We start from the raw sequence: 260,490 nt of genomic DNA, 5'->3' as shown, positions 1-260,490 counted from the left end.
CTCTTAAAGGGATGGGCGGCCTTAGTCTGCATTGTGCTACCATTACAGTTTACATAGTAAAACATCGGCATCAGCATCGGCCGACATTTTTGATATTCAGATACCTTCAGATATTCAGATACCTTCAGATATTCAGATACCTTCAGATACCTTCAGATATTCAGATATTCAGATACCTTCAGATATTCAGATACCTTCAGATACCTTCAGATATTCAGATACCTTCAGATATTCAGATATTCAGATACCTTCAGATATTCAGATACCTTCAGATACCTTCAGATACCTTCAGATACCTTCAGATACCTTCAGATATTCAGATACCTTCAGATATTCAGATACCTTCAGATACCTTCAGATATTCAGATACCTTCAGATACCTTCAGATACCTTCAGATACCTTCAGATATTCAGATACCTTCAGATATTCAGATACCTTCAGATACCTTCAGATACCTTCAGATACCTTCAGATACCTTCAGATATTCAGATACCTTCAGATATTCAGATATTCAGATACCTTCAGATACCTTCAGATATTCAGATACCTTCAGATATTCAGATACCTTCAGATACCTTCAGATACCTTCAGATATTCAGATACCTTCAGATACCTTCAGATATTCAGATATTCAGATACCTTCAGATATTCAGATACCTTCAGATATTCAGATACCTTCAGATACCTTCAGATACCTTCAGATATTCAGATACCTTCAGATACTTTCAGATATTCAGATATTCAGATACCTTCAGATATTCAGATACCTTCAGATACCTTCAGATATTCAGATACCTTCAGATACCTTCAGATATTCAGATACCTTCAGATACCTTCAGATATTCAGATACCTTCAGATATTCAGATACCTTCAGATACCTTCAGATACCTTCAGATATTCAGATACCTTCAGATACCTTCAGATATTCAGATACCTTCAGATATTCAGATACCTTCAGATATTCAGATACCTTCAGATACCTTCAGATACCTTCAGATACCTTCAGATATTCAGATACCTTCAGATATTCAGATACCTTCAGATACCTTCAGATACCTTCAGATATTCAGATACCTTCAGATACCTTCAGATATTCAGATACCTTCAGATATTCAGATACCTTCAGATATTCAGATACCTTCAGATACCTTCAGATATTCAGATACCTTCAGATACTTTCAGATATTCAGATACCTTCAGACAGTGTTGTAGTCAAGTCACTATGCCTCGAGTCCAAGTCCAGCTTCAAGTCTCCAGTGTTCGAGTCTGACACACACATCATTCACAAAGATGTGTGTGTCAAGCTCTTTTATTGGCCCCCTAGCTCCGGCTGTGAATCACGTAGGATCTCGCGGGGGAATGCATTGGAAAGAAGAGAGTCTACCGATTCCAGCAACATTTCTACGCCGTATTTCGGCATAAATATGAATAGAAACATATCAAGACGTTGCGAAAACGGCTTGTTCGTTGACCTCAGGGTTTTAATGACAAAGTCGAGTCCTTTCGAGTCAGCGCGAGTCCGAATGCACGAATCCAAGTCCGAGTTCAAGTCATTAGTGCTCAAGTCCAAGTCAAGTCACGACTCTCTCAATTTAGCTCACGAGTCCGGGACTCGAGTACTACAACATTGCGTTCAGATACCTTCAGATATTCAGATACCTTCAGATACCTTCAGATATTCAGATACCTTCAGATATTCAGATATTCAGATACCTTCAGATATTCAGATACCTTCAGATATTCAGATACCTTCAGATACCTTCAGATATTCAGATACCTTCAGATATTCAGATACCTTCAGATACCTTCAGATACCTTCAGATACGTTATATTCTGATATGATGCGGTCCGATACATTACAGTAGAGATATGACACAATACCTAGGAAAACCCGTCCTGAATGTTTGTTGATTCCCAGCAGCTCTGATGAACCATCACCAGAACCAGTCGTACATCTCTCTGCTCTCTAGAAGCTTCTCAGACCCTCAGAGCCTCAGACCCTCAGAGTCTCAGAACCTAAGACCCTCAGACCCTCAGAGCCTCAGACCCTCAGAGTCTCAGAACCTAAGACCCTCAGACCCTCAGAGCCTCAGACCCTCAGAACCTAAGACCCTCAGACCCTCAGAACCTAAGACCCTCAGACCCTCAGAGTCTCAGACCCTCAGATTAATATTCCACATCCAGAAGAGAAATGATCAACATGTCCTCTATAAACATGAGAGTAACCTGCGTGTTACCGGCTCCATACGCCACACACACACACACACACACACACACACAGGAAGTTGGACTCACCCTGCGGCGGCGGTGGTCTCACGGCCGGCGTTGAGGCGACTCTTCCTCAGGAGAACAACTCTTCTTCACCACCATCATCTTCATCAGTATGTGTGTGAGTGTGTTTCCCGGTGTGTGTTCCTCTAGCTCCGCTCGCCTCTCTGCCTCCGACTCACTGCGAGGAGATGCTGCTGGCTGCTGTGTCTCGTCGCCCGTGGCAACAGGTTGCTATAGCGACGGACCGGCGCCTCATTGGGAGACGGGGGAGATGATGGGGAGGGGGGGGGAAGGGAGGGAGGGCCTATGGACCGAGGGTTTGTTTACATGGAAGTTCAGGATGATGTGGTTAAGACAATACAGCTGTTTGGGATTAAATCAGTGTGTGTGTGAGAGAAAAATGTGTGTGTGAAAGAGAGAGAGAGAGTGTTTGAAAGGGAGAGATACAGTGTGTGAAAGGGAGAGAGACAGTGTGTGTTTGAAAGGGAGAGATACAGTGTGTGAAAGGGAGAGAGACAGTGTGTGTTTGAAAGGGAGAGATACAGTGTGTGAAAGGGAGAGAGAGTGTGTCTCTTGTTTTTGAAGCCCTCTACCACTTTTATAACAGCTGTAGTGATGAGGAGAATAATGAATAATAAAGGGTTCATTAATCATGAGGATTTCAGTGTCAGGTCTATGAAGCCCCCCCCCCGGTGGAGAAACGCTGGAATGGAAACTGTTATTGAATCACCTTAAAGTGCGCAGTTTGTCCTTAAAATATAGATACATAAATCACACTCTCCACCCACACACAGCTGCGTCACTACAGGGTGTGTCTTCAGCTGTGTGTGTGTGTGTGTGTGCAGTCATTATCACCTCTGGTGTGTGTGATATTCAGGTATGATAGAGTGTGTGTGTTCTAAATATAGTTTGGTGTGACAGTGAGTTTATTCTGAATGAACGGAGAGATGTTCCTAAGGAGCTGACGGTGAATCTGAGGTGCGGCCCAGGTCTGTTAAGAGTGTCACATTTCTTATTACAACAACAAAGTTTAAAGGGTTCAGTTTTCAGTCTGTTGGCGAGCAGCTCAGCAGAACACATCCATTCATTAATTATATTTTAATGTATTTAATGAATGTGATAAAGCTCAGCTCAGCAGCCCGGGGGATGAAGTCCCGCTGAGTGACAGCTGGACAGAATTCAATGAATGAAGTGTGAAAGTGTTGGAGCTGCAGACCAGTTTAACTTCAGCTCGGTGTTTTCTGTTTGATATCTTTCATTCACTTTTTTCCAGATTTTGTGTCTCACAGGTTGTTTCTGATATTTGTCTAAGGTCATGTTCTTAACAATCCAAATCTAATATACTAAATAAAAACTGAGTAAATATACCGCGCACAAACTGGGTCTTCTATAACATATACATCTATATTAAAACATATCATTTATTGTATTTAAAGACAGATATTGTTGTTTTCATTTGATCTGTTATTCACAACCAAAAAAATCTAAATTTAGAAAAAGTAAAAAAAAATCTGAATTCTCAGAAAAGTCAAAAATCAGACAGAAGTAAAAATTCTGGGGAAAAAAGGCCAACACTTCGTGAACGAGTCAAATCCAGAGTTATCAGAGAAAAAGGCTAAATTTAAAACAGTCTGAACTGAGAGAAGTCTAAAAGACGGAATTCTGAGGAAAAAGCCCCGACCCCTGACCCTACGCATAGGTGCGTCAAAACACAAATAAAAACATTCAGAAACTTTAGGCGGTAAAACTTTATTAATGCTCCCACTACAAACAGTCAGTATGAATGAGGGTCTCCGAGGTGGGGCCGTTAGGGTACCAACATGCATCGGACCAAACAACCGTCAGTGAGAACATCTACAACATCGTGCTCACATCATTCATCAACTATGTTTTTTGTTGGTCCAAAAAGTGTTTAATCTACAAAATAAATGAAGAGGTCAAAATATTTCTTACGTTAAAGTAGAAAAAGTGATTATTAGGCAGAACACAGAAATCAGCATGAAGCCAGAAGTAACGGCCCAGGAGATCCATCAGCAGGACATGGTAAACATTAGGCTGTTAGAATTTGAGCAGGAATGTTTGTGTTGTCATTAAAAATAAAAATACACAATTAGTGTTTTAAATAATTGTGCACGGATTTTAAAACATAGCAAACTTAAATGGTAAACTGAATTAATATTTAGTCATATTTAGCTAATTATACAAACGTTTGTCAGTTATGAAGCAGAAACTCCGGCCGGTTAACCTTTTCTACTCTCTGTTTACCATTTATTTTGTCCTCTTTTGGTGTTTTTGGTCAGAGTAATCCCTACAGCAGAACAACATCTGGGAGGAAGAGCTAATTCAACATTTGATATTCAGTTAAAACAATCCGCTCTATCGGTAGAGAGGTGAAAAATCCTCTTTCATTAATGTTTAAACATCTTTATTGCACTTCTATTACCCTGTGGTTCACAGTCTGACTAACTGTATGCATAGTGTTGGATAAACCCTCTGCTCAACGGGCTGTGTGTAGTGGATCTCACCTCCGTCTAAACAGTGGTTATAAGCCGGCAGCAGCTAGCCGGCTAGCTAAGAAGATTTTTCCAACTTCTATCTTAAAAATAAAGGTAGCACAGGTTCCTTCACTTGTTCTCAAAGTTAAAGACAACATATCGAAATGTGTCCTGTGATAATGAGCGGTGAGTCAGCGGAAAATCAGCTTATTAAAACCCTCCTAACTTTGAGTTGCGTCAGAGCTCGGGGAGAATAAAGTGCTTGATGTCTCCATCAAGCTTTCACCGTTTAACACCTTCATGTTTTCCTCTCAAACAGGTCTTTGTGACGCCACTTTAATACTGACGTGAGGCGGGGACACTTCTCAGAAGAATTTGGAAAATCATTTAGATTTCTAAGCCAATAATTCAGAGAACATTGAAATGCATTTATTTCTTGAAGGGTTTCTTATTGACACACACACACACACACACACACACACACACACACACACACACACACACACACACACACACACACACACACACACACACACACACACACACACACACACACACACACACACACACACACACACACACACACACACACACACACACACACACACACACACACACACACACACACACACCTCTAACTCCAGCGCTGGACCAAAGAGCACGCCGCCCTCGGACCGGAGTTTGGAGCGATGATGACTGCTTTCTGTTTGTCTTAGTGTTGATGTGATCAACTGTTAGCAGGTGGTGGTGGGGTTTACGCATTAGGCTGCTGCAGGCTGAAGGTTGAGCCCCCCGCCCTGACGGAGGTGGTGTTTCCTCCACAGTCCACGTACTGATACATCTCCTGAGAAACCTGCTCCGCGTGACCAAAGTATGTGGTGGTGACGGTCACCCTGCGGGGGGGGTAACAATGTGGGATTAGACAACCGTTATCTGTGCAGGAAAGGAAGCAGGGGCAATAATAAGCTAGGATAAAACAGTAGAGCCCCCGCAGACAGGAGACTGAGCTACTCACTGCATCATCACCACGATGTTGTGTACCCTGATGGTCTGCAGCGTGCAGTAGTCACTGAAACACAAGGGAACGTGCCGACCACGTGTGTGTCAAAGATAACCACGACACTTTGCTCACTCAAACACCAGATAAGAACAATGGACACATGTATTCAATATATTGAAAGAAATGATCATTCAGCTCAGATTTAGTAGAGAATAGACGTGTTGAACGCATGTAGTGATCAAAAATGAAATAGAAACCTTATCATGAAGAGGATAATCACAAGACATTTACCCCCCAATAGAGCTTGCGTATATAAATGGTGTTTTTAAACCTCAGTCACCCCAATAAACATGTGGTTAACATGTGAGGAGCTGTTGCAAAGGGAGGATAAATACTCACTACATGTAGTTCATCTCGTCTGCAATGATGGTGGGGACCATGTAATCCATCTGCAACAGAGACACAGTCAGAGCTGCTCTCACACACACACAGAGACCCCCCCCCCACACAAACATACACACACACACACACACCTGCTTCATGTCCAGAGGGCTGATGTACATCATGTTGCTAATGCGAGTCTTTCCGATCACGGACCGCGCAAACTGCACCTGCGCTGTGATGTTGGCGACCTGCACCGAGTAGTAGTTGTTGTTGGTGATGTTCAGAGTGTTCTGCAGGGGATCAATGGGTGAACGTTCATGTCAGGGGGCTTTATTACATACATTCATATCTGAGGGACTCTTTAACATGTTTGATCATTGAGTCTGGGTTCAGAGTTATCTCTCCGTCCTGTGTTTCTCTGACCGTGATGTTGAGGTAGACGCTGCGCTTCTCCAGGTCGTAGCTGACGAACACCGACTTCACGCCTACATAGGAAACATCGATGGAGCGCGGGAAGAGGAAGAAGACGGCGAGGCTGGACAGCAGCAGGCAGAGCAGCACGGACGCTGACACGTACAACTTTCTGCAGAGGACACAAACACATCACCCCCTTAACACACACACACACACACACACACTGTAATAACACTGTGTAACCAGAGGTAATCCCTCACGTCCTGCGGGGCCGGAGCCTCTGGTCGCTGTAGGGGATCAGAGCCACCAGTTGGTTCTCTTGTCCTGAAACAGGAGCGGTCAGCTGTTAGTTAACCAGCGAGTCTCTCAGGGCTTTAAGGAGTCAGTAAAGTTGTGTCACCTCTGGGGATCCGGCCGGTGCCCTGACAGGTGGGACACGTCACACTGTCCCGTCCCGTGAATTCAAAGTACGGGAACGCCGAGACGTCTCCGACCTTCCCGTCCTCCGTCTCTTCTTCCTCCAGAGGAGACGTCATGCTGTCCTGACCCTCATCGGTCTGCTTCGAGAGGAGGGAGAAAGACTTCCCCATCGTCACATCTGCAGACACAACATGTGAGTCACATGTTGGAGTAAACGAGCTGACGTCACTGGTGCCGACACGTAGTCGCTGGGGGGGGCAGCGCCAACGACAACAGTTTCAAAATGGTTGGTACTCAAGCAAATACCATGGAGTGATCTGGTGGAGCCGTCGGGTAACCTGGAGGCTACGGACAACCTTATTTTCACTTCACCTGTTCTGTTAAAATAACCGTAGCATTTTAGATCTGCAGCATTTAACGGCAGTTTCACAGATTAATGTTCAGGGAAAAAACTGGAATGGATATTTGGTTTTAATTTGGCATTTCAATATATATACACGTTTTTGTCAAATTCTGAGAAAAAAAATGAACATTTATGAGAAAAGTTTATGTTCAGAATTAAAGTCAAATTCTGCTAAAATATTAATTCAAAGAAAAAAGTGAAATTATGAGAAAAAGTAAAATTTAGAAAAGGTTAACAAGAAAATCAAAAGGGCAAAAAACTGGGAAATAAAGTGTAAAGGTTTTAAAGTTGAAACACTGAAAATATTTTCACATTTTAAAGAATTTTGAGAAAAGAAAATCATAATCTGACCATTGTGAAATTCTAAGAGAAAAGTCAAATTAACCTGAGAAACAAGTTCTGAGGAAAACATGGGAACAATATGAACAATATGGAAACAATCTAATTCTAAGACAAATATCAAATTAGGAGGAAGTCATTTTGAGCATGTGTGTTCAGGTTGATCTCCGTATGTAGTGTGGGACATGCTCTAATGATCAGAAAGCTCTATGTTTCTCAGACTGCCTGAGCTGCAGCTCCTCAGCTCTGATGGGTCAGCTGGACGGCTCTGTGTGTATCTCAGTTAGCTTGTTTGCTACAAACAGCTGACAGCACATTCCCCTCTGATCGCTTTCTCAGTTAGCATGTGGACTCTAATCCGGAGCTAGCGGCCTAACGTCAGGACGGTCAGCTTTAAGATAACGTGGAGCTGTATTAAGGGATACTTTCAGGGGTTAAAGCAGCTACAGAATGAGAGAGGAACACAGAGAGTAGACATGAGAACACGGGGATAATAAGAATACAAATCTTAAATACATAAGGAATTAAACAGAGTATGAATAGAAGCAGAAATCACAAAAACAATCACAACGTGAATGTTCAGATTCCATATGTAACGTGCATTAGCTGCTCATGTGCCAGGAATAAACTACAGATAAGGTCTATGTGGCTCAAACACAACACAACAACACAAGAATAGAAGATAAACTTTAGTGTTGTCAGGAAACAGCAGCTAGCTTCAAGCTAACTCACTCTGAAGCCGATGCTAACGACAGCTAGCTCACACTGCTACTTTAGTATGAAACCTCCAGACAAGGAAGAGTTACTGCATGTACTGAGTCAGTGTCAGAGTGTTACCTGAGTTTACCTGAGTGTGAGAGAGTTTTACCTGAGTGTGAGTCTTTATTTATCACCTGAGTCCCGAGGCTGTTTGTTTATCCTCCGAGAAGCAGACATGCGCACTGAGGATTCTTCTCCTTCTTCTGTGTCCATGAAGGAAGCAGGGTTACAGGCGCAGCACCGCCCCCTGCTGGGTGGAGTGTGGACAGATTTCAGGGGAAAGCACTGACCCCATGACTGTGCAGTATTTCTAAAATACTCAACAAGGCTTTATGTTTATCCTCCTGACCACTAAGGAGGTTCTTGAGATGTAACGACCCCACCCCCCATCACATCTTGTTAATTGTAAAGCAGCCTGTTTCCCATCTATTGCACATTTCTTTATCTGACTGTTTAAAGAGGGAACTGGAATCTGAGGCTCCATATTGTCTGACTATTTCTATTTCACCCTCCTCAAGGTTTCAAGGTTTCAAGCAGCAACCTCGTGCTTTGTGACTTTTATATATTTGATATGCAGCAGTATATCAGGGGCAAACTTGTACTTTACTCTCCTGCTTCCTGTCCTCTACCTACACAAGGGGCCTGAATATTTCCAGCATTTTTATCTTTGTAGATATGTTAAAATGGGTCCAGACTTCCCTGTTGTTATTCTAAGGTCAGGGTCTGGGATTATCCCTGATGCTGCTGCAGGCTGCAGGGCTCACATTAATATTTAACACAGTTTCCTCAGCTTCAAATGTATTTCTAAAGTTTGTTGTGGCCTAGTTGCTCCTCCAAAGAAATCCCCCATGCTGATCCATCAGGCATTTTATTTTAGTTTAAACGTTCTGTCTGCACAGAGCCTCTCCCAGGAATCAGATGTGCGCTGAATGCTCATCCTCACAGATTCTTATTGTCAGACTCGTTGCTTTACAGGGCTTTAATTAAACTTCATGAATATATAAAGACATAGGAGACATGGTTATTAGATTAGTCTTGTGTTGTTTATTGGACGTCATAATAAAGACATGATTCCCAACCTGAGGCTCCAGACCCCCACTAGAGGTCACCAGAGTTTCACAGTGGGTCTCTAGGCACTTAGATTTGAAGTGGTAAAAAAAACCTTTAACAAATAAAGATATTAAGAAACAGTTTCTCTGCTTTCCATCTATTTCCCATAAGAAACTAAATGAATGGTATTGTTTAAAGTTTGGATAAGAGCTAATAGAAGAGAAGTAGGACTTATCGGTAAAAATGTTGCTTTCAAACCAGGAGTAGGGCTTTTATTTTGAAACTGCTTTAGGGAGTCCCCTTGCACATCTGAACGTTCATTGGACTTTGGAGTAGAACGTTTAAAAGTGAAAAGTACAAAAACCTTTTCTTTTCTGTTAAAGGAAAAGATCTGAATGAACACAGATTGTATTTGATCATCTCCATCTCTGTTTTTATTCTCTGCTGAAGTGCAGAGACCCTGCAGGTTGACATCTTATTACTGAAGGTGTTTCTGAGTTTCTGCTCTTGGTCAGCTCTACTTACAGATCAAATTAGTGCTTTCATTGTGAAATTACTTTCGAGAGTTTCTGCAACCCCCTAAATGTTCAACCATTTGACCATTTAGTATTCTTGTTAAAAGAAAAAGGAAGCGTTGCTGTTTCCTCCTTTAGAAATCAAGGAAGAACAGGAATTGATCATTGGATTTTTAGTCCTGCCCTCAGTTTTTATTCCACGCAGCTTCACTTCTCTGAGCACAGAGACCCTGCAGTTTGACATGGAGTCATTGGAGGTGTTGCTGGGGGTCTTCCTCCTCTCTGTTTGGCTGTATGGAAAGGGGAGGGGTCTGCCTGAGAAGGAAAACATGGCTGACCCACATTCGAGGAATATCGGCTTCATACGGAGCTGAATAATGGATCCCCGACACTCAGGGGACAAACAGGAAATGGAAATCAGGCTTTTTATAAATCTCCAACTGCGGCTTAAAGTCTTCTAACCCTCCACGATCAGAACCACTGGGTTTCACTCTAGGTTAAAGTAGTGAGTGTCGTGTAGTGAGTACACTGGTACAGGCAGGAGTCATGCTTTACAAACGTAGTATAAAAGACATCCCAGAATATTACATATGGTATTGATGCTGAGGGAGGAGGGTCTCTTTACTGTCAGCCTGAGACTTTCATTCTGGTTTAATAACCCTCGTCTGCAAAGGAGACCCTAATTTAAGATTCCAACAAATGCAAACAAAGTAGAAAGCAGGATTAGATTCCAGCGATGAACAATCATGTTGTTTTCTGTGTGCACGCTTCAGTGGTACCCGGGGGGTAACACTGAATATTATTTCTCAGAATGACATGTTTAAGTAGAAATATACTGAGAAACACTCTGTTCTTAAATCTTTCAAACATATTTGAATTACAGCAGATAAACCGCAGCAGTCAGACTCCGTGATGAACTGAAGAGGAGCCGCTCTGCATGCTCAGACCTCAGCGGTACATTAACATGGTGAGGGGTGTTTCTCTGTGCACGGTGGTGGGGGTATCCAGGGGGGTGTGACCACGAGGTGCACTTTGTAACTCTGTGGAGTGAAAGTGTGTGTTTGGGGGGTGGAGGGGGCCGGCTGTCATTGGTGATCTGCAGCAGAGCGGGGTTTCTGTCTCCGGGAAGGAAAGACTCAATGCTGCGCTCATTGGCAGAAACCCAAAGATCCTGGGGGGGTCGGGGGGGGGGGGAAGCATGGTGAAGAGGGGGTGTACAGAAAAACAAGAACACGTGGTTCTTCCAACCTCATTATGGATCATTCCCCGTCAGATGGGATGAACACAGCGTTTCTTCAAAGTCTGTCACCACAGACCACCCCCACTACTACAAGCTGCAGAGTACAAATACTACACTATACTGTACTACTGTAGTACTGTACTACTACTGCTCTACTGTACTACTACTGCTCTACTGTACTACTACTGCTCTACTGTACTACTGTAGTACTGTACTACTACTGCTCTACTGTACTACTGTAGTACTGTACTACAGCAGTGCCTCAGCCCTCTCTCCTCAGCCCTCTCTCAGTCCTCTCTCTCAGCCCTCTCTCTCAGCCCTCTCTCCTCAGTCCTCTCTCTCAGCCCTCTCTCTCAGCCCTCTCTCTCAGCCCTCTCTCCTCAGCCCTCTCTCCTCAGCCCTCTCTTCTCAGCCCTCTCTCCTCAGTCCTCTCTCATCAGTCCTCAGTCCTCTCTCCTCAGCCCTCTCTCCTCAGCCCTCTCTCTCCTCAGTCCTCTCTCCTCAGCCCTTTCTCTCCTCAGTCCTCTCTCCTCAGTCCTCTCTCATCAGTCCTCAGTCCTCTCTCATCAGTCCTCAGTCCTCTCTCATCAGTCCTCAGTCCTCTCTCCTCTCTCCTCAGCCCTCTCTCTCAGTCCTCTCTCTCAGCGGCTGCAGGTTTAGAGGCGAGTCTGGTTACTGATCCAGCTTCTCAACTGAAAACCTGTCAAAGCTTAAAGAAACTAGAAAAGAATTAAATAAAGGTACATATACAGTATATATACAGTATATAAATAAATGATAAATCTGAAATCAGTCAGATGGTAGAGTTATAGTGCAGGGTGAAATATGAATATCAAATCTCTCTGCACATCGTCTGATCCTGTGAACTTTTACACATTTTAGGACGATTTTGCACTTTGTTTTTCTCCGTCAGTTTCTGTCTCACCCTCTCCTGTCTCACCTCTCCTCTCTCACCTCTCCTCTCTCACCCCTCCAGTCTGCAGGTGTAGGCAGACTCTGTGTGTTAATGCTGTTAATTTATTTGCTGGGTAAGATTTCAATTAGTGATCCAGTCAAGGCTACATGCAGCAGGTCCCCCCCTTCCCCAGTAATTGCTGTTTGTGCACAAACACAAATCAGTCCACCAGCCCCAGTCACGAGGAGGAGAAGGAGGAGATAAAGGAGCAGGTGAGGCGACGCCAGGACGCTCCGCAGTGACATCACAGAGGAGCAGAATTAACTGAAAACCTGTCAATGGTTACGGTAGTATTTATTTATCAGCTCAATAATAATAATCTTTATCTGCAAAGCACCTTTCATACAAGGACTGCAGTTCAAAGTGCTTCACAGTGTCCTGAAGTACTCAGGATCTGATATCACAGAGAATACATACCATAAACATATAAAAAGTAGATATCTTTTGAAGTGTTTTACAAATGTCACAAAACCCAGTTCTCCTTTGAACTGATTCATTTATTCAACTTCATTTTTTACTTAATACTTCATTGTTGATTATTGAAGTAGATTATTTAATTATTATTAATTTATTTCAAGTTAATCCAATTTAATTTAGAACACCATAACTTCCTGTTTCTGAGGTGTATTTGATTAAAGAGGGATTAATAATTACATTTTGATTGATTCATTGATTTTACTCTATGACCCTGATTCTAATGAAAGTAAAATCCTCCTAAAGGTGGCAGCTCTGAGGTCCCTGCACGTTTTAAATAAAGGTCTGATTTAGATGTCATGAATTCTTCTCTAACGGTCGCACAGATTTTCTGCTTTGTGTGAAGAAAGACGCTGCAGGAAAATCAATTAAGCTCACAGAGTCGTTCAGAGATTACAGGAGAGGACAGACTGCACCACCAACACCCATCAATTAATCAATTAACCAATTAATCAATAAACTGTATTTATTCAGCAGCTTTCATACAGGTTAGAGCAGCTTAAAGCGCTTCACAGACGAACAGAAGATAAAAAACACAGAAAAAATTCAACAGTCAAAAAAAGTACAACATTGAATTAAATACAATGAAAGGCAAAGATAAAATAAAATGAAAACTATTAATAAAGTTTAATTAAAAGAAAACCTAAAAAAAGAGAAATAGTTTTTATAACATTTTGTTTCTTAATATTTATTCCAAAACAATTATAAATTGTAAAATAATTTAAAAAATGAAAAACAAGAAAACATGTTGCCTTCTGAAATATTATTGATAAATATTTAGGAAAGGAACAAATCATTCAAAGTTGAATTCCAAAGTATTATTTCTGCTTATCTTTAAATTATTAAAGCCAAACGGATCTCAGCCTGCTGTAGTTTCTGATTGAAATTGAAGAAGGCTATTATTAAGAACTGAATATCAGTAAAATAAGATTACTTATTCTAGCTTGAAGTAACTATAAGTGTTGTTAGTGTCTCCGAAAGGAAGTCAACCTGCTGGTCAGAAAATAATTTAAGTGTAGATTTGATTTGAACTGAATACTGAGTTTGAGGACATCTGGCTCAGAGGACGTAATTCTGTTAGGACGGGAAAATCCAACAGCCAAAACCCTCTGATCTGCATCACTGTCAGCGTCGTTCAGAGGCTTTAAGTGGACCTTTGTTCAGTCTGATCAGAAGAGGGCCTCTTTAAATTATGTTTACCATCCAATCACTGACGAGAGTTTAACCTCCTGTTGGTGGTGCTAATATTTGGAAAAACTTCAATAAGACTTGGTTTAAAACTCTGAAACCTTAAATTACAAAGAAACACAGCGTCAACACCTCTGCTTATAAGCTCCTCTTGGATCTTTTGTTGCTCTGTAAGACATCAGAGCTGAACTGTAATCCGTTAACACGCTAAGATCATGCTTCAAAGAAAGCAGCTCATGTTGTTTTCCTACAGTAACACAGGGACGTTCCTGTGGGTTCCCCTGACAGTGTGCAGGGTGAATATATGAGCAACACTCCTGATGGTGTTAAGTGTAAATCTGTCAGAGCGCCTGTTACGGGGGTCCTTTAATCTGTCGTGACCCCTTCCCCAAAATCAGGAACAAAGAGACTCAGCGGTAATCCGAGCAGCTCACATCAGTCAAAACACATCATCCCTGAAATGAGTTCAGCCGAGCGGAGGCTTCAACCTGCAGCACATTCAGACTCATTGTTTCACGCTCCGGCGGATCGGAGACCCTAACCAGATTGAAGGGGGGGGGGGTTTGATGTGCTTTTAACCACAAAGGTCCCACTGCAGATGGTCTGTGTGTGCACCCCAAAACAAAAGGATTTAATGTAAGAGCTCTGAGCACGCAATCAAACACAAACAGGGGGTCCTGACACCCTGACTTTAGAGAGGATTTCCTCTACGCTGATGACACACACATATTTACATGGCAAAAATTCAGTCAAATCCACTGACACTCAAGAATAGATTAATACAGGGGATACATTACCAGATATTGAGGGACGTTTTTTCATCTTCATTTATCGATAAAAGATCGGCTTAAATGTTTGTTTCCCATTCACACAGAGTGCACAATGTTTGAACCTTTTTCATTAACTCTAAATGCAGTAAAATGCGTTAATCTGGAGCACCATTAGGAGGCTAGATAAAGAACTGTGATTACCATTTCCTTTGTTTTGCTGCTACAGCGATGCATGATGGTCTCTGTTCTGTTAGTTTTTTCTGAAACTGAAGTGCTGTGTTGCTAAACGACAAATAAATGCTGCCTGAACTTTGACCTAATGTCTGATTCGTGACACGAAACCAGTGTTTCACATCATTTCTGAATGTGATAATTGATTTCTCGATCACGCAAGCCAACAATAGCAAATATTTAATTACATTGCACCGTGTGGTCTCTGTTCACTCTCATCGCCACCTTGTTTCTCCATCATGCTCCCTGTGATAACATTAGCATATTTAAATTGGATGTGCTCGGCTAGACAGTGCAGTGTTTCATATGGCTGTTGTCCTACCAGATAGATGGTAGAAAGTACGGTGGCCGACAAGTGCAAACATGCTACAATGACCCAAACTCTTCCCTCAGGAGAAATGTGCTGCAGCTTCAGAAAGGATGCAGATATAGAAACAACAATCAGAACTCATGCAGAAACATCTGCAGCAGCTCTTCAACACATGCAGAAACATCTGCAGCAGCTCCTCAACACATGCAGAAACATCTGCAGCAGCTCTTCAACACATGCAGAAACATCTGCAGCAGCTCTTCAACACATGCAGAACATCTGCAGCAGCTCTTCAACACATGCAGGAACATCTGCAGCAGCTCCTCAACACATGCAGAAACATCTGCAGCAGCTCTTCAACACATGCAGAAACATCTGCAGCAGCTCTTCAACACATGTAGAAACATCTGCAGCAGCTCTTCAACACATGCAGGAACATCTGCAGCAGCTCCTCAACACATGCAGAAACATCTGCAGCAGCTCTTCAACACATGCAGGAACATCTGCAGCAGCTCCTCAACACATGCAGAAACATCTGCAGCAGCTCTTCAACACATGCAGAAACATCTGCAGCAGCTCTTCAACTCATGCAGAAACATCTGCAGCAGCTCTTCAACACATGCAGGAACATCTGCAGCAGCTCCTCAACACATGCAGGAACATCTGCAGCAGCTCTTCAACTCATGCAGAAACATCTGCAGCAGCTCTTCAACACATGCAGAAACATCTGCAGCAGCTCTTCAACACATGCAGGAACATCTGCAGCAGCTCTTCAACACATGCAGAAACATCTGCAGCAGCTCTTCAACACATGCAGAAACATCTGCAGCAGCTCTTCAACACATGCAGGAACATCTGCAGCAGCTCCTCAACACATGCAGAAACATCTGCAGCAGCTCTTCAACACATGCAGGAACATCTGCAGCAGCTCCTCAACACATGCAGAAACATCTGCAGCAGCTCTTCAACACATGCAGAAATATCTGCAGCAGCTCCTCAACACATGCAGAAACATCTGCAGCAGCTCCTCAACACATGCAGAAACATCTGCACCAGCTCCTCAAAAAACCAAGATGACATTTTTATTTTTCTTACCAGTGAGAAACACTTTGCTTGTGGTGTTCAAGTACTGCAGAAACATGCCATGTGTGCCTGACCGAAGATACAGAAACAATTAAGATGGTAAAGTAAGTATAACCCCCCCGCCCCCTTAGTGTTATGGTCTGAGCTCTGAGTTATGGTGATGCTCTGCTAATGGAGACAGTAAAAACTCTTTAATGGTATTCTGTCAGCGCCGAGTGTCTGCAGGGCTTTATTACAGGTCTCACTGGGATATGTTCAGTTATGAGCACCAAGCAAGCAGCAAACACAGGCAGCAAGTTGTATTATCTGTGATTTATATGCATGTGTGTGCCTGTTGATCAGAGACCGTCAGAGAGGAGTGTGTTTCTGCATCTGTCTTCATTATTCAGCCTTGATCTGCTCTATTTTTGCAGCCTTGTTGTTATGTACCCTCTTACCCTTAATTCTACACACATATCTATGCTCAAGATCTTCTACCTGATATCTCACTCGCACACCCTTAACTAATTCCAATGGGATTTCTCCATGTGATTTTGGATTATTGCAGGAAACATTCTCCCTGTCAAACAAACCTTTATTTCAGCAGGATAATCTCCACATATTAACACCACTTCATGATTTGTGAAGTAACTAGCTAATGTTGGGCTATAAAGGAACTGCAGCACGGCCACATGACTTCACGTTTCCACCGCTAAGCTAAAGGCGGCTAATGTTGGGCTATAGAGGAACTACAGCACGGTCACATGACTTCACGTCTCCACCGCTAAGCTAAAGGTGGCTAATGTTGGGCTATAGTGGAACTACAGCACGGTCACATGACTTCACGTCTCCACCGCTAAGCTAAAGGTGGCTAATGTTGGGCTATAGAAGAACTACAGCACGGTCACATGACTTCACGTCTCTACTGCTAAGCTAAAGGAGGCTAATGTTAGGCTATAAAGGAACTACAGCACGGTCAAATGACTTCACGTCTCCACCGCTAAGCTAAAGGCGGCTAATGTAGGGCTATAAAGGAACTACAGCATGGTCACATGACTTCACGTCTCTACCGCTAAGCTAAAGGAGGCTAATGTTGGGCTATAAAGGAACTACAGCATGGTCACATGACTTCACGTCTCCACCGCTAAGCTAAAGGTGGCTAATGTTGGGCTATAGAGGAACTACAGCACGGTCACATGACTTCACGTCTCCACCGCTAAGCTAAAGGCGGCTAATGTAGGGCTATAAAGGAACTACAGCATGGTCACATGACTTCACGTCTCTACCGCTAAGCTAAAGGAGGCTAATGTTGGGCTATAAAGGAACTACAGCATGGTCACATGACTTCACGTCTCTACCGCTAAGCTAAAGGAGGCTAATGTTGGGCTATAAAGGAACTACAGCACGGTCACATGACTTCACGTCACCACCGCTAAGTTAAAGGAGGCTAACATTGAGCTATTTGAAATGTAAAGGTTCAAAGTCCCCCCAAAAATAAAGAATTTCACATGAATGTATTGTTTTTTTAGATTTACAAACTGGTCTTATGCCATGGTTATTTTCAGCATCTGGTCCTGCACCACCGTGTGACTTCTGAACTCTGGAGCTTTACATTTAAATCTGTTACTTACCATTTTAAGCACTGTTTACATGTGTGTGTTCAGAGTTGTAATACTTACTATGCATTCAGCTTATATTTAGGCATTGTTTTATCTACCTCTGGTGCATGGTATAAAGAATAATGTATAGGTTAATTTCTATATATTATAATTATGCTCATCCTGCTTCCTGACATGGCTAATTTAGGTGCATTTGATCTACTATCCTTTTAATACGTTAGTTGTAGGAGTTTTAATACATTAATCTTCTTTGCTGTCAGTATTATACGTCGTCTCATAATAACTTGTATCTGGGAGTAATCTTAAATGCTGCAGAGACTCATCCCTCCCACTAATCAGGTTCAGATTTAAACCCCTTCAGCTGCTAAACCCTCCTTCAGCCTTCCTCTCACTAAACTGACTTTCTCCAGGTCCTCCCTAACCCCTCTTTAGACCCATGTGACCAGGACCCTCCGTCAGGGGGTCAAAGCATCCTAAGAACCCCTACTGGTAGCTAAGCATTTGGTGATTCAGAGGTCTATGGTGATAATGCTACCATATAAAGCCTATCAGTTTACAGAGCTAGTTACCGTTAGCTTATAGCAGCCAGCAAAGCCCTGTAGGAGAAATAACAAAGCTAATGTAATTAACTGACAATGGAGCTAACAGTTAATACGGCTAACAGGGTGAATAGGTAACTAAGCTAATGGCAAATGGAGCAAACATTTAACAAAGCTACAGAGCAAACAGTTAATGGAGCTAAAAGCTAATGGTACACGGAGCTAACAGCTGACAGTGTTAACAGCTAACAGAGCCAACAGCTAATGTAGCTAACAGGGTTAAAGGGGTAGTTCAGAATTTTGGACAAAGGACCTGATTTCCAATGAGCCAGTGTGCTATTTATCAGTGGAGACCGTTTTCAACACACCCAGTCCTTCTAGGTGCAGAGTTTGCTGGTGCTAGGCTAGCGCAAGTTAACGGTTTCTGCTAGCCTGCCAATAACAACAGTCTCACCCACTCCACGGTACACCCGAGGCAAATAATAAAAACGCCAGACTATCGATGTTAATGTCTGTGTTGATAAAATAACCTTAGAAATAAAACTACCCTCGCATCGCGTCGCATTTTGAGGGACTAGTTTCTCAGCAGCGGCGGAATTATACTTTGCTCCGGTTGTGTGGTAACAAAGCTGTGCCGAAAAGTTAACCGGAAGTGCACTCCAGTCGGGACACCTCGTAGTACAGTGGGATTGAAGCATTGGATTGTAAACGAACCACTAGGCAACATGGTGATTCAGTGTGCATTTCCACATTGTAAACGCTACAGATGGTCACCACTAAGTTTCAACACATTTCCAGTGCGAGATACAGAAAGGAATCAACTGTGGCTCTTTGCTGCTGGCTTGGACATCAACACACCGGCGGAGACTCAACTCAGGTTAAATAAACTGCCCTCGCATTGCATCGCATTTTGAGGGACTCGTGTCTCAGCAGCAGTTTACTGTGCTCCCTGTAGTTGGTAGTAGGCTACGGCCGCGGCGGACTGATATTAGCTGCTAATAGGCTACCGGCTCTACTATAGTTTATTTACCTGCCGCTGTCGTTGCTACAGAAGCAGAATACAGTGCACGAAGGAATTTATCACACTAACCAATCAACAAGATATGGCCACGTTTGAAACACATACCTTGCCTAGTCGTTCGTTTACAATCCGATGCGCTTCCTGTTAACTTTTCGGCACAGCTTTGTTACCACACAACCGGAGCAAAGTATAATTCCGCCGCTGCTGAGAAACTAGTCCCCCCCCAATGCGATGCGAGGGCAGGTTTATTTCTAGCATTCATTTATTTGCCTCGGGTGTACCGTGGAGTGGGTGAGATGTTGTTATTGGCAGGCTAGCAGAAACCATTGACTTGCGCTAGCCTAGCACCAGCAAACTCTGCACCTTGAAGGACTGGATGTGTTGAAAACGGTCTCCACTGATAAATAGCACACTGGCTCATTGGAAACGAGGTCCTAAATCCAAATTCTGAACTACCCCTTTAACAGTTAACGGAGCTAACGACAAAGGCTAACGGGTATTGGAGCTAACAGTAATGTGAATGAAGCTTCTATTGAGCGGTAGGGACCCCTGTAGGCCTCTTTTTGAGGTGGGTACATTACCCCTCATTACGTTCGTAGTTCATTTAAAATCAAACCTCCGTCTTCACAGTAACTTCAGATTGAGGCAACAAAACTATTTGGTAAAGGTTTGTATTTGGTGGAGGTTTTGGGCCGCTCTCAGATTGTGTGTGAGACTCTGGCACGGGGGTCCGGCCGCAGCAGCTGGGCGGTTTGTGACAGAGGAAGCCCAGCATGGATAATTAGTTGCGGGGTCCACACTGAGCAACGGGTGAACTGTTCCTTTATTAAGCTAATGGCTGTGAAATGACCGGAGGGGCCGGGGGGATCGGGCAGTGTGTTTCTCTCTCCTCTCCAGACGCTCTCCCCGGACCCTTTCTTTAACATTTCACTTCCACAAAACACCTTTAAACTTTCCCCTCGTTACCCACCTGCCACCAACATCCAAACATCTGGAAACGCCTTTATTAGCATCATCCAACAAACAACCCCCAGGAGCTCGGAGTTTGTGTTCGGGTAGAAACTACAAGTGCACGTTAATCTGATCAGTCAGAAGTTCCTGGGTAGGTATTTAATAAATACTGTATTTATATATCGAGATGTATAAATATTTTAACGGTATTACATTTGCTATTTTTATTATCTTTAACTTCGTATATTTGTATAAATATTTCGCTTTTTGTTGCATTTTTCTTGAGCAACACATCATATTTAAATACATATTCATTTGATATTGTTTTGCAGATATTTAATTTGACTTCTGTTGGTAAATAAATATTTGTATTTTATTTGATCTTTTATAATGCACATTTTACTTCAGAATATTCTAATTTGAATTTAGATGTATTTGTACTTTAACTTGTATATTTTTAAATTGTGTCTATTTTAATTCTGTTTTTATCCTGTAACTAACCTGTAATAAACACAGTATTCTGATTCCGCTCTAGAGAGGGAGGGAAGAGAGAGGGAGAGAGAGAGATAGAAAGAGAGAGAGAGGGAGGGAGGAGGTGCTGCATCACTGGCTCACACACACACTCACACACACTCACTCACTCACAGCAGCAGCGTTCAGGATCCATTGTTCCAGTTTTTACTCCGGACAGATCTCGCTCCCATCAGGATCTGGAGCAAGGAGACCCGGAGGAGGAGAGCCGGACCCGGGATTACTTCTTCTCCTCTGCATGGTGTGGACAAAGCAGGGGCTGAACACACAGACACACACACACACACACACACACACACACACACACACACACACACACACACACACACACACACACTCACACACACGTGCAGATCCCTGTTCCTCTGGGCTTGTTTTTTCTCTGCATCGGGATCTACAGTGGTCGGTGTTCGGGGGCCATGGGGCTGCTGGGGGTCCGGAGGGGGGCCTCCCTGTGGAGGATAGCCCTGATCTGCCTCTCCATCTGGGGGGCGGATGCTCAGACTGCAGCGGGAACTAAACCAACGTACATCTGGCAAACAGGTAGGGTGCAACGCAAGCGAAAAGAACCAACAGTGAGAGGGTCTGTGTGTACAGCTGGGTAATGACAGGGGAACATGGGTAAATCATGGGTGTGACATGGGTCATATTAATGTGTCAAATAATGAAGGTACTTTTTATGCAACTTGGTACTTTCATTCTGGTACATTTTGGGGGAAATTGTGTATTTATTTCACCACTGCTTTCAATTTAAAGCTTCAGTTACTGGAGATTTTGACCCTGTGGTTCAGAGGGGGGGTGTCCCACACACACCTGATATGTGTGTGTGTGTGTGTGTGTCCTCGCCTGCAGGAGAACTTGCTGTGTGTGTGTGTGCTTTGTGCTGCTCACTGTTTGGCTGCACACGTGCATGCTGCATGGAGCCATCTTTGCTCCGGCAGAGAAAGCGTATTTACTGCAGTCCCTGAGGTGGACTCTCTCTGCCCCGGACTCATGTGCAGAGGGGGGGGGGGCTCTGCTTCTCTTTTGGCTGGACGGGGGCAGCTGGGACTCCTCTGCTACACACTCATTCATCAGCGTGTCAGGAGTGTGTGTGTGTGTAGCTGCGGAGGATGGAGGGTGGAGATGCAGGTGTTTGGAGTGACTCCCCGTGTTTCCCAGTGCAGCACATGGTGGGGAGGAGACTGGGGAGCATGGAGGGGGAGGGGGGGTGCAGATCAATGTTTTCTTTCTCTACTGTCTAATCTGCTGGGTCGATGTACTGGTTTCACTGGCATACCCCCCCAACCCTGCACCAGTAGCAGCTGATCGATGGTCTGACGGTGCAGCCTGTGGGATCAATGCTGGTTTTGGGTGGAGTCTGGATCTGATCCTTCCCCGTTTATTATCTGAGCCGGTGATATCAACACCCAGTCAAGGGAAAAACCAGTCAGTCTGAATCTAAATTCAGCTTTTATATATTTGCTTGAATCAGGAGCTTTTCACAGACACCATGACAACCCGTACTGTCAGAAGACCTACCAGGACATCCACAAATGATCCTTCGTTGCAACTCAATTAATTCCACCATAAAGGAGCGGTTTGAATCTGTCTCTCATGCAAATATTCAAACACATCCTGATACTCACACACTATGGTGCTGCCTTCTAAATGTCTTTTAGGAACGGATAGTTAAATAAAGGAATGCCATGGGTTAAAGGTGAGTTGCATGCAGGGTTCTTGTTTTGTTTCTTCAAGTTATTCTTTGGGGCTTTTGTCTTTAATCGGATAGGAGAGTGACAGGAAAGTGGGAGAGAGAGTCGGGGTGGGATCCGGAAAGGACCACGGGTCGGGAATCGAACCCGGGTCGCCGGTGCAGGTGCCCCAGCCAGTTGCGCCACGGCCGGGGGCATGCAGGGTTCTGGACACAATTTGAGGCAAGCAACGCTCATACCTACATTTATTTCTGATAATATGTTCTGTCTTTCCCAGTATTGCGATCACAGATACTGCAGATCATCTGGTGTTCTATTCCTCTTTATTACTTTAAGCATCCTGATGTTGTTTTCTCCAGATTTGCAGCCAAGAAACCACAACCCTGACATTAGTTTAGTCCTGCTGATAATATCTGAGCAGTGATCTAACACCATTGTTTGTGTCTGATGGTTCCTGCAGTGGGAGCAAACGCTGTAAGACTGTCAGACCCCGCGTTTATCCGTGATTTTGTCTCAGAATACGCCGCTCTGTTGAGCACCTTTAATCAGTAGTTGAGGGTATTGTTGTTCGTGAGCGTCGTGCTCACGCTGTGCAGGAATGAGAAGCTTTACCTCGCAGCGCTACAGCGGGGAGGAGATGAAGGTTAGAGAAACCAGAGCATATTGGCCAGAAAAAGTTAACCTAGAAGTGTGTGTGTGTGTGTGTGTGTGTGTGTGTGTGTGTGTGTGTGTGTGTGTGTGTGTGTGTGTGTGTGTGTGTGTGTGTGTGTGTGTGTGTGTGTGTGTGTGTGTGTGTGTGTGTGTGTGTGTGTGTGTGTGTGTGTGTGTGTGTGTGTGTGTGTGTGTGTGTGTGTGTGTGTGTGTGTGTGTGTGGCGCTGCAGAATATCGGCAGTTGTTTTTTCTTTGGTCAATGTGACATCTCTGAAGTACATTCACCGTACTGCGGTACCATTCTGTATTTCCACATTAGGCTGCTTTATACTTCTACGCCACTACTTTTCGGATGGCGATAACATGTTTTTTTCTCACTCAAAGTTACTTTTTAAATATAAACACACTATGCTGATGACATGTTGTGATGCAGCACTAATATACCCAAATATATCAGAAGACCGGCTTCACACACTAACTACATCACGAACCCTGGAATGGTTTCAGTATGCTGGAGTTACAGTCATTGACAGGTTGTGTCCATGTAAATGAAATGGGTCTAATAAGAGTGTGTGAGTGCAAGCAGTGTAATTACTGTGTGGTAGGGGTGTCATAATGGTGTGTTTGGGATGATTTAATATGAAATATGGGTGATAGTCAAATAATCAATAATAATAATCTGTTTCAGTTTATGCTACAATACCATTTAAAAGTAAAATTGAAGGTGTAGAGGATTCATACAAAAACCAAAGCACAAAGCAGGTATCAATATGGATTATGCAAAACAAATGTGATTTTATTTGGCGCTCACACTTTTGAGCTCTCACTGATGTCAGATTTTAAATGCCGGACCTTTTTTCTTAAAATTCAGTTGAGAAGAAAATATTTTAGGATCCATTAAACAGACCAACCAACCCCCCCCCACCCCCCGGTACAGATAGGCGTCTGAAATGAGCTTCATCACGGCTGGTAAAGCGGGGGGGCTGTGTCTCTGATGCCATGAACAGCCACAGGACAGAGTAACCAAATGCTCTGTGGAAACATTAGTGTTTAATCCATTTAATCACCCTCCCCCCCCCCCCCCCACACACACACACACACAGAGGATGTGTCATCTCTCCAGAAGCAGCAGAAGGAAACGTCGGCAGCAGCTGAGCCGCCTCTGCGCCACGCTACCTGCATATGGACCAGGGTTTAGCGTCAGTGTGTGTTCTGGCTCTCAGAGTCGTGTCTCTGGCTCGGGACTCACACTGTCTCCGAGTCGCAGCGCAGACTGACGGAAGGTCCGGGATTACTGTCCTGTTTCTGCATAAACACGCCTGATTGGTATCATAACCAAACAAATCCACACAGATGTGAAGTGAGTGGAGGGGTCGGAGGATTGGACGAATGTATGGTGTACTGGCTGAGTTCAATACTGAATGTTTTCTGGGGTTTTCGGTCATTTTGTTTTACAAATGTAATGCTCCTAACTCTTACCCAGTTGGAAGAGAGGGGTAGGGGTATCTAGCTCTGTGTTAAAGGATAACTCCCACCCTGTGCAAACTCCAGCTGTGTGCGTCTCTCTTTAGTGTCCCCTGGTCTCCAGCTGTGTGCGTCTCTCTTTAGTGTCCCCTGGTCTCCAGCTGTGTGCGTCTCTCTTTAGTGTCCCCTGGTCTCCAGCTGTGTGCGTCTCTCTTTAGTGTCCCCTGGTCTCCAGCTGTGTGCGTCTCTCTTAAATGTCCCCTGGTCTCCTGCTTTGTGCGTCTCTCTTTAGTGTCCCCTGGTCTCCAGCTGTGTGCGTCTCTCTTTAGTGTCCCCTGGTCTCCAGCTGTGTGTGTCTCTCTTTAGTGTCCCCTGGTCTCCAGCAGTGTGCGTCTCTCTTCAGTGTCCCCTGGTCTCCAGCTGTGTGCGTCTCTCTTTAGTGTCCCCTGGTCTCCAACTGTGTGCGTCTCTCTTTAGTGTCCCCTGGTCTCCAGCTGTGTGCGTCTCTCTTTAGTGTCCCCTGGTCTCCAGCTGTGTGCGTCTCTCTTTAGTGTCCCCTGGTCTCCAGCTGTGTGCGTCTCTTTAGTGTCCCCTGGTCTCCAGCTGTGTGCGTCTCTCTTTAGTGTCCCCTGGTCTCCAGCTGTGTGCGTCTGTCTTTAGTGTCTCCTGGTCTCCAGCTGTGTGCGTCTGTCTTTAGTGTCCCCTGGTCTCCAGCTGTGTGCGTCTCTCTTTAGTGTCCCCTGGTCTCCAGCTGTGTGCGTCTGTCTTTAGTGTCCCCTGGTTCTTCCTCAAGCTGCTGAAGTTCTCTAAATGCTGCATGTTATTTGTCCTTCGTATGAGTTCAGATAAAGTTGAACATGGAGCTGGGATATTTCTCGCACTAAAGGCACATTTGTCGGGTAGTAGATGCTGCCTAAAGTCTTTGGGTGTACTTTTTCTACCTTTACCTTGCTACTGCTCTACTGCTTTAACCAATGAGTGAAGATATCTGGATCTTCAGGTTCATTTAATAAATGATAGAGATCATTCCAATTCAAACGTTGGTCAAACAGGCGAAGGGAAACTCGGACTACAGATCATCAAACCTATCTTAAAGCCAGAGGTAGCGTCCTGCCACATGATGACTCAGTTGTTATTGGCAGACAGACGCATGCTTTGTCCACAGCTCGGTTGTTGTTGTATTTGCTGTCTTTACTGAATATAGTGTTTTTGTTGGAACCAATAGAGACAATGGCTAAACCTATAAACCTAAGACCTAAGTTGTACCAAACAAGATGATCCTCTAAAATCCACTTTAAACAGCTCAGAGTCCGGAGCCAGCAGCACATACATTACACCGATGCTTTCAGGGGAAATTCTGAACCCGTTTCCCATGCAAGTTATTTATTTTATGAACCGGTTGTGGTCGAACCTACGGAGCCAAGAGGATGATCAGCATCAGGACTATCTCACTGTAATGACAGACTTCTCTTTGAAGCTGAGTTTCTATTATCTCGTCAACCCCTGGACGGATCTACTTCCTTTTACTATTGTTTTTTAAAGGATGATCGCAAACATCATTTACACAATCGAACCTCATTTCTGAGTTAAAAACGCAAAACTGTTGAGAGATTTAAAAATGAATGGACCCCAGAAGACCACCGATGGGAGGTTAAGAAAGAAGTGCATTGCTCGAGTAAACACAAACAGAAGACGTGTTTTTGGGGAACTTATTGATCCGCCTCCCTGCTGAACCCAGGGAGTGAGACTTCCTGGTACAGAGCAGGAAACAAAGTCCCTGCAGAGCGACGGATGGTATGAGGGGGGGGCAGATCCTCTGAAAACACCCAGAGAGAATAGAGGCTATTTACACACACACACCCCCCCACACACACCCCCCCCCCCCACACCCCCCCACACCCCCCTCCCACACACACACACACACACACACACACACACACACACACACTCAGTGTCTCAGTATTGTCCTGGTGCAGATGCTCATGTCTGTGTGTTTCACACAAAAGAAAAGAAGAGGCTTCACCTCCAAGTCACATGACCCTCTCTTTGTTCTTCCTCTCAAACGCACACACACACACACACACACACACACGCACACACACACACGCACACACACATATGCGCACACACACACACACACACACACACACACACACACTCCATCTCACAGGGCGACCTCTGACCCCGAGCTGAAAGGGGTCTCGGGAGGGCACCGACAGAGGAATGGGGGCGGGGGGGGTGGGATACTGGCAGATGAAGTGTTAAGTGTTTCATTCAGAGATCCGAGGGGACAGATCTGTGGTTTAAAGATCTCTCTTTAGTGTCCCCTGGTCCCCAGCCGTGTGCGTCTCTCTTTAGTGTCCCCTGGTCTCCAGCTGTGTGCGTCTCTCTTTAGTGTCCCCTGGTCTCCAGCTGTGTGCGTCTCTCTTTAGTGTCCCCTGGTCTCCAGCTGTGTGCGTCTCTCTTTAGTGTCCCCTGGTCTCCAGCTGTGTGCGTCTCGCTTTAGTGTCCCCTGGTGTCCAGCCCTGGTCTGGTCTCAGCTGTGTGCGTCTCTCTTTAGTGTCCCCTGGTCTCCAGCTGTGTGCGTCTCTCTTTAGTGTCCCCTGGTCTCCAGCTGTGTGCGTCTCTCTTTAGTGTCCCCTGGTCTCCAGCTGTGTGCGTCTCGCTTTAGTGTCCCCTGGTGTCCAGCTGTGTGCGTCTGTCTTTAGTGTCCCCTGGTCTCCAGCTGTGTGCGTCTCTCTTTAGTGTCCCCTGGTCTCCAGCTGTGTGCGTCTGTCTTTAGTGTCCCCTGTGCGTCTCTCTTTAGTGTCCCCTGGTCTCCAGCTGTGAGCGTCTGTGTTTAGTGTCCCCTGGTCTCCAGCTGTGTGCATCTGTGTTTAGTGTCCCCTGGTCTCCAGCTGTGTGTGCTCTGTCTTTAGTGTCCCCTGTGCGTCTCTCTTTAGTGTCCTTTGGTCTCCAGCTGTGTGCATCTGTGTTTAGTGCCCCTGGTCTCCAGCTGTGTGCGTCTGTCTTTAGTGTCCCCTGTGCGTCTTGCTTTAGTGTCCCCTGGTCTCCAGCTGTGTGCATCTGTGTTTAGTGTCCCCTGGTCTCCAGCTGTGTGTGTCTCTCTTTAGTGTCCCCTGGTCTCCAGCTGTGTGTGTCTCTCTTTAGTGTCCCCTGGTCTCCAGCTGTGTGCGTCTCTCTTTAGTGTCCCCTGGTCTCCAGCTGTGTGTGTCTCTCTTTAGTGTCCCCTGGTCTCCAGCTGTGTGTGTCTCTCTTTAGTGTCCCCTGGTCTCCAGCTGTGTGCGTCTCTAGGTCCTGGTCTCAGTGTGCGTCTCTCTTTAGTGTCCCCTGGTCTCCAGCTGTGTGCGTCTCTCTTTAGTGTCCCCTGGTCTCCAGCTGTGTCCCCTGAGTTTCTCCTGAGGGAAGGGGTTATCTAAAGTCCCTTTAACTCTGTTCTTACTCTTTTATATTCACAGTTTATAAGAAGCATGAATCAGGTTCTTGCTCACAAAGTGTTTTGTCTTGTTGTTGTGCACATCATGTTGTTAATGCACCAGAAAACCTCAAATGGAGCTTGTTGGTTTCTTTGGCTTTATCTCAGTGCACTTCTGTGGGGACCAGCGTTACATTTTAGATATCAGAAAACATAGAGTGTTTCTTCCCAAACCCTGCAGCTCTAAGGCTTTAACATCCAGTTTCTATTAGCCTGGGCTGATGTGGAGCTCCAGAGGAAGCATACGGAGGTTGACGAGTGATCAGCAGCGCTTGTTGTTGGGAACAGCCTCTCGAGTGTGTGTGCAGACGGAGCGGCTGAAGAGCCATCGAGGGGTCGACGGAGGAGGGGAAATTATTTCTGTTACCACCAGGATTCCTCAAGTGCCAAATTGCTGCCATTATTCTGACTGGGTTAGAAGAAGCTTCTTCCAGCTGTTCAGATCCCACCAGGTGGAAGAGACACACACACACACACACACACACACACACACACACACACACACACACACACACACACACACACACACACACACACACACACACACACACACACACACACACACACACACACACACAGAGCCCATCCCTGTATGTGTCGTGCCTCATTACTCGCAGTGAGAGGCTGACGGGGGGAGGGGAGCTGCTGTCAGTGTCCCTCCTGCAGGCGGGAACACAGGGCTGCTGGGTAATTACACGGGAGTGGGGTTTGTTCGATCCGGGTGCAGGTCCGTTAGCTGACAACAGGCTAATGCTGGCAAACACACACACACACACACACACACACACACACACACACACACACACACACACACACACACACACACACACACACACACACACACACACACACACACACACACACACACAGGTTTGACTGATAAAGGGCTCTTTAGAGGTACAGGGCCAAGTATGAACATGTACAGAGCGGCGGGCGGTCCCTGAACGCAGCAGAGCTGCTCCTTTAGAGGCGGTCATGCCTGCAACGCCTCAATTGGACTCCTTTGTTTATTTCCGCAACATAGTGACATCACTATGGAACACTTGTGTTCCTATTGGCTAGGATTTCATCACCACCTGTCCGCTAGTCTGGAGGTCAATGTTTTTCTGAATGTGAGAATTTAAGATGCCGGTTGCTAACGAGTGTCTGAATGAGACGACTAAACGTCATCACGCCCAACATTAGCTGCCTTTAGCTTAGCGGTGGTGACGTGAAGTCATGTGACCGTGCTGTCGTTCCTTTATAGCCCAACATTAGCCTCTGGAGCTAAAGTTGGCTGCATGTGGTGCTGGTGTCCAGCAGGACTCTCCTCTGGGAGGCAATGGTTCTGCAGAGCGGTTATCACCCTGCTCAGTGATTAGCAGATAAACCCTGCTTCCTCTGACCCTTGCTGCCTGTTGGGCTTCATTAGTTCTAGGAAAAGTGCCGGAGGATTGTCCTAAGCAGCTTTCTATCAGCTCTTCCTCTCAGTGCCGTCTTCTATTAGCACTCACCTCAAGGTAACCCTCACTGGACCAACGATCTGAAAGCTCCTGAACCCTGAAACAACAACCAACACGTACTGAAGACAAATATTTGCTACTTTGCTTCAGTTTAATGCAATATTCCTAAACTAACCCTCATTCACCTTCAGCCCTTTAGTTCAGTCCAGAACTGAAGCCTCCATTGGGTTCATCGAGGTCAAAGACAAGTTCCCATTTTTCAACAGAATTTGGGGTTTTATGGATGTGTGTGAGAGCCAACACATGGTGATATCATTCAGATTCCCAGGCTCATATTTCCCAATTTGTGGTGGTAGTCAATACTGCGATGGATACTATGAGGCTTAACTTCAGTGACACACACACACACACACACACACACACACACACACACACACACACACACACACACACACACACACACACACACACACACACACACACACACACACACAGTGCTATTTCAGTCCTGTGTGTACAAAGAGCTGACGCCGGCAGAGACTCACCCCTGGCTGTCGGAGCGATGCAGAGAGACGGGTGTAATAGAGAGAGGAATAAAACTAATAAGTGACTTCATGTCTAAAAGTTACATTTAATTAGCGGATTGCTGTTACCTCTCACTCTGCTTTTTTGGAAACTTTCATCCTCCAGTTTGATAAAGACAAATTAGGATTAGAGTCATTCAAGGGGTCATATCGTCTTAATTTGCAGGTTCACATTAGCGCCTCCACTGTCAATAAATCTCATGCAAAAGTCAACTGAAGCCGACGTGAACACGCTGCCCCCCCCCCCCCCCACACCTCAGTGTGTGACTGCAGCTTGATGCGTCATGAATTCTGCATCAGCCTTCAGGGGCCTTTAGTATTCCACTCTTCTTTGGGCTGAAATTAAATTACGTCGAGAGAGAGACAGGGATGCAGATTGGGAGAAATGAGATGTGAAATCTTTCCTGTCCAGGCCAGCAAACCCTGTCTAAACTATGGTGCCCCCCTGCAGTCTGGATTATTCATGGCCTGTCGGAGGCAGTTTTTCCCTGGAAAATACAAGTAGTTACAGCGTCGCTCGGCCTGATGAGGCCCCCAGGAGCCTGGAGAGACGCCTTGATCCTCTGCGGCCGACAGAGGCTAACTAACCCTTCAATAAATCATCCTGCAGCAGTGATGCTCCGGACCGGGGGTTACTCAGGGCCGCGGTCAGGGTCACAGGCCTGGTTCAGTGCAGGATGTGGTCTGATTGAGTTTAATAAAGCATAACGTTTAAATTGCACTCTGCCTCAGAGGGATTGGCAACTCTTTGCATCTTTATCTGCTCATTTAAAAACTGCAACATGTACTTCTTTAAATCCTCACACACAAACACTTCCCTCAGAAAAAGAGGGCTTTTCTGATTGGATTGGTGTCCATCCATCATGATGCTGAGTAGAGCCCAGTTTGCTCCCTGTGGTTTGGATCCACTCAGTCGACCAGGTGCTTCTTTAAGGATTCATTGTTCCTCTGCAGGTAGTTCCCCTCAAGTTATTCCTGATGACCAACGGTGTGTGAGTGTGTATGGATGTTGAGCAAAGGGTATAGCTCTGCATGAATGGGTGAATGACTGGTAGTATGTAAAGCGCTTTGAGGGGTCGAAGGACTGGATAAAGAGCTGTATATCATGACTGGTAATGCATTGAATAGAAGTGTAAAGGTCCGGACATCACTAGGGGACAAACATGCATGTACTATAGTTAAAAATACCGTTGGTATCTTTACATGAATCAGCTCAAAGGGACCAATGCTGGGATGCAGAAATGTGTCAACTGTATTATCTGTTGACCGGTTCATAGAAACCTTCGGGTGGAGGTGATATCCAGATCTGTACTGATGGAGAACAGCAGAGAGCGTGCTGGGTCTAGTGCGTCATCAGATGTGAGTTCTGGGTCGTGTTCGGCAGCAGATGACGGCTGTGAGACGGCTGAGTTTCCTCTAGCAGGTCCCGGCGTGACTCAGTGCTTTAGAGAGACGCCGCCGGCAGCCTTTTCTTTTGTGGTCTATCTTTAGTTACTGCACCTCAGATCAACCGTAGGGAGAGGATTTGCATGTTTAACAATCTGCAGATATGTGGGTGAAGACACTACAGGAGTTTAGGATGTAAACGTGTTGAGTTTACCTGCAGTCAGGATCAGCTGATCCTCCTCACCTGGTAGCTCGCCTTCTGACTCCTTACCCTCTGCTGGCTTCAACCAAACACTCACTGACTTCCATTTGTTTCCTGGAAATAAGTTCCAGGGTGCATTGGGTAAAAACAATCAGCCTCAGATGCTCCTGCCCCGCTGACTCACTCTTGAATAATTCAGCGTTGGATTCTGAATCAATTTGAGAGTAATTCAGACTCCGTGCTGCAGTGTTTGAACTTTTTAAAGAGCTTTGACTTCACGGCCGCTTTCTGCCCAGCAATGATCTCTGAAGGCTGGGAGTGATCAATGCTGCGAGTTAAATATGTATAACTGCTGGCTGTTAGATAACCCTTCACAGTTCCTCTCAGAGGACCAGCAACTCACTCAGCAGAGACAGGAGTTGTTCTTACTGTATGTTCTGACAGTTTCTGTTGTGTTTTATAACAGGTTATGAATCTAATGTGCTGAAGTAACGCCGCCTGTACCTGTAGTTATTTTACTCATTGATGACGTATTTGTGATGTACCTTTATCGACTAGTGGTTCCAGTGACCAGGACTGGCCCCTTCCCAGCTACCAGTCCACACTGGTCAGATCGGGAACAAAGTCTGTACAGACTGAGCCTCTGCCGCCCTCAAACTGCACTTCAGTTATGACCTTTTGGTAGGTTGTTTATGACTAAACGTTGACTTTTAACTTCTGCACTTTAACTTTGCTGTCGAAGTTATTTTGATGAAGTTTTGGACTTCTGTTTCTCTGTTCTTAAATGACCCTACCCCACTTCACCAGTTATTTAACCTGACCTAATTACACTTAACTGTTTCTTAAGTTAAGAAACCGTACTTATGTTGCACCATACTCGAGTTATTCTAACCCCAGCTCTAATCTTTGATGTATATTTTGGATCATCTGTGTGAATGCTGGTTGAAAGCAACACGTGATCCTGGAAATTCAATGTTGAATGCTCCGAACGTTTTACTTTTTGCAAGGTATCGAACAACCTGTTGTGTTTCCATGTTGAGCAACATTAAAGTTATCTAAACCAACCCTCACAGGACCGTGGATATGACCCAGTGTCCGCTGAGCCTCCTTTAGATCACTCACACATTGGACCGTTTTAAAAAAGGGTTGCAGGTGTTTCTGCATTCATCCAAATGTGTTTTAATTACAGCGCTACATTTAGAAGAGAGTAATCAGGCTCATCACGTGTTCCCTTTAGCTGGGACACATCAGATCATCTGACGGGATGTAATCACTGGCTCCCAGTGTGACCTTCAGATGGACGGCACTGACCACTGAGGTTTAATTCCTCAGATATGATCCTGCCACAGATACAGCAGCTCCTGTCGAATAATAACCCTCCTGGGTGCAGACACACGGTATTTGTTAACGCAGCGAGAGGATGGAGATATCACAACTCCAGGAACAACAGGAGCAGTGTGTGCAGGAGGGAGTGTTGACTTCAGCGAGAACAAAGCTGAGAGTTACTTCTGTTTCTAGAAGTGAAATTAAAGCAGCATCTCGTCTTCAGGCAGAGACAGCGCTCTGCTTTCATCACCTGAATAAAAACTGAACGGTGGATAATGAGGATACAGAATGTCCTCGATTTACAGGAAGAAACAGCAAACCTCCAACATGCTGCAGATGGTATAGGACACGGCGGCTGCAGGATAGAAAAGCATTGAAGTATTATCATACTATAACGTTCATATGGTAAACGTCTGGAGAGTGTAAGCATAGATAGATAGAAAGAATAGATAGGTGGCACTTCAGCTGCTAACTGGACCCGCTGTGGTCAGCATGCAGTCGCTAAGGTCTAACCAGAAGCTTCCTGCACACAAGAAGCCCACAGAAACAACACAGCTTCTTCTCCTGCTCCGTGCTGTTGATTACTGGAAGCTCTTGGATTTGAATCGTTGTTAAATGCTCTTTTCAAAGACAGCAATAACCCCGTCCACACGCACAGTCTGTGTTCTATGATCTATGACAGACAGCAGAAGAAGATCCCAGAAAGATTCCACTTTTTTTAAGACGGTGTTTTGAAGCCACAGGAGCCACAGGGCGTGCAGTGGTGGGTTTTGGGTAATGGTGCATTTTGGGTAAAAGGAGGATGATATTGAGGCAGCGCTCCTCCGGGGGGGACGGCTCAGTGACTGCTGTAAGTGTGATGAATGAACCGGAGCCGGGGACTCAGTTATAACTCGGCCCTGCACTCGAAGGAAAGCGCTTCATGGGGAAAGATCTGGTCCTGTGATCTGTTTATTCCAGGAGCTGCAGGCGTGCACCGCTGTAGAGGCAACGTGCAATTAAGACGAGGCAATGACACCAAAACCCTTCTGACCTGCTTTCTATTCTTTCATGCTAGTAGCAGTTGCATTGCATCTTACACTTACAATATGGGAGCCTTTTGCAAAGACGTGCACACAAATCTGTGCACGTCAATGCAGAAAAGATTGATGCCAACAAATCCCCAACACGTCGTGCATTCCTGCGTGTTAAATCAAGCTAACTTGTATGTGTGTGTGTGTGTGTGTGTGTGTGTGTGTGTGTGTGTGTGTGTGTGTGTGTGTGTGTGTGTGTGTGTGTGTGTGTGTGTCTAATGACATTCCCTGGTGTTTCGCCCCATTTGCCAGCAATATGAAGTCTGCACGCTGCACTGACACACACTAATACACACACTCCAACATGCATCACACCCTACACACACTTCCAGAGCCGAATCCACACACACATTCACATTATGAGGCAGTCTGTGGACCCCGTGTTTCTTTGCGGCCCTTCATAACCTCGGCGCTACAGGAAATGACTCTCTCCACTTCATCATTTACTGCCGGTGCGTTTAACAACATGTCAGCGGCTGACAGCAGAGATCCAACACTCGAGGAACAAATGGAGAGTAAACATGACGGGCAGAATTGGTAATTGTCGGTGTGTGTTGTGGGTTGCTGTGTGTGTTGCTGTGTGGGTTGCTCTGTGTGTGTGTGTGTGTTGCTGTGTGTGTGTGTGTGTTGGTGTGTGTGTTGCTGTGTGTGTTGCTATGTGTGTTGCTCTGTGTGTTGATGTGTGTGTTGCTGTGTGTGTGTGTGTGTGTGTTGCTGTGTGGGTTGCTCTGTGTGTGTGTGTGTGTGTTGCTGTGTGTGTGTGTGTGTGTGTGTTGGTGTGTGTGTTGCTGTGTGTGTTAGTGTGTGTGTTGCTATGTGTGTTGATGTGTGTGTTGCTGTGTGTGTGTGTGTGTGTGTGTGTGTGTGTTGCTGCTGTGTGTGTTGGTGTGTGTGTTGCTGTGTGTGTTGGTGTGGGGCCGCAGGCCGTGATGTGATGCTTAGGGGAGGACGTGTTTTTGTAGCTCTGCATAAACTGTGAACTGGCTGCTATGGTTTGAACTGGAGATGCTCCCAGCAACTGCTAACATAATCCCATCAAGTTGTCCTATAACGGTTTACATCAGTGCTACTGGGACATGCTTTAATGTCTCTACTGGGACATGTCTCCATGCTCTGTGTCTCTACTGGGACATGTCTCCATGCTCTGTGTCTCTACTGGGACATGTCTCCATGCTCTGTGTCTCTACTGGGACATGTCTCCATGCTCTGTGTCTCTACTGGGACATGTCTCCATGCTCTGTGTCTCTCCTGGGACATGTCTCCATGCTTTAATATTCAGAAAGCTCGTCATTGTTCTCAGACTGCCTGTGCTGCAGCACCTCTTTTCACCCTCTGTCTGAAATCAGAGCCCAGTCTGCTGTGATTGGTTAGCTGTCCGGCTCTGTTGTGATTGATCAACCGCATAGAGATGTCCTGCCCCCTTAGCCTATCACGTACAATGTGTTGGAGGGCTAGTGTTTCCGTAATGATGTCACTACGTTCTGGAAAGAACGATTTTTAAACTGAAAGGAAACTCGATGACTCATAGAAGCCCTGATAATTATTGCCCTTGTGGTCCCTTCAGAAATGCAGTAAGTAAAAGTAAAAGCAGGTCTCCAGCTGTGTGCCTCTCTCTTTAGTGTCCCCTGGTCTCCAGCTGTGTGTGTCTCTCTTTAGTGTCCCCTGGTCTCCAGCTGTGTGCGTCTCTCTTTAGTGTCCCCTGGTCTCCAGCTGTGTGCATCTCTCTTTAGTGTCCCCTGGTCTCCAGCTGTGTGCGTCTGTCTTTAGTGTCCCCTGGTCTCCAGCTGTGTGCGTCTGTCTTTAGTGTCCCCTGGTCTCCAGCTGTGTGCATCTCTCTTTAGTGTCCCCTGGTCTCCAGCTGTGTGCGTCTGTCTTTAGTGTCCCCTGGTCTCCAGCTGTGTGCGTCTCTCTTTAGTGTCCCCTGGTCTCCAGCTGTGTGCGTCTCTCTTTAGTGTCCCCTGGTCTCCAGCTGTGTGCGTCTCTCTTTAGTGTCCCCTGGTCTCCAGCTGTGTGCGTCTCTCTTTAGTGTCCCCTGGTCTCCAGCTGTGTGCGTCTCTCTTTAGTGTCCCCTGGTCTCCAGCTGTGTGCGTCTCTCTTTAGTGTCCCCTGGTCTCCAGCTGTGTGCGTCTCTCTTTAGTGTCCCCTGGTCTCCAGCTGTGTGCGTCTCTCTTTAGTGTCCCCTGGTCTCCAGCTGTGTGCGTCTCTCTTTAGTGTCCCCTGGTCTCCGTTGTGTTGGAGCTTCTTGCAGCGTTTGGTTTCTGCAGCTTTTAGTAAACTGCTCATGTTTCCTCTGCTGAATGTTCTCTAGATGCTGCATGTGTTGAAGAGCTGCTGCAGATGTTTCTGCATGAGTTCTGATCTGTGTTTCTGTATCTGCATCCTTCCTGAAGCTGTTTCTCCTGATGGAGGTCTGGGTTTTGTTTGCACCTGCAGGCCTCCGTACATCATCCGTTTAAAATCATTGTCAGTTTTGTATTTCTTGCTGCTGCACCAGAGTGTGAAATGACAACTCTGTGCTCCTGGAGTCCATCGCTCTCCTGCAGGGCTCAGATCACAGGCGTTAATATTTGATGTTAGCGGATCATCTCATGCGCTGGCAGCCAGGGAGTGATTACCTCTCTGTGGAAACTTCCACCTGGCCGGTAGGATGGAAACCTGAGGATTCCCACAGGAGGAAAAGCTAAAAATGGAGAAGCTTTTTTCTTCTCCTCTGACACAGCAACAAAAAGACAACACACGTCTCTAATCGCTCCTCTCAGCCAGACTCTGTCGCTCTGTTTATGGCCTTTGTTTTCACACAGATCTATACCTCCATTACAATCCTGCTTCTATTTCCTCCTACAGAATGTCTGGTTTATTATCACATGTTACAGAGCTGATGTTTCCACACAGAGCAAGAGCGGCCAATTCAAACGCTCAAAGTGTTTCTGGATGTGAGATATCTGAAGCTCTTAATGCAGAAAGAGACGCCGCACATTAAAACACAAAAGACGTTTATGGGATGAACATTAGTCATCATCATCATCATCATCATCATCATCATCATCATCATCATCATCATCATCATCATCATCATCGCGTTGATAGAGATAGTTTTATACACAGATGCAAAGAGGACATTCTCTCAGCTTTCCAATGATATTGTGGAAGTTGTTTGTTCTGTTTAGAAGACACACACACACACACACACACACACACACACACACACACACACACACACACACACACACACACACACACACACACACACACACACACACACACACACACCGCCTGTTGGTAAGATGCTTCGTTCACCATCGACATTTTTATCCCTTTTTATTTCAGTTCTAATGATTTGTTATTTGCTCTGCTCCTTTTTGTATTTCGGATTGTCTTTCTGATCACGTCGTCTTCAAAGCGTCATAACTCCCGCGCAGTGAGAGCTGGAGACATACCGTGCTTTCCTCTTAAACTACAGAAACAGCGCCAATCAATCATGTCTTTGTGAGCCGTTTACTTACGTTGGTAAAACAGATTTGTAAAGTTTGGAAAGATGGGGATAGTGTCACCTTTTTCCTGCGCATTGCTTATCTTACCGCTATATCCTCATCCACCATCTCTGTTGGTGAGCGGAGGAGTCACGTCTCTGAATCGAACACTCCCATTGGATGCCGTCACAGCCAATCGGAGACCACAATCCCAACACCTGTGGGCAACTTAATCCGTTGAAGGTTTTTTCAATACTTTGGTTTTCAAGCTGCGTTTTTAGGTTCTTTTGTTTCTTGGGCAAATATCCCCTGTTATAGAAGTCTCTAATGAGTGACACAGTAGCTGAGGTTGTGCTGATTTATGTGTAAAAGTTGATTATACTGTAACGATGATCATTTCTATTAAGGCAAAACCCAAAAATATACAACAACGTGAAGGTCCTATAGTGGGTCTCAGAGGGTTAACGCCCTTGTTGACTGAGACTCTAAGACCTCTACAGTTTGACTTACTGAGCAACTGACTTACTAGCATTTCTAACCTACAATACTCAGCTCAAATGTAAAATATGTACTGTATTTACTCTTTGACGAGACAAAAACATGCACATGAAACTGTCAGGTTTAGAGTCTGTCCCAAATGAACACCTGATTGTTATTCCTGCACAGCGGTTTAACGTAGACTGCATCGTCCTGCTGATTGGCTCCCCCTTCCACAGCTCCTTATAACGCTCAGTCCTCCATTACTTCTGTGAAACAGCAATAAGGAACGGAGCGTAATGGGTTAATAACGGCGTCCATGCCTCAGCGGTGGGGTGTTAACACGGCTGCAGGAAAACCTCCATTTAGCCGCCCAGCAGGCTGTGTTTCCAGCCTGGATTTAATTGTGTCGGTGGCTTGAAATTACCCACAATGCCCCTAAATGCTCCTGGGAGAGAACAGGGGGGGGGGGGTAAAAGTCTTTGTAGCTAACAATCTGAAAATAAGTGCCTTTATATCCAACAACAACAACAGGGTTTCTGAATGAAAACCAGAGTACAGCTTTCAGTTTGGTGCGGTGGGTGTGCAGCATTGCATCATGGGAGTTGTAGAATTCAGCATGGATGCTCCAGGAGGTTTTCAGCCTCTCTTCTTCTCTGATGTTAAGCGATAAAAACATTGATTACATTTCAGCAGGTTTAAAAGCACAGTTTCTCCGGCACACTGGAGGCTGTCGCTACCGGTAGCTTAGCTTGTTTCTCAGTTAACGTAGAACCCGAACGTAATCAAGGTTGTTTTTGGAGGCCGAGTCATCCTCACATGTCGCCTCCTCTTAGACACAAACGGACGTGGTGATTGAAAGCAGTAAGAGCCGTGAGTAAAGCAGTTTAACGCATACACTGAGTTGTGGACAAAAGGGCTACGAGCTAACGGATTGATCTCTAAAACGACCAGTGTTGGGCAAGTTACTTCCAAAATGTAATCCAGTACATATGACGTATTCCTGTCTTCTTAAAGTAATAAGGTACATTACCTCATTCCTGTCTCTGAACTGCGATGCGTTACCCTACTTTAGCACTACTTTAAATGCTAACATGTAGTTTACTGCAGCTCAGTAATTAAAGCTCTCTATCTGGCAGTACATGCTGAACATGAGGGAAGAGCTAGAGGTTAAACTCCTGCTCCGTTTCAGTGGGCTGGATCATATGTGATACCTGTACCGTGACGTCTCTGTGTGTCATTAATAACATGTGAGTGGAGCCTCTGCACGGCCCTGTGACCTGCTGGATAGGAACCAGTCTCTATGCAGCGTTAGCTCACCTGGTCCTTGGTGTGGTAACGGGGATTTGGCTGTCGAGCTTTCTAAAAGCCGGAGATTCCACAGAGGACAGAGGCTGCAGATCTTCAACACTCTGCCACGAGTCTCTGAAGGTCTCGGGGTTCAAGCAGCAGACCCAGAGAGAGAGACCTTCTGTTGCTTCGGCCTGCAGCTCTGCACTGTGAGCCTGCAGCTCTGCACTGTGAGCCTGCAGCTCTGCATGGTGAATCTGTTCCTGCAGCTCTGCACTGTGAGCCTGCAGCTCTGCATTGTGAATCTGTTCCTGCAGCTCTGCATTGTGAATCTGTTTCTGCAGCTCTGTATGGTGAGCCTGCAGCTCTGCATTGTGAATCTGTTCCTGCAGCTCTGTATGGTGAGCCTGCAGCTCTGCATGGTGAGCCTGCAGCTCTGCATGGTGAGCCTGCAGCTCTGCATGGTGAATCTGTTCCTGCAGCTCTGCATTGTGAATCTGTTCCTGCAGCTCTGCATTGTGAATCTGTTTCTGCAGCTCTGTATGGTGAGCCTGCAGCTCTGCATTGTGAATCTGTTCCTGCAGCTCTGCATTGTCAATCTGTTTCTGCAGCTCTGCATGGTGAGCCTGCAGCTCTGCATGGTGAGCCTGCAGCTCTGCATGGTGAGCCTGCAGCTCTGCATGGTGGCCCTGTTTCTGCAGCTCTGCATGGTGAGCCTGCAGCTCTGCATTGTGGATCTGTTTCTGCAGCTCTGCATGGTGAGCCTGCAGCTCTGCATGGTGAGCCTGCAGCTCTGCATGGTGAGCCTGCAGCTCTGCATGGTGAATCTGTTCCTGCTGCCCTCTGAACCAATAGGAAACAGGCGCACTGAGTTACTATTCACAGTTGTTTCTCTGGTGTCAGAATGTCTCACGATGTTTGTGAGTTCTTAGAAACTAAACACCGCATCATTTAAAATGTGTTGTAACTGTTACTGAGAATCGTAACGGGTATTATATTACCCACATTTCAGAAGTACTGCGTTATATTACTGCGTTACAGCAACAAGTAATACATTACTGTAACTCCGGTACTTTTGTAATGCGGTACACCCAACTCTCAAAATGAGTAATGTGAACCGTGTGCAAATACATGTTGAACTCCCTCTATACTTTCCTGAGGATACGATGCATTTGAGGGGAAAGTTACCTTGACCTGTTATCAAAAGTATAATCAGTTTACCTTTGAGTCTGTGTGGGGTTAGACTGTCAGTACCGGTGTTGTTTGCCCTCGGTGTAAAATGTGAACCCATCGTAACCTTTCTCCGTGCTGCGTCTCCTCTCGGACGCCGGGCAGCCCAGCAGCCTCAGACCTTCATCGCCTCGCTCTGAAATAACCAAAACTCTCTGAATAATAACTGAAAACCATGTGCTGGGATGAGTCCAGAGAGAGGAGGTGATGTGTGTCCGCAGGGAGACTGCTTTTAATCTGTAAATGAACGTTGTGTTCTAAGAGTGTTGTTTGAATGATGAACTGTATCTCTGCAAAGTGTCTTTGAGTTTTTAGAAAAGCGCTGTACAGATCAAATGTATTGATATTAATATTTATATTATTATAAATAAATATTATAAATAAATATTATAAATAATAATATCAATAATAATATAATTAATAATATTATTATTTATATTATTATTTATATTATAAATAATAATATTATTATTATAAATAATAATAATATTATTATTTATAATAATATTATTATTATAATTAATATTATTATTATTTATAATAATATTAATATTATTATTATAAATAATAATATTAATATTATTATTTTCTAAAAACTCAAAGACACTTTACAGAGATACAGTTCATCATTCAAACAACACTCTTAGAACACAACGTTCATTTACAGATTAAAAGCAGTTTTGAAAAGGTGACTTTTGATCTGGGATTTAAACAGGGTGAGGTCGAGGCAGTCACGGATGTTTTTGGGGAGTGAGTTCCAGAGGGAGGGGGCAGCGGCAGAGAAGGCTCTGTCCCCCCAGGTCCGGAGTTTGGTCCTGGGAGGAAGTGAGAGGAGATTTGCGTCTGACGAGCGGAGGCTGCGGGATTTCTCCTGGCAGTAAGCCTCTCTCTGCCCGTTCTGCTTTATCTCTGCGTCCATCAGCGGGATCTGCTTTAGCGCTCGCTCTCTATCAGCGGTCCTCCCCAGCTCTCCCCCGTTATCCCCCCCACTCTGCAGCGACTAGTGCTGCCTCCCCCCCTACAGCTTTCTGCTGAGGCTCAGATTTATTCTTAATGAGCCGCTGGGCGATGGGAGGAACCGGAGGAGGAGATGCAGAGACTTTCAGAGCTAATGCTAACGCTAATTTATAAGAGGCTCCTGGTCTGTGATGAAATACAGCAGGGACATCTCTCAAAACAGGAAACGACCTTCGAAAACAAATACACTTTGAGGCTGCTCTTTTGGAAGCGCCCGTTCAGTAATCCACCCAATCCAAATGATGGCTTGGACATGTCATTTTGGACATGTCATTTTGGACATGTCATTTTGGACATGTCATTTTGGATATGTCATTTTCTGCCATAAAATCTCCAATGATCCCAATCATAAACTGGGTTGTCATGCGTGGTAGTGGAGGTGTACAAGTGCAGTAGTAGAGGAAGTACTGGGGACATCAGGGGGTTCGGGTGTCAGCCAACTAATTCTGCTCACATACTTCATACTAAATAAAAATCAAAGGGTTAAGAGCAGAAAGACATGTTCTATCTTGCCTGCTGATTTGAGTGAATATAAGAACGTCTTGTTGAGAGGCTGTAAGATCTCTGGCTCATCCTCACGTTGCCTGAAGGCAAAACTGTGCAGAACCACGGTGTGTTTGGAGAGCTTTAAACCGTGTTGTGTTCAGGGGTCTCAGGTGAGAAACACCTCCACTGGAGCGTCACTGTATGACATGTCAGGGTGGAAGTCATCTCTATAAACAGAGATATGTGTCTGCCTGCAGAAACTCTGGGAAAAAGAGGATGGAACTTTGGTATTGGAAGTATTCAGATTTTAGTTTGTAGTCTAATGTGGGTTGGTGGTCCTTTTGTATTCCGTTTGTGGTCCATTTAAAGTCTGTAGTCCTTTTTTAGTCTGTTTAATGTGCACTTGTAATCAGTTTGTATGACCTCAGGGTAAATCTATGATCCTGGTAGAAAGGGGCTTTCAATGGTGGGAACATACTGTTGGAATATACTATACTGCGTGCTTATTCCTTAATAAACTGAAGGTTGCACGTGTAATGACAGGAGGTCTTAATTGGTCAGACATTTAAAATACACAAATCAGGAAGCTTGAAATTATCACAAGGGGGAATAAATATGGTGTCTGCTAAAAGTGAGAAAGAGGAAATGTATCTTGACTGTTTTGCCTGCACCTCTTCTTTAGTTTTCTAGATGTGTCTTTACAGTCTTTCAAATCCCTGATACATTTCCTGCAGATGCAAACAGGGTTACTCCCTATATCTCCTCATGCTGTTAGCATCTCCTGCTCATCGTACACCTCCAGCGCCTGACACAACTGTGCACACATTAATATTTCAATGATGCCATATGCTAATTTGAATATATTAATACACAATGGTCAGCGTGGCTCATTTGAAAATGTTCACAAGCTGTGCAGGAGATGCGGGAGTGGATATCAGAGAGGGAAATCAATTAGGGGAGGCTCTTCACATCTGCAGCGTGCATTTATAGCAGGATATATCTGAATATTATCAGTAACCTAGAATGCATCTTTAAAGCCACACTGCAGCACCTCTTCCACTGGAAAACACTCTAACGTATGTCTTTTGTCTTCAGTGTTAAACGTTGTAATGTGCGCTCAGGACTCTGCAGAACTCAGTGACGGAGACGCACAATGCTTTCATGCTTCCCAGATTTAATTGAAAGCCTTGTTCTCAGATTGGATCCTCTGAAAGCTTGCATGAAAACACAGGATTATAGAATCTGTGTATTAATTCATTTCTTAAAAATGGAGAAAATGGATTAAGTGGATTGTGTGAAAGCGTGGCTGCAGGTTTGAGCCAAGGGAAGGAATTAAATCCCCTCCCCGCGAAGTAGCCAGGTCCTTTACTCCACAGTTAGATACTTGTAAAATACTGGGTAGATCAGTCGTACGGTACTGCATCATATCATGTTAGCATGTCAAGGGTGTTTTAATACACACAGTTCAGCAGAAGTATAAGGTAGCATGAAACGGAAATACTCAAGTTCAGAGTACTTAAGTATAGTACTTGAGTAAATGTACTGTAGCCTCAGATTGCAGTTATTAGCTCGCATCATTTTATCTGGCTAATCAGTGTCAGTGTGTTACTGGCTGCTGACTTAAATGAGCAGTATATTTGGGGATGTTTGTGTCTGTATTACAGTTATAGTAATAACCAGCTTAAAAAGTTGAAGAATCGATTGAACAAAATGTGATGATTGAGGGCCGGCTGTGACTTAAGTGGATTCAAGTTCCAGAACCGACCACTAGTTGGCGCAGTCACAGGTGAGCAAAATCATGTCGTAACACTCTGATGTTTTAAGACACAGGATGTCTTTGGTTGGGGGAATGCTGGAGAGGTTTACGTCCGTGTAATAAGGTCCACATTCTTTCAGGGAGTCCCTATAAGGTAGGTGTGTTTAAAGATGTTGTCCTCATTTGTAATAAAAACAAGCACACACACACACACACACACACACACCTCTTTAAGTGAGAAACGCTCCTGACTGCGAGTGATGAAGCTAAATATATCAGCGTGTTGAGTCCATGGTGGGCTAATCAACACCTTCCATACATCAACTCCCCCCCTCCCCCCGTCCTCACCCCCATAAAGCCCTCCCTTAGGTGCCACTGTTCCCCATCTGCTATGTTTACTGCAATTATCCGGAGCAGGTTGGAGGAGGTGCAGCAGCGGGGGGGCTTTCTTCTTCTCTTTCATATATTAACGTCATGTCATGAGATTCATCTGAACCATAAGAAGCGGCCGATGTTTTTCTTATTGAATCGGGTAAAGCACGGCTCGTTGTTGTTGTGGTGGTCCTCATAAATACCATTAATAGTATATTTTGGATAACAAACAGAGAAAGGCAGTCACAGATTGGGGTTGGATTAATGATAGATGTTTAAATGACCTGTGGTGGAATTGCCAATTAATCAAGTGATTGCAATTATAGCAGAAAATCTCAAATTGCATCAGGTTCTTTTCCCGATACGAACAGCGCAAGATACCCTTCAGACCCTCATAATAAAAAGCAACGTTTGCCTGAACCGTGTTATTAGTGATTCATACAAGTACAATTGTAAGGGAGTGTTAAGTCTTTGTGTCTTAACCTTTGTTTATCTCCCACGTGCATATTTTAGTGTTTCATTATTATTTTTATTTTGTTTGTTTTGGTCGTAAAATTATACAAAATAATTCAAATTAAAAGGAAAAGATGTTTTAAATATATCTGTCAGTGTATCGTCTGAATAAGCCTCTATTTATATCAGTCCCAGCTGTCTAGAAACACTACACTGAGCTGTCTGTACACTCCGAGTACACTCTGAGTACACACCGAGTACACAGAGTACACACCGAGTACACTCCGAGTACACACCGAGTACACACTGAGTACACACTGAGTACACACTGCGACGGAGAACACAACCATCACTGGTTCTCCATGCTGTCAGCTCCTGTTCTTCAAAAGAGCTACACACTGACATGTGGGGGAGGGGTGCACACACACACACACACACACACACACACACACACACACACACAGACGCACATATACACGCACATATACACACACACACACACACACACACACACACACACACACACTCATTATAAACACACGTGCAGCAAACAGTGCATGAAATGCTTCTGTAAACTGTAACCAGGCGTAGACGGTTCGAGCCCCTGTTTTATACACAGAGTTAAAGCTGCATAAAAAACAATATTTTAAATCCAAAACATTTCATTTGGGGGGGGGGGTCTTTTTGTAGTTTCTGCAGCGTTTTCAGTCGATAACGAGGTGCATGGAGAAAGGAGAAGAAACTCTTCACATCTCCCAGAGCAGAGGCGGATTATGAACCTGAAATAACCTCCTCTTTCATCCTCTCTGATATCACAGATGCTCAGCGCGGTCTCAAACACAGGCCTTCATCTTCCCGCAGACACGCCAGGCTTTATATTAGACACATATTTATAACCTGTATCATATGAAACAAGCCTCCCTGATACTGTTCGGTCTCGATGAGTTCAGAATGATGTCGTGCAACACCTCTCTGCAGCGATGCAATCTTTTCTGAATGCTGAATGTGATTTGGAACATTTCTGTTTCTATATTTGCATCGTTTGCATGTTTCTCCTAAAGGAACAGTTCTGGGATTCCTGGAGTGTTTGCACCTCTCAGCCACCGTAGTTCACACACAATTTAAGGCAGAGAATCAAATCTACAGCAGACTTTGTTTTGGCTTGAAGGCCACAGTAAAGATCCCAGGGAAGGAGCAGAAATAATGTGGTACAATCTGTCGGTCTGCAGCTTCAGAAAGGCATTCTCTTACTGTGACTGGTTCATTTGGTGCACTCAGTGTCTCCGGTATATTGAGGCCGGTGTGTGTTGTTGTGTGTTGTTGTGTGTTGGTGTGTGTTGGTGTGTGTTCAGTGACACAGTAGCCCTGATCTGCAGAGTGTTGCGAGGCGTTCTGCAAACGGAGGTTACTCTGTCAGAGAGGAGAGGAGGAACACAAGCATCCCCTCAACGGTTTAGAATTGATTACAGCTTGAACTGATGACTTTTAAGAACCTCTCACACAGATATATCTTCAAAGTTAGGCCACTGACTTTGAGATCTTAGAGAACACAAAGTGCTGTCTCGCTTCAAACACTACGTCAAATCTGAAGAAGCATTTGGAGTCGCAGCACGGCACCGTCAGACTACAGAGCAGGACCCCCCAGGTGGAGCGAAGCAGGAGGGCTGCGACTGAAGCAGGAGCGTTCATTGAAGGAGCTACAGGTTGACCGTCTTCATGATCTTAGTTCTTGTATTTAAAGTTTCCTGTTTTATTTTGAAATCTATTTCCTCTTCTCTGTTTCTACTTCCTGTGGGATTGTCTGATTGAGTTCACCTGTTGCCTCCCCTCTCCAGGTGTGTCTTGTCTCTGGGTTAGTCCGGTGTGTATTTAGTCTTGTCTTCTTTGTTGGTTCCCAGTTGTTGTTCCCGTCTGAGATCCTATCGGGCTCCCTGGTTTGTATGTTTATCTTTGTTTTTCAGTGTTTGTAAAATGAAAGCTCCCTTTTTGTTTAATCTATCTTATTTCTTTTCTGCTCTTGTGTCCAACTTCCTGCCAACCCTGACACCAGTAAGCCATATTGAAGATCAGCAGTTGTGCTATCCTGTATTTAAGGAGTAAAACCAACAAAAGGAACCGTGTTTCTGGTGCAGGCTGAAAATATCTCCATAATAACGCAGTGATTCAGTCTGTTTAAGCCCCCCACAAAACAATATCTGCGGTATAATTGACTCTGCAGTCGACTGTGACCAGGTTCATACGTCTGCACTCAGGAGGAAACACTCATTTTCCACAATCACATTATTCACACGGAGAGAAACAGCCTGAGGCAGCGCTCCGCTTAAACAGGAAAGCAGGAAATGATTTCTCTTGTTAGGCAATAACTGAGCGCTTGTCAAACATAAGCAACGGAGAGTTCCTCCTGCAGGCCCTCACCTCTAATCACTGCTTCAAAGAGCGGCTGGATCAGAGGAATAACAGAAACACCAAGTCCCGATTTATCCTGGAGTTTAACATCACATGGATTCAGAGATCATCTGTCCTGAAACTCTGGTACCAAATCGATGCCAACATTATGAATGTGATGATAGAAATTGTGTTGGGGTGCTTTAACCACACTGTCGACACGCTGCTTTCCATCTGTTCCACGATAACAATGAATCCTCGTTAGAAGTGACAGGAGAGCTAGTTTACGTTAGCTGTTGGATTCAAGCTGTTAGCTCTGGCCTGTTAGCAGTTAGCTATTAACTGCAAGCTATTGGCTTTTTAGCATTTATTAAAGGTATGTTGTTAGCTGGGAACTGTTGGATGTTAGTTGCTGGATGTTAAACTGTTGGTTGTTAGCTGTTAGCTTTTGGTTGTTAGCTGTTGGTTGTTAGCTGTTGGTTGTTAGCTGTTGTTGTTAGCTGTTAGCCATTGGCTGGTAGCTGATGGCCGTTAGCAACTAAGCTGTTTGTTAATTGTTCGCACAGCTCCACAGCAGGATAGTTAGTAGAGTCCTTTAGAGTGTTTGTGATTTGTTGTTTGGTTTTTCTCTGGTTCCACACTCTTCTTGAGAGTGATTGAACTCTCTGGTGTTGAATCCTACATCTTTGGTTTGGTGACATCCCTTACCCCCCCCCCCCCCCCCCCTTCTCTAAACAGTGTTGTTTTTGTGTGATATCATCGCCCTGGGTGATGTTGATGTCTCTGCCCGTCTCAGGGAATCCCCTCGTCTCCTCGCCCCCCCCCCCCCGCGGTGCTCAGCTGCCCTCACCTCCACCTCCAGCAGACACGGCGCAGCTGCATGAATATTCAGAGACTTCCTGCCCGCTTTAATCTGGATTCAGAGACGCAGCATGCTCGTTGCTGTGACCTTGCCGTACGGTTAGCTCGATCATGAGCATTCAGAGGTTTTGTTTCATGCCTCATTTTAGTTTGATCTTTGGGAGCGGTCATAACAATTCTCAAATGGATTTTCTCCTTATTCTTCAAACATCCGAATGACTATATTTATTTTAGAAAAGACATCAAGAATTTCTCATATTTACACGCCATAATGAATCCTGTCTTCAAAAGCTAACGACAGGTAAAGACCCCTCATTAAGGACGCCCCGTTTAGAGTTAATAGAAGAAAAGGGATGTGGTGCAGTACGTTTTAAACGTTGGATTATTGGAGGAGTTTACTTATTATTTTCTTCTAACAGAGGCCTTTTTGAAAGTTGGGTTTGGTGTTATTTCTGATAGTAGGAGCAGTGCTTGAATAGGTGAGGCTTTTTTAGAGCGACTGTATATTTTCTAATTGTTATCATCAGATCAGTGAGCCTGGTTTCGTTGTGTGGCACCAAGCAGCGCTGTGGGTGTGGGTTTGGGTTTGACGGTTTTATTCTTCTCGTACGAATCTGATTTACTATTTTAAATCAGTATAAGACGTTCACCGGAAACCCCCAGCCCCCTGCAGACGTGAAGCTTCCTCTTGTTGACTTAATCTCCATGTAAGAGTTAAAGCTTTATTCACATCCCATGTCGAGACGCTTGTTGTTAATCTGCTGCTGATCCTTTACCGTCCAAACATCGGTCCTGTCGCTGCATGAATCTGCGTTTATATTTCAGTCTAGTTTCTTCCTCAGGATATAATCCAGAGATATGTTCAGGGGTCAGTGGGATGTCGACAACAGATTACTGGATCTGATTTGAAGTGTATTAGGTTGTCTTGGTGGATCTGATCAACCCGGATATCCTGACAGACTTTCCTAGATTTCCTCTGTGTGTGCAGTGACGTCTGTTTCTCTAGTTCATTATTCTTTCTGATTGTGTAAATGCATCTTGTCATGTTAGGTAATGTGAGGAAGGGGCTTAAAGTACTGATGAAGAGTCTGGTTCTGATTAAAGATGATCTTAAATATAATAGACTAGCATAGCAAACGTTTTAAGCAGAAGGGTACAGCTAGCCGGGGTCTGTTCAAAATATAAAAGGCCTTTTAACCTCTTTTATTGAAATATCAACAATTAAGAGCAGTTTTCAGACTGCAGCAGAGCGATAGTGCTGACGATGCACGAGTCGCTGCAAAAACTAGGGCGACATACGCTCAGCGACAGCCCGGCATGACCTGCCGTCCAAACATGGGCTCGGTGTGTCAGGGCCTTTAGGTTTATTCTGTGGACGGGACAGATGCTTCCAAACCTGACAGCAAGACTTCAGACAGATGCACAGTCACCTCGCCTGGCTGCTGTTTTCACCTAATATTCTAAAAAACACTTTCAGTACAGGGGGTTAGAATCATGAGGAACGTTATCAACCTCATTGTCATAAATAATGGGTTTCATTCGCCGCTGAAGCTGATGCCTCTGTCATGGAGACGAAACCAGGAGAAAGCCAAAGTGCATTAAAATGATTCAATATGTGCAATTAAAAACAACGATACGTGCCGTTCTGATTGGTTCTGATGTACTGTCCAACTCGCACCCGATGCTAAGTCAACATGTATCCTCCAATAGTAGCTCCGTTGTGATTGGATAAAGAAGGTTTCCTGTTGTGAGTTTACCTTATGTCTCTGTTGGTAAGCCGACAGCCTCGCCACCCTCCTCTCTTTGTCTCGTCTCACCTCGCTCCCAGTGACATTTAAGCACCCCCCCCCCCCCCACCACCACTGCCTCCCTCCCTGCCACCCTTTGTTCCCCTGCAGTCTGCAGAGGGTTTCTATGTCTGCCTCCACCCTCACTCTCACTGCTTTAAAATCTCCTGCCTGCACATGAAGCGCTGGATTTAATAATCTCATAACAAGGCCATTATGTGATCGATAGGAGCCTTTTATTAAGCTTTTATTGCGTTCAGAGGAGAGGGGAGTTGACCTTCATTCACTGAACCCTGATATTAATGTTGAATAACCTGATACTGAGTCATGGCGATTATCATAAATAATCCTCCCACATTCAGATTTGATTTGAACTTCCCCGACTTGTTTTTATTCAGTGATGGTGCTGCTGTCAAAAAGAGGCTCAGCTAAGGCAACGAGTGTTCTGATTGCACACCTAACAGATATATGCAGTTATTGGACATATCTACACGCTGCAGCTTCAGACAGGATGCAGATATAGAAACTCAAATCAAAGTTTCTGCAGGAGACCAGGGGACACTAAAGAGAGACGCACACAGCTGGAGACCAGGGGACACTAAAGAGAGTCGCACACAGCTGGAGACCAGGGGACACTAAAGAGAGACGCGCACAGCTGGAGACCAGGGGACACTAAAGAGAGACGCACACAGCTGGAGACCAGGGGACACTAAAGAGAGACGCACACAGCTGGAGACCAGGGGACACTGAAGAGAGACGCACACAGCTGGAGACCAGGGGACACTAAAGAGAGACACACACAGCTGGAGACCAGGGGACACTAAAGAGAGACGCACACAGCTGGAGACCAGGGGACACTGAAGAGAGACGCACACAGCTGGAGACCAGGGGACACTAAAGAGAGACGCACACAGCTGGAGACCAGGGGACACTAAAGAGAGACACACACAGCTGGAGACCAGGGGACACTAAAGAGAGACGCACACAGCTGGAGACCAGGGGACACTAAAGAGAGACGCACACAGCTGGAGACCAGGGGACACTAAAGAGAGACACACACAGCTGGAGACCAGGGGACACTAAAGAGAGACGCACACAGCTGGAGACCAGGGGACACTAAAGAGAGACGCGCACAGCTGGAGACCAGGGGACACTGAAGAGAGACGCACACAGCTGGAGACCAGGGGACACTAAAGAGAGACGCACACAGCTGGAGACCAGGGGACACTAAAGAGAGACGCACACAGCTGGAGACCAGGGGACACTAAAGAGAGACGCACACAGCTGGAGACCAGGGGACACTAAAGAGAGACACACACAGCTGGAGACCAGGGGACACTAAAGAGAGACGCACACAGCTGGAGACCAGGGGACACTAAAGAGAGACGCACACAGCTGGAGACCAGGGGACACTAAAGAGAGACGCACACAGCTGGAGACCAGGGGACACTGAAGAGAGACGCACACAGCTGGAGACCAGGGGACACTGAAGAGAGACGCACACAGCTGGAGACCAGGGGACACTAAAGAGAGACGCACACAGCTGGAGACCAGGGGACACTAAAGAGAGACGCACACAGCTGGGACCGGAGCTGGACAATTTGTCAACTTTTGTTTGAATCCGTTTTTTTTGTCCTCGTCTCTTTTTTCTCCTTTGTATTTGCAGCGTTTGGTTTCTGCTGCTCATGTTTCCTCTGAATGCTCTCTAGATGCTGCATGGTTTCTGAAGCTGCAGAGCGCTCCTCCTAATGGAAGTGTTACGGGCCGTTTGTTTGATGTTTGTGCCGTGGTTTCTTTATCTGCATGAAACAGTTGTTTTGACTGTCATGGATACATCTGCAGCTTTGCTCTGTGATTCATATTTCTGAACTCATGAATAGTTTATGCGTAATAACAACAAGATGTATGGAGGATAATTTTCTCCTACGTCCTTCAGATCTTACGTTCATAAAGGGCTGTTTCCAGAGCAATAACAGAGCAGTATCCAGTCTGAGTTTCTATTCTGTCACGTTTGCTCTGCTGGGGTGGTTTTCAATGAAACTTGTTGTGGCTTTTTATAAATTCTGGGCATTTGAAGAGAGAGACTGGGAACAGGAGGGCCTTTACTTGCAGGAGATGCATCAGACATCCAGTACAGTGTCTTTATATAGCCACAGAACTTACATCACCTGACATCCTTCACTCTGAATCTGTTCTGTAGATGGTCTGGTCATCATGGTCTGGTTTCACTGATGTACTAAACATCCCTCAATACAAGATATACACATTCATATAATATTGGACTCTCATCTGCTAGAATTCTGAATCCATTCCAGCAGCCAGATGTAGGTGTGTGATGCTCATACAATTCCATAATAATGCACTGGCTGTAATACAGGGTTGCAGTGCCAGAGGATGCAGCCTAGTTCCCCTAGGACCAGTTGTAATTTCACATAATACAACACCCAACCATTTCTGTCCAATGGAGATGTTCAGTGCCCGTTCATAAGCAGTGTGTCCTTTCTGTGGTGAGTCATAATCACAACGAAACACTAAAGGTCCCCGGGTCTCTGTTTGCTTAACTGTGTTGGACATGTGCAGATTACACAAAGAAAACATGTAATCTGAAGTTTTCAAATCCAATTAATGTTAGCTGGTGCCGAGCGGAGCTTTAATCCCCCCCTCACTGGGATCTCCCTTTTAAACTGGGCTGCACGGGGCACTGCATTGTGGGAAGTGGTCGTTGTAATTTGCGTGATTATGTTGGTACGACAGCTGAGAAAGAGCAGGTAGAGCGAAGCCTCTGCTGGCGCTCCCATGTCGCCAAGCCGAGTTTGTAGTCAGATCAGGAGAGTGGATTGGTGCCAGAGCTGGAGACTACAGCCTGGACCAGCGAGCGTCTCCCACATAATCTCCCCCTGCGACTCACTTCTTCTGTCACTGGTGTTTCCTCTGCCAGCCCGATCCTCAGGGAGTGCCCCCCCCCCATGTTTTCCAGCCAAATCCAATCATGTTAGGCTCTCCTCTCCCCGGTCCTGGCTGACTAATGCCTTTTCATCTAAAGGGCAGATTTCTCCAAAGAGTCACTGTGCTATCTCCTGCTCTCCTATTCCTTTCCTCCTCCTCCTCCTCCTCCTCCTCCTCCTCCTCCTCCTCCTCCCCCTCCTCCCTTGGGGCGTCCATTTCTCACTGAAAAGCCTTTCAGATCAGCCTCAGCCCAGCCCGAGCCTCAGGTGATTTGATAAGGTCGGGAACCTCTCGAAGCATCATGGTTCTTCAAAATGTCCTCTCTGCTGTAGATTAGACCAAAGATAAGGTCCGATAGCAGATCCAAGTGTAAATGGTATTCCTGAAATACATGTTCCAATAATAGGTCCAATAGGAGATCTTTTAGAGTAGTATATTATCCCATGGTAGATCCAGTTGTGTATTTTATTGCCCAGATATAGGGTCGAAAATGAGGTCCAATGGTAGTTAATTGTCTAACAGTAGATTCGATGGTGTGTATTATAGCCCAAGTTAACGGTCCAATAGCAGCTCCAATCATTTATGTAATTGTCCAAATACATTTTCCGTTAGTAGATCCAATGATACATATTTTTTTGTCCAAATATACCTGGAAAAACAAGCTAAATCACATCCTAATCATCAGCTAGATTCCCACAGCGTGAAGACAAAGGAGTATTTCTCTCAAGATGTCTGGTAAAGAAATGAAATGGGTCGAACATGCACGCTACACGCTACAGTGAGGAACAAAAGAGGAATCCTTCACATCTGGGGATGGCAGTTTTTTAAGGGGGAGGAACAAGGGGTTGTATTGGGGAGGGGGTGGGGGGGGGGTTGGTAGTTGCTATGATTAGGGACAGAAACAGGGAGTGATTGTGTTCAGGCGGGGCCTCACAGCAGGCCTGGTCAGTATCTGTGTTAATGTGGGGGCGTCCTGCAGGGCCGGGTGGGGGGTCGGGAGGAAGTGATCGGGTGGTGTGATCCCTGGGAAGCTGTGTCTGCTGCGGGATGGATTTATCTAACCACAACCACTCCAAAGCACCTTACTACATCAACCCTCTGCCGCTTTAACCACTGATAGCAAGTGGTCCAGATAATGAGAGGAGAGTCGGGTTTGGAAATGAACCGTTTGGTTAAGGGTGAGAGGATGGCGTCTGGGGAAAAGGGAATGAAATCCTGAGGTATCAGCCTTAAAAGTTCTCTTTTTCAGCTGGCTCAAATGTCCGCTGTTTCCCTTAAATTCCAAGAGTTTTAGTCTCCGTCAAAGTCAAGACTCTAGTGCAGACAGTCGCCTTAACTGTGTAGTTTTGCATATTTACAAGTCACTTATTAGATGCTTTTACTAAGTGTCTTGCCCCGGGACACAACGACATGCTGACTACAGTGGGACTGGAACCAACGCACTACCCCACTGCGCCACAGCCTCCTAGTTATCCCAACTCCTTAGTTCTTACAGTGTTGTTGTAGGGCAAAGAGAAGGACTTCAAGATATTGGAAAAACCTTTTTACTAACAATAGTGATTGACTACCACCTTCACTGGCTCCCGATCAAGTCCCAGATCCCTTTCCAACCCCTCCTCCTCACCTACAAGTCTCTCCATGGCCTCGCTCCACAGTATCAGACCTCCTCCATCCCTACACCCCTACACGGAGTCTGCGGTCCTCAGACACGGGCCTTCTGTCTATCCCCCGCCTCCGAGCCGTTGGTGACACGGCGTTCAGTGCTGCGGCCCCCACCCTCTGGAACGCTCTTCCTGCAGAGATCCGAAACGCTGCCTCCCTTCTTCAAATCCTCACTAAAAACTCACCTCTTCACCGTAGCCTCTGACCACTAACTCATCTCACCCCCGTTCTTCTTCCACAGCTGCCATCTCTGTTTGTATTTTATTTGCTTTATTTCTCTATTTGTTTTCTGTCTGTCCTCAAAACATGGAAAGCGTCCTTGGGTACCTAGAAAGGCGCTATAGAAATTCAAACTATTATTATTATTATTACTTGGATAGTGTGAACAAAGTCCCGTGGCAATATGTAGAGATGGATGGTCAGTATATAATGTGAAACGCGTTGTTTGTTTGCATCTGATACCAGAAAGACATGATGGAGTTTGGTTATGCATGAATGAGAAACACATCTCCTCTGAGCGACTGCAAACCAAAACTGATTCCAGCCATATGGATGCGTCCATAATACTTGTAAAGATATGATAAAACACATCTGCTTGTCATAAAAACATCCTTCTTTAAATTCTGACCTGTGCAAACAAACAACGATCTGAATACGAGTCGGCAGCATCTGTTCCCGCTCAGCTGCAGCTCTGTTCCCTTCCCTACAGAAGACAGTCTGTATCCGTGTAGCAGCACGACACCCTAAATGAGCCGTGTAATGCTCTCCTCACAGGCCTGATGAAAGATGCATGAACGCCGGTCTGCTGGAGCCTCTGGTGCCTCGACATACCTTATCTGATATGCCTCACTCATTATTCCCAGCATGCTTGTGGGTTACAAACTGAACCCTGTGTAAACACCGTGTATTGTCTCTGGATTAGCGAGCACCGCTTCCCTGGATACACTGTAATGCTTCCCTAAACCTCCACCACGCGAGGCCGGCTCTCACAAATTGGCCACATCTGGTCATTTTGCTCTGGAGAAGAAGATGTGTTTCATGCTACAGAACCAGCCAGCATCAGGGGGTCTCTGGTGCAGAACACAGCTCTGTCCTGTCGTTCCTGCACCGCTCTGCTTTTGATCGTCTGCTGATCAAAGAGCAAAGGCTCTCAGCCAGACAGGAAATAAAGCTGAAAGCAGTGCTCCTACAGGCGAGGCCATGTTTACTCTAATGCGGATTCACCTCAAAGATGATCCAGCTTTCACTTGTTCTTTAAGATATTGGTCTGGGTTTCTCGTCCTCCTTTCGTCCAGATCTGGCAGAGAGGAGAGTTTAAATGAAGCAATGTTTTGCAAGGAAATGTTTCCATCCCGGTCATAAATATAACCTCTTAAACAAGGCTAACTATGGGTAGCATAACTAGACAGGAAGTAGCACGAGAGGGTCTCTTTGTCTCTTACATTACTACCAGGTTACATTTGCTAATAAGATGTTGATCTGATTCTGAACGTTGTTTCAGTTATTCCTAGTTGGTTATGGACAACAGCAGCTGATTCAGAGACGGAACCACCGGATGGACAAGGTTTGAGCTCCACGTCAGACTCGACAGGGTCTATGCTATCTGCCATGACCTTCCCACATGGTGCATCGCTGATTTTGAAGGTCAAAGAGGAACTTATTTTACTATTTTTTAGGTGAAAACAGTTATTAGGAGAACCAGCCCACATTGTTGGCTTCACATAAATCTAAATATATCTAGTATTGATCTAATATCTACATGTTGTCCAGCCCTTACAGTGCCTTGTGATGCTGTTTTCACTTCAGATCATGAATCAGGTCAGTGGGTGAAGCACTGTTTGTTCAACTAAAACCAATTTCCAGTTCAGCAGGAGGGTCTGAGGGACCAAACATAAAAGAGAGGATTCAATCACTGTCTGTTTTATCTTCACAGAGGTCCTGTTATTATGGTTTACAGCGGGAATAACACTCCTTTATTTCTCTGTTATGGAAATATCCGCTCAGTTTGAGTGCATCCAGCAGTAAACGGTAAATCCATGACCTTTCCACGTCTTTTATCTTAGACATGTGTTCAACATATGAATACAGATTGCCTGCCCGCTGCTGCTCTCATTTATTTCGCCTTCCCATCCCAAAGCCTCACACTGGTTTCCATTATCCCGGTAAAATGCCAGTGCCAATCTTCTGTTTGGCACCATGGGAAAAGTGAGGGGCCCAGGTGGGAGCTCCGGGGGACGCCGGGCCGGTTCGTCCAAAAAAAGAGCAATCCCATTATTGGGGAGTGAAATCATTTCACACAGATGTCAATTTCCCAGTGCTGGCAGGCGACATGCGAGATAAACCAGTAGAGAAACATCAAGAGGAGACGCTTCGTCCTCCCCCGCGGCCGGACACATATTAAGTGGATTTATCTGCGGACAGCGGTCATCAAAGTGCTGCGGCTGTAAACACGTCTTTTACTTCCTTCAAAGATCAACCGGTTTCCTCTCTATTGATCGGGATCACTAAATCATATCCAATTAAATCGTGAAGGAAGACCGTTGATTTGTGGATCTGTGTTTGAAGTGGTGTCAGTCTTTACTGTACAGGACAACCTGAGGCCTTTTAGAGACGACTGCCAACAGCTGATTCAATCCGTCAGCCGACGTTTCAGCCAGAGAAATAAATCGATGCTCGGCGGACAGAAAGGAAAAGCTGCTTTTGTGTAATCCTGTCCACAATCAATAACCAATGTTTAAACTCTACCATTAAGTTGATTGTTAACTTAAGATAAACAAGAGGCTTCATGACATTACTATCATTATGACTCTGTTCCTGCACCCCCCCACGGGATAAATAAAGGTCCATCCTACCTTACTGGAACCATTGAAGGGACATTCTTTACCCCCCATGAAACAGGAGTTAAAAACAAACAGCATTAAGGTTCCTGAGACATCAGTGTCATAGCTTTGTGTGGTGCTGGACCAGAAGCAAAGAGTCTTCTCCTGCAGGATTTGATGATGCTTCATTTCTAATGTTGGTACCAAAGCGTCTGTTCCGCTCCTCAATGGAAATCTGTGATGAAACCTTATTTCAGGATAACCAAAAACACACTCAGGAAACCATTGAAGAGACCCGGGGACAGGAAGACTCAATCTCCACTCTATTGCGATTTCAACGTTTCGATTTATTAGACAGCCCCCCCCCCTTCTTTATTGTGAGGGACTGTAAAACGTTCTCGTGTGTGTGTGTGTGTGTGTGTGTGTGTGTGTGTGTGTGTGTGTGTGTGTGTGTGTGTGTGTGTGTGTGTGTGTGTGTGTGTGTGTGTGTGTGTGTTTGACAGTGGGCCTTGTTGGCTCGGTGCCCCCCCTCCCCTCTCAGTGGGGGGCGGGCGATGTAGGCCAGCTCAGTAAAACCGTCCTCATTTAGCTTCAGCAGCTAGCCGTGTCCTGTGAGGCGGGTTCAGTGTTTACTGCCTTCAGCCTCTTTTACTATATCAGGAATCAGACAAACCTCTGCTGTCTCCAGCTGATCACTGACAGGAAGCTGCATGTGCGGGCTGTCCATGATGCTGCTCGTTATTCAAAACAAGGATCGTACCGTGTCTGTGTGTTATTTGATTTCATTAACTTGTACCTCCAGGTTTAATGTGTTATCTTCCCAAGTGTGTGATGGATAAAGGATTCCTGATTTCTAAGTACATTTTTCAGCCACTTGTTTTGAGTAATTCTAGTTTGTTCTTTACACGATACGGAACGGAACACAGATAGGACACGATACGGAACGGAACACAGATAGGACACGATACGGAACGGAACACAGATAGGACACGATAATGAACACCGATAGGACACGATACTGAACACCGATAGGACACGATACTGAACACCGATAGGACACGATACTGAACACCGATAGGACACGATACTGAACACTGATAGGACACAATACGGAACGGAACACCGATAGGACACAATACTGAACACCGATAGGACAAGATACGATACTGAACACCGATAGGATACGGAACGGAACACCGATAGGACACGATACGGAACGGAACACCGATAGGACACGATACGACACGGAACACAGATAGGACACGATACTGAACACTGATAGGACACAATACTGAACACCGATAGGACACGATACTGAACACTGATAGGACACGATACTGAACACCGATAGGACACGATACTGAACACTGATAGGACACAATACTGAACACCGATAGGACACAATACTGAACACTGATAGGACACGATACTGAACACTGATAGGACACAATACTGAACACCGATAGGACACGATACTGAACACTGATAGGACACGATACTGAACACCGATAGGACACGATACTGAACACAGATAGGACACGATACTGAACACTGATAGGACACGATACTGAACACTGATAGGACACAATACTGAACACCGATAGGACACGATACGGAACGGAACACTGATAGGACACGATACGATACGGAACACCGATAGGACACGATACGGAACGGAACACCGATAGGACACGATACGATACGGAACACAGATAGGACACGATACTGAACACCGATAGGACACGATACGGAACGGAACACTGATAGGACACGAGACTGAACACCGATAGGACACGATACGGAACAGAACACCGATAGGACACGATACTGAACACTGAAAGGACACGATACTGAACACAGATAGGACACGATACGATACGGTATAATCAGTATGATACACTTTCCTGCCCCTGTAAGTACATTTAATACTCTGTAAATAATAAAAGACATGTTAACACAGGACCTATAAACACAGCCCCCCCCCCCCCTCCACGGTTTCATTAAGCGACCCTCAGAAATCTCTCTGCTGTTCTCCAGCTGTGGAGGACACCCTCAGCTGTCTCTGGTGTCGGGGGCAGTTTCTTGCTCCCTGTATGGATCCGTATTGATCCGACTCCCCCGCCGCAGCTGTAAGCTAATTCAGCTGCTGCTTCCTCTGCTGACATTTTCATTGCTGTATCTGGGTTTTATTGAGTGAAACCGTGAGGCAGTGTTTAATAAAGCGTCTGACTTTATAGCACCACCCCTCCCGGTGTCCTCTGGGTGATAGAGAGGAGGGGCAGTCACAGCTGAGGCTCTGCATGGCTCCTCGCAGTCTGTGATCACATAGATGATGAATAATGGCATTGCAATCTTTTATAAAAATGTACCTTTAAGCCACTTGAGCAGCGATTTACAGGCTTGGTTGTTACCCCACTTCTGAGGCACTCTTTAATCTATACCAAGGTTTGGACACACATTCAAAACCAGATCTGAGGACTGGGAAACCCCTGAGGGTGGCTTCTCTAGTCATGACTCCTCTAAACTCTTGCCATGAGATATCTTGGTTTTAGTTGAATATCTGGACATCAATTGGAAGTACTGACTTGTAATGTAGTGCTGATGAATCTTCATGACTTTTAAAATAACAAACAAGGTTTTATGAGGGTAGGGTTAGGGATCATCAGAGACCAGATATAAAGCAAAGATAAATGAATCAAATTCAGGAGATTTTCTGCTGCTAAATTCTACATCAAAACAACATATGTGTATTTTTCATATTCAGATCTAATTCCTAATTTGACTGTTTCTTGCAACAAGGATCTATTTTTCCTCTAATGCCAGTTTACTTCTATTTCTTCTTTTGTCTACACTTAGCATTGTTCATTTCATGTAGTGTATCATGCTGCTGCAACATAAACATTTGGGATAAAAAAGCAAACATCTTTTGACCTGGAGTTCTTCTTGAAGTTTAGTCAGTCAGTCTTCATCCTGAGGAAAGTAAGTGGTGCAAATAGAAACCGTAGAACCGCTCTGTTCTCCTGGTGATAGAACAGTCCTTGTAAAGGTCTGAATATAGCCGGCGCTGCCTGGGTAACAAGTATTGTGTGATCGCCTCGTTAGTGTGAGTGCTGTGGTGCAGAGGTTCCCAGCATCGAACCGGCAGACAGCGCTAATGATAAGGAATGCTGCACCGTTCCTCATATCAGTTCATTTTTGTGTTGTATTGATTGAGTCTGCCGCGCTGCTTACACAGGTTCTGTTCGGAGGTCGATGTTTACTTAGGACTATAATTGGATTCTCATAAATCCTGAGGAAGTGCAATCACCATATTGCACTGGGAAGCACTCACTCCGTGTGGGGGGGCAGGAGGGCTGTCTTTAGAAGCTCTTTAGACTATAAATAATACCCTGTTCCTGCAGGAGACTTCAGGTTGGGTTGTTTGGACTGTTTGAGTAGTTTCAGTATTCTTTCAGTTCACTTGAGGAACATTTAGTGCAGGACTTTAACCTGGAGGAGAGCGTGTCCACCCAGTGGTGGTTAAAGTGCTGTTCACAAAGAGCACACAGAGAAGATCAGATATTACACAACACAAACGGAGGCAAGATATCAAACAATACGAGACGATGCAAAGGATATGATATTAGTTCCAATACCACACAACACGACACGCCTGTTATAAAAAGTTCTGGTGGATTAGGTCTGGCTTTTCTGAGACATTAATCACTACAATTTCGGCTGAGATCTGGGAGCTCTGTGAGCAAAGTTTGAGCACCAGCAGTCAGATGATGGGAGAGGATGTAACAAGCATTAACACATGATCCAGAGACTGCCTTTAACAGAGGTAAAGCTGGCAGAAAGGTTTAGTCAGTTCCCGTACAGGACAGGGACATTGTGCATGAAGGAAACATGGACGTTTGCAAAGGACAGGTTGCACAGTAGCTTTATAACTTTTGAAAGCAGGGTGACCTGTTCGGCTGAACCCTGAACATTAAGATCTAATGAATGAAGAACCAAACTTTTCCCGTTGCTGCACGCAGCGCTGAACATGGTTTGGCCCATTTCAATGTAAAGTCACTATGCAATGTTCTGTTATAAGGTTAAGAGAAGAGGGGTTTCCTGCTTCAGTGGTTTGGTTTCTAGGTCCCTCCTCTGGTGAAACCGTTGCTTGACCTGTCTGTCTTCTCATTCTCTCCTCAGGTCCTTGGGGGCGCTGTATGGGCAGTGATTGCGGCCCCGGCGGCAGTCAGAGCCGGGCGGTGTGGTGTGCTCACGCTGAAGGCTGGACCACGCTGCACACCAACTGTGACCAGAGCGAGCGACCGGAGAATCAGCAGAGCTGCTTCAGGGTCTGCGACTGGCACAAAGACCTGTACGACTGGCAGCTGGGGGCATGGAACCAGTGCGTCCCGGTGTCCATGCGCAGCGCCGGGGTGCAGCGACCCATCGTCTGCACCCGGGGCGAGGAGGGCATCCAGACCCGGGAGGTGGGCTGCGTCCTGAAGGCAGACGGCGAGCCGGCAGAGGACGCGATCTGTGAATACTTTGAGCCCAAACCCCGTCTGGAGCAGGCCTGCCTGATCCCCTGCCCGCGGGACTGTGTGGTGTCAGAGTTCAGCCCATGGACTCAATGTTCTAAATCCTGCGGGATCGGCCTACAGAACCGGATCCGCTTTGTTTTAGCTCCACCACTGTTTGGCGGGTCGGCCTGCCCAAACCTGACAGAGTTTCAGACATGCCAGCCGGGGTTTTGTGAGGGGGAGGAGAGCCTGTACAGCCTCAGGGTCGGACCCTGGGGGCTCTGCTCGGTCCCGGTGTCCAGGCAAGCCAGACAAGCTGAAAAAACCCCAAGAGAGGAAGGGAGCCCATCCAAGGAAAGTGAAAAATCATCTAAAGAGGGGGACAAACCGTCCAGAGAGGGGGACAAACCATCCAGAGAGGGGGACAAACCGTCCAGAGAGGGGGACAAAGCATCCAGAGAGGGGGACAAAGCATCCAGAGAGGGGGACAAAGCATCCAGAGAGGGGGACAAAGCATCCAGAGAGGGGGACAAAGCATCCAGAGAGGGGGACAAAGCGTCCAGAGAGGGGGACAAACCGTCCAGAGAGGGGGACAAACCATCCAGAGAGGGGGACAAACCGTCCGGAGAGGGGCACAAACCATCCAGAGAGGGGGACAAACCGTCCGGAGAGGGGCACAAACCATCCAGAGAGAGTGAGAAGACATCTAAAGGGGGCGACAAACAGTCCAGAGAGGGAGTCAAAGTGAGCAGTGAGGGGGAGAAACCCAGCAGAGAGGGGGACAAACAGCGCAAAGAGGGAGAGAAAAGGTCCAAGGATGGAGACAAACTGTCTAAAGATGGACAGAAACCACCCAGACCCAACAGGAAACTGGGCCGGGCGAACAGGAAACCGGACCGGCCGTCCCGGCAGGCGGACCGACCCAAACGACAGAAAAAGGTGAAAAACAAAGAGAAAAAGGAGAAAATGCGAGAGAAAGTGCGGGAGAGGTTGAGGGAGAGGGGGAAGGTGAAGGATCCGGAGACCAGAGAACTCATCAAGAAGAAGAGGAACAAAAACCGACAGAACCGACCGGGGGGGAAGTTCTGGGATCTGACGGTCGGATACCAGACCCGGGAAGTGTCCTGCGTTCACAAGAGCGGGAACGTCGAGGCTCTCAGGTAAGAGACGTCCTTAGGAGGAGTATCTGCAGTGTGTGTGGCAGTTTGCTGATGAGGGTCTGTGGTTTTGAGAGAACATGTTGGGTGGTCTTCTCTTTCTGTAGAGGCTAGCCTGCAACACAATTATATAAGTACAATGACGATGTCTTTAGGGAACAGGGAATAAGGCTCGGGTGCAGGAACGTTTAAGGGTGGCTGTACTGAAACATCACAGTCTGAGTTAGTCATCGGCCCAGGTGAGGGTTAGGGTTTGGTACGTCAGAGATCATGTGATGTCCTGCCTTCCTGAGATGTGTTTCCAGTAATAAATACAAGAAGTCCTGTAAGCTCCAGGCTTCTTAGTCTGTAGGATTTTCGGACCTGACAGACCTGACAAGATGCCTCTGCCTCTCGTGTTTATGCAAAGCAGTTGCAGGGTGATTTTTTTGTGGGGTGGAGCCTGAGAACAAAAGCAATCATTGCAAACTACGGCCGTGCACCGAGGTTAGGTAACTTGATCTTAAAGCTTGCATTTCAACGGCCGTAGCAGACCAGTTTCCACAGGATTCTGTTCAGATTGAAACCATTGCCGACCTTAGGATGCAAACTTTGCCATTACAAGAAATAGTCTGTCAGACGGACCTTAAGCTTCTCCAAGTTGTAACGACATGCAAGTATTGATCCCTTTTTTAACTGTCACCTGACTCCCTAACTCTAAGTGTTCACTTGCCGATGCTAACCCTTGACCACAGCCTCCAAATGCTCCCGCCCCCCCCACAGCGGGTGTTTGTGTTGTTGCAGCCCAGCTGGGTTTCATGTCATTCCCAGTCCTGTCTGCTATCCAGTGTCGATGATGGCATGTATATACATTCATCTATATATATCCTCTGGTGTGTGCATGTTATTGCCCTTTGAGGAGCGTGTGCTGTGAAGCTTGTTGACATATTCTCAGGGAGGGGTCGTGTTGTTGTTGTTGTTGTTGAGTGCATGCTGCAGTCACGTCTGGTTGCTCTCAGTGGTACTCTACGTGTTGTGTAAGCCGTCAGTGTTATGGCTTGTTATTGAATATTTCCTCAGAGTTAATTGAGATGTTCTGAGTCCTACATGAAGGCTTGATGTTGAATTAGTGGGATTGTTAACGGTATCCGTCCACGATTACAACGACACAACGCAGGGCCGCAGTGATGATGGTCATAACGAGAAGCGCTGTCAGTTTCAATTAGTGGCTGACGAGCGTCTCTCTGTCTGTTCAGAGCTCGACGCTGAGACGTCTCAATACATGTGATCCTGCAGCTCGGCCAGCGTCCATGTGGCGTCCCTTTGTTTGGCGATGAATGGCCTCATTCTGTCTGCCGGTGCTCGGCTCTAATAGAGGCCACTGAGCAGCGTCCATTACTCCCTGACAGCATCAAGCCCTGTGTTTGCTTTTAAGGTCAGGATTCATAAATGCTGTACCACGTCGGGAAATCAAGTGGCATATTATATTTGTACGGGGATTTATATCTACTATATTCATTTAAAAGAGAGGCACATACGCACACATCTCCTTCAGCCATGCACATTCACACACTGGTGGAGTGGATTATATCACAGGATGCACAGATGGCTAAAAGCTCCAAAGAGGCTTAGCTGAGAGTGAGGATATTAATGTGGACCAGAACACGGAGTCAAGTTTATTTACAGTTGAGTAGCACTGTGGGAATCTCAGACTCGATCTGGTGGCTTATAATGCTAATCAAGCCCAAGTGTTGAGTGTTTAAAATGAGGAGGAACTGGAAGCTCCATCGGGCCTTCATCAAGATAAGACATGGAAACATATTGTAGTCGTTAGGCCTGCTGAGCTCTGTCGTTAACGGGAAAGGACTGGATTATGGCTTTTTGTTTTGCATAATGTAGGAATGACCCTAACAGATTAAAGTTTGTAATCACAGATTTTAGACAACACCGATTCTTTAGGGACTTTCAGATTGATGACATGGATTATTTTTCCAGTCACTGATAGCTTGTGTTGGCTGTAAGCATGAGCGTAAGGAGGAACATCTGTAGCTCTTTGGTGCAGGTTAGCTTTCCAACCATGCAAAGTTAATACTTAAACACATGAAACACTTTGGCCTGGCTGAGCGCCGCGTTCGAATACAGCTGTGCATATTATCAGATTCCCTGGATGTTCAGAAGCCTTTATGAAACACCTCTCTCTTTCCTCCCGCTCTATCCATCATCAAAACATGAGCAGAGCGTCCTATAGAGGTTGTGTGTGTCTATAGAGGTTGTGTGTGTCTATAGAGGTTGTGTACTCCTATAGAGGTTGTGTGTGTCTATAGAGGTTGTGTACTCCTATAGAGGTTGTGTGTTCCTATAGAGGTTGTGTGTTCCTATAGAGGTTGTGTACTCCTATAGAGGTTGTGTGTTCCTATAGAGGTTGTGTGTTCCTATAGAGGTTGTGTGTTCCTATAGAGGTTGTGTACTCCTATAGAGGTTGTGTGTTCCTATAGAGGTTGTGTGTTCCTATAGAGGTTGTGTGTGTCTATAGAGGTTGTGTACTCCTATAGAGGTTGTGTGTTCCTATAGAGGTTGTGTGTTCCTATAGAGGTTGTGTACTCCTATAGAGGTTGTGTGTTCCTATAGAGGTTGTGTGTGTCTATAGAGGTTGTGTGTGTCTATAGAGGTTGTGTACTCCTATAGAGGTTGTGTGTTCCTATAGAGGTTGTGTGTTCCTATAGAGGTTGTGTACTCCTATAGAGGTTGTGTGTTCCTATAGAGGTTGTGTGTGTCTATAGAGGTTGTGTACTCCTATAGAGGTTGTGTGTTCCTATAGAGGTTGTGTGTTCCTATAGAGGTTGTGTGTTCCTATAGAGGTTGTGTGTTCCTATAGAGGTTGTGTACTCCTATAGAGGTTGTGTGTGTCTATAGAGGTTGTGTACTCCTATAGAGGTTGTGTGTTCCTATAGAGGTTGTGTGTTCCTATAGAGGTTGTGTACTCCTATAGAGGTTGTGTGTTCCTATAGAGGTTGTGTGTGTCTATAGAGGTTGTGTACTCCTATAGAGGTTGTGTGTTCCTATAGAGGTTGTGTGTTCCTATAGAGGTTGTGTGTTCCTATAGAGGTTGTGTGTTCCTATAGAGGTTGTGTGTTCCTATAGAGGTTGTGTGTTCCTATAGAGGTTGTGTGTTCCTATAGAGGTTGTGTGTTCCTATAGAGGTTGTGTACTCCTATAGAGGTTGTGTGTGTCTATAGAGGTTGTGTGTTCCTATAGAGGTTGTGTGTTCCTTCCTATAGAGGTTGTGTGTTCCTATAGAGGTTGTGTGTGTCTATAGAGGTTGTGTACTCCTATAGAGGTTGTGTACTCCTATAGAGGTTGTGTGTGTCTATAGAGGTTGTGTGTTCCTATAGAGGTTGTGTGTTCCTATAGAGGTTGTGTGTGTCTATAGAGGTTGTGTATTCCTTCCTATAGAGGTTGTGTATTCCTATAGAGGTTGTGTGTTCCTATAGAGGTTGTGTGTTCCTATAGAGGTTGTGTGTTCCTATAGAGGTTGTGTGTTCCTATAGAGGTTGTGTGTTCCTATAGAGGTTGTGTGTTCCTTCCTATAGAGGTTGTGTGTTCCTATAGAGGTTGTGTGTTCCTATAGAGGTTGTGTGTTCCTTCCTATAGAGGTTGTGTGTTCCTATAGAGGTTGTGTGTGTCTATAGAGGTTGTGTATTCCTTCCTATAGAGGTTGTGTGTTCCTATAGAGGTTGTGTGTTCCTATAGAGGTTGTGTATTCCTATAGACGTTGTGTGTTCCTATAGAGGTTGTGTGTTCCTATAGAGGTTGTGTGTTCCTATAGAGGTTGTGTGTTCCTATAGAGGTTGTGTGTTCCTATAGAGGTTGTGTGTTCCTATAGAGGTTGTGTGTTCCTATAGAGGTTGTGTACTCCTATAGAGGTTGTGTGTGTCTATAGAGGTTGTGTGTTCCTATAGAGGTTGTGTGTTCCTTCCTATAGAGGTTGTGTGTTCCTATAGAGGTTGTGTGTGTCTATAGAGGTTGTGTACTCCTATAGAGGTTGTGTACTCCTATAGAGGTTGTGTGTGTCTATAGAGGTTGTGTGTTCCTATAGAGGTTGTGTGTTCCTATAGAGGTTGTGTGTGTCTATAGAGGTTGTGTATTCCTTCCTATAGAGGTTGTGTATTCCTATAGAGGTTGTGTGTTCCTATAGAGGTTGTGTGTTCCTATAGAGGTTGTGTGTTCCTATAGAGGTTGTGTGTTCCTTCCTATAGAGGTTGTGTGTTCCTATAGAGGTTGTGTGTTCCTATAGAGGTTGTGTGTTCCTATAGAGGTTGTGTGTTCCTTCCTATAGAGGTTGTGTGTTCCTATAGAGGTTGTGTGTTCCTATAGAGGTTGTGTGTTCCTTCCTATAGAGGTTGTGTGTTCCTATAGAGGTTGTGTGTGTCTATAGAGGTTGTGTATTCCTTCCTATAGAGGTTGTGTGTTCCTATAGAGGTTGTGTATTCCTTCCTATAGAGGTTGTGTATTCCTATAGAGGTTGTGTACTCCTATAGAGGTTGTGTATTCCTTCCTATAGAGGTTGTGTGTTCCTATAGAGGTTGTGTGTTCCTATAGAGGTTGTGTGTGTCTATAGAGGTTGTGTGTTCCTATAGAGGTTGTGTGTGCATCCTATACACAACCTCTAGAGAATGTAACGGCCGGTCGAGGTGATCTCCTCACTGTTCGGAGATCTGGTAAGAGGAAAGCATCTTACTTGGTCAGTTTGTATAATTACAAATGTGCTCTGACTCATTTGATGTGAACTTTGTAGGAAATGCTGCAACTTGGATCTGATATTTGATCTACAGTTGGACAACAAGAAGCTGTGGAAAACTTTTTGAAAGAAACTAAGAGCTTTTAATCTCATATAATAAAGTCTGAAACACGTCCCTTTGGTTGGATCGAGGACACTCTGTCCAAAGCCTGTCAGACAAAATGTAGATGAAAATCTTTGTAAAAACGACATCAAAGCGCAAACTGTTTCAGTATCTTTAATACTGTATTTGGCCATAAGCATGTCCTCCTTTAATGTGAAAGCCTTTAAAGAGAGGACCTAATGGCTGGTTGGGACAAAGCTCCAGAAACATCCAGAAGTTGAGGGGAGACGAGGACAAACTGAAACTGTCTTCCATACGTCAGCCTTTACAAGCACACTTAGAAAAAACAAGTGTCTTTGAACATATTACATTTTTAACGGGCAGGAGGATGTGGTCTTCCTGCTTCTATCTACTGCTGGGTGTGTGAGGCTTTTGTGGACTGTGATGTAAGGTGGCCGATCATTGCAAACAAACTCTGAACTCTGAAATGTCTCCCAGGGCTTCCGCACATTTTGTACATAAACCTCAAATGTTCCTCTCGTCTGACCGTACCTTGTGTTCCCCAGCCTCTGCTCCCAGGACTCTCTGCCGGTCACCTTCCAGGCCTGCGTGATGACCAAAGACTGCGACGTCACAGAGTGGTCTGAGTGGTCCGCCTGCTCCAAGGAGTGCTACGACCCTAACGGACCCATAGGGGAGAGAACCCGGAGTCGCAAAGTGAGCCAGTTCCCCATCGATGGAGGAGCCGACTGTCCTGAGCTGCAGGAGAAGGAGCCCTGCACCCCCCAGGGAGAGGGAGTGCCCCCCTGCATCGTGTAAGTATGAGTCTGTCTCAGAACTGGAAGAGTATGTCAGGATATCTGAAGGTTAGCTTCGTTAGCGAGCTAGCTTACAACAGATCTGCAGTGACATCAGAAGGAGTCATGTGATCACATCGTTAGAATAAGACCAGAAAACATTTCAGGAGAACAACACAGAGACAGAGACAGAGACAGAGACAGAGACAGAGACAGCTTTCTGATCCTGAACATCCCCAACGCTCAGGTCCCAGCTGTGTGCGTCTCTCTTTAGTGTCCCCTGGTCTCCAGCTGTGTGCGTCTCTCTTTAGTGTCCCCTGGTCTCCAGCTGTGTGCCTCTCTCTTTAGTGTCCCCTGGTCTCCAGCTGTGTGCGTCTCTTTTTAGTGTCCCTGGTCTCCAGCTGTGTGCGTCTCTCTTTAGTGTCCCCTGGTCTCCTGCAGGGCAGACGCGCTTTTGACCTGAATCCCACGCTCGGTCCCAGCTGTGTGCGTCTCTCTTTAGTGTCCCCTGGTCTCCAGCTGTGTGCGTCTCTTTTAGTGTCCCCTGGTCTCCAGCTGTGTGCGTCTCTCTTTAGTGTCCCCTGGTCTCCAGCTGTGTGCGTCTCTTTTTAGTGTCCCCTGGTCTCCAGCTGTGTGCGTCTCTCTTTAGTGTCCCCTGGTCTCCTGCTGTGTGCATCTCTCTTTAGTGTCCCCTGGTCTCCAGCTGTGTGCGTCTCTCTTTAGTGTCCCCTGGTCTCCAGCTGTGTGCGTCTCTGTTTAGTGTCCCCTGGTCTCCAGCTGTGTGCGTCTCTTTTTAGTGTCCCCTGGTCTCCAGCTGTGTGCGTCTCTCTTTAGTGTCCCCTGGTCTCCAGCTGTGTGCGTCTCTCTTTAGTGTCCCCTGGTCACCAGCTGTGTGCGTCTCTCTTTAGTGTCCCCTGGTCTCCAGCTGTGTGCGTCTCTCTTTAGTGTCCCCTGGTCTCCAGCTGTGTGCGTCTCTCTTTAGTGTCCCCTGGTCTCCAGCTGTGTGCGTCTCTCTTTAGTGTCCCCTGGTCACCAGCTGTGTGCGTCTCTCTTTAGTGTCCCCTGGTCTCCAGCACTTGCTGCACTTGAAGCTCCTCTCTCTCTGAGTGTCGGCTCATTTATTTCACGGCCCATCGTCACACTGTTATGAAAAGCCACACAGACAGCAGTCAGGGAAACGCTGTAAAATCTCACTGTTTAAGCAACTCAGCTCTGGGAATTACGTTTGCAGACACCGCTGGTCCAACAGCGGGTTCAGGTTTACATTTGTAATGCATGTGTAAAACAAAAGGAGCATCTGTTCGGACTGCTGCTGTTAGCACGCTGGTGTTCCCGTCGAGCTGTTGGCGGTGAACCAAAGAGCCAAGGATGCTCCAGACATAGAGTAAATAATAAAGTGGCTTTGAAAAAGTTCTTTTGACTTACAGTAATCTCTCTAAAGGTCTATTTCAATCTGATTTATGGGCGGTACAATCAGCCATTGACATGAAATCAATGTGCATGGACTCCAGCCGTCTGAATAACTGGCTCCTTTAAGTGTCCCCATCTGGGCAACTTAGAGCCCCAAGATGCACCACTCTCCCGGGGGCCTCGTTGCTCCGCAGCGCTGCCGAGGCGGCTGAGACCTCGCTCATGAATTTGCAGCCTTTCATTGGCGACCTCAAGTGAATCCCATTATGAGCTGGGATCTCCTGACCTCAGGCTGGAAGCCTCAGTGCTTTATTCTGGAGCAGAATCCACCGAGCAAACCGGTCCCAGTAAACAACTGAAAGCCAGTCCTGCAGAATGCTTCTGAGGACCGTCTGCTGACCCTGAGGCAGATAGTAAACACAGAGCGGAGGTCAAAGACTTAGAGAGTCTCCCTAACAATGGTAAGAGATACCCCCCCCCCCCCCCAGGGATTCTCATGCTGTTCAGAGCCTGAAAAAGCCGTGCACACTGAGTGTCCCTCCTGAACAACAATATCGACTCTGCAGATGTTTTCCTAGAGGGAGTCTTAAGATGCCTGGAGGTTCTGATTGGTTAGATAATTGATTTCTTAACCCTCAAACCAATCATCTTTAAATGTTTAGGAAAATGTTTTGCAATTTCTACATTACACCAAAACTACGCTGTGATTACACCTGTGTTACACATCCATACCCCCCTATCGGACCTATGGCACCGTTACACCCTAACACCCATTTAACAGACAGCCACAATACACCAACGTTAGTCCAACATGGACCAGGGATATGCTGCCTTCAGGGTCCTGCACAGCAATAGGTCATCCCTGCTCTCCTTTAGATTAACCCTCCATGTCTCCCCCACCCCTTCAGGTACAGCTGGAAGAGCACCGAGTGGACGGAGTGCCGGATCGACGTTCTGCTCAGTCAGCAGGACCGCCGGCGGGGGAACCAGACCGGACTCTGTGGGGGAGGGATTCAGACTCGAGAGGCGTACTGTGTGCAGAGCACCACAGATACCCCCCCCAACCTCGGCGCCATCAGGAGCAAAGAAGGTGAATCTCCCAGCATGCATTTGTTCTGTTGTCCCTGCTGTGTTAGAAGGAGGAACCCTTACTGGTTACACAGAGGGGGGGTTTTACATTCTGCATCTGATCCATCCCAGTGTTGGGAACAGTGGGCTGCCATATGTACGGCGCCCGGGGAGCAGGGTAGGGAACAGTGCCTTGCTCAGGGATGCCTCAGTAGACCTTCTCTCTGGGACTTACAGACTTTGCCACCCCCGCCCCTGGCAATAAGTAAAGACGGAGGAACTGAAGGCACCAGTTTCATTCTCCCTGCTTCTCCTCCTCCGCTCTGTGATGTTGATGGACAGAATCTCTTGGCACCAGTGAGCAGTGAGTTTGAGCTGTAAGAAAAACACCAATACATACAGAGATGTTAATGCCTCCATCATTCTGTAGACAACCCATTAAATCTCTGGTCTGCTTCACTCCAGAGAAAAGATTCCCGAATGGTGTTTCTCTCTGGCTCTGAATGAACGCCATCTGGGAGGTCTTTCTTCGGTCACCAGGTCGCAATGCACACGGCTCTATCCCTCCCATAGGGAAATGATATTATAGTGTTTAGTAGGAGCTGGTTTACTCCCTGCTTTCACTCCTGGAGGCATTTTTGTACAACTTTTTCCAATGACTTCTCACAGCCTGTTAGTTGACGATTAAGGGACACTTTCTTTAGGGTTGCCTTTTTGTAAACGCTTTCACTAAACGCTGCTGTGTAGTCACGTTGCTGAAGATTTGTGTTTTTTTGTCTGCATCGTTTCTGAAGCTGCAGTGGAACAGTTTTGGGCCGATGCAGCTCCTTTGCACCTGCAGGCCACCGGAGACATTACAACCACAGATTGGCTGAGCGTTTTCGGCTGGTTTTTACAGCACATTCTGACACTTAAAAAAACAGCTGTGAAGAAAAAAAGGTTTGTCAGTTTTCAAATGATCTGCTCCAGCTTTGTCTAACATACACACACACACACACACACACACACACACACACACACACACACACACACACACACACACACACACACACACACACACACACACACACACACACACACACACACACACACACACACGCACACACACACACACACACACACAGTCCTGTCATCTGTCGCAGCTCTGCACAAAGTCACTGATATGAGCAGCCATGTGTGCAGAATCAAAGAGCCCCCCCTTGCTCAAATCTGGAGCTATATGAATATGCTAATGTGGCTGCAACACACACACACACACACACACACACACACACACACACACACACACACGGACACACACACGGACACACACACACACACACACACAGAGATTAGAGGCTTTACAACACGAAGAGGCCGTGCTTATCCAGCTCCGTCCGCCTGCACCGGCGTCTGCTGCAGGAACCAGTCAGACCAGACGCTCCACAGCAGACCCGCCCTGCATCCTCCAGACTCCACACGCAGATAACTGGCAGGACGAGATGGTTAGAGAAGGTGTTGAAGGGGGGGGGGTGAACAGAAGTATGGCGCCGTGCACCTCTCCTCGCTCTCGCGGGTTCAATCATAGCGTCCTCCTGATTCAGAGGAAGCACCTCCACCTTTTTATTCCCAGCGTCGGAGCACATTAATTATCTGGGACTCCTCTTTCTTATCGGGAGCCATTAACAGAATCACTTCCCAGTTCCTGTGTCAGGGGAGGGTTCCACCGTGTGGAGCCAAGTGTCTGTGTGTCCCAATTACTCTGATATCATTTTATCGTTCAGCTTTCGAGGATGATCAGCAAATCCCACAGAGAGAGGCTGGGAGAGGATGGTGTTGGTAATGTCTGTGAGCACACATCACTCCCAGTCCCATTACTGGGAGCTCGGTTCCATTTACTCCCAGTCTGAGAGGACAGGGAATCAGCAACACAAGCAGAGGTTACTGGAGGCAGTTTCAGTGTATACCAACGCTACATCCTCACATTAGTGCTCTTCACTAAAGATGCTATTCCATCCGCTCCAAAGGTATAGCATTGGTCCTCTTCCTGTCTCCTACAAAGCGCTGTATTTATATCTTATGTTAAGCATTACCAAAGTGGCGTTAGCTAGGTTAACGGTGGGTTAATGTCGACACAGTTTGGCTAATGTTCACGCTCTTTGTTGCTGAAACAGAGAAATTGTTGTCAAACTAAATATATTTTCTGCATTTATGTGTACAAATATAGAAGTTGTAGTTGCTTCCCAGACTAAGTGACAGAGAGCAGGTCAGCTGATGGTCTTTGTTGCAGTGGCTCAGAGGTTGTGATTCAGAGCAATATATTATATCTCAACTGCAAGAAGTGTGACGGTGCAGGAGCTCCTGTTATTTGTGGGTTATGGTTGGACTCGTATAAAAACGTCCTGGTCAGAAATTCATATCCTCCTGATTTTCCGTCTAGAAAACCAATATTTAGTGTCAATAATGTGAACGATATGGGGCATTTGTTAGTGAAGAGGCAGAGGGACTCCTCCCCCTCTCTGGTGAAACCCAGTTGTGTCGGCCGTACAGCAGCTGCCTCGGTGCCGCCACGAATCCCCGGCTGGAGCTGGAGTCGGTTATTAATGGCAGGTGGAACCGGGCGGAGCAGGTTCCCTCATTTGGCGTCGGGGAGAGACTTCGCCATCTGGCTCTCAGATACCTGAGCAAGGTCAGTGTGTGTGCAGGCCTCCATTCATCAGCCTTTGTTATGGCGGGACCAGGAGGAACAGAGAGACTATTATCCTCCAAAAGTTCTGACAGAAAGCAGGGAATGGACTGTTGTTTGGTTGGCGTGGAATGAAACCCATCCACAGGATATTATGGTCTGTTTCAGCGGTGGGAGGATGGCTGATTGTGTGCTGCATGTATTAATGACATGGTGTTTGAGAGCCAGTGCGGACAAAGAGTTTTAGATATTCTGTGCCATTATTGTCCAAATACCCCCATATAATATAACTGGTTAGTGTAGAGGCTCCAGGGAATTCAGTTTGGTTGTTTCCAAATGAAATTGATCAAAAACCTTTAAGATTGAACTTCCTATGTGTGGCGTTCATTGGTCCAGAGTATTGATAGCACAGCGTGACTGTCAACATTTTGGCCTCAAATGGCATTTATTACAAAACTGTTTGATGGATTGCCAGGAAATTTGGGACAATCATTCTCCACATCCTGTTGATTCACCGGATGAAAATAAAATAGCACAAATGTTTTTGTTTCGTACCAATTATCAGCAAAATGAATCACTTATCTGCAGACCATTTACATGCATTAAAGCCTATAGGACAAACGACAGAAAGCAGAACAGGGCCCATTAACCAGTAAAGATAGGATAATAGGAGACATGTGAAACTGCCCCAGGACTGCATACCCCCACTGGCTGCTAAAAGCCCCAGGTGTTACAATGTAAGTTGCTCTTAAATGTCCAATTAGTTAGGAAATGTGCATCAATTAAGCCCCATATCAACTCTGCATTTCTAATTATTCCCCTCGTCTTGCAGCGATGTTCTCCAGTCTTCATATCTTTATTATTGCAGAGTTTATTGGCTTGATAAATACCTGTTCTTCAGAGGATAGATATCTGGAAATGTTCCTTTAACTGTGACTCAGCAGCGGCCGGTGCAAAGTGCTGGGTGTGCAGGATGCGTGCCGTCACTTATAGAAGCAGAGGGTAATTAATCTCTGTCTCCTCAGAGGTCCAGTTACAGCGGAGCCCGACAGGAATGATTCATGACAGGGAGGGCAGGGTGCAGGACGTAGAATAATAACAAGAATGTTGTTCTGGAAAGGAGATGAGACCGTCTGACTGCTATCGCTGACACCGATCCACCAACAACTCTTTACTTTTACTTCCAAACCCGTTTCACACCGAGCAACTTCGAATGTTGTTAAAGGTTTGAATACACGAGTCAGTTCTTTGTAATACAAGTGCTGTTGTTGCTGCTAAATGGACCTGCAAAACCTGGAGTGTAATGGCTTTTTAACTGGAGTTTGGTGTAAAGTCACCATAATGCAATGCTGGCATGCATTGTAATCTATTCCTCTGACGTCGAGAAGTACTCCTGTTGCTTTAAAGTATATTTCAAGGATTGTACTATTTGGACATACTGTATGTACGCTTCATTCTCGAGACAAATGTTGTGCTTTTAAACGACTACATCAATTTAACAATCATAGTTACTACCTAATAGCATCTAAAACAACGTTCAGCCATGGTAAGACATGTAGTTATTCCAGGTAACACTGTGAACAGAGCCCCCTGCAGGATCAGTACTTTACTTTCGACCCTTTAAGTACATTTGATGAAAAAGCACTTTTTGAATACAGAACGTTTTCTAGTAATCAAGTATTTAAAAACCAAAGTATTTCAACTTCTCCTTCGAGTCCTTGTTCCACTGGAGTCATGAATGCCCCCAGGTGCCGTTGGATTACCAAACCTCACCAAACAGGATTGGCTTGATCCGATAAAGTAGTCCCATATATCTCACTTATGGTCCTCTTCATACTGCATGTGTTCAGCAGCTATAAAGAAAACAACACGGCTCCTCTGTGACCTGATCTAATCACATCGCCCGTCGGACAAGCGTTTCTGTGTTTCCAGGGTCCTCAAGGGCACGCCACACGTATGCATACTTAAGCGACACTATTAAAGGACGCACCTCTGGCCAAGTGGAGGCAATTTGCATGAGAATGAGTCTCTGCTGCTGCGGCTCGGCGAGAACGATCCATCAGCCGGACGACCTTCAGACTCTCCTGCAGCTGTTTGGAAGTCCGTTGAGAGAACTGGGCCAAGCTGGAGGAGAAATAATCTTTGTTGTTTCAAAGACGTCTGAGTCTGAAGATTTGTGAAAAACAGAGGAGAGAGTTTGCAAATGTTGGCTTTGATTTTGAGCTGAAAGGGTTTCTGGGGGATTGGAGACTCCTGTCATCTGTCTTGTTGTTTGTTCTCTTAAACTTTACATATTTCACACAACTGTGAGTGGACATGGTCCCTTGTGGTCACTGCGCAGTATAACTGCTATTAAACAACAACTACATGTCTGGGTTATTCCAGTCAGAAGTCCATTTCCTTTGTTCCATTACTTTCCCTTTGTCAGTGTTTAGATATGTTGGGAGCATTTAGTACGTTTAGGGGTACTTTAGTTGAGTGTTTAGGGTACAGAGAGGTGCAGGAAGGAGTTCTACCACATAAAATACGTCAGTAAAAACCCCACTGGTGGATTTAAAAACAGAGGTTGCGGCAGTAAGATATAGAGCTAGGGTTAGGGAAGTGCTCCGGCTCTCAGGGATAAAGGAATGTTAAAAACTCCAAAGAGTTTCATAAAAAATATTAGTAAAACCCTGTTAAAATAATGTGTAAATAAGACCAAATAAATAAAAACGAAACTTAAAAATTAAAACCCAAATTCAAAAACGAAGTTGAAAACCCAGCAGTGGACCACAGCAGAGGAGGCAGAACAGCGGGACCGTCCCCCGTTTCGGATCCTCCACTCATGGCTGTTGTTTGTTGTTGTTTATCTGTTGTTGAATGAAGTGAGCTGTGAATGCCTTCACTGTTTCCTGCTGCATCGTGCTGTAATGAAAACGCCACAGCGGTTCAACAACCCCTTTTCTTTCTATGTCTCCACAGCATTGCGTCCGATGGACAGCAACCTGTGCCTGGGAATCCCCCCCAACACCACCCAGCTGTGCCACATCAGCTGCCCAGTGGAGTGTGAGGTGTCTGCATGGAGCGCCTGGGGACCCTGCACCTTCGAGAACTGCCAGGACCAGGCCGCCAAAAAAGGTAGTAAGGCATCACGGAGTTCTTGAGGGATCTCAGACGTAGGGCTTCAAAAACTGGAGACATTTGGGGATCTCGCACCAATGGACTTAAGCTTCAGTGCAAACATGTTCACTTAGAGCCAGAAAGTTGTACTACTGGACCAGTACTGCATTAACACTATGTTTGCATTACCGCTGGTTTAGTGTCGACATCTCAACAGGATCTTTATTTGATGGAGTCGATCAATTTCAAGTCTGTTTGTCCTGAATCCAGAAGTGTTTAAGCGAACTCAAGTGGCTAAGCATAAAGACTACATCTGTAACTGTCACCGTGAAACCAATGTGCATCTACTTAACCAGAGAGGCAATGGCTCATAACAAAATCCCATCGAGACTCTGGGGAAAAGAGGCAAGCCTGATACGTCTACAAAATGTACGGCGTACGCTACTGCCAAGATGATCATTGAGGTGGTAATTAAATGTTGAAGGTTGTGACTAAACTGTCCCTTCCTGTGTCGTCATTTTAAGTGTTCTCTGTGGGAACACTGTCTGACTTTCGAGCAGAGCAGTAGCGTGTGATGTGCTAAGCTAATGCTAACCCTGTGCTCTGCAAGCCCAAATGTTCCTGATGCAAGGAAATCAGAGAGTGCATTTCACTTGGTGTACCTGTGTAAGGATTCGAAAAGGATTTGATGGGAATCACTTCCTGTCCTACAGGCAACATACATCAGAAGAACGTCTCTGATTCTGTGATAGCGCCTGACGTGTTCTGGATGCGTCTCCTCTTGCATCATGCTCGTAATAATCACTAAATGTTAAACTTAGTGTTGCGGTCAGAGTCATGGCAGCGTCTCCACTTCATTTGAGGATGTGCATGGGGGGGGGGGGGCTCGGTCGCTGCTCCAGCCCTTAATTACCCGGGAACAGCGGCCAGCGCCATGACTAATGCATGTTGACTCTGCCTTAATGAAGCGCCTCAAATGAAAGGGACTGCTGGAAATCCTCCTCCATGCATCTTAATGACGGAGCTCCTTACACTCTGCTCACCGTGTTTCTGCAGGACACGCACGCACGCACGCACGGACACACACACACACACACACACACACACACACACACACCTCGGCTCTCATTATCCGGAGAGAAATGGACTTAAAAAGGTCTCATTCAGATCTTTTTATCCTCCTGACGGGAACATGGAATCCCTGGGCTGTGATTGGTCTGCTGGATGTGTGTTTCTTCTGTATGATCCACGGTCACTGCAATGCACACACCTCAGATATCCACATCAGCAGTGAGAACTCTATGTAATACATTGCATGATCCATCTCGGCTTGTTGTTTGTTCCTTCAAAGACGCAGAGATTGTCCCGGTTGTGTGTGTGTGTGTGTGTGTGTGTGTGTGTGTGTGTGTGTGTGTGTGTTAGGTGTCACTCCATGCAGATACCAACAACAACAACAATATATTCTGCCGTGAGTTAATTGTAAAACATCTGTCGACCCTAGTGTCTCTTATTCAGTAAATGGACAGCAGCGGTAAACGTCTCTTCTCCTGAGACTGGTTTTCTGAACCCCACAGGTCAACACAGCCGAGTGTTCCCCCGTCTCTCTGTCCCTTCACACCACACTGCAGATAGCGAGATGTCAGATAGAATTGAATTTCCTGCACTCCGAGCCCCACCCTCCTTAACACCCCCCCTCCCCCACAAAGCCTCCATCAAAGGCTCCAGACACATGTTCCGACCTGTCTGATTAAATACAGGTTTTCGAGGCGGAAATTTAATAGAAACTGTTCCTGCAGACTCTCCAGGAGTCCTTATCGGTCCGGAGCAGGAGTGTGGATGGTGGGGGGGGGGGGGGGGGGGAAGTGTGTGTGTGTGACCTTGGCTAGGTCATGGGATCTGTGCCCTTATGCCGAGGAGGTGAAGGCACCCTGAATGGATGGAGGAGTCCTGCATGGTGTAATTAGAGGAGAATAAAAGCGTTCATTAGGAGGGTTCTTCAGACCTCCTCCTCTCCCGGCCTAATGGACCGTCAGGCTGTAACATCATCAGAGCTCACAGAGGGAAGCTAATGTGCTTCCTGTCAAATCGGGGGGTCATTAACATCCTGTTGTCAGAGGTTTAAACTAAGAGTAACATTTTAAACTTCTACTTCAAGAACCTGACCTGAGTTCTTCTTCCTGTTGTTCCCGACAGGCTTCAAGCTGAGGAAGAGGAGGATCTCCAACGAGCCGACAGGGGGGACGGGGAACTGCCCTCACCTGGTGGAGGCCATCCCCTGTGAGGAGCCCAGCTGCTACGACTGGCTGGTGCTGAGGCTGGAGGACTGCACCCCCGACAATGAGAGGGAGTGTGGACCGGGAACTCAGATCCCTCAAGTGCAGTGTGTGAACAGTGACGGTGAGGCGGCCGTCAGGCAGATACGTTAGCTACGTTAGCTACGTTAGCTACGTTAGCTCTCTCTGTCATGTTGTTGTTAATTGATTGCCATGTACACACACACACACACACACACACACACACACACACACACACACACACACACACACACACACACACACACACACATATATACACACACACACACACACACACACACACACACATATATATACACACACACACACACACACACACACACACACATATATATACACACACACACACACACATATATATACACACACACACACACACACATATACACACACTCACACACACACACACACACACACACACACACACACACACACACACACACACACACACACACACACACACACACACACACACATATATACACACACACACACACACACACACACACACACATATATATACACACACACACACACACACACACACACACATATATATACACACACACACACACACATATATATACACACACACACACACACACATATACACACACACACACACACACACACACACACACACACACAGTGAAAATAGTTTCAGACATTTTACTTTCACTTCACCTGTTTGTAGAATTCTATATTTTGGTTCTGTTTCTTATTATCTACCTGAACATTCAGGGTTTTTATGCTCATATAAATATTTCTATTTTATTTGATATCTTTCTTGCATATTCTTAATTGTATATAATATATATTTCTAATCCTTTTTTTTATTTAACTCCTTATGTTTATCTAGTTGTATTTATTTCAATTTTACCAATATGTGTCCTCCCGTTGTTGGTCTTGGTTTCTAAAATTGCATCCAAGTCAGTCAGGAAAGGTAAATGCATGACCTTGAAAAAGTGAGTCAAGAAACAAAAACCCATTCAAGGTCATCTGGAGTCTGCTCAGTTATACATAAGAGTAATCAGATCTAGAGGCACGTGGAGTTCTTCTGTTTGCTGCACCATACATCACGAGCCTCTGGGTCCAATTAAAGCTAAACTGTGTTGGACTTTTGTTCTCGAGCTCAATATGCAGTAATCATATTTTAATGAAATAAATACAATTATATAAAAGGATATTTTTATAAACATAAAAAGAATAAAATTGAGAATCTGAAAGAAAAATATCAAATCTAATTATATGAGCATAAAAAGTCCAAATGTTCAGTAATAAGAAAAGGAAAACAATAATGAACGTCTAAACAGATGAAGTTAAAGAATCAATTATGACCTAAATATTATGGTGTGTGTGTGTGTGTGTGTGTGTGTGTGTGTGTGTGTGTGTGTGTGTGTGTGTGTGTGTGTGTGTGTGTGTGTGTGTGTGTGTGTGTGTGTGTGTGTGTGTGTGTGTGTGTGTGTGTGTGTGTGTGTGTGTGTGTGTGTGTGTGTGTGTGTGTGTGTGTGTGTGTGTGTGTGTGTGAGAGAATATGGCAATTATGGATGTATTCCTGAACCATAACACAGGCTGTGCTAATGAGGGCCCGGGGGAGACGGGGGGAGGGGGGGCAGGATTCTTCATCAGGTTACATATTATTCTCACAATCAGAGTCCCATTCACAGTGTGCCCGGCCGCCATGTTGATTCTGTGATTACCATCTTACTCCACTCCCCCTGACTCTCTCTGCAGCTAATCATCCTTACTCTCTTCCTGCTGAACAACTAGAGAGACCTGTCCTCGAAAGATCATTCATTAAAGAGCAGTAGGACGTACGACCACTGCTGAGACCTATATCATCCTTTTTAATTTCCTCATGTTCAGATCATGGCGTCTGCTCTCCTTTATAGCCCAACATTAGCCGCCTTTAGCTTAGCGGTGGTGAGGTGAAGTCATGTGGCCGTGCTGTAGTTCCTCTAAAGCCTACCGAAATCCCATTGGACCAGGGAGATGCTGCCTTCAAGGTCCAATTCAGGAACACCACATCATCATATCATATTACACAATCATCCCTTCCTCCTCTCTTTCGGCCCTCTTTATGATCCAGATCTTTTTGAATGTCTGGTGGATGAGGATCTTGAAGGTGACCTCATCCCCTCCCTCCTCTGAGAGGCACTCAGCCGGAGAGGTGTGTGCTTCCTTTGAAAGAGTTGAATCAGAGTTATTGGTGAATGAGATTAGCTCCACAGTCAGTCTGGATTTACTCTCCCTTTCTTCCACATTACCTCCGTCTGAGGTGTTCAGGATTGGAGAGAGGAAGCGTTTCCATCAGCCGCAGTTTGACTCATCTGATGTGTGCAGTGCTGAAAAAAGAAAATTGTCTCTTTGATGGTTTTGTAGAGCTGGCAGAGCTCAGGGTGAACTCGTATCACTCCACCTGCTCAGATCTGAGAGTCACTGAGAGACTTTGAGTCTGTGGGAACGGAGATAAGGACGCTGCTCTCTCTGAAACGCTGTGATGCTGCAAGGCCATGAACATCTTCTGTTTACCAAAAAGTGAAGTATTTATGTTCCGCTGTCTGGAAGGTTTCAATTCAACCAGTTCCTCGAATGCATCTTACCTGCTTGGTAGCATGTTAGCTCATAGGAATGCTAACCTCCATCCTAAATGGCAACCCAGCTATAATAACTTCCTGTTTTAGGGTTTAATTACTTCCTGTTGGAGGGTCTGGGCAGCTCAATCCACCCAGCAAGTGTAGGTATAGAAGTACACAAATTAAAACACACGTATGTATAGTTAACAGTCCCCCCCCCCCCCCCCCCCCCCCCCTTATTGGTTGCGTAGAGTCCAGTTCTTGATAAGAGAGCTGGAGTCCTCCCATTCATTCCTCTAACAAAAGGCATCTAGTCAGCCATCAGTTTTCTAAAGACACTTTAATGATTTCCTCCAGCGATGGAAGACCATCCTCCATATGTCCCCTGTCACCCCCCACCCCCCAGCAGCATGTGGCTTCCCTCAGAGTTCCTCCTGACTGGTATTGATCTCTGGTTGTGTCCTTCTGATGAAAATGGATCTGTTTGTCCCTGGGGTCTCCGTGGTGTCACTGGTTCTCTCTACCCTTCACAAACAGATTTTCACAGATATGCTCTTTCAGCGCAGGGATGATGACAGCCGCCTGCAGGTCCAGATCAATACTGCCCCCCCCCCCGGCAGGAACAAATCCCAGAGAAGACCCTCAAATAAAAACCGACCATTATTCTCAGACCTTCTCCTTCAGACGTGATGGTCCTTCAACTCATGCCTCACCTTAAGAACTGGGCCTCTAGCTCTGGAAAGATTGACTTAAATCCATGTTGGGTCCCAGCGATGTTTCCAGCTTCACCTTCTGAGCCATTAAACCCAATGATAGCTCTGTGGTTTGAACTGCGAGAAGAAAACCAGGGTTTCCAACATGACACAATTAAATATTGACCCGCCTTCCCATTCCCAAACATCCACTTACTGTACTCACAACATATCTGACTCTCTGAGCTCTGAGGGGAGGGTGTTGCAGTAATGTGATTAATAAGGATTAAACATCTGGAAATTATGCACACGGGTCAGGACTCGTGCATGTATGTACTGCACTGATTGAGCATGTGTGAAAACACTGGGAGCAGCTGGGAGAGGAAATGTACAGGTTCACTACGTTTCTAACTTTTAACGTTTCAGACTCACGCTCCTATCCGACACATTGCACGTGAAAGGGGCGGGACATCTCTAAGCGGTTGACCAATCAGAGCAGAGCCAGCTAGCCCGGCTCTGGTTTCAGACAGAGGGTGATGCATTTCTAATACGCTGAATCGGCTAAAGATAATATTTTAAAAGGCTCAGTTGTGTTGCTGTTTATATTAGTCTACAGAACATTTCTTATACTCCGAATCTGATGAAGGTTATTATTCAGAATGCTAAATTGATCAAAAACAAGTCCTTTATTTCCATTTTCGAGTCACACTAACCGTTCTTTGTTTTTCTTCTTTTAATGAGTAGAAGGAATATGAAGTTTATCGAGCCCTTTCTTTCAACTCTTGAATGGTCTGAAAATACATTTCTAATACCTTAACTCCTCCTGCAGGTGAGTTTGTGGAGAGGCAGCTCTGCAGGGACGCCATCCTGCCGATGCCCACCCTCTGCGAGGTGCCCTGCCCGAAGGACTGCGCCCTGAGCCCCTGGACCTCCTGGACCCTCTGCTCCAACACCTGCTCCGGGAAAAACACTGAGGGCAAGCAGACCAGAGCGAGATCCATCCTGGCGTACAACGCAGGGGAAGGTAAGACGTCCGTCCGAGAGTGGAGGACAAAACAGGAGGAGGCAGCAGAGAGCCATGGCGAATCACAGGGCTACTTTTTATGCAGCCTTGTTACTGATACTTGATTCTGATTGGTCAATTTGGACTTCCTACCGTCCCCTTTTCATGCATATCTGTTAAAGACGCTCTGATCAGGGGACTGTGTGCATTCATATCAATCCGCAGAAAGAAGTCCGGTCAACGCCAGCTTTGACAAAAAAAACCCATCTTTCCTAAAATGTACATTTTGATATTTGAGGAGGAGAGGAAACTCTATGATGGCTAACCGAAAGACAGAAACGAGAGAAGGAAAGAGGTTTGAAGACGAGTATTTAAAAAGTCCTCACGGCGTTTTCTGACTGAGTTACAGTTAATAAATGTTAATCTAACCAGACGTCTTTCGGCGGGTTGACACGACTGGACCTGCTCCTATCATACAGATGGCAGGAGGTCCAAATTGACCAATCAGAATCGACTCTCCAGCCAAGCCGTTTATTAAGTGGTTGACTCTTATGGACCTTTCAATCCATTATTCATTGTCATCGGATATGAGCAAAGATAACCCCGACCCAGCTCTCCACAAAGATCTGAATCTGCCCGGACAAATCTATAGCCGTCTCCACCGTGAAGCAGGTCTTAGGTTTTGTCCAAAATGTCTCTGAATGATTCTGTGTGTTCCTCTGCAGCGACGGCAAAAGTCGTGGCGTGGGTCACTGTGATGCAGGGTAAGACGTGGCAGCAGGATAACCAGCCTTATAACCTCATCATAAGGTCTCTCCTCTTTCTTTAAATCACAAGCCTCTGCTTCTGTTCAAGGTCCTTCCCTGCTGTCGCTGGTCAATCCAATCTTCGGTACATTCACATTTGATGTTGGTAGACGACAGAGAGTGATTTTCTGCTGATGTAGGACGTAGTCTCTGTGTGTTTAATAACTAGAGGGATGTAGACGTGTCTCTACCTCGATCTATCTATTCCCCCACAGTTTGCTGCCCCAGCAGAATCCCCGTGCTTTGAGAATAGAACAGAATCTCTGACAGTAGAAACAGACGTTGTGCATTAAGTGTTTAACCCCCGAGGTGAGGGTGGGCGGATGAATGGTTTATTAGCATCGTAATTAAAAAGCATTCCTTCTCATGATAGCCCTGCTGCTTTCAAATCTGTACTTGCCTTTGTATTCTCAAACATCCTTTTCCTCTCCTGGTCTTATCTTATTTATTAAACCACACCAGAGTGCAGTATGTTGAAGTATTAATGTCCAGTTAAGTGATTTTACGTATAAAACACGTGTTTGATACCGAGAGCGATGTTGAGGGATGTTATCTCTACTTGCTAATCTGTTCGCCCAGCAGAATAGAAAAACATCCCTAGCTCTATAGAAAAAGACTTCCTGCATTCAGTGTTGAACCCCCAAGGTGAGTGTGAGATATGTAGATGGTGCCAATCGTCACACTGAGAGGACTGACTCAACCTCGTTAAGAGCTGCACATACGGTTAGCATCTGGTTTGGCAGAAGATCTGCGTTTATCTCTTAGCATTCAAGCGTTAAATCTTTGGCGCACCAACAGATCCACAGTGTGCATAATGTGAACGGATCCTCCAACAGAGGAAGGCCCTGCCAGGACAGAAAGCTTTAAGCAGGCAGACTCTGCAGGGTGTGATGGATGGGAGCGGACAGCGTGCAGACAGACAGGTTGATGGTGTTTGTGCTGAGTGAAGCGTCATGTGACAGATCTCTGCACGCCGTCAGCTGACTGAGACGTCAGGCTGCGGCAAAGGTCAGGGAAATATTTCAGGGAGGCCGTCTTACAAAGGTTGGAATCTGTCACGATAAAAACCATGGAGATTAATTTCCTGGTGAGAAGAGAAGAGTGCAAAACTGTTCCAGCGTTTATTCATTAAGATTTCCAGGTGTAGGTTATCTGCATCTGAGCCGTGCATCTTCTCCTGTTGAGTTTAATTTGTAGCAATTAACTAATTATCAATTAGCTCTTCACTCAGCGGGTGCAGCAGTCTCTGTAACGGTTAATGAGCCCCCGCCTGATGAATGACCACTCGCTGGAATCCAATGCTATCTTTCATCAGTGACCCTGTGAAGGTCAGACAGAGTCACACGCTTCAGACGCTCCGGCTCTGGAAGACGCTCAGATGTTTCTGAGGCGCTAAGGGCCTCGGGCGGGTTTGATGGCTGCTGCAAATGACCAGGTTTGGTGGTGAAGGTGAAGAGGGTCACATGGTGTTCACACCTGGGGCCATATCTGTCTTCTGCCCCCCCCCCCTCCCCGGTCAGATCATCTGTCAATCGTCCCTCCATGCTGCTGCAGGATTGTTTGTTTTCCAACAAGTCGGTGTAAATTTGAAGCTCAGAGCTAACATGTAGGGTGAAGAAACCTGCAGGTACATTTGCTTCCAGTAAGCCAAACCATTGTAGGTGCTGCTTCATTCTTCTATGTAGTACGACTCCAAGTGCCCCCCAGTGTAGATTCTCCCACTGATTTGTGTCCTTTTCCATCAGTACGACAGCTAAGTCTTTGACGCTGCTTTGTCATTTTCCCAGGCGGACTGCAGTGCCCGAACATCAGCGCCCTGCAGGAGGTGCGGACCTGCAACGATCACCCCTGCACGGTGTACCACTGGCAGACCGGCCCCTGGGGGCAGTGCATCGAGGACGCCTCCATCCCGGCCACCAACGTGTCTGCCGCCCGAACGCGGGGCGACGACGCCTCCTGCTCGGTGGGGATGCAAACACGCAAAGTCATCTGTGTCCGGGTCAACGTGGGACAGGTGCCTCCCAAGAAGTAAGACTCTTCATGCCGTGTGATTAAAGAGCAGTAAAGTGACACCACCTCTGCTATAGAGAGTAAATATTCAGCTGGGGTTCAATGGTGACCATGTGGGATTGTTTCTGGCATACAGATGTGAGGGTATAATGTAAATGGTATTTGTATTGGATCCATGTTATGACTCGTTAAATCTGTGAAGTGTTCGGGGTTGTTTTGGATCCACGGCTCATGAAGTACAATATATTTTAGTTTCCTGCAAAGGCAAAGAAGATTGGTGCTTCTTCTACACTTGATTTGATTTAAACTCCTCCAGGTAATTTATCAGCAAGAAAGCTACTGTGCCAATTAACTTCTGTGAGGAAAAGTCTCAGATACAAGCCTTTGGAAAAGACTGAAGGAGAACTCAGAGGTCTGGCTGAGGAAGTGCTGACTGCATCTAATGTTTCAGCTTGAGGCTGCAAGAAGCTCAAAACACCAGAGGAACCACTGACATATTAGATCCAACGTTAGAGTCCTGAAGCGCTGCGGTCCCAGCTGTGTGCGTCACTCTTTAGTGTCCCCTGGTCTCCGTTGTGTTTTGAACTCTTTGCAGCATTTGGTTTCTGCATTGCTTTAAGTAAACGCCCTTCTAACTAGCAGTTTTGGTTCTGATAAGTACTAAATGTTGAACCCTGATGCAGATGTAAGAGTAATCCTCGATATCGCGGTCAAATCTCCACAGCATGGCTTCATACTTATTCCTGCCCCTTCCCCAGTAGCTCCTCAGGTGGTGACATAATCAGCCGTGCTCCAGTGCTAATGCTTCCGTAGTAAAAGACTTCCCTTTGTTTCGGCGGCAGACTGTTTGCCCGGCGACTCGGTTACTCCGCGGTCTGCTGGTGTCTGGCGGAGGTGTGAGCTGATGAGCTGTTTTAAGCATCTGGGTCTGTTTACCCCCCGGAGGCATCAGCTGCGAACATGAATTATCAATGTATTTATTCAACAGAACGGCAGCATTATTCTAGCAGTGCTACGCAGACCCCCCCCACACACCCAGCCGCCGTGCTGTGTATGGAAATGCATCTCACTTTTTACTGCTAAACCCACTGTAACATGCTGAGCGCCGGGCAGCAGCCTTAGGACTCACTTCCACATCAACCAAGCCCCCAGAAACCTGCGCTGGCATCCAATCTATCCGATGCATTAACAGAAAATGTGCCACGATATTAATTAGTTGTGGGGTTCAGATGTAATTGAAATGTGTGCATACTCCATACGTCTTTGTTTGCAGATGAGCTTCCAGTCCTGCAACATTTTTAATTGGTGGTCTGCCGGGGGAATTCTGAGCAAAGCTAATTTCCCGGATGGCTCCACAAAAAAAAGAAAAAGGCGCTCCTGAATTTTCTGCCGGGAAGGATTTCCTGATTTGAGACGAGGGTTCAGTTTCAGTGCAGACGGGAGTGCAGAGTTTTGCCAATTAAGAACCTTTCAGGGATCAATTGAGCTGCAATCAATCCAACAGAAAACTAAAGAAGAACATTTTGGCCTCTTGTTGCACAATGGAAAAGCGTTTGATCTTGAATGTGAATAATGGAGTCCCAGGTTTTGGGTTTAATGGGTTTGTTATTGTCTAAATATACAAGTCTCAATCATACACATCTATATTCATCAGAAGGGGAATGAAATGTTCTTGCATATCACAGGTTTTGGAAATCCTCCATTTATTCAATTTCTGCTTTTCTTTTTCAGTTCTTTCAAAAAAATCACAAATTAACAATCCGAAAAACGCCGTTATTGGAGATACAGGGCTAGCTCTTTGTTTTGGACCAGAGTACCTCATACTGCCACTAGAGGCAGCTTAGACTATGTTGTACTGGGATATTAGGAATGGTTATGACCAACAACTGGTACTGCCTTTATTCTTTGGATGATAGTTTCAACTCAAAGTCTTTGGTTCCCTTCGAATGGACTGCAGTAAATATATTACTGCACATTAGGAATGTTCTTCAGAACTTTGCTGCAATTATTTTTAAAAATCATGATTTTGACCTGATATATACTGTTGATGCACAGTTTGACTCAGTGTGTTACGATGCTTAGGTCCCCACGTAGATAGGTACACACACATTTAAATCCTCCAGTTTGTCTCCCAGCATGGTTCCTTTGGCTCTCTTCATGCACCCCTGCATTAGATCTTTACGTTTGTCTGAACGTGTGACGATGTGTTTCAGGTGTCCGGAGAGTCTGCGACCCGACACCGTCCGGCCCTGCCTGCTGCCCTGCAAGAGGGACTGCATCGTGACGCCGTACAGCGACTGGAGCGTCTGCCCGGCGACCTGTCGGACAGGTATGAAGCTGCCAGGGGGGGCTGGCGTACTCAGAGCTGAATTAAAAGTAGAAGTACTCAGGTCTTGTTCTTGACATAAGTCGAAGTACTCAGGTCTTGTACTCAGAGTAAAAGTAGTAGTACAGAGACCTTGTACTTGAGTTAGGTCAGTACTCAGGGAACGTGTGACTGTGAGGCTGTGCTCTCTCTCTGAGAGACAGATCAGATGTGCTCATCATTTTTTCAGTTCCAGCCGAGACGTAATGAAATAATCAGGAACGCTCAGACAGAATACCAAAACTTCTGTCTGGATTATGGAGATGCAGCCTTTTTGTAAAAGGAATATTTAGGGAGTGGAGGTGGTGAGCACCATCTCTTAAACATGGAGACAGTTCCTGCATCCTTTATTCCTAAAGATCTCTCAGGTGTTTTAATAGAGAGATGGAGAGTCATCCCGATGTTAGCAGAGACACTGGTGTTGATCCAGACTCAACAAACAGGATCTGTAAATCCAGATGGTGTCGGCAGAATGGAAACATATTTTCCAAGCAAATAAAACATGTTAATTCTGGCTCTTATTCCCCTGCTGGATGTTCACTCTAAACATCCCCCGAGGCATTCGCTGCACACATCCTTTACTACCTCCTTTATCTGGTGTCTGTACACAGCAGCAGTCTGCCTTTCTGTTCACTTCTATAAAGAGAGCAGATCTTCTAGTTACAGCTTTCTGCATGTCTTCATAACTCCAAACACATCCTCCTGCACAAGCTGTTAGCAATAAAGCGCTATAGACAAATGTGCTTCCTATAATGGCAGATCTTGTCTATTCTTCCCATGTTTGTATGTTTTCTATCTCTCTGTCTCTCCTCCAATGTCTGCAGTACAAACATACCTGCTGGTAGCTAATGCTGCATGACTCTACATGGTGTCGATTTCAACCTTGTGTAGATAAATGGCTCAAGAGAAGTGATACGGATCTGCAAGGAGTCCTGATTCTCTGCTGCTTTTTGGTCCTTATCTACGCTCAGCTTAAACCAGAGCCCTAAATGGACGGGTATACATGCATGTTTTCTGTGTCTTTGCTCAGGGGGAAACACCAAGAAGAAGCAGTTCAGGAAGCGCATTGTGATCCAGTCTCCAGCCAACGGGGGGCAGGACTGTCCTGAGGTCCTAAACCAGGAGAGGGAGTGTGAGTCTCCATCAGTGTGTCAGGGATTCAGGTAACTGGTTCCATCCAACAGAAGTGAAAACACACATCATGCACCACTTCCTGATTCACTCGCCAGCAGGAGAGTTATGGCTATGGTGTCCTATCGGTTCGAAAAAACCTTTATTTCTTCTTCTTCTTCTTCTCTTCTCTCTTCTCTCTTCTTCTTCTTCTTCTTCTCTTCTTCTTCTTAAGATGGAAGATCCACAAGTGGCGGCGCTGTCAGCTGGTCCCCTGGTCCGTACGGCAGGACAGCGTTGGCGCTCTGGAGACATGTGGACCGGGGCTGCAGATCCGAGGTGAGGACACCATCACACACCGACACACACTGACACACACCAACACACACTGACACACACCGACACACACTGACACACACCAACACACACTGACACACACCGACACACACCAACACACACTGACACACACCGACACACACTGACACACACCAACACACACTGACACACACCGACACACACCTGCAGCGTTTTGTATTTGCAGCGTTTGGTTTCTGCAGCTTTTAGTAAACTGCTCATGTTTCCTCTGCTGAATGTTCTCTAGATGCTGCATGTGTTGAAGAGCTGCTGCAGATGTTTCTGCATGTGTTGAAGAGCTGCTGCAGATGTTTCTGCATGTGTTGAAGAGCTGCTGCAGATGTTTCTGCATGAGTTTGGATTGTGTTTCTATATCTGCATACTCTCAGAAGCTGCAGATTCTCCTGATGGAAGAGATCGGGTCGTTGTAGCTCACTTGCACCTGTTGGCCTCCGTAGCTTCATAAATAAGCGTGCTGTTATTCCCTGCAGAATAAGACGTGCACTGCTCCTTTAAGTTGCAGAGAGTGTATTGATGCCGTCGGTGGACTTGTTATCCGTGCACGCTCAGAGACAGAAACCATTATCTGACTGAAGGATCTGCCGCTCCAGCTGAGGAGTCTCCTGTCATTAAGCTCCATTACCTGTAACACAATCCTCCGAGCTGCAGACACTCTCAGCTCCACCTCTGCACCTCCACTCAATACAAACACAGGAGGAAACAGCCATTTACTGTGTGTGTGTGTGTGTGTGTGTGTGTGTGTGTGTGTGTGTGTGTGTGTGTGTGTGTGTGTGTGTGTGGTGTGTGTGGTGTGTGTGGTGTGTGTGTGTGTGTGTGTGTGTGTGTGTGTGTGTGTGTGTGTGTGTGTGTGTGTGTGTGTGTGTGTGTGTGTGTGTGTGTGTGTGTGTGTGTGTGTGTGTGTGTGTGTGTGTGTGTGTGTGTGTGTGTGTGTGTGTGTGTGTGTGGAGATATAAGTGTTTTTATTGTTCGGAGACTGTTACCTAAGGCATATTAAGTAGTGTTTTAATCACACCTACTTCAGGAATCATAACACTGAAGTCATCTTTAGCTGCTTAGATAAATTGCACTCTTTATGCATAGGGATTTTAATCTTTGCAGACCGTTTACATGCACTAACACCCATAGGACACACTACAGATGAAGGATTGAAGTGTTTCAATACCACTGCTGTAGTGCGATGTGATCTTTAGTAGCTCGCTACATACTGACTGAATGCATGTATGCAAGATGTGTGCACCAGGTTTTATTTAGGAAACTGCTGCAGCGCACATGTACCACCTCTTCTTCAACACATTAAGAAACCATTGACCTCCAGACCAGGGGACCAAGCACTAGAGGAAGGATTGAGAGATGAGCTTCACCGAGTACTTTTCAATGATAACTATAACCACATGTTCCTGGTGCCAGCTTTCCTCCTGGAGCTGACAGGTCTATGGTGAACAGTCAACCTCAAACCATTGACTTCCAGACCAGGGGACAGGAAGAGAGGACAGTTAAGTGTTTAGGCCTCATTCCTGCAGCTTTAGTCTCCTCCTCTAACTCCTGATGAATCTGTGTCCTGCAGCGGTGTCATGCAGGAAGCAGGACGGCGGTCAGGCGGATGTGGAGGCATGTCTTCAGTTCTCCAGCTCCATGCCCCCCCTCACTCAGCTCTGCCAGCTTCCCTGTCAGGAAACCTGTCAGCTCAGCCTCTGGTCCAAGTTCTCCTCCTGCAGCGTGGACTGCGTGGGTGTCCGGACCCGCAAGAGGACGCTGGTCGGTGAGTGACAGGGTTCAAATCACACTGAGGACATCCCTCTGTAGAGAGAGAGCGGGAAGAGGACTTGTGAATATTGTCTTCATCTCCTGAGTGTTGTCCATGGTTCCCCTGCAGGAAAGAGTAAGAAGCGGGATCAGTGTAAGAACAGCCAGGTGTTCCCGCTCAGCGAGACGCAGTACTGCCCCTGCAACAAGTACAACGCCCAGCCGGTGGGCAACTGGTCGGACTGCGTGCTGCCGGAGGGGGGGCGTCTGGAGGGGTCTCTGGGCATGAAGGTGCAGGGAGACATCAAGGAGTGCGGGCAGGGATACCGGTTCCAGGCCATGGTGTGCTACGACCAGGACAACCGCATCGTGGAGACGTCGCGCTGCAACAGCCACGGTGAGACCCCCACCCTCAGATCACACCCTTCATTTAGAAGCACCAGCACTAATGCTAACTCATGTGGTGCTTGACCCCTTCCCCAGGTCTTAATATGTGTCCTGTTTATGTTGCAAATGGAGCTACTTTAATGCAAGAAGTATTTCAAACCTGATCTGACAAGAAAACGCATTATAGTAACAGCTATACTGGAACAAATGTTCCTGGTGGCCAAATGGTGGCACTACACCCTCCTGTCAGTCTGTGACGTCATTGGGACTAGGAAACCCCCAATATTTCCGCTGATATATGGTCTATATCTCTCACCCACGGTGGTCTTAGAAATCCCAGCCACCCAGAAATGCTGGCAGTCTGTAGAGCAAGGTGTCTCGATGATGGTGATGATGTTGACGATGGTGACGATGGTGATGATGGTGATGATGGTGATGGTGGTGATGATGTTGACGATGGTGACGATGGTGATGATGGTGATGATGATGATGATGATGTTGATGATGGTGATGATGGTGATGGTGATGGTGATGATGGTGACGATGGTGACGATGGTGAATGTGTTATGATGACGGTCTGCAGGCTACATCGAGGAGGCGTGCATCATCCCGTGTCCGTCAGACTGCAAACTGAGCGAGTGGTCCAACTGGTCTCGCTGCAGTAAGTCCTGCGGCAGCGGGGTCAAGGTCCGGTCCAAGTGGCTCCGAGAGAAACCCTACAACGGGGGGAGACCCTGCCCCAAACTGGACCACGTCAACCAGGTGGGGGACGGGGGTTCAGTGTTTAAATGGACGATGTGTCTCATTATTTAAAGTTGTTTAAGTGTGATAAATAGTAGCATATTCATCTTGATGTAGTTCAGAAAACCAGTCAAATATATTCCTGTGGAATTCCTGAGTCTAATAATCTGAATGAATTGTTTCTCTTCTTTCATCAATGGATTCCATCCACAGGCCCAGGTAAGAGCCTGCTGAATAAATCACTATTTTTAACCCTTTTCATTTTGTTTCCTGTTTTTTGTTTTTGTATCTTTTTTCAAACGTATTTTTTGCTTTGTGATTTTTTACGTGTTCTTAATGTATTATGTGTATTTCCCGTTCTCCAGGTGTACGAGGTGGTGCCGTGCCTCAGTGACTGCGGTCAGTACATCTGGGTGTCGGAGCCGTGGAGCGTTTGGAAGGTCAGCAACGTGGACTTGAAGGAGAACTGTGGGGAGGGGGTGCAGACCCGCAAAGTCAGGTGAGAGAGACCAGGAAAAACACACGGATAATAAACCAACACAAAAATAAAAATCATTGCTATCGTTTCGTTCAATCCGTTCTAATTGTTACTGTTGTTGTTGTTATTATTGTTATTGTTGTTACTGTTGTTGTTGTTATTGTTGTTGTTGTTATTATTGTTATTGTTGTTGTTATTATTGTTGTTGTTATTATTGTTATTATTATTATTGTTGTTGTTATTATTGTTGTTGTTGTTGTTATTATTATTGTTGTTATTGTTATTATTGTTATTATTATTACTGTTGTTATTGTTGTTATTATTGTTGTTATTATTGTTGTTGTTGTTATTATTATTGTTGTTGTTATTATTATTACTGTTGTTATTGTTGTTATTATTGTTGTTATTATTGTTGTTGTTGTTGTTATTGTTGTTGTTGTTGTTGTTATTGACCGCTCTGTTTGCAGGTGCATGCTGAACACCATCGACGGGCCCTCGGAGCAGGTGGAGGATTACCTGTGTGACCCGGAGGAGATGCCCCATGGGGCCCGAAACAGCCGGCTGCCCTGCCCTGAAGACTGTGTGCTGTCAGACTGGGGGGTCTGGAGCCCCTGTCCCCTGGTACGTTATACAGTATATATCACACTACATGCCCCTCCCTCACAAGCTCCCCTTGGCACCTTGAGCAGCTTCAATAACCCTTTAATGAACCTCTGGCCTGTCTCTCTCCTCAGCCCTGTGGGGGGAACAGTTCCAGAGAGAGGACTGCGTCCCCCCTCCGTCAGCCTGGAGAGGGGAAGCAGTGTCCCCCGTCTGAGGAGACGGAGCTCTGCAAACTCAACAGCAACTGCTTCCACTACTCATACAACATCACCGGTAATTCTTCCATATATTTATACCACAGTTTAGACTTCCTGTATCTGATATATGGCGCACATGTACTTCCAGTACCGACCAAATGCTATGTATCCACATCTATTCCCAATTCTACTGTTCTATATACCTGACTGCTTACACTGATCCCACTCTTTATTCCTGTGTCAGTGACTGCAGGATGACATACGGCAGTACAATCTCATATGAGGACATGTTTAATAACTCTGTCGTTGTGTAGATGCTCTGCTGTGAGGAACTACGGGACAAAAAGTGTGAATTCTTAAAAGAAGATGATAAGGGCCACATGAAGACGGAGTTACAGTAATGAGAAGATAGTGGGACATTGTGATAACTCTGTAGAGTCCTGAGGTGCAGATCTGCTACGAGGAGCTACGAGAAGAACCAGATTATTTAGAGACAAAAATCCAGATTTTAGAATCTTCATTTTGAGATTATGAAACAAAAGTAAAACATTGAATACGTTCTGAAAAAGTTAGAGTTTTGATCACATGACAGTAAATCTCATGAGGACATTTTTAATAGATGTCAAATAGAGTCCTGAGGTGCAGAGGCTCTGCTATGAGCGATCTAGCGAGACGTGTTATCTGATTGAGCGTCTGTCTGCAGACTGGAGTACCTGTCAGCTCAGTGAGAGAGCGGTCTGTGGAAACGGAATTAAGACCCGGATGCTGGACTGTGTTCGCAGTGACGGGAAGTCTGTGGACCTGAAGTTCTGTAAGGAGGTGAGTCCAGCAGCACTTCCTGTTACAGTTAACGTGAAGTCTTTATATACAGCGTAAATATCCCCACGTCTCCTCCTGCAGCTGGGCCTGGACAGGAAGTGGCAGATGAACGCTTCCTGCGTGGTCGAATGTCCCGTCAACTGTCAGCTCTCTGATTGGTCGCCGTGGTCGGAGTGCACCCGCAGCTGTGGACTGGCAGGTAAGAGTGTGTTGCATGTTGGCCGGTAATGGTGATTGAAGACTGAGGGAGTTGTAAGACCCCAACTCGCTGATACATATAACATGTCTGGAGGCTCAAACTGAGATATAGAAACCCTGCTGACATCAAGAGGATCATTATTCTCTCAGTCTTGACTCAGTTTTTACTGGCTTAATGGTATTTGATCTTTCTACGGAAAACCAGTGGAGTCGCCCTTTAGGGATGTTCCCATAATGCATTAACTCTTTACCAGTAATCAGGGAAGAAGAAGGATCGAGTTACTGGAAGCTATTCAGGGTTCAGAAATGAAATACGATACTGGGAAAAAACATCTCTATATTACCACAAATCCATTTAGTGGTCCATGTGATCCGTGTGGTTTACCCAGTCATGGTGTGCAAGTGCACTGTGTTTGTTCTCCATATTGACTTGAATTCAAACATGTGGAAACCATACAGATGTAGAAATACTCATCCATCCATCCTTATTCCAAACCCATTTCAGCCGCTTGAATCCGGATCCTGTTCTTTGAGTCGTGACATTTCAACAGCAAAGGTTAGGAAGTATGTTTTCCATCTGACTGATGAGGAGGAGATCTCTTCTGATTTTATTGGCCTTTTTTAAGCTTCTTCACATCATCTGTATCCATGAAAACTGAAGGCGCAAACACAGTATACTCATTACATCACATTTTACACATCGCTGTAGATCATATAGAGGACGGAGGAAGCTCACTCCCCCTGAATCCTGAGAAACCAGGTAAATGACACCATTTTAACGAATCTTAAAGTAGGTCTTGATATTATTGGATTACACTTCAATGAAGCTCCCACCTGGCCACTGAGGCTCTCAGAGCTGAGAGGAATCATGCAGCAGTAGTGGCGGAAACCAGAACCGCTGTGAGGAGCGATGATGTTACCGCCTCAGACCGACTGAGGGAGGATAATAATGTAACTCCATAGGATCAGGGCATTGATTGGCGGTGCATTAGGAGTGTGTGCTCGGGGGCTCGGGGAGCACTCTGCTCTCCACCAGTCCTTGAGAAAATCTGCAGTCCGGAGCTCCGTGAACACACAGCAGATATGAAACCCACACCGGCTTTAGATACCGAGGTAACCTTAATCTGTCCCCCGGCGACCAGGATCTCTCTCCCAGGAACAGCAGGAAGTCCTTCCCGCTCTCCTTCCTGTGTTTGTTTTATCTTTTCCTTCCCTGGAAGAGTTTCATTCCTCATCCCGAGCCAGGAATACCAATGAGCTGGATTTAAAGCGAGCGATGGTACCTGCACCAGCACAGAGACGTGTACACCCTGTGTGCATGGACTATCACGGCAGTGTGTGTTCTGCAGCCAAACACCGACAGTGACAGCTGGCACGCTTCGTATTTTACCCAGCATGCCTCACTGCCACCCCCCGTTCAACCCCAAACTCTGCCATGGCCGCCTGCAGGGACACCGCTGGAGCATCGTGATGGAGGCGGGCTGATTCCTGTCCATGTTAGACTCTGGTGTGTTCTGCAAGGCAACCATCGAACCACTGCACTCAGGTTCAGGTTCAGCAGATTTATTTATACCCGTAAGTCGGATGTGTTGGAGGTAAAGACAAGGAATCCATCCTGACACGTGTATCAAACAACACAGCCTCCCAGCTCCAGCACATTAAAGACTAGGTTAGAAACTCTGATCAGAAATCTGGGATTCAGATTCACTTCAGATTTCTGCACAATGTAAAAGTGGGAAAGATATCCTATGGGTCAGGACCCCAACACAGCAGGATGCAAGCTCATTCTAGGGATGCAAAGATCATTGTGTTGCGATTTCATTCCTATTTCTACGCCTTATTCCCGCCTTTATTCCCGCCTTTATTCCCGCCTTTATTCCCGCCTTTATTCCCGCTCAGACGTGATGAGGATGTGCAACATATCCAGAGGAATGTGCAAGGTTCACAGTAAGAGTAGAAGTCTCCCCAAGTGTTGAACTATTGCTTAAAGGCGTTAAGTGTTTTCCTTCTCTGAAGAGGGCAGACTAGAACTTCAGGATTGGACCAGATTCAATATATTTCGTTATTGCAACAAGTTAAATAATTTGTGCCACTTTAGGTCAAATCTGTCCTCCCCCTGGTATGAGACCAAGCCCGGGACATGTTCCTGTTAGTGTTCAACATGTTGGTGATCATGTCAATTAATCCTGCATGAACTTGAAGAAAGGGAGTTAATAAAATCACCGACAGAGTCTTTGAGCTCTGAAGGATTCAATAACATCTTTTGTATTTTTATTAACGACAGAATTCTTTACAAAATTCACCTTTAAATACACAATTATTACATTTCCAGAGCTGTTCTATTCTGCCATTTAAAGATGTGGTGCTGCACGTGTTGGTTTAAGGTGGAACGGTGAAATAAAACCCACATGCTTCCCCTCTGAGACGGCCGCTAATTCAGAGTTTTCTCACATCCTCCCCTCGGGCACTCTGTTAAAATGCAGAGTGAATTTAGTTAAAGGGCTCGCACCACTGACACCCCCACCACACACACACACACACACACACACACACACACACACACACACACACACACACACACACACACACACACACACACACACACACACACACACACACACACACACACACACACACACACACACACACACACACACAGAGTCCCCGGTTTGATTTGAACACAACAAAGGAGTCTGGGTATACAAAAGATGGCTTCAGGGAGGATGATGAAGTCCCAGAATTGCACCGAAGTGATGAATTATTGAATAATGAAAAGGCTGGAAAATAAGGAGAGCATTTCCCCCAGATGTAGAGATGGGACAAAATCATAAACCATTACAGAGAGAGTCTAACATCTGATGCGATCATATCTGGGACAACACACACTTTACCTTGTGAGTAGAAGGTGTGTGAAGCATTTCCTCACTTATTGCACAAACGTGTTAATGGTTATCCAAAAGTAATCTGAACTAAAATCAATGATTCCTGGACAGATATCTTTTATTAGATATGTGCCCTTAATCTTCTTTGATACATCTCCTTATTCTGAGTAAAACGTTTGAATTCTGAAAAGAAAAAACCTCAAAATCTTTCCTGAAAATCTCAGAGGGTTTCACTCTGATCCTCTTCGGTATTATTTTAACGGGAATACATTTCTGAATAAAACCATACACTTTTTGGTCTCGGTAAGGAAAGTTGTTTCAGACTTCTTGGAATATGATAACATCAGATATCAACACGTGTCTTCAGAAGATGTGTACAGTTTGCTCTCACAGGTAAACACTCTCTCAGTGCAGACCCGCAGTAAACCTCCGTTAGACGCACCCTGACTCTGTGTGTGCCTCACTTTGTCCGGGTGCTATTAACAACAGGTCTATTTATTCATGCCGCTCATCATGTGAGGCTCTGATTGGACGCCCGGGGGTCACCCTGATGCAGCTTCTCTTCCTCGGACCCGCCGGCTCCCTCCTCTCCGTCAGCGCTGAATTAATAATTCATCCTCCCCTCTCGTTATGTGCAGGGAAGCTGTGGCGGAGGAGGACAGTGACGCAGGTTCCCCAGGGTGACGGCCGGCCCTGCCCCCCCCAGATGGAGCAGTGGAAGCCCTGCCTGGTGAAGCCCTGCTACAGCTGGAGATACGGAGCCTGGTCCGACTGCAAGTCCGAGGTCAGTCTCCAATCCCAGACCCTCCGTCAGTCTGTCAACATCTGTATTTCATTTAGGTGTTTCCTGTTCTGCAGTGTGTTCTATAGTGCATCTAAATGGTCTGCAGAGACTCAAATCCGAGCGGATTGGCTGATGCAGAGCGAAGTGCACGTTAAATATACTGTGCATGTAAAGGTTATTCTAACCCCCCCGTGGCTGTCTCCTCAGGGTGCGCGGTGTGGAGACGGCCTGCGCTTCAGGAACGTGTCGTGCTTCGTGTCGGACGGGTCGGGGCTGCAGGACAGCAGCCTGGTGGAGGACGAGCTGTGCGGAGACCTGGAGCCCTCTGTGGACGGAGACTCCAACATCGTCCTGCAGGAGTCCTGCACCGTGCCCTGTCCAGGTGAGGACACACACTCACACACTCAGTAGTTTAATAGATAATAAAGATTAAAGACACTACTCCACACAATAACCCCCCTGATCATTCTAAAGGCCAGGAGGAGATCCAGAAGTGCGTCTCTCTTTAGTGTCCCCTGGTCTCCAGCTGTGTGCGTCTCTCTTTAGTGTCCCCTGGTCTCCTGCTGTGTGCGTCTCTCTTTAGTGTCCCCTGGTCTCCAGCTGTGTGCGTCTCTCTTTAGTGTCCCCTGGTCTCCTGCTGTGTGCGTCTCTCTTTAGTGTCCCCTGGTCTCCAGCTGTGTGCGTCTCTCTTTAGTGTCCCCTGGTCTCCTGCTGTGTGCGTCTCTCTTTAGTGTCCCCTGGTCTCCAGCTGTGTGCGTCTCTCTTTAGTGTCCCCTGGTCTCCAGCTGTGTGCGTCTCTCTTTAGTGTCCCCTGGTCTCCAGCTGTGTGCGTCTCTCTTTAGTGTCCCCTGGTCTCCAGCTGTGTGCGTCTCTCTTCAGTGTCCCCTGTTCTCCAGCTGTGTGCGTCTCTCTTTAGTGTCCCCTGGTCTCCAGCTGTGTGCGTCTCTCTTTAGTGTCCCCTGTTCTCCAGCTGTGTGTGTCTCTCTTTAGTGTCCCCTGGTCTCCAGCTGTGTGCGTCTCTCTTTAGTGTCCCCTGGTCTCCAGCTGTGTGCGTCTCTCTTTAGTGTCCCCTGGTCTCCGTTGTGTTTGGTTTCTGCAGCTTTAGTAAACTGCTCATGTTTCCTCTGCTGAATGTTCTCTAGATGCTGCATGTGATGAGGAGCTGCTGCAGATGTTTCTGCATGAGTTCTGTTTTGTGTTCCTATATCTGCATCCTCTCTGAAGCTGCAGCGTGTTTCTCCTGAGGGAGGAGTTTTAAAGCAGTTGCACCTGCAGGCCACCATACAGGAGCTAAATCACACACAAAAGACCTCCACAATGATCCCATCGAACCTGCTGATCTGATAGAATCTTGGATAGATTCTAACCCAATTTAGAGTAATAATCTGTGTATTCTGAAGTAGTGTAATCCAAAGCTCAGTGTCTGCAGAGCTTCACCAGTAGATGCTGTCTGCTGGTTAGACATTAAACTGGTTGGAAATAAACCAGTACTCTGTTCGTCGACCTCCAGCACCACGAGTGGAGCTTATTCCAGATTTAACAATAACAACAAAGCCCCGGCCGTCGCAGCGCTTTCCCTCGAGTGTGTTTGATTGCCCGAGCTTCAAGAGTTGCAGAGTGTTTCCCACAATACAGCGCTGATGGGAACAGGTGTGTGTGTGTGTGTGTGTGTGTGTGTGTGTGTGTGTGTGTGTGTGTGTGTGTGTGTGTGTGTGTGTGTGTGTGTGTGTGTGTGTGTGTGTGTGTGTGTGTGTGTGTGTGTGTGTGTGTGTGTGTGTGTGTGTGTGTGTGTGAGTGTCAGTCAGGGTTTAGTATGCCTCAGTAGAATGCTTTAACTGGCTGGAAATAGAACAGTGTGTGTATGTGTGTGTGTGTGTGTGTAGTACTCCAGCTTGGAGTGTGTGTGGGAGTAATCAGCACATAATCACGTTAAGTGGCTTAGTGGGGACCACAAGGTCAAACAGGACTCTCAGATCCGCCCCCGTCCATTCGGAAGAGGGGGCCTTGGTTTCAGAGCGTGATGAGAAATGAATCCGGGCTTTAGAGGGAAACTCTGTGATGAAGATGGTTTGATTTTGAGTTCCCTTCAGTGGGTTTCATTCACCTTTATCCAGGGGGTTGAATGGGTCATATCTTTGATGATGGGATGAGTTCTGCAGACCCAACATCACTCAGTTTTAAACAGTTGTTATGACGCCACCAATCAATCCAACTGCTCTTGACCCTGATTGGCTGATGAGCTGATTGAAGGCTCTCCAGTTTAAACGCTGTGAGATGGTATTATTGTCTAGCTTGTCTTTAGGCGGGGTCCATCAGAGCATTATTGGAGCTTTTCTCTAAGGTGTTGTTGTATAAGCATATACTGTATATTATAGGAAGCCCTCCTGTTTCCTGAGCTGCGCTGTTTATAGAAATACAAACCACAGCTGTTTTCATGATGCATTCAGCGTTACGTAAAGTCCAGGGTATTATAAAATGTAATCCCTACATTTCTGTTTTTAATATCAATCATCTGCAGCTAGTTCTGGAGCGTCTGACCAAACAGCAGTTTTAAGGTTCTTCTTCAGGGAGGTTCTTGTCCAAATTACAGTTTAGAAAGTCAAGAATGAACCTACATGTTTACTGTTTAGTGTTCACTTGTGTGCGATGATGATCTACTAATTTCCCTTTTTGGAATCCATAAAGATTATATTCAAACCTCGTTATATTTCATCAACAGCATCACATTTTGAGTTTCCAGCACTGAGCTCTCTCTCTGTTCTGCAGGTGAATGCTACCTGACGGACTGGACCCGGTGGAGCCTGTGTCAGCTGAGCTGTGTGGGGAGGGATGACCTGGGTTTCGGCTCAGTGCAGGTCCGATCCCGAGCCGTGGTGGCCCAGGATCCAGAGAACCTGCTGCAGTGTCCGGAGCAGGAGCTGGAGGCTCGGCCGTGCACAGGTCAGTCTGGCAGAGGCAGGGGGAAGCGTTGAAGCTGCAGAGTGAAGCTCCTGACACAACAGACCAGCAACCCAACACCAGACCAACAACCCTAACCCTATCGCCTCATGTCTTTGGGTCTGATCCAAACCCTGTAGATCAGGGGTGTCAAACTCAAATTCGTCGTGGGCCACATTAGCATTATGGTTGCACTCAGAGGGCTGGCTTTAACTTTAAGACAATATAAATGTATTATCTATATAAATAATTATTGCCTCTGCACTGGATAATTACTGGTTAGTTAATAACTACATCTGAAAGCAGAAATGTAGGGCAAATAATCGCAAGGGAAAATACGCAACCATTACAACACTGAGTTTGGTAGCATCAACACATAGTTGTGCACTGACATATGGTGCACGTAGACACATAAATACTGTGGGTGGGGGCACACTGACATTTCTCTGTTAAATAAATCCCATGAATTTTTCAGATTAATTAGCCTTATTATTTTTTAGATCAAACTCTATTTAAAGATTTATCATTTGAATTTTGCAATATTTGAATAGTCTGAAAGCCAAGACTTTGAAACCCCGTGTTCCAGACCCTGGTGTGTATCACCTGTCACTCGTTGTCAGGGATGGGGAGGGGGGGGTGAGGAGGAGCAGAGAGCAGACGGTGATGGCGGGGGGTTTTCCTCCTGCCTTCACAAACTTTACACACGTATTCACAAGTATTGATTGTCTGAATATAGAGAAACAAATTCATGAGCTGCAACTCAAGACCTCATCTCTTTCTCAAATCACAGAAGTGGAAGTCACCGTAGTGCAAGTTTTATATCAAACATGAATCCATGTGTCTCTGAAAGAGCCGTAGTGACACCGGACTGTTAACAGCGTGGGTCATTCTGTGAGGATCAGCCGTCTGTCGGTTCTGGTTCCGGTGTTTCTTGTCTCGGTTGCTGAAGCAGACTCTGCTCCATGTTGGTGTCGCTGTGCCGCTGTAACTATGCTCTGTCTCTCACTGCCTCACTCGACAGTGACTGAAGTCGCTTCAGTGCGCATGTCACAAAACGAGATGAATTGTGGGACATGTAGTTTATGGGCAACGAGCTTCTGTAAAGCGGCGTGTAGCCGCATAATGAAAGTATTATATCCTTTGAAAACTCTCGCGGGCCACATACAATTAGTTTGAGGGCCGGATGTTGGAGTTGAGTTTGACACCTATGCTGTAGATTATAGTCCACAGCAAATAATCCCGTAATTCCACATGTTCAGTCTGTTGTGTAAGATCTTGGAAGTTGAGAAATAAAAACATACCCAACAGACGCTAATCAACATCTCCAACTGAGACCAAATGCGCTTCAGTGATTGGTAGCTGTACAATCCAAAAGTTTGCACCTGCAGGACAGGAAATACCTCTCCATACCAGCAGGGGGCGTCACTCTGGTGTTCTTTGTTCAAAAAGGGAAAACAGAAAAGGATAAACCCATTCAAACGTTGTTACTCTAACTCATCCCTTAGCTTCATGTTGTGAAAATATGTGAGTATTACAAAGATCAGATACAAAGACGCCCTTCATGGAAACACTGCAGAACAGCAGACCCTCATGGACATCTCCAAACTGACCGATGGTCTCATGGTGTTTAACCGCTGTGTTAACCTTTGTCTTCCTGCAGAGGGTCAGTGTTTGGAGTACAAGTGGAGGACCGGATCCTGGAGGGCTTCATCTCGCCAAGTCTGGTGCCAGCGCTCAGACGGACTCAACGTCACAGGTAAGGATGCAAAGATCTGACCGTTACAAGCTAACTGAGGGTGAACTACATCAGAGACATGCAGCATTATACCACTTCCCGTCCCCTGGAATGGAGGTCAATGGTTTTCTGAATGTGTTTTTGGTCGTTGACCTGAAATAAGATCTGTGGTTTTGGCTTTAAAGTACCCTTGTTTCAACAAAACCATGAAGATGCAACCACTGAAATGAGGTTCTTCCATTTCCCCCGGGTCAGATCCCTCCGTGTTAGACCATTCTTTGTGAATCCTCTAATGGTTCGTGTAGTCTATTTAATTCTATTCGTAGTCAGGATGTGACATAAACAAAGTAAGCTCCGACACATGAGGTGATAATGTCGGTTATTAGGTTACTTAAACCGTCTCCTCCAGAGTCAGTGTGCCAGGAAGCTTTCTAAGTATTGCTTGACGGAGAGCTCCTGGAAACTGAGCAGATGACGCTCTGATCCGATGCCCTGCCCAGTCAATCCCATTGTTCATCACATGGCAGGTTAATCACAGCAATGACAGGAGCTAATTTATCATTATCTTCCTCAGAGCTTTACCAGATGTAAAGCTTTGAAGTCTTTATCAGATGTGTAAAATCCCACTGTCCTCTTAAAATGAAAGCATGTTCTAGTGCCCACAAACACATTTCTAAAGGGATGAGACTGGAGTCCTTCAGCTCTTAGTTCTGGTCTTACCTAAGAACCAATCCCAAACAAGAGAATACAGATTGACACAAATGTGTTTAACGAAGACCCTGTTCCTCACGGACGGTCGCTGGAGAATCCCAGTTTTACAAAACATACATTTAAGCTGATCTTGCTCCTCATTTGGACGTCTATCTACCAGAAAGATTTCCTCGTGCTTTATTTTGCCACTCCGTGTGCACACAGGCTTTGAGCCGTATCTTTTTACTTAGTTGAGCCCTGACTTTAAAAACAAATGTCAGCACACTCTCCTCAGGATGGTTTCCCTGTGTGCGACCGCTCTGATTGGCACGCCGCATCTCTTCCCTCCTCCGAAGCAGCGTCGGCGTTCCCCCTCATGAATATTCATACACAGCTCTTCTTCCCGAGCACGCCAGCTGATCAATATTCAAGCAGCTCTGATAGATTACCGTGTTTTTGCAGCCATGTGTTTTATGAGAGTGTCTGCTGTTGGGATCAGTGTCAGACTGTCGATGTTATCCAGCTTATTCTACCACAGAGGGAACTCACACTCCTTACCACACAGAGCCAAACCACTCAGCAAAACCCCGGATTAACCTGAATATTAACGACTCGAGACGCGACACGACTCAAGTCTGAGTTTCAACTCAATGAAAATATGTAGATCTGCTCTAGTTTTAGTCCTGAGTAGTAAAGCAATGATAGGACTGTTCAGAGATCCCAGAGGACATGTCTGGAAGTTAAATCCAGTAGTAAGTTGCAGGTTCTGGTCTCCCTGTGGAACACCTTTATTTGAAGCTATCTGTCGGGGCTTCTTTAATATGATGTTTGAAGCCTAACTGATCTGCACTTCATTTCCCAGTGATTTTTGCATCTATAGACAGCACAGATATGGGTAATAGTTATTTTGGTAACAAACGTCCCCACATTTATGTAATGCTGCTGTGTGAAGGACTAAGGATGTGAGAGAATCATCAAATGAAAGGACCATTAATCGTCTTTAATGGGTTTCACTCACTTCAGGACGCCTGCGTACTCTCAGCCTTGATGCAATGTGTAAACCAAAGCATGAATTAAAACCAGTGCTTAAATCAGTCTGGGGGTTTAAATGGGATTTTTTTAGTGCTTCTCAAACAGAGCTAATTATTAAATTATACCGGCACCCCCACCCATGGTAAGCATCAGTGTAATGAGCTGAATATAAGAGAGACAGGAACAGAGCCTGCTCGCCTCCAGCTCAACTGAAGTTACAAAACTGGGGCACAACTGTTTCTGTTGGTGGATCCTTTTGGTTTCAGGCTGTAACAGAGTTATCCATTGACTGCGAGTGACGGTCTGATACTGGATGAAGCACTTAAAGATACGTGTGTGTATTTGGAGCTGATTTACCTGCAGGATCCTTCGTCAAATGTGACTTCTTTGCTCTGCAGGTGGATGCCCGATGACAACCATGCCGATGTCTGACCGATCCTGCGACCCGCCCTGCAGCAAGCCCCGCTCCCTGTGCACAGAGGTGAGTTCTGACAGACATTTCTAACATCTGTGGTCACATCCTGTCCTTCACATTGTGGTGAAATAGTACATATACCATGGCTTCTTGTGGAGTCTCTTGGCGTGTCATGGTGCTTCTGGCATGTATTCAACCCTTTTTTCACTCAAATGTGTTGCTGTATGTTCAAAGTCTGTCCTAGGACTAATGTAAACTCCTAGCTGGTTCAAATTGCGAAGAGCCAGTATTCACTTTTTACTCTTCAGCGGACCAGCTCATCCCGGCCGAGTCCCCAATATATGCTGCTCTTAGCTCTTGGTGCTGACTTTGCAAAAGGAGTCACCTGAGTTTATCTGAACAGAATCACGTCCTGGTTTTTGATATCTAGCGCTGTAGCCTTCAGGGGAATTTACGCAAACAACAAATATTAATTCTGGCATGTAATGAAAGCCTCAGTCGCGTCCTACTGTCTGCAGCCTTTGCAGCTTCTTTAACCGGGTTAGAAATGCATCAGTGTTTCAAAGCCCGGCATCTCCGTTTGGCTGAGAGAAGGTGTGCTGGAGGCCAGGCTGAGCTGCAGACCCCCCCGCTGGGATGAAAGCAGTGCATCTGGACAGTTTAAAGAAACAGAAAAAGGAGAATAGAAAAAAGATGAGAGGAGAGAAAGCAGAGTAACCTGACTCAGGATGCGGCCACCTGTTGTTCCCCATTATCCTCTCTGAACACACCTGGACCTGCAGTTTAAAACCAGCTGCTGATGTTTGGCAGAAATACAACACGGCTCAACAGAGACTCTGAAAAACCAGCTTGAAACAACTCAGAATACACTGAACTTAAAACACATCCATGAGGAGGGGATCCATTTTGGCTATTTGCAGTTCCTGCACAGATTGTGTAAAATTCTGGAATCATTTTCAGTTTTCATTCCAAAACTGAGATACTACGTCGGCACTGATATGGAAAATGATTCCTAGAGTCGTAAGGATGATGATGTTTCGGCTCTCCACTCCCTGAACTGAATATGAATTGTTTGTTTAAGCGTGAGGGTTCACGATTCAGAGATGTGGTTGCTAGAAGGTGTCTGCAGGAACAGAGGATTGTGGGTAAGTTTAGACTCTCTCCAGAGACTGAACCCAGATATATATATACATTTTTACCTCGCTGCTGAACCTCCTTTGTTTGCCTCTGAGGAGTGAATGATGATTTCCTCCCCGCTCCGTCGACTGCTGCACGTTCTGTTTGCACGGCATCACGATTATCCTCCAGAGACCGACGGGGGTGGGGACCCCCTGCCGGGTGAGGGGGTGAGGAATTCAGAGAGAGAGAAATGTGGAGGAAGGGGGGTTGTTCCTGCAAACAGCAGCACTGAGCTGGTTCATAATGAGATGAATCATGGCTTTATCTAGAGAGGCTCAATGGTGTGTTTGAAATGCTGCAAGATATTTCATCTCAGCTGCTCTCTGCATTTGTTGCCTGGAGATGTATTTTCCTGCAAAGACTACATGAGTTTAGCCATGACTCACCTGTACCAGACGTATTCTTTGAGCTCTGAGACATTACACCCTTTAGCTACGGCTTGGTGAAGTGCAGGAAACCAGATACTGAACCAATGCCTCTATATTTAAAATCATTGAGACGGTATTGTGTGGGGTCCTGTCTCTAGGGTTCCTCCATAAGACCGGCTGGCTGCATATTATCCCTTCATTAACTCAGAGCCTTCTATTCTTTGTGAACACTCACAACGTATTACCATCCCTACCCCTTCTCCACGTAAGTGAAATCCAGTTCTGTGCTGGTGTGGGTTTGCAGCTGGTTTATACGGTGGCCAACAAAAGCGTTACAATGGCCCAACACCTTTCCCATTAGGACCCCCTCACCCCTCACGGTCATACACCTTATCCAGATCTACAAACCCATGTAGACCAGATAGCCTTACTGCAAGGACGCCTTCATGATCCATGCGAGAGTCAAAAGCTGATCCATTAGAGTCTTCATCTTTGAACTCATACTCTATTATGAAGTACAGGACTACAGCCCCAGCAAAGAGGGAGGGTGCCGTTAGAGTTCAACCTGCCCAGCGTGTTTGTTTGTGTAGCTAAAGATAAAGTAGGAAGGCCTTTAAGGAAGTGGACAGATGTCGATCAGGGTCACAGAGTGGTCTTGAGAGAGTGTCAATAAATTCCTCAAGATTTCCTCCCTAATCTTCTCTCCCCCCTGCAGCTTCACTTCATCCATTCCTGTTTATTCAGACTGATGCTTTGTTTTGCTCTTCAGGTTTTGTTTGTATCTTGAACAGGTCACCACTCATGTTCAGTGGTGGCAAGTAACATTCGCTCAGATACTGTACTTTGAGGTACTTTACCAAAGTACTTGCCTTAAAACCAAATAAATAGGTTTCTGTCGTTGTGTGAGGAACAACAAAACTAAATAACCATCCTGTTGGCGCTCATATAATACAGGAATGAAGACAGGAAGAGTAAACATGTACTGAATAAAGCTGTGACCTAGAAAACAGTCAGATGTTTGCTGTCTGAAACTTAAATTCAGCTCCCAAAGAAAAGCCGGAATCTGTTTTGACCTGGTCTCCATTCTTGCCCTACTTTCAGCACGACTTCCCCTGAGCCACGTTTGTTTTCCCCCTCTCTGTTATTCTCCCATTTCTGCATCAAATACCTACAGTCATACACGTCTTGATGATTGCTATGAATAGATTTAAAGTCAAACATAAAGAGTCTGGCTAAAAGTAGTAAATGTAAAGAGGCTGGTAAATGTGAGACCATGTCTTGCCTTTTTCTAACACCTTAATTTAGTTTTACAGTTTGAATTTAGGAATAAGGAGCCATATATGTATAATAATAAGAAACGCAAATAAATGTCTGCAGATTTTTGAGTTAGAAGTCAGTTTTATCTTTGTGTTAAACCTCCCTCTCCTCCTCCTCCTCCTCCTCCTCCTCCTCCTCCTCCTCCTCCTCCTCCTCCTCTTCCCTGGTCCAGGCAGGGGTGTGCGGCTGTGAGGAGGGCTACACCGAAGTTATGACCTCTGATGGCGTGCTGGATCAGTGCACGGTCATCCCAGTGCTGGAGATTCCCACCGCCGGGGACAACCGGGCCGACGTGAAGACCATCCGGGGCTTCAACCCAACCCTGCCTGAAGCCAGCTCCCCGGGCAGGGGGGGGCGCACCTGGTTCCTGCAGCCCTTTGGACCAGGTAGGGGAAAACACCAATTACATCCATTACAGCAACACAAAAGAAATGTCCTCACAGAACGGGTTGTTGCTCAATACTCGGTCCTCACAAGTCAGCTAAACAAACACCTACACACATGTATTATGTCCGACCCTTGAACTCCTAAAGCTGAAAACATATTGGCTTCATATTAATATGACAAAATGAGAATATGAGCAATAATACGAGGAAGCAAAATATAAATAGGAATCAAGTATTGAGAGTAAATAATGTTCTGTATTATTTCTTTAGGGTCAAAATATCATATCTTCATAAAAACCCTTTAAATTAAACCCAGCTCTAAAAATGCTCTTCTAATTGTTGACCAACGACCTGCCTCCCACAGAAGGAAATCACCTTCAGCCTGAACCACATTACGATATATTCTAACTAATGCAAATTGTGGAAATGTGTGCAATAGCTGAGAACACAAAATGATTGCTAACTCAGCTATAAAAGAAGGACGGGGGGGGGGGGGGGGGGGTGATTAGAGTGAAGGGAGGTAAGAATGGAAGAAAGGAGGACAAAATAACAAAAGGGAGATAATAGGAAAGGGAAAATGAAAATGAGGGTAGCTGAAAGAGGGGAAAGAGAAAAGCAAACGGGGGAAAGAGAGAGGAAGGAAATACACTTCTGGAGTATAAACGGGGGAAAGAAAAGGACAGTTCTGAAAATGAAAAGCTATATTTCAATATGTTTTATTCTAATACTCTTCTGTTATACAGCGCTAATTGAAATAACTAAATGTGACAGATACTGGTTCAGTCTGCAGTAAAGCAGCTATTTATTAGTATTTTTCTCAGGCTCATACTACATGTGATGACAGTGTGATGAACACTTGTATTTATAAATGTGTTAAACAACAACACATTTTGAACTGGTGTTGAATCTGTTAATGGTCCCTGTGTGAGACACTAATGTGTAGCTCTACTGCCCCCCTCAGGCGGAACAGGGCACAGCATGCCAGAAAATTAATTCCTACAGTATGTTAACTGTGTGTGTGTGTGTGTGTGTGTGTGTGTGTGTGTGTGTGTGTGTGTGTGTGTGTGTGTGTGTGTGTGTGTGTGTGTGTGTGTGTGTGTGTGTGTGTGTGTGTGTGTGTGTGTGTGTGTGTGTGTGTGTGTGTGTGTGTGTGTGTGTGTGTGTGTGTGTGTGTGTGTGTTCTCTGCAGATGGGAAGCTGAAGACCTGGGTGTACGGAGTAGCAGCAGGAGCGTTTGTTTTGCTCGTCTTCATAATCTCCATGACGTATTTAGCATGGTAACGTACCGATACTTGTATTTTATAACCGTCTGTCTGTTGTACTACTCTTCATCACTGTATTCATCATCGACCTGCAGTCAGTGATGTCATGGAGGTCAAAATGAAGACAAGTCATTTGTTTGGAAAGGAATACTTAAAGGTGAACAAACGTAAGAGGAAGGATCAGGATGACCTCAGTGACCTTCTCCACTTTAATATCATGAATAGTTCACATCTGAAGTCAGTCATCATTCCCTGGAAAATACTCAGATTTCTGTGACTAAAAAGAGTCAGAAATTTGAGACAAAAGTCCAGTTTCAGGAGAAAAGTCATAATTCAGGGGAAATCCTCATCTAATAAATGCAAACTTCTGAAGAAAGTCCAAATTCACAAAATATTCAGAATTCTGGGAGAAATGTAAAAAAATCGAGGAAAAAAAGTCATGGTGGGAAAAGTCGGACATTCCGTGAGTCAGCATGTCGTTGTGCGTTCATACCTTCTCTCTACATGTCCTCCTTCCTTCATGGTGCTAGTGAGGATGACGAGATGTGTCTAAAATAACGTGTTGGTGAACATCCATTTAAACTCCATTACGTCACTGCTTCATTTGTTCATTTCATTCCTTTATCATGCCCCCCCCCCCCCCCCCCACTCAGTTATTGCTGTTGTTGCCTTTGCTGCACGTCGGGCTCCAAGCCCCCATCAGAGGCGGGGTACTGGGTGGACCCCCAAACCCTGCCCTACACCTGCCCCACCTGCCAGAGACTGGAGCAGGACCAACAACACCAACAACAACAACAACAACAACAACAACATCTCCAGCAGCAGCAACTTCAGGCGTTGCTACAACAACCCCCACCCTCACTAGCCCCACCTCCTCCTCCCCCACCTCCTCCTCCTCCTCCTCAGCCTCCCTTTGAGACCCTCATCACTTAGACCCCTTTGCTTCTTCACCTCTCTTTGCCTCACTCCCCTTAGTGCCTAAATAACTGTGCCTCCTTCAGAGGATCACTTCCTGCAGGTGAGAGGCGGATCCACCCGACACACCTCACGCCTGTAGATTTAAATACAACATTCTTCAAACAACCTCGAAAGGCAGGCTTCAGTTCAACACACATACGAGACCTTTTACTGTGAATACAGTGAATGTTTTCCACCTGCAGGCTCTCATTGTAAACTTAAGACATGAAATATCACGTAAAATACAATAAACAAGACCTTTTACTCCAAAGTCTGCACAACAGAAAGAACAGGACAGGGGGGGGGGGTTTCACAGCCTCAGTCTTTCCCTGCATGTTGACATTATTTGAATATCTTTCCTCTGCTGCCATCTCCTGGTCTACCTTCACATCTGTTTTTCTCATGGGTCGCTCCTTCATTCTCCACCAGTCCAGACCGACCAGAGACTTCCTCTGGTTGGACGTTAGCTCAGATCTGGGATCAGACTCTCTGAACTTGCTTTTGTTTTTTTCTCCGCAGCAAAAAGCCAAAGAAGCCTCAGCGGCGTCAGATGAACAACAGACTGAAGCCTCTGACGCTGGCGTACGACGGAGACGCCGACATGTAGACGAATCCCTGCGACCTCAGAGACTCGTCCTGCTGAAGGACACGCTGCAGAAAGCTTAACGTCAGGCCGCCATCGAGGGTCGCGCCTCGATTCTGACCGAAGAGGAACCTCAAAGTCCAACAACCAGAATCCACGCCCATCAGCCGCCTTGATGTTCCCGTCCTTTTTTTAGATTTCCATTTTGATACTTTTTATTTCACAAGAGCCTTCATGAACTCTTTCTCTTCTTCTGGAAGTTTTTGCCTTTGCTTCTCTGCCATCAACTACTGCCGGAAACATCCGCACCACGGTCCTCTGAGAAAAACTCTACAAAGATTTTGTCCTAAAAGCACAACTTGTTTTGTTTGGGATGACGTCATTCCCTGTCTGATTCATATTATTGTGGCCTGGGTCATTATTCCTCTCGTCTGCCTGCCTCCCTCCTATGTTCCAGGCATAATTTTGCACTATATTAGTGCAGCATGATATGTACTTACGTCTAGCTTCGCCATAGCAAACTGCCTCTCTCAAAACAAGATGGTGTACAGTCTTGTGCTAGAAATGTAAATGAGTAGACTTTTTTTGCAAACAACGACGTTTGTTAATATTTTTCTTCTATTACGTGTGAAACAACGGGACTCGATGTACATAGAATTTTTCTCTGGTCTCCACTTTACCTTTCTAGTTTGTACAGCCTAAACTCTGCCTGAGCATTTATTCTGACGATTGTACAACTGTGGCTTCATCCTCTTTGACTTTTTGTAAATTATTAATATGACATACATAAACCCCTGACAGTGTGAAACCCATTAGCTGAGATATGGAAGCAGAAACAAAGCCTGATGGAAATACTTTCATATGTGTAAAAGGCTCAGAAAATAAGAAATAACATCAGAATTCTGGCTGAGAAAATGTCAGACAAGAATTAGACACAATTCTGATTACTTCTAAATGTTTACTGTTGCATGCATTATGCATACAATGGGGACATACTGGTCACCCACTACATGCCCATACATCATGTGCAAAGGATTGTGGGCCAGTAAAGCCGTGCTGGCTTTGATTCTGTAAAATGAGACTGTATGCAGACGATGGCATCTTTGGGGCATTTGACATGCAACGTATTTGTTTTTCTGGCATATCTGGTACATATCTGGTACATATCTGGTACTCTGGTACTCTGGTCAGTATTTTTCCACAAAAATGTCTTTCCATGAACTTAAAAACCATAAATATTTCCTTGGTCTTCAAACTTTGTCTGTGCATACCAGGAAAACATGTAACAATCAGAAGGCCATAATTCTGATTTCAGTACTACATTTCCTCCAGTGTAGAGGGGTTGTAAATGACCAATACAATTGTATTAATAATGGAATAATCCATATTGATGTCTATCCTCTATAATCCATCAGCTTTTTGTTCACAAAAGTATAAATTATTCATATTCTTTTGCAAAAATCCATCAAAACTGCAAAAAATAATTTACAAAACCGTTTTTTCTTCCTGTTTTGTAACACTGTTTTTCTACTGATAAACTCAGTTCAGGGGAATCCTTTGATTTATGTATTTACTGGCATGTATTCTGAAGCTCGAAGCCAACATAGTATTATTTATTATCCGTCTGAGACGTCGGCTCTTTGCCAGGAACAGTTTGATATTCTGTGGTTTGTTTCTTGTAAGTTGAAGGAGTGTTTCATTTCTATCTCTTGAAATATGAGTTGTAAATAAAGTGCTAAAATATTTCTGTTTTTATTTATTCTTCATGTCCCATAACGTGTTTCCTTTTTTTACCGCACATGTTATGCAAAATGAATGTGGGTGTGACGAAGGCGACGTTTAAACTCGTGGAAACAAAGTCGCTCGAGTCCTTTTCCTACCGTTTGTTTTTATGTATTTAACTAATTGCTGATAATAAAAAAGGGAATATTTGAAAGTGTTGTCAGAGTTTTTGAGAGCTTCTCCAGTTTCTGATGTGAAGTGTAAAGCAGAATTTAATTTGGAGTTATGAAAGACTTTACATGACGATTAGAGCTCACACTTTATGGAGTATATGTGAATACAATGTGAACACAGAACAGGGACACTGATGCTCCATAACACCAACTACACCCAATAGTCCTTACCTTTATACAATTTAAAAAGCTCGGCAGTCATTTCATTGATTTCCATATAACGTACGTGACAGTTATTTAATTTCCTATACCTTCTATAAAGAGTAACACAGGCAGAGCTGACCTTTCATAATGTGGTATTTTATGAACTGCATGTCACTTTGCACTGCCAAAAGAAAAGAAAAGACAGATCTAGAAAGAGAAACTGTAAGGAGAGAAATCTGGAAGCTTGGAGAAAGTATACGTTAAACCTGGGGTGAGGGTTATTGAACACAGCTGATCCAGGTGCTGATAGTGCACTGTTCAAGCCTTTCTTTAATGTTCATTGTAGAATGATTTATTTTGTAACTGAGCCGGTGTTGCTGGGGGGGCATGCAGTACAGTGTGTGTGTGTGTGTGTGTGTGTGTGTGTGTGTGTGTGTGTGTGTGTGTGTGTGTGTGTGTGTGTGTGTGTGTGTGGTATGGGATGTGAGATGTGTTAGAGAGACAGTAATGACTGATTGTATTTCCTTTACTTCTATAGCTCTTACGTTGGTCATGAGTTGTATAATGACCCATCAGTACCAGAGTCCATCACTCAGCCGGGGACGCTGCAGTCTGGAAGTGGATTTGATTTGTTTACAAAGGTGCAATGATATCCACTTTACATCCAACAACTGCAGGCCTTTTATTTATTACTCAGAGTATTCTCTCTGTATTTATTGTTTGAGTTATTTGGGGGGAAATGTATAATTGGTTTCTGTGTTTGTTTCTAATGTTAAAATAAGCTGTGTTTTACTGCTGCTGTTCTTTCTGTAAAAGAAACCACATGTTTCTGAGGATGGTGAAATCACAGAAACCAGTGAACGTTACCACTGGGGTCCTTTCAGTAAAACATGCTGCCTCCCAAAGTGCAACGCTGAAGATCCCTTTTATTTAGGGCTGTCAGCGTTACCGCGTTACCGCGTTACCGCGCTACCGCATTACCGCTTTACCGCGTTACCGCTTTACCGCGTTACGGCGCTAACGCCCGCGATGAATCTTGAAACCATAACGCGTTAAAAACAATGAACGCAAATGAATCATATTCTCACGTTTGACCCCAAACTTCCTACCGTAATTCCAGCGCGCATGTTTACCTGGCTGAATTACTGAAAGGCGTCACAGGCTCAGGTAACACGGTGACTGAGGAGGTCTCCCTGGTGTGCTTAACGGAACACTTGCGTTTTAAAAAGCTTCCAGACGGAAGTTCACATCAAACCAAAGTTGTGTGCACATATTGCAGTGATGAACTGTCCTTCCACCGAAGCACAACGAGCCTGAAGTACCATCTTTGCTGATGCTAGCACAGATGCTAGCTCTGAGAGAGTGCAGCAAGGGCAAGTCTGTCCACAGAGCGACAACAGCTAAGCTAACCCATGCTATCGCTAAAGGGATCCCCGTTGACTGCAGGCCCATCAACATCGTTGAAGACCAGGGGCTTCAAGGTATTATCCAGATCGCCTCAGATGACCCATCATACAAGCCACCTGCTAGGGGAACTATTGTCTCCAGAATTCATGAATTGTTTGGCAGAGAAAAGGCAAAGAAGCGGAGCAGTTGGCACAAGCTACATTTATTGCACCGACTGGAGACCACTGGACATCAGTAAGCAACCATTACTACCTCGGTGTAACAGCACACCTAATCGATGACCAATGGCAACTGCACTCGTTCGCTTTCGGTGTGGTGAAAACAGGGGAAAGGCATTTTGCAGAAGCATGGTTTAGTCAGTTTCTTGAAGTTGCAAAGGAGTGGGAGATTACAGACAAGGCCACCACTATAGGAACAGACAGCAGGCAAGGAGTCTACCATTCGAGCACATGCCCTGTGTAGCGCACATTATACAGAGGGTAATCACGGTGCCTCTCCGTGACAGCGGGTTTGACGGTGCTTTAGCCAAGTGCCGTAAAACAGTCGGACATTTCAAACACAGTCCTGCAAACACAGCAGAGCTGAAACTTCAGCGAGCCTCTCATGGGCAAGAAGAGCAGTCACTTGTCCAGGACGTACCCACGCGCTGGAGTTCAACTCTCGAAATGATAAAGCGTGTCCAAAACAACAAAGACCCACTGAAGGCAACGCCAGCACAGCAGAAGCACAAGTTAGCCATGCTAACCTCAGCTGAATATGACAGGCTGGCAAAGTTGGAAACACTGCTGGAGCCATGCAGGTAAGGTGACTTCCCATCTCCAATACTCATCATCTCCAATTTTATGTCCTGCAAATACAATGAATACAATAGTCACTTTGTTATTGTACTTCAGAACTAGTTGTAGGCCTGTCCCCTAAATGAGTGTTAAATGAATTAAAGGTGTACTCATTAATACTGTTGGTTTGTGTGTTTGTAGGTATGTCACTGAGCTCCTGGGTGGTGACAGATATGTGTCCTGCTCTGTAGTGCTGCCTGCACTCTGCCACCTCTTGGTACGATGGAGGTCTCAGATGTTGACCCCTGCCTACATAGTGCGCTTCAAGACTGCATTCACAGAGGACCTCAACAGACGAAAGGACAACACAAACCTGTTATGGCTAAAGGTAGCAACAGCTCTAGATCCCAGATTCAAGGACCTCAGGTGCCTGCCCAGAGCAGAGAGGGAAGAGGTGTGGCAAAAGCTGAGTGAGATGCTGAAGGACAGAGAACCTGCATCACAGCCATCCGGAGAGGAAATTGAACCAGAGCCACCAAAGAAGAAGAAGATGGCCCTCCTACTGATGGGGTCAGAGTCTGATGATGAGGCACTGTCCACAGACAAAACTGTAGACAGGTATAAAGCAGAGCCCAGTGTCGGCATAGAGGCATGTCCACTACAGTGGTGGGCGGCACACACAGGTGCTCATGGTAAGCTGGCCCATATTGCACAGAGGTGCTTGGCTACACCTGCCCCAACAGTGCCATGTGAGAGACTGTTTTCTTTGGCAGGCCACATTGTGCAGAAGAAGAGGTCCGCTCTGTCATCTGAAAATGTCAACAAGCTGGTCTGCCTGAGCAACTGGTTGAAAGAAAAGTAGAGTGTATGAACAGGTGGACTGGAGTCATGTCACACAAGTTCACGCTGTTTAAAATAATCTTATTCAACTAAGAGTGAAAAGGGACTGCTCACTCTGTACCTTCAAAGACACCATGGCATTCAGTTTGTTAAATAGGCCCACTGTTACTCACTACAGCATTCATTTGGGTGGATGTTACTTTGCAAACTCTTTACAGGCAAGCTGTTCACATTCACTTTGTAGCAGGCGTCACTTTGTAACTGTTTATGTGGTTGTCTGCTAATCCTTCTAGTCTGCAGTTCATTACGGATGTTGTGGGCAATGCCAAGCACTCCCTGACACTTCTTACTCAGCAAACTAATAGATTCTAGTTCAGAAATGATCACAACTAAGCTGAGATCTTATAATGAAGTAAAAACTGTGGTTCCTCTAACCAGTTAGTCATGCGTTTCTTTATTCCAACACCACACATGATGTATTTGTTTGACCCCCCCAAAAATACAAGTAAATACTAGTATTTTAAACTTGTGATTAATCACAACCTGTAATTATGATTAATCACAATTACAGGTTGTGATTAATCACAACCTGTAATTGTGATTAATCACAATTACAGGTTGTGATTAATCACAACCTGTTATTGTGATTAACTCGATTACATCTTTTAATCCTTTGACAGCACTACTTTTAATCACACCTGAAACCCCAGCGTCTCTCTGCACCCACTGAAGCTCTAACTGTGCAGAGGTCTCCCCAGCAGAGGGCAGCATCACACAGCTGAAGGTCTGCAGACTGCTCGGTGGGATGCAGGGGGGGTTCAGTCAACCTACAGTTTCATGCCTTCATGCAATGGTGCAAATACTTACAAAGTACAGTATGTATGAGTTGTATGTCCAGTCGGAGAGGGCTTACATACCTTTTGTTACAATATTCCAAAGACTCCGGTCGGGTAAATCTCCCAGTTCTCCTCAGAGACATTAAACATGCTACTTATTCAAGGACCATTTATTGTCATTAAGGGATGCAAAATGAAAATGAACTGTAGTCCATTTATGCAGCAGGGCCTTCCCAAACTGTGGCGCGGGCAGCGTGTTGGAACGCAATCAAACAATTGTGATGTATTTGCTTTTTGATTACAAACATCTGCGTTTGATTAGAAACACGCTGCATACAACTGATGCAAAAGGAAGTTGTTAATAACTGAAGTGTTTGGGAAAGATGTTCGGGTGGACGGGACGACGTACATGAACCAGTAATGTGAGCTCAGCCCGGTCGGACTCTGACTTTCAGCAAACTAGAAAGACGTTAGCAAGCTACCCTAACCCACCCCTACAGAATCAGATTACTGTGTAACAAACACTCGTTCCACACAAACGGAGGTCAAGCATTCAGTAATACTCGTGCTGTTCTGCAAGTCTAGTCCCCCCCTGTGTTCTGGCTGCAGACGGACCCTGAGGGCTCTGATTTGGTTCCTAATGCGGTCATGTAGATTGACAATTAGCTTTAACTATGCTATTCCTGCACTGGTTAAATTGTTGTCCTCTGCTTGTTGAAGTAATGTAATTGCCTTTATCACCAGAGCCCCTGATTGTGATCGGATGTTGGGGAAGTAAAGCAGAGACATGGTTCTGGTCCTCTCATTTAATCAGCACTTCACGTAATCACGTCTCCGTCTTCCAATTAAATTCCCCCTGCCAAGAAAAGGCCGCCCTAATCAATTAAGTCATGTTGTAAAACCCCACTTCAAACGGCTGACTTTGCGGCGACCTCGAAGACATCAAGATCTGCAGAAAAAATGTGATTAAGGAGCCCGGGTCAAACTGTAAAGATCATCTACGCAGCAGTCTTTGTTTCCAAGTTCTGCTCCCCGAGCCGCAGATAAAAGATGTCTGCTTTAACTGATGATCTCCTGCTGATAAAATAAAGCACTGCCTCAATCAGGGGAAGTGGTGGTCCGTCTTTAAAGGGCTTTCAGAAACAGAGAGGCAGTTACAGACAATGACAGAAACACCCTTTTTACTTCCCCAGAGGAGGCCTCAGAAACCCGTGATCTACCGTCACTCAGCGGACTGGGCTCTCTGATGAGTTACAGAGAGCCGGAGGTCCAGGAGCAGTAAAACAGTCCAGGTCTTTAGATCTGTTTTACTTAGTGTGTCGAGAAAATGATCTATACCTGGAGAAAGGCTCCCTCTACAGGGTTGGTTCCGTCCTGTTTGTGTATGATTGGATGGATTCTGATGGTAGATTTGAAAGAACTCCCGCTGTCTGCGGTGGGGTCGTAAACCACTTACCAGGTCTTCAATCTTTCTGTCATTTCTTTACCTTTTTAAACAATCCACTATTACCCCAATACAGATTCACATAAGTCTGTCTTCAGTGCCTCTGGTGGAGCATTCAACCAGCTGGTGAAGCATGTTTGTGTTCGGCTGCAGCCTGGGTTTTACCGGAGAAGGTGCGTGAAAAGTAAAGTCTTGAAACAATGAGACGTTTGTAAGATCAAGCCCAACAATTGGCGTGTAATCAAAGTCAACTTCTGCAAACGCTGAAGATAATCACCAAATTCTGAACACAGTTTACTGGTTCAACTTGAAGACTTATCACTGGAACCACAGCTATTTCATTTGAGCTCCGATGGATTAACGACCATTAACGTTCCCATCAAACACCATGTAGTGATGTCTGCTGATGTCTCCCTGCTCTGTGTCTCTCCTGGGACATGTCTCCCTGCTCTGTGTCTCTCCTGGGACATGTCTCCCTGCTTTAATGTCTCTCCTGGGACATGTCTTCCTGCTCTGTGTCTCTACTGGGACATGTCTCCCTGCTCTGTGTCTCTCCTGGGACATGTCTCCCTGCTCTGTGTCTCTCCTGGGACATGTCTTCCTGCTCTGTGTCTCTCCTGGGACATGTCTCCATGCTCTGTGTCTCTACTGGGACATGTCTCCATGCTCTGTGTCTCTCCTGGGACATGTCTCCATGCTCTGTGTCTCTCCTGGGACATGTCTCCATGCTCTGTGTCTCTACTGGGACATGTCTCCATGCTTTAATGTCTCTCCTGGGACATGTCTTCCTGCTCTGTGTCTCTACTGGGACATGTCTCCCTGCTCTGTGTCTCTCCTGGGACCTGTCTCCATGCTCTGTGTCTCTCCTGGGACATGTCTCCATGCTCTGTGTCTCTCCTGGGACATGTCTTCCTGCTCTGTGTCTCTCCTGGGACATGTCTCCCTGCTCTGTGTCTCTCCTGGGACATGTCTCTATGCTCTGTGTCTCTCCTGGGACATGTCTCTATGCTCTGTGTCTCTCCTGGGACATGTCTCCATGCTCTGTGTCTCTCCTGGGACATGTCTCCATGCTCTGTGTCTCTCCTGGGACATGTCTCCATGCTCTGTGTCTCTCCTGGGACATGTCTTCCTGCTCTGTGTCTCTACTGAGACATGTCTCCATGCTCTGTGTCTCTCCTGGGACATGTCTCCATGCTCTGTGTCTCTCCTGGGACATGTCTCCATGCTCTGTGTCTCTCCTGGGACATGTCTTCCTGCTCTGTGTCTCTACTGGGACATGTCTCCATGCTCTGTGTCTCTCCTGGGACATGTCTCCATGCTCTGTGTCTCTCCTGGGACATGTCTCCATGCTCTGTGTCTCTCCATGCTCTGTGTCTCTTCTGGGACATGTCCCCATGCTCTGTGTCTCTCCTGGGACATGTCTCCATGCTCTGTGTCTCTCCTGGGACATGTCTCCCTGCTCTGTGTCTCTCCTCCTGCCTGACCTGCAGCACCTCTTTTCACCCTCTGTCTGAACCAGAGCCCAGTGTGCTCTGATTGGCTGCTTCCTTCATAGTTCATAGTAGTGTGAAGACGTCCAGCTGAACCCAATTACAATTCTGGAAGTTTCAGAAAGCTCGGTCTGTGTTGAATGAGGCCCTTCAGCGCCACGCTGAACAGGAAACGTGAGCGGACTGGAACAGTGACAGGAAACCCCGACCCGTGGCGCTGCAGTGGAACAGAGCGTAAGCAACAACAGAGGGTATGGGGAGTCAGGCTGTTATTCAGTACGCATTCTTGTGCTTCATGTGTCGGTGGTGTTCTGTCATCAGGGACCGGCTCGCTGCACATAAAGACGTTCAGCTGTAGGTACTCAGTACCAGAGTCTGTCGAATGCCACCGTTCAATGATTCGAACCAGGATGCAGTGCCCGTCCTCTTCCTGCACACTGGAAAGACAAAGGACAGGTACAGTACACCTCCACCATTGCTGCAGGAGCCTCCATGTCGCCGCAGGTCCGGTTGGTACGACTTGGAACAAATTGCTTTCTCAGTGGAAGCAACACGGTCAGTTTTTAATCAGGTCTTTGGTAGAATATATCTCCTCTCATTTATGAGCAGCTTTCTGCACTTCCCTCATAAACACGTCCAGCTGGACTCAAGTTAACTTCTGGAAGTTTTCAGAAGCTAAATCTGTGTTGAATGCAAGCTCTTCAACGGCTGCCGTTTCCGCCGCCGCTCCTCCTCTCCGTGATGAGGAAGGGTTGATGTGCAGCAGCTGCATCCTGTGACCGACGCTCTGCTCGGCCATTTGTCTCTGTCAGCCCCCCCACCCGGCCCGCCCACCCACCCTCCACTTCCCGCTGAAAAGCTCTGGCATCCTCCGCCGTGCACGAGAAGCCCTCGGCCATTCTGGTCCGGCCCGGTTTGACTCGGCTTGCATTGGAGTGACACTCGAGATGGCAGCTGCTCGGGCTCAACATCTGCCCTCACAATCGGCCGTGGATCGATGCCAGGCGAACGCTTCCCCGCCAGCGTCACTCAGATGGGTGATCGTCCTCTTCCTCTCCCCCGTCTTTATCTCCCCCTTCCTCCCCAGACCGATGCTAAGCTATTAGGGATATGCTACCCTGTAATTTCCTCTGAATGGCCACCAAAGGTTTCCGTCAGAGGATCAGAGACCTGACCTCCTGATTATCCTCCGAGCGCAGAGGAAGCAGAGCAGCTGCTGGATGAGAGGCAGAGCTGTAGAGTAACTGAGTACATTTACTCGAGCTCTGTACTTTAATATCATTAAGAGGTACTTGTGCTTTCTTTGAGTATTTAAATTCCATTCTACTGTGTACTTTTACTCCACTACATGTATTTGATCCCTTTAGTTGCTAGGCAGATCTGGATTACTGATGGTAAATATAATCCCCCTTAAATCAGACTGTAGTTCACCTGCAGTAAATCCAGCAGCTACCCTGCAGTATACAAAGCATTCAAACTAGCTGCACCTTTACCAGCTCTGAGAACACTTTACTGATCAATCATTATAAAACATATCAGAGATATTATTCTGAAATGGACCAATCAGACAATGACTCTTCAATTATAGATCACACCGTCTCTCTGGACCGGCATCTTGATTACATGTGGAGAGGTTTAGAGTCACACAGGTTTCATCCTGTTTTGTGGGGAGCATCAGTCACAGATTCAGCAGACATTAGATGATGCAATGCAAAGACCATAGTGACATCACAACAGGGCTGGCCAGCTGACCAATATCAGAGCAGCCTGGGCTCTGGTTTCAGACGGAGGGTGAGCAGAGGAACATAAAGAGCTTTCTGAACATGGACACAAAACACATATTTGATCTTTCTGCCCGACACGTTGAGTCCTGTGTAGTTCCCAATCTGTGCTTCATTAAACACACACTGGACACCAGCCAGCCCCCACAGATGTATCCCCCCCCCCCCCGAAGGTTATCGTGTGTTCAGAGCCTCTGCTGAGTGATGGCGGCCATGTTTGACCACGGCAGGGTTGTGGAGACCGGGATTTATTAACACCCCCCCCCCCAGTGTTCCAGCACAAAGAGGACCCTATCTCTCTCTCTCTCTCACACACACACACACACACACACACACACACACACACACACACACACACACACACACACACACACACACACACACACACACACACACACACACACACACACACACAGGAACACCTTGAGAACCAGAGCTCCAGATGTACTGCTCTCCTCCAGCTGTTTTACTCGATAACCGATGCAGACTGCTTTAAAGGACCCTCAGCATTTCCCTTCTGCTTTCAGACTGGTGTTTACTGGTGGTAATGGTAAGAAAATCACATTTCAGCCAACAATCAGCAGATCAAATGTCCCTTTTTTCCTGAAGTTGGAGGTATATTGTGTGTAGTCTTCTAGTGTGCCGTTGATTCTTCCTTGCTTTAGACTGGGAGTCATTCCCAAAACTAACACCTTGTTTCTTTGGGAAGTGATTTAGAAACAGAAGTTAGAAGGAGTTCAATAAATGCATGGATATGTTGGGCAGTGGATGTTCAGCAGAACTTTATTGCCACTTTCTGAATGTGTTTTGGCCTGAAATAAGGTCCTGGGATAACACTCCAGAACAGGTGACTCGATCCTTACCTCTGATTGGCTGGTATTTCTGCTTTAGTCGTACATTTACACTCTTTGATTCATCGAATCCAATCAATGTTTATTTATAAAACCCAATATCACACGTGTCTCAGCGGTACAGTAGGACTGATAACACACATGCATGACAGAGATAAAAGATACATAACACTACAGGAGAATAAAGAAAGAGGAAGACAGGGAGTAAATTCATCTGAAACCAGTTGGAACTTCAGGCTTAAAACAGGAAGGACTGTAGTGAGCACTGGTTATGAAAGAGAGAGAGTCAAAAACTTGAACCAATCTCCTCGGGTTTTATTCCCCCCCCCCTCCCTTCCCTCCCCTCACAGGCTCCCTTTGCGCGCCTCCTATAAAGCGCACCGCCGTGCCGCGCTCCTCAGACCGAGCGCTCCCTCTGCCGCGTCCGCGTCAAACCTCTCCATCAGGAACCTGCGTCCGCACCTGGATTAACTCTCTGCACCACCACCATGCGGTGCGCTGTGTGTTTTCCTGCGGGTCTGTGAGGCTGTGCGCGTGGATCTATGGACCGCAGCGCGTGGACTCTGAGCTCCGGGAGGATGAGGGGGGTGTGTTTGTGCGCCGCGCTCTGTCTGGTGAGTCTTTACCCAAAATATATACCCAACTTTCTGCACTCCTCCTGCGAAATGCACCTCCAGAAACTTCTGTTCATCTGCTCTGGAGCAGCTGAAGAGCACTGACACGTCAGTGCTCTTCAGCTCGGCTCACTGGGTTTCACTTTACACTCCTTCTACCGACACTAAACGGCGAAACTCCATCTGTGTTTATCGTGATTAAGCTTTCAACCTAATTTTAGGGTACTTTTAATTGAGAGTAGTTTGCATGGATGACATGTTGGAGAGGTCTCTTGAATTCGGCTCAGTGTGGGTTACTTTCCACGGCGAAATTCCATATGCTGTTGTCGAGTTTTTCTTGCATATTGGATTTTAAGTGAAATTCTCGACATTGAATTCAAAGCAGTTTGAAAGGACAACATGTCGAGGCTGTTGTTTTCAATTTAGCTTAAAGTTGTTTATTTTCCAGACCTTCATATTGACTCAAAATTCCGTCTTCGTGTTTCGTGATTTTGCGTAAAACGTAATTTTAAAGCAATTTCTATTCCTTTGATTCAGATCCGTTTGGATGGATCACATGTTGAACGTGTCCTCTTAAATTCGGCTCTTTGTATTTTACTTTATTTCACTTTTTGTGGCTATACTTTACAATCAAATTGCAGAAAATCGTTCTAAAGTATTTAAAATAAGTAGTCAGATATGCCTGACAGTATTTGTTCTGTGGTTTGGTAAACATCTCACACCTCCTGTGCGTAAGGAGGGACAGAGGATGAGGAGGGGTCATATATTTAAACTGCTATGACTCTTTGTTTATTTCGCATTTTTACTGTAAATCTAGGTAATGCATTCATAGGAATACTTGTTCATATTTTAAATGCTAAATCTGTGTCTTTAGTCTCAGTTTGGTCTGAAATTCACATCATTTAGCTGCTATTTAACAAACGCTACATTTGGGGATTCTTTGCACTTCTGAAAAATATCCTCCAGAATCCGTTTTTATTTCCTCCAGATGAGATCAGTTTACGCATTCTCCAAACGCACCTGTGTCTCTTAGGATATTTCACTAGGAATAAACAAGTCAAGCAGGATTCAAAATCCGTCTGTGTTTTATAATTATATTATGGTTAAACTTGATCCAAGTGCTGGTTTCCTGTGCGTAATGCCGTGCGTAAAATGGCCTTTCACTACCAAGGATCAATCTTTCAGGGAAAATGGTGATAAAGGTGAAACGTTATTTTTTCAAACCTTTTTTAAGTTGTATATGTTTTAATATTGCTAACCCAGTGGAGAGGAAGTGGTCTCACGGGGGCGCCACAGCTCACCAAAGTGCCCAGAGCTCCGCGTCTCCAAACACTCTGGTTATTTTACCAAACGAGTGTTTAAGTAAACGTGAAGTTTACTTCCTTTTTTTTTTACTCTATGTTTTTACTAAATCTCCTGTAAATACATTTATCCTTAATTTAGGTTTTATCTTATTTCATCCAGGTTACATTTTTGAAAATCAATCCGGAAACACAATGTAGTTTGGGCACTGTAGTGCGTAATTTCACTGCAAAAAATACAAACAAACAGACGAAATGAAGTCAGTTTAATTGTGTTTATTTTCCTTTATTCAACCCTTTTTTTGTTCTAAATCTCCTTTAAGTTTGTCCAATATTTCAGGCCCGAGAACATCGAGTCTAAATCCAGCTCTTTTTTCCTCCTCCTTCAAGATATCAACAATCAATCTGATATTATTTATTGTGTTAAATTCAAATTATCTTCATAAATTTATGTTCTATTTCTAATTGATGAAACCTCGCCTGATGGCCCACATCTCACAGGTGTAAGCACATCAAAGAAACGGACTATTTTACGTTTTACAATTCAAATAAATGAAATGTGTTTGACTCATGATGATGATATTCCAGTAAAATCCAGCTTATTATTCACTAATTAACCCCTGTAATTGTTTGTATTCTGGTCTGTGTGTGAGTGTGTGACAGGTCTTTATTTCAAAACACAGCTGGAGCTCTCCAAGGTGCTGAAATTATCCAACACACTTTTCCTTTTGACTGTATCAAGAAACAGTGGAGTCATACGAACAATAGCAGTGGTAACAATGGAGATGTACTTATTTATTAAACTATAAAAGGACTTGTGATTTGTACATGTGACATTTGAAACGCATTTCTAATAAATCTCTCTGAATTAATTCCTGAAGCTTGGAGACATTTATGGAAATCGAACTCACGCTTTTATTCTCGGTGAAACAAATCGCACTCTCGAAGGAAAGGTGTGTTTCTCTAAATGTCTTCTACTCTTTAACCCCCCCCCCCCCCACACACACACACACACACCTTCCCGCGGGTTTACGGTGCTCAGCAGCGGATTACTGCTGAACTCTGATGGTTTTATTTCCTGTTCGAGGCTCTTGTCTCTGTTAAGCCTCTTGTCTCTGACCCCGATAACAGGTACACACACCTGGATCCGAGATTCAATTAACTCCCCCTCCATTGTTCAGCCGTATCCCGTCTGCTTTGGTCGAGATTTACCGCCATGTTTAAATCCAATCGTAGTTATTATGCATTATATTCCGAGCAGTTTGCAGAGTAACGTCTCGAGGAGGCTGTTTTACTGTGAGTCACTTTACTTCAGAAGGACTCTCGGCTGAATTTAACCCGCGATTCTCGTGATTCTGCTTCATTCAAATGGTTCTTTTATTCAAGCAATTCAGATGATTTTACATGTGGAGTGTGTTGTCTTTCAATTCGGTTTATTTTCTTTGCTCTACAAATTCACATCGGTTCTAGACGGCGAAACTCCGCCTGCCTTTACCGCATTTTCCGAGCATATCTAAGTGTAATGATACTTTCCCACATTTAATTCCGGCCAGTTTGCATCTGGAGAAAGTGTCTGTCGGCTTATTGTGTTGTCCTTTGCACGGCTTTATAAAGATGTAATGCACAAACGAATTAAAAATAACAAATAGTATTTCAAATGCAAAAACAGGTATTTGTTATAATTTTGTGGAGCATCTGTATTGTGGGGTCAGCTGATAGGACACTGAGAAAGAGGAAGAGATATTTTGAATTGTGGATTCATATTCCATTGGACTGTTTCTGCTGGAAATACACTTTAAAATCTGCTTTAATAGAAATATTGAGTCATCTTCTAAATGCTAAAGTCTGTCTCCTCTGAGTTGGTATTAAGGTATTTTACTCCATCATGTGCTGCAGTGCGTTTGTAAATATTCCTCCTGATTTTAAATCAAACGTCTCTTTTGTATTAGTGGCTGCTGTCTCGCCCCTCCCGCAGTCTCAGAACTCAGGATGGATGTAAGGATCTCACACTGCTGACAGGCTCCTTTTATTTAGTTATTTTTTAAATGGCAGATATGGTTGTGTCTGGTGCATTGTCCCCTCCCCCCCCACCCCCCCCCCCCGGGAGTAACAGCTGCAGTGGTCCGCTGGCGACAGTCTGTCAAATCACAGTGTTATTATCAAACGCTGCAAATGGGGCCTGCAGAGTCAAGCAGTCTGCACGCGGTAGGGGGGCGCACACACACACACACACACACACACACACACACACACACACACACACACACACACACACACACACACACACACACACACGTACCCTACAGTACGGCTCACACACTGTGCACCCCCCCCCCCACACACTTCAGCCTCTGAATTAGCTCCTAATAATAAAAATGCAGCATGTTTTCATTGAGCTCTTTGAAATCCAGCATTAATTCAATTACACAGCAGAGGCGTTCTCCACAAGTGCCCCCATGCTGCGCTGCACACACACACACACACACACACACACACACTGATGTGGTGCAGTGTGGGGTCCTCAGGTGTGTGGCGGTGTGTCTCTAAGTGTTCCACCTTTGTGCCGCGGAGCTTTTAAAGCAGCATGGAGGCGTCCGTCTGAGAGCCGAGCACAAAGGGCCCCGGATCAGATCAGACCCAGAACTACACTGAAACCCCCACCCCTTAACTCCCCCCTTTACCTCCCCCATGTCCCCGGCCTCAGCTCAGCCCGGTGACCCGGCTTTGTTTCAGCTCTTGTTCTTTGGCAGAATTTTTATTAAGAGTATTTTATTTAATTCAATTGTTAACCTCATTTATTCTATATTCACATCAGTGTATTCCATTGAGGGCCAAATGTGTCTAGTGTTGAACTGGTTGTGCTTATTGTAAATGAAATACATTTGACTTTATTGAAATGTATTTCATTGGATTTGGTTTCAAACTTGTGTAATGCCTTTCAACATTCTGTATTTATCATTTGATTCTAAATTGAGTTTACTTATTGAACTTCTCTGGGTGTTTTACATTTAATTGTATTTGCTGTAATTGATCAGTAAACAGGCTCCCTTTAAAGAAGTGAGGTAGAGAGTAAAGCACATTTCATTTAATCTGAAATGTTCTCATGGTGAGGGGCTCTTTTAGAGGAGATCGGGGACCCTTCCTCTGGGGAGGGGCCACAGATGTTTAGCAGCTTTCATGATAATTAGCTACGAATGAATCATGTGAATACATCTACACATTTAAGGAGCCATCCATCACAGTATTTTAAAACCAAATGTGCTTTCACAAAATATTTACACAGTTATGTCTTGGAGAGACACTCCCTCTGGAGGAACACAGGGATTTGAGCCTCTGCAGACCATTTACATGCACTAAACCCTATAGAACACACTACAGGAGAGTGATGGGGCCCCTTAAATATAATAATTTAATATATTAAGGTCTCCTAAAAGTAGACTTTTAGAGAAACCTGGAGCTCTGAGTGAAATCAAAGTGTATTGGTGCTGAGGCTGACCGTTGACCTCCAGTCTTTGAGCCGCTGGAGATTGATGGTGCACAACTGCAAGGTGACCCGGTCTGTTTGTACTTCCTTATATATCATGAACTGTAACACACACACACACACACACACAGACACACACACACACACACACACACACACACACACACACACACACACACACACACACACACACACACACACACACACACACGCACACACACACACAAAACAACACTTGACCTTGGAGTTTGGACGTAGGGTCGATGATAACTGCATCTACTGTTTGGGATTATTTTTCCTCTGCCAGCGGGATAGACACTCCACTGGTGAAGTACATTTACTCAAATACAAGTACACATTTGAAGTACTTTACCTGAGAATATATACTTGTTGTGGAAGTCAGTACTGTACCTTTCATAATCATAATCCATATGATTCTGCACGACTGCTTTCACTTTTGGTACTTCAGTAACAAAATAAATGCAGTACTTTTGACTAGTGTGTGTGTGTGTGTGTGTGTGTGTGTGTGTGTGTGTGTGTGTGTGTGTGTGTGTGTGTGTGTGTGTGTGTGTGTGTGTGTGTGTGTGTGTGTGTGTGTGTGTGTGTGTGTGTGATTAATGACCACACAGCCTCTCTCCTCCTGCTCCAGATTTTCAATCGTGTTCACAGTTCAGAGGTCGGAGCTGAAGGGCGTAGTTCTTAAAAAAAAAAAAAAACTATTCAGCACGACTCCCGACCCGGGTCTGATCCTGAGGGGAGCTACACACACACACACACACACACACACACACACACACACACACACACACACACACACACACACACACACACACACACACACACACACACACACTGGGCAGTGGGTTTGCAGAGTGTGTGAGCCTGATAGCAGCTCTTTGAAGCAGAGTGTGTGTGTGAAGATAACCTGCTCCACATCTGCTGCTCTGACTCCTCTCGTCTGCATCAGCTCTACGGAGCGTTTGGAGTCTTTCAGCGCACTGTTTTGGTTTCATGGTCTGCCGCTGTGCAGGATCAGAGCTGCTCAGAGTCCACTGGTATCTGGATCACATGACAACCTCCACCAGTCTATTAGTAATGGGAAAAACGGGGTGATTTTTGGAGACTAACCCAGCAGCTCACTGTTCTGGTTTTGAAACCCACACACAGAGGGTATTTAAAAAGTAGCTCAGTTTCTCGGCATCAGTTGTGGAGCTCCTTTCCTTTCACTGCATGTTTGGATCCAACTGGAGATGCTGCTTTTGTTTCTGTTGTGATTCACGAGTACTACATTTAACAGGACTCATTTAGCTTGATCAAACGTGAGCTCCAGTGCCTGATTTACAGAATACTTGAAGCGCTTCATTTTAAATGGTTGAACTTCTTGCTGATCATGTTGTGCTACTGGACCCTTTGAGTCTGATGCGGTGATTCTAGCTCTAGAGGACCCGTTATTATCTCTTAAAAAGACTAGAAGATCTCCAGAAACTCTGGTTGTATTTTGGGTAAAGCGTATCCTAAAATTGAGAGTAATGACTCGTGGTTTTCCTGCCTCACCGCCCGCATCGCCCCTCTCTGAGTCTCAGGCTGTGTTCAGCAGTCTGGTTCTGGCTCTGGACTCGGTGCAGCTGGAGCTCTGGGAGTTTAGTGATGGATGTCCCGGCTTTCTGACCCGACGCCGGTCTGAGAAGCAGGGAGATAGAGAAGGAGGAGGAGGGGGAGGGGGGGAGGAGTGATGGATCTGCTGATGTCTTCCGGATCCGTCCTGCGGTCACACTGAGTGCTCTGTCGCTCCTCACATGTTCCGATGACTTGTAGAGGGATCGATGAGTGATGAACACTCATGCGTGTGATGAAGGGTTGAGTTCCTGCAGGATGTTTGCAGTGCATTGTGGGAGGAGGCTTTACGCCACTCTCTAAAGAGCCGTTAAAGATTTCTGTGTTCCCCTGCAGAGACCTGGTCCTGGTTCAGTGGGTTTATCAGCAGGATAATCCCTGAGCAGAGGCACTGGGTAGACTTTAAGGGTTCCAGTGCCTCTGAAACACCAAAGTACCTCCTCTTCTTCACATGAATAGCATGCTAACATCAACACATTAATCCCACTCTTCATTTCTGCAGAACTCCTGTTCTTACACAACTTGAAACCCAATCATCTGCAGGATATCTTGAAGCAACCAGTGGATCTGTGGAGTTCTTGGTACCCGCACCACCTCGCAGACCTTGCTTTCCCACCAACATGCGCCCGTCTGATGTGGAACTTGCACAGATTTGATCACTGCACCTCTCTCTCCTGCTTCAGAGCACAGAAAGGCCTCACAGTTCATCAGGTCTGAGAGTTCCTCCTGCAGACCCGGTCCCTCTGAGCGGCAGCGGTTCCTCTAAAGTGGGGTGTTTGTTAAAGACAGCACTTATCCAAAATCTGTCCTCCGACAATCTTCAAACCCCCCCACACACACTTCTCTGACTTTGTAGTGCAAAACCAGACGAAGAGGGAGATGTGAGGAGCTGGAATAGGAAAGAGGAGGGAGTGGGGAGGGAGAGAGGCTTCTACTCCAGTCTGTGTCAGGCTGTCACTTCCTGCTCACAGCTGATGTAACACGCTGCTCTGTACACACAGATGCTTATTTGGAGGAACACACGATGAAGTGGGTTAAACAGCAGCGTGTCAAAGATCTGTATTATTTTGGGACAGGATTGGTTTCCAGCCTCAAAGTGCACGGAGTTATATATTTATAGGAGTATAGAGAAGCTGGTTAGTCTAAGCCACTCATTTTCCCGCTCGCGAGTGAATAATTGTTGTTATTGTTTGCTCATGAGTGTCAATCAGCCCCCCCTCCCTCACTGAGTTAAATGGGCAGCAGCTGCTTTAAATTGCTGCTATTGGGTTCTTTGTGGAGTGGTAAATGAACAGACCTATGGATGGTCCCTCTCTTTCAGCAGCTGATCTCTGGCTCTGACAACACGGAGCGGAGCGTCCGCCCATCGATTCTCAGAATTACAGATCTATGTTTTCATCGGCTGACGGTTTCCAGTCACAGCCGGGAGGAAGTGTGTGTCTGACAGCTGTCAATCAAACGTCACCAGACTCCAGGCGAGGAGGAGGAGGAGAAGGAGGAGGAGGAGGAAGCTCTTATCGCTCTTACTCATTTACCGCCTGCTTATCTGAGGCTTCTTCCTCTCCGCCGCCTCCTCACACTCACATGAATAACTCCTCTTATCGGCTGACCCTCCACTCCAAACACCACCCTCCTCCTCCTCCTCCTCCCTGAGACTCAGACCTGCTCATTGTTTGCCTCTCGTCACGTTTCTCCCCTCTCTTATCGTCCCCACGCCATCGTCCCGAGTGTTTCCTCCTCAGCAGAGAAAAATGGATTCTGTGCAGCGCTCTGTTCAAACACGCCGAGTCAACACGCTGCTGTTTACCGCCGCCGGTGAACCAACCGGTCCTGCAGCCCAACCACAGCCGGAGGAGCAGCTGCATGCTGGGAAATATGTGGTTGGCGTGTTCTGAAACTGTGTGATTAGTTTAAGGCCACTTGGGGAGGACTAACCAATAATACATTGATTAGGTTCGAGCAAAATATCTACCTGAGTGTGTGTGTATGTGTGTGTGTGTGTGTGTGTGTGTGTGTGTGTGTGTGTGTGTGTGTGTGTGTGTGTGTGTGTGTGTGTGTGTGTGTGTGTGTGTGTGTGTGTGTGTGTGTGTGTGTGTATGTGTGTGTCTGCTCGTTCCATTGCTTTTAAGGTTGTTGTGTTCAGGCTCCTCAGGCCTTCATGGTGGTCCTGATTGGGGAGTGGGCACCACCTGAGGAAGGAGCTGCATGGAGGGAGACCATCAGTGGAGAGGGGGGGAGAGAGTCACACAAACTAACCACGGCATGTACCACTGACACTGAAACCTCTAAACGATACCAAAGACCCCGATGGTGACTGCCGTCCTGACGGAGAAGTGTAGATAAATATATTTCAGTCTGGGTCTGACGGGTCAGTGGACAGCATCGTGCAAAGCACACCCTCCCCTGAAGCACGGGGGACAGGGGTCTGACTCTGATGGATTTCAGCCAAACTGCAGGTTTTATTCAGCTTCCTGTTGTTAGAGATGGGAAATAGGGTGAGTCTGAAGAGCTGATGAAGAGAGGACATCTGTATGAATCCTTGCGTTGTACTGGAGGAAGATGCTGGGGTTCACCTTTCAGCGGTTGCAGTGGGAGCTCCTGGTCATAGTTTGACTCAGTTTAGTTAAATGAGGGACATTTCTAGAGACGTCTCCTGGAAATCACCGCCTGCCAATGAATGGAATTAACTAAACTAATTAAAATAACTGTCTCTGAACTATTTCCCATTACATTTAATGGTTATTTCCAGGAAACGTCTCGGGAAATGAAGAGGAAATTACACCGCAGTAAAAAAGATTACTACTCTGAAGTATTTGCTAAACTATAAACGAGTGGAATGTGTAAACCGGTTCTGGAATCGGGCCTAAACATACTCCACCGTTTTACAGAAGAGATGCTCAGTTAATCTAAACTGTCTCTGTCGGTGGAAGCTCACTTCTTACTTTACACTGGGATCACATGGCTCCTCCTGATGTCACTGCAGATGTGCTGGAACATCAGGAGTGACATCAGGAGTGACATCAGGAGTCCTCGAGAACAATTTGAAATCTGAGAAAAAGTGATTTTGAAGAAAGTCGGAAATTTTAAAAAATCTGAAGTTTGAAAAGAAAAAAAATTAAGAGACAAAACGTGTGATCCTCAAAAGAGGACGATGAAGGCCACAGCAAGAAGGAGTCCAATGATGAGACGATAGGGGGACATTTTTAAAAGTCGAAATTTAGATATAGGTTATTTTCTTTGTTAAAAAAGACCAGAGGACATTTCAGGAGAGTGTCCAACATCAGAGACAGAGACAGCTCTATGATCCTGAACGTCACCCAGCGCTCCGGTCCCAGCTGTGTGCGTCTCTCTTTAGTGTCCCCTGGTTTCCAGCTGTGTGCGTCTCTCTTTAGTGTCCCCTGGTCTCCAGCTGTGTGCGTCTCTCTTTAGTGTCCCCTGGTCTCCAGCTGTGTGCGTCTCTCTTTAGTGTCCTCTGGTCTCCAGCTGTGTGCGTCTCTCTTTAGTGTCCCCTGGTCTCCAGCTGTGTGCGTCTCTCTTCAGTGTCCCCTGGTCTCCAGCTGTGTGCATCTCTCTTTAGTGTCCCCTGGTCTCCAGCTGTGTGCGTCAATCTTTAGTGTCTCCTGGTCTCCAGCTGTGTGCGTCTCTCTTTAGTGTCCCCTGGTCTCCAGCTGTGTGCGTCTCTCTTTAGTGTCCCCTGGTCTCCAGCTGTGTGCGTCTCTCTTTAGTGTCCCCTGGTCTCCGTTGTGTGCGTCTGTCTTTAGTGTCCCCTGGTCTCCAGCTGTGTGCGTCTCTCTTCAGTGTCCCCTGGTCTCCGTTGTGTGCGTCTGTCTTTAGTGTCCCCTGGTCTCCGTTGTGTGCGTCTCTCTTTAGTGTCCCCTGGTCTCCGTTGTTTTTGGAGCTTCTTGCAGTGTTTGGTTTCACTGCTGAATGTTCTGTAGATGCTGCAGGTGAGTTTGAGGTGTAGAGCGTTTATAAATGTGCCAAATGACATAGTTACACCAAAAAGGGGCGTGACCCAGAGGGGGGGTATTGGATGTGTTGCTCTCATGTGTTCTGGTGGAAATCTCAAAGTGAATCGGAAGTTCCTCCTGTCAGCAGGTGTGTGTTACATCATGTCTCTCACTGTGTGTGTGTGTGTGTGTGTTGTGTGTGTGTGTGTGTGTGTGTGTGTGTGTGTGTGTGTGTGTGTGTGTGTGTGTGTGTGTGTGTGTTACATCATGTCTCTCTCTGTTCGGACATTAATCAGATCACTTACCTCTGACGGAGGTACTGAGGTGTCTCGCTGTAATTCATGCTGTCGCTGTGATGGATTCACCAGCCTGCAGCAGAGTGGAGGTGGAGGGGGGGGGGGGTGGGGTGGGGGGGGATGGGGGGCATCTATCAGGCCTCAGCAGATGTCAGTTCAACATTAGATGTGAGGGGAGGTACAGGAAGCTTCTGAGGGATGGGTCGCAGTGTTTAAGTGTTCCCAAAGAGCAAAGGAGAACTTCAGTTCCTGATCAGCTGAAAGGATGGAGACTGACTACACATGACCTTAAACCTCAGATTCAAATACAACGTGTGAACATGAAAATAAAAGTGTCTTCACGTCTTAAAGCTGCTGAGTCATATATCGCACCTCCAACAACAAATAGATCCAGAGCTCCGGTTCCTTTACTTCCTCTCCAGAAAAATGGAGAGTAAAGAAAGGATCAGAAATCTCAGTCTCAGTGTCAGCCTGCTGCCTGCCACTCGTCCCCCGCAGACCCACCGGACATCCATCCCCTATTTATTCTCCGTAAGCTGTCTCTGCCGTCTGACCAGACATCTGACCTCTGACCCCATCTCCATACCTCTGGACTCAGTAAACCCTTTCTGACCAACAGAGAGGTTGTTTTCAGGCAGCTCTTTAACATTTTGTCTGCATTTTGGTTTGACAGTAAGAGGGAGCAGAGACCCTGAGACCTGGTTTAGACAAAAGCCTGCATCTGAGTTCTGATTTAATTATTCATTTCTATGTTCAGCACGAGGTGGTTGAATTCATTCTCATTGTACATAAGACTTTAAATAAGAAGTCCACAAAGAAAACAGGGTATATCTCTCTGCGTCTGCTGGTCTTTGAAACGTATTTTTTGGACATGAAATTAAAGAAAGGAGAAGAATTTCAATCACACTTTAACTGGGAGGAGCGATTGAGTATTACACAGTAGACATGTTTCAAGAATCCAATGTAATTCAGCAAAGAGCTGCTGAACGGCTGCTGAATGGCTGCTGAACGGCTGCTGAACGGCTGCTCCTCTATATCGAAATGAGGACTCTGTCTTTAGGCGTGGTGTAGGAAATAAAACATCCTGCAGTCCGTCCGCTGATCATGTGACCTGATGCCCCGGCCTGCAGGAGAAGCCGTCCTCACAAGTAGTAAAATCTGTGTGTGAGTAATGAGTCGGCGTTAAACAGAGCTCTCCTGGAGTCCCCCAATAAACCCCTGTCTATATCTGCGACTCAGCAGAAATGTAAAACCTGTTTGGCTCTGAGTCTGCAGTAAAGCCAGTCCCACAGAAACACAGAACAAATTCCAGGGAGATAATTGGATGTGTTTGCAGATTTTCTTGCAGTCAGCAGAGAGAGAGTGTGTGTGTGTGTGTGTGTGTGTGTGTGTGTGTGTGTGTGTGTGTCACCACGTCTTCCTCACACTTCCTATAAAGCCACCTGTCAATCATGAGTCATGCCCCATCATTAGCATGTTTCTGTTCGGGGGGAATATTTTGACTCGTCCGCCCCGAGGAGAGGGTTTAATGAATCGAGACTCAGCTCTGCTTTCCCTTCGCTCGCTGTTTATTTAGCCGGCTACCACACACACACACACACACACACACACACACACACACACACACACACACACACACACACACACACACACACACACACACACACACACACACACACACACACACACACACACACACACTGCTGGAATTGGCTCTCTAATCCACTCTCTTTTTTTTACATTTGGATTAAATCCTCAGTCAGTCAGCGGGAGGGAAACAGCTGTTCAAATGGCTGAAACCCTTTGGAAAATCCAGCAGTTTAACTCACACAGTTTACAGCCAGGATCTAATACAGGAATGTGTGTGTGTGTGTGTGTGTGTGTGTGTGAGAGTGTGAGAGTGTGTGTGTGTGTGTGTGTGTGTGTTTACAACCCGAGGAAATTACAGATGTTTCCAGACAGCTGTTCCTGTGTGGATTAGTTGAGCTTTTTAGAATAGATAGATAGAATCGGAGGATGAAACCCTCTTTATTGGTCACACACACACACACACACACACACACACACACACACACACACACACACACACACACACACACACACACACACACACACACACACACACAGCAGAGCACACACAGTGAAATTTGTCCTCTGCATTTAACCCATCCTAGTGCTAGGAGCAAGTGTTTTTGATCCCGTAGAGAAAGAGTTAGTTGCATTGCAGGTACGGGGATGTGGTGTTTCTGTGTTGGTCCCTGAAGGCAGCATCTCCATGGGATTCCTCCGTGTGATTTTGGAGTATGTCATACATGATCGGTGCATGCATTTGTCTCATGCACTGCAGTCACAAACAGGGAAAATTGCTGCAAAAATAAATGATTAGTTCGTTTGATTACACACGTAATGTTCCCCTCCTGCAGGACGGGCTGAGGGCTCCTGAAGACGGACATCTAAAAAGAAATGTGTGCAGTGTGTGTGTGTGTGTGTGTGTGTGTGTGTGTGTGTGTGTGTGTGTGTGTGTGTGTGTGTGTGTGTGTGTGTGTGTGTGTGTGTGTGTGTGTGTGTGTGTGTGTGTGTAAAGAAGCATGTCATTTCGTGTTTTCTGTCGTTTCTGAACAATAGTTCTCTGTGACACGGGAAGAAGAAGAAAGATATCAGGCCGGTGTTTTCTGCTGCCATACACATGCTGTGACACACAGCCTTCAGCCTCTCACACACACACACACACACACACTGCTCTCTGGCCGGTGCGATTACAGCCCCAGTGTGTTTATGTGTGTGTGTGGGGGGGGTGTGTGTGTGTGGGGTGTGTGTGTGTGTGTGTGTGTGAGGGGGGGTGTGTGTGTGTGGGGGGTGTGTGTGTGTGGGGGGGGTGTGTGTGTGTGGGGGGTGTGTGTGTGTGAGGGGGGGTGTGTGTGTGTGGGGGGGTGGTGTGTGTGTGTCCGTGGTGATTAATGTTACGGCCGGGCTGAAAGGCTCTGCAGGACAATGAACGTTTCAAACGGACATTTTTCCCACAATGCCCGTCGTGCCGCGGGACAAAAGGCCGGCCGTCAAAGTCAACCTGAGGTCCTTTTGTTCCAGTGTCAGGGCCGGGGGGGTCTTTGGGGAGCGGGGGGGAGGGGACTTAGGAACAGGTCTCAGTCTGATCCTCGTTATGAATTCAAGGTCAAGGAGCGGCGACCTGCAGCGGGGGGGCGGGGGGGGGGGACATGCAGACGAGGTGGAGGAGTTATTCCGTCCCTGAAACCTCTCTAACTCCTGACACACCTCCTTTGTTTACTCCTGTATCATAGTGACATCACTACGGAGCACTTGCGCTCCTATTGGATAACACATTGCACCTGATAGGCAAAGGGGCGGGACACCTCTATGCCGTGGACCAATCAGAGCAGGGTGTTCTCACTACCTGCTAACTTTGCGAAGTTAAACTTACTTTTCTAAATAAAATCCAACACCAAATATTCTGAGGCTGATGGGAATGTGTTCGGAGGTTCAGGGTGTTTTCATGGTCTGTGGTGAAGCTTTGTCAGCTCAGAGGAACCCTTGATCCCTTCCTGTCCCCTCTCCTAGCCTTAGCTTTCTGGAGATCTCATCTTCCTTTTCTCCTGGCTCTCCTATATGACGTCATGTCCTGGAAATCAATGATGTACAGTAACTGAAGAACGTCTTCAGCATCGGATTGATTACAGATTGTGTCCCGGTGTGAAGCAGAAAGAGTGTTTCATGAGATTCACTTCCAAACACCGGCTCTTAACGAGCTGATCTCAGCTGCAGACAGAATTGCGTGATGAGAGGAGTTAAGAAAAGTGCTGAATGTGTATTGACGTCTCAGGTCGGACTCGGGGGGCTGGCCACTAACTCTTTCATTGCCATATTTCTTTCAAATATACCTGAAGTCAAAAATGTATTTATTTTATGAGAAGGAAAAGTATTTTTGTTAATGATACTAATAATAGCAACAATAATGATAATACATTTTAAAATGAAGCAACAATAAGAATGTGTTTTTAGATTTCATGTATTGCTTCATTCAAACTAAGTAAAACATACTCCACCAACAGAAAAGCGATATACATATATGTATGTGCTGACTGATTCAGGGCGTGATGCTTCTCCTTCTGTCTCGATGATCGGACGTCTCTGACTCTCAAAGCTGCTCACCTTACCCGCAGATCTCATTAAGTGTGACGCTGCAGATTATTGAGGAGGAAGAGGAGCAGTGCTTGGCATTAATGCAGCAGTGAGGTGCCTCTGGGTGGGGTGGGTGTGTGTGGGAGGGGGGGCTGCAGATATGACAGGAGAACAGGCCCCCCCCCCCAGCCCCTCCTCAGGTGTGATTGGAGGTGACGGTGTGTTTGGACCATCTGCTGCTGACAGGATGAAGCTCCTCTGATTTATGAAGCCCGGGAACTGTTAGGAATCTCAACCAGAGACACCCTGTTTTTCTTCTGTGCCCCCCCCCCCCCCGTAGTGTGTATGTCAACGGTCTGCAGAGGATGAAATCCCTGTGTTTCTCTCCTGTTAGAGTAGCAATCATCAGTGTATGGGTGCATTTTTTGGAGTCAATATTCATGCAGCTTTAAAAATGAGAAAAAGGAGCAAGAACAAAAACACTAAAGCACACACACACACACACACACACACACACACACACACACACACACACACACACACACACACACACACACACACACACACACACACACACACACACACACACACACACACACACACACACACAGACCCTCTCTAATGAGCTGTAACAGTCTGCTAACATGACCATTACTTCGCTGTAGTGCATGTCTTATTCCTGCAGCACGGTGTGTGTGTGTTGTGTGTGTGTGTGTGTGTGTGTGTGTGTGTGTGTGTGTGTGTGTGTGTGTGTGTGTGTGTGTGTGTGTGTGTGTGTGTGTGTGTCAGGAAACAGCTGCTCAATGAAGCGCAGCAGAAGACATCAGAGGACAGTATGTAATCCGTGTTTCTGCAGCACGCCCCCCCTTCACAGACTTTTATATGATGCATTTGTTATTCTGCAGATTCCTTCAATGCTCAGTGCTGTTCACACACACACACACACACACACACACACACACACACACACACACACACACACACACACACACACACACACACACACACACACACACACACACACACACACACACACACACACACACACTACACTAATACACTGATAAACAATTAACTCAAACACTGGAAACAGATGCACTCGTCTGACGGCTGAACTGATGACTATAGATTAAAGGTGGTGTAAAACGACTCGTTCATCAATAGAGCCGTGGGAAACAACCGCAACAATTCCAGCGTCCCCGAATGTCACCGGTGTCCCCTGGTCTCCAGCTGTGTGCATCTCTCTTTAGTGTCCCCTGGTCTCCAGCTGTGTGCGTCTCTCTTTAGTGTCCCCTGGTCTCCAGCTGTGTGCGTCTCTCTTTAGTGTCCCCTGGTCTCCAGCTGTGTGCGTCTCTCTTTAGTGTCCCCTGGTCTCCAGCTGTGTGTGTCTCTCTTTAGTGTCCCCTGGTCTCCGTTGTGTTGGAGCTTCTTGCAGCGTTTGGTTTCTGCAGCTTTTAGTAAACTGCTCATGTTTCCTCTGCTGAATGTTCTCTAGATGCTGCATGTGTTGAAGAGCTGCTGCAGATGTTTCTGCATGAGTTGAAGAGCTGCTGCAGATGTTTCTGCATGAGTTGAAGAGCTGCTGCAGATGTTTCTGCATGAGTTGAAGAGCTGCTGCAGATGTTTCTGCATGTGTTGAAGAGCTGCTGCAGATGTTTCTGCATGAGTTGAAGAGCTGCTGCAGATGTTTCTGCATGTGTTGAAGAGCTGCTGCAGATGTTTCTGCATGTGTTGAAGAGCTGCTGCAGATGTTCCTGCATGTGTTGAAGAGCTGCTGCAGATGTTTCTGCATGTGTTGAAGAGCTGCTGCAGATGTTTCTGCATGTGTTGAAGAGCTGCTGCAGATGTTTCTGCATGAGTTGAAGAGCTGCTGCAGATGTTTCTGCATGTGTTGAAGAGCTGCTGCAGATGTTTCTGCATGAGTTCTGATTTGAGTTTCTGTATCTGCTTCCTCTCTGAAGCTGCAGCGTGTTTGCACCTGCCGGACTCCGTACAGACCCAGAGCTGAACCTCGTTTGTGCACCTGAGTAAAGTCAGGGATCATCCTCTGAAAACCAGGAATGGATGCACCCAATAAGTTATCAGTTGATTCATATTTTGCGTCTTTAAAAAGCTCTCAGATAAATATACTGCAGGAATAAGCACAATACTGATGTTTGCACCTGCAGGCCACCGTAGTTTATGCACATTGACTCGTTCTATGAATAATCAGAGACCAATACAGACAGGAAGACGCTATATGGATCAGACCTGGATCAGACGGACTTCTCCTCTCACAGGGAGAGACATCCTGTTCTGTCAGAGCCTTTAATCCCTCATTTCTCTTCCTGATAAAGGGGCTGTTGATGTTTCCTCCCCTGAAACAGGGGGAGCTGCAGAGTGAGTGATTTAAAGCAGTAAAGAGTGATACCTGAGGAACACGTGCACGTCTCCCCGTGTTAAACGAGCGTCTCTGCAGGGCTTAATACGCCGCTCACTTATCAGAACACAGGCTCGTCCTCGCTGCTGAACTGAAGGTTAATTGTCCGTCTGTTCGGGGTCAGTCCTCCTCCTCCTCCTTTGTGCCGCTAACATCCTCACATTTCTGCTTCCTTTCTCCTCCTCCCCGTCTCTTGTCATTCTCTCAGCCTCACAATGTGTTCAGGCCTTCTTTCTTCACAGCGTTTTATTCCACAGGACGATGATTGGAAATGTTGGAAGAGTGTGGAGCTCATCTGGCTTTTGTCTTCCATCTTATGGGGCAGTGAAATAATGGAAAGGAGATATAGAAACCACATCCTAGAAACCCAGAGCAGAGACTATAGTGAGGAAGAGGAAGCATGGAAAATAATGAGGACATTTTAACCAATCCAATCCAACCGAGAGTTTAAATGATGATTATTTATCAAATCATTTCATGCAAACATTTCTTTACTGCAGTTTGAATCGGTGCATGAACGTGGCGTTGCTTTCAGAGCTGGTTTGAAGGTAAAGGACCACTCTACAACTCGAAACATGATGCCAATTAAAGCTGGAGGGCTTATGGAGGAGAAAACGCTCCAATAAACAACTCGGTTTCATAGATAAATGCAAGTACTTCGAGGTTAAGCTCGACATAAACTGATGGAGGAATCAGAATATTAACTAATTCATGACGGACTGAGGCGGCCCCCGAGCCTGCTGCCTGTGTGAGGGAATTTGGAGGGGGGGTGGAGAGCAATCAGCCTAACTGGGGACACCTGGCCAGAGCCCCAGGACCTACTCAAGCCCGATAGTCTCTCTCTGAATCTCCCCTGGACCCCAATCCCTTTGCCAGCCTTGGTTCCCACAACGGACTTTACGTTATTGAATGTGAGGTCGTCCTCGCTGAATGCTGGGTGCGTCTCCCACGGTCGTCACAGCCAGACAAAAAACGCTGAAATAAAAATCTATTTTTCATGATTGGACTCATGCAGCTGGAGAAGGACCCTCTCTCTTTATTAAAGCATGTTTTATCTGTTCTGTTGGAGGTTTACAACCGCTGAATTCAGCCTTAAAGAGCCTCTCCTGCAGTGTGTTCTGTAGGTTTTAGTGCATGTAAATGGTCTGCAAAGAACAAAATCCATGTTGGAGTTTGAAATCAGAGTCGGCGCTCTGATGGTGCTTTGCTCTGATGAGTTCTCTGACTCATAGATGCATTTTGTGGCAATGAAACGATGACTTTATACTACAGGTTCTTATCTGGAGTTGTTGGATCTCGTAGCAGTGGCAGCTTTTTGAGGGACATTGGTGTGCACAATCGTCCAGAGACAGACACATTAGGGTTAGCTTCTCTAGCTCCAACCCTGACTGAAACCTCACACCCCTCTGGTCCTCCCCATGTTATCTGACCTCTTTATAATTTAACTCAGTCTGCTCCCTCAGGCCTTTTCCCGACTGCAGTCACTGAGGTGCAAATTAGCAATGAGCTAACACGGTGCAACACGGATCTGAGAGCAGCGATGTGATTTATCACCCGCTGTCCAGCTGGTGGCAACGGCGCGGCCACATCAATAACGCCCGGGCGCTCGGCACAGAGCGACAAGTTAATTACCAGAAACAAATGGGGAGAAGTTCAGGATTTCTGAGGAGGATCTGTGAGAGGAGTCTGCCTCCTCCAAACGTGGCGGGAACAGGAGGGTTTAACGCTGGTTTTGTGAGGGATCAGGTCTGGCTGTCTCCATGAGCATGCCATCACATCTCGGGGGAGGTTTTGTCATTAAAAGACCTTGTTTCAAAGCTTGACTTGTATCACAGGTGCAAAATAACCTGGTTTGCTCTGGAAGGCTTTATCTGTTCCACAATTAAAAAATAAACAACCTCTATGGCATTTTCTCCTGTCCCAGATCTGCCTTCCAAAATCATCCTCAAAACCCACCTGTCGACACCACCCTCCTCCCTGTATCCTTCATCATCCCATTAGCTGAAAGGCTCCCGTCCTGTCCTCCCGTTATGCGTAACAGAATCTTAAAAGACTCGTGTAAACTTCATAAATCCAAAGACCTGCTTCATTCCACATTTCAATTAATCCGTGGTCGGCCCGTTAACGACTGACTGTGCGGTCGAACACTTCTTAAACACTCCCTGCTGTGCCACACGGGCAGCGTCACTAACACCCTGCACACTGCAGTCCGCTCTCTACGAATAATGAGGAAACATAAACCCTGAGCAGTCCATACACAAAGCGTCAGAGGCATACTTAGAATGTATTCAGTTCATTCGGACATAAACAGTTTCCATGCATATTAAGGAATGGTAAACGCACCCTTTTTCTAGAACTGCTTTACATTTCTAAAAGTTATTCACCTTTCCTTAGACAGAGGAGAGGAGTGCTGTTCTGCTTACACACACACACACACACACACACACACACACACACACACACACACACACACACACACACACACACACACACACACACACACACACACACACACACACACACACACACACCTGTGGTAAATGACCTGAGACAGAAACAGCGGATATATCTGAAGGACAGCTTCCCTGAATAAAGCTGAGGTCAGGAAGTGAAGCGATGGAAAGAACAACTGTTGCTCTGCTTCAGTCATTTCAGATTTAATATTCAGAGAGCCTCAGCTGTGTGTGTGTGTGTGTGTGTGTGTGTGTGTGTGTGTGTGTGTGTGTGTGTGTGTGTGTGTGTGTGTGTGTGTGTGTGTTCAGTAAACCAGCTGCACACTCTATGAGCTTAGACCTGCTTCCCTCACAAACAGGCCGTTATGTTCTGTGTGTGAACACAATAAAAACACTGGTGACGAAGAGCTCGGTCACAGTCGGTAATTAAAGCTCTGAAATGACTGTCTTTACGTCACAAAGCTTCCAGTACAGCTTACAGGAGCTAATCCACCATGAAGCGTCCCAATATTCTGCAGACAAACTCATTTTCGAAACACTGTACACATCGTCAGAGGTGTTAGCTGGGGTTGGACGGCACTGGTCTCCATGCCAGAGGTTGACTGCACCAGTTCCTGAGTATGCACTGGGATGTATCCTGCAGATGACGGGGTTGTTTCAGTCCAGTGGAAGAACCGAAACCATGGTGTGGATGGTGCGTGACAGAGCGAAAGGTTTTGCATGTTTGGGGTTCTGGTGTCTTGGTGGTTGGGTCAGAAGTCCTGGCTCTTGGACAGCCATCTACTGGGAGAGCGGGGACTTTGTTGGCCAGGCTGGGGTCGGTGATGTCCTCTTTCGATCACTCAACAGTCTTGGTACCAGTGAAGCCAGTCGTTGGATGAAACGTGTGTTCTTCCCTGGTGGTATTTGTCGTTGGGTAAGCATTAGGGTCAGATCCTTGCTCTCGACCCTTTCCTCACGCTGTTCTTCTCAGATAGATCCTCTGATCACATCCAGAAGGACTCGCTCGTATGCTCTGGAGCTAGCACCATGGCCGGCCTTAGTGCTGCTGTTTCAAACTCATGCGGTGAATTTAAGCTCTTTGAGATTCTCATTCATTCATATTGTGCATTATGTCCTTCCTGACACACACCTACTATCTGAGTTGACTGGACGATTGCTGACTTCCTCTTGGATCCATCTTCTAATGTTTTCATATCGGGACACGTTATGTTTTAGCATTTGGACTTCTTTGTTATAAAAGTATTTGACCCAAACCGCCCGTCCTCCTCTATTGCTCTCCTGAGGTTTCTGTGGAGGTGTTCCTGGTTACTGCGAGGGTCTAAGGACAGAGGGTGTCTGTATGAACTGTGAAACCCCCAGAGACCAATGTGCTGGTTGTTTTGGCCTGGATAAATACAATGTGATTGATTGATTCACTATATCGAGGAAACGTACCTGCCGTCACACTGACAGACTCACACACAAACGTTCTTCCTCGCATACTTTGGGTAATTTTCACCACTCAGAGCACTAAACCACACATTGGGAGAGTGCTCCTCGGGAGGGTTCCTCAGTAAAGATGTCCCGATGCAGACAGTGAGGGGGGGGGGGGTTCTCTGGCAGCAGACTTCCTGCCTGCAGGCGTCCAGCTGCTGTCTGGATGCTGGTCAGTATCTGAGCCTGTCTCTGGCTGTGGTGCTGGTTCTGCTCACCAGATGCACCGTCCCTCAGGTGAGCTCTGCAGCTGGCAGCTCCAGGATCAACCCCCCCGCCCCCCCCAGCTGGCCTCCGGCCCTAAACAAAACGTGCTGCAGGATGCCTGAGAGGAGAGTCCAGCCTGCTGGGAAACATCCTGGGGGGTAAAGGAGAGACGTTACTACTTTCTCACACACGTACCCACCAGCTCACGTGCTGCAGTGTGAGGTGCTTAACTTCCATCTTCATTACTCCCTGACTTACTTATATACTGACTACTTGCTTGCTTACCTACCTGTGTACTTGATTATTTACTAACTTACTTGCTTTATTCAAATACTTCCATACTTACCCACTACCTTTCTTACTTATTCATCTGCATGTGAACATATCTACCATCTGAAGAATCAAATCATGTATTTTACTCCGCCTGAATTCATCAGGACTCATCCTAACTAACCTACTTTCTCACATACCTACTTACTTGCTTACTTTTATACTAACTAACTACTTCCTGACCTACTTACTGACTTACTTACTTGCTTTCCTAAGATACTTCCATACTTACCCACTACCTCTCTCACTTATTTACCTGCATGTGAACCTACCTACTGATTTTCTAACATACTGGACGATGGAAGTGAAATATCTCGTGTCTTCTCTCGAAATCTTTCACTGCTGGTTAAAGAAATAGACTAAGGTCTTATCTGCTGGTTTGTTTCATAGTTGTGGTGTTATTTCCTAATGCTGTTCTGTGGCGATTCAAATACATGTTAAAAAGAATAAATGACTCCCTTGAGAGCGACGGCAGGTGAAGTGTTTTCCCCTCTGTTTCAGTGCCGGGGTTTTAATCAGTTCTTTTGAATGTTCGGAGGAACAGGAACTCACATTATCATAAATCCGTCTGATGTGATCCTCAGCCTCTTCATCACGAGGAGGCCGGCTCACCTGTGTGAATAGCAGGTGATTGCTGAGAGTGTCTCCTCACACTGAGTTTAACCCTCAGCTAAAGATAGACCCCTGAGACCCTCTTCAGCTCAGAGGCTTCACTTTCCTCAAGTCTGATGCAGAGCATGTCCTCAGAGGGGAACTGGTTATCCTCAACAGCCGCTCTCATCACAGTCCAGTCTTTAAATTAACTCTGTATTCATTGTGCCTGTGACATCCAAAGCTCGTGGATGATTTTCACTCTGCACTTCATTTCAGTCTGGTGTTGGTTTTAGATTAATCAGTTTTGACCGAATGCAGTAATAACTGTTAGAGGCACTAAGTACCAATATCAACCTGAACGTGAGCAGAAGAGGCCGTAGTATTTGTACTTTTACTTAAGGATCTAAGTATTTCTTCCAAGGTGATATCATGATTAACAGGACTGCTTAACGACAGAGAACATGCAGATATTAAGCATTTCCTTTTGTGACTCTTCTGTAAATAACTCACTCACCTGACAACAGTTTTTAAAGGTGAATGACTTCTGTTAACGTGTCAATTATCCCCAAAACCTAGGTAATAAAACCTGTGCATGCACTAAAGAGTGTTCCCAGACATCAGAGCAGGTCCCTCTCTCATTCAAGCAAGCTTTTATTGCTCAAACGAGACAAGAAAAGGAAACTTGCGGTATGGATTAACCTAGAATACTCTACACAGACACCAAGGACGCAGTAATATCCGATCTTTCAGAAGAAGATTTCCTTGATTAACTACCTTAATTCTGCACTCCTTCTTGCTTATAAACACCAAAGACACTCAGGCTTAAACAAAGACAGAAAGGAGACTTGCAGATTTCATGCAGCCCTTCAGATCAGATGTAGATAGAAGCAGTCAAACCCATCACTTTCATAAACAGTTACATATTCATTATAACCCTCTGCCCAGTATGGGACATGTTTCCCAGTACCGGTGTCCTTGTAACAGTGTGAGTAAATCTCCCTGCTTGTCCCCGTGGTGTTCGTAGACCTGCTGTGAGGCAATTCAATTGGAAACTGATTGGTAGCGAAACCTTATTTTCCAAGTATCGATCCGGAGGGCAACCCTGCAAAATGCAAAGAACCTCCAGCGAGACGGATCTGCTGCCACGGCGCACAGAAGGAAAATCAGCCAATCAATGTCACATTCCTCCAGCGAGGCTAATTCCACTCATCGGCGCTAAGCGGAGAAAACCTCAGGGTTCATCAATCACCGGTAGAAGGAGCTCTCTTTAGTTAATAGTCTGCTCTTTACCCTCCGAACGGACACTGCATTTATCTGTTGGGCAGAGGGAGGAGGCGAGGGTATTGCTATTCTCTGCTCACTACAATTCCCTATTTGGATCCGTCTGCTGTCGTGATTTGAAATTGAAGCTTGCAGCAAAGATTGATCCCTCTAACCCCCCGTGGAGCTTCTTTGATTGGTCAATTTTGTGGACATGCTTGAATGTGAAAGTCAATATTTCCTGAATGACACAGATGATGTGGAGAGTAATATCTCATGACGCATCGTTTCACCCGATACACAAGTGTGTCTCTGTGTCTGCAGGCTGGGAGCAACCTTTTAAGGGTCTTAGAGGCAACAGAGGAGGATAAGAGCTTGTGCCAGTATCAGAAGGTTCCCAGTTTGATGCTTGGCTATGTCCAGGTTTTTAAAAGAAATGGAAACATCCTCAAAATAAAACTGCAGTCGAGTCATCAAATTCTAGGTGATTCTGCAGGAAAAACTGGAGGTTTCCAAATGAAATGGTTTGGGCCACTGGTACAAAGAGACAGGTAGACCTTTTTATGGTCTTTGAGGTGACAAAGGAGCATGATCAATCTTCCAGTAATCAGTAGGTGTCCCCGTTTGATCCCAGAGGCTTTCAAAGGGTCCGAAACGTTGACCAAAAACCAGCAAACATCTGTCGCAGGGGAGGAGTTCATTATCAAAGCAATGACTTTGTTTGTGCCATACTTTCTTATGTCTCCATGACCCGACAGACAAAGATAAACTGCTTCAAAATAAACTAGGCCTTTCCCGGTACCAACCACAGAGTGCCTTTACAGAATCAGTCATATAAAGACCATGCATGGATTCTGCACATTCACCAGACTGTATGAGTTATGCTGTGTGCAAATGATTCTTCAGGAACATGTGTGGAGATTTCCCCAAAAATGTTGAGGACTTTGTGACCACTGATAGACGGTTGCTGTCCAAAGCTGACGTAGCTAACCAGCTGTTCCCTCTCCTCCGCAGGTTGCCCACGCCTCAAAGTCGGAGATCGTGAAGTCGGGAAGCCCCAAGTCCACATTAAAGCACATATGGACAGAAAGCAGTAAGGACATGTCCATCAGTAGGCTGCTGTCACAGACTCTCCACGGCAAAGAGAACAGCACAGCCTTGGACCTCCGCTACGACACCCCCGAGCCCTACTCCGAGCAGGACCTGTGGGACTGGCTGAGGAACACCACGGACCTGCAGGACTCGCGGCCCAGGGCCAAGCGGCGGCCGATGGTCAAGACGGGCAAGTTCAAAAAGATGTTCGGCTGGGGGGACTTCCACTCCAACATCAAGACGGTCAAACTCAACCTGCTGATCACCGGCAAGATCGTGGACCACGGGAATGGCACCTTCAGCGTCTATTTCCGCCACAACTCCACGGGCCAGGGCAACGTGTCCGTCAGCTTAGTCCCGCCCACCAAGGTAGTGGAGTTCGACGTGGCGGCGCAGCAGTCCGTCATCGACGCCAAGGACTCCAAATCCTTCAACTGCCGCATCGAGTACGAGAAGGTTGAGAAGGGCGCCAAGAACACGCTCTGCAACTTTGACCCATCCAAGACCTGCTACCAGGAGCAGACCCAGAGCCACGTCTCCTGGCTCTGCTCCAAACCCTTCAAAGTCATCTGCATCTTCATCTCCTTCTACAGCACCGACTACAAGCTGGTGCAGAAGGTGTGCCCGGACTACAACTACCACAGTGACACGCCCTACTTCCCGTCCGGCTGATGTTCCCGCGCACTCGCACGCTGGGAAAAGCGGACGAGTGGAGCACGGACTGGAGCTTCTACCCATCCCGGAGAGGAGTGTGTGTTAGCCGAACTGTCCCTGAACATGTCCACTCCAGAGAGTCAAACCCCCAATGATTACCCAACGTCATGAATCCTGCAGAGAACGGTTTCTTTGAACGGTTAGAAGCTGGAACAACGGACTGCTAAAGAATGTTAGAGTTGTATTCCTGAGTTTAGTTGTGTCCCTGTTGGAGATGTGTAGGCAGCAGGACGTGTCGTCCTGTTCTGATTGTTATCATTATTAGCCCTTTGTTTGCTTTAGGTTCTCTCATTTTGAAACTGGATGTTATTAACACCCTATGTTCACATACTTCAGACACAATGCATTCTCTCTCTCCGGACATCTGGACTGTTTGCCTCTGCTGTGCTGTTAACGCTCTGCAGTTTATCCTGGAAAACATCCTTAATTAAAAGAATAAAAAATAAAATCAGGATTTTTTACGAAACCCTGCAAGGCAACTGAAGAGGGGATGTAAATGTTAGTGAGGTCTGTTCACACTTCTTCCTCCATTAGGAGAGAACATGCGTTCATTCGCTCAGATATAAAACTGTCAATCTATCAAAAAACACGTGGAGTTTATTCTCAGCTGATTGAAAGTCGGGTCACCTGATTGGTTGACGATCAGCGGGTCATGCGCGGGGGATGGGGCTTGCTCATTGTCACTTAATATATCAAATGTAATGTATTGAATTCTATATCTTAGAGCCTAATTTGTAAGAATGGTTTGTATTGTACATAGTTTATCCCGATGGCGCTGCTTCTGTACATGCCCCCCATGAGCTGTGTGTCCCCCCCCTCTTGCTAACTCCTCTTGTTCACTCCATTTATGCTCGTTCTTGGTTCCTAACAAAGAACATGATGTTGCTGCCCTAGATGTGAATTTCTTGAAACCATCTCTCCTGTACAGAAGCTGTAAAACTTACTAAATATATTAAAAAGTATTCAGTGAATTTTTTCTTTATTGGGGGGACGGTGGGGGTTGGATATGTACATATTAATTAAAGAATACACTACATTTTAACAACTGAATGTTGGTATGCGTTGGTTCTTTCTGTTGTTTCGGCTGCACTAACGTGTTGGACTCGGTTCCCAGTTCCCAGGAAGCTGGGGAGAGGCCTTTGTGTGAAACACTACAGAACTGATGATGTGTTCTCCTTTATACAAAAAAAAAAACACTATTCAAATCATTCGATCCGATCGAAAGGGAGAAAACAGACTATCTGACATTTTACAATTCTGAGAAAATGAACAAAAAATCAAAGTTAGAATTCAGAGAAAAGTTTGTCCTGAAAAACATTCTGAGAAGAAAGTCGAAAACAGTTTTTGATTTGGGCAATTTCAAAAAACCATGTGGAAAAAAACAAAGGTGCAAACACTGACCACAGAAAGGCTGAAGAACTTAGTGAGGACATGAGGAGGACATGAGGAGGACATGAGGAGGACATGAGGAGGACATGAGGAGGACACAATGGTGGAAGTAGTCCTGCAGCGTAACCGCTCAGTGCGCTTCTGACATCGGGCTGGATATGGGTTTCAAACACAGTATTGGAATCATCTTTAGAATCGGAGGATGAAACCCTCTTTATTAGTCACACACACACACACACACACACACACACACACACACACACACACACACACACACACACACACACACACACACACACACACACACACACACACACACACACACACACACACACACAGTGAAATGTATTTAACCCATCCTAGTACTGGGAGCAGTGGGCAGCTTTGGAGGTGTCGGTGCCTTGCTCAAGGGCACCACAGCAGGGCCTAGGAGATGAACTGGAACCTCTCCAAGTAGCAGTCCACCTTTCATATTTCAAGTCTGTTTGGGGGCTTGAACCGCGACCCTTCGATTCCCAGTCCAAGCCCCTACTGACTGAGCCACTGCTTGACCTCTGCACCTCTGTCTGAGGTGGTGTGTGAATTGTGCACCACCCTGGTAAACCTAGATATACTCACAGGAATCATTTCGTCTCCTCGCTGTATAACGTGTTCCTCCTGAAGCTGAAGACCTTTCCCAACAAGTGTTCTGTGTGCGTCATACCAAACAAACCAGCCTCCCTATTTCTCCTGAGTGCGGCGTACAAACAGAGAGTGTGTAAACAGTGTGTGAGGCGTCACGGAAAGAACCAGAACACATAAGCTCTGCGTCCGACTATAATTACTTCTTGGAGCGTGTTCTGGTTCCGTGTGTGATGGAGCAGATTTCCTCACAAACGGAGGGTGCCAGGCAGGCGGACCGGTGGAGGTGAACTCGGGTTCCCAAGAGTGGAGATTGGGATGGAGATGATAGCGTCTGTTGAGGGATCCACAGTGGCACCTGCCATCCAATCCTGCGACTCGGCAGTTCGGATCAGCAGTCGGCTTTAAACAGATTAGAGGCTCCGGAGTGGGGAGGGGGGGGGGGGTGCATTTAGCTGGCTCACAACTTATCAGTAATTAAAGTGGATGCCAGGTCTGTGTGTTGATTGGCGGTCCGCAGGGCGCTTTTATAGCTGTCCTCATTAAGGAGCTGCCTCCAGAAAGTTTGCCCTCAACACTCAGTTTTAACAAGCCAGCGGGGACTCCCTGCCGTACGGATAAATAGAAACACACAGCACACAATGCACGGTCCTGCAAAGTGTGAGCAACATGAAGACAGCTCTAACCTTACAGCCACGCCTCTGAGGGAAGGGCCCTGACCTGGTTTCTGTGCAGACAGATAGGGAACAACAATATTCACAATGATTGTTTTCTAAATTATGAGCTAAACGGAAATGTACAACAGCTGAAGGAAAGCAGCATATTGTAAGTGTTCTACATATTAAATGAAAGAGGAGACAGTGGGAAAGCGGCGGGGCAGAAAGACCTCGGGTAGGGCTGCACAATCTATACAAACAATAATATACAGTACAAACGTGTTCATTTCAACAACCCTGCAGATCAGTAATGGGAGGAGAAATGAAGATCAGCTATTGCAGGAGAGGCTCGGCAGGCCAGGTGAGATCAGTCAGTAATCAGTGAGTCCAGGAGCTGCCAGGGGGGCAGGTAAAGACAGGGGGGGGGGGGGAACGGTTGTCAGTCAGTTTTTCACCTAAACCACAACCTTGCAACGCTTGAATGGAAATATGTTTGTGAAAGACGTTAGAGAGTCCAGTAGATGATTGAAACTCCGCTCTGCACAAGCATGGAATTATTCTGACCCGACATCTGACCCCCTCTCCATATCTCTGGACTCAGTAAACCCTTCCTGACCAGCAGAGAGATTGTTTTCTGGCATCACTTTCACATTTCACCGGGGAAATCTGCATTTTGGGTTGAGGGCGCACGGCCCCAGAGAGAGGAGCAGAGACCCTGATACTGGTTAGACCAAAGCCTGGTTGCTCCTCAGGAACAGTGGGGGCTTTACGCTAAATGCTGAAATGACACGTTTATGTAGACCCAGCCCTGAAGGCAGCACCTCCCTGGTCCAATGGGATTCCTCCATTTGATTTTGGATTCTTGCAGGGAATAATCTCTGTGTGAAACAAACGTCTATGATGCTTGAGGGGGTGAATTCAATCTACTCAACAACAAAAACGACTCAAAGGTTGCAGAGCTCACCAACCCCCTAAGCTAAAGGCGGCTAATTCAGTATGAGGGAACCTGAAATGTTAAATGCTCAGGCCGTTCTGGGTGTCAGGACTCCTGAAGCACGCTATCCTTCCAAAGTCGTCTCGATGTTTCCATCTGGACCAACTGAGTAAGTGTGGAAGTCAATGGTTTCCTGAATGTGTTTTCTGTTGCTGAAATAAGATCTGAGAGTAACACGTAACGGAGGGCTAATATACATTGAGTATTATATACCTCCCCCCCCTCTACTCAGCAGCACAGAGCCTATATAAAGGCCTTATTGTCCTGCAGGTTTTCTGATGGATATGCACAGATCCCATCACGCCCCCCCCCCCTCCCCCGAGAGGACAGCTCTGTGCATCAGAACAATGGGTTTGGGACGCTGCCCACATCAAGCCATCCTGACCCGCCCGCTCTGCCCAAACAGAATTTCTGCTATAATCAGAAGCGGGATGGAGACAGGACCTCGGATGCCTCTGGGATATTTTTCCATTAACCATTTTGACACATGACTGACTGTGGGGGATTATTGGTTTTTGAAGAACTATTAACAGCTGTACATTTGCATTTTAATACAGTTCTCCTCAACTCACTAATGCAATTTGCTTCTCTGCTTTGTTGCCTCGTCGTTCCTTCAGCTTTTCGCACTAACCGCAAAAAGCCCCCCAGCTTTAATCTTGTTAATTGTCATGAAATAATTTTCGTCTTAATCACTTCTGAATCTTCACAATTACAGACAACTTTTCTCTAAAGTGTTGCCGGTCACTTCCTGCCCGGGCTCGCCTGATCCTCGTAGAATTGTTGATTTCGGGTCAGGGAACATTTTTAATCCATTGTGTTTGTTCTTCAGGCTTCAGATAAAAGTGCAGGAGGAGAAACAGCCAAAAGGTAACGCTGAGTCCAAGAAATCCATTTAAATTCACGAAGCTAAACCTGATATAAGGACAGAAATATGAACGCAATAATAAGTCATGTTTGTAGCTCCTCTCCCAGCGCTGCCTGCTCTGTGGGGTGGAAAGGTTCTTGAAACTGTTTGATAGAGGTCCCTGAAAGTGTCTTGGGAAGGAAAAGTTCTGCAGAAATCCTCTGTTTCTGCATCTGCGTTCTTCTGTATTTGTTTTCAGCAGGAGCTCGTCTACCTTTATTACCAGAACACTTTAGACTCTGACTGACGGGTACCTGACGCAGGAGCCTGTGCACGACATTTCCAAAGGGCAGCGGTACACTGAAGGTGCGCTGCTGCTTCTACTTCCTGGCATTTTGTGTAAGTGTGGGACAGGAACATTTGGTAATGACAAATAATTGGATGAAATAAGTCTGGAAACGGCACGCAAATGTTTTTAAATGTCGGTGGAGAAATGCTCACTACAGACGTAGAGACGTTTCAAAGTGTCTGTTTTTATTCGGGTTTTGGTACTACAGGGCTCCAGCTTGCTTTTCCAGGTTTAAAGGGTGAAAACTATGATATGTTGAACATGGATTCTAACCCTGTTTCAAGAGGTGCCCAAATGTTCCTTGCTCTGTCTTCCAATGTTTTCCCAGTTAGATATAAATGCATAGGAAGACAGGTGGAAGAACACCAGCGTCACCCTTTAAAGAGGCCCCTTTCTGCTCATTAGTATTTCTTGCCTCCTTTATTTAACAGGATAGGTCTACTTTTCCAAGAGAGTCCCGGCCCAGGATGAAAGCTACAGAGAACTTAAAACAATCACAACCCAATCCCACTCAGAACAAGATCAGCCAAAGCATACAGACACAGCGGCTTCAACGAGAGACCCTCTTCCCCAGTTCAGTACAGACTTTAGGGACAGTAAGAAGAGACAAGTCCTCGGAGCGAAGCCGATGAGATCCTGAGCATTTGCTGTTCATGTAGATCCTCAGATAAGGAGGAAGAGCTCCAAGAATACCGTACTTATAGGGTCAGTGTTTCAGTCTATGCGGGGTCAGGGAAGACCATCAACACCAGGTTGCAGGAGAGCGTCGTGGTGTTGAGGTTTGTGATGCATCCAGAGAGGGAAGGCACTGAGACCATGCATTCATATAAGACACATATTCCAGAGGTTGCAGACACTACTTTCTTCTAAAGTAAGATCCTAATTTATTCTTCATTTCTGCAAAAGTTCTAGAATGTGTCGCTTGAAATAACGAGAATTCTTTATAGTCCCAACATATTTGTACTGAGACACAGATTCAATCTCCGAAGAGGTAACACTGTGACGTGTTTACGTGCGTTCATGTCTTTATTTAAAACACCTATAGTGTTTTGGGGGAGTTTGTTCCCAGAAGGTGGAGCGTGAACCTGAACGCTACTTCTCCATGTTTGGCTTTGAGTCTGAAGCGTTTCAGATGGTGTCGATTTTATTCAAGTCTTAATGGATCCTACTTCAGGAGTAAAGTTTATTAGGAGACGTAATTCAGAGCAGTTATGTCAGGAAGTGAAATAAAGAGGAAGGTCAGAGAGATAAAGGCTGCAGGTGGGTGGGGGGGGGGGGGGGGGGGCGTGTTCTTCTGCAGGTAATTAATTCCTTCAGATTAAAATGCTCCATGTTTCATCAGACGTTTTCCCGGGCCCTGAGGCGCTGCTCTTTTCAGACACAATCAGTATTAATTAAATTGTTTTCCGTGGAGTTATTGAACTTTTAATAAGGATAACAAACAGCCATCGAGAGGCCCTCAAAGCGTCCCGAGGGAAATGAGCCTGATTAAATATGAGGGTAACCTTTGTCTCCGAGTCACCGATCGGGACACGGAGCCAGTTTGATAAAGTTTGAGAAGATGTATGCACCCAGGTGATCCTCACCGACGGGTCGTACCGTTACCATATGGTGAGTTAAATGATGATGATGTCAAAATATAATCGCTACTTAATTCCTCTGTCCTATCAGCCGTCAGGGCTTCACTGTACAAATTAATATTCAAGCAAAGTGACCCGCAGAGACATCGATCACATTTAATATCCCCGAGTCCAGCCTGAGAAGAAACTCCCAACTGAGAGGAATAAAAGAAGCCGTGAATTCCAGATTAACTACGGGATAAATCTTTGGTTCAGACGGTTCATCAGAACAAAGGCTCGTAAAAACTGTGAAGCTAAAGCATACTGTAGATACACAGGAGAGGACTCTTTAAAGTAGAGACTACATACTGATACACACCTGAACATCAGCAGGAGAGGACTCTTTAAAGTAGAGACTCTACATACTGATATACACCTGAACATCAGCAGGAGAGGACTCTTTAAAGTAGAGACACTACATACTGATACACACCTGAACATCAGCAGGAGAGGACTCTTTAAAGTAGAGACACTACATACTGATATACATCTGAACATCAGCAGGAGAGGACTCTTTAAAGTAGAGACTACATACTGATATACACCTGAACATCAGCAGGAGAGGACTCTTTAAAGTAGAGACTACATACTGATATACACCTGAACATCAGCAGGAGAGGACTCTTTAAAGTAGAGACTGCTACATACTGATATACACCTGAACATCAGCAGGAGAGGACTCTTTAAAGTAGAGACACTACATACTGATATACACCTGAACATCAGCAGGAGAGGACTCTTTAAAGTAGAGACACTACATACTGATATACACCTGAACATCAGCAGGAGAGGACTCTTTAAAGTAGAGACTACATACTGATATACACCTGAACATCAGCAGGAGAGGACTCTTTAAAGTAGAGACACTACATACTGATATACACCTGAACATCAGCAGGAGAGGACTCTTTAAAGTAGAGACACTACATACTGATATACACCTGAACATCAGCAGGAGAGGACTCTTTAAAGTAGAGACACTACATACTGATATACACCTGAACATCAGCAGGAGAGGACTCTTTAAAGTAGAGACACTACATACTGATATACACCTGAACATCAGCAGGAGAGGACTCTTTAAAGTAGAGACACTACATACTGATATACACCTGAACATCAGCAGGAGAGGACTCTTTAAAGTAGAGACGCTACATACTGATATACACCTGAACATCAGTGACAGGGGTAAAAGAGCTATTTGGATTTCTAGAGCCTGACTCCAGGCTTTCAATAACAGGATTAATGCAGCCCCCGGTGCTGCTGTTCCGCCTGGAAAAGGATCAATCGGAAAGAGGCAGAAGCGTATTAAAAGGATTATAGATTAGCAATTAGATGCCTTCTGACTGCGGGTGAGGAAGTGCTCCCTCTCAGGATCCTCCGTCAGAAGGTGAGCTGTGTGACGGCTGCCACTGTGGTCCACTTCCTGCTTTAAACTGGGGAGGATAAAAACCACAGAGTTCACCTCAGTCCAAACACCGTCTGCTGCAAACAGCCAGGGGTTCGAAGTTTCTGCACATCTGTATTTAGGTTGTTGCATTCCACCACAATCTTTTATCCTTAGTTTATAGAGTTTTCACCTTTTCCAGAGGATTTTACGTCTTAAAGAATGGGTTTAAAGAGCCAAACACCGCTTATTAGATCATTGTAATTTCTCTCATTTGTTCAATGTGTACAATAACAAACAAAGTCACCTTCTCCCAGGCATTAGTCTGCCCCGACCCCCAGAAAGTGACGAGTTGTCATTTTTTGTATAATCCAGATAAATGATGTTGATGCTGAAAGAATACACTCTCTAATTTGTCTCTTTCCTTGCTGTTTGCTGTTGGACTTTTGTCTTCTTCGGGATGAACGAGTTTCCACAGACACACTCCAACATCCTGTAGAAAGCCTTCCCAGAAGAGAGGAACCTGCAAAAGGGGGGCTAGTTCATATTAATGCCTAACAATCTGGAATGGGACGTCATGAAAGCTCCTGTAGAAGAGATGTGTAGGTGGCCCAATACTGCTGTCTATATATGATGTCCGACACAGATGCTGCTACGAGGTTATAAATCACCGTCCTAATGAACTAATTCTGCTTTGTCATATGCTTCTCTTTGGGCTAAAGTGTGTGTGTGTGTGTGTGTGTGTGTGTGTGTGTGTGTGTGTGTGTGTGTGTGTGTGTGTGTGTGTGTGTGTGTGTGTGTGTGTGTGTGTGTTGCATCCCTTTCCCTAAGCTCTCCTGCAGGTATTCCTGTCCAGATGGCAGACGGTGCTTCTCCTGATTAATCAGTTTAACATTAAACAGCACGCTGTGCAGCTTCACTGAAGTGTAATTTAAAACACCCGTTTCTAAACAGGCTCCTGCATTGTGACAACTTACACTTCACTTTGTCATATAGAAGATAATAACATCATTTCACCTTCAACACGTCAGGCATCTGTTCATTTCCTCTCTGATAAAATGCTTCTTCACTGCCTCCTTTTCCACATTAAATCATAAAACTGCACAATAATCTGTTTATTCACCGTACAGCGGAAGGTGACAGCAGAGGGGGAACTGTTAGTACTTTCAAATGTTGGAGTATTGTTCAAGCAACCTTCATAAAAAACAAACCAGAAACACAATTAAAGAACTGTTAAATACAGCAGGATAATCTCCACATATTAACCTTCTGATTTCTGAAAGGTGCTAATGTTGGGCTATAAAGGAACTACGGCACGGTCACATGACTTCACGTCACCACCGCTAAGCTAAAGGAGGCTAATGTTGGGCTATAAAGGAACTACAGCACGGTCACATGACTTCACGTCTCAACCGCTAAGCTAAAGGAGGCTAATGTTGGGCTATAAAGGAACTACAGCACGGTCACATGACTTCACCTCACCACCGCTAAGCTAAAGGAGGCTAACGTTGGGCTATAAAGGAACTACGGCACGGTCACATGACTTCACCTCACCACCGCTAAGCTAAAGGAGGCTAATGTTGGGCTATAAAGGAACTACGGCACGGTCACATGACTTCACGTCTCCACCGCTAAGCTAAAGGAGGCTAATGTTGGGCTATAAAGGAACTACGGCACGGTCACATGACTTCACGTCACCACCGCTAAGCTAAAGGAGGCTAATGTTGGGCTATAAAGGAACTACGGCACGGTCACATGACTTCACGTCTCCACCGCTAAGCTAAAGGAGGCTAATGTTGGGCTATAAAGGAACTACAGCACGGTCACATGACTTCACGTCTCCACCGCTAAGCTAAAGGAGGCTAATGTTGGGCTATAAAGGAACTACAGCACGGTCACATGACTTCACGTCTCCACTGCTAAGCTAAAGGAGGCTAATGTTGGGCTATAAAGGAACTACGGCACGGTCACATGACTTCACGTCACCACCGCTAAGCTAAAGGAGGCTAATGTTGGGCTATAAAGGAACTACGGCACGGTCACATGACTTCACGTCTCCACCGCTAAGCTAAAGGAGGCTAATGTTGGGCTATAAAGGAACTACAGCACGGTCACATGACTTCACGTCTCCACCGCTAAGCTAAAGGAGGCTAATGTTGGGCTATAAAGGAACTACAGCACGGTCACATGACTTCACGTCTCCACCGCTAAGCTAAAGGAGGCTAATGTTGGGCTATAAAGGAACTACGGCACGGTCACATGACTTCACGTCTCCACCGCTAAGCTAAAGGAGGCTAATGTTGGGCTATAAAGGAACTACGGCACGGTCACATGACTTCACGTCACCACCGCTAAGCTAAAGGAGGCTAATGTTGTTAACCACAGACCTTATTTCAGGATGACCAGAAGTGATGAAATGCTGACTCATTCCTGCAGATTCCTGTAACTCCCATATTATTAAGATGTGAGGCCTCTATTGGTTTGTTCTCCCAGCATGCATTTCTGTCTAAAAGCAGAATTGCAGCAGGAACTGGACTGTGTCCAATCTCTATTGATTCCCCCCGCCCCCCATGCCCTGTGTCCTGGTGTAAATGCACAGTGTGTGTATGTGTGTGTGTGTGTGGGGGGGGGGGGCTCTGCAGAAACAAATGGACTCCTTCATTGGTTGTGACAGCAGTTGGGATTTGACGGACAGGAACTAATTTTTCCATCATACGCAAATAAAAACAAAAGAAGGAGAGCGAGTAAGTGGCCTGTTAGAGCCAGGTGTCGAGCAAACCCTATAAATGCAAATATCACTTAGTTTCACCTGTTCCAAATATAGAATTTAATTTAGGCTTTTCAACTATTTCTTCACTTTATGTTAGAACGTTTTGTTTAGCAGAAGACGGTGTACATCAGTATGTAGTGTCTCTACTTTAAAGAGTCCTCTCCTGCTGATGTTCAGGTGTGTATCAGTATGTAGTCTCTACTTTAAAGAGTCCTCTCCTGCTGATGTTCAGGTGTGTATCAGTATGTAGTCTCTACTTTAAAGAGTCCTCTCCTGCTGATGTTCAGGTGTATATCAGTATGTAGCGTCTCTACTTTAAAGAGTCCTCTCCTGCTGATGTTCAGGTGTATATCAGTATGTAGTGTCTCTACTTTAAAGAGTCCTCTCCTGCTGATGTTCAGGTGTATATCAGTATGTAGTGTCTCTACTTTAAAGAGTCCTCTCCTGCTGATGTTCAGGTGTATATCAGTATGTAGAGTCTCTACTTTAAAGAGTCCTCTCTGCTGATGTTCAGGTGTATATCAGTATGTAGTGTCTCTACTTTAAAGAGTCCTCTCTGCTGATGATCAGGTGTATATCAGTATGTAGTGCCTCTACTTTAAAGAGTCCTCTCCTGCTGATGTTCAGGTGTATATCAGTATGTAGTGTCTCTACTTTAAAGAGTCCTCTCCTGCTGATGTTCAGGTGTATATCAGTATGTAGTGTCTCTACTTTAAAGAGTCCTCTCCTGCTGATGTTCAGGTGTATATCAGTATGTAGAGTCTCTACTTTAAAGAGTCCTCTCCTGCTGATGTTCAGGTGTATATCAGTATGTAGTGTCTCTACTTTAAAGAGTCCTCTCCTGCTGATGTTCAGGTGTATATCAGTATGTAGTGTCTCTACTTTAAAGAGTCCTCTCCTGCTGATGTTCAGGTGTATATCAGTATGTAGTGTCTCTACTTTAAAGAGTCCTCTCCTGCTGATGTTCAGGTGTATATCAGTATGTAGTGTCTCTACTTTAAAGAGTCCTCTCCTGCTGATGTTCAGGTGTATATCAGTATGTAGTGTCTCTACTTTAAAGAGTCCTCTCCTGCTGATGTTCAGGTGTATATCAGTATGTAGTGTCTCTACTTTAAAGAGTCCTCTCCTGCTGATGTTCAGGTGTATATCAGTATGTAGTGTCTCTACTTTAAAGAGTCCTCTCCTGCTGATGTTCAGGTGTATATCAGTATGTAGTGTCTCTACTTTAAAGAGTCCTCTCCTGCTGATGTTCAGGTGTATATCAGTATGTAGTGTCTCTACTTTAAAGAGTCCTCTCCTGCTGATGTTCAGGTGTATATCAGTATGTAGTGTCTCTACTTTAAAGAGTCCTCTCCTGCTGATGTTCAGGTGTATATCAGTATGTAGTGTCTCTACTTTAAAGAGTCCTCTCCTGCTGATGTTCAGGTGTATATCAGTATGTAGAGTCTCTACTTTAAAGAGTCCTCTCCTGCTGATGTTCAGGTGTATATCAGTATGTAGAGTCTCTACTTTAAAGAGTCCTCTCCTGCTGATGTTCAGGTGTATATCAGTATGTAGTGTCTCTACTTTAAAGAGTCCTCTCCTGCTGATGTTCAGGTGTATATCAGTAGTCTGGGGGTGGAGATGTAAATACCTGAGGTGCAGTCCTTGAACTCTCATGTATTTATTGTGTTCTGTCATTAATATCAGTGTTGTGTTATTGTTGCTGTCTGTTCCTCTAAAAAACAACAAGTCTACATGATTAAACAAAGAATAAAAGATAATGACGAGTAATTGAGTATCACCCTGACAGTGTGTGTGTGTGTGTGTGTGTGTGTGTGTGTGTGTGTGTGTGTGTGTGTGTGTGTGTGTGTGTGTGTGTGTGTGTGTGTGTGTGCACAAACAACACTCTCCATGTTTTAGCCTGAGCACATTATTCATCATTGCAAAAGGCAATCATGCTTGAACATTCAAAACAAAACTATTAGTGTGTTCAGCAGCGAGGCCTGAGTGAAGGTCTGCACACACACACACACACACACACACACACACACACACACACACACACACACACACACACACACACACACACACACACACACACACACACACACACACACACACACACACACACACACACACACACACACACACACACACACACACACACACACACACTCTCACAGCACCTTGAGGTGTCTTGCGGCTGTAATGGCTGTTTTAATGGTCCTGAGGTAAGTGCTTTGAACTCGTTGAGTGTAATCACCTCAGAAATTTCCCTCTGAATCATTTCACATTTTTGCAGCGTTCCAATTACTTTATAATTTATGCCTCTGGTGCGCTCGCTCTTAGACTATGGGACGCTAACGCTGCACTGGAACTCACGGTAATGACAATAGATGTATTGTGGTGATAAAAAGCTTACATAGAATTCAAATGTTGGATTAAAACACGTTCATGTCAGGCATTTTAATAATAGAGAGTCGAGTAATTACATGCGAATATAGACCTGCAAGTATGTACATGCCAGTACAAAATGTTACCTGTGATGTCATATATTATGCAACTGCATGATTGGACATTTACCCGTTAGTGCTGATCACAGTCTGTCTTCAGGCTGGAAATGATGCACACTATATCTCAGAGTAACAGTATATCTGATGCCCTCTGATGCTCATCTGAAACTCAGAAACCTCTGGAAAAGGTTTGTTAATGGGAGAAGAAGAATCGGAGGATAAACCTTTATTTTGTAACACGTTCATACTTTCAGTACAGCACAGCTCTGCTTCTAACCCATAGTACTGGGAGCAGTGGGCAGATATTGTATAGCGCACGGGGAGCGGTGGTAGTGGGGGTTCGGTGCGAGCTCAAGGGCATCTCTGCAGTGACCAGGAGGTGAGTCCAAACTGGGCCAACCGGGATGTGAACCGGGCGACCCTTAGGTTTAAAGACTCTGCAGACTGAGTCACTTATCACCCCTCCCCCTAGGTGGTAAATGGACATTGCGTAATGCATTTACCACCACTGTTTCAAGACTTTATTTATTACTCTGTAGATAATAAAGTTACAACTCCGTTTCTCATGAACTGTTGAAAGCATAAAGGAGTGGAAGTTACACAAAATCAAAACCAAGCACCAGCTGCTGGGTTTGAAGACTTCGTACTGTGCTTTATTCCTTATATTGAGTCTCTTATTGTATTTCTTCTCCAGTATTTTGTATATCGCCCCCCCCCCCCCATGTGTCAGCGGTGCAGGTGTGTGATGATCCTGTCAGCAGAGATCATTCCTCTTCTGATACTCATCTCTCTGCTCTCAGAAAGCCTCGGCTCAGAGCCTCTGTCTGACGGAGATCAGATCCAAGATGCTGCACACACTCTGCACACACACACTGCACACACACACACACACACTGTACACACACTCTGCACACACACTGCAGGCTGAGCATCCTGTAGGAGCTGGGCTGTGGGTGAACAGTCACCAATATCATGTCCTATGTCGTTTCCTAAATATGTTTCCTTACCTGAGTGAGAAATGTGTTTAAGGAAAGAGGATTCATCAGGACTGAGGAAACGAGAATGCACTGACTCACAAAGTTCATTGCAACCAATTAAACCAGTACAACCAATAACACCTGGTATATGCAGTAATGCACCTGTGGGTGTGAGCTCTGCTGAGGCTCCGTGGTGATTTGAGATGCAGGTATTCCTGGAGAGGGCCTCCATGTGTTTCTACTTTCACAGGGATCATCTCACACATCTTTCTTCCAGCCAACTGTTCTGCTGCTGAGTCCAAAAACACTAAGCAAACATCAGATGTGAGAAAATAATCCATCCACAATAGAATTGTGGCTGCCCTCAATTACACAGCCTAATTAAATGAAGGATTAAACTCAGAATTCAACCGCCTTCAGCACCGAGGGTGATCGCAATTAAACTCCAGAACCAAACCCTCACATTTCAGATTCTGTCTGTGGAGAGAAAGGACAGGTTTCTGATTCTGCTTTTGTCCAACATTAGGTCCAATAACACCGTCCTGCCAAGCCCCCAGTCTGCTAATGACTCCTGTCACAGCAGCGAAGGGGGGGGCATGGAGAATTTCCTCCGGAGTGATCCTTGTCATTGTGTGGAGCCTCGTGCTTAGCCCTGTCGCCAGCAATTAATGTCACTGTGGAAATGTACTGGCTGACACCGAGTTTAACTCTGACAGCCCGTCAGCCGCCGGCCCTCCATCACCCCCACCGGGTCCTCCACCCCACTTTCTCCACTGTAAGCGTACCCTGGAGCATACTTCAATGGGTTTTCTCCACTGGAAATGCACCCTACGTGGCACTGCGTCTGGACACGCCCCCATAGAGAGCATTAAGGTTTTCTCCGCTGGAAGGGAACCTCAGATATCACTTCCTCCTAGGTGCCGCTTCATCCCAATTTCTACACAGGAAGGGATCCTTGTTTCTGTTTTCGGCACTGGAAGGACACCTTGGATGGAACTTCATCCTGTTTTCTCCTCTTGAAGGGGACCATAGAAAGTATTTCATATGCTCTCTCCACTGGAAGACCACCTAACTTTCTACTTCATCACATTCTTGCAGCTGGAAGGACTCCCTACAGGGAACCTCCTCCAGTCTTCTCCACTGGAGGGGTACCCCGGAGATCATTCCATCATGTTTTCTCTACTCAAAGACCACCTTAGATTCTATTTCATTGGTGTTCTCCAATGGAAAGGCCACTCCCAGTTTCTTTACTGGAAGGGTTTAGTTTAGTGCATCTAGTCATGTTTTCTGCACTGGAGGGGCACAATATATGGACAGCCCCCAGAAAGCATTTGAATGACATTGGAAGGACGCCTAAGGTTCTACTCCATCACATTCCCACTCTCTTACATGCTTACCCAACAGAACTACTCCTCCATGTTCAATGTTCAAACTCCTTTGAGGAAACACAAATTCACCAGATGAAATTCGAGCGGCTTTGTGTGCTGCGTCCCGGACAGGAAATAGAGTTGTTATAAATAGTGAATCCTCTCTGTGGGTTAATCAGGCCATCGTTTCTCCGCGTCTCACATTCACTTCAGTAATTACGAGCGGTTTTGTGATTCTGTATGTAATGCGGAACCAAATTGTCAAGTCTTGATTTGGCTCATTGTTGATTTCATTAGACCGGGCCGCTCCAGACAACAGATCTAATGAAAAGCCAGAGTGGAAACACCGGGCCGCTGTGAGGCTGCATTCTGGGGCTGTAATGGCATTAGAGCCGGTTTTCCAGAGGCTAACGATGCATTGTGCTCCACCTATCGGAGTCGGGGGGGTGTCAGCGCATCAGGAGACGCTTCTAATCGGCTTTGGTGGGATGTAATATCATCCAGGTACCGCTGTTGCCATAGCGACCCTAATTACAAAAGCTTCATTAACTCACAACAGTGAAGGGGGGGGGGGGGTCACATTAAGGACATTTACATATTGAGGAAATTAACACAACTGGCATCAAACCAGGGTCATTAAAATGAAAGGGGGGCTGACAAAGAGGAAGAGGAGGGACTGTGTATGAGGAGGAGGAGGAAGAGGAAGAGGAGGGACTGTGTACGAGGAGGAGGAGTAGGAGGAGGAGGAGGGGAGAGGAAGAGGGAGAGAGAAGAGAAGAAGAGGAGGCGAAGAGGAAGAAGAGAGGAGAGGAAGAAGAGAGGAAGACTAAGAGGAGGAGGAGAAGGAGGAAGAGGTAATGCAAGGGAACCAGAGTTCCTTCTAGAGTGTGTGCTGACTCATCCTGGCTGTGGAGATCTGACAGAGGATTCATCGTGCTGTCGCTCCGGTGCTTTCTGTCTCCATGTCGGTCGACTGTCTCGGTCGGCTGTCTCCATGTGGTCGGCTGTCTCCATGTCGGTCGGCTGTCTCCATGTCGGTCGGGTGTCTCCATGTCGGTCGGGTGTCTCCATGTCGGTCGGCTGTCTCCATGTGGTCGGCTGTCTCCATGTCGGTCAGCTGTCTCCATGTCGGTAAGCGGTCTCCATGTTGGTCAGCTGTCTCTCGGTCAGCTGTCTCCATGTCGGTCAGGTGTCTCCATGTCGGTCGACTGTCTCCATGTCGGTCAGGTGTCTCCATGTCGGTCGACTGTCTCTCGGTCAGCTGTCTCCATGTCGGTCAGGTGTCTCCATGTCGGTCGACTGTCTCCATGTCGGTCAGGTGTCTCCATGTCGGTCGACTGTCTCTCGGTCAGCTGTCTCCATGTCGGTCAGGTGTCTCCATGTCGGTCGACTGTCTCCATGTCGGTCAGGTGTCTCCATGTTGGTCAGCTGTCTCTCGGTCAGCTGTCTCCATGTCGGTCAGCTGTCTCCATGTCGGTCGACTGTCTCCATGTCGGTCAGGTGTCTCCATGTCGGTCGACTGTCTCTCGGTCAGCTGTCTCCATGTCGGTCAGGTGTCTCCATGTTGGTCGGCTGTCTCCATGTCGGTCAGCTGTATCCATGTCGGTCGACTGTCTCTCGGTCGGGTGTCTCCATGTGGTCGGGTGTCTCCATGTCAGTCGGGTGTCTCCCTGTCGGTCGGCTTGTTACCTTTCCTTCAGTCTCGGACAGTATCTCGGCCCTGAACCGTAGCTGGGATGCTCACTGGCCTTTGATGTCTGACCTTGGCTCGTTTTCAGGCCGGTATATTTTTACCTTAACAAAAAGATGAGGAGGCGTTTGGGTGCCGTTGGAACATCCGCCGCTTTATTTCACTCAGACCGTGATAACATGTCTTCAAGCAGGATCATAATGAGCTAAACTGGACACTTTTTCCCTCTCTACACTACACATGTGTGCCTCACCGCGGTCGTCGCCATTACACACCCGGCAGTTCTCTTTCCCACAACCCCCAGGTGCACACATACCTCCCGGCTTCCGTTCCTAAAGGGGAGAGGCCAAGCCTGTAACACTACCCCCACTCTGGATGATAATTATACCATTAATATCACTCCAGCATGTACACATTATTAAGGATTAGCATGAGACATTGATGTTATTAAACACATTCTCCAAAAATCCAGATTTCCCACAGTCCTTGAAGGCATCCTCTTCCCTGTGGAAGCAACTGAAAGTGAGAGAAAGTCCATAAAAATGTCCATGAAGCATACTGCATAGATCCCTTCAAATGTAAACACACACATGCAGCAGACTTTCAAGAGCTTCTCGTGCCAGCTGGTGAGACAGCTCCAGGCGTTCTCTCATGTGCATGACATATTCAGGAGGGGTGCTAACCAGGTTGTGGTCAGGTGGCAAACCAGCGACCAGGTCGACTGGCTCTGTGATTTCTTTTCCAAAGAGCATCATGTTTGGTGTCAGTCCTGTGGAGCTGTGTTTAGTGGCTCTATAAGCCATGAGCGCATAAGGAATCATGAGATCCCAGTCCCAGTGACATCTTTCTGCAGTAGTGGCCAGGATTTTCTGCAGTGTGGCGTTGAAGCGCTCCACCTGTCCATCAGACGGTGTAGTACGTGTCTTGTCTATCCCCAGCAGTTCACACATCCCCTTGAAAACAGCTGACTCAAGTTTGCGCCCTGGTCACTGTGCAGGCACTGAGGAGCACCATATCTACACACCCACTCAGAGGCTATTTTCTCAGCCACCGTGGCTGCCCGCTCATCAGGGACAGGATAGGCTTCAACCCACTTACTGAAGTAGTCCTGCACTACCAGTATGTAGCGGTTGTGTCTGTCTGTTTCATTTAAAGGTCCCATCAGATCCACTGCTATCCTCTCCATGGGAGCGCCGACCCGCACCGTGCCCATGGCCGCTTGAGGTGTTTTCTTAGGCCGAGCTTTGGCAGCACAGTTAGGGCAGGTGCGACACCACAGTGTGACATCGTCTTTCATGTTATGCCAGAAATATATGGTTTTCAGTCGTGTGAGGGTCCTTCCCACTCCAAAGTGACCACCCACAGGCCCATCATGCATCTGCTCCATTACAGAGTTTCGGTAGGTGTGTGGCAGCAAGATCTGCGGGTAAAATAGTTTTCCTTCACTGCAATACAATTTTCTTAGTAGAACTCCATCTCTCTGGTAAAGTCTCTTCCACTGCGCCCAGTAAGATTTGGTGGCAGGACTGCCGTGTGCTATGTCTGCATAAAGTGGGCGGCCTGCTTCCTCCATCCACTTTTTCACAGGTACAATGTTCTGGCACTGTGCAGGCACAAGATTCCCTGCAGGGCCTCCTAGAGAGTGCATCCACGTTTTGGTAGTGCCTCCCTGGGCGATGGATCACCTGAAAGTCATACTCCGCCAGCTTCTCCAGCCAGCTTCTCCAGCCAGCTTCTCCAGCTGTCCCTCTGGTTCTTTCAACCTGGTTAACCAGAGCAGGTTGCTGTGATCAGTCCGGAGAGTGAATGCTCTGCCTAGCAGATATTGTCTGAAGTGGGAGCTGAACTCCACAGCTGCCAGCAGTTCACGACTTGTAGTGCAGTAATTTTGTTGTTGTCGACAATCTCCTGCTCCCATAGGCTAACACCCTCTCCTCGCCACCCTGGACTTGGAAGAGGACTGCTCCGATTCCCCAGTCGCTAGCATCCATGTCGAGAAGCATCTTGCCACTGTCAAGGGGGTAGCCTAGGACAGGAACTGTTGTCAGAAGTCTTTTCAGTTCGTCGAATGCCTCCTGGCATGCCTCAGTCCAGTTAAAGTGTGCATACTTTTTGGTGAGTTCATGAAGTGGTCTGGCTACTGTAGCAACGTTTTCCACGAAGCCTCTGTAATATGAGGCCAGGCCAACAAACTGACGTACCTCTGAAATGTTGCAGGGAGCAGGCCACTCTGCCACCTTTTTCACCTTCCCTGGATCAGTAGCCACACCCTGGGCAGAGAGATGTGCCCCAGGTAAGCCACCTTCTCCCGGAAAAGGCAGCACTTGGATGGTTTTAGCTTTAGGTTAGCCTCACGTAGCCTGGTGAACACATGACTGAGCCTGCTTAACTGAATAGTGGGAATAGTGATAATCCACGGCAGTGAGGGGTTATTTAGCGGAGACGAGTGTTGTCCTCCCCCACAATGTACAGCTTTCAATGGGGTCGAAGCCATGTTCATTAAACAGTCACATTTTGGTTCAAAGGGGCTTATAAACTCACTTACAGTGGGCGCTTGTTGCTTTGTCGGAGTGATGAGAAGGTTAAGTGATGCCGGTGGGGAGGCACGGACGGCGCGGTCTGCGCCATGTGCCGCTAGCGTTAGTTCCATGCTCGTTATGAAGGGGTTAGTTAGGGTGACCAGATTTGAGTTTGTGAAAAAGAGGACACTTCAGCGGGGGTGGGGGTTGGGTCACATATGCACCTATGAACATGTGAATTCATATAAATGTGTCAACAGACATGGTGACTTGTACGATAATGAACTTTATTGGCCGGCCCAACGCTAACAGAAAAACACTGCCAAATGCTATTTTGAACACTTGGAAGTTTTAAATGTGCAAAAACAAATTACACATTTGTATACAATGTAAAGTACAGTCACAACAATGGAAAAACCTTATTGCACCAAATAAGACATTTCTAAAGTTGAGAAGTTGTACAATGGCTGATACTTTCCAGTCCTCCTCCTCACGTGGGGCATATTTCTCAGAGGACTGAATCTTTGCCAACAGTCTACGATTACTCATCAAGTAAGAATGGAAGTCTTTGCAGGTCATGTTCTTGTAATTGTACTGGGTGCACAGAATCCCCTTCAGTGAATCAACAGACAAGCGATTCCTCTCCTTGGTCCATTGGGCTTGCATCAGGGAAAAGATACGCTCAACATTTGCATTGTGAGCAGGTATGGCAAAAAAAACCTGTGCCATCTTAAGCAGCTCTGAATGAAAATCAACACTTTTGGATCTTTCAAAGAATTTGGTCCACCTCTGGTCCTAACCCTAACCCTCTCGACCAATGACGGCAGCGCTAAGGTCAGGCTCTACACCCTGCACTTCAACCTAATGCAAAGCGAACTGTAGGGGGAGGGCGGGACTAGTATGTGAATGAAAGTGAAGTGAAATGAATGCAAATTCGCTGTAAACACGTTTGAGGCTAGAATAACAAAATCCCGGACGATTTTGAAATTCCGCCCGGACACATTTTGAGGTTTCAAAAAGAGGACGTCTGGTCACCCTAGGTTAGTGCGATTCCCATACCCAGCGAATCCACCATTTGCCCGGTTAAAAGTGTCCACATTAGCTCCAACACTCTTTAATGTCCACCAGGAATGGATTAAAGCTGATTTTGGGCTTGCTACATTAGCATGCTTCATTATTCCGTGGTTAGCGTTAGCGTTAGCTCCGAACAGTTGCCATCCTCTCTGCTACTGCACTCCGTTCATTAACTCACGCGCTGCTCCTCTTGTACAGAAACACCCTGGACGAGCCCCCAATGTTACCTTTCCTTCAGTCTCGGACAGTATCTCGGCCCTGAACCGTAGCTGGGATGCTCACTGGCCTTTGAATGTCTGACCTTGGCTGGTTGTCAGGCCGGTAACCAGCCGCCCAGGATATGTTTACCTTAACAAAAAGATGAGGAGGCGTTTGGGTGCCGTTGGAACATCCGCCGCTTTATTTCACTCAGACCGTGATAACATGTCTTCAAGCAGGATCATAATGAGCTAAACTGGACACTTTTTCCCTCTCTACACTACACATGTGCGCCTCACCGCGGTCGTCGCCATTACACACCCGGCAGTTCTCTTTCCCACAACCCCCAGGTGCACACGTCACACACATACCTCCCGGCTTCCGTTCCTACAGGGGACAGGCCGTCTGGCTGTATCGCTGACGGTGGAGCGTTGGAGGAAGCCATTCATGTTTACATCTCACAACAAACCAGCCTCTGGCATGTGGAGCTTTAGCTCGTCCTGTCTCAGGTGTTGAGTTCCCGTTTTATCAGGCTCTTCCTGTACCTTTCCATCTGGAGTCTGGACTTCCTGCCATGGTGTTTCCCCACCAGTGTGACTCAGCCCTCCACCCTCGATTGTTGCCCCTTGTGCCCCATTTATCCTATAGTGCAGGGCCTCAACGCAGTGGGGGTTTTCCAGGTATGTGCTTTAACTTTACTGTGGTCGTTACAGGGTTCCTGTGTGCAGCAGAACCTGGTTTCCTGTGTGCAGCAGAACCTGGGTTCCTGTGTGCAGCAGAACCTGGTTTCCTGTGTGCAGCAGAACCTGGGTTCCTGTGTGCAGCAAAACCTGGTTTCCTGTGTGCAGCAGAACCTGGGTTCCTGTGCGCAGCAGAACCTGGGTTCCTGTGTGCAGCAGAACCTGGGTTCCTGTGTGCAGCAGAACCTGGGTTCCTGTGTGCAGCAGAACCTGGGTTCCTGTGTGCAGCAGAACCTGGTTTCCTGTGTGCAGCAGAACCTGGGTTCCTGTGTGCAGCAGAACCTGGGTTCCTGTGTGCAGCAAAACCTGGTTTCCTGTGTGCAGCAGAACCTGGGTTCCTGTGTGCAGCAGAACCTGGTTTCCTGTGTGCAGCAGAACCTGGGTTCCTGTGTGCAGCAGAACCTGGGTTCCTGTGCGCAGCAGAGCCTCGGTTCCTGTGTGCAGCTGAACCTGGGTTCCTGTGTGCAGGAGAGAGACAGCAGAACCTGGGTTCCTGTGCGCAGCAGAACCTGGTTTCCTGTGTGCAGCAGAGCCTCGGTTCCTGTGTGCAGCAGAACCTGGTTTCCTGTGTGCAGCAGAACCTGGGTTCCTGTGTGCAGCTGAACCTGGGTTCCTGTGTGCAGGAGAGAGACAGCAGAACCTGGGTTCCTGTGCGCAGCAGAGAGACAGCAGGACCTGGGTCTGGAGCTCGTTCACGGCGCCGCTTCATCCCTGTGAGTGATTATAACGAGAGGCACCGCCGGGTCAAACAGCGGAACAAATGAAATGAATTATAACGGCATAATGAAACTTCATTTCTTCCTTATTATCTTTAAGGTCACTGGGGGTCTCGGAGACTCTCAGGAGGTCCGTCCATTTTCCTTTGGAAAGCCCCTCAAAGCTTCCTCATCTGTTACAGTAATGATATTACAATAATACAATTAGCTGTGAAGTGAGGCACCGGCTGTCCTTTATTAACGCCAGGTAGGAACGCTGTCAGAGGCATATGATGGGAACTGGAATTATAACTCTGAAGGTGTTGAGGTCACAGACAGGATCTTTGTTATTGGCTGACAGGTTCATCAGTCGATCAATGCGCCCTCGTTGACTGGTGTAGAGATCTAAATCCTATAGTAGAATAGGCTCAAAGAATCACAGAGACTTCTCATCGCCGTAGGAAGCAGTTCTGATCTCAAACTTTTCAAGTTGTTTTCTACTCTAAGGTTCCTCTGCTCAGGTCTTCTCTCATTGGTTAGTAGCAACGGGGGGCGGGTCTTCGGCACGTTCTGCTCAGCCTCTCATGACGTCTCAGTTTATGATATCTTACAGAACTCTCCTGAGGATTATCGGGTATTCAACACGTGATAGTATCATTGCAGCGTCAGTGAGTGAGAGGGAGAGGCGGTGTGTTAGTATGTAACTCCACGCGTCATTCTCCCTCTACTCATATATATGATATGTTATAAGCTACATGCTACCTGAGGCTAAAAACAATAACATCCGTTGGAGGTGCATATCACCCACAATGCATTGCAGTTGTGCAGTTGTGCAGTAAGAAGTGACACCCATGGTTCATTTAGGTGGTAGTAAACACGTAAAAACCTACCGATCGAGGACGGGATTAATTCATTGTAAATGAAGCAAAAAATAATATCTATCATGCTTTTCACTTTGTCCTTCTGATAAAAGGCTGATAACACATCTTATAAGAGCAAGTTTGTTAAATCCCCCGCACACATGATGATGGTTCCCTTAAGGCCTTCTTTTGAGTACAGCATTAAAGTGCTGTAAGCTTCTGTATGAGAACAGAGATGCAACGCCTTATGTTAACCAAGAACACAATCTGTAGATAAAAGAAACCAAATCCTCTCCTGTGTATGTGGACAGCAATGGGACTTGTGACTTGGTTTGTCATTTTCCGTAGGAGTTTAGTCAGCTAAAGGTTATATTGGGCAGCATTTCTGTCCTTTCCCAGCCTTGCATGCAGCCATGAAAATAATCACCTACCCTACCGATTCTTTTAAACGTGTCTCTGCTGAGGCAGGCGAACAACCTTCCTGCAGCCGCGCCTCCTGGTCCTGCCTTTGTTATTGTGGTGTATGAAACATGATATTAATTATGCACACATGTGGGTCGTGTCATGCTCCTGCCAAATGTAATCACAGCAGGAGGTCCTCCCTGTGCTCCGACTGCTGGGTATTGACCCTTCTTGTCACATCGTGTAGCGGCTTACACTCTGCATTGCCGCTGAAGCACATAATGAATGAGCGTGGCAGTGTGTTGTGACTTGTAGCGAGGCGCCGGCCTGCAGTGTTGATAAATCACCGACAGATCGAAGCACACTCTGCGCCAACGGGCTCTGAGCAGAATACAGCCACCCTGAGACGCAGATCAATGAGCTGTTGACCCGCTCGCCGCTCCAGGTTCAGATTAGAAAATGTGCCGGCTCTCGCTGAGAAAGGGGAATGATTTCTGCTCTTGAAGGGAATATTTTCTCTTTAAAGATAAAACTGGGTTTGTCTTTTCATTCAGACTCATGAGTGGTGCTCCTTCAGCCGAGGCTCTGACAGATGAAACGCATCTGAGCTGAAATCAATCTGCACGTCCGGATGTGACAGCGGAGAGGGATTTATGAATCTGAGAGGAGAAGGAGATGGCTGTCATCTTCAGATCATGAGAGGGAGCAGGCTTTAAAATGTTGGGGTGATATCTGTTTCACTGCTACAGCTAACTGACTAATGGAAAGGCCAGCAGAACACAAGCCCACAGAGTCCCACAAGGTTCTGTACTTGGACCTGTTCTGTTCGCCTTATATAGAAGAAGAGGCTTACGTTTTGACTTCCTATTAAAGCATACAGTGAGGGCTGGCCCAGGGTTACCTTGGACCCTAAACTCTCTGTCAGTGTAACACAATGATCTGAATTAGAGCAAGAAAAGAGTACCTATGAAGGGGTGATTGCATATCATGTGTTGGCTTTCCCGTTAGGCAACAAGCTTTTATCTCTGGTGTGAATATGACTCCATAAGAAGTAAGAACTAAAGCTGCCTCCTCCTTTTGATTCTCAAACCTGAAGCGTTTGAACAGAAACACAGCATGTCTTCCGCAGCACTAGCAGCCAGTTTACAGCCTGTAGTTACACATGGCAGTGAACATTTGAAAGGTCTTTAAAGCTCGACTCTACCTCAGGTGTGTGACAGTGACGGAGCCAATAAAAAGCCAATATTGATGAACACATAAACCACAGCAAACAGCCGTGATGTGTCCCGGGGGATCGGGGGAGGTCGGGGGAGGCGGAGGGATACGGTGTTTCTGAGACGCCGCACAAAGAGGCAGAGTGGCCTTTTCACTGCCATGGAAATCATAGGTGCGTGTTGTAATCACAGAGAAGAAAGAGACGGTTAGAAATCAGATTCCCTGAAGACACCGGAGAGCGGCGGCTCATAATCAGGCTGTACTTTGCTGATTACGGGCTAATCATGGCCTGAACGCAGCCTCTGCAACACGTGAGCTGCAATCTGCGGCGCGGAGAAATCACCGCGTATTATCTGCTAAGAAGCCCCCCCAGGACTGAGGCTGATAATATTTACAGTGTGTCATTAAAGACTCATTTAAATGTTTGAAGGAAAATAAACATTTGATCGAAAAATGTTATAAACGACGAAGTCCTGGATTATATTTGATATTATAACTTATAGCATTTGCAGAACGTGAGGCAAGAATGTGGAATAGAAGATCCTTTCAACCATACATTCAACCATATATACACATACAAAGGAGAATCAAAAGCGGGATTAAATACATTGAACAAAATGAAAGGAAAACATGAGAAAATGATGATAATTTAAAGTAAAAACATAATAAAAACATAAGAATTTAAATGATAAAATTGCAATAAAAGATACAAAGGTAATATACACAAATATCATTTATAACATCAAAGAACGTTTAATACAAAGAACAACGACAAGTCAAGACAACTTGTGAGAGGTTTAATGCAGGTATAGACGTCTCTTAAATGTGATGAAACATGAATTAGACTTGGAAAGGTGCGTGTAAACCAGGTGTTAAGCAACCTAAAATATGACTGAGAATAAAGAGTGCATCACCTGAGGACAGCACACACTGCTAAAGTTAAAGGGATGATAAAGCATGACTGAGCACGTGACTGTAACCACATTAATTATGCTTTGCCTAAAAAGCAGAGTGTGCACGAGTAGGCAGCGTGCACGTGAAGGCAGTGTGCACGACAATCAGTACGCACGTGAAGCAGCGTGCATGGTGTCAGGTTGTGCAGAACAGGCTCATGCGTCTCCCTTCCAGGAGGCACGTGCAGCAGGACGGCAAATTGGGCTGAACTAATTACGATTTAAACGAAAGCATAATTGGACATTTTGCGCTTGTCATACAATGAGAGACAGATGGCTTTGTAATTACATTACAAGTGTGACATCACGGCAGCGAGTTACAACCCCCCCCCCTGCCCTTCACGCAGCGCCGACCACAAGTGGCCCCCGTTCAAAAACTATTTACTGTTGATTCCCCTCATCAGTCAGGATCCTCATCGAGCAAATCAGGATGAATCACCACTGAGTCAGACGGGGACTCACCGAGTCCGGCACCTGGGGGGGAGTCATGACGTCATGGAACCAGACTGCTGACTGCAGTAGGAATTGAACCAGTGCTCCCCTGATCCACGCACTATCCCACTGAGCCACAGCCTCCCGCACCATGTCGGGCTGTTTTGTCTTGTCCTTCTCCTTTCAGGGCCTCGACTTCCTTTCCATTGATCAACGCGATCAATTACACATCTAGATAAATGAGACAAAAAGAGGAAACAAATAGCCGGACTGGTTTCCACCGTGGAATCCATCAGTTCAACAATGACTCTCTCTCTGGCAGCAATATGAATTTATAACGAAGCAAATCCCAAATGAAGCACCTGTGCACACGTGTACATCATGTCCTTAAAAAATAGACTGTGTGTGTGTGTGTGTGTGTGTGTGTGTGTGTGTGTGTGTGTGTGTGTGTGTGTGTGTGTGTGTGTGTGTGTGTGTGTGTGTGTGTGTGTGTGTGTGTGTGTGTTTGATAATCCCACTCATTCCCTCTGTCGGGATGATTGACTCGTCCGATCCCCTGAAATAAAACATTCAGATTCATTTTTCTCTCCAAATGATCCTCAAATCTCCTCTGATCAAAATGAAACTCCTAAAGCCCCAAACTCCAATCCAAGTGAGGACTCATCCTCCGGTAAACATGAGTGGATTTGGTTTTAATAGCTGCTTTAATCCCTGGGCTGAGATTGAACTAGAGACAGTGGGGGTGGGGTGGGCGGTGGGGGGTCAGTGATGGAAATATGATTGTGTCGTCCCCAAATATCTGAACCCTGCAGAAGCACCTGTCAGACGGGAGGAGTCTCTCCAGGAATTACATCCTGTTCCTCTGTGGTCCAATCGGATTACTCTTTGTTTTGACAGATTGCACGACAATGCTGTTCAACTTCAGCTCACACACACACACACACACACACACACACACACACACACACACACACACACACACACACACACACACACACACACACACAGGCTCACGGTTTGAGAGACAGCAGCAGGGTGAGTATTCTCAGAGTAACCCACTTCCTGTCAGGGCCTGTGAGTTAGACCACCACGACACAGATTTGGTCTCAACAACGGTCAGAGTTGAAGTAACCAAATCTGAGATATCTTGACTTTAAAGGGTCCCGGTGACCAGTGAGGTCAGCATTTACCATGTGATATTGGTCAGCTCCCACACTCTCACACCAGTAAATCAGTTAACCCAGTTACTGGTTTCTGTCGCCTAAACGCTGCTGCCAAATACTTTAAGCAAGTTAAGAGTGGAACTTGACGCGCGTTACTGGATATTTGTAGGCGAACGCAGACAAGACATCCTTCAGAGCTATCCTGCGTGTTATTGGTAGCATGTTTGGATCATGTGGGCGTTCCTGGAGAGTGTGAGGGTCGTCAGGTTTTAAATCCTCTGAGTTTGAAAATCCAGCGTCAGGATTTCTGAAAAATGACATTGCTTAAAAAAAGAAGGTCCAAATGGATCACATGCATTCAGCCAATCAGGTTTAAACTAGCCAACCCTTTAACCACTATTTGCAGGTTGAAGTGTGCTCCATATACAGCAGTGGTGCATCTGTTCTGTAATGGTCCGTGGTTACTGGGAGGAGTGGGAATAACTGTAATGTGTCTAATGGTTTATTATCACGGGGATCTGGTTTAATAGCTGCCTGTTAAAGCCCATCATACGGACACTGACTCGCTTTGTTCGGGCTCCCCGTGTGATCGTTCAGCCATGACACACACACACACACACACACACACACACACACACACACACACACACACACAGGACAAGATGTGAATCTGCTCTGTTGGACAATGCACATGGCGTTGGAGCCACAGCAGATAAGCAGTAATTTCACGCCTGGAGAGAGAGGATGGATCCGTGTAACAGCAGCGGGGGGAGGGGGTATCATGTGACGCTCTCAGGCTGCTTCTGATAGGCTGAGACCTCTCAGCTCAGGACCCTATACAATGACCCCTCATGATAGGATGTATATGTCTACTGGATGATACCACTTCTACCAAAAAGGGAGGTTTTCTCCCCCCTTATTTCAGGATAACAACCAAAACACATCCAGACACCCATTGAGCTCCAGCCCAGGGGGGGAGAAATGCTGAGTCATGACAGGGTCAAACATACAATGGTGATGGAAACCTAAAACCACATGGTGCTGACTTCCTGTTGGTAGCAGCTTCTGAATACTGTATAGACCAGGAGTCCAAACTGCGGCCCGTCGTCCATCTTTAATTGGCCCTCAGCAAATTCAAAGAGTGTGTTTCTCTGATATTGTATAAATGAATATCTTAAAGATGTAAATGAAAGATATATATCACACAGTATTATTCATGTGTTAACGAGCCCACCTTCCAAATAAATTCAGTCAATTAAAGAAAAAACGTTCCAACAATTAAAGAAAGCCCAAGAACTTATTTGATAACCAGCTTGACATCGAGCCTTCCTATTCCCCCTTATGATCAGCAATCTGAGGCTCCTGTTTTAGGAACTAGCTGCCAACACTTTCTGTTACAGAGTAAATAAAACCCTGAAACGCTGTGACTTCAAGTACCACGCAGTACGTACCTACGTTTGATTGATGTTATAACTTATCACTGAACTTATGAGCCAGTATTCCTCACCTTTAGTGAGGGGCCCAGACCTTCATGGTATAGACTAATACTTAAGATGCTTGAAGAGACTAAAATGCATTTTCATCAGGAGCTGAACTAAATCTAAAGCAAACAGAATCCGCCCCACCTGGAGGCTCAGTGCTCGGGGTTAAACTCTATTTCTGCTCAGATGTATCCCCATCATAACACCGTGCACATTATATCAGACGGTTAGCGGGGATCTGGACACAGACAGAGAGACAGAGACAACGGGCAATTATCAATCAAGGCGGCAGATTGGAGCATTTAGAAGGAACCCATTCATACGGAGCAGTGTGGCAGCGGCATCTCAGAGCGTCTGATTAGAATCCCAGAATTGTAAATCGTGGCTAATTATCCTGTCATGGGTTCATTAAGGGCTTCAGCAGCTCGGCTCTCCCTCACCTGCATGTATATTAAAACTCATTAGCCTCCTTGTCTGAGACACCACTCGCATTAATTGCCACCGATGCCCCGACTCCCTCTTCACGCTCCGCGGCTCAGAACCCAGTCCTGAGAGGATAAGCCTTTCCTGCTCACTTTATATCTGATGTGAGCAGTTTTATACCGAGCATCAGATCCGACTCTCTGAGCGAAACAACTTCTGCAAAAAACTAACAAACTAAACAGCAAGGCAGGGAAGGTGGGGGTCCGGAAAGAGATGTAGTAAGCTTTTAGTGGAACCAGTAAAACCATCCGTCCTTTTGGAGCAGGATTGAGTCCTGAATGAGATCCTGCTCCGTTCCACGACTTAAAACACGTCTATCATACCTTCACAGGACAACAGAGGGATTAATACGTTCATAATGCGACCGTAAAGTCATCATGGTAATTCCACATGGTCGGATCAGGACCTTGCACTGGGATGCTCGGCCAGACGCTTCATAACTGAACATGAAGTCGGGATGAGAATGAGAAAAGAGGTGATCATATTAGAAGAGTCTGAGAAAGCTCCTGCTGCCAGCAGGGCAGAGATGAGGATGTTACCTGGAGGTTTACTGTCTTTGAACCACAGTTTGACACCTGCCCTCTCAGTGATGGCAGTCCTGAAGGTGTGTGTGTGTGTGTGTGTGTGTGTGTGTGTGTGTGTGTGTGTGTGTGTGTGTGTGTGTGTGTGTGTGTGTGTGTGTGTGTGTGTGTGTGTGTGTGTGTGTGTGTGTGTGTGTGTGTGTGGTGCTGAGGTCACAGCTCTGCCTTTGCTTCAGATCCACAGTCTGCTGCACACCTGTCTGTGCAGCAGACTGTGGATCCCTGCAGGACCTGTCAGAGAAACCACCTGAAACACATGTTACTCTGTGCAGCATCACTACACACACACACACACACACACACACACACACACACACACACACACACACAGTTTGGACATTATCAGTTATGATAACTGCTTTCTTAAACCTGCATTATTTCTGACATCAGACTCAAACCTCACTTCATTTTAGTCTGTCATTGCACTTCCTTTCCGTCTGCTTTCAGAGCCCTTGACTTCCTGCCAAGTGTGATTGTCAGCCCACTCAGTCATTGCATTTGAGTCCAAATGTTTGTGTCATGTTCCTGACATATATGATGAATTAAACACAGTGTGTGTTCTCCCTATAAAGACATCCTGTAAGCTCATCACAAAGCAGTCACACACAGAGAGCGATAGTTCAGCCTCCTGTGGGTATAACGTTTTCAAAGTTACTCCGTCTTTAATTCACTCGTTCATTAAGTCAGCCCGCCTGCGTCCCACTCCCGTATTGATCGATGACACAGTAAATACGGGATCAGTCAACCTGTATCCGTGGACAAACCCCCCCGCTGCACATTAGGAGCAGATAAAGGCTTGTTTGATGTCAAAAAATTATTTATGCCGAGTCAGGTTCACGCCAGGCCGGCTGCCAAGAGGCAACGAGCGCTGATAGATGCCGAGTCGTCGTCCATCGGGCTCCATCCCTCACAGCGCTGCTCTCAAGGTGAGCTCTACAGATGTTCTGGGTGGGAAACATTTGTTTTTAACGGCAGCTTCAGGTGTGTTTCTGTGCAAGAGCATTTATTCATGAAGCGGTTCCTACCATGTGAGTTACCCCCCGGTCTAATGGTGGACTTCCTGCTGGTTCATCTGGTTAAATGATGGCCATCAGTCAACTATAAGAGCAGCAGGGACTATGTTCTGTCTGTGTGCATTAAGACTTATGTCAGTGTGTGTTGGAGGTTGTACCAGAAATCAAGATTCAACTAAAACCTGGACAGGACTCTGCATTTTAGCACTTCCTGTCCCCGGTCTTGAGAAGACCTGTAGACTGTGTGCGTGACATTAATACAAACCACATCCTTTTATTTCTTTATTTAAGACTTGCATCCAAATCTTTTTGCACATTTGTTCACACAGTTACCTGTCCGTCACTTTCAGAACCATTCTGCACGTTTGATAAGTACTTTGCAACAGTACACTGCTCGTACTGTTTTAGTATATCCAGATTTCATGCAAATAATTCTCTATATCTTAACGTGTAATAGTTTCAATTGTTTTATTCCCTTTATGTATGTTTTGGTTGTTTTTTCTCACTGTTTATCTCCTTTAAGTGTCTCTCTATGCACCATGTACACCAAGACATATTCCTCGTATGGTTAACCTACTTACAGTAAAGCTGTTTCTGATTCTGAAATGCAGGCTATGCTTCAGATACCTCTGAGATACCAGCAGCAGAGAGCAGGATATAATTGTAGTAATTACATGCCAGTCACATTTCTCTGTAAACAAAGTCTCAGCTTTGGCAGAAAGGCACCCTTCCTCTGCAGTGGGAAAGTGAATTCATCACGACAGAGGCAACAATAAAATGTGAGCATTGATTAGCGGAGGAGATACATCAGAACTCTGCCAGGAGGAAAAAGTGCATTTTACAGTCAGCTGCAGGAGGAAGTGAGGCAATGTGAAGGAATGACACCTGAAATAAAACTACCCGAGCGAATTATAAGGTGAGCAGGAGTTCCTCTCATCCCCTGTGTGTGAAGGACTCGCTGCAGTGGCACGCTGAGAGGCTTTCAGCAGCCTGCAAGAGCAGCTGCCTTTGAAACTATAGAAACAACCGAAACACCTCTGACTGCTGCGGGCTGAGCCTCTGCATCATGCGGGAGGTTTGCACTCAAGACTTGCACACACAGCAGTCTATGCTAGAGAAATACAACAGGTTGAGACAAGAGACAGGAGACTGAAACCCCTGGTCTCGCTGTGGTTGCTTGACAATAATACAGCTCTTCATCAGGTCTCCTCGACCCCTCAAAGCGCTTCACATACTACGAGTCATTGCTAGTCGGCCCATTGTTTACTTCTTTTATGTGGAAATAGCAGTTTGAAGCCTTGAGTTTGGGCTTTTTGCCCTCGCCATCCGTGAGAGGTTGGAGCTACGTCCAGCATGCTCTGCTTCATCGTGTGGTTTACTATCAATCGGACCTTCATGCTGTGTTGAAGACTTTAACTAGAGATTGAAACCATAAACAGATCATGTTTTCACTGAGGCAACACAACATCCTATCTGAGACTTCGATGTAATCTCAATTCCTTTTGCAACCAGTGGAGTCCCTCTGCTGGATATTCGAGGGACTAATGTATGTTGAAGAGCTGGTGTTTGTTACAGGTTGGGTTTTTAACTAGGTATTTGATGTCATGATTGACAGCTGTGATGAAATCTGCTTTTAGTGAAGTAGTCTTGAAGCAGGAAGCTCAAATATGAGATGCATAGTCTTAAGATATTCCTAAATATCACAAGTCTGTGAGAAACTGGAGCCTTCTCTTTTATATAGGAAAACAGAATAGGTCCAAGTACAGAACCTTGTGGACCTCTGTGACTCATTGGTTGCTGGCTGTTCTGCTGGCCTTTTCTTTAGTCCGTTAGCTCTAGCGGTGACTAATGTGTCAAGTGATTCATACCTTTCATATTTCTAAATAATGTAGCTGGTTGTTTTGTCTTTCTAGCCAAACAGCTACCATAGTGCTTACGTAGTAGCTAGCTGGCTAACGCTAACCAAACGCGCTCGAAATGACGTAAACATCGAGGATGGCCTCTGCTGGGTATGTTGCTTCACTGTTGTGAAACGGAGGACTCGGAAACACATCAATCAACTTTCTATAAATCTGTGTTGATATGATCTTGAGTTATGACCAAAAATAAAGTGTGTTAATCACCAAGAGAAAAACAAATCCTGTTTGTTTTGTTCAAATCCTAATAATGATTCATATTTGTTTACATCTCCACATTATGTCTGAAAGAAATGCTTTTCACATGGTTTAAAAATCCATTTCTCCTCTTTAAGAACCAAACAAAGACGTGCATAGTTTGGCACCACAGGGGGTAAGATACATTTCCGAACAGCATATTTTAAATTATTTTCCCCCACAACAGTCATTTGATTTCTGTGCAGGTCCAATCAATTACACAGGCGGTATGAAGCCTCGGGGCTGTGGACCCCGACACCGGCAGAGAGAGGAGGAAGGGAAACGCTGCAGTCATCAGGCATTTGTGTCTAATGATAGAAATTTCCCCCCGTGTAGACGAAGCACATCAGCATCCCGACAACATTTTTGTTCCACGTCATTAATCTGCAGAAGCTTCCTTAGCGGGAAAAACAAAATGGAATTAATTAGGGAGATGCAGGACACCAAGTTGAGGAATTAATAAAACTGCGTTCCTCGTTAATGGACACAAAACAAATGACGCCATTATTCTTTAAAAGGCAGGCCGGCTCACTGCTCGTTTCTGACTCAATTACAATGCAGAGAGCGCTGCCGTCCCGAAATGAGGTTTCAATGAGAAAATTTAATTAGGAATTATAGCCCGGCGAGGACGCCGATCACAAACAAAGCTCCTCGTCCTCAACTTTTCCAGTTCGTACTTAGTTGGAAACACACCTCGTGTCTTCAGAGAAACCAAAAAGGGTCTGAGAGTCTGCTGCGCTGAACTTTCTTTTAGCTTGTGTGTTTGCTGTCCCAAAATGTAGAAGCCTTCTGTAGATACGTTTGAATGTTACCGCTGACCAAATGATGCCCATCATTAGTATTCAAGCCTGCTGTGTGAGCTACAATGAAGAGGACTGCCAGAGCTGAAAGCATTCAATTACAAATGAGTGAGTCTGTCTCAGTGAGTCTGTCTCAGAGTGAGTCTGTCTCAGTGAGTCTGTCTCAGTGAGTCTGTCTCAGTGAGTCTGTCTCAGAGTGAGTCTGTCTCAGTGAGTCTGTCTCAGTGAGTCTGTCTCAGTGAGTCTGTCTCCAGCTGTGTGCGTCTCTCTTTAGTGTCCCCTGGTCTCCAGCTGTGTGCGTCTCTCTTTAGTGTCCTCTGGTCTCCAGCTGTATGCGTCTCTCTTTAATGTCCCCTGGTCTCCAGCTGTGTGCGTCTCTCTTTAGTGTCCCCTGGTCTCCAGCTGTGTGCGTCTCTCTTTAGTGTCCTCTGGTCTCCAGCTGTATGCATCTCTCTTTAGTGTCCCCTGGTCTCCAGCTGTGTGCGTCTCTCTTTAGTGTCGCCTGGTGTCCAGCTGTGTGCGTCTCTCTTTAGTGTCCCCTGGTCTCCAGCTGTGTGCGTCTCTCTTTAGTGTCCCCTGGTCTCCAGCTGTGAGTGTCTCTCTTTAGTGTCCCCTGGTCTCCAGCTGTGTGTGTCTCTCTTTAGTGTCCTCTGGTCTCCAGCTGTGAGCGTCTCTCTTTAGTGTCCCCTGGTCTCCAGCTGTGTGCGTCTCTCTTTAGTGTCCCCTGGTCTCCAGCTGTGTGCGTCTCTCTTTAGTGTCCCCTGGTCTCCAGCTGTGTGCGTCTCTCTTTAGTGTCGCCTGGTCTCCAGCTGTGTGCGTCTCTCTTTAATGTCCCCTGGTCTCCAGCTGTGTGCGTCTCTCTTTAGTGTCCCCTGGTCTCCAGCTGTGTGCGTCTCTCTTTAGTGTCCCCTGGTCTCCAGCTGTGTGCGTCTCTCTTTAGTGTCCCCTGGTCTCCAGCTGTGTGCGTCTCTCTTTAGTGTCCCCTGGTCTCCAGCTGTGTGCGTCTCTCTTTAGTGTCCCCTGCTCTCCAGCTGTGTGCGTCTCTCTTTAGTGTCCCCTGGTGTCCAGCTGTGTGCGTCTCTCTTTAGTGTCCCCTGGTCTCCAGCTGTGTGCGTCTCTCTTTAGTGTCCCCTGGTGTCCAGCTGTGTGCGTCTCTCTTTAGTGTCCCCTGGTCTCCAGCTGTGTGCGTCTCTCTTTAGTGTCCCCTGCTCTCCAGCTGTGTGCGTCTCTCTTTAGTGTCCCCTGGTCTCCAGCTGTGTGCGTCTCTCTTTAGTGTCGCCTGGTCTCCAGCTGTGTGCGTCTCTCTTTAGTGTCCCCTGGTGTCCAGCTGTGTGCGTCTCTCTTTAGTGTCCCCTGGTCTCCAGCTGTGTGCGTCTCTCTTTAGTGTCCCCTGCTCTCCAGCTGTGTGCGTCTCTCTTTAGTGTCCCCTGGTCTCCAGCTGTGTGCGTCTCGCTTTAGTGTCCCCTGGTCTGCAGCTGTGTGCGTCTCTCTTTAGTGTCCCCTGGTCTCCGTTGTGTTGGAGCTTCTTGCAGCGTTTGGTTTCTGCAGCTTTTAGTAAACTGCTCATGTTTCCTCTGCTGAATGTTCTCTAGATGCTGCATGTGTTGAAGAGCTGCTGCAGATGTTTCTGCATGTGTTGAAGAGCTGCTGCAGATGTTTCTGCATGTGTTGAAGAGCTGCTGCAGATGTTCCTGCATGAGTTCTGATCAGTGTTTCTATATCTGCATCCTCTCTGAAGCTGCAGAGTTGCTCCTGATATTTTGGGTCCCTGTAATGCATTTGCACCTGTCAGCCTCCGTACCTCCCGTTCTCACACACCTTGTGTTTCCAGAAATCTGTCACTTGGAAAACAAACTCCTGATGAGGGCTGATGAGAGAAACCCTCGGCGTTTCCACAGCGGCTAGGTTTCTCTGACACACAGATGTAATGAAATGCGTTCCCCCCCCGAGGAAGAGGATAAAGCTCCCGCCGTGTGATCAGAGCTGCACGTCATCAACAAAATGTGCCGGCGGGGGTGAACACATTTAAGCGGCTGCTTGTTGTTGCCCCCACAGGGTTGATCTCGGGGTCCAGGTGGTGGTGGGGGGGGGGGGGGGGGTCAAGCAGCAGTGTAAGGAATCAATATGAGCTGACGGAGGGGAGGAGAGGCCTCTCACCTGAGGACAGAGAGACCTTCCTCTAATCTACTCAGGGAGAAAATTGCAGAGCTCAATTTAAGACCTAACCCATGAAATTAACACCTCCAGCTCCTCTCCACCAAGAGAGATTTCACACAGCGGCAGACGCTCTTAAACTTTTCAAAGTGAGAGAGCCCCGACTTTATTCCAGGATTCACCTTATGTGCCTCCTCTCCCACCACGGAGGGAGGAGCACGGAGGTGAAATGGGTCTGAAGTATTGTTCAGGGGAGCGCGACGTCACATGGGAGTCAGTGTGAGGGGGGAGGTCAGAGAGACCTTCAAGTCCCAGTTCCTGCTTTCATCTATTTATGTTTGTGTTTGTTTTGACCCTATCCCACTGGGACATGTCTCCATGCCTTATTGTTCTCATCCTGCCTGTGCTGCAGCTCTTCTTCTCACCCTCTGTCTGAAACCAGAGCCCAGACTCCTCTGATTGGTCAGCTGTTGTAGGGTTCTAATTTCTATAGTAAGATGGTCTAAAAGAATCACAGAGACTCCTCCTCTAAATTTAACAGGTTTATCAACACAATGATGTGATAAGTTTACAATGGACGCTCGGCCGAGGTCTCCTCCGGGTCTTCGGCACATCTGACTTCCTCCTCTTCCTCCATCGCTCTTTCATAACGTCACCATCTCACGTGTCTTATAATATCCTTGTTACACTCAGACATTCATTGGGAGTGTGACATAATTAAACACATGATCATGCAGCGTGTAAGAGTGGTAGCGTGTATATCCAGGTGTCCTTCTTCTTATACTCACACACTCGATACTCCATTCGCTTCAGGCTGAAAACAGTAACATCCGGTACTACCGGAAGTTCGAGATCTGGTCCGTCCGGAAACGGTGAAATGTGCGCTTTAAAGTTCCGTTTCAATATATGGATTTATTCCCACACTGTCCGGCTCTGTTGTGATTTGTCAACCTGCTTAGAGATGTCCCGCCCCTTAGCCTATCAGGTACAATGTGTTGGAGCGCAAGCCAATAGGAGCCCGAGCGTTCCATAATGATGTCACTATGTTCTGGAACACAGGGATTTTAGCCTCTGCAGACCATTGACATGCACTAAAACCTATATAACACACTACAGGAAAGGGGAAACCCCCAAAAGCAGAATATGGCCTGTTAAATACAAAACATTTCATGCTATTAAGTTAGCTTTAGAGGAAACACGCTCTGTTTCTCAGCCTAATGTTACCTGGGCATCATCTGGAGCCCCATAGCTCACAGGAGCGCGAGCGTTCCGTAGTGATGTCACTAGCTTCACACACAGGGATGTTAGCAGTGACTCTGTACGACTCACAAAAGGTAAATACTCAATATGCTATCACCCCAGATTTGTACAGGCGACCAAACAGCGAGTTTTAAAGGAATGTTTCAGTTATATTCTCAGAAATTTGAGATACAAGAGAAGATGAATACTAACCTTGTAAGTTATTTCTTCAGGAAGTCTATTGGTTGCACAACTAATATCAGGCTCTTAATGACCAGAAACAGAGTGTTAATTTCCTGCTGAATAAAATGATTGGTTAATGCTGGTTTGTTAATATCCAAATCAGAGTACTTCCTGTTGTCATTAAAGGCTTCTCAACCGCCCTCTAATGGATCCACAGTATGAATCTGCGGTCGTCCTGCAGATCAGCCTTACCCCACCCCCCCCCCCACTGTCTGCAGAGCTACATTAAAACAGCATGCAGACACACTGACTCCTCTCATGCATCATCTTAAATGAGACCACTATGCTAATTCTGAATCTGCTGTGACTTTGCTGCACAGCTAATTAAAGCGTCTAATGGAAATATTTAAACTTTTTATTTGCAGAGCGCTGCGTGAGTCCAGAGACTTTGGTGTAACTAATCATTGTCTTGGCCAGGGACACAACAACATGCTGCCCGCAGAGGGGATTGAACCAGTGCTCCCCTGAGCCGACATCAGCGCACTAACCCACTGAGCCACAGCCCCAACTCCTTTAAAGCTGCCGTATAACCTCGAAGATTTCTTTTACACTGAAACAGATAAAAGTTGACAATGTGTCCGAAGCAGCTTTTGCCAGCTGCTGTTTAATCTGAAATTGTTCAGTTGAGGCGTGTTTTTTGGGGAGCTACTGACGGTAGATTTCTATCTAAAATCACCAGGATGTCCTGAGACTTGGCCGTGACAATCCTCTCTGACCCATCAGGGATCTGCAGGGCTTTATCGTAACCATATGCCATACCATAATACGTATCCAGAATAGAGCGAGTGGAGTCGTACCGTGCAACAGAAACGAGACAGCTAACCTCATGCCAGCAGCTCTATCAGAATGCTGCTTCCACTCCGATCTGAAACCAGAAGTGCATCTTCCAAATCCAACTCTCCACTTGTGCCGCCGGTTCTTTATGATCATTGGATTTCGAACAAGTAGAATCCAGAGAACACAGCGCCCACTGCGGTTCAGACACAGTGTTGTTGTTGTTGTTCTCTCTCAACCAACGATATGTGCATGGCTCTACCATGTCAGTGTATATCTTTATGGAGGTATAGAAGGACCAACATCAGGGCGGAAGAGGTTTGCAGGGAGGGTTACATTCCCCGTCACTGACTGCTGCAAACACAGATTAGAGCGTAGGAATTTGGTCCTAAACAGATGTTGAGCTGATGATGGCGCCAGGTGTTGAAGTGCAGCTATGAATATTCCTGACCTGTTTGGACAACAACATCCACTTCCATCCCAGCCTGGCCCTTAATCCTGTTACTCACTGCTTCGTGGATTCAATTATTCCACCTTTAAACATGAAAGTGTGAAGACGGACGCAGAGAAAGGTGTGAGCCCGCCTCGATCAAAGCCACACAAACCTACCTTTGATAAACGCAGCGCTGCCACTCCTCAGATCTGGGATAAAAGTCTCCGGCTGTACGCTGGGAGCGTGGCACTGCGATTAGCATGACAATGACATCATTAATGGATCCTGGATCTGGCTGACTGCTTAATTAGGGCCAGCAGAGGATAAGGGTGAGGACGTAATAAAGAGTCCCTGTCCCTCGCTGGTATTGTCAATACGGAGCGACCCAATCAAAGGTTCACGTTTAAAACAGGCCGACTGATGGCTCATTATCCTGCAGCCCAAAACTGCAGCCGTGCCGAACAGAATTTCAATTATGCACTTCTTAAAACACTCAGCGGATTAAAGATGTTACAAAAGGCCACTCACTGCAATCAGGCCGACTGATTAGCTTTTCATACGGAGGATGAACGCCGCGCTGCTAAATGCACTCCGTGAGTCACGCTGCTCTCTGAGCTCCGTCTGGCTTCTTGCCTCTTTGCTGAGAGGAGCCTTTCAGAGCAGGAGAGAGACTCAGAGAACCAGGGAGAAGGTAAAGTATGAGGGACTCCTTAAACACGTCTCTACTTTAAAGAGTCCTCTCCTGCTGATGTTCAGGTGTATATCAGTATGTAGAGTCTCTACTTTAAAGAGTCCTCTCCTGCTGATGTTCAGGTGTATATCAGTATGTAGAGTCTCTACTTTAAAGAGTCCTCTCCTGCTGATGTTCAGGTGTATATCAGTATGTAGAGTCTCTACTTTAAAGAGTCCTCTCCTGCTGATGTTCAGGTGTACATCAGTATGTAGTGTCTCTACTTTAAAGAGTCCTCTCCTGCTGATGTTCAGGTGTATATCAGTATGTAGAGTCTCTACTTTAAAGAGTCCTCTCCTGCTGATGTTCAGGTGTATATCAGTATGTAGTGTCTCTACTTTAAAGAGTCCTCTCCTGCTGATGTTCAGGTGTATATCAGTATGTAGTGTCTCTATTTTAAAGAGTCCTCTCCTGCTGATGTTCAGGTGTGTATCAGTATGTAGTGTCTCTACTTTAAAGAGTCCTCTCCTGCTGATGTTCAGGTGTGTATCAGTATGTAGTGTCTCTACTTTAAAGAGTCCTCTCCTGCTGATGTTCAGGTGTACATCAGTATGTAGTGTCTCTACTTTAAAGAGTCCTCTCCTGCTGATGTTCAGGTGTATATCAGTATGTAGAGTCTCTACTTTAAAGAGTCCTCTCCTGCTGATGTTCAGGTGTATATCAGTATGTAGAGTCTCTACTTTAAAGAGTCCTCTCCTGCTGATGTTCAGGTGTATATCAGTATGTAGAGTCTCTACTTTAAAGAGTCCTCTCCTGCTGATGTTCAGGTGTATATCAGTATGTAGTGTCTCTACTTTAAAGAGTCCTCTCCTGCTGATGTTCAGGTGTATATCAGTATGTAGTGTCTCTACTTTAAAGAGTCCTCTCCTGCTGATGTTCAGGTGTATATCAGTATGTAGCGTCTCTACTTTAAAGAGTCCTCTCCTGCTGATGTTCAGGTGTATATCAGTATGTAGAGTCTCTACTTTAAAGAGTCCTCTCCTGCTGATGTTCAGGTGTATATCAGTATGTAGAGTCTCTACTTTAAAGAGTCCTCTCCTGCTGATGTTCAGGTGTATATCAGTATGTAGAGTCTCTACTTTAAAGAGTCCTCTCCTGCTGATGTTCAGGTGTATATCAGTATGTAGCGTCTCTACTTTAAAGAGTCCTCTCCTGCTGATGTTCAGGTGTATATCAGTATGTAGAGTCTCTACTTTAAAGAGTCCTCTCCTGCTGATGTTCAGGTGTATATCAGTATGTAGAGTCTCTACTTTAAAGAGTCCTCTCCTGCTGATGTTCAGGTGTATATCAGTATGTAGCGTCTCTACTTTAAAGAGTCCTCTCCTGCTGATGTTCAGGTGTATATCAGTATGTAGAGTCTCTACTTTAAAGAGTCCTCTCCTGCTGATGTTCAGGTGTATATCAGTATGTAGCGTCTCTACTTTAAAGAGTCCTCTCCTGCTGATGTTCAGGTGTATATCAGTATGTAGTGTCTCTACTTTAAAGAGTCCTCTCCTGCAGATGCTCAGGTGTATATCAGTCTCTAACATGAGTCCTATTTCTGGGATTTCTCCTCTTCATCTTTGGCCTCTTGATATTTGTTTTAATAGCAGGTCACAGAATGCCACGGCCGTCCACAGAGGACAACATGACATGGAGTGTGATGGTATTTTATGATACAGCCAATTAAAAATAATGATCTTGGATTAACATTTGGAGGCTCTTGGGGAACACCCACCAGGCTGAACACGGAGCTTCTGATTAGGATTCACCCCGGGCCCTCACCTCTGCAAAACAAAGGGTTACAGCAGGTTTCATTGTTCTGCTTTTCCTGGAACTGAAGCCGTTTTTTTTTTTACCAACCTTTTCTGTTAGCTCATCCCTCCACAGCCCAAATAAAATAAAAGCTGCCGTAAACACACGGCTCTTTACAGCGCTGGAGTTATTTACAGCAGCAGGCCGCCTGCGTCCGGGAGAAAACTCATATTCTCCCCGCGGCCCCCGGCTCGTATCTCTGCTGTGCAACCTGGTGTGCTGTCATAAAACATCTCAGCGCTGAGGTTTATGTGCTGGCGCTCTCTCCGCGGCCCTGGCCTCTCCCGGAGCTTTACGACTGCTGCTGTCCAAAGAAATGACACCAGAAAACACCTGCCAGATCCAGGGCCTCCTGACGGATGTTCACTCTGAGAGGCTCAAACTGAGGATCATCGGTCAGCACTAACCCCCCTTCATACGGTCCGCTGTGCTCCTCTTCATGCAGATTACATCATTCTCTATGTTGAGGAAGCATTAAGTCTGTGCATGCTTTTTGTTCCACAATCCAGGACCGCTTCCTACGGTGGTCAACGGTCCAAAACACTTCCATTAACGTGCTGCAGCTTCAGAGAGGATGCAGATATAGAAACACAGATCAGACCAGGGGACACTAAAGAGAGACGCACACAGCTGGAGACCAGGGGACACTAAAGAGAGACGCACACAGCTGGAGACCAGGGGACACTAAAGAGAGACGCACACAGCTGGAGACCAGTGGACACTAAAGAGAGACGCACACAGCTGGAGACCAGGGGACACTAAAGACAGACGCACACAGCTGGAGACCAGGGGACACTAAAGAGAGACGCACACAGCTGGAGACCAGGGGACACTAAAGAGAGACGCACACAGCTGGAGACCAGTGGACACTAAAGAGAGACGCACACAGCTGGAGACCAGGGGACACTACAGAGAGACGCACACAGCTGGAGACGAGGGGACACTAAAGAGAGACGCACACAGCCGGAGCCCAGGGGACACTAAAGAGAGACGCACACAGCTGGACACCAGGGGACACTAAAGAGAGACGCACACAGCTGGAGACCAGGGGACACTAAAGAGAGACGCACACAGCTGGAAACCAGGGGACACTAAAGAGAGACGCACACAGCTGGAGACCAGGGGACACTAAAGAGAGACGCACACAGCTGGAGACCAGGGGACACTAAAGAGAGACGCACACAGCCGGAGACCAGGGGCCACTAAAGAGAGACGCACACAGCTGGACACCAGGGGACACTAAAGAGAGACGCACACAGCTGGACACCAGGGGACACTAAAGAGAGACGCACACAGCTGGACACCAGGGGACACTAAAGAGAGACTCACACAGCTGGACACCAGGGGACACTAAAGAGAGACGCACACAGCTGGAGACCAGGGGACACTAAAGAGAGACGCACACAGCTGGAGACCAGGGGACACTAAAGAGAGACGCACACAGCTGGACACCAGGGGACACTAAAGAGAGAGGCACACAGCTGGAGACCAGGGGACACTAAAGAGAGACGCACACAGCTGGAGACCAGGGGACACTAAAGAGAGACACACACAGCTGGAGACCAGGGGACACTACAGAGAGACGCACACAGCTGGAGACCAGGGGACACTAAAGAGAGACGCACACAGCTGGAGACCAGGGGACACTAAAGAGAGACGCACACAGCTGGAGACCAGGGGACACTAAAGAGAGACGCACACAGCTGGAGACCAGGGGACACTAAAGAGAGACGCACACAGCTAGAGACCAGGGGACACTAAAGAGAGACGCACACAGCTGGACACCAGGGGACACTAAAGAGAGACGCACACAGCTGGAGACCAGGGGACACTAAAGAGAGACGCACACAGCTGGAGACCAGGGGACACTACAGAGAGACGCACACAGCTGGAGACCAGGGGACACTAAAGAGAGACGCACACAGCTGGAGACCAGGGGACACTAAAGAGAGACGCACACAGCTGGAGACCAGGGGACACTAAAGAGAGACGCACACAGCTGGAGACCAGGGGACACTAAAGAGAGACGGACACAGCTGAAGACCAGGGGACACTAAAGAGAGACGCACACAGCTGGAGACCAGGGGACACTAAAGAGAGACGCACACAGCTAGAGACCAGGGGACACTAAAGAGAGACGCACACAGCTGGACACCAGGGGACACTAAAGAGAGACGCACACGTTTTATTTGTTGAGGTCTTCAGCTTTTACTTTGGTTCATCTGAGCAGCAAACATGTAAAAGATGAAGCCGTGTCCGTCCACACTGCTCCTCACTAACAGTCATTAGTGGTGTTTATTGTTTAATACCCAGAGAGTAAAAGCAAACCCTCAGAGCCTCAGAGCCTCAGAGCCTCAGAGCCTCAGAGCCTCAGAGCCTCAGAGCCTCAGAGCCTCAGAGCCTCAGAGCCTCAGAGCCTCACCGACTGAACCTCCGTTGGTTTCTGTTGCACAGATAATTAATTTCCTCTGACGGCACATCTTCATCCCGTCGTTCAGAGGTGTGTCTGGCCTCGTAGCAAAACAGCTTTTTTTATGCGCTCAAGGCCGGATGAGATGGAATAAATAGTCGACATGGTCTTTTGTTCGTGTCCTCATCACACTCTCTCCCGGCTCATCGTCTGCAGGAGCCGCTGATATTCAGCTGATGGTATCTGTGTTATTACCGCTGCTGGGTAAACACACGAGGCATCCTGCACCCATCCCATCCACTGTGCATCTGTGTGCTCCAGCTTTATGGGGGTGGGAAACATTTGTGATGTTTATCTGCTGTGTAAAGAAAATGTGCATTAGACGATCTGCAGGAAGCGTCGAGCTCAATGTCAGCCCATAAAGAGGGAATCATGCACATTACAGATACACTTGGCAGTATTTATGACCAAACCTTTAAAGGCTGTACCTGGAGGTATATTATGCAGTACCAACATAGGAAAGAAACCACTAAGTGGTGTAAGAACATGACCTGAAGAGGAGATACTTGATAAGATATCTGAGTATTACCCAAAGAACTCAGAGGAACACAAAAAGTGTGTATTTATAGACGAGGGCCACACAAAGAAGGGTAATGAGAAAATAGGCGGGAGATTTAAGGCAAAAGAAAAAAAAGTCAGAATTTTAGGAAGAAGTGAGGAGTTCGAAAAATAATCACAAATGTTTCGAAGTCGACATCTGGAAAAAAAGTCAGAATTGTGAAAAAAAATCTGAAGTTGAAAAAAAGTTTGAAATTTTAGGAAAAAAGGGATATTTTGAAGACACTCAGGAGCCGTCAGGTATCACTGGTTGTCTATAACATAACTAGTTAGGGGATGGTTAGACAGCAAGGGGCCTTCCTTTAGTCCTGGTCAAACTGACACATCTGTATTATTTTGAAAAGTGTCTCTGCTTCCTGTCTCTGTGTTTTCCCAACAGGTCTGATTACCTGATTCTGTTCACCTGGTGCCCTCCCCTCCCCAGCTGTGACTTGTCGTTGGTTTAGTTCTGTATTTAAGTTCTGGTTCTTCTGTTGGTGTTTGTGGGTTCTTTGGGTTTTATAAGGGTCCGAGTTCTGGTCTGTTCTATTCTTCATGTTAACCTTTAGCAAAGGTCTACGCTGCACTGGGGAGCTACGCTTTTTCTCACCTGGTGTCGTTGGGATTTGATTATAAGCAGCAAAGGAAAAGGTCCAGTGAGCAGACAAGCACAAAGGCACCAATATATGTATATTTAAATATGTATTCAGTTGTTTGTTTCCAAATAGAAATCCATTAAATTGTAAAACATATTTAGAGAAATCTTCCAACCTTAACATCTTCGAATCCTCTTCTTCAACATGGTGGTAGTCCCACTGTTCCTCTCTTCCTGTTTGACATTGTCCTGTATGTCTTCTCTCTAACAAAGGCCAGCTCTCCGGCGTCTCTCCTCTGAACTCCTGCTCCTCTCCCCGTCTGCCCGGTGTGAATATGACCTCCTCCTCTGCAACATGAAGCAGGAGGAGCAGAGCAATGTTCGCTTCACTTTACTTTCTGCTCCTGACAGAAGAAGTCATTTGAAGCGGTGTGTCTTGAAGAGGCAGTTCAAACAGCGGCGGCCGTGGCCTGGTGTTTGCTCTCTGCTTCCCCCCACCCCACCTCGCTCTCCCCGGACATAAAGGGAGATTTACTCCAGCTTATCTATAAAGGGCCAGGATGAGCCTCAGCAACTGAGCAAAACAATTACTCACAGCTGCTCGCTATCTGCCCCAGCGTGAGCGATTGCTCTGGAGCAGCTGACGCCAACATTCAGACGGACACCAACAAACACACGCTCATAAAGCAGAAGTCTTCACAAGCGCTAATCACTTCGTCCTACTGACACCAGGTCACTCAAAGTCACAATTATTTTACTTTCTACCGTGGCCAGAGCAGGGGTTTGAGTTTAGAAATGTCTTTGTTGATCCTGGAGGGGAATCAGAGCTACTGCCAATATTTAAAATTCACCCAAGAGATATCCAGTGAAACGCACAGCTGAAACTAGCCTAGCTTGATTTACTCCAACAAAATATTGGGTCGTGAGATTCAGAGTTTGCTATTGCAATCAGATTCTCCCAGTTAGGATTTCTTCATAGCTCGAACCAATTAAGAAAAGCTAAACAAATCTGTCTTTCCCCAGCAGAAACAAGCTAAAGCTACGAGCTAAAGCTACGAGCTAAAGCTACGAGCTAAAGGGTAACGTGGGCTCAGCTAGTTCGCCCAGAACGGACTTCTGTTCAAAGGGGAATTCATTCATTGACACATCTTAATCGGACCGAATGTCATAGCATCTACAAATGTGAACTGACCAGTATTAAATCTAACTGGGAAGTATATGGAGCTGTTTCTGGGAGTTAATGGTGGATATAAAATGTGTTTCCTACTTGTTGAGTGTGTTCGTGCACTCAATGTGTGATTCTCCGTCAGAGCTCCTTCCCTCCGGGCCCCCCATGTGATGAGGAGCGACAGGCGCCCGTAATGCAGAAATAATCTGCTAATCTCGCTGTAATTAAACAGATGGAATGAGGTCTTTACTGCTCGCCTCAAAATAAGCCTTAAGTTTCCCCGAGCGCAGACAGAGATGTGCTTTAGGAACCACAGAGGAGGAGGACTGAATCTCAACCTGTAATCTGCTCCTCAGAATAAACACGGCACTTTATTACTCAGGGAACCCGGCCTTCTTACTCTAAGTCTGGAAAGCATTCGTGCATTGTGAGTCACTCAGACTGAGGGTTGGGATCCATTGCATTGAAATACTGTTCCGTCACTATAGCCTTGTTTTCCTTCAGTTAACCAGAAACCTGATCTGTGGTTAAAGGAGGTCTGAATTCAGGGGCTGATATGTACTTGGCCTTGTGGTAGTTTAGGGTAGTGATCTTCAACCATCAGGAGACCATATTGGTACAGAGAGATGGTTTTACGTTGCTGTGACTGGCTGAGTAACTAAATGCTCTTTGGCAGCGCAATAATGCCCTCGTTAATTTAAGACAGTAGAATTGAGTGATGTGCGGGAGAAGTTTGCAGTGTAAATGGATAAAGATTTGACTCTGAACTGGATCCCCGACCAATGTCTAACCCAGATGAAGTGCCTGGTACTGGTGTTGGTTAAAAGAAAGAAAACCAATGAGCTCGAGGCGAACAGAGGAAGGGGTTCTGATATTCCTGTCCTATGTTGCTTCCCCCCTCTCCTCTCATTTCAGTGTCATCACTGATTGAACCCCACCTGCGTAACCATCCCTAATGAGTCTCACCTGTGCCTCATCATCACCCCTCAGTGCCAGTTCCTCTTTGTACCTTCAGGTAGTCCAGCAGTATGTTCCGTAGCTTCCACGTGTTCCTGACCCAGCTTCGGTTCCTTGTCTGTTCTGGTTGCCTTCCTGATTGACCTCCCGTGTTCCAGAACCTTTGCAAAGTAAAGACCTTTCTGAGAAACTGAAACCTCTGTCCCTGAGTCGTGCTATTGAGTCCTCTACCTGTGTTCTCAGTGGAGGATATCATGAGGCCTTGAAGGAATCAAAAGTAGAACACAACACTTATGGTTGATAAAAGCAGGTCAGACTTGGTGAGTGAAATAGTGTTGCACATGTTGCTGTATCGACAAACTGCCATGGTGATATTTAGCTTTTCTCAGACGCGTATTAATGTCTTTCAAATACCGTGGTTAGATCCTGGGCTGCTAGGTAATATTCCCGTTCAAAGGGGCTCTTAGCGTGACTCTCACTTTATATTCTGTGTCTGCAAACACCGGGCAGAAGACCCAGAGTTCATCCTTTCTTAGGTTGTGTTGTGTAAGCGGTGGAGGTTTCTGTAGTGGAAGTCACATCATTGGAAGAGTTTTAGGACAGCTGTAGTGTCTCTACTGATATTTACATGAGAATAGAAACTAATCTGCCAGCTGTGCTTTGTTTTTTCTCCACTTGCTCCAAAGTTTAACTTGCTTGAAATGCTTGCATGCTTTACCTCTGGAGACGGCTCTCCGTGTTTCCACTGACTGTCTAAACGTGTTCACACCAGATGCTGTCAGATGATTTGCTGCCGCTCGTTCTAAAAGTATAACAAGAAACACAATTAAGTAAACTTAATGATGAGGAAGAGAGTCTCACTAACACCAGGTTCAGTTTTAGATGAAGAACATGTTGACAGTGCGGTGTGATTATAGTCTGTAGGGTGGTAATGATGATGATGATGATTACGTCTCCTCTAAGAAACCGTGTTTTACGCCCAAAATACTCTTTTTAAATGCGTCCCTCTAAAATCTAATTAAATGTGTTTCTTTTTAGAAAGTAAATCACCAGTTCCCTCTTGAAGCAAATATACTCAAGTGTTTATTCAAACTTTTCATGGATAGTGAATAAAGTGCTTCATCTTTTTCAGCTCAATGCACCAGAGAAGGTCTTTCTGTCGCTGGAGACTCATGGTCTTCCATATGACATCATGAGATTCAGTAGAGATGAATCAACGTTTTAACAGCATCTACAATTAGCTCATTTATCCATGAATATGCACAAAAAAGCTGTGTGAAATTTAACATTGAAATACCTTCCAGAAAATCCCCAATAACAGATTTGGAATGTCACAGAAATATTTTGCAGATGTGAAACAGATCTGCAAACATCCCTAAAACTTCCATGCATAAAGACATGAAGGGAAGGAAGAGCACAGCGCAGTTTGGGTTCGTCTCGCAGAGTGTGTGTTCGGGGGGTCAGACCAAAAGGCTTCCTCTGTTAAACTAATAAAGTTTCTGCAGGAATCTGTGCAGCGGATCAGAGTTCAGTGAGTTCCGGTACAAGGACATCCCCTCTGAGTCTCTCTGCGAAGGGGGTTCACAGGTTTTGATCCGAGGTCGGGGTTCCTGCAGGAAGAGAGGAGGATCTGCTGAGGGAAGCACTTCCTCTGAGAATCTCTTTCAGGCTTTGTCTTTATATTCAGCTTTTCCTCCATCGACTGAAGAGAAACCAACCTGCAAACATCAGAGTCTCTTTATTCTGTAGGGTCCAAATATCCATCAGCGAATATTAACACTTGTTGTTTTGTTTGTGTTTGATTTTCTCATACAGAACTCAAAGAACCGGAACAAGTTAGAGGACTTTATTAGAACATTTGAATCATGCAAATCTAAATCCCAAGTATAATCAAGAAAATATACATAGAAGAAATGCACACACACTCAAACTCACTGTGTCACACAAACATATAACAGGCATTTTATTCATTTGCGTCGATTTTTGCAGAAAAATGTCTCTAAACTCTTTCTAATGAACAAAAAAGGCCTCAATTGTAAAAATTGACAATATGGGGACTTGCATTTTGTCCCCAAAGGAAGACGTGTCCCCATTATGTGACAGTGTAAACCATTAGTCCCCACAATGTCGGTAATACAAACACACAGTCATTTTGCTAGACTTTAGAGGTGATACCATTGACTTACATTCATTTCCATGAGACCTACCCCAACCCCAAATTAAGACCAAGTTGTATAACTGACATTGTGGGGACTTCAGCGACTCTCTTTCTGTAGTGTCTAAATGTCTACCTCCTGTCTATACTGCTGTTCATATTGTATATACTTCAGAGTATCTAATATTACTCAACCTAAAAGGAAAGCATGTCTTCACATTAACCGTGTAAAAGATAAGGTCCCCACGACATCAGTAAAACAGTTATTCACACACACACACACACACACACATACACACACACACACACACACACACACACACACACTAAAAACATTTGCCAAAATGCAGAAATTGGTTGCGCTTTGTTTGTCCATGTGTCCATGCATTAGTCACACCATTATCCAACCCAGTGAGGACTGATGTACCTTTCTTAGAGGCTTTATAAGAAACAATGGGAATATATCAACACCGCTCCTGTCAACTTGTGATGAGCCAGTCGTTGACAGATGACTCCCAGCTTCATAGTTTCATGGTTTCTATTTCTATCTGAATCCTGTCTATTTTTACACACATGTCACTCACTGAGTACTTCAGTCTCCATCCTGATGTCTGTCTGTTCCTCAGCCGGACACAAAGACAGATACTTAGTTTGAGTCAAATACTGAGAGTGCTTCGTGGAATTGAAGGTGTAATTAAACAGATGGATACTGGGAGCAAAATTGGAATCCTTGAACAGGGATCTAAAGGTAAAACTGAATGAAATGACCCTGAGGTATCTGAACAGCAGCCTTGGTGAGAGCTGGGACATGTGATGTAGTTTTATCCCGACCAATCAGCAGCAGCCTAAAGTGGATGAACCCATGGATCCTTTTCCAGCGTCATTTCCATTTTCTTTGACCAACTAATAACATTACTTTTTGCAGAAGACTTGAGATACGTCTGTTGTTGTCCTTATTTGGATTTTCTGACAGATGAGGCGCATCAATTAGAAAAACACTCAAACATGTTATGTAGAACTTCACTTGTTTCCAAAACTACCATAAAACGTTGCATTTTCCACTGTTTGGAATCGACAATGGATAAAATGTGTTCAGTGAATGTTTGTGATCCTATCTCAAAGATAGTGTTTTGTTTCCCCAAAAACACAATTTCTCTCGGCAGAACAGAGGCTGCTTTTGACCCTGGGATTGTGTCGTGCATGATGATGAATCATTGTGTTTGGTTGTGTAATTCTCTGAGCTTTTATGATATGTTTTCATGTTTGATCATCAATAAATACGTAGATGAGATCATTCCATTTCTTCTTTGGATTTCTAACAGATCCAGTACGCCTTAGAACGTCATAGTGTTGGTTCAGAGAATGAATAGGATATTTATTTTGTTAGTGAGGTATATCTTGGAGCGATGTTTGTGAAGATGATGAAGAAGTCTCCGGAGACACCACCTTGTATATAATAAGGTTTATTACAACAGCATAGTATCAGACCCCAACACAGGCAATACCAGGTTCCCAGAGCCAATTGTGGAAGTCCCCTGAACTCTGTTTGTGCATGCAAGTTATAGGAGAAATGTGTGTGCGTGTCCAAAGTGTGCGTGTGACCAAAGGGGGTGAACTATAAGAATGTGTACCCAACTAAGGAGAGATGTATGTTCTTCCAACATGTCTTTCTCTGACTCGTCCATGAAGGCCCTCTGACGTATTCCAGAGGTTGTTATGCAACATCCTATGGCACCCCAGATGGGGCTTCCTAAACAACGTCTTCTCTGCACTCTCTATGACCTCCAAGAGAGCCTACCTGTACATCTGAACAGATTTAATACACCACATTATGTCACATTTCACCAATAAATGGTGGTTTTTGTGGTCTCTATCAGTAGCTCCTTTGCACGCTGCTGTTGCATATTGCATGACGTCAATGGATTACAAAAAACAAGGTCCAAAAAACGTTGGCATCTCAGGATTTTGGAGCGTTTTCAATGTGATGTCTTGCACTGTGAGATGTGAGAGCAGCTTGGCAGAAAACAAGGTTGAACCAAACCCCCCCCCACATGCTCCACGACCATTTGATGCTTTGTTAATATAAAACCATTGATTAGTCCAGCTCAGGTTTCCTGGAAACACCAGCGATCCCCGCGGTGCCGACGCCCCTGCAGAACTAATGCAGGACAGATGTGGGATAAAGGCGTGGCGAGGGGGTAATGACAGCGGATAATTCCACTCTGTAGACTCCGTGAAATCCACAGAGGAAGAGGGTTTAAGGAGTTTGTGTTTCTCTCTGCGTGACACGAGTAAGCCAGCCTGAGAGAGGAAGGACAGATAGGAGCGCAGTCAGGATCTCACTATCTAAATCTGAAAAGTAGCTGATAAAAGCAGCCCCCTCTCTGGCGCTAAATGAAGCCTTTGAACCTCTCCACAGCGATGGGAGCTGAGCGCTGGAAACAAGCTACCGGCCCAGGAATCCAGATAAACACAAAGAGGCGCCGGCCGCCGTCAACAGCAGCATTCATTGGCGGACAATAGCGCTCTGATCAGAACAATGATTACGTGGGTCCCTGTCATTGGCAGCCCACTTTCTCCATTCCTATCATTTTAATTAATTCTGTGATATTTCCAGAGTCGGGCTGTATGGACCCCTAATGAGAGCGCTCATCAGGAGACCCACAGCCGGGCAATTTGCGCAGCGGCTGGCATGATCCTGCAGACCCAATTACTGCCTTTCTTCCTGATGCGGCGCCGCGTCCATCACTGAAAACATGTCTTTTATTATCATGTGACAGGCTGAGTGTTTGTACAGTGTTCATTTTTCCTCATGTTGCTTCCCTTCTTAATGAAGCAGGATCAGTGTTCCTTCATACGTTACAGCGAACTATAGATGAGCCTCTAAATATTGAAGGCATACATACTGTATTTAAAATGAAGGCTAGTACACATTCAGGTAGAGAAGTCAGTAGTGGTATTTATTAAATACAATAAGTGTAACATTGTTGATTGAACTGTGGAAGATAACAGGAGGAAAAGTAAATCAGTCCTCGTTCTTGTTCTTGGTCCTGGTTGTGGCCAAAAAGGTCCTGGTGAGTCTGATTCACCCACAATCCTACACACACACGGGATTCAGTGCACGTCCTCACACTGAGTCGCTCAGGTTTTACAGCTGTTATAATAAATGTGGTGCATCCTTAAAGCGGGAAGGAAAACTCACTGTTATTTAAAAACATACAGTTAAGGTCTCAATCCTCTATTTAAATTGCTGCTTCTCATCTTTAGCCATGGACGTGTCTTCCTGTATATGTATTGCTAATGGTCGTTAGCTTACTCTGCACTGAAACTGTACATTTCCCCGCTCTGGGACTAATGAAGGGACTCTGATTTCTCATCTAAGATAACACATTTTGTTATGCTTGGTTGTGGCCCAACATGTTGATCCTGGTCAAAAGAAAACCTTTGCACACACATTAAGGGTTCATTGCACATCCTCACATTGTGTCCATCATGCTGTACCCCTTTTATAAAAGTGCTGTGCATCATTAATGTCCGTGTTTCATTTGCAGATTTGAAAGACTGTACAGTGTGTGAGAGAGTTGGTTTTCCTGACGTTGTGGGGAACTTGTTTTTAAACTGTAGGGACATGTTTTTCCTTTTAGGTTCAATTATATTAGATCCAGAACAAAATGCAGTTAGCATCTAAAGTACATACAGTATGAACAGTAGTATAAATACTGTTTGTAGGGGCATAGCTTGGGAACCGTTCAAGTACCCGAAAGACCATGTGCCCTCTGTGGGACCATTAAGGGGTCCTTCTTGTCTTTAGGATATATAATGTATACAGTATTATATAGACGGTACATTTTAGACATCAGTATAAACATCCCTGAGTCTTTACCGCTTTGTCTAAACAGTATTATTTCCTGATTTGTCAGGTACAGATTAGAAAAGGTCTCTGACAGTGTTGATCCTTTAAGGCAGTGTAAATGCTTATTCATGATGATGTTATAGTGGGTTTAAAATATGATAATTCAGTTCAAATAGGATTCATTTCATCCGTACTCCAGCGGAACTTGTGTTACTTCTCAGTTCATAGTGTAGTTTTGACTTAGTATCTGGTATTTAGGAAGATACTTTGATACTGAACCCACTACAGAAGGAGTAGACCCAGCCCCCTCCTGCAGACCCAATACCTGCCTTTCTCCCTGAAGCTCCACAGAGTCCATGTACACCTGTATGTGTTTCCTTTCATGCCTTTCTTTCTGCTTCCTCCTCTCTTTTCTGACGGGTTTGCTCTTGTGTACTGATAGCCATCTCATTGACTCTAATCAGCCATCCATCAATGTGACATCGCTGGGAGAATAAAGGTTTTCAGGCACCAGTTAATTAATGCGCCCGCTCCTGTCTGCCTGCACTGCTCAATCATGGAGTAAATAAAGGCAGTCAAGAATGTAATTGTTTGTTTTCTGTGCACGCTTTGGAAAGAAGGCACTTTTTCATCTCAAGGAGCCGTGAAAGTTGCCCTTTTCGCTTTCGTTCGTCGAGAGGTATCTCATAAAGCAAATGAACCAGAGGTGTGCACAAATGTCACGTTTCAGGAGGACTGGGTGTGTACTTTCTGCAGCATCTTCAGGACAAAGAAGACTTGATGTTGCTTATTTTAAAGCTTTCTTTGTGTTAGAATATAAGATACAATCAGTTATCAGTTTGATGAACACACAAACTGATTCTCTCCTGTTTAGTACGAGCTGTGTGTGCTGGTGAGTCCTTGCTCCACCTTTATCTACGGTATATAGTATATATATATTAAAGGACAGATTGTATTGTAGAGCGTCCTTGAAAGGCGTTTTATAAATCCAAGTTATTAGTGTTGTTAGTGTTGTTGTTATTGTTGTTATTAGCTACTGGGACTGAAGGAACCTGTCACCACTGTCCAGGGGCGCCGCCAGAAATCTTGGGCCCCATCTAAATAAATAAATCCACAACTGTCTGAATCACACTGAATCACACTGAATCACACTGAATCACACTGAATCACACTGAATCACACTGAATCACACTGAATCACACTGAATTACACTGAATCACACTGAATCACACTGAATCACACTGAATCACACTGAATCACACTGAATCACACTGAATCACACTGAATCACACTGAATTACACTGAATCACACTGACTGAATCACACTGAATTACACTGAATCACAGAAATCACACTGAATCACACTGAATCACACTGAATCACACTGAATCACACTGAATCACACTGAATCACACTGAATTACACTGAATCACACTGAATCACACTGAATCACACTGAATCACACTGAATCACACTGAATCACACTGAATCACACTGAATCACACTGAATTACACTGAATCACACTGACTGAATCACACCGAATCACACTGAATCACACTGAATCACACTGAATCACACTGAATCACAGAAATCACAACCATATATAATCTGCTTATTTTAACAGACCAAATGATTTATTTCATTTCTAAAACTTAAACAAGACAACACTATTACAATATTATTGATAGCCCTCCAAGGGCCCCTGTCAGTGCTGGGCCCTTAGAATCGTCCTAACCTTCCCCCCCCTGGCGGCACCCATGCCACTGTCCATTAACACACAATTCTTCAGAGAGTGAGGAAGTCTACGTTGCTCTACAGCGTGGCCTAATGTGGAGGTTATAGAACAGCATTAGAAGCTCATTTATTTATGGTGCGTTGAATCCCCTCTTTGTGCCGGAGTAGTGATGGAATCAGCTCCCCTTCCTGATCAGATCCCAGTGAAGGGATTTCCAGTCATTCTAACCGACAGCAGGAGAGCATAATGATGCTAACGTGCTATAATTACTCCATGCGCAGAGATCCCCTCAGGAGGAATCCTGCTCCACTTTATCTGTGATTGTAGAGATTTAATCAGTGTTTGCAGTGAGGGAAGCTGTTTACATGCCCGTAGCAAAGTATTAATGCATGTGCTAACGGGGTGGCTTTGTGAGGAAGCTCAGTGTGCTTAATGTTTCCCCGAAACTCTCCGTCATCTATGAACACGCAATCAGTTTCAGAACGATATCATAGCAGACGTTCAGCTGACGTACCATTAAGATACAGGAAACCTAAACAAGTAACTCAACAACAACAACAACAACAACAACAACAACAACAACAACAGCAACAACAGCAACAGGTTGTAGTTAGAATCGTTCATGTTGATTTACATTTCTTATTTTACTGACACTGAAACATACCTCAAACTCTTTACATCAACCAAAATAAAGGGACACTAAAGAGAGACGCACACAGCTGGAGACCAGGGGACACTAAAGAGAGACGCACACAGCTGGAGACCAGGGGACACTAAAGAGAGACGCACACAGCTGGAGACCAGGGGACACTAAAGAGAGACGCACACAGCTGGGACCGGAGCGCTGGGTGACGCTCAGGATCATAAGGCTGGTCTCCGTCAGCGCCTCATCCGTCTCCGTCTTTCAATTTCCTGCCTCGTTGAGAATACGTGAAGAAGAGGAAGAGGAAGAGGAGGCCTGCAGAGCTCTGTAGAATAAAGTGTTTGGAAAGATTTGAGAGGAAGAGGAAGAGACGATGTGGCCTCACCTCAAACGGGTCAACAAAGCTTAGATTAGAGCAGGGTTCGAGGGGGGACGAGTGGTCTTCCCGTCAGCTGTGCACCTTTCTAGAATCGAATCCTCCAAATATGAGTTTCACCTGTGAAGTCAACTCTTTGCTGCCCCATGCACCTCTTCAGTTTGTGCATTTATGGTCAAAATACCTGATTTACAGAAAACTGAACCTTGTTCTATTAAATTCATGTTTGTGTTCGTTCTGCAGGGGTGGGGATCACATGCCCTTTAATGACTGTGTATTTATATCTGTCTTTGTGTTACTTTTTCCCGTCACCTGTTTTTGTCTGATGTAATTATTTGGTCTCCTGTTGAAATATAACCCCCCCCAACAGAAAGAGAACTTTAGACACTAAGTTTATTTAGATATATAAAACCCTTAAAGCTAAAACAGAAACACCGGATGATGCGGAGCTGCGTGTCTGAGTCCTCCTCAGATTCCTGTTGTTTGGTGTTATTGTGTCTACCCTCCACAGACCCCACAATGGGAATAAAGGGAGTATGACTTTGTTTGCATTAGTTATTATTTGTTGACTGCAGGTGTATCTGAGCGTGGGGTTTGATAATCAGCTCCTCTCGTTCCCACAGTGCGTCTCAGAATGTCATTAGTCTCAGGATAATTATCAGAGATAATGTGAATTACACGGGGGTCGCAGCGCGCCGCAGTCTGAGGGAGCGCACGTTAAAGGGCACCAGGTTCACCTGCAGCTCGGGTCAGGGTCTGAAATCTAATTACACACGGGTTTACTTCTCTTTCCATGATTCAAGCATGTCATTATGTCTTCATGTGTGAACCATCCATTAGCTCCAAAGACGGTTTCTCTCTGAGATATTTTTAAATTTGAATAAGGCAGACAATAAAGTCAACCTGATCTAAGTGAACAAACTCTGCCGCGTGTCATGGTTTACTCCAAACTCTTTGTAACTTCACGTACAAATCAGAAGAACTGTAATTGCCCATTAAGACTAAAATGCGAGTGATTGTTTTGATGTGCGCTGAACTCAATTTGAAAGTGTTGTTCCACTCTTCTTTTTGGGCTCCTCTTCTGAGGATGAACAGAAAAGTCAAAGTCAACTTTATTGTCAATCTTTCAGTTTGTGTGAACAGACAGAGTGTCCCACAATCCCGAGGATTAAAACAGCAAGGAAACACAAGTATGTACATACATACACACCTGTACAACCACTTATACATATACATGCATAATTGAAACAGGCCACATATACATATGCTCACATATAAAGGCATAACTCAAAGCTTTAACGGTGTATTCCATCTCGTCTGTAAGAGAACGTACCGACATATTACTAAAACAAAGGAATGAATAAAGGAATGAATACAAAGAACAAAACTCTGACACATTTCTGTAAAACAAATATCAATGAAGCATTAATCCAACGGTGCATTTCATTAAGATTTAGAACCTGGATTTTTATCCGTCTCATTGAAAAGTCATTACTGGTCTGACATTAGAACTGTGTGTGTGTGTGTGTGTGTGTGTGTGTGTGTGTGTGTGTGTGTGTGTGTGTGTGTGTGTGTGTGTGTGTGTGTGTGTGTGTGTGTGTGTGTGTTACAGCTCACAGAGTCTCTGGATCTCATCAGTGATTTCCTCTCCACCATCGTGTGATAAATGTGAAACATGAGCTCCCGGAGTCTAAAGAGGGAAACACAACTTCTTTAGGGACGACTTTGGAAGAACTTCCGGGGGAAAGTCTTCTGAAAATATTATTTGGACCCAACAGGACTCTAATGTCTGTCTGCAGGAGGCGTCTCTGCTCTGTTAGCTCATTTGTTATTTCTCTCTGATTAATGCATGTCTTATCGTGGCACTGTGTTTGCAAAGTATGCAAATAATGAGATGATTTTACTCAAGTTTGAGAAGTGTTTGTCCAACGCTTCAAAGTGAGAGCTGCTCCTTTTTCCATCAAGTCAGTACGGTGGCCCACAGGTGCAAACGCGCTACAGCGATCAAACCTCTTCCATCAGGAGCAACGCGCTGCAGCCTCAGAGAGGATGCAGGTACAGAAACACAAATCAGAACTCATGCAGCATTTAGAAAACACCTTATTTTCTGATTGCTGCATGAAGGAGTTAGAATCATGAAAAAACAGTGGGACAATTTTAAAGTCGAAGTTTGAAAACAAAAAGCAGATTGTTTTAGGAAAAAGTGATAAATTATGAAGAAATGATGAACATTTGTGACACAGCTGGAGACCAGGGGACACTGAAGAGAGACGGACACAGCTGGAGACCAGGGGACACTAAAGAGAGACGCACACAGCTGGAGACCAGGGGACACTAAAGACAGACACACACAGCTGGAGACCAGGGGACACTGAAGAGAGATGCACACAGCTGGAGACCAGGGGACACTAAAGAGAGACGCACACAGCTGGAGACCAGGGGACACTAAAGAGAGAAGCACACAGCTGGAGACCAGGGGACACTAAAGAGAGACACACACAGCTGGAGACCAGGGGACACTAAAGAGAGACGCACACAGCTGGAGACCAGGGGACACTAAAGACAGACGCACACAGCTGGAGACCAGGGGACACTAAAGAGAGACACAGATCCGCCTGGGCTTCCCCCCCCCCCCACTCAACTGGCTATTGTGCGTATAATAACTATAAAGCGCCTATCATAAACCCAAGGATGCTTTCACAAAGGGGGGGGCACTCTGGGACTACAGAGGAAGCAGAGCAGGAGACAGGAGGCAGATGAGGCCATGTTTTTGAGGCCAGAGTCTGAGGGCCTTTGAATCTTGAGTCTGCTTCACTCGGTCCTTAGCTAGCTGTCCCACGCCGTCCTTCAGTAAAAACTCAGAGAGTAGAGCTGAGCTTCCCTTTGCTGTTTTATACTCTCTTGTGTTCCTTCAGTCACTAATGCTCTGTCTGCAGGATTAGTTTAAAGGTAATGTGATTAGAAGTCACTCCTGATTCAATCGGAAGACATGAGTAATACAAACACCCAGAGCCCCCCCTCGCAGGTTATCCTTCTTTAATCAGAACTGACTCCAGGTGTGCAGTGTCGCACGGTAAGGTCCACTGCAGCCTCACCATGGATACAGGTGTCATAAGATCCTGTTTCTGTGGACTGAACCCCTTCAATGTGACCCAAACACATATGATCAGAGATCCTTCGACCCGTCCTGCAGCCCGGGTCAGGACGAGAGTAAGTGATCCAAGCGGTTCGAGTCCCTGCCTTTAACTGCACTCTCTCTCAAGGTCAGCGTGGAGACTCAGGAGAGACGGATTCCTCCCCGAGTGTGATAAGCCTCGGGGCGGGCGCACATATTTCAGATGTCTCCGATGATAATCGGGGCGCTATGCGGCGGCCGGGGGGGAAGTGATTAAAGCACTTTGTCTTCAGTCATACCTTCCTCGTCCAATCCTGGCCTCTGATGCCTATCTGGACCGGCTGCTGTTTGCAGAGCACATCTCCGTCAGAACCCTGAATACAAATCTAACAGGAGACACTTCTGGAATAACGTGGAGTCCTGGGCAGATTCCTCATCTCTAATCCTTAAATGATACATTTAATTTGACCCAGTGTTGACGCACAGATATAGATCAGAGCAGCTTCAATCAGGAAGTTATTCTGCTGTTTAATTTAAGGCCTTGTTGCATCAGCTGTGCATCTTTCCTGTGAGAGGAGCTTCAATTCCTTCCAGTTTCTCCCACTGACTCTCTCACATCTTTAACGGTATAAAAACAAGTCGATTAGAGAGTTCTTTGACACATTTTTACGCATATCTTTTCTACATTTGGTCCTGACTAGAGCAAACGTATTCACTAGCATTGCTCCCTGACTAAATTCAGTCTGAATTGTGATTGCAAACACATCTTTAGAGGTGTAGTATGCGGCTAGTAGTTGTCGATAGATCTTGTTGGGTTCCAAAGAGGAGCACAACTTTCTCCTCCCACATCCATAGATATTTGAAGTTGAATCATTTGCATGATTCTGAGTTTGCTTCATTTCTCCTTCGACTTTCTTTCCAATCAATCAAGTTGGATTGAATTGAGTCCAGACACCTTTTCACAGGTCAGATAAACTGCTGGTATTCTTAAGAACTCTTGTTTGGGTCGAAAGCATGGAACAAACAGACAGAGAGACACAGCTAATAACAAGGTGGATTCATTAATAACAATGAGTTGAGTTCTTGAGCAGAGAAGCCATCCCTTTGGTAGACTCCTTCAAGCTCAGTAACGTAAAGGGAGACAGGTCCGACCCAGAAAGAAAGACTGAACTGACGGCTGTTTTGTTTCTTGGGCTGCTTTTGAATCAGACCTGTTCTGTGTGGATCGTTCTGAGGGCATAGAAGATCAAATACCTGCAGCAGAGGAACAGAGCGTACCGGGGTTTGAACTGGTCTCAGGGGAGCGGGCTGATTTGAAATGATAAGAATATCAAAGTTTGAGCAAGAAGAACAAAGCGGAGTGAGCTGTGGGTCAGAGGTGTGGACCTTTGAAACCCTCGGCTCTATGCTCCGTGTTCTTGAGGTCAGCAGCGACGCTGGGAGGGTTACGATGGAAACCAGTATCTTACGCTCTAAAAATAGTGGGTCGTTTGCAGGGAGAGCTGGCAGTATTAATGGTTCAGAAACATTAGCTTGGATGCGCTCAAATTGGCTGCAGGAATAAAGTGAGTGTTTCCTGTTTAGATGCATTAGCTTAATGCTCTTCATCGGGGGGGACAGTTAGAGGAAGTCATTCAAACTTCCATGAGCTGATTAGTTTTGTTTAAAAAAACAGGCTGGGAAATGAGCGTCAGAGTGTAGAGAGGAAATCCTTAATAAAGATTACAAAACCTCAGCTTCCTAATGTTTAGAATAACTGCTGGATATTCTCACACCTGGAGTTGAGAGGAGGTCGATAGGAAACCTCCTTTCTGGGTGTTAAATACAGATCTGCAGCAGGATATTGAGGCCAAAATGAACCAGTTATTTGTAGGTTTTGAACTCACACTGAAGCTGGAGATGGACTGGTTCCCTCATAAAGAACAGCTGTTTTATACCAACATATGGTCTAGCTGAGCCTCACCTACGTAATCTGCATGTGTGTGTAAAGCATGTTATAAATCAGAAGGTGAACTCACATATTTCTGATCCAGTCCAGTTCCAACTTCTGTGAGAGCGAATGCCTTCACTGTTTGTTCGTTGGCTCTCCTCCAGCTCTCCACATGCACAGCTGTTTGCTTTAAGCCGCCGCCATGACGACAGTCTGGAACGGGCAATAACACATTTAGCTGGAAGGTGAAATAGTGTGGTATTGAGAGAGAGAGTCCTTTTTGTCGCTGCGTGATATGACGATATGTAAAAAGTTCAAAACCGGGATCGGTTCAATCGGCCCCGGGAGCTAAGAGCGCCTCTCTGTCTGCTGGTAATGGATCTGGCAGCACCACTCACCATCTGGGCTGCAGACTCTTCAAACACACTGGGACAGACTGGCTTTGGACGGGCACAGAACCAGTAAACACTGCACTCACCACAGAACCAACAGGCTTTAATGCAGCTTCCTCTGGGGGGGCTCAGGGCTCTCCTGCAGGGGGAGACGGCCCTGCTAGGAAGAGCTCTTGTATCTGTGTTCCTGCAAAGGCTGAAGGCCCTGAATTATTACATGTTTCAGTCAAAGTTAGAACCAGTCCGAGTTGTTTAAAGCAGCGATGTGTTTTCTTTCTGCTGGTTTATCTTCAGCTGGAAACAGTTGATGGTTTGATGGGTTTTCTAAAATTGATCATACTGCCCTCATCCACAAGATGTACAACTATACTGTATATATACTGTGCAAATAAATCAGGTCTGTTCCATCTCAATGAAGACGATAAGGTTCGCCACTAAACAGACATGTGTTTGATGTTCATAGTTATCCCATGTTATCCCCCGGATAACGGAGCATGTAGTATGTGAACACGTCCCGGATAACGGAGCATGTAGTATGTGAACACGTCCCGGATAACATGGAGCATGTAGTATGTGACACGTCGCGGATAACGGAGCATGTAGTATGTGAACACGTCCCAGATAACGTGGAGCATGTAGTATGTGACACGTCCCGGATAACGGAGCATGTAGTATGTGAACACGTCCCGGAGAACGGAGCATGTAGTATGTGAACACGTCCCGGATAACGGAGCATGTAGTATGTGAACACGTCCCGGATAACGTGGAGCATGTAGTATGTGACACGTCCCGGATAACGGAGCATGTAGTATGTGAACACGTCCCGGAGAACGGAGCATGTAGTATGTGAACACGTCCCGGATAACGTGGAGCATGTAGTATGTGAACACGTCCAGGATAACGGAGCATGTGCAGCTCCTTCTCCCTCTACATCACGTATACTGACACACACCATCAGGCCAGAGAGACCGGACGTCTGCTGCTGTTGGGCTGGAAGCGGCAGGAAGAGGAGGCTGTCAGCTCGATGGGAGCGCCTGTCGGCTGCAATCTGCAGCGGGGGGGCTCTGGTTAGGAGAGGCCGGCCGGCAGCCGGAGAGGTAATCTCAGAGATCACTTTCAATAGGTGTGCCGTGTAGAGCCTTCGCACTGGATCAGGGGAGTGTTGTCCTCAGAGGAGAAGTGACAGAGGAGAAGTCAATCTGCAGGAATCCCCCCCCCCCTCGCTGTACAACAGGTCCAACCCCTCTACAGACACCTGGAACAGCTGGGCACGTCAGTCTCACTGTTCCCAGTTTAGAGGAGTACAAATTGGCTTTTACTTCCTTAGCTCAGACTGCTGCAGAGATAACATGCTTTTAGACGTGCAGACCAGAGGACAGGAAGCGATGAATGCCGACTCATGCCAGGGTTTTAGGACTCATTCCTGCTCCCATCTCTTTTAAGTTGGTCATGGTACCAGTGCTGAGTCGTGCTAACGCAGTGAGGTTGTTGGGGAGAAACCAGTCATCATTTCATTCAATGGTTTCAAGGTTTTATTTGTCATATGCACAGCAGATACAGTGTATATGTTGGCAATGAAAATCTTATGTCGCGTGCTCCTCCAACAACTCAACATACATGGTGCAAATCGTACTCTTTTGAAGTGCTCTCACTCTGTCTTCCTTTCTTCTTGATTGTCATTAGGTTCACCTGTTCTCCATCAGCCCTGCCACACCTGACCTCCTGCTCACCTGTCCGTCAGCTCCTCGTCAGTCCTGCTTCTATTTAAGTCCTTTTGGTTTGAATCTCCTTTGTTGTGATTGGGAGGTTCTGTTCTGTTCTGCCCTGTCAGGACCAAGCCACACATATATTGTATTTGGGTCCATCATACTCGAGGAAAAGAACCAACATGATAAAAGATGTCATCAACACCTTTGTATTAAGCAGTTAGCCAGATTTCAAGAGGCAAACTCAGAGAGGAATGCTCGCCTCTGCAAAGAAAAGTTAGAGTTTGAGAAGAAAAGTCTGAACTTTCAGTAAAAAATCTAAATAGTGAAATTTCAGAAGAGAGTCCAAAGAAAAGTCCTAATGCAGAGATTTTCATAAAAACAAAGTCAGGATTTTAAATCTTTCAGAAAAAGTGAACAATTCGAAGAAAAATCTAAATCCTGCGAAAAATTCCTAATTCTGACATAAATATAATTTAAAATCCTCGTTTTTTAATTTCAATTTCAATTTGTTGTGTCCGAGTTTTATTTCAGAAAGTCTCAGAATTCAGACTCTCTTCTGAAATTATACCGTTTTCTCCAGAACTCCCCTCAGGAGCACTCACACCGCTCAAAGGAGTATTCATATGTTCTTACCCCCTGTGGACCTATGTCAGCAGCGTGTAGCTTTAACCAGGAACACGTCATTATGAAAATGGACAGAGTATTGTTGGGTGGATGAGCGTGAGGCTGCCCGTCCACCCCTCAGAAATTGCTCCACTTTTTCCACTAAGTGCCTTCATACATTCCGCTGACATTCAGGATGAAGACGGTACGCTTCTCTCCTCACGGGAGCCACATGTACGAGTTCACGCCTAAATAACATGTTGCACAGGAATACAAGTGAGTGTGTACTCTGACATTTCCCAGAGTGTGTGTTATGCAGCAGGTTGTATAGGAGGAGCGGCATACAATATAAAAACAGTGTGAAATCCCCGTCATGTCATCGCCTCCGCCGGTTAATACGATGCACTTGGTGGCATGCAGTTGCTTCATTAAACATTGAGCGGTTCAAATTGAAGGCCTGTTTGTTTCCATGTGATGCATGCCGGTCCAACAGTCCCTCGTTCAGCTCCGTGTGGGTCTCCTCCTCCTCCTGAGGGAAATACACTATATAGACAAAAGTATTGGGACACCTCTCTTAATCATTGCATTCAGGTGTTTCCTTCAGTCCCGTCGCCACAGGTGAATAGATCCACATCGAGCCATGCAGTCTGCCTTTACAAACACCTGTGAAGGAGTGGGTCATTCTAAAGAGAGGGATGGAGGTGTAAAGCACGCCGCCACTGGACTCTGGAGCAGTGGAGACGGGTTCTGTGGAGGGACCAATCACGTTTCTCTCTCTGGCAGTCTGATGGACGGGTCTGGGTTTGGAGAATGCCAGGAGAACGTTACCCGAGTCTGGTGGGGGAGGGATAACGCTATGGGAGGTTTCTCTGGGGTTGGCCTCGGACCTTTAGTTCCAGTGAAGGGGATTCTTAATTCTTCTTCTGGAGTGCTCTATGCTTCCAACTTTGTTGAAACAGTTTGGGGAAGGCCCTTTCTGTTCCAGCCTGACTGTGCCCCAGTGCACAAAGCAAGGTCCATGAAGGCATGGCTGGAGATGTCTGGTGAGGAAGAACTGGACCGGCCCCACAGAGCCCTGACCTCAACCTCACTGAACCCCTTTGGGATTAACTGGAACGGAGAGCCGGGCCCTCTCGTCCCACATCAGGGTCTGACCTCACAAATGCTCTTCTGGATGAATGAGTTCCCAACTTAGCTCCTGTAGGTGTGATGTGTAGGTGGCCCAATACTTTTGTCTATATCGTGTATATTTCAGGCTGTAAACACAATTCTTCTTCTTCTTCTGTGGTATTATCTGCTGCAGCTGCACGGCCTCTGTGTTGGTGAAACAATCCCCACAGAGGCAAGGTCGACCTGAAGATCCACTCAGCTCCCCCTCAACCCCCCCCCCCCCCCCTGCAGGAGGTCCAGAGCTCACTGATTACCTCCTGCAGAAGAAGCAGAGGAGTCGAGCCGCCTCGTCTCTGATCTGCGGCGGCGAGGAGTAACGACGGCTAATGCTTCACCGTGATTACCCAACGCCAAATCTCTTCCCCCCCACATCCACACTCGTTTTATCTCACCGCTACAGCAGCCTGTGTGTGTGTGTGTGTGTGTGTGTGTGTGTGTGTGTGTGTGTGTGTGTGTGTGTGTGTGTGTGTGATTGAGTCAGTGCTGGGATGAATGAGTGAGGCAGTGAGTGAGTGAGCAGCAGAGCTTTATCTGCTGTGGCAGTGCCTTATGGTTCCTGCAACGCCGGGAAACTAAACTGGTGTCATCTCTGTTCCTGCAGGAAGCTGTCACAAACTTTCCCCCTGTAAATAACACATATATCTCACTCCTCCTATGGCTGGAGTGTAGTTTATGTACCGGTGGAACGGCAGTAAAAGACACATTTAAAGAAACACAGACAGGTAGCATCTCATATTTGGATGGATGCTTGAGCAGTCACACACACACTGGAGCTGGTTTGTCCTTTTTTAGCATGAATACAACAAAACACTCAGAATTCTGCCTGAAAAAAAACAGAGTACTCGACCAATAGAGACCAAACACTGTGCTTTATAGCATGCTGAACATAACGTCATAGAAATGAAGGACAGGAGAGAAAATGAGTTCAAGGTCAGGAAAAAAGACTCTGCTTAAAACACCGAACACGACCAGTGTTACAACCCTAAAGGCACAGTGTAAACAGCCCCCTGACCTGTAGAGGTGTGTGTTGCTGTCTGTGTTTGCACAGATCCTGCAGCCCCTGGCTGGAGTTTCTCTTTCCTCCTCATCTTGCTGTGTTTCTGGGAATCAATCTCCTTTAAAACGTGGTAGAAAGGTGCCAGATCAGAAGGAGCAGCCAACAGAAAGGGCGGACACATGGAGGAAAGAGCCAAGCAGCAACGCTCAGTCCAAGAGGAGAGATAATCTGGAGCTGGACGCTGTGTTTAAAACCTCAACCACTAAATCCTCCTCATGCACCCCCAGACAGAAAGCACAGCGTCAGGAGCCAATGAGATTACTGCATCTTAAGCCCCACCCCAACATGTCTCTGGATCTGATGTTGTTTTGCCGGCCAGCTAACCAGTCAGAGCAGACTGGGCTCTGGTTTGAGAAAGAGGGTGAGCAGAGGTGCAGCCCAGGCAGTCTGAGAGAAATAAAGAGCTTTGTGTTTCTGAAAGTCAGTCCCTGATCCAGCCGTGACCTTTAGCAGAAAGGAAGATCATGCAGCACAGAGCGTATTCACTTCTGCACAGTAGTACATAATAGAAGGTGTGTGTGTGTGTGTGTGTGTGTGTGTGTGTGTGTGTGTGTGTGTGTGTGTGTGTGTGTGTGTGTGTGTGTGTGTGTGTGTGTGTGTGTGTGTGTGTGTGTGTGTGTGTGTAGGTAAAGGAGCTAAATGTCAGACACAGTTAACATAAAGCCCTCCTCCCTTCTCCTCTCTTCACGGACTCATCTGATGCATTAAAAACTGTGATTATACTTTTTTGAAAGACGGAGCACTAAAGAAAGATGTGCTTCTCAGATATTATTCCAGAAACTGATCATTTTCATTATTAATGAATGTCATCTGCATGTGGAAAAAGCTTTTCATGACAGAAGAGAATACGAAAAACTAAAATGAACCTCTGTGTGAAATAAATATCTGAATGCACTTTATATTTTATATTAAAGCCACATACATGTAGAATAGTGGACATATGTGTCAGTGTTTCCTCTGTGCATGGAGGTGATGATGCACGGGGGGGGGGGGGGTCTGATCCTGTTCCTCATTCAATTAATCAAAGCCTTGATGAGGCTAACACCAACTCCCACAGGTAATGATGGATGGGCTGCTGGGAGCTGTGTGTGTGTGTGTGTGTGTGTGTGTGTGTGTGTGTGTGTGTGTGTGTGTGTGTGTGTGTGTGTGTGTGTGTGTGTGTGTCCGGTGTGTGTCCGGTGTGTGTGTGTGTGTGTGTGTGTGTGTGTGTGTGTGTGTGTGTGTGTGTGTGTGTGTGTGTGTGTGTGTGTGTGTGTGTGTGTGTGTGTGTGTCAGGGGTGCCAGGGAAAGGTGAAAGACGAGCCAAGTGTATCTGTGAAGCTTCCCACTCCTGAGACAGCCGGCATCAAGAGGACAGAAAGTATTAGAGTAAACGCTGCAAAAATAAAAACTGCAGGAGAGGATTGATACTGTATCTGCAGAAGAGGATTGATACTGTATCTGCAGAAGAGGATTGATACTGTATCTGCAGGAGAGGATTGATACTGTATCTGCAGGAGAGGATTGATACTGTATCTGTAGGAGAGGATTGATACTGTATCTGCAGAAGAGGATTGATACTGTATCTGCAGGAGAGGATTGATACTGTATCTGCAGGAAGGGTTGATACTGTATCTGCAGGAGAGGATTGATACTGTATCTGCAGGAGAGGATTGATACTGTATCTGCAGGAGAGGATTGATACTGTATCTGTAGGAGAGGATTGATACTGTATCTGCAGGAGAGGATTGATACTGTATCTGCAGGAAGGATTGATACTGTATCTGCAGGAGAGGATTGATACTGTATCTGCAGGAGAGGATTGATACTGCATCTGCAGGAAGGGTTGATACTGTATCTGCAGGAAGGATTGATACTGTATCTGCAGGAGAGGATTGATACTGTATCTGCAGGAGAGGATTGATACTGTATCTGCAGGAAGGGTTGATACTGTATCTGCAGGAGAGGGTTGATACTGTATCTGTAGGAGAGGATTGATACTGTATCTGCAGGAGAGGATTGATACTGTATCTGCAGGAAGGATTGATACTGTATCTGCAGGAGAGGATTGATACTGCATCTGCAGGAAGGGTTGATACTGTATCTGCAGGAAGGATTGATACTGTATCTGCAGGAGAGGATTGATACTGTATCTGCAGGAGAGGATTGATACTGTATCTGCAGGAAGGGTTGATACTGTATCTGCAGGAGAGGGTTGATACTGTATCTGTAGGAGAGGATTGATACTGTATCTGCAGGAGAGGATTGATACTGTATCTGCAGGAAGGATTGATACTGTATCTGCAGGAGAGGATTGATACTGTATCTGCAGGAGAGGATTGATACTGCATCTGCAGGAAGGGTTGATACTGTAACTGCAGGAAGGATTGATACTGTATCTGCAGGAGAGGATTGATACTGTATCTGCAGAAGAGGATTGATACTGTATCTGCAGGAGAGGATTGATACTGTATCTGCAGGAGAGGATTGATACTGTATCTGCAGGAAGGATTGATACTGTATCTGCAGGAGAGGATTGATACTGTATCTGTAGGAAGGGTTGATACTGTATCTGTAGGAGAGGATTGATACTGTATCTGAAGGAAGGATTGATACTGTATCTGCAGGAGAGGATTGATACTGTATCTGCAGGAGAGGATTGATACTGTATCTGCAGGAGAGGATTGATACTGTATCTGCAGGAAGGATTGATACTGTATCTGCAGGAGAGGATTGATACTGTATCTGTAGGAGAGGATTGATACTGTATCTGCAGGAGAGGATTGATACTGTATCTGCAGGAGAGGATTGATACTGTATCTGCAGGAGAGGATTGATACTGCATCTGCAGGAAGGGTTGATACTGTAACTGCAGGAAGGATTGATACTGTATCTGCAGGAGAGGATTGATACTGTATCTGCAGGAAGGATTGATACTGTATCTGTAGGAGAGGATTGATACTGTATCTGTAGGAAGGATTGATACTGTATCTGCAGAAGAGGATTGATACTGTATCTGCAGGAAGGATTGATACTGTATCTGCAGGAGAGGATTGATACTGTATCTGCAGGAGAGGATTGATACTGTATCTGCAGGAAGGATTGATACTGTATCTGTAGGAGAGGATTGATACTGTATCTGCAGGAGAGGATTGATACTGTATCTGCAGGAAGGATTGATACTGTATCTGCAGAAGAGGATTGATACTGTATCTGCAGGAGAGGATTGATACTGTATCTGCAGGAAGGATTGATACTGTATCTGCAGGAGAGGATTGATACTGTATCTGCAGGAGAGGATTGATACTGTATCTGCAGGAAGGATTGATACTGTATCTGCAGGAGAGGGTTGATACTGTATCTGTAGGAAGGATTGATACTGTATCTGCAGAGAGGATTGATACTGTATCTGCAGGAAGGATTGATACTGTATCTGCAGGAGAGGATTGATACTGTATCTGCAGGAAGGATTGATACTGTATCTGCAGAAGAGGATTGATACTGTATCTGCAGGAAGGATTGATACTGTATCTGCAGGAGAGGATTGATACTGTATCTGCAGGAGAGGATTGATACTGTATCTGTAGGAAGGATTGATACTGTATCTGCAGAATAGGATTGATACTGTATCTGCAGAAGAGGATTGATACTGTATCTGCATTGATACTGTATCTGCAGAAGAGGATTGATACTGTATCTGCAGGAGAGGATTGATACTGTATCTGCAGAAGAGGATTGATACTGTATCTGCAGGAAGGATTGATACTGTATCTGCAGGAGAGGATTGATACTGTATCTGCAGGAGAGGATTGATACTGTATCTGCAGGAGAGGATTGATACTGTATCTGCAGGAGAGGATTGATACTGTATCTGCAGGAAGGATTGATACTGTATCTGCAGAAGAGGATTGATACTGTATCTGCAGAATAGTGTTGATACTGTATCTGCAGGAGAGGATTGATACTGTATCTGCAGGAGAGGATTGATACTGTATCTGCAGAATAGTGTTGATACTGTATCTGCAGGAGAGGATTGATACTGTATCTGCAGGAGAGGATTGATACTGTATCTGCAGGAGAGGATTGATACTGTATCTGCAGGAAGGATTGATACTGTATCTGCAGAATAGGATTGATACTGTATCTGCAGGAGAGGATTGATACTGTATCTGCAGGAAGTATTGATACTGTATCTGCAGGAGAGGATTGATACTGTATCTGCAGAAGAGGATTGATACTGTATCTGCAGGAAGGGATTGATACTGTATCTGCAGGAGAGGATTGATACTGTATCTGCAGGAGAGGATTGATACTGTATCTGCAGGAGAGGATTGATACTGTATCTGCAGGAGAGGATTGATACTGTATCTGCAGGAGAGGATTGATACTGTATCTGCAGGAAGGATTGATACTGTATCTGCAGGAAGTATTGATACTGTATCTGCAGAGAGGATTGATACTGTATCTGCAGGAGAGGATTAATACTGTATCTGCAGGAGAGGATTGATACTGTATCTGCAGGAAGGGTTGATACTGTATCTGCAGAAGAGGATTGATACTGTATCTGCATTGATACTGTATCTGCAGAAGAGGATTGATACTGTATCTGCAGGAGAGGATTGATACTGTATCTGCAGGAAGGCTTGATACTGTATCTGCAGGAAGGATTGATACTGTATCTGCAGAAGAGGATTGATACTGTATCTGCAGAAGAGGATTGATACTGTATCTGCAGGAGAGGATTGATACTGTATCTGCAGAAGAGGATTGATACTGTATCTGCAGGAGAGGATTGATACTGTATCTGCAGGAGAGGATTGATACTGTATCTGCAGGAAGGGTTGATACTGTATCTGCAGGAGAGGATTGATACTGTATCTGCAGGAAGGGTTGATACTGTATCTGCAGGAGAGGATTGATACTGTATCTGCAGAAGAGGATTGATACTGTATCTGCAGGAGAGGATTGATACTGTATCTGCAGGAAGGGTTGATACTGTATCTGCAGAAGAGGATTGATACTGTATCTGCAGGAGAGGATTGATACTGTATCTGCAGAAGAGGATTGATACTGTATCTGCAGGAGAGGGTTGATACTGTATCTGCAGGAGAGGATTGATACTGTATCTGCAGGAAGGGTTGATACTGTATCTGCTGCAGGAGAGGATTGATACTGTATCTGCAGGAGAGGATTGATACTGTATCTGCAGAAGAGATTGATACTGTATCTGCAGGAGAGGATTGATACTGTATCTGCAGGAAGGATTAATTTCAAAACAATATAAAAGTAAAGTCAAAGTCAGATTTCAGAATTTATTCACAGAAACAGAATAGAGTCACTTTTGATCAGATTCACAAGAAAAAAGTCAGAATTGAAACTTTATTGTTAAACCACTGACTTCCAGACCAGGGGACAGGAAGTGCTAAAGCGCTGACTCATTTCAGGGAATGAAAACTGATTTCCTCACCTCTTTACTGTGAGGTTTATCACCACAGTTAGAAACACAGTGACAGGGAGAGCAGTGAGGCGGGGATCAGAGGAAGAGGAGGAGGAGGAGGAGGAGGAGGAGGAGGAGGAGGACAGATGGAGGTCCGGTCCAGGGAAGACGGAGCTTAGCATCCAGGCTAACGCAGAGGCTGCATGCTGTTCTTGTGATTAGCCCTCCATCTGGCGGGGGGAGCAGCCAGCGTCACAGACTGCTGCCTGGATCTCCGAGTCGGGGTCTTGGTGGCGTTTGGCAGCCGGGACGCTCTCGCCGTCCAGCCCTGCCTGCGAGGCCCGGGGGGGATCAAACATCTGGACGCCACCGCCTCCTGGAGAACAGAGAGGGAGATGTTCTGTTGCTGCGGCTTTGTTCTGCAGACAGGAAAACATGCTCCTGCTTTACCAGGATTACTCTTCCTTTGTGACGGGCTGGTGTGTGAGACATCAATCACTTTCGATCATAAGAGTCAGAGTACAGAGCTTTAATCTGCTCCATCAGGCCTTCATTTACTGACCGCTGTTTCAAAGGGATCGTTGAGGCACTGCAAGTTGATTCAACAGTACAGCATCTATCGACTTATAGACATATTCACAGCTTTAAGACAAAGACTGAATCTGACCCGTAGCCTCTAAAGACATGTGCGCCGTCGAGGTACAGTTTTGACCATTTAAGTTTAAAGTTTAACATGCCTATAGAAAGACAGACAGACAGACAGACAGACAGACAGACAGACAGACAGACAGACAGACAGACAGACAGACAGACAGACAGACAGACAGACAGACAGACAGACAGACAGACAGACAGACAGACAGACAGACAGACAGACAGACAGACAGACAGACAGACAGGCCTGTTTTATTTGTTGAAGGCTTTTGTCTAAACCGGGTAACAGTAACTCAAACAGAGATGCCAGAAAACAATCACTCTGTTGGTCAGAAAGGGTTTACTGAGTCCAGAGGTATGGACCAGACACCTGCCCTCTGACCAGATGTCTGGTCAGAGGGCAGAGACAGCTTACGGAGAGTAAATAGGGGATGGATGTCCGGTGGGTCTGCGGGGGACGAGTGGCAGGCAGCAGGCTGACACTGAGACTGAGATTTCTGATCCTTTCTTTACTCTCCTTTTTTCTGGAGAGGAAGTAAAGGAACCGGAGCTCTGGATCTATGTGTTGTTGGAGGTGCGATATATGACTCAGCAGCTTTAAGACGTGAAGACACTATTATTTTAATGCAGGATTTACACCTGAAAGTGGGCGGGGCTTACTTTAGACCTGAAGTGACGTTAGCGCCTCGTGCATTATTTTATTTTAGTAAACACAGTAAACACACTATATCAGCACTCATTTCTGTTCCTGTCTTTGACGTGTAACGTTTGTAAGAAATCTCTGCCTGGAGGAAGAGATGTCTGATGCAGGTAAACGCCCAAAGCATGCTCCAGATATCCAGGAATGACCAAATAAACAACAGTGCTCACCACAGACCTTATTTCAGGCTATCAATCCAAAACACATTCAGAAAGTGATTGATTTTCAGACAGGAAGTGATGAAATACAGACTCATTTTAGGGTGTAGGACTCCTTCCTGCTCCTCTTTTTTGAGCAGGTTGCATCAGGTCTCATGTTGCTTCTTATTCGAAGAGCATACAGTTTATGTCCTTTATCTGCACCTCCCTCTCACACTGGGTTCCTGTCTCTGTGTTCCTCATTGTTCTCAAACATTAGAGACCTTCTGGAACAACTCTGCGGAAACAACAAGAGGAACAATTTTGTGAATCTCATTCATTCCAGAGGAGCAGCCTAGTCTCCGGAGAGGAGAGGCTGCCGGAGATAAGAGGATGCTGGAGGTCGATGGTATTGAGCCTGGATTCCTGTCCCTGACCAGATTAGCTGGCAGAGAGAGACAGAGACGTTAGGTAAGCCACAATTTGAAAAGAATTGCAGTTTATAGATTATCTGTAATCTTGTTGTCCCCAGAAAGCCTCTCTTCCGAACACTTATCTGTCAATGACACAATTCCATCTCCGCCCGATCGTCCGTAAATCACATCGCAGGTGTTCACGAGCGACAGCGCTCCAAACCCTGCGTGACAGCCGGCTGCAGAGGTACTGTATCTGTGGATGATTGTGCAGGACACACACACAGAGACCTTCATCCGGGGGGCCACTTGTGTTAATAATAACTGAAGCATGATGGAGGGAACATGTGGCCTTCGTCGGGAACCAGCAGGATGAAGACAGGGTTATTGGGCACGTGTTTTCGGGCTGTTATATTTATATATATATATATTGTGTGCACCACTTCTTATACATCCTTTAGCTGGATGTGACAGAGCTGCTAATGCACAAGGGTATTTTAATGGCTTTTACAAATGAAATGATTGAGGGATCATGTGGCCTTCGTCAGGAAACCGCACAATAAATGACAGGGTAATTAGCCACATGCACATGTTTTAAATACAGGCTAGTTGCCAGCTCATAGAGTCCTGTTGTGAACCAGGAAATGTAGAGTAGGTCTCCAGCACATAAACTGCAGGACTGTACCCTGCATATGTTGGGCTATTTGCACCATTAGCATGAATAGTGTTAATTAGCATTATAGCTTACGTATGTGGACAGTAGTTCACAAATGACTTGGCCCATTTGGACGTCATTAGAGTGGTTTGGGGGTTATTGAGGACGCTGAATCCATTTCTGATATTTTCTATATCCAAAATGGCATTTGGAGTGGCCGCATTTGTTCCCCTGATGGGTCATTTGAAGAGTTTAGAAGGTTTGGAGGACTCGTTCGTTCATATTTGACAGATTGCTTGTCTATTTGAAACTTTTCCATCGTTGAGGTGATCATTCTGATCTTGTGGTCTCTACAGCCACACCATGGACCATCAGTTTGAGCAGAATCCAGCAACTTGTGCAAATTGCCCAGCATAAGCAGGTTAGCATCCTGCAGTTTCTATGTGCTGGAGACCCCTGCTATACATGTCTAACATAAATCTTTGCAGTCTCCACGTGTCCAGGTTCACCGTGCTGAGAAGTGGAGTAACACTGCATATCCTTCTCTTTGCTTTTGGCTAAGTCCTTAAGAAGGAATATTATGTCCGTAGTTTCCCGCCTCTATCTTGTGACGAGGGGTTTGCAAGATGCTGATAACTCCAATCATTACCTCTACCCCGTGAATTCATCGGGATATTTACAGGCGACGCGAGGAAACACAATCTTTGAATTAAACACAAACTTATTACAGATTATTATCTCATAGAAAACAAGCTCATAATTACCAGATCCACATCCCATAATTACAGACCACTCTTTATAATCAGGAGAAACAATAACGTGCATTAATGCTTATTATTTTAACCTCCAATAATGGCTTCATAGCTCCTTTAATTTATCAGTATTTATGCTATCATTTTTATCAGTAATTCTAGTTCATCTTCGGACCTTGGATAAGCATTCAGGGTGTGAGTGAAGCTCCATGAACGTCATATTTGCATTAGTCTCAGTGTAAAGCTCGCTCACTCGCTTATTCAGGATTTGCATCGCCTGCTTTCTCCTCACAATGAAAACAAACTTCGTCCTCAGTAAATGAGATCCTAAACGGATATACAAACGTTTGACTACGAGATGAACATCTTATAATACCAAGAAAAAACATAATTACAAGATCCATATCCAATAATTACAAAACGCTTCGTCCTGATTCCCAGAAAGAACAGGAACACGCTGGGAGGGCGAGGCAGCTTCAATATGTGTGGAAATAAAACCAAATGAGTAGCATGTGTTCAGGAGCAAAGAACTTGTGTTGCATTCCTGCATTTAAAACACCTGCAGGGTTTCTCCATGTTTGGAACTGGTTTTACCAACAGCAACACATGAATGCAGCACCAGTAGAAGAAGAACCCCTTACTGGTCCCACAGAGGGGAAATGTACACTCTGCATTGGCCCCCCTAGTGTTAGGAGGGCTGCCATATGTACGGCGCCCGAGAGCAGTGTAGGAACGCTGGGACACCTCGGGAGCTTCTTTCGGGAACGTGAGCCGGTGACCTTTTATCGAAATTCAGAAAAAAATGATTTACTTTTCCAAAAAAATCAGAATTTTTTTCAACTTCAATTTTTAAATGATCTGTTTAAAAAAAATCTGCCTTTTTTTCAACTTTCATTTTTTTTCTCCAAATTCTGACTTTTTAGATTTTCTGATTTATTTCAGAAGTTTGAAAAAGGTGGAAAAAAAGTCTGAACTTTCAGGAAAAAGTGATAGTTTAAGAAATAATCTGAAATGTTTATAGGTCGACATTTAGAAAAGAAATCCTTTTCTGACAGCACAGATATTTATTCCGGCAGCACTTTAACTTGTGACGGGGGAAATCTGCAGTTTGGTTTGAGGACGCACGCCCACAGTAAGAGGGGGCACAGACCCTGAAACTGGTTTAGAGTAAACCCTGAAACATAATTAGGGTTCTGTCATCAGATGATACAGATCGTGTAATTATGAGATACTGAGTCACAAACTCACAGCATGTATGAATGCAGCGCGAAGTGTTCCTCTCTGCACGCTGAGACCTGAAGTCCTGCTGCTCCGGGTACAACCATCAGGATGGAACACAGTGGAACAGCCCTTCGATCGTGCTGCGTCTGCCGCGTCTCTGTTGCTGTTAACATGTCTTTATGTAAATCAGCAGACAGTAGCTCTGGTGCAGACCCCCCCCCCCCCCCCCCCCCTGGGGACAGAAAGCTGGTGTCTCCCCTCCCTGCTCTCCTCACTGCAGCAGCATCCTGAATGAAGTGTTGGACCGACAGGGAGTTTCTTAATAGGGTCGATTACTCAGCGGCTGATGACTGCCGTCCATCAGCCGTCAGCGGAGAGGCCTCCAGCAGAGACACTGCGTCCTGCTGGAGGGACACCAGGGGGGACACCAGGGGGGGGTGGGGACACCAGGGGGGGGGACACCAGGGGGGGACACCAGGGAGGGTTAGGTGTTAGCTCTCACATGTAATAACTTGTACTTGAGTAAAGTAGAAGTACTCAGATCTTGTACTTGAGTAAAGTAGAAGTACTCAGATCTTGTACTTGAGTAAAGTAGAAGTACTCAGATCTTGTACTTGAGTAAAGTAGAAGTACTCAGATCTTATACTTGAGTAAAGTAGAAGTACTCAGGTCTTGTACTTGAGTAAAGTAGAAGTACTCAGATCTTGTACTTGAGTAAAGTAGAAGTACTCAGATCTTGTACTTGAGTAAAGTAGAAGTACTCAGATCTTTTCCTGAGTAAAGTAGAAGTACTCAGATCTTGTACTTGAGTAAAGTAGAAGTACTCAGGTCTTGTACTTGAGTAAAGTAGAAGTACTCAGGTCTTGTACTTGAGTAAAGTAGAAGTACTCAGGTCTTGTACTTGAGTAAAGTAGAAGTACTCAGGTCTTGTACTTGAGTAAAGTAGAAGTACTCAGATCTTGTACTTGAGTAAAGTAGAAGTACTCAGATCTTGTACTTGAGTAAAGTAGAAGTACTCAGGTCTTGTTCTTGAGTAAAGTAGAAGTACTCAGGTCTTGTACTTGAGTAAAGTAGAAGTACTCAGGTCTTGTACTTGAGTAAAGTAGAAGTACTCAGGTCTTGTACTTGAGTAAAGTAGAAGTACTCAGGTCTTGTACTTGAGTAAAGTAGAAGTACTCAGGTCTTGTACTTGAGTAAAGTAGAAGTACTCAGATCTTGTACTTGAGTAAAGTAGAAGTACTCAGATCTTGTACTTGAGTAAAGTAGAAGTACTCAGGTCTTGTACTTGAGTAAAGTAGAAGTACTCAGGTCTTGTACTTGAGTAAAGTAGAAGTACTCAGGTCTTGTACTTGAGTAAAGTAGAAGTACTCAGATCTTGTACTTGAGTAAAGTAGAAGTACTCAGGTCTTGTACTTGAGTAAAGTAGAAGTACTCAGGTCTTGTACTTGAGTAAAGTAGAAGTACTCAGGTCTTGTACTTGAGTAAAGTAGAAGTACTCAGGTCTTGTACTTGAGTAAAGTAGAAGTACTCAGGTCTTGTACTTGAGTAAAGTAGAAGTACTCAGGTCTTGTACTTGAGTAAAGTAGAAGTACTCAGATCTTGTACTTGAGTAAAGTAGAAGTACTCAGGTCTTGTACTTGAGTAAAGTAGAAGTACTCAGATCTTGTACTTGAGTAAAGTAGAAGTACTCAGGTCTTGTACTTGAGTAAAGTAGAAGTACTCAGGTCTTGTACTTGAGTAAAGTAGAAGTACTCAGGTCTTGTACTTGAGTAAAGTAGAAGTACCAGAGTGTAGGAATACTCTGTCACAGTAAAGTATTCTAAATGTTCCTCCAGTGAAAGTAGAAAGTACTCTCCTCTAAATGTACTTAAAGTAGCGACAGTAAAAGTACTCATTGTCTGGGGTTAATTGTTTCTTGTGGTTCAGTAAGTTCAGTGTGTGTTTTGATGGTTAAATATGTTGAACTTCTCAGTCATGTTACCTTTATCGAGGGAATATTGTGGTGTAACATTCTGAATGTCTCAAAGGGTAGAACTTAAATGTATATCCTGGAATTGTAGAGGTTTACAAAAAACTAAGAAAATCAAACAAGTGATGAATAAGCTAAGAGACATGGATTCAAAAATCGTCTTTTTACAGGAGACTCACACTTTAAAAGAAGACAATATAAAGATAAGTAGGAGATGGCAGGGGAGCATCTATGCAGCATCGTTTACATCACAAGCTAGAGGAGTAATGACTCTCATTCACAAATCAATACCTTTTCAAGTCTCTGATATAATTAAAGATAAATATGGAAGATATTTGATCATCCAGGGATCTTTGCTCTCAGTGAACTTGAATCTAGTAAACATTTATGGGCCAAATGCAGATGAACCCAGCTTTTTACAAATCTACTTCTCATGCTGGCATCTCTCCCAGGAGACTACATAATAGCAGGGGACTGGAACTGCACACTGGACCCGATAAAGGATAGATCCACAGGTGTTGATCAAACTCATAAAAGGAGTAGAGTAATTATCAGTCATCTTATTAAAGAGCTGAATCTGTTGGACATATGGAGATACTTCAAACCCAATGATATTGCTTACTCCTGCTACTCGAGTACATTTAAGACATATTCACGTATAGATTATTTTTGGTATCTGCAACATTGGTTTCTAGAATACAGGACTGTTATTACAGTAGCATACTAATATCAGATCATGGTCCATGTTGTCTGATCTATGTGGATAAGATGCTGGTAAAGGATCCACCTAGATGGAGTCTAAATAAGAAATGGCTACTAGATGAAAACTTTATTAAGTATGTAGGGAATGAGATAGATAATTATTTTAAAGATAACACAAATGAAACAACCGCAGGTATTAAGTGGGATGCCTTTAAGGCCTTCTTAAGAGGACACATAATTAGCTATACCTCATCCAAAACTAAAGAATCGCGGCTAAAGAGACAGCAGTTAGAATTTAAGATACAAACTCTCCAAGAACAGGTCTTTAGGAATAGAACCCCTGCTGTGGAAAAAGAATTACTGCTCTCAAGAGCAGAGTATAACAAACTATCTGCAGATAGGGCAGCCTCAGATATGATCAGGCTTAATCAAACATTCTATGAACAAGGAGAGAAGCCCGGTAAACTGTTGGCCTGGCAAATAAAACAGTTAGAAACAAGGAAAACTATTGCTTCAATTAAAAATAATAATGGGGATACTATAATAGACCCTACTGAAATAAATAAGGAATTTAGAAAATACTATGAAAATTTATATGAATCTCAAGTAGAATATGACCCGCAGTCCCAAAATTCATTCCTGGATAAATTGAAATTTCCAACTATTTCTGCCGAACTCGTAGAAGAACTTGAGGCAGACCTAAAAGAAGAGGAAATAGGCACAGCTATTGATGGTATGAAAGCAGGAAAGACGGCAGGCCCAGATGGATTACCAATTGATCTGTATAAGAAATTTTAAGTCCAAATTACTGAAGCCGTTACTAGAAGTGTTTTTGGAAGCATTTCAAAGTGGTAGCCTACCAAAATCTATGACCGGTGCGGTAATAACACTGTTGCCAAAACCAGGGAAGCCCAACAACAGATGTGAAAATATGAGACCAATAAGTTTATTAAATTCTGACCTCAAAATTTTGTGCAAAATTCTAGCACGACGGCTTCAAGAAACATTACCTAGTATAATACATAGAGATCAAAATGGGTTCGTTCAAGGACGCCAAGGATTTCATAACGTTAGAAGGGTCCTTAATGTTATTCAAGGATTGAGAGACCCCTCGGATAAGGCCCTCCTATCTTTAGACGCTGAGAAAGCTTTTGATAAGGTGGAGTGGCCTTATCTCTTTAATGTCTTGGAAAGATTTGGATATGGCAATACATTTCTAAAATGGGTTCAGCTGTTGTATGTAAACCCTACAGCAGAAATATTAACAAATAAAAATATATCAGAACCGATCACAATTAAAAGAGGATGTCGTCAAGGGTGCCCTCTGTCTCCGCTGTTATTCACTTTAGCGATCGAGCCTTTAGCAATAGCTGTACGATCACATACTGAAATAGCTGGAATAACAATTGGTCAAACAGAGCATAGACTAGCGTTGTATGCGGATGACATTATTCTGTTTGTCTCACAACTTTGTAGATCTATTCCTGTATTGCTGGAGTTAATAAAAACATTTGGTGGCATCTCAGGATACACAATTAACAACTCCAAGTCCTCAATTTTATTACTTGACGAGAGAGAGAAAGAAAATCCACTTAGAGAAGCTTCCCATTTCAAAGTGGTGGATCAGTTTACATATTGGGGAATAAAAATTAGGTCCAAATTAGCTCCAATTGTAAAATTCAATTATGAATCATTGACTGAGGAAATAACAGAGTCAATTAATAGATGGACGTCCCTGCCCTTATCCTTGATTGGTAGAATCAACATTATAAAAATGAACATACTCCCTAAGATACTGTATCTATTTCAGAACATTCCGATGTCTCCACTTGATGGTTTTTTAAAGGAAATTAATAAGCTATTTTCTGGTTTCATTTGGCAAAACAACAGAGCTAGAATTCGACTATCCCTGTTACACCTAACACATAGTAATGGAGGTTTAAAGTGTCCAAATATAACATGGTATTATTGGGCAGTACAGTTAAGGACTATTAAATTTTATTTTGCAACAAGGGATGTTCCACAATGGAAAGAAATGGAAGAGGAATGTTTGCGTTTGCCGCTACCCCTGTATTTTTACTCTGATACAGTGCCAAACTTGATAAAACAAACTACTAATCCGATTGTCAAAAATATGCTAAGAGTATGGTTTGAAGTACAAAAATTTACTAAAGAAACTAGTCGAATATCTCAGTACACTCCTATTTGGGGAAATCAGTGTTTTATACCAGAAGAGCGGACGCTGTGTTTAGAAAATGGGCATCAAAGGACTAGGAAAAATTCAAGATTTGTATATGCCCAATTCGGATAACATGTTATCATTCGAACAAATTAGGCATAAATATGACATAGATAAAAAATATTTCTTTAAATTCCTCCAGCTTAGGGATTACATTAGGACGAGCCAAAACAGTCTTTTAACCAGACCTCCAATTTCTGATTTGGAAAAAATTGTGTCTAAGGACAGTTTAAGTAAAGGTGCTATAGCAGAGTTGTATAACTATTTGTTATCAAATTCGGTTGAAAATGCAAATCATAAACGAGAAGCATGGAGGGAAGATCTAGGCACAGATATATCACTAAGGGACTGGCAATCTATATGTACTAAGGCTCACACCCAATCAATCAACACTCGATTTAGACTATTGCAGTATAAGTGGTTGATGAGAGTTTATATTACGCCAGTTAAATTAAATAAATACAATAAGAATATCCCAGATGTGTGTACAAAATGTACTGAGGTGAAGGGGACATTATTTCATTGTGTATGGCAATGTAGCAAGATAAATCTTTTTGGGAGGAGGTTAAAACAGCAATAGAAAAAATGATTTCAAAAAATATTCCAATGGATCCTGCATTTTTTGTCTTAGGACTTTACCCAAAAGGTCACAAATATAATAAAAGTGAACAAATATTAATAGATATGTGTTTGTTGCACGCCAAAAGATCCATTGCAATGTTTTGGAAAAAGATCAGCAGACCAAATGTTACATATTGGGTGAAACAAATGCTCACAACTTTTCCTTTGGAGAGAGTGACATATATACGAAAAGGAGACAGGATATGTTTGAGAAGATATGGAACCGTTCAAGGTGTTTGTTAATGGTGTTGATCTGACAATTGACAATGAAGAGGCATAAGTAGTTGGTTATGTAAACCTTGTAACAGACTTAATGAGTTCAATACCCGCAATTATAGGAAGACAGTAAATTCTGTACAAATGTTTTGTGGCTGAGAAGTGGATGTTTGTGATATTTGTGATGTGTATGTGTATTGTTCGTTTGTAATGTGGTTTTGTAATGTAAGAAAATGTCAATAAATATATTGTTGTAAAAAAAAAAAAGTACTCATTGTCTGATTGGTCCATTTCAGAATAATATCTCTGATATGTTTTATAATGATTGATCATTAAAGTGTTCTCAGAGCTGGTAAAGGTGCAGCTAGTTTGAATGGCTGTGTATACTGCAGGGTAGCTGCTGGATGTACTGCAGGTGAACTACAGTCTGATTTAAGTTACACCTAAAGTGAAATGGCTCCAGAATCTCCTGTTTGAGGGTCTGAATGCAGAAAGTGCTGACTCAGGTTTCTCCCAGTGTGTGTCAGTGGTTTAATGGACATTGACAGCCCCCCCCCCCCCCTCTCCTGTATAAAGCATGTTTGACAGAGCCTCATTAATTACCCAGAGTCCATCACCTGCTCAGGTTGGACGTCTCTCAGCGCCCCAACTCTCTGGAAGTGTCTCGTCTGTCGGACTCTGTCAGCGCTCCTTTGTCCGGAGGAATCAGAACGGACACGGGGAGGCAAAGTGCTTCAGGAAACACTGAAGGTGTCAAAGAGAGAAAGAGGTGGATGCTGTGTCGGAAAACCATTTATTAGTTCAATTATTCTCAGCTTTTCAGATAAACTAAGTGTTGCTCCTCCATAAAGCTCCATGTGACTTATATCTCCAGGGCCTTCCACATCTGCGTATAATGTGTTGGCACTTCCTGTTGAAGCGTAACTGCTCTCACTGAGCATTGCCACCTTCACAGACCTTTGCCTGCCAACGACACAGGTTTTAAGCTTTTAAAGGAATTCTTATTCATTTAAAAGGCGAGAAAGAAACTACCTAGATTAACTATATGTGATGACTTTATCCCAAATACGTATATTTGACAAGTTACAGCGATGTTTGGAGCTGAAGGGAGACACGGTATAGGTTAGGATATCAAGAGCCAGCAATTTGGCGATAGCTAGCTCGATAGCTGGGTAGCTAACGGTAGCTCTCTTCATTACAGGTGGATCCGTCTTCCCTTCTGGCGGTGAATAGATCTCTCAAAAGGAGACTGAAGACTCGAAATGAGTGGGTTTGAGTCTTTTCAGATATTCCCCAAATCTTTATAAATACGTTAAAGTTCCAGGTACTTTATTACGGTCTTGTTCTCCTCACCAGATGTTCCAGGAAGTCTGTTAACTCCCCAGATTCAAGCAATGGTTCAAAGTTACTGCACGAAAGCATGCATGTGTAATTTGGAGCTGAGGGGGGATTCATGCAGAAGGCTAGGGGAAGGGGGTTTTTTTCCCTTTTGGGGGGCCCCTGACACCCCAAATCAGAACCAAACATTTCCCCCCCCTTTTTTTAAAATTTTTGTTTTTAAAAAAAAAAAAGGGGCCCCCTTTTTTTTTTTGGTTTTTTCCCTTTATTTTTTAAAAAAAAAAAAAATTTTTAAATTTTTTAAAAAAAAAAAAAAAAAAGTTTTAAAAAAATTTTTTTTTTTGTTTTAAAAAAAAAATTTTTAAAACCCCCCAAAAACCCCCAAAAGGGGGGGGGGTGGGTTTTTTAAATTTTTTTTTTAAAATTTTTTTTTTATTTTTTTTTTTTTAAAAAATTTTAAAAAATTTTTGCCCTTTTTTTTTTTAAAAAAAAAAGGGGGGAAAAAAAAAAACCCCCCCCTTTGGGGGCCCCCCCCCCCCAAGGGCCCCCCCAAAGGGGCCTTTTAAAAACCCCCGGTTTTTTTTCCCCCCCCCCAAATTTGGGGTTTTGGCCCCCTTTTTTGGGGGGGGGGCCGGGGGGGGAAAAGGGGGGAAAAACCCCCCCTTTTTTTGGGTTTTTAAAAAAAAAAAGGAAAACCCCCAAAAAATTTTTTTAAAAAAAAGGGGGGCCCTTTGGGAAAAAAAAAAGGGGGAAAAAAAAAAAAAAAAAAAAAAAAGAAAAAAAATAAGGCCCCCCGGGGCCAAAACCCCCCCCCCCTTTTTTCCCCCCCCCCCCCCCCCCCCCCCAAAAAAAAACCGCCCAAAAATTTTTACCACCTTTCAGGGAAAACCCCCGGTTTTTTTTGGGGGGGGGGAAACAACCCCCCTTTTTTTTAAAAGGGGGCCCCCCCCCCTAAAACCCCCCTTTTTTAATTTGGGGGGGGGGGGGGGGGGAAAGGGGGGGGGGTTTTTTTTGGGGAAAAGGGGGGGGGGGGTTTTTTCCCCCCCCGGGGGGGGGGGGGGGGGGGGGCCAAAACGGGGGGGGAAAGGGGGGGGGGAAGGGGGGGCCCCAAACCCAAAAAGGGGGGGGGGGGAAAAAAAAGGGGGGGGGGGGAGGGTGGGTTGGGGTTGGGGGGAAAGGGGGGAAAAAGGGGGGGGGGGGAAAAGGGGGGGTTTTGGGGTTGGGGGGGGGGGGGGGGGTTTGGGGAAAGGGGGGGGGGGGGGGGGGGGGGGGGGAAAAAAAGGGGGGGGAAACCGGGGGGAAAAGGGGGGGGTTTTTGGGGGGGCGGGGGGGTTTTGGGCGGGGGGGTTTTTTTTGGGGGGGGGGGGGGTTTTTAAAAGGGGGGGGGGGGAAAAAGGGGGGGGTTTTGGGGGGGGGGGGGCCCCCCGGGGGGGGGGGGGGGGGGGGGGGGGGGTGGGGGGGGGGGAAGGGGGGCCCCGGGGGGGGAAAAGGGGACCCCGGGGGGGGGGGAAAAAAAATTTTTTTAAAAAAAAGGGTTTTCCCCCTTTTTTTTAAAAACCCCCCCCCCCAAAAACCTTTTAATTTTTTTTCTCACTGCAGAAGAAACTTAGTGACATATATTTCATTAAATGGGACTATTATACATTTCTACGATAGTCAAATGGAGACCTTTCTAATTACTCTTTGTATCCAGAAGAAGAGGACTTTAAAGCTCCCTATCATCCTCCTCTTCCTCACTGTACTCAAGATCTGAGTACTCCTACTGTACTCAAGATCTGAGTACTCCTACTGTACTCAAGATCTGAGTACTTCTACTGTACTCAAGATCTGAGTACTCCTACTGTACTCAAGATCTGAGTACTACTAGTGCACTCAAGATCTGAGTACTCCTACTGTACTCAAGATCTGAGTACTACTACTGAACTCAAGATCTGAGTACTCCTACTGTACTCAAGATCTGAGTACTCCTACTGTACTCAAGATCTGAGTACTACTACTGCACTCAAGATCTGAGTACTACTAGTGCACTCAAGATCTGAGTACTCCTACTGTACTCAAGATCTGAGTACTACTACTGAACTCAAGATCTGAGTACTCCTACTGTACTCAAGATCTGAGTACTACTACTGAACTCAAGATCTGAGTACTCCTACTGAACTCAAGATCTGAGTACTCCTACTGTACTCAAGATCTGAGTACTCCTACTGAACTCAAGATCTGAGTACTACTACTGAACTCAAGATCTGAGTACTCCTACTGAACTCAAGATCTGAGTACTACTACTGAACTCAAGATCTGAGTACTCCTACTGCACTCAAGATCTGAGTACTACTAGTGCACTCAAGATCTGAGTACTCCTACTGTACTCAAGATCTGAGTACTACTAGTGCACTCAAGATCTGAGTACTCTACTGTACTCAAGATCTGAGTACTACTACTGAACTCAAGATCTGAGTACTCCTACTGAACTCAAGATCTGAGTACTACTACTGTACTCAAGATCTGAGTACTCCTACTCTGTATCATCCTCTCTCATATCTGTCTCATTATTCTCTGCTTCCACCTTCTCAAATGTGAGGATGTGCTCCTCGTCTCAGTTTCTTTAAATAATGAATTGAAAGTCTTTAGGATTTGAACTCAGTTGGACAGACGTCCCCCGGTCCTGTGAGACAGAGGTATCTGAATTATGTTCCTACATTTCAAACACTATCAACAAACAGATCCTCAGAAATAATTACCCAGTGTTTCAGGGCTGCATGTTCATCCATCTATCGTGTTCTAAATGAAAATGTGAAGCAGGATGTCAGGGTTACTTGAGTTCATAGATAAAGACGGACAAACAGGAAGAGGAATGTGTCGGGAACAGTTTTACAGGACGCTCCTCTGAGGGAGTCATTCATATTCTGCCTCCTGCAGACACATCGCTGTATCATGGCTCGGTTTCTAAATAAAATCTCCGCCTGAAGTGTGTGTGCCTCCAGCCTGTGATTTATTCATTCTGAACGCTCCACACTTTCTCCTTTCGGGGGCTTGAAGCGGCGCTCGATTTGTTTATCAAAAGCTGATAGAAAAAGCGTAATTCATCCTGGAATGAAGCCGCTCATTGCAGCCAGTGAACATGAAAATTGGATTCAGGTAGATAAGTCAATCTGCGGGTCGGATCCTTTTACTGTTGACCTGCTGCAGCGTCTCCGGATCACTCCATAAATGTTGATTCACTTTACGTTGCTCAGACAAAGGGCTTTCTTTCTTTGAAGCGTTTGTGCATACACTGCCAAATGAATTGCATGTAGTTCTAAAATTCTGAAAAAGCAAGCAGCAAATCGAGTCAGGCTTAAAGTTGTGCATACACTACCAAATCAAAAGGGACTATTTTCTGCAAAAGAAAATGTGCATTAATGCATTTATTATGCATAGCTTATGTTCTAGAGGAAGCATGAGACAACCTGTGCACTACAGACCAGCTTCTAGAACAGATCAGAACGATTTAGCAGATTATCCAAAACGGCACATCCTGTTGTTATATATTTTGCGCAGAGAAAGGGGATTTCATTGTGAGTGTTTGTGCATACACTTCCAAATGAAACGCATGTATTTCCTGCAATAAAATGACATTACTTGCACATGCTTTCTATTCCAGAAAAAGCATGCAGCAGTTACAATCTACAGTATGTCTGTTCCCTCTTTTGCAGGGAAGTGTAAAGCATAAACGGTTTGTGTGATAAAGCGTTTGTGGCTACACTGCCAAATTCAATGCATGTATTTCCTGCAACAAAATGCCATTCATGACTTTGTGTTCCAGAAGAAGCATGCATCAGTTACAGATATGTTCACTCTTGAGCTGTTGTGCAGGGAAAAGTAAAGCAATAACTTGTGCATTATCGGCCGGCTGGTAGAAGAGATGAGCATGGCAGATAATCTAACGCTGCACAACTTTTTGTGAAAATCCAATATTTTTGCTCAAAAAAGGGGATTTATTTTACAGTTTGAGATGTTCTGAATAAAATGCAAGTTTTTCTCTCAAAATCCTTTATTGCATTTTATGTAGAAGAAGCAACACTTACAGATCCCCAGTCTGCTCACTCAGGGACATGTAAAGCAATAACTTGTGCATTATGAAGCGGCTTTCAGAAGACATCAGAATGATTTGGCAGATAATCCTAAACTTGTTGTATATTCAGAAAAATATCATATTTGTTGCTCAGAACATCCCGGAGTTATGCAGGGCTTTGTGTTTGTAATAAAGAAATGTGTCTGAAACACTGGAGCACAGCCGGGACGGATTCACTGCTCATCCTCTGAGAACAGGTCTGTGCTTTATGAAATCATGTGGATAAAAACTGGAACACACTCTCAGAGTTTGGTGTGTGTCTCATGTCTTACATATTAAAAGATGCTTTTGTTTGTGTGTGAAGGAAGTCAGCTGGACGTGCACAGAGCCTCTTAAACTGCTCTTCTCCTCACTGTTATCTGCAAACCCGAACCATGAAGCGGTCTGTGCAAATGCTAAACACGTGTAGATGTGCAATGTAGAATAATTACACACTCTTTTGCATTGCATGTGATCCAGTCTGAACATAACCATAACAGACGTTCCCTGCTCATGTTTGATTGGATAGCAGCGGTGCTCTGCAAGGTGGGGAAGCAGGAGAGCAGCAGGAAATACAGGAACTGGACCAAGCTCTCTTCAGTCTCAGTTTCAGTAAAGCTGATAAAAACATTCTCTACTAAATATCACAGCAGGTCACAAACACATGCTCAGAGCTTATGGGTCCATGGGCCTCTCAGGTGTTCTGATCTGCTCCTGGCCCCCGCCTCCTCTCAGGTGTTCTTGATCTGCTCCTGGTCCCACCTCCTCTCAGGTGTTCCTGATCTGCTCCTGCCCCCGCCTCCTCTCAGGTGTTCCTGATCTGCTCCTGGCCCCGCCTCCTCTCAGGTGTTCCTGATCTGCTCCTGGCCCCGCCTCCTCTCAGGTGTTCCTGATCTGCTCCTGGCCCCGCCTCCTCTAAGGTGTTCCTGATCTGCTCCTGGCCCCGCCTCCTCTAAGGTGTTCCTGATCTGCTCCTGGCCCCGCCTCCTCTCACTCTGCACTAATCCCAGGTATATGAGGAAGGCTGGAGGAGCCGGAGGGTTTCTTTGGTGTTGCTGGCACACAGCAGCTTTCAGTCATCCTCAGTTTAGGTTGTCCCCCCGCCCCCCCCCCCTGTTCCTCTCCACTGAAGAGCCGACCACCCTCTCGCCTGCAGCAGCTCTGCGGGGGGGCTTCCTCCTCTTAATGCAGAGAATGAACTCCTAGAGAGACGGGGTGTAACGCTGCTAATAGCATTTTAACAACTCTGTTTTCCAAACCAAACGTAGAAACCAAGGACTGAATGATCCTGATTCAACACTCCCTCATCACCTGGAGTTCATTTAGATTCAACCTCATGGTGGCGCTGAAGGCAGACCATCAACAGAGTCCTGGTTCATCCTCATGGGACCAGGAATATCTTTGGGGGAAAATATATTACCTTGCATCTGATATTGGTGGAGATATTTGGATTTGGAAGAGAGAATGCAGAGGGACGCTGTTTAAAGAGTTCCGTGTTCCTTCAGAGACGGAGTGTCTTAAGGCTGATTTATGGTTCAGCGTCGACGTAACGCAACAACCTAGCAGACGCGTGGACGCAGCCGTGAACATTTATAGTTCTGCGTCGGGTTTACGAGACGCAATGCAAATCATCGCCACAACGGCAGGGGGCGCAATGTTTTTTGTAAAGACCGACCAAGAGTCTTTTCACGTCTATCGTCGTCGCTCGTATTTGTTCACCAGGCGTTCTTCTGCTTGGTCCATTCTAGCTCTTTTTAAAAATGGCGGTCTTTGTGGATTGTAGGAATTGAAAACCGGGGAAAGCGAAATAGCCTCGACGCAAGGTGACGATTTTTGGGAGGTGCACGCAACGACGCAAGGAAGGCCTGCAACGGGTCCGTAAGGTGGCTTGCGTTGGGTCGACGTTGGACCATAAATCGGGTGTCTGCACAGGGCCTGACTTTCAAATCTGTGTCAGACAATAGCTTAGCTTACTAGCAAGCAACTTTGGACTCTGAGATTTAAGGAACGTGTACGTCATTGAAAATAGAGATGAAACTAAAGACGTCTTTAATGACACACTGCTCAGTTTAAAGTCACATGAAGTAAACATATGAAGGTCCATTGCTATCTTATCTAACTTAGAATAAGATCTCTGTGGCTTTCTATCAGAGATGTCTAAACATGTTCAAGTGAAGACAATTTATGGTTGAGAAGTCCTCATTTTCAGACCCAACCCAACCTCCTGATTGCTCAAAGATAAGATGCACTTTATTGATCGCAAATTGGGACATGTTCACGTTACGGCAGCATAAACAAAGGGAATTACCAAAAGTAGAAATCAAAAGAGAAGAAATACACAATTCTAAAATGCTAACGTCTCAAAAGAGAAATGGAAATAAACATCGTTGGAGAGTAGAAAGTAAAGCGTGAAGAAAAAACATCTGAGAAACGAAACACGATTAGGGCCAAGGAAAACACTGCAGCAGGCTGAGGAGGCGTCCCTCCCAGACGGATCTCTGAGGCCTGTCTGCAGCCGTGTTGAACCACTCAGCGAGCGGGCTGAGCACGATGTGGATCCCGTGCCGCCCCCCGTCACAGGCGTTCAGAAACCTGGGGTGTGGGGGGGAGCTGTGTCGAGCCTGGAAGCGTCTCATGGCCATCCTCCCGTAAAACACTGCTCTCCGGGTGTGTAGAAAGGCGCGTTTAGCATAATGAAATGTAGGAAGCAATCAGTGAGACCGGTGACGGGATGCAGGCTGACACCCCCCGCTCCGGAGCGTCTGATGTGGTTTACTCTCACTCCCATCAGAGCGTGCAGATGCTGCCCGTCCGGACGCCGCGCAGCGCATTAGCTTTATTTACATTTTCAGAGCTCAGCCGAGAGTCCTCTGCTTTGTTTCCTCACACACTTCCTGTTTCATTCATCAACATCAGCAGGAGAGGACTCTTTAAAGTAGAGACTCTACATACTGATATACACCTGAACATCAGCAGGAGAGGACTCTTTAAAGTAGAGACTCTACATACTGATATACACCTGAACATCAGCAGGAGAGGACTCTTTAAAGTAGAGACTCTACATACTGATATACACCTGAACATCAGCAGGAGAGGACTCTTTAAAGTAGAGACTCTACATACTGATATACACCTGAACATCAGCAGGAGAGGACTCTTTAAAGTAGAGACTCTACATACTGATATACACCTGAACATCAGCAGGAGAGGACTCTTTAAAGTACAGACACTACATACTGATATACACCTGAACATCAGCAGGAGAGGACTCTTTAAAGTAGAGACGCTACATACTGATATACACCTGAACATCAGCAGGAGAGGACTCTTTAAAGTAGAGACTCTACATACTGATATACACCTGAACATCAGCAGGAGAGGACTCTTTAAAGTAGAGACGCTACATACTGATATACACCTGAACATCAGCAGGAGAGGACTCTTTAAAGTAGAGACTCTACATACTGATATACACCTGAACATCAGCAGGAGAGGACTCTTTAAAGTAGAGACTCTACATACTGATATACACCTGAACATCAGCAGGAGAGGACTCTTTAAAGTAGAGACACTACATACTGATATACACCTGAACATCAGCAGGAGAGGACTCTTTAAAGTAGAGACACTACATACTGATATACACCTGAACATCAGCAGGAGAGGACTCTTTAAAGTAGAGACTCTACATACTGATATACTCCTGAACATCAGCAGGAGAGGACTCTTTAAAGTAGAGACTCTACATACTGATATACTCCTGAACATCAGCAGGAGAGGACTCTTTAAAGTAGAGACTCTACATACTGATATACACCTGAACATCAGCAGGAGAGGACTCTTTAAAGTAGAGACACTACATACTGATATACACCTGAACATCAGCAGGAGAGGACTCTTTAAAGTAGAGACTCTACATACTGATATACACCTGAACATCAGCAGGAGAGGACTCTTTAAAGTAGAGACTCTACATACTGATATACACCTGAACATCAGCAGGAGAGGACTCTTTAAAGTAACCTGGACCGCAGGTTCAGAAACAGAGGGAGATATTGTTCTCCGTCTCTAAGGAGCTGAACTGGAGGTACGTGTCTCCCCCACCCCCCCCCTCTATCCGGAGGAATTAGCCGATGTGTTGAGCATTGTTCTGCAAAGTGCTTTTCACGTTCCGTCTGTGGAAGGAAAGCTTAGTGCTGAAAGACCACTTTGCAGCCAGAATAGCAGGAGTGTTAGAGAGGGAATTAAAAAGAGTGGGTTTAATGGCCTCAAGAAAATTGCAGGCCACATGAGACCCCCCCCCCCCCCTGATTGACAGCTCCGGTGCTACCGTCGTCTCCCTGGCTGGAGGTGCAGGAAGATGGAACCCAGTGACAGAAGCAGCTCCTCCTCTGGCTCTCCTCAGGACAGATGCTCCATTCACTGCCCAGATCACTCCCATTGTGAGGAGTCAGGGAGCAGGGGGAGGAGGCACAGTGCAGACGTACACCGTGAATACCTGCACCTACGTTAAAGCAGATCCTCAGAGGAATGCATGCAGTCATTCAACTAAATGCATGCACGTTGTTGGCAACAGAACAAGGTTTTAGAAGAGAGCTTCTGTTCAGTATGAATGTGTTTGGATACATGATGCAACACAACACGGCAGAAAGAGTAGAAGAGAGGCTGATGAAATTGATCCACACTGCATATTTTCACTAAATGGAAAAGCAGTGACTGTATTTGTTGAGCCTTAAAGGGACGGTTCGGCTCCCATTGTGAGGAGGCACAGAGAGCCGCAGCAGAGGGAGGTGAACCTGCAGAGAAGAGGCTTCAGACAGCTCTGTAGAGCGGGGTGAGGAGGCAGAGAGCAGATACAGCAGCTGCAGACCTTATTGTTCCTCTTAATGAGGCGGTCTACAGCATGGACTGGGTTGGGAGGGTCCCTTTAAAAAATCTGAGCATCAAAATATAAAAGTACACAGATTTACTTTCCGTTATTTTGCATTACCTCAATATCAAATGCAATGCAAACTAAAACAAGGGAAACATGTCCTCCGGGTTAGACAAGACCCTGAAACATAAGATGTGTTTTGTTCCACCTTCTGTATTTGAAATAAAGACCAAAAGTAAACACAATTCATTCAGATTATTGTGCAATAAAGAAGTACTTCTGGGTCCAATAATTGAGGCTGTGGCGCAGTGGGATAGTGCGTTGACCCTTCACCCCCAGTAGCTCCTGTGATTGTCCTCAGTACTGAATGTATGCGAGTCCTTTCAGTGTCTGAGGGTGTGGTACCACTGTTTGGCCACTAGGAACCTGTGCTTCACGCCTCCCTCCCTTGGTGCTTGATTTGAACATTAAAGATATCAACAATACTTTAAAGATGTTAGATTTTCATTTCTGCACGCGCCGTCTGATGGTATAACTCGCCGCCTCAGCATTCACGCGCTGACGTGAACCAGAGAGAACAAACGGCCCGGTGCACCCAGGTAATGTCGACTGAATAAATAACTTGTTAATCTCCTGAGAAGCAGCTCACCTTTTATCCCCCCCCCCCCCCCCATCAGCTCCCTCTCCACATAAGTGTGCCGTACTCAATTTCCAGCTTCAGTGAGAATGAAGAGAGATAGGGGGAGAAAATTGGAAGTTTGGTTTAAGATGCAGACAGCCCTGCATGGCTTTCCGCTCGACGGCCTGTGACATCTCCACACTTTGCATGGCAGAATAGGAGCTTGTAATAGAATTTCCCCCCACCAAGAGGTTAATTACATTCCCTTCATCCGGCCCCGCTGCAAAATAAAATAAAGCAGAATGCACCACGTGGCCTGTGAGCGCCGGAGACAGCCGCACATCCCAGCGCCATCTTACCTACGGGATTTAATTCCAGGTTAATGTCGGCCGTGGAGTCGCCTCGGGGGGACTGCAGCCGGGATGGCTGACAGACAGCTGACGGTGAAGAGGAGGAGGAAGAGGAGGCTGTCATGTTGCAGACTGGAGAGGTTAGGAAGTGACGGGTGGATTTATCATGAAGCAAATATCAGAGAGACTCCTCAGAGCTGCAGCTGGGGTCTAATGTCTGCAGACACAGATCATGCTGTTACAGCCTGCTACACAGAGGGGGGCCACACAGTCACACCATCAAAGCAATTTACTTTACACAGAACATGCCTCTTAGGTGGGGTGTAAGATGGAGAGTGTGTGGAGGTATGATGTAAGCATGTTGGACGGTGCATGAAACAAAGGAAGCAGGCCAGGATCAGAGAGAGGGATCCAGCTGGGCTCCATGCCCTCCTTAAAGACTCCCAGTACCTGCCAGAGGACAGCAAGAAGCACAGACTGGCAGGAGGGGGGGGTCGTCAGTCATGTCCTTCATTACGATTCATGCAAGGACACAAACTGAACTGCATCACGTGCTACAATTTGAGGCATAAAATAAAGACATTTTGAAATGTATGCTTTTGGGTCCGGCTGCAGCTGGAAGATAGCTGTGGGACAAACATGGATCCTTAAATACAGGAACTTCATTAGCTTAGCGGGTTAGCGACACTGAATTGAAAACAAACTGATTACACATCATCAGTGCTATGGCAGAAACAGGATAAAGAAACGACGGTATTTCAAAATAAGAGCCTATTTCAAAATAAGAGCCTCTGAATATCTAGAATTCTGAACATATGGGTTTACCTGTTCACATCTGAAGCCCCCCTGGGTCGAGACTTTACAGCCACCCACACTCTTAGCATCCAAAGAGTTTAGACAATCAGACGACAAGGACTCATTCCTCCGAGGCTCCACCAATAACCAGAGATGAATGCAAACGATTAAACCAATGAGAGAACCCTTTGCCGTCGGCATTTCTTGGGATCCATTGTGAAGGGATCAGGAGAGGACTACCTGACAGGCAGACAAATATTTAAGCTCGTTAACAACCTGCATGATCATGTGACTGCTTCTGTTGGTTCCCATTGGATCTTCTTTGTTGCAGAAACACTTCAGCAGCTTTAATATAAACCACAGATGTCTGTGAGAGGACAGAAAGGATGTAACCCCTGCAGCACCAGGTCTGCCTCTCTGTCTCCCAGTCCTCTGAAGGTCCCCCACAGGGCGGCTCCTCAGAGGGTTTATCGCTCGTCACGGTGAATCCGGTCCCAGGCTCTCCGGCTTTGATCCTCCACTCTCTGCAGCCTGCAAACACAGTGGTTCATGCATCAGCAGCACGGACCAAATCCCTGCATAGGCCTGTGTGCTGCAGGTTAAAAGGGGGGGTGAGTAGGAGGACCTCCTCCTCTTCATCCTCTTCATTGCTTCAGGACGAGCTCCTTCTACTGATCCATCGGCTACAGGATCTGTGAAAGCCGCTTCCTCAGGTGGTATGGCCGGCTGCCCCTACACTATAATTGTGTGTGTGTGTGTGTGTGTGTGTGTGTGTGTGTGTGTGTGTGTGTGTGTGTGTGTGGTTAACTTCCAACAGATGAAAGGCTTCATAACCTCAGAGAGCAGTTGTCCACAGAGTTGTTAAACTTACAAGAGGATGGGTCTTTCGTGATCTGAAGGCTTCGTTTGTGGCGCTCACGATGCCTTGATTTTCACTTTGATTAGAGTCAGATAAGCTAGCATTAGCATTAGCATGCCATGGCTAACAGCGAGGTACCGCTAACATGGTTTGTAGCAGAAATGGAAAAGGGGTTCCCTGTAGGAACACACGCTGAACTCAGACCGTCTGTGGAGAGATATCTTGCTTCAGACTGTGAAATATATAAAGATGTAAAATAAAGAGTGTGATTCAGATTGTGAGGAATTTAACATGTATCCTGCAAAGAAATGAAAGTGATTGCTAGGCTCAGAACGAGCAACTAGGTCGAACCCACACCTCAAACGCAGAAGAGTGGAGTGGAGTGGATGAAATGGTTTATTGCCAGATACAGGACTGGGTCTGGGAGTAGTGGCCGTCTTGGGGGAAGGAAGGAGCAGGCGGGGAAATCCAGTGGACGGAGCAGAGGGGGACTAGGAAGGATGGCCCAGGGATTCAAGCTTGGAGAGCGACGGCAGAGGGTCAAGGCAAAAGGGGTGAGTGGCTGGACGTGGCTGGACGTGGCTGGCCGAGTAACAGGTGGATCACTGCAGGGTTAACGACGAACTGGCGAAGACTAGAGATGAGAACCGGGATTTTGTACAGGTGCAGGTGAGTAGTGGCAGTCAGTGGGATGACCTGCAGCTGAGGAGGTGTAGAGGCGGGAACCCAAAAGTAGGTCAGCCACGCCCAGCCGGGGAGACAGACAAACAGACACAAACAGGCAGCACTGTGGATCCTGACAGTGATGACTTTGATCTCTACGTGCACAGTGTCTCTAAGTACAATGCTCTCTAACTGAAGTAGTATTACACTGCTATATCATACTATTATAATCCACACTATGCTTTAACACGACACAGATGAATCACAGAATCTTGAACAGGAAGGTGCGTGTCTTTTATGTAATAATTCGGGTCATATTTTCAAATCTAATCAATTATGAAGAGTCATTTATGTATTGTAAGGATGAGTAAAGGAACTCCTGGTCGTCAGAGAGAGGGGTTTGGTTTCTATCTCCAGAGGGTGCAGGGCTGTGTCCCCAGAATGAAGCCATCAGATCTCTGGCTCTGTATTCCCGTCACACATCGGCGCTGACCTTTTCCCAAAACTCTTCCCGGATCTCTGAGGAGAATCCCAAACTAGAGAGGACGTTTTCATCAGGAGTGTGAGCGGATGAATGACGGTGTGTGATGTGCAGGGATCTAAATCACAGGTCTCTTAAACCTGAGTCTCTGACGTCTCACTGAGGCTTTAAGGCGAGGCTCTGGAGGTCCCGGGGGAGTTTGAACATTGTTCCAGAGGTTTCTCCGTTTTATTTCCACTGAACAGAAAACATAATATATTTGGTCCTGAGTTATGCATTTGTTTTAAATCAAAAGTGAACTCCTCCATTGGACCTTTTGTTTACTTCTGGAACATGTTGACATCACAATGGAACACTCACGGTCCTACTGGCTAGTGCTCCAACACATTGTACGTGATAGGCTGAGGGGCGGGACATCTCTTAGCGTGTTGACCAATCACAACAGAGCCGACCAGCTCCAATGTAATCTAAAGGCTTCGTTAGGGAAAAGTCAAATTGGAGAACGATTTGGAAAACCTTGGAAGCAGAAGTTTCACCACGTTATATTTTCTTTAACGGCAGCATACATAGTCGTTAAAGAATGTGAAGCTGCAGCACGTTGCTCCTGGGGGAAGAGGTTTGAGTCGTAGCTCGTTTGCGCCTGTCGGCCTCCGTACACACCATCGAGGTATTTCAGTGGACTAACGGACAGACCAAGGCTGCTGTATTTAGAGCTCTGACGGCAAAACAGGGAGTCAGATTGAGAAACACGTGAAGTCTGTCGAGCTCAATCCACAATCGTTCAGAAGTATTTAAGGTGCTGGTGTTTCAGTGGCTCCTCGGCTTTAATACAGTGCTTTAATACAGTGCGTGGCTTTGTGTAATCCACTGCAGACAATCATTGCTGGACTCCTTCAATCCCGCTCTGACCGCGGAGCAGCAAACAATGACGAGATTACATTTATATTGAAATATTCGACGCTCCAGCTCAGATGTAATCCCGCGATTAATCAAGCCTCTCTGAGAGCTTACATTGATCTGTGGAGAATAAAAGGCTGAGAGCAGCCTTTACACGGAGGCACAGCTTCTCCTTCACCTCCGCAGAGCTGTTTGTTATTTGTGGATGTAGGTCCGTTGTAGATACAAATACTGCAGAGGAAACCGGGTTTATTTTTTGCTAAGCTTAATTATATTTCTAAATGCTTCAGTGAGGTTTTCAAGAGCAGCTATCTGTAATATTTCATATTTATGAAGCATCTGCATAATAAAGATAAGGTATTCAATTAACGGAGCCATAAAAACTCTGCGTTATTAAATATTAATCATTCCACATATTGCTTTGATTTCTAACTACTTAATTACAAACACGCCGACATCCCTGCGTCTTTCAGCCGGCTGTAAAGTGTTTAGCACAGCACTTCACACACCATTAAAGCAAGTGTGTGTTCAGTGATGCCACACACACACACACACACACACACACACACACACACACACACACACACACAAACACACACATGCATCTAATGTCACCATTAAAGTCGTCTCCCTTGTTTCCATCAGAGCGACGTGCAGCTGGATCATATGAACAGCTCTTTTTTTAAGTCCATTTTTTCCCTTTTGGATGAAAATTGAAAAAGTGAGTTTTTTTTAAAAAGGTCAACATTTAGATTAAAAACCACAGATTAGAAAAAAAGTGATAAGTTTTAAGAAATAGTCAGAAATTCAAAATTGGGAGAAAAAAATCTGAGTTTTGAAAAGGAAAATGATCAGGCTCACACCAGAGGAGAGTCCTGAAGATAGCGGGACATTTTTAAAGCCAAACTTTAGAAAATTAGTCAGATTTCAAGGGGGAAATAAGACTTTGGGGGGGGGAAAAGACTTCTCAGGTCAACACTGGTGATTATTTTAGGAAAAACGTGATGACACGACGTATTTCAAATTTGGGATTCAGAAAAAAAAGTCAGATTTTTTTAGAATATCGAACATTTCTAAAAGGAGGAATGAGTTAGAATAATAACAAAATAGTGTGTGTGTGTGTGTGTGTGTGTGTGTGTGTGTGTGTGTGTGTGTGTGTGTGTGTGTGTGTGTGTGTGTGTGTGTGTGTGTGTGTCTGAAGGTCACACACCCAGCAGCTGTGATTAAAGGTCAGAACATTTGATCTGTTGATCAGACACATTAGCATTTATAGATTAAATATGAATTCATCAACAAGGATGCAACAACACTTCCAGAAAAAAATAAAGTCACACACACACACACACACACATTTTTAAAATAAAAACAACCTTTGTTTTGCGACACAGTGACCTTTCCCTCCCCGCTGTATCCTCAGGGATTTCTGTCTCATCCGTTCCACTCGCTGCATCATTGATAATTTCTATTGACAAATAAAAGGAAAGCCTTTGAAATACTCTGCTTAAGTGTCAATCACACACACACACACACACACACACACACACACACACACACACACACACACACACACACACACACACACACACACACACACACAGGTCACACACTGCAGCATGAAATCCGGGGCTGTACAGGGGGATTTGCCTTCTTGGTGTAAAGCCAAGCAGGGAATTGCATGACTGGCCCTCACTGGCAGCAACACCTAGCTCCCCCCCCCCCCCCCGTTATCGGCCCCTCACCATCATGCTGCTGCAGCTCCAGCCTCGTGGTGCATAAGCAATACTTCCAGCCAGCGTCCTCCCAAACCCTCCCCAGAGATTTATCTGGCTGTTGAAGGAGAAAATGAATATTTTACAGTTCACTTGCCTGATCAATTACCTACAAGCTGTTGCTGTGTGTTGTGGCTGAGTGAAGGTGGGGGGGGGGGGGGTGCTGATAGGAAGCTCCTCCACAACAACCACAAAATAATACCATACAGTATTAAATAGAGCGGTCTGTGTGCACACTGATCTGCGGCTGTTGCTAAACAAATTAGAGCTTTGAGGCGCTAATTAGAGACACTGATTAGAGAGGGAGAGCACCTCCACCCAGACCGGGAGTCTCTGCTTTAAAGAGTCCTCTCCTGCTGATGTTCAGGTGTGTATCAGTATGTAGAGTCTCTACTTTAAAGAGTCCTCTCCTGCTGATGTTCAGGTGTATATCAGTATGTAGAGTCTCTACTTTAAAGAGTCCTCTCCTGATGATGTTCAGGTGTATATCAGTATGTAGAGTCTCTACTTTAAAGAGTCCTCTCCTGCTGATGTTCAGGTGTATATCAGTATGTAGAGTCTCTACTTTAAAGAGTCCTCTCCTGCTGATGTTCAGGTGTATATCAGTATGTAGAGTCTCTACTTTAAAGAGTCCTCTCCTGCTGATGTTCAGGTGTATATCAGTATGTAGAGTCTCTACTTTAAAGAGTCCCTTATGATATAGACTCTTAGTGGAATGAGTGGTAATGTTGTTCCTGTTCTGTAAAGTAAACTTTGTGACCCTTGCAGCGCAGATTACTTTGACCTCTTCTCAGGAACGTCTGTGTGATTTCACCTCGGCTGTGTGAACGCTGATTTTCCTTTTCAAGTCGAATTAGTGAAGTGTCTGATTACGTCTCAATCAAACACATCCGTTGTCCTGCAATCAATGCCCTGATTGCAGGACAACGGGACGAGGAAAATGTGCCTCGTAGTTTTAATAATGGAGTATTCATCAGAGGACATTCAGACGGGGAAGTTGGCCAACCCTTTAATCCCTGAAACCTCAGGCTGATAACGATTGAGATACAGGAGCCGTTTTATTGGGAAAACAATAAAATAATAAAGGAAATAAGCAGGTTAACAAGATCAGGGAATAAAATCCATCAAATGAACCGTTTCAGCTTGAATGAATCAAACCAAATAGAGCAGTCATTTACTCATCGAAAATATAGTGCGGCTAAATGGGATTCTCTGGAACCAAGCTAGATATATATAGATATACACACAGTGACATCAGAAGGAGTCATGTGGTCCCTCCGTTAGAATAAGACCAGAAACAGTTCAGGAGAACAACTACAGAGACAGAGACAGAGACAGAGACAGAGACAGAGACAGAGACAGAGACAGAGACAGCTTCACGATCCTGAAGGTCACCCAGTGCTCCGGTCCCAGCTGTGTGTCACTCTTTAGTGTCCCCTGGTCTCCAGCTGTGTGTCACTCTTTAGTGTCCCCTGGTCTCCAGCTGTGTGTCACTCTTTAGTGTCCCCTGGTCTCCAGCTGTGTGTCTCTCTTTAGTGTCCCCTGGTCTCCAGCTGTGTGTCACTCTTTAGTGTCCCCTGGTCTCCAGTTGTGCGCGTCTGTCTTTAGTGTCCCCTGGTCTCCAGCTGTGTGCGTCTCTCTTTAGTGTCCCCTGGTCTCCAGCTGTGTGCGTCTCTCTTTAGTGTCCCCTGGTCTCCGTTGTGTGCGTCTGTCTTTAGTGTCCCCTGGTCTCCAGCTGTGTGCGTCTCTCTTTAGTGTCCCCTGGTCTCCAGCTGTGTGCGTCTCTCTTTAGTGTCCCCTGGTCTCCGTTGTGTGCGTCTGTCTTTAGTGTCCCCTGGTCTCCAGCTGTGTGCGTCTCTCTTTAGTGTCCCCTGGTCTCCAGCTGTGTGCGTCTCTCTTTAGTGTCCCCTGGTCTCCGTTGTGTGCGTCTGTCTTTAGTGTCCCCTGGTCTCCGTTGTGTTTGGAGCTTCTTGCAGCGTTTTGTATTTGCAGAAATTCATCCTATATGGAATCTGAAGTACATTTCAAAGACATCCCACCATTTATTTCATGATCAAGCGACAAAAGTGTCCTCATGCGGAGCTAAAGACAGTTCAACATGAGTTGAAAAACGGACAGACTCAGTCAAATAGCAATAATTGTGTCCTGGTGCGAAGGGGGCAAAAAGTTTATCTCCAGAACTAGGGCATGAACCCAGATTCATAAAGAGGTTTGCAGTGATTATTTGTGGCCTGGATGAAATGTGTAAATGAAATCTGACTTGTGTTTCTCAGGAGGGAAGATGATAAAATAATCCGGACTGTGGAAATTGCTGGATTACACAGAACATCCTCACAATGGCAGCGATGGAGGGTTTGCAGAGCGCCTCTCCGTCTGCAGAGACGCAGATCATCACGCCAGATATGGGGAAAGTAATTTGGAGCTTTGTGAATTTTTAACAGTTGTTTCCACGCTAAGAGGCGTGACAAAGGTTTGGGGTTTAATCCTCAGCCTTCATTCAACATGCAACGCACACATGATTGGGGAGATTAGCACGAGTCACTTGATGAGTGTGTGCTGCAGAGTTTTGACGCCGGAGTTATGAACGGAAATCGCCTCCATCACCAGCGCCTCTTTTAACCGTCGTCAGAATCCATCCCATCGCAGGCTCATCAGCTCTTTGTGAAATGTGGGGGAAATTAATTTCGGTGCGGTCCTGCTGACGGTGATAGAGCCCATTTGCTAATTACACTGTTACCATGGTCACAGCGGGGGGGGGGGGTGAAGCGTGGCAGGTTTGATTTCTAAAGAACTATTTGTCCCGCTTTTCTATAACATCTTTTATATCCAAACCATTCAGCGGGGAAGGAGTCACTGTTGAACACCAGCAGGAGGACTGTGTGTGTGTGTGTGTGTGTGTGTGTGTGTGTGTGTGTGTGTGTGTGTGTGTGTGTGTGTGTGTGTGTGTGTGTGTGTGTGTGTGTGTTTAACTCCTGACAGATTAAGGTCTTCCAAACAGAACAGCTGTCCCGTTGTCCACAGATGTGTCAGCATTGAGGAAAGGGAAGGAGGAACTAGAAGATGCACCCAGCAGATCTATGGAGGGTCTTCAATGGATTCCCAGGCTCCAGTACTCTTTGAAGGTACTTTACTTTACGGTGTTGTGTTGAGGTGTGCGCCGCTCTAATGCTTTGTGTGTGAGGACTCCTTTGATGACCCATAGAGGAGGGGGGAAGCTGAAGACTCTTGGGAAGAGCTGAGTCTAAATCCTAATAGTAGTCTGCCTGCAGAAAGACTGCACAATGTAGAAAGACAACAGTGAAAATGATGATTCATGATCCCCTGATGCTCCTCCGGCTCTCCAGCGCTTCCACATTGCCCGTAATGTCTCCGCACCTCTGGTTAAACCGTAGTTGCTGTTGCTCTGCATAGTGCCGGCAGCTTTATCAACCTTCACTTCCAGTTTGCAGCCTTGACTCTACCAGAGAAACAGTGTGGAGCTTTAAAGGATGTGTTAATATAGTAACTGAGGTTATTTCAGTCTGTCCTCCAGGGATCATGGCAATTCAATCAACAGTTGTTGGATAGTATGGCTAAAGGTATGGGTGCTTTGACCCAGGATACATCTGATATCACTCATTCATTGGGTAACTCTCAACCAGAGTTACCCAATGAACCAACCCTAACCAAGAGTCTTCCATTTATCCATAAGACGTTCATAAGCAAAATAAATGGTCACATGGAGTTTCATTCTGCCTACCCTAACGAGCAATCAATCATTGACACACTATACAATGAGCTTTGAACCGAACGGTCGCCGGGTCAAAGCTCATTGACCGAACAAATACGGAGTGTGGACTGGTAACTGGAGAGGTGCCAGTCCACCTCCTGAACCACTGCCGAGGTGTCCTTGAGCAAGGCACTGAACCCCCAACTGCTCCATGGTTCCCGGCGAGACTGGCAGCCAATATGTGTTTGAGAGAGCTGCGCTGAAGTGTTTGCAGTGTGTCTCAGCATCTGTTGGAGAAGCAGAGGCTTCAGATATCTGCCGTAGATATGGAGTTCATTATTCCATGTAGTCATTCAGATCATACAAGCACACTCAGCCCCCAGTATCCCACCCATCACTCTTCCTCAAGACCCCCCCACCACACACCATGCTCAATGTGTCCCGGCTCTGTATTAGCTATTAGCTATTTTTACATGGTGTGTGTGTGTGTGTGTGTGTGTGTGTGTGTGTGTGTGTGTGTGTGTGTGTGTGTGTGTGTGTGTGTGTGTGTGTGTGTGTGTGTGTGTGTGTGTGAATATTAATCCAGCGGTCACGGCTGCCAGTTAAACTGGTTTTCAGGCGGCTGCTGAGGAGACCCTCCTTGGACAGCTTTTTTGGGCGGGTGTGGGCAGATAAACAGAGCAGCCCGCGGCATGATGGGAAAAAAGAGAGCTTTGTAATAGCCGAGCATATTCTCCTGTCCTCAAATGCAGCTTAGCATATTTGCATCCGCTTTGAAGATTGGAGAGCTGCACTGTCCGGTGTGATGTGTTGGTGTTCACCGGCTGGCGGCACGCATGGACCTGCTCACTTTGATATTAAAGCTGAGTCAGCACTTTAGATGTGCTTTGCATAATCACCTTTTGTTTCTACTGTATAAAGCCCCGCGCCGCGCACACTCCAGGGTAATTTCTGCGCTGTGTTTGTTTATTTATCTGCGCCTGATATAATGGCGGCGGAGATTTAGCCATTGAGTAATTAGAGTGATTAAGTGGGGAAAGGCTCTTCTCCTGCCACTACAATGACACATCTCTGAACCTGAGCAAAAAGCAAAAAATGTAAAGTACCTCCGTGAATAGGGACAAAAAAAATCAAAGCAGTAAAATGAGGAATGTTACCACCATGCAGAAAATGTGCACATTTTATGTGCGCAAGTTAATTATGCCACTTCAGAGGAGCTTGTGAAAGGATAAGGAAAGCTGCATAAATTTAGCTGTAATCCAGGCAGGCAGAACTCATTTGCAGCAACGCTCTTATCTGAGCGCTGCAGCTTTCTCACAAAATTAACCTTGGATATTTGGGCCCAATTCAGCCAGCGTTTGATTCTCTCTCTCTCACTCACACACACTCTCCCCTCGTCTCTCACACACTCCCCTCCCCCTTTATGCCACTACACACAGCTCCCCTTCACTCTCCCTTTGTTTGTCAATCTCTCTCAGCGTAGAACAATGTGTGAGTCCAGAGTTTATCATTCAATATTACCCAGACGGCTGGATGGACGGATCAATAGATATTAAATGTGGCGTTCCTCAAGGATCTGTACTCGGACCACTTCTGTTTGTCTATACATGCTTTTATTTGGTGTCTGTGTGTTTCATAGGTGCATGTAAATGGTCTGCAAAGACTAGAATCCCTGTGTTTAATTCTTTGACACACTATATTACAGCATAGGAAGTCATCAGGATTTATTTGGACTTTTAGGATTTAAATTGGATTATTTCTGGTAAAAATCAACAAGATTACATTTTTTAACAAAGATTGTTTCGAGGCTTCCCATTTGTAGAGGACTTGTTTTGTGACTTTGTTCCTACATGTTCATTCTCGTGCGGTACGGTGTTGCATCTCTAAATGCAGAGACAGGTAGAACTGGAAGTCCTTTTCGTGTCCTTATCCAGTGATTTATGAACCGTTGTCCTGTCAGGGAATCCTTCCTGTTGAAACATATCCATGCCTCCATCTCTCACAGGTCTTCCATACAGCACTGTGCTGTACGGTGTCAACTGTATTTAGTGCCAAAGTGATAGCAATCATAAAGGATAATAGGCCATGAATAAGTCATAAGCTCCCATGATGCAATCTGTCTTGTCACATGTACCCGGTGAACTTGTATTAGCCACCTTTATCGCGGTAATGGAGTTCTGCTACACTTTCAGAATTATTGAATCGCCGTCCGTCTCTGCAGAGTGTTTTCCTCTGATGCTGACAAGCTAATCTTCACGAGGTGCTCCGAGAGCGAGAGCAGGAAGATTTTTACCCATAATCCTCGCTACCTGCTCCTCTCGCATGGTTTTTTTGTTGGCGTCACCTGGAGACGGATGGTCCTGACAGCGTCACCTGTCCTCATCTGTAACACTAATGTTCCTGTCAGGTGATGCCAACAGGAAGCATCAATCAGTTGGTTGTGCGGCGCCTCTAATGGGACGCTTCCTAATGTATGTATATCCTCCACAGATCCATCCTGTGCGCGGGAACATATGCTAATCACGCCGCCGTCCCTGAGGCTCGAGGCTTCAAAGTCCAACACAAATCTAAAATGAAGATATTTTCTTGTTCACTGAGTTCTTCTGGGAAGTTTTCCAGAATGAGCGGAGAACACAGGAGCGGTTGTCCCCAGACAGACGAGAGGATGTTCTGTCTTCTATAAATGTCAGGATTAATGATCGTGCCGTCACCTTTTGAAAGTGTGAGTGCATTAAAGACTTTTAACGCAAACATATAATCTTCCTCTGTTTGACCTCCTGCAAACAATATGCAGCCAATGTCAGTTTTACAAAGTGAGTCAGTTCTGGATCTTAGATGGAAATTAGTCGAGTGATCTTACTGGGACATGTCTCCATGCTCTAATGTTCAGAGAGCTCTTCATGTCTCTCATACTGCCTGTGCTGCAGCACCTCTTTTCACCCTCTGTCTGCAACCAGAGCCCAGTCTGCTCTGATTGGCTAGCTCTGTTGTGATTGGTCATACGCTTACAGAAGTCCCGCCCCTTAGCTTATCACGCACAATGTGTTGAAACAAAGAAGTCCAATGGAGGCGTGTCAGGAGTGTGAGAGAGAGGAACACAGGGATTTCAGCATCTGAAGACCGTTTACATGCACTAACACCAATAGAACTACAGGAGAGGGAACACCCCAGGGCAGCGAAACATTAACACTAAGTAAACACTATATGAGATTTCCTAAAGCCGCACTAATTAATGTTCTTGTTTAAACAAAGGATCAAATAATTAAATGTAGCCACAGGGAAAACCAGACAGTTGTGTCTCCGCTCCGTAGCTCCCTCCGCTCTACACTGGGGTTTAGCTCCTCACAGCTCATTGTTTTAGTTTATTTCCCATAATTTAACATCATTCCCACTTAAGCTGCTAGTTGTTCCACTTCTTTTGTTGGTTAAGTTCTTCACAAGGCCAGAAATAAGACTCAAAGTCAAAGCTAAAGGGTGTTTAGAAGTGAACTGCAGAACAGATTGTTGACTTTATTCAATAGAAAAGGTTTGCACGAGGTTTTCTTGCAGGTTTGAGTATCAGTCCCGCTCTTTATGTTCCTCACAAAGATGACATGGGTTTGAAAGGGAAGCATCTGCATCTAAAGCGTTAGAACAAGTGGGTAAAAGTTGAAATTAGAGCTAATGCTGGACAGGGGAATGATAGCTCATTAGTTTAGTGCATTTTCTAGAATCAAACCTCATGTCAAAGAGCAGGCAGATGTTTGAAGAGAAGAACCTCCGATAACCTGCAGTACTCTACCTGTCCAGCAGCTGAAGAGTTAGCATGTTTTAATGTGGCGTACATGCATCACAAGGACATATGACTCAGAATCTGTGAGGTGTTGAAAAGGGAACAGCACAGCATACTGTTGGGTTTATTTAATAGTAATGTGATACTGCAGTATCACAAAGACGGCGTGGGGTCCTCCTATTGTTATTTAGAAACCCACTCCCCTTTAATCCCTGCAGAGCTGTGATCTCTGGTCACACGCTCACCTTTAAGTGCTCTGACATTTCCATCTGCCTCTTCCCACAGAAAGGAGTCTCCTCCTGACGCCGCAGACAGTGAAGAGCCTCATTTATTCCCCGGCAGCAGTTATTAGTCATCAGACGAGCTGCAGACTCAGAGATTGTGAGGATTGTTTGGGACATAATGTTCGTGTTCGGAGACACAGGAACGTCTCCGCCGAGCATGGTTTCCCCGCAGAGTGAAAGCTTGTCTGCAGATCCAGCCATTAAAGTTATTTTCTATGGAGGTGGGGTACGTGTGTGGCAATGAAAGGAGCAAAGACAGTTCCTCGCAATTTTTTCTCTAATTGGAATGAAATTAAGTGGAAGAAATTGCGAGACAATTAACCGAGCTTTTTTATCAGGGCTGCACAGTCTGAAGGAGGTTCAGTGTTCGCTGCCAGCCACAATCTCTCCCTCTGCTTTCCACTGCCTTTGTTTATCTCATTTTTCAATTAACCTCCACGATTTAACTCCCTTCATAAAGCCGGGCGCATGTTTGCTCCAAAGAACAAATAAAATGGTTCCTCTCTCTCCCTCACATGGCGCTATCTTTTCTCTCTCTCTCCCCCCCCCCCCCCCCCCCCCCCCCTCTCAGCGCAGGATGCCGGGCTCCGCGGCGCTTTTACAGGCTGTATGTGTCAGATTAAAGAGGGAAATCTGCGGCGTGCAGGGAGAGCTTTGTAGATATGGCAATTTGGTGATAACTTCCTCTTCCCTGCACCCCCTCCCCCCACACCGCCCTGTGCTTTCCATGTGGAAGACACCACTCTCGGGGAGAAAAAGGGGACAATCGTCCTCCAGATCTAAGAGTTTGAGTCACAAGTTGGTGGAATTATTGCATTCATGTTACTCCATATTCCCCCGCTGCGAGACTAATGAAGGAACTCTGATTCTGAATAGATATAGGTTGAATCACATGATAGATATTTATGATATTACAGGAATTAGAGGCAGAAATGTCACAGAATTCATGCATTTAAACTTTAAGGTCTTGTCTTAGAGCTGCATACTCAAATGCAGATGTCAGATGTTTGGTGGTGGAGACCAAAAATGGAGCAAGACCGCAACTAAACTACAAAACTAAAAGCGATTTTAGATTTTGCAGACCATTTACATGCACAGACACATACAACACTACAGTAGAGGGAACACACCAAGGCAGCCCTGTGCTGTCCATGTGGAAGAGACCATTCTCGGAGGAAAAAGGGGGACACAATCTTTCTCCAGATGTGCAAGTTCGAGTTGCAAGTTAGGAATAGTTATATATATATATATATATATAACTATTCCTAATCATATGCATGTGATCATATATATATATATATATATATATATATATATATATGATCACATGCATATGATGGATATTTATGAAATTAAAATAATTAGAGGAGGAAATGTCACAGAATTTATGCATTTAAATGTTTATGATTTGTCTTACAGCCTTCATACTTCATACAGATGTCAGATTTTGGGTGGTGGAGACCCAAAATGGCGCAACAACGCAACAAAACTACTTGGTTTGAGTAAAACAAAAGGGGTTTTAGCCTCTGCAGACCATTTACATGCACAAAAACCTATACAACACACCAAGGCAGCCCTGTGTTTTCCATGTGGAAGAGACCACTGCTGGGGAGAAGAGGGGGGACAATCTTCAGAGTTCTCAGGATTGGAATATGTTTGTTTTAAACCGACTGTTTTCTGACTTCTTAGATTTTAATTAAAGCTCGCCTCGGACCGTCTGCCTCCCGAGCTAAATGAGAAAACTTCACACCTGAGCAACTCGTCAATGCTTTTAATCTGCCCTATTGATTTTAAAACGCTGCAAAAAACCTGACACCTAACCCGAGAGCTGCTCGACCGGTTAAAGTCTGAGTCTGCACCGAGGTTTACCCCGCGATTAATCATCACTAATGAGGAGGGAGGCCCAGGAAATACCCAGCGAATCAGAATGCATTAATTGCCTGGAGAACACAGAGTAATTGCATTCCTTGTTTTCAGTGTCACAGGGGGGCTTTCTCCGGCACAATCAAAGGCCGGTTCAGGAATCAAATACAGTAGCATCTCCAGGCTGCACTGCCCTGATTGAATGAATGAATTACAGCAAAGAAACACACGCTGTTTGCCAAAGAAACCCCCCCCCCACACACACACACAAACACACCCTTTCCCTATATCAGCGGCATGGTTATGGATGATGCCGGCGCAGGTTGTCCCACCTCGAGGAGCTCTGCTTGTTTCAGCAGAAAGCCTCTGCGTTTCGCAGCATAAGCAGCACACGGGCTGGATGTGATGTCAACAGAGGGAGTGCAGAGGATCAATCTGCCCCCCCGCTGATAAATCTGAGGCTTTATGATGTTGAACATCTGGAACCACTCAGAGATTCAGAAAAAAGAGACTTAACCTGAGAGGTAGACCTGAGGGTGGTGTTATGTGAACCGTTCTCGGGTCCGGCTTCATCGCACTTCTTTAAAGAGTTCCTATTCAGGTTCATTTATCAGTCATATTCAGTGTCTCTGTGTGACATGCATGCTTTAATGTTCAGAAAGCTCTTTACCTCCCTGACCTGCAATCTGTTGGTTTCAGACGTAGGCCTATGTTTTATTATTATTTTATAACCATTGATTGAGTTCTGCTTTTCGTGCACTTATCCCTCTCACTTCAGCTCTCAAAACAATTGTCTGGTTTCCTTGTGTGACTTTTGTAAAGCGTGAATCTATTACCACAAAGATTGCGTGGGTTTGCAAGTCTTATATTTTATTTAGAAACTCTAAAAAAAGCTTGGTCTGGGAGAACAAAACAAAGCCTAGAATAGGCTCAAAAGCAGCTTCAGGTTCAGGATCGCTCTCTGTTGTCTTATCACACTATCAGAATCCTTCCTCTTTAATTAAGTTGCTTTAAATCAGACACAGTATTGTTTGTGTCCCGTTCAACCTGAGTGAAACCAAAAGCCAAATAATTCTGTTGTATTTTTACCCAGATTTGGTCTCCACCCAACTGAGTTTACAGCCTGGAATAAAAAGCAGACTAAAGGAGGCTAAAGAGCTGCTTTGAGCTGAGTCGGGTCAGGAAGTAAATCTGTAGTTTTGTTGCTTTTTTGCTCATTTTTTCTCTCCTCCACCATAACATTCTGTGGTTATTTGCCGGCTGTAAAACCAAAACAACACCTAAAAGAGGCTGAAAAGCAGCTGCATGTTAAGCTCCTGGGAACAATACAGCAAACCAGTGAATTTAAATCACACACTTTATCATAAATATCACATTAAACCTGAAGTTGCTTTGGTACATTTAGCAGTGGCCTCAGTATTTAACGCCACAGCCTCCCCGCTCGTCCACTCTGATTCTGTTCACGCACAACCAGAGCAGAAAAAAAACCTGCAGCCGGAGACTAATTACCACTCAGCCATAATCCCTTTTCTCTGATCTCCCCCGATTTTGGTTTAATATATATATATTTATATATAAAACGGGAGGGAATTATTCAAATAAAACTGCTCAGTGGAAGTCTGTTCGGCACCTGCAGGCGTTTGGAGGCAGGGGGGGTGGGGGGGAAGATAAATTGGAGGAACGTATTGAAATGGCCTCCCAGGCTTCTCTGGCTGATATTTCCCCCTCAGTTCCCTCTCACTTTCTCTCTCTGTTTCCTGCATGTTGGTTTGACATATTAACCGGTATGCTAGCTAAGCCTGCTGACTGTGGGCTGTTTGGGTTGATCTCTGGGCCTGCAGAGCTGCGAGGTAATGACTGATAGCCGGTCAGCGCGGTTAGCGTTCATTTACAGTTCAGGACTCAGAGATAAGCTGCTGAACATGCAGGTGTGTGATAGGGTCTGCTCTGGAGGGTTCACTGTGTTACCATGAACAACATATACACTGATGCAGAGATTATATTTGTAGACCTACCAGGAAGCATCTCCCTGGGTCCCTCCAAAAATAACCAATGGGATTCTCCATGTGGTTAATAAAATAATCTCTGTGTCAAACAAAGGTTAATGATTCTTACACGTTCAGTTCAGCAGGATAATCTCTAACGTTGGGCTATAAAGGAACTACAGCACGGTCACATGACTTCACCTCACCACCGCTAAGCTAAAGGAGGCTAATGTTGGGCTATAGAGGAACTACAGCACGGTCACATGACTTCACGTCACCACCGCTAAGCTAAAGGAGGCTAATGTTGGGCTATAAAGGAACTACAGCACGGTCACATGACTTCACGTCTCCACCGCTAAGCTAAAGGAGGCTAATGTTGGGCTATAGAGGAACTACAGCACGGTCACATGACTTCACGTCACCACCGCTAAGCTAAAGGAGGCTAATGTTGGGCTATAAAGGAACTACAGCACGGTCACATGACTTCACGTCTCCACCGCTAAGCTAAAGGAGGCTAATGTTGGGCTATAGAGGAACTACAGCACGGTCACATGACTTCACGTCACCACCGCTAAGCTAAAGGAGGCTAATGTTGGGCTATAAAGGAACTACAGCACGGTCACATGACTTCACGTCTCCACCGCTAAGCTAAAGGAGGCTAATGTTGGGATATAAAGGAACTATGTTTGTGCTTTAACATTACTTAAATCATACTGCCAGATAATCATACTACAAGTCTGAGGAAAACAGCAAAAAACACACTATGCACTTCAGCTTTAACACACACACACACACACACACACACACACACACAGAGATGCTGTCTGCAGGTGCATGATGCTGCAGAGTTTAATCCTCAGATTCGAGGCTCTGCCACCGGCATTTCATTCTGCTGCTGTGGATCGGTGTGTGCCCCCCCCCCCCCCCCTCCGTAAGCCACTGACTGTCCCTGTAAAGCTGTTTACACAGGTAGAGAACGAGACAACACATCTAAACCTGGACGGGATTACTGCGTCCAGCTAATGGCATGTTGATGCTGTGGCCTGTGGAATGAGTTTGAGTTTTTAACCCTTAGAGTAACAACCAGGTGAGCAGCTGGAGTCTTACATCTGGATTCTGCTTTTAGTAATAATAAAATAAGTATTTGTTCTAGAAGATTCTCATTGTTGTTGTTCTGAATAATATTAAATTATATATTTAGAGCGCTTCTCTTAAGTGAGGGTCAAGGTGGGGGGATTCTTTTGAGGCAATACTGGAAGAGTGTGAGGGTCTCAGACTCACAGTGATCTTGGGGGAGGGAATCCAGAGCCTGGGAGCTGCCACGGGAAAGGCTCTGTCTCTGAATCTGTGGAGTTCGTACTTCGGAGGTGGGGTAGGAGACCGGCTGAGTTGGATCTGAGGGACAGTGGGGGGTGAAGTCAGTGAGATAGGCGGGGGGCTTAGTAGGTGAGGAGTAGTATCTTGTAGTTGATGCGGTGGGAGACTAGAAGCCAGTGATGGTCTTTGAGGACTGGGGGG

The 260,490-nt window shown here is 45.6% G+C and overlaps 5 protein-coding genes across 9 annotated transcripts in view; 3 read left to right on the top strand and 2 right to left on the bottom strand.

The window, feature by feature from the left end:
- LOC134874898 (cortexin-3-like) overlaps positions 1-2,465 on the bottom strand; it is a 16,327-nt gene extending 13,862 nt beyond the window's left edge. For both annotated transcript variants that reach the window (XM_063899158.1, XM_063899161.1), the window contains exon 1: positions 2,298-2,465. The gene's annotated coding sequence lies outside the window, so the exon portion shown is untranslated. The remainder of the gene's footprint in view (positions 1-2,297) is intronic.
- Positions 2,466-4,006: 1,541 nt separating this feature from the next.
- On the bottom strand, positions 4,007-8,739 carry LOC134874891 (transmembrane protein 106B-like). The gene is made up of 8 exons (XM_063899145.1): positions 8,597-8,739; positions 6,967-7,164; positions 6,827-6,890; positions 6,576-6,735; positions 6,302-6,442; positions 6,168-6,217; positions 5,784-5,837; positions 4,007-5,661 (listed from the first exon to the last, which is right to left on the bottom strand). The coding sequence occupies exons 2-8, from the start codon at positions 7,154-7,156 to the stop codon at positions 5,523-5,525; spliced, it is 798 nt and encodes a 265-aa protein (XP_063755215.1). The 5' UTR covers positions 7,157-7,164; positions 8,597-8,739; the 3' UTR covers positions 4,007-5,522.
- Positions 8,740-21,276: 12,537 nt separating this feature from the next.
- thsd7aa (thrombospondin, type I, domain containing 7Aa) lies at positions 21,277-113,626 on the top strand. 2 transcript variants are annotated; one of them, XM_063899163.1, is made up of 29 exons: positions 21,277-21,486; positions 61,432-62,091; positions 62,428-62,911; positions 68,295-68,543; positions 70,844-71,025; positions 76,630-76,785; positions 78,961-79,164; positions 83,180-83,374; positions 85,947-86,187; positions 88,383-88,498; positions 89,565-89,697; positions 89,880-89,983; positions 91,584-91,778; positions 91,893-92,159; positions 92,733-92,911; positions 93,104-93,109; positions 93,256-93,389; positions 93,836-93,989; positions 94,103-94,244; positions 94,872-94,987; positions 95,069-95,186; positions 98,706-98,851; positions 99,059-99,233; positions 101,618-101,791; positions 103,449-103,544; positions 105,644-105,726; positions 108,697-108,910; positions 110,100-110,187; positions 111,649-113,626. In XM_063899163.1, exons 1-29 carry the CDS (start codon positions 21,363-21,365, stop codon positions 111,734-111,736), a joined length of 5,223 nt encoding a protein of 1,740 aa, XP_063755233.1. In that variant the 5' UTR covers positions 21,277-21,362; the 3' UTR covers positions 111,737-113,626. The 2 variants fall into 2 exon arrangements, with proteins under 2 accessions (XP_063755233.1, XP_063755232.1); XM_063899162.1 differs by having other exon boundaries at positions 61,432-62,161; positions 62,456-62,911.
- A 10,008-nt stretch (positions 113,627-123,634) lies between these two features.
- Positions 123,635-150,196, top strand: nxph1 (neurexophilin 1). The gene is made up of 2 exons (XM_063899143.1): positions 123,635-123,850; positions 148,386-150,196. Exons 1-2 carry the CDS (start codon positions 123,779-123,781, stop codon positions 149,133-149,135), a joined length of 822 nt encoding a protein of 273 aa, XP_063755213.1. The 5' UTR covers positions 123,635-123,778; the 3' UTR covers positions 149,136-150,196.
- Positions 150,197-250,459: 100,263 nt separating this feature from the next.
- phf14 (PHD finger protein 14) overlaps positions 250,460-260,490 on the top strand; it is an 82,266-nt gene continuing 72,235 nt past the window's right edge. For 2 of the 3 annotated variants that reach the window (XM_063899124.1, XM_063899128.1), the window contains exon 1: positions 250,461-250,481. The gene's annotated coding sequence lies outside the window, so the exon portion shown is untranslated. Of the gene's footprint in view, positions 250,482-260,490 lie in introns of all 3 variants that reach the window. The other variant, XM_063899126.1, reaches the window with a different exon arrangement.

This window comes from Eleginops maclovinus, chromosome 13, assembly GCF_036324505.1.
Source record: "Eleginops maclovinus isolate JMC-PN-2008 ecotype Puerto Natales chromosome 13, JC_Emac_rtc_rv5, whole genome shotgun sequence".
Taxonomy (NCBI): Eukaryota; Metazoa; Chordata; class Actinopteri; order Perciformes; family Eleginopidae; genus Eleginops; species Eleginops maclovinus.
The sequence above is the reverse complement of the archived record's forward strand: the minus strand, read 5'-3'. Positions and strand labels throughout refer to the sequence as shown.

Excerpts from the sequence above, each read along its gene's own strand:
- LOC134874891 (XM_063899145.1), bottom strand. The coding sequence starts at position 7,156 with ATGGGGAAGTCTTTCTCCCTCCTCTCGAAGCAGACCGATGAGGGTCAG. Across the intron at positions 6,443-6,575 it reads GCGTCTACCTCAACATCACG|AACACTCTGAACATCACCAA; the intron begins GTCAGAGAAACA and ends GATCCCCTGCAG. Across the intron at positions 5,838-6,167 it reads GACGAGATGAACTACATGTA|TGACTACTGCACGCTGCAGA; the intron begins GTGAGTATTTAT and ends CTTGTGTTTCAG.
- thsd7aa (XM_063899162.1), top strand. The coding sequence starts at position 21,363 with ATGGGGCTGCTGGGGGTCCGGAGGGGGGCCTCCCTGTGGAGGATAGCC. Across the intron at positions 21,487-61,431 it reads AACGTACATCTGGCAAACAG|GTCCTTGGGGGCGCTGTATG; the intron begins GTAGGGTGCAAC and ends TTCTCTCCTCAG. Across the intron at positions 83,375-85,946 it reads GGCGTACAACGCAGGGGAAG|GCGGACTGCAGTGCCCGAAC; the intron begins GTAAGACGTCCG and ends TCATTTTCCCAG.
- nxph1 (XM_063899143.1), top strand. The coding sequence starts at position 123,779 with ATGGACCGCAGCGCGTGGACTCTGAGCTCCGGGAGGATGAGGGGGGTG. Across the intron at positions 123,851-148,385 it reads TGTGCGCCGCGCTCTGTCTG|GTTGCCCACGCCTCAAAGTC; the intron begins GTGAGTCTTTAC and ends TCTCCTCCGCAG.